The 288,358-nt window shown below is 36.5% G+C and overlaps 1 pseudogene; it reads left to right on the top strand.

The window, feature by feature from the left end:
- Positions 1–53,503: 53,503 nt before the first annotated feature.
- On the top strand, positions 53,504–54,400 carry LOC122112333 (annotated as a pseudogene).
- The last annotated feature ends 233,958 nt before the right edge of the window (positions 54,401–288,358 follow it).

Genomic DNA, 288,358 nt, shown 5'->3' on the forward strand with positions numbered 1-288,358 from the left:
CATGTGATTCTTGACCTTGGCTCTGTTGATATGCTGGATTACATTTATTGACTTACGTATGTTAAACCATCCCTGTGTCTCTGGGATGAAGCCTACCTGATCATAGTGTATTATTTTTTTTATGTGTTTCTGGATTCTGTTAGCTAGAATCTTGTTAAGGATCTTTGCATCTGTGTTCATCAAGGAGATTGGCCTGTAATTCTCCTTTTTGGTTGGGTCTTTGCCTGGTTTGGGGATGAGTGTGATATTGGCTTCGTAGAATGAGTTTGGGATAGCTCCCTCCTTCTCTGTTTCTCTGAAGAGCTTGAGGAGTATGGGTATTAGTTCTTGTTTAAAGGTCTTATAGAATTCTGCTGTGAATCCATCTGGTCCTGGGCTTTTTTTTGTTGGAAGACTTTTGATAGCTTCCTGTATCTCATTATAGGATATTGGCTTATTTAATTGGTTAACTTCTTCTTTGCTCAGTTTGGGTAACTTGTATTTCTCTAAAAATGCATCCATTTCCGCCAGATTTTCTTCCTTTAGAGAGTATAGCTTTTGAAAGTAGTCTGTTAAAATTGTTTGGATATCTTGGGTACGTGTTGTGATGTTTCCCGTGGCATCCCTAATCCTATTAATATGGGTTTCCTCTCTTCTTTTTTTAATTAATCTTGCCAACAGGCCATCAATTTTGTTTATTTTTTCAAAGAACCAGCTTTTTGTTTGGTTTATTTTGGTTATGGTTTTCTGATTTTCTAATTGGTTAATCTCTGCTCTCAATTTGGTTATCTGGCTTCGTCTAGTAGCTTTAGGTCCCATTTTTTCTTGTTTTTCTAGCTGTTTTAGTTGCAACATGAGATTATTTACTTGGTCTGTCTCCATTCTCTTGATGTGGGCACTGAGGGCAATAAATTTGCCCCTCAGGACTGCTTTTGCTGTGTCCCACAAGTTTCTTTGTGAGGTGTTTTCATTTTCATTGAGTTCTAGGAAATGCTTTATTTCTTCTCTGATCTCTTCTGTTACCCAGGCCTTGTTAAGGAGTGTGCTGTTCAATTTCCATGTATTAGAGAAATTTCTGCGGTATGCTTTGTTATTGAGAGCTAGCTTGATTCCACTGTGGTCAGATAGGATACAGGGGATTATGTCGATCCCTTTGTATTTGCTTAAGTTCCTTGAATGAACTATGATATGGTCTATTTTGGAGAAAGTTCCATGAGCTGCTGAGAAGAATGTGTACTGTGTTGTTTTAGGGTGAAATACTCGGTAGATGTCAGTTAATTCCGCTTGAAGTATGGCCTCACTTAATTCGGTAGCTTCTTTGCCAATCCTCTGGTTGGTAGACCTGTCCTTTGGTGAGAGTGGCGTGTTAAAGTCTCCTAGTATTATCGTATTGGGATCTATTTTATTCTGTAAGTTTGAGAGCATTTGTATAACATATCTGGGTGCACCAATATTTGGGGCATATAAGTTGATGATGGTTATATCCTCCTCTTGGATTGTTCCCTTTATTAATATGTAGTGTCCGTCCTTGTCTTTCTGTACTGATTTTAATGAAAAGTTTATTTTGTCAGATATCAGGATAGCTACACCTGCTTTCTTATTGGGGGAATTTGATTGGTAGATCCTTTTCCACCCCTTCACTCTGAGTTTGTTTGTATGTTTGGCTGAGAGGTGGGTCTCCTGAAGGCAACAGATGAATGGGTCTTGTTTTCTGATCCAGTCCTCAGTTCGTTTTCTTTTAATTGGCGAATTCAGCCCATTTATATTAAGAGAAAGTATAGAGAGATGCATTGTTGTCCCTGCCATTCCGTTTTCCTAAGTTTTTCTTCTTTCCTTTCCTCCTGTGCTTGCTCAGTTAGACTTTGAGTAATGCCTGTTTGGGGCAGGTCCCAGTTCCTGGTTGCTTTCTTCAGGTTGTGTCCCCCCTCTTAGAATTCTTTGTAATGCTGGCTTAATGTTTATGTATTCATTTAGTTTTTCTTTGCTATTAAAAGTTTTCAGTTCTCCATCGAATGTGAATGCTAGCTTTGCCGGGTATTTCAGTCTGGGTTGGCAGTTATTGGCTCTCAGGGCTCGTATGGTGCTTTCCCAGGCTTTTCTTGCATTCATTGTTTGTGTGGAGAGATCTGCAGTGATTCTAATTTTTTTCCCGTTGTAGTATAGCTCCTTCTTCATTTTTGCTGCATGCAGGATTGTTTCCTTATTATTCAGATCCATCATTGTTACTATTATGTGCCTAGAAGTGTTTCTCCTGGGATCTTGCTTGTTGGGTGTTGGATAAGCTTTTGTGATGTAGTTAAGATGGTCGTTTTTGAGGTGGGGAAAATTTTCATTGACTATCTTGTTAAATAGGTGTTGCATTTCCTTGCTCTGGAATTCCTCACCTTCGTCCACTCCGATTATGCGAAGGTTAAATTTTTTAGCATTATCTGCTTGCTCTTGAATTTCCCTTTGGTTTAATTTGAGTGATTTTTCCATATCTGTCACTTTTTGGTCCAGTTGGTGTATTCTGTCTTCTGTATCTGACACTCTACCTTCCATTTCATTCACTCTGTTGACCGTGGCTTCTATTGTGGTTTGCATGGTGGAAATGGATCCCTTTATGGATTCAATGTTGGTTCTCAGAGTACTGATCTCACCTCTCAATGAGGTGAGATCAGTATGCATTACCTCTAATTTGGCGTTTATCTCACTTCTTACTGAGGTTTGTGCAGCTTCTATTTTTGCATCCAATTTTTGTTTGATATCCTGTATATCTTTTGATAGTTCATCCTTGTGCTCTTTCAATTTCTGATCCATTTCTCGCTTTATTTCTTGAGTCATTGCCTCCAGCAACCCTTGGATGTAGTTTTTGTCTTCCATTCCTGCTTTGCTCCCACTGGGGCTCTCCCCTGCATGGCTGCTGGCTTTTGAGGTGAGCTTGCTGTCCTGGGTAGTGGTAAACCTTGTGATTTTTCTCTGTGATTTTCGCATGGGGGTTCAGGAGACTGCTCTTCAATCTTGTTTTGGTGTGTCTGTCTTTGCTTGGTTGCTGATTCTGTATTGGTAGAGAGAGTCTGTGCCTGATCTGGATTCTGTTGGGAGCCTATTTCCAGCTGCTATTCACTTAGGATTCTCAGCTCTCTGCTGTAGCAATTCCCGCCTTTGGAAGGGTTGAGCAGCCTAGACTGCTTGTGTTTGCTCCTGCGGGTGCTCTTGGGAAGATCAGATGCTCTGGATGCACTCTTCCAAATACTGGAGTCTGCTATGGGCTCCTGATGTGTTTTTGTTTGTTTGTTTTGGGCTGGTTGTGGGCTTGAACTCTAGGTTTGGGTGCTGTCCCTCAGCTCTTCAGCTCAGGGCTGGCACCCTACCATTTGAGCCACAGCCCCACTTCTGACCCTTTTTGCTTTGTTCAGGCGCCGGTCCCCTGGCCTGGTTCCGGCCCCAGCCTGGAGCGCGCTCGTTAGGCCTGTGCTAATGTGTATACCACCTTGGTTATGCAGCCTGGAGGACACAGTTCAAATTTCTTCTACTGTTGGTAGTCTTGACCCAGGGGCACTGTTCCTGGCTTGAGCATTTAAGCTCCCTTCCAGGGGCGCTCTTGCTCTGGCCTGGCCAGCAGAGTGTGCTCCACCGGCTGGTGGAGCTCTCGAACAGTTCCCAGTTTTAGTGGGTCCTGTGGTCCAGGTGTTGGGGTAGGGAGTCTAGGTCAGGGTCTGGGGATTCCCTCCAGCTTTGGTCTCCCTTGATGGATTCCCTGTCCCCTGATGGGTACTCACCCTGTAGGTCGTCAGTTGTTGTTGCAGTCCGTCAGTTGTTGTTGCAGTCCGAGTTCAGTTGGGGTGGTTGAGGGCTGGGTTGGGCGGCCCCCCCGCCGGGTCGTTGCGATCACGATTGGGCGGGTGGTCTGCGGACAGGTCCCTTTGTGGCGCTGCTGGTGCCGGGTGGCTTTGGCGGGATGGAGCCTCTCCACTCCGGTGGAGAGTGATGGGTGGGGTGGGATCCTCCTGGAGACTCCCGGCTGGTAGGTTTCTCTGTTCCTGGCGATCCGCTGTTCTGCAATCCGGTACCTGGTGATCTGCAAGCAGCCCCCTGTGTCTCTGTGGCTCCGGCAGCCCCCGCCGGGCCGGCTGGCCGGCGGCTTGGCGCACTGCCGCGCGGCCAGTAAAGGTTGGGGGAGGGGTCTTCGCTCTTCTCTGTTCTGAAATTCTTCTTTTCCTCTCTTTCTTTTTTTTGTTATTTTCCACCTCTGGTTTTTCTCTGAGTGTTCGTCTTTTTGTTGTTATCGGTCTCTTGGGGAGATTAAAGGTTGGAACTCGAACTCTCTTTTTGTTTGGAGAGAGCTGTGGCGTTTCCCTACTGCCCCGTCGCCATCTTGGTCCCCCCTCTCTAGCTGATTTTTTTTTATATGATGCCACATTTTCCTCTGGGTTGTCCTTGGACCATGAATCTCCTACTTAAACTTCCCGTAGGAAGGATCAGGAATACACCACGATGCCAAGCTTACCAAATGAGATTAAGTCTTACATACTTTTTTTCAGGCTGCCACTAGCCACAGTCCTGTCCATCTTGACTACCCACTATTAAGTACCATGCCTAACCCTAGTATATTTTTGTGGGAGGAGGATGATTGGCTTTGAACTCAGACTTGAGTATATTAGCTTTTTTGCTCAAGTCTAGCACTCTACCACTCAGGCCACAATTCCTCTTATAGCATTTTGCTAGTTAATTGAAGATAAGAGTCTCACAGATTTTTATTCTCAAGCAGGCTTTAAAGTGTAGTCCTTAGTCTCAACTTCCTGAGTAGCTACGATTAAAGGCATAAGCCTGGCTCTTTTGTATACCTATCTTCTATCTATCTATCTATCTATCTATCTATCTATCTATCTATCTATCTATCTATCTATCTATCTATCTATCTATCTATCTTTGTGATTGTCTAAACCAGAGATGTCCAAAATATCATATTAAATGTTTAATTAAATTGTTATATATCCATATTATGAAATAATACTCAGCAGTAAAAGATAAAAAAATACTAATATCACTACAACTTGGATGGAACTCAAGGGCATTACAGTAAGAGAAAGAAAAAAAAGAAATCTTAGATGATTTGTTTTTGGGGGATTTAATTTTTTGGGTTCTAAGTATATTTTAGATATGAGGCCTTTTTCTGTTGTATGGTTAGTAAAGATCATCTCCCAATACATGGGTTTTCTATTGATCTTGCTAACTATGTCCTTTGCCATGCAGAAGCTCTGCAGTTAAACGAAATCCCATTTGTCCAACCTTTGTTTGATTTGCTGTGTTTCTGGGTCTTTATTAAGAAAATTTTGGCCTGTGCCAAGGAGCCCTACAGATTGTCTTATTCCTTCCTGTGATGTTTTCAGGGGGTCTGCTTTTACCTTGAGGTCTTTGATCCATTTGAAGTTGGTTCTGGTGCAGGGTGCTATATAAGGATCTAACTTCGGTTTTCTACAGGTGTTTATCCAATTTTGCCAGCAACAACTGAACCATTAAGTGGGCTAAAGACTTAAAGAGGAACTTCTCTGAAAAGGAAATAAGAATTGCAATAGACACATGAATAAATGCTCAACTTCTCTAGCCATAAAAGAAATGCAAATCAAAACAACATTGATATTCTATCTCACCCTAGTTAGAATGGCTATAATAAAGAAATCTAATAATAAGAGATGCTGGGCGAGATGTGGCCAAAAGGGAGCCCTACTGCATTGTTGGTGGGAGTGTAAGCTTGTTCAATCACTCTGGACAGCAGTATGGGAGTTCCTCAAAAGACGCCACATAGAGCTCTCCTATGACCCAGCAATCCCACTTCTGAGCATTTACCCCAATGATCACAAATAAAGCCATACTAGAGCTACCAGCAAAATTAGTTTATCACAGCATTATTCACCATAGCAAAGATAGGGAACCAAGCCAGATGCCCTTGTACATGAATGTATCAAGAAAATGTAATACACACACACACACACACACACACACACACACACACACACACACACACACAGGGGAATTCTATGCATCCATCAGAAAGAATGATGTTGCACTATTTGTTAGGAAATGGAAAGACTTGGGAAAAAAAAAAAAACATATTAAGTGAATAAGCCAGACTCAAAGAAATATAGGTCCCATGGTTTCCCTCACTTACAATAATTAATATGCATCTAGGATAATTTTATCAAATGAGCAGAAAAAAGTGCAAAAGCTATGTACATATGACCATATAAGATGATGTTAAGTGAAATGAACCCCAAGATATGATACAAGAGGTTTTACTTTGTTCTTGTTGTTTTTAATGTATTATGGAATTTTTTCTTTTCTATGTTTGTCCCCCTATAGTATATCCCCTGCTGTCACTGTATTTGATTTTGATACCCTGCATCTTGTATATACATTTATCTAATTTGGGGAGGGGAATAACAAAATGCTGAAACAAGGACACAGGATGGTACATTTCAACAGTAATACTCACAAGACACTATGTTGGAAATGAACTTTATAATTTCGAAGGGGGACAGGTGTTGGTTTTGGTGGTGTTGGGGAGATGTGGGGGAGGGAAAGATAGAAGAAATGTACTCATTACCTTACTCATATAACTGTACAGCATCTTCACAATAAAATAAAATAAATCTTAAAAGAAGACACACTATAAGCCAGGAGTCATTGGCCCAGGCTTGTATCTAAGCCACTCAGGAGGTGGATATCTGAGGATCACAGTTTGAAGCCAATCAGGGCAGGAAAGTCCATGAGACTCTTATCTCTAATAGTCTATCCAGAAAAAGCTGGAAGAGGCACTGTGACTGATGTGGTAGAGTGCTAGCCTTGAGCATAAAGGAGAGGAAGAGAGGAAGAAAAGACCTTATACAGTCACTATATTCAATGTATATAATGTAATAAGTTGAACTACATAAATGTGGGGATGGAAATGATTGGAAAAATGATGGAAGGGGTCATGTTGATCAGGATGCACTGCAACCACAATTTGACATTTTTTTATTATAAGTTGTTTTTATTGTGAAAATACCCTATGGAGGGATTACAATTACATGAGCAAGGTAATCAGTACATTCTTATCAAACATTGTTGCCTCCTCCTTTGTTTCTCCTTATCATCCCTCCCCACCCATCTCCCCACCCCCCCAGTTGTAAAGTTCATTTTTCGACATAACGTCTTGTATGTCTCATTGTTACAATGGGTCCACCTGAATCACTATTTAACAATTTGTTTTTTTCCTTCCCCTCCACAAATTATACCAACATTAAAAACAGTGAAAACAGGAGTTATACCATGGGGGAGGGACATACAAAGCAACAAAGAAATCATCTTATTAATCTGTTAGAAACAATAGCAAGAAAGAAAAACCACTTGTGTCCTTATCTTGGGGTTCATTTCGCCTAACAACTTATCTGATCATTTCTGCATGTCTCGTACATATACTAGTTATTGCAAATAAGGGAAACCATGGGACCTGGTTTCTTTGGCCTGGCTTACTTCACTTAATACTCTTTTTTCCAAGTCTTTCCATTTCCTAACAAATGGGGCAATGTCATTCTTTCTGATGGAGGCGTAGAATTCCATTGTGTATATACCACAATTTTCTTGATCCATTGATCTACTGAGGGGCATCTGGGTTGATTCCATATCTTGGATTGAAACTACTTTGTGTGGCTAATTTTTTTAAAAGATATGTCAGCTCCAAAGCATGTAGGAAACTGAGGGACTACACACTTTAACTTCTGTGGTATATTTCTGTGACTTCTTGTGCATCTTTCAAAATAAAATATTTAAAAATCCTATCAATTGGGCCACTCATGGCTCATGCCTATAATCCTAGCTACTCAGGATGCTGAGATCTGAGGGTAATTGTTCAAAGCCAACCTATGCAGAAAAGCCTGTAAAACCCTTACTTCCAATTAACTACCAGAAAACCCAGAAATGGTTGTGTGGTCAAGTGATAGAGTGAAAGTTTTGAGCAAAAAGCTCAGGGATAGCACCCAGGCCTTGAGTCAGGTAATGAGTACTTTCTTTTAGAACAAATAAATTCCACAAAATATTTTATTTAACACTGATTCACTCATAAACTGAAGGAAAAAATAAGGAACTATGTGTAATTATTTACTTGCTCCTAATGAGGAAATAAAAGCATGTGTAAATTGATAGTGATTTTTGCCAATTATAATGAAGCTGAATAGCATTCATTAATTAAAACCTGAATTTCCCAAAACAGAATTAAGAAAGTAGAAAAACCTCCCATGCTCCTGGATTGGAAGGACCAACATCATGAAAATAGCAATACTTCCCAAGGCTATCTACAAATTCAATGAGATACCATTCCAACCTCATTCTTCAAGGTAATAGAAGAAGCAATCCAAAAATGCATATGGAACAATAAAAGACACCGAATAGTAGATACAATTCTTAACAGAAAGAACAGTGCTGAATCAAAACAACATTGAGATACCTCCTCACCCCAGTTAGAATGGCAAAAAATCAAGAACTCTAACAACAACAGATGCTGGAGGGGATGTGGACAGAAGGGAACCTTACTTCATTGCTGGTGGGAGTGTAAACTTGTTCAACCACTTTGGAAAACAGTATGGAGGTTCCTCAAAAGACTTCACATAGAGCTCCCCTATGACCCAGCAATGCCACCTTTGGGCATTTACCCAAAAGTTTATAAACAAGACCACACTAAAGCTACCAGCACAACTATGTTTATTGCAGCATTATTTACCATAGCTAAGATATGGAACCAACCCAGATGCCCCTCAGTAGATGAATGGATCAAGAAAATGTGGTATATATACACAATGGAATTCTATGCCTCCATCAGAAAGAATGACACTACCCCATTTGTTAGAAAATGGAAAGGCTTGGAAAAAATTATATTAAGTGAAGTAAGCTAAGCCCAAAGAAACATAGGTCCCATGGTTTCCCTTATTTGCAATATCTAGTATATGTATGAGTCAAACAGAAAAGGTCAGATAATGTGATGTTAGGAAAATGAACCCTTAGATATGTATTTTAATGTTTTTTTCTTTCATGCATTTGTTTCTAACGCATTTATAAGATTATTTCCATGTTGCTTTGTATGTCCCTTCCCCACAGTATAACCCCTGCTTTCACTATATTTGATGTTGGTATAATTTGTGGAGGAGATAGGGAAAAACAAGTGGTTTAAGGATACAGGTGGACCTGTTGCAACAATGAGAAGTACAAGTTGTCATGTGGAAAACGAACTTTACAACTTTGGTGGGGGGGGAGGGGTGAGAATTCGGTGGGGGGCTGGGAGGGGGGAGGCTGGGAAGGGATGTGAAGGGTAAACAAAGGAGGAGGCTACAATGCTTGATAAGAAATGTACTCATTATCTTGCCCATATAATTGTAACCCCTCTGTACAGTATGTTCACAAAAAATTAAAAAATAAAAGAACAGTGCTGGAGGAATATCAATACCAAATTTCAAACTCTACTACAAAACCATAGTAATCAAAACAGCTTGCTACTGTCACAAGAACAGAACTCAGGACCAATGAAATAGAATTGAAAACCCAGAAATGAACCTACAGACCTATAGCCGTATAATCTTCAATAAAGGAGCTAAAAAATTAGAACCCTTCTGGTGCTGGCAAAATTGGTTAATCACTTGTAGAAAACTAAAGCTATATATCACCCTGCACCAGAATCAACTCCAAATGGATCAAAGACCTCGGAGTCAAAGCAAACACTCTGACATCATCACAGGATGGAAAAGGAGAAACCCTAGGTCTCCTTGGCACAGGCTGAAATTTTCTTAATAGAGACCCAGAAACACAACAAATCAAAGAAAGGTTGGACAACTGGGATTGCATAAAATGCAGAGCTTCTGCATAGCAAAGGACATAGCTAGCAAGATAATAGAAAGCCCATGGATTGGGAGAAGATCTTCACTAGCCATACAACAAACAAGTGTCTCATATCTAAAATATACCTGGTTAAACCATTTGTTTTTTCCCTTCTCCTCCACAAATTATACCAACATCAAATACAGTAAAAGCATGGGTTATACCGTGGGGGAGGAACATACAAAACAACATAGAAATCATCTTGTAAATATGTTAGAAGCAATTGCATGAAAGGAAAAAACAAAACAAAAAAACATTTGAATACTTATCTTGGGGTTCATTCCCCTAACATCAACTTATCTGACCATTTCTGCTTGACTCAGACACATACTAGTTATTGCAAATAAGGGAAACCATGGGACCTATGTTTCTTTGGGCCTGGCTTACTTCACTTAATATAATTTTTTCCAAGAAAAATGAACATTACAACTTTGGTGGAGGGTGGGGGGAGGGCTGGGTGGGGGGTGGGAGGAGTATGGGAAGGAATGGAAAGGGGAAACAAAGAGGAGGCAACAATGCTTGATAAGAAATGTATTGAGGGCTGGGAAGGTGGCTCAGTGGTGGAGCGCTTGCCTTGCATGCCTGAGGCCCTGGGTTCGATTTCTCAGCACCACATAAGCAAAAAGAAAAAATCCGGAAGTGGCTCTGTGGCTCAAGTGGTAGAGCGCTAGGCTTGAGCTGAAGAGCTGAGGGACAGAGCCCAGGCCCAGAGTTCAGGCCCCACGACCGGACCCCCCCCCCCCCCCCCCGCCAAAAAAAAAAGAAATGTATTGGTTATCTTGCTCATGTAATTGTAATTCCTCTGTATGGTATTCTCACAATTAAAAAAAAAAAAAACTAAAATAAAATATACCTTGAACTCAAAAAATTAAATCCCCCAACAACAAATCCTCAAAGAAACATCTGCCCAATAAACAAGTGTGCTAAAGACTTAAAGAGAAACTTCTCTGAAGAGGAAAGAAGGATGGCCAATAGACACATGAAGAAATGCTCAAACTCCCTAGCCATAAAACAAATGCAAATCAAAACAACACTGAGATACCACCTCACCCCTATTAGAATGGCTAATAACAATAGATGCTGGAGGGGATGTGGACAGAAGGGTACCTTACTGCATTGTTGGTGGGAGTGTAAAGTTGTTCAACCACTTTGGAAAGCAGTATGGAGGTTCCTCAAAAGACTCCACATAGAGCTCCCCTATGACCTGGCAATCCCACTTTTGGGCATTTACCCGAATGATCACAAACAAAACTATACTAAAGCTACCAGAACAACTATGTTTATTGCAGCATTATTTATCATAGCTAAGATATGGAATCAACCCAGATGCTCCTCAGTAGATGAATGGATCAAGAAAATGTGGATATACACAATGGAATTCTGTGCCTCCATCAGAAAGAATGGCATTGCCCCATTTGTTAGGAAATGGAAAGACTTGGAAAAAAAAATATTAAGTGAAGTAAGCCAGGCCCCAAGTAACATAGGTCCCATGGTTTTCCTTATTTGCAATAACTAGTATATGTATGAGACAAGTGGAAATATCTGATAAGATGATGTTAGGCGAAATGAACCCCAAGATAAGGACACAAGTGGTTTGTATTTCTTTGCTATTGTTTCTAACATATTCATAAGGTGATTGTTTTGTTGCTTTGTATGTCCCTCCCCATGGTATAATCCTTTGTTTTCACAGTATTTGATGTTGGTATATTTTGGGGAGGCGAAGGGTAAAATAATTGTTTAAATAGAGTTACAGATGTCCCCATTGCAATAATGACATGTACAAAATGCTATATTGAAAAATGAACTTTACAACTTTGGTGGTGGAAGGGGGGTAGGAGATGTGTGTGTGTTGAGGAGGGAGTGTAGTTGTGGAGATGGGACAGCAGGACAAGAATGGTGGGGGATAAACAAAGGAGGAGACAACAATGCTTGATAAGAAATGTACTCGTTATCTTGCCCATGTAATTGTAACTCCTCTGTAAGGTATTTTCACCATAAAAATAAATAAATAAATAAATAAAACCTGAAGATTTTGTCACTTCTTTTGCTTTCCCTTAGTGTTTCCATTCAGTACTTGCCCACAAGTTGCATATCTCATTTTCCTATAGTATCTGCTGAGACTTGATTGAGGACATATCAAATAAATGTTAATAATTCTATTTCAGCAAATTGTTTACAATCAAATGTTAATTTTATATTAACTAACTTCTCTGACTGTATATACACAAGCTACTTACTAATTACTCAGTGACTGCTGTTCTTTTAATTCTTTTATACTTAATCCATGGCAGAATAGAAGATGTAGTATTCAATCTATATAACCTTGTTCAAAGTCTGAAGTGCAATGTCACAAACAAATAATTTTGGTTTGAATCTCTGTATCTCACTAAAATTGCTTTGTCTTCCATTTTTGTTGTCATTATTATCTAAAAAGAAGCATACTTTTCTAATTTTGCCTTTGTTCTTGCTTCTGAGTAATGAAATAATCTATTCACACATCTATAACATCATCTTCTTCCCTGTTTAGTTGTGAATTCCATGTGATTTGTTGATCACAATTAGTAAGGTAGAGATGAAAAGAGGGAGGCGTGGGTGTGGGGAGGTTTAGGAGAGGCACTTCCTAGTTTGACAGTGAAAAACAATCATTTGATTATTTATTCATTTTGGAATAAAAAGTTTACAATTGTAGTTTCTACTAAATTCTAAGTTAGATTTTAAAAGTTGAGTAAATAAACATCAATTTTATTTAAAGATGAATAGCACTCATTCATTAAAATCTGAATTTACTAATTTTGAGAAAATAAAAGATTTTGATAAACATCCATTTTAATTGTTTATTCTTTTGAGGGACTCTTGTTTTGTGTGTGCGGACAAGATACAATCCATGCAAGGTAATTGTTAGGTTTTTAAAAAGAGGTAACGGAGTAAGAACAGCACCAGCACGCACGTGGTATTCAGGTAAGGGGTAGGTTTATTCAGTAGACCTGCTGGGACCAGGCAAGGTTGGCACTCCACGTGGTTTTGAAAGGCCTGGCAATGAGAGAGAGCTGGGAAAGAGAGGAAAGAGCTAGAAAAGAGCAGAGAGAGGGGTAAGAACAGTAGCACTCACGTGGTATTCAGGTATTCAGAAGACCTGCTGGGACCAGGCAAGGTTGGCACTCCACGTGGCTGGGAAAGAGAGAGGAAAGAGCTAGAGCAGAGAGAGAGCAGAGAGAGCTAGAAAAGAAGAGCAAGAGCAAGAGAGCTAGAAAACAAGAGCAAGTGAGCTAGAAGAGCAAGAGAGCGTCTGGGCCTGGGCTAGGCCTTATGTACGGTATGGGCGGGGAAAGGTGTGGCCACATCAAATTCAGATGTGACCTCAGCAGATGCAGATGTGACCTCTTCCAGGTGTCCCAGTTGCCTAGGTAACGCAGGTAATGGGTGGAGACTTTGCTGCGAGGAGGGTGGAGTCTGCTAGCCATCCAGGAGCGGACCTTACAGTAATCTAAAGTTTTTTAGTAGATGGGAAACAAAACAGTGGGTGAAGAATTTAAATTTAAATTGGGAAATGTAGAAAACAGACTTGTTATGAGCAGTAACACTACTAATTGTAGAAAAGTTTCTGTAATTATTAGAATAAATAATATAGTAGATTTAATATTCTACAATGTATACACATATCAAAAAAATCAAGTAAAAATTTTTAATGATTGTATGTCTTTAAATGACATTTTCTTGCAGATTGACAGCAGAGTTCTTTAAAATACAAAGCCATATTGGTTAGATAAGATTTAAAATGGTTTTTAATCAAGTTAGTTTATTAATTTTAAAAATTATATTTCTTGAAATGAAATAATCTTACAGTCATCGTATTTTGAATAAGTAGATATAAACAGTTTGCTTTGTATTGGGATATTAACTCTACATTTGGTATTTGAATTGAGCTAAAATGCTAGGAGTCAGGTCTTCAAGGCTCATTTGTGTAGCTCTTTTTTTTTTTTGGGTCCGGTCGTGGGGCCTGAACTCTGGGCCTGGGCACTGTCCCTCAGCTCTTCAGCTCAAGGCTAGTGCTCTACCACTTGAGCCACAGCGCTACTTCCGGCTTTTTTCTTTTTGCTTATGTGGTGCTGAGAAATCGAACCCAGGGCCTCAGGCATGCAAGGCAAGCGCTCTACCACTGAGCCACCTTCCCAGCCCCTTGTGTAGCTCTTAAAAAACTCATTCAACATTACCAACATACCTTATTCTTTTTGCCAGTGATTACAGGTCAGACTGGTCTTTTAATGTTAATTTTGTTGTCAAAGATACAGTTCTGAGATATTCCTGGTAGTAATGTGTAGTGCTTTGCTGTGTGATTTTCTTTTGATGGGGTTTTGGTGTTACTGCAACAGATTTCTTTCATCAGATCATGATAACAGTATTTGCCATGCTGTGCCTGAAAGGAATAGCACAGGTTTGAAGTACACAGGGAGAATGGGAAACTAAACACTCAGAGTTTACCAGAGAAGAAACCGACAGTGGGGAAAATAACTCAAACGCTAATCAGCAGGAAAAGAAATGAAGAGAAAAAAATGTATGTATCATCTACCAGGACCTGTGCTTTTCTTCAATGCCAGGGATGTTCATAGTACCTGTAAGTTAAGAGTCTTAGGCTAGACAGGCTCTTGCTGCTGCTTGGCCTTTGCCTTTTGGAGCAGGTATTGAGGAGATCACAAATTAGCTGCAATAATGTGGAGGAAATAATATAGTGTGAAAAGAAAAAATGGTGGTTTGATTGGATGGATGTTGAAAGGGAATTCTTGGAGACCTTTTGAAAAGTACAGTCAATCTCAGGAAATTCCAGGTTTGATATTGAAGAAATTTAATCCTGAACTGTTAGCATCAGCTTTTGCCTTTAAGAAACTGGAGGGGGGAAGAGGCCAAGACTGCTAGGGAACAGCAGAGAAACATCACAGCCTCTGACTGAAAAGAGTGCTGGGTTTCAAAGCACTTCAAAAGACCGACAACAACAAAACGGCAATTACTCAGAGAGATACAGGAAGTGGAAAAAAGAAAAAGGAAAAACTGCAGAATGACATAAAGACGTTAAGTGGGAAAACCCTTCCCCCTCCCCTTGCTGCCGCTCTGCACCCACCAGGGACCACGGAGCCACAAGTGTCCCAAGGCTCCAGGCAGACTCCCAAGAGCCAGTGCTGACCCAGAGAACACAAACAGTAAACGTGGAAAGCACAACCCCACAACCCGTAGGAAGACACACCCCTGCCCCTGTACAGTATTTTCACAATAAAGAAAAAAAAAAACAAAAGAATTGTAGGCCTAGGCCATACATCATCTCTGTTTTTTTGTTTTTTGTTTTAATTTTTTATTGTGAAAACACCGTACAGAGGGATTACAATTACATCAGCAAGGTAATGAGTACATTTCTTATCAAGCATTGTTGCCTCCTCCTTTGTTTCCCCTTCCCATCCCTTCCCATCTCCCCCTCCCATACATCATCTCTGAAAATTCCTTGAGGTTAATATTTTGAATATAGTTTATGAAACAATCATAAAATTTAAATTTGATAGCTATTTCTGCGAAACTATATAACGGAAAGTAAGATGGTTGATTAATTAATTAGTATATATCGACAACTTGGGAAAAGCAGTAAAACTTCTTCTTTCAGGCCTTTTGACTCCTACTTAATATAATATTTTCTTTCCTTTTTTAAAATTAAAATGTTATTGTAAATATGTAGTACCGAGTGATTAGTTATTTAGGTCAGGCATTGAGTAGATTTCTTTTTGAACAGTGTTACCCTTCTCTCATTTTTTTCCACTTTCCTCCCTCAAGTTGTAAAGTTCATTTCCAACATAGTGTCTAGTGAGTATCACTGTTGCATTGGTTCACCCTTTGTCCCACTGTTTCTGTGATTCCCCTTTCCCTAATCAGATAAACTTATATACAAGACAAAGGGTACAAAAAGTACAAAAATAATGACAATCGGGAATAAACCAAAGGAGAAAAAAGAAAGACAAAAGAAATAAAACAGTACAATTAAAAAATTCTTGTTTCCATTTCTTGGCATTCATTTTGATAAGCATGATTTTATATGATCATATGCACATAGCTAATGAGCCATTGTGATCCTCTCCTAAGAATATCCTCCTTTGTTCTCAGTGTGTGAATTGCTAGGTCATAGAAAAGCTCTATGTTCAGTCCTTTGAAGAACCACCATGCTGCTTTTTTGACTTACTAATTGGTGAAACAGGAGTCAGCAAGTGGTTAATTAGGAGTCAACAATTCTTAAAACCTTAAGCAGATATTTGCATTGTTGTTGTTAACCTTACAGGTCTGACTCTTCTTTTGTTATAGAAATGCTGTGAACTGTAGGACATTCAGCAGCCCACCAGCCTTGTATTCACCAGACTGAGACTTATCACCATTTCTAACCACAGGTAATCATGACAGATACATTGTTCTTATTACTTAGCCAAATGTACTTAGAGGCAAAAGTACCCCCCCCCCCATAAGAATAAGTAGCATAGACAATGAGAGCAATTGCAGTTTTCTTCTCAGTGAATGATTCTTGAACAAAAAACAACTCTAAGTCACATTCATGCTGGTATATGATTTAATCTCAAGGAAACAAATTGGAAAGTAGTTTTGAGTGAGAGAATCAGATTCAAGTTGCTATCTACAAATTTAATCATTGTAACTTCACAGAGCCTCAAAAGGACAGATTTAATTAGAAATAAAAATGGATGTCATGGAAATTAGAGAAAATGGATCTTTAACAGATTATGTGAAATAAGTTTGTGTTCTACATATAAGCACTAACACTAAAGAGATGAAAAGATGTTAAAAGTGCAGGATTCTAGTAGAAAACACTTCCAAAAATTGGACAGATCAAACTTTAAATCCATTGAAATTTTCTAATTAGATATATTTACATTTACTAAAATGTTAGTGATTTAGTTGGTTTTAATTAACATTGATATGTTAACAGATTTAAATAAATATAAATAAATATAATGTTAAAAGAAAACAAATGAGCGAGGAGATAAAAATATATTTTGAGAAGATGAGTTTCAGGAGTTTATTAACAAATCTTTCATGGATTCATAAGCTGAAGTTAATGACAAAGCAAATATGCTTTAAAACTTGTTCATCATCTGCACAAATCAATGGCTGTATAGTAAGTAGTTGCACTCCTAAAATCCAAGAGAACAAAACTTAGTGCCTCAGAGTGATAGTTTACAACTCTGTAAGGGATTAATTTCTATGCCTTTACTTAAACAAAATAAAGGATTTTTTTTTGTTTCTTTGCAAGAGGAACAATGAGAAAGATAAAACTAACCAGGTAATATATCCATAGAGCAATAAATTAACATTTGTTTTTTATGAAGTTTTGGAAATTTCTGAGCTTCCAGTTTTTTGTATGTAACAGTAGGGAGATAGTAACACAGAAAAAAATTTAGAATTTCATATACTTTTATTTTTCAAGATAAAATAATAATCTATTTTATTAGTATAGTATATATATTAATATATATCCTTTCAATTTTAAAGGTAATTGGTATCTGAAAATGAATAGGGTAGACATCGGGAAGAATAAGACACATCATGAAAGAACAGGAGACTGCTCATACTGAAAGGAAGAGAAAAGGCCCAGGGAAACCCTCAGTGTCATATTTTACAAATGATTGGCTGTCACTGGAGCTCTTGCAAGTGTTGCTGCTTGTGACTCACAGATGATACCATGCGTTCATAGTGATATTCCCATTTGGGAGATCCTGTCTTGTCACCTGCCTCAGCTACTTGATAAAATGAAGTAACAATTTATTTTGGCACAAACGATAATAGTGTGGAATCCACAATCAGGTTTTTGCTCTCTAGATTTTCATCAGTCTTATCAACATCCCAAGACAAGCCTAGCTTGAGACATAGCCTTCCTTTCATTTCTCGTTATCCTTTTCTCAAAATTACATGTTTCTAAGTGTGAACACGTCATCTATTTTTTTAAAGAACCTAGAAGCAATACAACAAAACAAGGATGGTAGTTGAGTTTGTCAGTATATTTTTCCATCTACTTCATCTAAAATTACCTGAAAAATCTGGATCCATAATATTGTAATGAAAACTTGAGGTCCAGAAGAAATTAGAAATTTTCAGTTTTACTTCAAGACTTTTATGAAAACAAATAATATTTAGTTAAATTGGAAGCAATCTTTTCATTATTAGATTATATTTTTATACAAATGATCTAGGTTTATGTTCTCATAACTGGCAATATTTTTTTTTTTTAATTTTATTTTATTTTATTTGAGAACATACTGTACAGAGGGGTTACAATTACATGGGCAGGATAATGCATACATTTCTTACCAAGCATTGCATCCTCCTCCTTTGTTTACCCTTCACCTCCCTTCCCAGCCTCCCCCCTCCCTCCCACCCAATCATACCCCCCCTCCCCCCCCCCCACCGACATTGTAAAGCTGGTTTTGACATGACATTTTGTACTTCTCATTGTTGCAACAGGTCCACCTGAATCCTTAAACGACTTGTTTGTCCCCGTCTCCTCCACATGTTATACTGACATCAAATATAGTGAAAGCAGGGGTTACACTGTGGGAGAGGGACACACAAAGCAACAAAGAAATAATCTTATAAATGCATTAGAAACACATGCATGAAAGAAACAAAAACATTAAAATACATATTTGAGGTTTTGTTTTCCTAACATCACATTATCTGACTTTTTCCGCTTGACTCATACCTATACTAGATATTGCAAATAAGGGAAACCATGGGACCTATGTTTCTTTGGGCCTGGCTTACTTCACTTAATATAATTTTTTCCAAGCCTTTCCATTTCCTAACAAATGGGGCAATGTCATTCTTTCTGATGGAGGCATAGAATTCCATTGTGTATATATACCACATCTTCTTGATCCATTCATCTACTGAGGGGCATCTGGGTTGGTTCCATGTCTTAGCTATGGTAAATAATGCTGCAATAAACATAGTTGTGCTGGTAGCTTTAGTGTGGCCTTGTTTGTGATCATTTGGGTAAATGCCCAAAAGTGGGATTGCTGGGTCGTTGGGGAGCTCTATGTGGAGTCTTTTGAGGAACCTCCATACTGCTTTCCAAAGTGGTTGAACAAGTTTACATTCCCACCAACAATGAAGTAAGGTTCCTTTCTGTCCACATCCCCTCCAGCATCTGTTGTTGTTAGAGTTCTTGATTTTTGCTGTTCTAACTGGAGTGAGGTGATATCTCAATGTTGTTTTGATTTGCATTTCTTTTATGGCTAGGGATGTTGAACATTTCTTCATGTGTCTATTGGCCATCCTTCTTTCTTCTTCAGAGAAGCTTCTCTTTAAGTCTTTCGCCCACTTACTTATTGGGCAGTTGTTTCTTTGAGGATTTGTTGTTGGGTGGTTTAATTTTTTGAGTTCCAAGTATATTTTAGATATGAGACCCTTGTCCGTTGTATGGCTAGTAAAGATCTTCTCCCAGTCCGTGGGCTTTCTATTGATCTTGCTAGCTATGTCATTTGCCCTGCAGAAGCTCTGCAACCTTATACAATCCCATTTGTCCAGCCTTTCTTTGATTTGTTGTGTTTCCGGGTCTCTATTCAGAAAATTTCGGCCTGAGCCAAGGAGACCCAGGGTTTCTCCTATTCCATCCTGTAATGTTTTCAGAGTGTCTGCTTTGAGTTCAAGGTCTTTGATCCATTTGGAGTTGATTCTGGTGCAGGGTGATATATAAGGATCTAGCTTTAGTTTTCTACATGTAGTTAACCAGTTTTGCCAGCACCATTTACTGAAGAGGCTGTCTGTCTTCCATTCTATTGTTTTAGCTCCCTTATCGGAGATTAGATGGCTATAGGTCTGTAGGTTCATTTCTGGGTTTTCAATTCTATTCCATTGGTCCTGAGGTCTGTTCTTATGCCAATACCAAGCTGTTTTGATTACTATGGCTTTATAGTAGAGTTTGAAATTTGGTATTGATATTCCTCCAGCAGTATTCTTTCCGTTGAGGAGCGTTTTTGCTATTCGGGGTCTTTTATTGTTCCATATGAATTTTTGGATTGCCTCTTCTATTTCCTTGAAGAATGAGGGTGGAATTTTGGTAGGTATTGCGTTGAATTTGTAGATAGCCTTGGGCAGTATTGCCATTTTCACGATGTTAATCTTTCCAATCCAGGAGCATGGGAGGTTTTGCCATTTTTTAAGTTCTGTGTTGATTTCCTTTTTCAAGATTTTAAAGTTTTCATCATAGAGGTCCTTCACTTCTTTAGTTAAGTTAATTCCTAGGTATTTTATTTTTTGTGAGGCTATTACAAATGGAGTTGCTTTCCTAATTTCAGCCACACTTTTCTCATTGTTGGCATACAGAAAAGCCATTGATTTTTGGGGGTTAATTTTATAACCTGCTACTTTGCCAAAGTTTTGAATCAGCTTGAGTAATTTGGGAGTGGAGTCTATGGGATTCTTTAAATACAAGATCATGTCATCTGCAAAGAGGGAGAGTTTTATTTCTTCTTTCCCTATTTGGATCCCCTTTATGTCTGCATCTTGTCTTATTGCTGTAGCTAGGCATTCTAATACTAGATTGAAGAGAAGTGGAGAGAGTGGGCATCCTTGTCTTGTTCCTGAGTTAAGAGGAAATGGCTTTAGTTTTTCACCATTGAGTATAATGCTGGCTGTAGGTTTGTCATATACAGCCTTTATTGTATTGAGGAATGTTCCATGGATTCCTAATTTTTCCAAAACCTTCATCATAAAGGGGTGTTGGATCTTGTCAAATGCTTTTTCTGCGTCTATTGAGATAACCATGTGGTTCTTATTCTTGCTCCTGTTGATGTGATGAATAATATTAATTGATTTGCGTATATTGAACCAGCTTTGCATCCCTGAAATGAATCCTGTTTGATCGTGGTGTATGATTTTTTGGATGAATTGTTGAAGTCGATTGGCCAAAATTTTGTTGAGAAGTTTCGCATCAATGTTCATCAAAGAAATGGGTCTATAGTTCTCTTTCTTTGATGAGTCCCTACCTGGTTTTGGGATGAGGGTTATGATGGCTTCATAGAATGTGTTCGGTAGTGAGCTTTCTCTTTCAATTTCATTGAAGAGTTGGAGGAGAATTGGTGTGAGCTCTGCTTTGAAGGCCTTGTAAAATTCCGCTGTAAAACCATCTGGTCCTGGACTTTTCTTAGCTGGGAGGTCTCTTATTGCTGTTTCTATTTCAATGCTTGATATGGGCCTGTTAAGATAGTTTACCTCATCTTGGTTTAGTTTTGGCATGTCAATATTTGCTAGGAAGAGGTCCATTTCTGTCAAGTTCTCAAACTTATTAGCATAAAGTTTTGAGAAGTATTCCCTTATAATGTTCTGAATCTTGCTTGTTTCCGTGGTGATGTTTCCATTCTCATCTCTGAGTTTATTAATTTGGGTGTGTTCTCTTCTTTTTCTGATAAGATTTGCTAAGGGTCTGTCAATTTTGTTAAGTTTTTCGAAGAACCAACTCTTTGTTTTGTTGATTCTTTCTATAGTTTTTTTGGATTCTAATTCATTTAATTCTGATTTAATTTTGATTATTTCTTTCCGTTTACTGGATTGGGGTTTATCTTGCTGCTGTTTTTCAAGGAGATAACTGGCAATATTTAAAGAAATTATGAAAAAAATAAATTCTGGTTATTATTTGAAAGGAAATAAAAAACAACTAAGTTCTCATTAATATGTCACACTCATCTTTATTACTTGCTTATACACATTTTAAAAAATTCTCTTTAAGTTGCAGCACAAAGGAGTTGTCACTCAACAAAGCAGCTAAAATGAGTCTTGATCAATGTTACCCCTTTCAGATCTTATTCTCTTTAATGATAGATATATACTTGGATTTTTGGAAAGCTATCTCAATGGTTTTCATTGAAGTGCTGTCACAAAATGATTTATTTGCAAAAATACAATATGCATATTTTACCACAATTTTACAGTTACACTAGGAATTATTAAGATATACTATATTTAATGCAAAGAAGAAATTCTTCAGTAAATATGTTATAATTTAATAAAATTCACTAACAGAAACTTAGGGACACATAATACATAGCAAATTTCATGCTTCTTTAATGCTTTCTTAATTATATCAGTTAAGGGGAAATGCTCAGTCGTTTCTATAGCTGTATCAGACTGGAACAGTTATCTACAGTTGTTTTATCTTTTTTTTAACTTGTCACAATTTCATTTTATTTTAAACTGTCATTGTTTCTTTCCTATTCTTTTTTTTTTAATTGTGAAAATACTGTACAGAGTAGTTACAATTACATGGGCAAGATAAGAGTACATTTCTTATCAAGAATTGTAGCCTCCTCCTTTGTTTCTCCTTCCCATCCTCCCCTTGACCCCCCCAATCCTCCCCGCCCCCCCCCCCCCACGAAAGTTGTAAATTTCGTTTTCGACATAATGACTTGTACATCTCATTGTTGCAATGGGTCCACTAGTATCCGTATTTAAGCGATTTGTTTTTCCCCTTCCCCTCCACAAATTATACTGACATCAAATACAGTGAAAGCAGGGGTTATACTGTGGGGGAGGGACATACAAAGCAACAAAGAAATAATCTTATAAATGTGTTAGAAACAATCGCATGAAAGAAAAAGAAACATTTGAATACATATCTTAGGGTTCATTTCCCTAACATCACCTTATCTGACCTTTTCTGCTTGACTCAGACATATACTAGATATTGCAAATAAGGGAAACCATGGGGCCTATGTTTCTTTGGGCCTGGCTTACTTCACTTAATATAATTTTTTCCAAGTCTTTCCATTTCCTAACAAATGGGGCAATGTCATTCTTTCTGATGGAGGCATAGAATGCCATTGTGTATATATACCACATTTTCTTGATCCATTCATTTGGGTTGGTTCCATATCTTAGCTATAGTAAATAATGCTGCAATAAACATAGTCATGCTGGTAGCGTTAGTGTGGTCTTCTTTGTAAACATTTGGATAAGTGCGCTAAAGTGAGATTGCTGGGTCATAGGGGAGCTCTATGTGAAGTTTTTGAGGAACCTCCATACTACTTTCCAAAGTGGTTGAACAAGTTTACACTCCCACCAACAATGCAGTAAGGTACCCTTCTGTCCACATCCCCTCCAGCATCTATTATTAGAGTTCTTTAATATAGCCATTCTAATAGGGGTGAGGTGGTATCTCAGTGTTGTTTTGATTTGCATTTGTTTTATGGCTAGGGAGTTTGAACATTTCTTCATGTGTCTATTGGCCATCCTTCTTTCCTCTTCAGAGAAGTTTCTCTTTAAGTCTTTAGCACAGATGTTTATTGGGCAGTTGTTTCTTTGAGGATTTGTTGTTGGGGGATTTAATTCTGAGGCTTGCAATGAAGTGACACTGCAAAACAATGGGCTCCAACCACTGCCTAGGAACTTAGGGAAGACACACTCTCCCCACAGTTGTTTTATCTTTAACAGCTGAAAAAAGTTATTCTTTTGGCAGTGTAATAAAATTCTAAAATTTACTAACACACACACACACACACACACACACACACACACACACACACACACACACACACACTATAACTGGCTTTACATGGTGTGCCTATGGGCAAATATCAAGCCATTCCCTCTTCTACTTGAACTTAGCTAATTGGTTGTTTATAATTTTATTATGAACATTAATTTGATGATGTGCAAGATGTAAGCCACTGACTTTCACTCTGTGTGAATTTTCCCATATGAACTACAAATAGGACAACAGAATGTAGATGGGTTATGTAAATTTTTATCAATATTTGAGTACAGTATGTATCTCAATGTAAAGCAAGTTGAACTGAAGTACAGAACTGAAATAGGAAGACATAGTTATAGCTCTTGTTATATTTCTTGTACTTTAATCTTGAAATTCATTGCTTAAGAAAGAAAATTTAAAAATAATTGCATTAGGAGGAATAATTGTAGGAAATAATCTCTGGGGGGTGAGGGGGTTGAGGGGTGTAGTTGAGGAGGTGGGAGGGACGTGATGGTAGGGGAAAAAAAAGGAGGAGGCAGCAATGCTGGATAAAAAATGTACTCATTATCCTGCTCATGTAACTGTAACCCCTCTGTACAGTATTTTCACAATATAAAACCTATTAAAAAAGAATTTGTATATTCAGGCACCAGGCACCAGACAGTAATGTGAAAGAAGTCCAAAGGAAGATATAGATGTGAAAAATTTATTCTGATGTATGAATAGCCTGTCTAACAGTGAGAATAAATGATGGGTTCATGCATCAAAGGCAATCATTTACGAACACACATACACAAGTAGACACATGAAGAACACAATGAATATTAGGAAGAATAGAAGTTGGGTAATGCTTCCAGAGCAAATATCTGTAATCTCACACACATGCAAGTGTACACACATCAATGTATATTCTGAGGAGGTAACATAGAGGTCAGACTCTTTCCCCTTTCATATCTCCAACAAATCAATACATATGAATATTTCAAACTTTGGGTAAAAGTGGTTCAGAAATTATACTGAATATATTTTCCTTAATAATGGAGACTTTCATTCACAGTTATAAAAAAAATTTAGACACGCCATTAACCATATATTCAGTCTTTACACTTTGAGTGCCAATATCCATGCATACAACAAAAACCTTACAAGATTTCCCCAGTAAATATTTGGAACATTAATAAAACAAGTAAGGATCTTAACCATGGGTATTGAGAAAGTAAGTTATACTTTGAAGACAAGGATAATAGATCCTACATCCCAATAGTCAAAGACTTCTGAGATGGTCTTTGTAAAGAATAACTTCTATAACTCTTCCTAGTTAGTACAAGGAAGATCTGAATCAGGGGTCAAATTTGCAGTGTCTCTGGCATCCAGCTTTGTATCAAATCAAATGGATAGCTCTTCTGGAAAATTACAAGTCCATCAGTAGTTTGCAATTTTGAGATAACAGGAAGTGTGTTAAATTAATTTCTTTTTATTATTATTTATTTATTTATTTTTATTTATTAATTATTTATTTTTTATTGTGAAAATACTGTACAGAGGGGTTACAATTACATGGGCAAGATAATGAGTACATTTCTTATCAAGCTTTGTAGCCTCCTTCTTTGTTTCTCCTTCCCATCCCTTCCCATCCTCCCCCGCCCCCCGACCCAATCCTCTCCGCCCCCCCCCCCAAATTTGTAAAGTTCATTTTCGACATAACAAATTGTACTTCTCATTGTTGCAACGGGTCCACCTGTATCCTTATTTAAACGACTTGTTTTTCCCCTTCCCCTCCACAAATTGTACTGGCATCAAATACAGTGAAAGCAGGGGTTATACTGTGGGGGAGGGACATACAAAGCAACAAAGAAATAATCTTATAAATGCGATAGAAACAATCGTATGAAAGAAAAAAAAACATTTGAATACATATCTTAGGGTTCATTTCCCTAACATCACCTTATCTGACCTTTTCTGCTTGACTCAGACTTTTTTGCAGTTAATTTTTTGTAATTCATTGTTATTATAGAGGTGATGTACAGAGGGATTGCAATTACTGTTATGAGACCATTTCCTTTTGTACAGTGTCTTCCGTTCCCTCATTCTCTCCTCGTCCCTTCCTCCCGACCCCACCCAAGACTCATAGTTCACTGTCATCATAACAAGCTCCACTGCTGCAATATTAAACTAATTTCTACAGTTACACAATACTATATGACAATTTTAATCATCTAAAACTGTCATATATTGACATATCTGCTGTGTTGTCTAAATAAACAATTGTAAGCTGAGAAAAATACAATGAAATGTGAAAGAATTCAAAACCAATTCCTTTGTTCACTAGATATCTTCATAGCAACACCTTTGTTTTTTGGGGAGGCGGGGTCTGGTCGTGGGGCCAGAACTCTGGGTCTGGGCACTGTTCCTCAGCTCTTTAGCACAAGGCTAGCGCTCTACCACTTGAGCCACAGCACCACTTCCAGCTTTTTGCAGTTAATTGGTGGTGAGTCTCCTGGACTTTTCTGCCTAGGCTGATTTGGAACCATGATTCTCAGATTTCAGGCTCCTGAGCAGCTAGAATTACAGACATGGCAAACCAGCACCCAGCCAGACCCATTTCTTCATGTCTCTGAGGACAGTCATTACTGCAATTATGATATCCAATTGAATTCTATTGCATTATCTGTGATGAGTATATTAGGATGAACCCTCTTGGTCTGCTGTTACTACAATACTACAATATTTAGTTTCTAAGAAAGATTTCTATGAACTTTGAGCCTTACTGGACAGTTACACAAACAATAAAAATTAACTGAAAAGCAAGAAAATATCACTAATTACAGTGTGGGTATAATTAGATATTTTCAAACCCATGAAGGATTTTAACAGATGTTTTTGTGAATGTAAATAATTTACATAATACAAAAAAGTTTATTATTCCAATGACTATTTATTACTAAAGTCAGCATCTGAGTTCTCTTTGGGCTATTATATACACATTACCATACATTAATTTCAACTAATTATGCTTGCACATAATAAATATATATGTTAGTATAAGACACTTTATATTAAAGCTAGGTTTTATTTGTATTTAAACCAAATTCTGAGGCTATTACCATTCTAAATGTGGCTTTAGCATTGTTTAGAGGTTTTTGGAAGACAATTACTCCAAGGAGATAACGTTAAGATCATGTCTTTGCCCCTTTTCTATCTCTAACCAAATCAATACTCATGAATATTTCAAAAATTGAGTAAAGGTGGTTCAGAAATTATACTGCATATTTTTTCTTAATTTTGGGAGAATTTTCAATTTACAGTTATTTAAAGATTTAGAAGGGCTATCAACACTGTAGAGTTTCATTCTTAATATTTTGAGCACTAACAGGAAGCACTGGAAGGAGATTTTTAATATCTTCATAATAAGAGAAAATTCTTCATTTCTCTCAAAGTCAGGGTCTAAATAATTTGAAAGAGAATCTGATGGAAAGCAACAATTAGACTGACAAAGAGCAATGAAAGTGTCAAGTTAAAGTTAAAACCTAAACCTAAAGGTTTTATCTATTGAATTTGAAGTGTGAATTTTTAAAATTTAATTAGTAACTAATATTGCATTTACAACTATTAACTGATTATTGAAAATTGGATTCTCACATTAGGAGAATTAAAATACAGCACCTTCATATAAGTGAACACTCAACATATACTTCCAGATGACGTTTATTTATTATGTATATTAACAGTATTTCTCTATGTCAGATACTAGAGATATAGTATTAAAATATTCAGATAACATATACATTCTTCATAGAAAGTCAAAGATAGTACAAAGTAATAAAATTCAAGGAGAAAAATAAAGTTCAGTAGAATACAGAGATCAAGGGTTTTCAGTTTTGCATAGTCATTGAAGAATTCCTCATTGAAGAGGTGATTTTAAAAAAAACATGCCCACAGGAGATGAGGGAATGAAAAATTAGGGTATTGGAGGGAAAGTATTCCATATTGATCTGAATTATGTGCAAAATCATAAAGCATGAATGATGAATAGGAAAGTGAAAGATGAGGTTAGAGAAATAACTTGTGTCAGACAACATTCAGGGTTATTTGGTCTTTCTAGGTCTTTAACTTTTATTCTTTATTTGATGAGAGGATAAATAGAGATGTTTTAACAAAGTAATATCAAAAATTGTCTTTCATCTTAATAGTAATGTCTGGCATGTAGCTTGAGACTTTTTTTTTAATAGCACTAACAACAGGACTTGGAAGATGACAGAAGTGTCTGCTTTAATAATCCTGTTGAGAAATGTTAAGAGTCATGGACCAGGTTGGCAGATGTAAAAAAATGGCCAGTTTATGATTATGTTTTGCAGATCAGGCTGAAGGATATATAATGGACTTAATATTGAATAAAAAGGAAGAGTTTGAGTACCTGAACAAGAAATGACTGGTACATTACCAAGTAGCACTATCTTACAACATGTTCTAACTGGTCTCACATCACAGGAGTAGCTTTGATTTTGTGTCCCACAGCAGGGAGGTTATTCTGTGGTTTGATAGGGTAGCTTGCTTTCAAGATATCAATGCTTAGATTCAACTGAAAGGCCAGGAGATTTATACGAGGATGTGAAGAATCTCCAACTCTCTCCTTCCCAACATAACTGCTCAGTGACTATAAAGCGTTAATAATTCATTTTGATTGTTTGAGGTATTTTACATTTCAAGCCTGCATATAATGTACTGATTAAATCACATTATGTGTACCTGGGTGAATGTATTATTAAACAAATTACCCCTTTCTATAACCATGAACTGTGCATCTGTAGCAAATGGCTGAACATTTTAATAAGAAGTAGTGTAATTATAGTATGGTCATTACTTTTTGCAAGCTTATTGGCTTCATTTTGATGGTGAATATCTTTCAATGAAGATCTCTATTGCAAAGGAAGGGTTTTTAAGTTCTATTCAGTACTCCTGACTCACTAAAAATTCTGTTGTAGAAAATACTGAGGAGGACCATTTTGAGAAATTATTAAACTTAAGATGGCCTAAAATATCAAGTATTCTTATTCCCTTTAGGAATCCCTCCTTTACTCTTTAACTGTCATTATGTCTGGCTGCTTGACTAAACATTCTTCCATAATTCAAGCACATATTTTATTTTAAAAGCAAAATGACATAATGTAAACCAACAGTACCAAACAAAATTCTAAATATTCCTCCATAATTCAGGCACATATTTTATTTTATAAGCAAGATACTGCCATTTAAATCAACAAGACCAAACAAATTCTTTCTTTTAAATATTAGACCAAAAGATAATGCTTTGGTAAATTAAGGAGTCACTTGGAATTTTCTGGCTCTTGTCTTTAATCTTGTACAGATCAAATGGAGAGTGCCATCTGATGTTTCAATTTATGGAAACTCCCAAGGGGCTCTTTTTAATAATTGAAAAAATAACTCTGAGCATCCAAGGCTATAATGACATCAATTGTGGGCAGATAAAAGGGGTTGAGTTATATTTCAAATGCAATGTAATAAAAAAAAAAAACCTAAGGAAATACATACCTATGCAGAATTATTTATTTGTTTTTTGTCAGTCATGGAGCCTGAACTCTGGGCCTGGACACTGTCCCTCAGATCTTCAGCTCAGGGCTAGCACCCTACCACTTGAGCCACAGCACCACTTCCGGCTTTTTCTGCTTATGTGGTGCTGAGGAATCGAACCCAGAGCCTCATGCATTCAAGGCAAGCACTCTACCACTGAGCCACCTTCCCAGCCTGCAGAATTATTTAAGGATGAGTTTTTCAGAACTGTACCCCCCAAATACACTGCTAAAGAATAATCTGTATCTGAATAAAGGAAAAATGATATATTAAAATTAAAAGAGCTGTTTGGAAGTTCTAGCAGGGAAGCGCAGCTACTGGTATACCATTGACCGAAGACGGATCCTCCTCTATCGGGGGGATGGTCGTCCTCTTCGAGCGCGCAGCTTCGGGGGAGGGATGCACATGGAGAGGTGAGGGAAGAAGAAGACACCCACCTAGCCAGCCAGATCAACGGAATCAACCCTCACAATCAATGGGGTGATAGATGTCGCAACCAGATGGTCCTCACATCAATAATCTTGTAATTCAAATACATTTATAAAAGCGAGGGTTATTGAATGCGTTTACACAACTCCTGGTCTCTAAGAGTGTGAAACAAAATTTGATACCTCAGGCAGGGAGCCAATGGATAATTCCCCAATTAAACTATCTTTTACAATCAATTCAAATGCTTCCAGATTATAACTACAGAAAATAAATAAGATTTCAAGTAGGAATGAAGATTAAAAAATACTTGTGGAGAGCATCAAAAAGAGTCTCCAAAACAGTTCCATGTATTTCAATAATGGATATTACTCATCCTAACAAGCATATCTTTTATTTCTTAGAGGGATTTGATATCTCTGTCCTGATAGTTTATTAGTAATTTTTGTTTTTTGTTTTTTAGAAAATTAGAAATCTCTGTAGCTGCACACTAATGGCTCATGCCTATAATCCTAGCTTAATCAGGAGCCTTAATCTGAGGATTCAGGTTCAAAAACAATCCAGGCAGAAAAATGTGCATCTTATCTCCAATTAAACGCCAAAAAAACAGAAATATACTTGTGGCTCAAATAGTAAAGTGTCAATCTTGAGTGAAAATTTTGAACACGCAAGCCTTGAATCAAACCTTTGATTTGGCACATACACACAAACATGTACTTAGTCAGCCCTCTGTTAGCATGTGGCAGAACTTATCCTATTTGAAAAAGGATCTTGAATTTAGATTTTGAAGAAGTAGCAGAAGAAATAAGGAAGTCAATAGCTTGTATCATAGAAATAAGATGTATACTAAATAAAAATCACACATACACACACATCATCATCACCATAATCATTGCAAAATATGTCATTGAAGTTATTTGAATATGTCACCATTTAATTTACAAGGTGTCAGAAAAAACCTGACTGCTAGGATAGGAATGAGCACCTTCTACGTTTAGATAAATGGAGCTTCGTGATATCAGGAAGGGGACAGTGCTACATATATGTAATTACATGAAGCAGTTTATTGGGTAATATTGGAAGATTAGGAAGATATGTAGTTTACTGCTGTTTGTATTTGGAACTAAATATCAAGTGGAAATCTAGTTGACAAAGGGTGACCAAACTGAATTGTTTCTTATCAATTTGAATGGTGAGAACTAATTCCCTCAAAATCCATTTATGGGTATAGCTTCACTTTGGAGTTAGCACGATTTCCTGTTGTGTGAGATTTAGAAGGTAAGTGAAAGTTAACATTGTTATGCTCTGAATGTTGTTTGAAAGAGGCAATAAGATTCAGCTGCAGTTTTCAGAGGAATCTGCTGTTCCCTCTGGGCATATCTAGCTTTCCTTTTCTAGTGCAACCCCTGGTGACAACTGACCTCAGTTCCTAAGACTGAGCCCCACAAAGTCACTATAGCTCAGGGATAGTGAAGACCAGGCATTGCAAATCCAGCTATAAACTCCAACCTCCTCTTTGCAATCATGACAACAGGTGGATGTGGAGTTTCTTCTACATTTCCTTGAACACTGTCTGTGACAAAAATAGTGAATTCTCTTATTCTTCAATTCTTGCTCTGATATTTTTATTTTTATACTTCCTTCCATATCATATTACTTTTTTTTAAGAAACGGTTAATTACTTATTTCAATTTACTTATAACAATGATGAATCCAGATTGACATATGGTAAAGCCAAGTAGATTTGAAGGCCAAAATTTGTGTGCTTAAGAAAATTCAAACAAAGAAAAGCATATTAAATTTAAGGAGATAAAACAAATTTAATCAAATAAATTTCTTAAAAGAAATCTTCAGGTAATGTCAATGAAAGTAGGCAAATAAAGCAGAAACACAAATAAAAAGTTGAACAATAACATAAGCTTGGAAAATTATTTAAATTGGGGTTTACATTTCACTCCATGTGATACAAATGTGATTCAAAATTGAAGATATTTTCTATTATACTTCACAGTATATCAACGGATAAGTTGTAAGAGCTCATTTCTGGAAAAATCTACTCCATAGCTTCTAAAACAGTGTTTAATCCTGGATAAGTAAATATTATTTCATAAAACATTCTTTTAAAAATCTTCATTAGATAGGAAACAATTGAGTTTACTATTTAGTTTTATCAGAAATATGTACAGATATATGTGTTTTCATATTTTCACATATTATCAAGGGCATTAACACATTAGGTATATTTTATTATTAATATAAGAAAATTTATTTTAGCTATGGTTTAATATCCTAATATTTATTAATTACAAGATTTCTAAACTTTTTATTCTGATATTCTGGGCTCTGGTCACAGACTCTATGTTTTGTTCAATATGGCACGGATTGACTCTTGTTGAAATAATAATAGAGGGTACAGTTTTTCCAGAATCATGAAAATGATGTTAGAATGATTATCAGGAGCTAAAAATCAGAAAGACACAACATCTTTTCAGGAGATTAGTTATATTGAGACATACAATGATGAGTGACAGCTTGTTGTAAAATAGCTAGATGAATCTTTACAACCAACTTTTTCATTAAACACAGATTTCAAAAAATATATAAAAACATTAATAGCTACTGAACCGATGTATACTTTTGTGGTCTAGTTACAGCAAATTCACAATTTGATTAGATTTGTAGTCTCAATCCAGATAACCTCTATTTCTATCTAAAGAAATAAAAAATAATATCCAAAAGTTATGGTAATTGCAATTTATTAAAAAATGCTTGCCCTTTTGCCTCTTCTACCTTGTTGAACATGACTAAATAAATCAACGTGTGGAAATTATGTGCAGCTACTTGAGTCTTTTTGCTGATAACGTATTAAAAGTTTTTTACAGCATAGGAAAGTTGCATTAATAATTAACTAATAGTTTAACAACATGAACTTCACTAGAAATATGGAAGTGAGACTGTACTGAACACTGAGTACTGAATGAGATTTTAATTGTTGCTGTTTGTTGTGAGTGGAGTATAATGTGTTTGGTAGAAATTGCACTGTCCATATTAGAGCGAAAAGCAGCTAATGGCTTTCCTGTCACTATTTATCTCAGTTCTCAGCTGTGTTTTGAATATAACCAGACATAGAAGAAGTGTTATGTTTTCCATCCCTTCCATAGATTCTTCATGTATTATCCTTAAATGACCTTTATATAGGTTCAAGGCACACAGTAGATTATTCTTGCAGCTGAATTTCTCTGAACAATACACGTGTGTGTAATATAGGTTTTAATACAGAATACAAGAATTGGCTTATAAAAGAAAATTTGCATCAAGGGATGTCTACAGAAATGTAATTTTTGTTATTAGGCTTCAAAAACTCATTTAGAAAACTGGAGCTACAAGTGGTAAAATATCTGCCTAGCATGTTCAAGTCCCTAAATTCAACAGTAACAGTCACAAAACCAAAACAAAGTAGAAAATGATGAAATAAAGAGTGAGAGAAATAGAGAAGGAAGGAATGAAGGAAGGAAGGAAGGAAGGAAGGAATGAAGGAAGGAAGGAATGAAGGAAGGAAGGAAGGAAAGAAAGAAGGAAAGAGAAAAAAAGAAGAAAGAAGGAAGGAAAGAAAGGAAGAAGGACTTTTTTCTTTATGGCATAGATCTTTGTGTGTGTGTGCATAAGTCTTAGAACTGTCCCTGAACTTGTTTTTATTTTTATTTTTATTTTTTGATTTGAGAACAGCAATCTACCACTTGAACCACAGCTCCAGTTCTGGCTGTTTGATCATTTTTGGAGACAAAGATCTCAAGGCTTTCCTGCCAGGCTGGCTTAGAACTGTGATCATCAGATCTCTGAGGCACTACTGCTGGCTTATAGCTTTTTTTTCTAACATGATTCCCATTATTTCACCATCTTACACAGGAGTGTAATACTCATATCCTGTTTTATAGCTGGATGTTAAAATAGGGAAAAATACTCACATCGATTTTTCAACAGAGATGAATTGTTCTAACCACTGTAAACAAAATTTGGTATAAATTGTACTCCTTGCCTTCAAGAGGAAGGAGGAGTGGTAAGTTACTAGAGTAGAATAACTAAAGCTTTAAAATGGAGCCACTGAATCCCCATGCAAACTTTGGAGAAGGCTTCCCAGGGTAGACAGCACATTCAGGTACAGAGATCTGGAAAAGGCAGGATAATTTTCAGGAAGAAAGTACATCATATGCAAAAGTGTGTTTAGCTCTCTTCCAGGTTCTGTCCCACTTCTTCCTTTTCTTCTCTTTCTCTCTCTCTCTCTCTCTTTTTTTTTTGCTTGTCCCAGGGCTTGAACTTAGGCCCTGGGTGCTTTCCCTGAGATTTTGCTCAAGGCTCATGCTTCACCACTTAAGCCACAGCTCCATTTCCAGTTTTTTGGAGATTGGTTAATTGGTGATTAGAAGTCTTAAGGACTTTCATATCTAAAAGCAAAGCTTCAAACCACAATTTTCAGCTCTCAGCCTCCAGGCTGAGCTGAACAGGATTAAGAGTTTGAGCCATGGCTCCCACTCCCAGTATTTTCTTTGAGTAACTGTTCTCCAATGTGATTATCTGTCTAGGTATGTCTCTGGACTGTATCCAACACATTAGGAAGGAAGTGAAAATTTTCTCTATATCTTCCACATTGTATCTGGTATTTCTCTAATTTTTGCTTTCTCTATTTGTTTATTCTCTCCCTCCCTCCCCTTCTCCTCCCCCCACCTCTCTTTTCCCTTAATACTGGGTGTTGAATTCAGGGCTTAAATTTGCTAGGCAAATGCTGAACCAGTTGAGGCACACCTTCTGTCCCTTTTTGCATAGATTACTTTAATGATAAGATTACTTTTGTGATAAGATCTTTTTGTATTCCAGGCCAGCCTGGGATACAATCCACCTATTTGTGCCTGTCTGTGTAAAGGAGACTAACAAGTATATGCAAGTGCACCACACTAGTGTGCTTCCCTGTTCCCAATGTGCCATTGTGTAGGCACATAGCTTTTACTATTAAGCTATTTCTATATTTATCCAAAGATGTGCCCTTTGCACAACTATTTAAAGATGATAAAAGTTAATAAGCAAGGGAACCAACTCTTTTTACTCTTCATGTTGTTCTTTTACATTGTTTTATAAATTTCAGTTTCAAACTTCATTATTGTAAGGTCTGCTCCTGAATGGCAAGCAGACTCCACCGAGTACCTGCATTCCCTAGGCAACTGGCAACCTGGAAGAGGTCACATCTGCATCCGCTGAGATCACCTCTGGATTCGATGTAGCCACAACTTTCCCTGCCCCTACCCTAGATATGGCCTAGCCCAGGGCCAGGCACCCTCTTTCCCAGCCACTTGGAGTGCCAACAAGGCCTGGTGCTAGCCCCAATGATGAATAAATCTACCCCTTACCTGAATACCACATGTGTGGTGTTGTTCTTACGCTGCCTCTTTAAAACCTAACAATTGTTATTTATTTCTTTTAAATTCTTATGTTTATCTAAGTTTTACTAAGAATCTAGGGTATATCTTTAGATCATTTATTTGACATATCTCTGATTTTTAATGTAGACATTCATAGCTATAAACTGATGCCTTCACTATATCCCACCTACCCTGATGAGTGGTGTTTTCATTTTCATTTTATTCTAGGAATAATTTAATTTGCTGCTGATTTCTTCAGTACTTGTCTTGTAAAAATGTAGTTGTGTGTTTGAGTGTGTGTTTTATAGACTCTTCTGTTTCTTTTTTTATTCTTTTTTTCCCCTAGTCCTAGGCCTTGAAATCTCGGCCTGGGTGCTGTCCTTAAGCTCCTTTTGCTGAAGGCTAGCACTCTACCATTTGAGCGGTAGCATCACTTCTGGCTTGTTTTTTTCTCAGCCTCCTAAGTAGCTAGGGTTACAGTCATGCCACCAGTGCCCAGCTTTATTTTACTTTAATCTGATAAAATGTGAGAAGATATATTTCTTTGTTCTTTTATTAAGACTTGCTTCCATTGGCTGCTGAAAAAATGTATTTTTTCACAGGTTTTGCATGGACTATTTTGTAGATATCAGGTGAGTTCTTTGGATATGATAAAGTTTAACCCTGAAGTTTATTGGTTGATCGTTTCTGAGGAGCTCAAGTAAGGAAATACTTTATTTAATCCCAAGCTTCATGTTTTAAAAATCACTTGATGGGAAAAGGATCTTTTCTTCTCTCATAGGACCAATCATGTTAAACAAGAAAGGGCTGTGTGGAAATGAACCTTCCTGGTAATGATTTTCAAATGACCCCTCTACTATCTCTGAGCTAAATTCAGACAGTGGCCTCCAAATCAGACATAGCAATGTAGTGAACAGAATATCCATTTTCAAACTATTCTCACTGGCCTTAAAAAATTAAATCCCCCAAAAACAAATCTTCAAAGAAACAACTGCCCAATAAATAAGTGGGCTAAAGACTTACAGAGTAACTTCTCTGAAGAGGAAAGAAGGATGGCCAATAGACACATGAAGAAATACTCAACCTCTGTAGCCATAAAAGAAATACAAATCAAAACAACATTGAGATACCACCTCACCCCAGTTAGAATGGCTAAAATCAAGAATTCTAATAACAATAGATGCTGGAGGGGATGTGGACAGAAGGGAATCTTACTGCATTGTTGGTGGGAGTGTAAACTTCAACCACTTTGGAAAGCAGTATGGAGGTTCCTCAAAAGACTCCACATAGAGCTCCCCTATGACCCAGCAATCCCACTTTTGGGCATTTACCCAAATGATCATAAACCAGACCACACTAAAGCTACCAGCATGACTATGTTTATTGCAGCATTATTTACCATAGCTAAGATATGGAACCAACCCAGATGCCCCTCAGTGGATGAATGGATCAAGAAAATGTGCTATATATACACAATGGAATTCTATGCCTCCATCAGAAAGAATGGCATTGCCCCATTTGTTAGGAAATGGAAAGACTTGGAAAAAATTATATTAAATGAAGTAAGCCAGGCCCAAAGAAACATAGGCCCTGTGGTTTCCCTTACTTGCAATAACTAGCATATGTCTGAGTCAAGAAGAAAAGGTCAGATAAGTTGATGTTAGGAGAATGAACCCCAAGATAAGTATTCAAATGTTTTTTTTTCCTATCATGCGATTGTTTCTATCATATTTATAAGATGATTTCTATGTTGCTTTTTATGTCCCTCCCCCACAGTATAACCCATGCTTTCACTGTAGTTGATGTATAATTTGTGGAGGGGAGGGGAAAAAAACAAATCGTTTAACTAGGGATACAGGTGGACCTATTGCAACAATGAGATGTACAAGTCCTTATGTTGAAAACGAACTTAACAACTTTGGTGGGGAGTGGGGGGAGGATCGGGTGGGGGGAGGGGAGGAGTATCGGAAGGGATGGGAAGGGGAAACAACGAGGAGGCAACAATGCTTGATAAGAAATGTACTCATTATCTTGCCCATGTAATTGTAACTCCTCTGTACGGTATTCTCACAATAATAAAAAAAAAATAATAATAATAAAAACTATTCTCACTGGTACTGGAAAAGATCCTGGAACACAGCTTAATGTCTCCTAGTACCTAAGAAGTGTGTGTGTGTGTGTGTGTGTGTGTGTGTGTGTGTGTGTGATTTTGGGAAGTGCCCTACCTTGGAGAGTAAATCTCCACTAAAATTCTCTGGGCTCTGAGAGTTGAGAAACCAATGAATTAGGTGATTGGTCTTAGAAGGTAGGACATATTGAGTGATCGTGCCTGTGCTGGCCACACTGTCTCTGACATAGCCCCATCCATCCTACTCCTCATCCCCATATCTACACACGCAGCAAATCTAGCAGCTCTTTCTAGAGGTAGAGTCATCATTCCTAAAACAAAGAGTCCTTTACTTCGGCACTGCCCGTATTTCCTGCCACAAAGAGCCAAGTCTGTAAATCTGCGTCCAGACAACGCCAATTCCATGCCCATACTGATCCTCTGGATGTTTACTTGGCAAGTGAGTGAAAGATAGGCCCTTGGACTTGAAGACATAAAAACACAGCAGCTTGTGTGCCTTCTAGCCACATGCTTTAACTTGTTATGGTAGTTCTCTCACAGGGTAACAGTGATGTAGGTAGGAAATGCCAGGGTTAAGGTTCACTTCTCTAGTGCTTGCTTGTGATACAGAACACAGATCTGTCTTAAACTCCACAGAATGTCGAATTCTGGGCCCGGGGTACATATCAACATCTTTCTTCTCAGAGATTCCTCTGTTTCCTGCTGGGTTGCTTAGCATTCCATAGTGGTATTTCTTTCACAAATCTGAATTCCAATGTTTCTTTTTTTCTTTTCTTTTTTTTCTTTCTTTCTTTCTTTTTGTCGGTCGTGGGGCCTGAATTCTGGGCCTGGGTCCTGCCTCTCAGCTCTTTAGCTCAAGGCTAGTGCTCTACCACTTGAGCCATAAGTGCCACTTCCGGCTTTTTCTGCTTATGGGGTGATGAGGAATCGAACCCAGGACCTCGTGCATGCAAGACAAGCACTCTACCACTGAGCCAACTCCTGCCCCTTGAATTCCAATATTTCTGATTTCACTTGGTCTCTACCTACTGTTTACTGTTTTTCTCTCATGATTTCTCTGCCTACAGGCAATTGCCTGTTGTTTTGTTACAAATTGGTGGAATATTTTGAGTGCTTCAAATATGTTATCTTTTCATGTTAATAATGATTTCAAGAAGCCCTAATGTCAGTCTTTTTCTTACATTTACCGAACAAAAAAAAAAGAGATAAGAATTTGGGTATAAGGTTGTGATGGAACATTTGCTTATCATATGCAAGGTATTAAATTACATTCTCAGTACTAGAAAAAGAGGAGGGAAGGATGGAAAGATAAAAGGAAGAGTGAAAGAGAAAGAAAGAGGAAGGGAGAAAGGGAAACAGAAGCAGGCAGGAAGGAAGTTAATCATTCAAACAATGAATGAGTGTTTGGCCCCATTTTACATTGTGCAAATATTACAGAAAAATTCAGGTACAAGTAGGATGCTGGTAGCTCATGCCTGTAATCCTAACTACTCAGGAGGCTGAGATCTGAGGATCACTTTTAAAAGCCAGCCCAGGCAGGAAAGTCCATGAGACTCTTAATTCCAGTTAACCACCAGAAAACTGGAAGTAGCACTGTGGCTCAAAGTGGTAGAGAGCTATCCTAGAGCAAAAGAGCTCAGGGACAGTCCCCAAGCCCTGAGTTCAAGCCCCATGATCAACAACAACAAAAGAATTAAGATAAATTTTTCTATAAATCTTAATTTTATACTATCTGCTCACTTACATCTTAATTTATCCCCCATTTACATCTTAATTTATATCTTATAGTTTTATGCTGATTCAAAATGAAACCAGATATAGAAAATAATATATAAATATGAGCATGGGACAAGGAAAAGGTAAGAATGATAGAGTTATCTGACAGAAAAGATACTTGAGAAATCTCTATGCAAACACAGCTAATATAATTTGTTGCATAGAAAACTGTAAGATAATTCATGTGAATGGGAAGGACGAGAAGCCATTGAAACCTTTCACCTGAGAGTAGGGACAAAGGCAGCCTGTACACCTTTCAAGTCTTGCAAATATCCCCCGAGACCCATGAACCACAGACAACTCCTAAAAGAAGTAGCCTACCAATTATGAATATAAACCTACAAATGTCCAGATCTCACTTATGGTTTTATTTTTTCTATTTTATTATTTTTTTTATCTTTGCAGACACTTTGAATGGTAATTATGGCTGCTATCCTTATAGCCAAGGCTGATGTCATTCTGCCTAATAACATTTGTGTAAATGTCTTTCCTATAGTTGGCCTCATAAAATTCTGGATGGTCTTGGCAGGCTGCTTTGAACGGGACTCAATCTCCACTGTTTTACTCTTACTTGGTTTCCCAGCTGGAGACTGTTTCATGTTGGAGAGATGATTGTAATTTTTTTAAGTTTGTAAAAGGTCTAAATAAGAACAAAGGCTTTCCCTAGATTTTAATTGCCTTGTAGCATACTTGAAATTTTATCTGGACAGAAAAATAAGTCTCTAACACCAAGTTTTGTGGTCTCAGAACATTGCTCAAGCTTGAAGTCATTAAGAAATATATTCAGCATTACCAATAAATCATTTGAAACACAGGCAACCATTATAAAATCTCTCTCCCTTCCTGATGGATAGTGATTTGGGGGATAAGTGCTTAGGAATCATTATTCTTAGAAGAAAAATAGTACTTTATTAATAAAACAAGACTCAAAGCCTTTTATTTAAAGACTTATTTACTTTTTCTGGGAATAAAAGCATTTTGTCATTTTAAAACAAGGAAATGGGGTATGTGTTAAGTGATTTATCCCAGGTCTTGCTGAAAGATTCAAGATTAGCTTCTACTTTTCCCTTCTGTTCACTTTACTTCACCCTCAGGCAGTACCCATGGCCTACATGGAAGATGGACAGGCAGATAGGTACCACATAGGATGCCAGTATCTTTCATGTTCCTTTTTTCCTGTTAAACTGACGTCTCCTGATTATTCTCTTTTTGCTCTTCAGGAAGATGGTATAACATTGAAACAAAAGCTCACAATGTTTTCTAACTCCTGACAAACACTGAGTCCTGCTGTACTAATTAAGCTCCATCAGGGCTATTTGGCCTAGTTCACAAAGGAAGCCTTGCTTAAGTGCTTTCATCTTTCTTCTTCCATCACTACTCCTTGATTCTATCTGCTTCTCCTTTCCTGGTTACTTTGCAAGATAGAACCCTTCTATGCCTATGTAGCCTTCCTTGTAGGTCCTTTGGTTCTTATCTGACTGGTAGTTTCTGAGTTGCCTTTTATCCTACCTTCTAGTATCTACATGTGCTTGAATAGTTATTCTCTCCAAATAATCTGTGTGTGTGTGAGCAATGACTTGAATTTAGGGCCTTGACTTTTTAGTTCACACCTGGAATGTTGTTCCAAATATCAATTTTGGAGAGGAAGGATCTGTAAAAAGACCTAACTTTCTGTGGGTTTGCTCAACTCTGGCCTAGCTGACTTTCATTTCAGATGCTATCAACTACTCCTGACCCAATTCTTTCTTCTTTATCACTACTCAACATCAAGAGCAGCCACAAATACAGGGAAGCTGAAGTAGGATTTGGGAAAGATGATTTACGCTTTCGGGTTGTTTAGGTACCATTGAAGAATTTGTTTCATTTTGAGCCTGAAACAAATATGTGGATCCCATGACAATTTCTAAACAAGACTATGTTATCTAAGTACTAAGTACCATTAATTGTAAAGTGAGAGCATTAAACTATGACAGGGATTGGTAGACTTTTCTTCAAAGGAATGGTTGGTAAATATTTCATCTGTCTGATAGTCTTCTTCTTACCCACATACAAGTAAAATTGTAACACAAAACATTCAGCCAAGGCAATGCACATAGCTGTATATGAAGAGTGTAAATATTCATGAGGTCATCTTCAATAACTAATTGAATAAATATATATCCATTTACTCATTCTTTTATTTATTTTGGTAGTTATGGGCTTTAAACTATATCTCACATTTTCTAAGCAAGCTTGTTACTACATGAGCAGGTTCCTGGCCTATTATAAAACCTTATTTATGTAGACCCGTTGCAACAATGAGAAGTACAAGTTGTCATGTCGAAAACGAACTTTACAACTTTGGTGGGGGGGGAGGATTCGGTGGGGGGACAGGGGGAGGCTGGGAAGGGAAGGCAAGGGGAAACAAAGGAGGAGGCTACAATGCTTGATAAGAAATGTACTCATTATCTTGCCCATGTAATTGTAACCCCTCTGTACAGTATTTTCACAATAAAAAGTAAATAAAAATAAAAAAAAAACACCTTATTTATAAATAAAGGTGGTGGGTTGGCTGGATTTGAACCACAAGAAATATTTTATTGACAATATATGGTTATAATAAGCATTCTTAATGACTCAGAGAACAAATTGGAGCTTATTTTTTTCCTTTTCTATTCCTTACATGTGTTAGTGTAAACATTCTATTTTTGCCTACCATTTCAAATAGTCTTCAGTTGATCTTACATGAATAAGATACCTTTCAATACATACTATTAAATTTTCTCTGTAAATCAAAGTTATCAAATCCTGTCAAAAATTTACAGACAACAATATAAATGATGAGGCATAAAATTGGGGACTTCCTATCTTTTTATCTTTACTCTTTTTGATGTGTTTTATAATATTTATGTAACATAACAAAAATTCCTGATGAGAAATAATTTAAAAAGTACTAATGTGGTGTAAAACTAAAGGGAAGAAAACACATGGAGCTACTGAAAATATGGTATTAGAATGATGTTTACCTAGCTAGGACAATATTTGCAAGGTGTTTCCATAATTAATTCTTGGTCAACTCAAGACCTTGTTTTGTGTTTGTATGTGTGTGTGTGTGTGTGTGTGTGTGTGTGTGTGTGTGTTTGTGTTTGTATGTATGTTTCTCAATAGAAAATACTTCTGAATTATTTTCCTATTTGTCCAAACGTTCCATATGGCATTTTGAGAAGAATAGCACTAAAATTAAGATCAGAGCCTATAAGCAAGTACTTATATTGGTTTAATTCTCATTGAAGATTCCTCCTTTAGCTAACTCCCACTGTAGAAGTTCTGTTCCAAGGATCTAGATTATTATTAATATAAGTTCTGTAAAATATTTGCAAGACTTTAAACACAATGGTGAAGAGATAAGGTCTGGGGAGAGATTGATTTCCCAAGTTCTTAAGAATTATCACATTTACTTTTCCAGAAAGAAAATCAAGCAATCTTCAGAAATGACTTAGAAATTTTCCATTTTTCTATATTACAGATATATCAAACTATTTTATAGTCTGAATAATTCTTATTGACAAATTTTTACGAATAAAATCTGTTGTCACAAAAGTAAACATATATGAGTTTTTGCTGCTGCGGTGTTTTTAGGCTAATGGATGAATTAGAGTTAAAAATATAAAAATACATGCCTACTTTAAGTATAATCAGGTTTAAGCAAAGATAACAGGATACTGGACAGTTAAATGTGCACATGATGAAGCAGAAAATATGCCCCATTTATTACACATGCATACGCTACTGCAAAGATGTCATTCACATAGACTACAAGGAACCATATCTCTGTTAGCATTAAGATGTCCATGTACTGGGACAGAGAATAAACTTGATGAGGGACAGATAGAAGTAGGATGGGAGAAATATTTTCGTGTAATAATACAAAAGATTTTCTGAGGAGTTTAGATGTAATATAGTAGAAAATGAAAAGAAGCCAGTCATACAAAAGCAGTAGCAAAAGTTTTCAGGCAGAAAATTAAATAAAAAAAAACATGGATGTAACCTTGAAAATATGGTATCTTATCTTTTAATTCACAGTCAAGATTTTCAAGAGTTTTATTAGGGCAAAGGAAAGAATTGAAGGGAAATCGATAGGTTTTGGTATGTATTTTCACAGTAAGGTTGACTACTTCATAATAAGAAACGTTGAGAAAAAAAGCATTTAGGACATTATTTGGTCAGAATAAGATAGTAGATATGAAGAGATATAGACAATATAGATATATTTTGAGAGGAATTACAATTCTTCCCTTGAAAATTGTTAAGTTGTATCTTTTTTGTTCAAAATAAGCAAAATCTAATTTAATGTTATTTCAACCAATAAATATCCATACATTTTCCATGTTATTATGCATAATAAATATTATAAAGTAACTAGTTACTGAACATCTAAAAAAGATACATTGTAGACAAGGAAGAATTAACAGATTTGATGCTTATTCTTTCAGTGTATACTTAATCAATTACACAAAACAGAATTAGGTCCTAGGAGGGCAGCCAGATTGCATATGAGCAAAACTTTGAAGGTATCTTAGAAGATTTCCTAGGATTATTGGATAATTTATGCCTGAATTGAAATCAACATTGCTTTTCAAATAGCGCTAATGCTTTTTTCCCCGTGGAATTGAGGGTGGGACCCAAGACTTTAAGCATGCACTATAACAATCAGATATATTCCCAGCTAAACACTTTACATTTTTAAAAAGTAATGAGAGAAAATATCAATGATGTAATCTTTTACATTAAAGTTGAGATGAATCGGAATCATGACTGTATATATGAGTCTAAACAACTGATTTTGGAAATATTCTCTTGCTTACTTTTGCAACTTCCTTCTGCAGAAATCATTCCACTGAATTAACTTTAATTTGGAAATTGATCATTTTCTAATCTTCATTGCCAATTTAGTACATCATTAAATATTCATTTATCAGATGATACAACAAATCATAAACCAATGTCAAATAAGTGCTTTGTGTTTGAATATTCACTAACAGATAATAGAAATAAAAATCAAATTTATCATTTATGTTTACCCTTTTGTATAATAAATGACAATCATTGTGTATTTTGACTTTATAACGGAACAATTATAAAGTTCTGGAGTAACTAGTAGATCATATTTTTCAGTTCAATTCTGAGTCTTTTCAGTTGATTTAGAGTAACTTTAACCTTAATACATTCTTTGGATTTGCTTATTTTAGGCTTTGAATCGCTTTACCTACTTATGCTTTTTTAAAAAAATATAGGATAGAAATTATATCTTAAAAGATATAAACAAGCACCTTTACAATTTCAAATTTGTTATAGAGTGTAAGCACTATTTCTTGTTAGTAAAAGTTGGTTGTATTGTAATAAGAAATAATAAAATAAATGTTTTACATCCATTTCTCCTCACACTCACTCAAAATATTAAAATATTTTAAAATCTGATGCAGTGTGGACAATGAGACATCATCACTGATGCACCATAAAGGACAAGTGATCTCACATGGCTTAATTTCATTAGAGAATGAAACCTGAGGCATTCAGTCTATTATTCAAAAGCTTCACATCCAAGACCATGAGTCAGACTTACTGTTTTTTTTCTCCAGTAGGCCTGCCTTCTCACTTCAAACTAATACCTATGAAAGTTCTCCAAAGAAAGACAGTTACAGGAAACTGAAATACTACCTGGAGTGTTGTTTAATAAGATGTAGCTCCAACATTACTTGATATAAATTAACATTTGACAACTTGACCCTATACATTTTTGAAATCCTGTATATCTGCCTTTATAATTGAATTTTATACAGAGGCATTAACAAAACTAGTGTTTTTAAAAGAAGTAAATTAAAGAATATTGCTTTCATACATTCTTATCTTTGGTTAAGAAAGGTTTCTTATTTAACAATTTCTCTAGAGTACTGCGTACCTACCTTCTGGCATGAATTCTTCCATTCATGTTTGAGATGCCTGTGCCAATCTGTCTAGTATAATCTCTCATCCACTTTAAGGCTCTCCCTTCAAAGTTCTTTAGCCAGCAATCAATCAAACAACACTTCATTCTCTGGGTCCCTGAAGAGGACGTCAGTTTGGTAGAATGAGTTCAGAGAAAGACATGGCTGCCATTCTGGCAGTGCACTTTGCTAATGAGATGCTAAAATTCTAGTGAAGATATTTCCCTTAAATAAAATGTTATTCTAGCATGCTTGTGATTTCAACATTAAATAGAGAGAGAGGAAAGTGCACTTACTTTGCAGTTTAGATGAAAATACAGAGGAAAAAATATTTACCATTCATGATCTTCCTTTTCCAATTTCTTTCTTTAATGTGACTTCTTAGACAATAAAAAATCATTACTGTAGAACATTACTTTGTAAAATATCAGATGGGAGAACCAAATGTTTTTGCTTAATGGTAGAGATATTTTGGAAAGTATATTTTAAAACATATATGATACATGTAGATATAAATATATAATTTTTAGAGAATTACTGTAACATTGACTTTGTGGAATAATTATTTATTCACCAAAAAAGAGGGATAAATAATGTAGATTTTCAAAGAAAATCCTTAGAAATTATAAAGGGAACCCTATGAAAATCTTACAAATAAAAATGTGCAAAGAATCAGCAAATGTGAATGATACATATAAGTTAATATAAACTGTTGGAGGAATCAATGAAACTACAATGGTTAGAGAGAAAATGTTATATGAGTACATTGGAATACCAAGGTTATAGAGATAGAAACATGATTATATTAGGGTACCAGGGCTGAAGGCATGGCACAAATGCTAGAGCACCTGCCTACCAAGAATACAAACCTCAGTGCTGTCAGAAAAAGATGTGTATGTGTGGGGGAGAACACCAAAGATTACTGTAAAATCTTTCCAAATTAACACCTATTTTACTTACACACACATACACATGTCCACATATTCACACACGTACACACACACACACACACACACACACACAGCACAGCACAGACCAAAATATTTTTAAAAGCATGTTCTCCAGTCTTGGGCATCTACTCAGAACATGTAGTCAGATATGGTAAAGACACGTCTATATATATGGTCATTGATTCACTATTCACAACAGTCCAATGCCCTACAATAGATATGTAGATCAACAAATGTGGTGGATATACACAATGGATTTTTACTCATCTGTTAGAAATAATTATGTCATCAAATTGGATGGATCTAGAAAAAACAGAGTGAGCTAAGCCAAGCTCAGAAAGACAAATGGGGCATGTTTTCTCTCATATGTGGAAGCTAGATCTAAAATTCAACTGGACAAGGTAATTTACAAAGGACTCTTGGCATTCATATACAAATAGTCAGACGAAAGAAGGATACTCTTAGAGGAGTAACAAAAAGGCTTAACTCTTCTGAACATTGAAACTATTATTTATCAAAAGGAATTCCAGGAAATAGAAAAATGGGTTTGCTCTTGTTCTTGTTGGTGGTGGTGTTTGTTTTTGTTTGTTATTAGGAGTGGCAAAGCAGAAACACAGAAATGGAGGGATGAAGAGTGCACAAATACAGTCATATTATTCAATATACACTATGTGGAAAAGGTAACTTGTGGGCAGGAGTGGGAGGGGGAAACTAGGAGAAATTAAAACAAGGAGTAACATTATTCAAAAAAATTGTACTCATTACCTGACTTATGAAATGGTAACCGTTCTGTAAAACACCTTAATAATAACAAGAAAACTAGAAATAATAAGTAGTATTGTTCTAAGAATAATAAAAAACAAAATGAACAAAGATAAATGGAGCAAATGGAAAACAAAAAATATAATAAAATTAATAATTATATCACAGAAAATAGATAAACTATTCTGGTTATAAGGCTAGAAATAGATCAGAGATAGATCAGATGTTATCTATGATAAAGTACAATCTATGATAAAGTACAATCAAGCCAAAATCTAAAATCATGCTCCTTTCACTTATAAAAAGGTGAAAGCAATTTTTATATAAAATGTTATTATAGACCTGTTGAAATTACCACACTAAAACTGGACAGATAAAGTAAATTCCAAAATAAAACAGCATCAAAGTTAAAATAGTTGATTACAGGGGTTATGGTACAAATAATAGAACTCTTGCCTTAGGTTCAATCTCCAGTACATATACCATAAAGAAGTTGGTAGTACAGCAGTACAAGGATTATTTCATCAAGAAACATAATTTCAATTGGAAATACACAGAGAAACAGAACATTAAAGTAGATACTCTAAAAATAATGAGTTATACTTACAGTCATAGTTATAGATTTTATGAATTCCTTACCAGCTAGAATAAAAGAAATATATGGATAAAGTAGAATTGTTAAATATACGAATAACCCTTACTCAATTTGACTTAATATACTCTTAAACACTTCCACAAATGCCAAACTCCACAATTCAAATTTCTAAGTAAACATGGAGTAGTTACCAAAGTAGAAGATCTACCTACTCATAAATCAAAGAGCAATGAAATTTTACTATGTGAAGTTATGCAATGTGTCTTCTCTGATCATACAAGATAATGCCTGAAAATGATAGGATAAACGATAGCTAGACAAAGTCATAATGTTTGGAAAATTAAACTTTAGAATTGTAAATTTCCTCTGAGTTAAAGAGTGCTTCTTGGGCTGGGAAGGTGGCTTAGTGGTAGAGTGCTTGCCTTGCAGGCATGAGGCCTTAGGTTCAATTCCTCAGCACCACATAAGCAGAAAAAGCCAGAAGTGGGGCTATGGCTCAAGTGGTAGAGGGCTAGCCTTGAGCTGAAGAGCTGAGGGACAATGCCCAGGCCCAGAGTTCAGCTCTACAACTGACCAAAAAAAATGAGAGCTTCTTGGGAGACTATAGCTTAATCTCTCCTAACTGATAATGAGAGATAAAAATATAATTTCAGTGTGCAACAAAGTTGTGTTTATATTGTAACTTATAGGAGAATATGCCTATAATTAAAATTATGATAGATTTAAAAGTTGATTATCTACACTTTTATCTTAAGATGTTAAGGAAAACAGACAATCACATGTGGAAAATGAGTAGAAGAAAGGTTGTAATAAATAAAGTTGGGGCAATCAATGTATGAGAGCACAGATAAGCTAGCTAAAATTTGGTCTTTCAAGGTTAATTGATAAATTTGTAGCAACAGCAAACTTTATTGATACCAATAATATTCACAAACGCATCATAAACTAAAAAAATTTAAAACAATATAATAAACAACTTTCTGTCAATAAAGTGTAACCAAGGCTATTGGTTCAATATCTTGCCTGGATAAAAAATTTTAAGTAGATATTAAAATATTATTTGTTAGATAAAAGAAAAAAATTAATGTGTGAAATGAGAGATAAGCCTTAGATTTTCTTTTCAAAAATTAATGTGTGAAATGAGAAATAAACCTTAGATTGAAGAAAATGAGTCATATGTTAATTGAAGTAATGGTCATCCAAAGTGAGTAATTGGTTTATTCTAATTTAGTTACAAAAAAGGAATGAGTAGTGAATTCCAGGCTGCTTCTTTTTCAAGTCTCTGAGTTTTCAGTGCCATGGCATGAATATCTCTTATTTCTGGAACATTCATATTTACTATTTCTAGAAGTGTGATGTCCCAGGGACATGAGAACCAAAAGATAAAAGAAAAATAACAAATATTAAACAAAGACTAAAGATGTTCATGCAAGAGATAGACTGAAGAATAGTTAAAACCTGAGGAGCCTTTGATATTTATTTACTCATTTATTTATCTATTTTTATTTAATTAAATTTTTACATGCTCTACTAAGCTTTCCAGGCTCTCAACATTGGTATTGACAGGGCATTTGAAGTTAGAGGAATGATTTGCTATCCTGTCAATAGACTCCTCAGCTGAATTCTTCCCCTCAAAATCACAAATTATTAAAACCTATTACTGCATAGAAAGTGTAGGATAAATGAAACAGAGAGGGAGAGGGAGTAATAGCCAGTATAGTTAGATAAAACAAGACTAAATATATTAAGACAAATGAGAAACAACTTGAAATGAGAAGACAACTTCTTTTAAGTATTTACATTCACTTTAATTAATAAATTATTGTAAAATAATTGCCCCTTAGTGTCCTATTGATAACACATTCATAAAGTTTTTGGCAAGATTAACTTCTTAAAGTACACAAGTGTGATCTCCATTCCTGGATATATACTGGAAGGGAGTAATTGTATCATGCAAAAGAGGTATCTTCATACCCACGTTTATAGCAGCATTGTTTATAATAATAAAGATACAAAATCATCTTAGGCATCCATCATGGTTAAATGGATAATCATTTAACCCAATGCCTATTTAACTTCACCTCCCACCCTCATTTCTCACAGGAGGTAATGATAGCTCCCTTATTAGTTCCAGTATTTTTATGAATCCTTAACTAGAACAACACATTCACAATTTACAGATGAGGAAATTACGGAGTACAGACAATGAGAATTGCCCAAGTCATACAGGACAAAAGTGAAGTCTTCCTTTTCAGAATAATGTGCTCAATACTCTTCCACATGGCCTTAGACATTTCTGTCAGAAAATATTATAAAATCTCTCTCTTGGATAACTATTACCACATCATAGTGATCTGAAAGTGTTTGCCTTTAGGGAGTATTAGTTTTCTGGCAACTTCCTTAAAATTAGCCAGTCAAATAAATATTAAAGACTCTTTTTATTATACTTTCACACACCATCTAGGGCAATAGTTTAATGATATGGAAAAATAGTCACAAATATCTATTAATTAGTTGTTTTACATTATTCAAAAACATACAATGAGAAAATTGACACAATTCTCATTTCTCCATGTACCATTTCCACTGAATCTAAATTTCCATTAGCTATTAAATGTACATTGATAATTTTCTCAGTTATAAAACTGTGATACTGGGATTAAAATAATTTAATACTATCTAAATATTCTATTTTTAAAACATTTACTTAATTTCACCTGTAAGTCTAAAGTGCACAAGAAATATGAGTTTATTTTATTATCATGATTTTGAAGTGCTTTAATATATATTTGGTTGGTTAATTCTTTCTTCAGAATTAAGTGTTACCAGAAAATTCATACTCTGTAAAGACAAACATTTTCAAGTCACTCTGATGTTGTAATTTTGAAATAAGAAAGATATTTTAAAGCAAGTATTCAAAAGACCCAAACATTTGCATATTCAAGGACCAGATAAAAGAAAAAATGAAATTAGAAATAGACATAACTCCTTGATCTTGTTCCTCTATCAAACATGACACATGTCTACTCTTTTTCCATATATAGAAATCCTCTCCTACATGGTGTAGGGCAGAGAGCATTCATGTAGCAAATTAACTGCTTTTCATGAATTAAGTGAGAATGATTTGGCTAAATTAAAATGAATTTCTTTAGAAGCACTTAGTAAAGTCCAGTAGCAGAGGCAATATTTGATTTGAAAGACCTACTTTTGAATTCTACCTCTTCCACTTAATAAATATGTAGCACACAGAGTTTAATTTGTTTATCTCTAAAATCAAAATCAAAATAGCAACCACTGTGAGAAATGAAGGAGTTGCATGTGCAATGAATGTATTAGCATTCTAGATGTGAATTTCATGGCAAAATTCTGAAAGCCTCTGTGATCCCTGCTACCTGTTTTCATCATTGAACCATTTCCCTCTCCTCCCTCTTCAACTTTCCTACCATGGTCACTCACTACAGCAAGCTGAGCTTCATGAAGTTCACTTGTCCATAATCACCAAGATTTGTCTCCTTTTATATGACTATGTTTAAAATGCAGACCCCCCCCAAACACTCATATGCATACATACACACACAGACACTCAATTTTATTGGTTAAACACATGTAGAAAATTAAAATTAGATCCTTATATATCACCTTGCACCAGAATCGACTAAATGGATCAAAGACCTCAATGAAAACATTACTGGAAGGAATAAGAGAAAATCTAGGGCTCCTTGGCACAGGCCAAAATTTTCTTAATAAAGACCCAGAAACACAACAAATCAAAGAAAGGTTGGACAAATGGGATTGCATGAAACTGCAGAGCTTCTACATGACAAATGACATAGCTAGCAACATCAATAGAAAGCCACTAGCCATATAACAAAGGCATCATATCTAAAATATACTCAGAACTCAATAAATTAAATCCCCCACAACAAAAGAAATAACTGCCTGAATAATAAGTGGGCTAAAGACTTAAGGAGAAACTTCTCTGAAGAGGAAATAAGAATGGCAATAATTATTCAACTGTTTCTTTTTCGTTCATGCAATTGTTTCTAACATATTTATAAGATGATTTCTATGCTGCTTTGTATGTCCCTCTCCTATGGTATAACCCCTGCTTTCACTGTATTTGATGTTGGTATAATTTGTGGAGGGGAAGGGCAAAAACAAATCGTTTAACTAGGGATACAGGTGGACCCATTGCAACAATGAGATGTACAAGTCGTTATGTTGAAAAATGAACTTTACAACTTTGAGGGGGGGGACACTGGGGTGGGGGGAGGTAGAGAGAGTATGAGAAGGGATGGGAAGGGGAAACAAAGAAGAGGCAACAATGCTTCATAAGAAATGTACTCGTTATCTTGCCCATGTAATTGTAACTCCTCTGTACAGTATTCTCACAATTAAAAAAAGAGATTACCCAACCATTTAACAATATAATTAACAAAATGAAAAAATTTTAAAGTGGGTTTACCAAGCCTTTAATCTTATGCAAAAAAATAAAAATGAAAGTTACCATGTATGTCACAGAACTTCATTGCCACTAAACTTGAAGTCAGCTTTAAAAAAAAGAATGGCAATAGACACATGAAGAAATGCTCAACCTCTCTAGCCATAAAAGAAATGCAAATCCAAACAACATTGAGATTCCACCTCACTCCAGTTAGAATGACTATAATCAAGAACTCTAATTAAACAACAGATGCTAGAAGGGATGTGGCCAAAAGAGAACCCTACTGCATTGTTGGTGATAATGTAAACTTGTTCAAACACTCTGGAAAGTAGTATGGAGGTTCCTCAAAAGACTCCACATAGAGCTCCACTATGACCCAGCAATCCATTTTTGAGCATTTACCCCAAAGATCACAAGCAAGTCCATACTAAAGCTACCAGCACAACTATGTTTATCACAGCATTATTTACCATAGCTAAGATTTAGAACCAACCTAGATGCCCCTCAGTGAATGAGTGATTTAATAAAATGTCATATACATACATACATACATACATACATACATACTATGCTTTCATCAGAAAGAATGATATTGCCTCATTTTTTAGGAAATTGAACAATTTGAAAAAAAATTAAGTGAAATAAGCCAGACCCAAAGAAATATAGGTCCCATATGTTTCCCTCATTTGCGATAATTAGTATATGTCTCAGATAATTTTATCAGATGGACAGAAAAGCTTAAATGCTATGTACATATGAGATGATGCTAAGTGAAATTAACCCCAAGATATGAACACAAGATGTCTTTCTTTGTTGTTGTTGTTTTTACTGTACTATGTGATTTTTTTTTGGTAAATCCCCTGTTGTCACTGTACTTGATTTTGGTACCCTGCATCTTATGTATGCATTTGTCTAACTTGGGGACAAGAAAGGGGATAACAAAATGCTGAAACAGGATACAGGATGACCCATTACAACCCATTGTGATACCCACAAGACAGTATATTGGAAATGAACTTTACAACTTGGTGGAGGGGGGAGGGAAGGGATAGTGGGAGAATAACAAGGGAAGAGATAACAAGAAATGTACTCAACAAGAAATGTACTCATTGCCTTACTCATGTAAGTGTAACCGTTCTGTAGAGTATCTGTATAATAAAATAAAATTTTAACATGATTAAAAGTAGAAAAAAAATTATGAGAATCTCATCCCAACCAAAAGCAGATAAGGGGTGTCAAGAGACTATAATCCTAGATGTGGTGGGAGGCAGTAACAGGAGGCTCATGGTTCCAGGCCAGCTGGGACAAAAAGCAAGATCCTATCTCAAAAATATCCAAACCAAAGTGGGGATGGAGGCATGACTCAGTGATAGAGCACCTGCCCAGCAAGCACAAAGCCTCAAGTTTAAACACCAATTCCACCACAAAAATGTTCATATTTTTGAAGATTATTCAAGTTTGTAGTTTTCTTGTAAAAAAAACCCACCTCAATTTTAGCCTGTCACTTCCTTCTCATCTTTCATATTTGAACTTGTTTCTTTTCCAGAAAATTCTTCCTAAGCATAACTTTATAATTAATTTTCTTCTGGTGTTTTGGCTACTAGAATTTATAATGTTTTCTCCAGGTGTATCAAAATTTAAGAATAACTATGAATGAAAAAGTTCACTTCTTTACTGTTTGCAGCTTATAGGATTGTAAACAGAGATCAGAGTGGGTCACTTATATTCACCAGACTGCTTATCCAACAGATATACACATACTAAAAACTGAAAGCTGTTGCTTCTCTTTTATTCTCTTTTTTCTCATTGGACAATAGTCCTAGGGACATCTCAGTGTGGATCTGGGTCCTGGTAGCTGTCTTTTGTATATGTGTGTATGTGCGTGTGTATGTGTGTGTGTTGTGTGCATATGCATCTATGTGTGCGTTTACATGTGTGTGTGTGTGCGTGCACTGCTTCTTTAAATGTCCATTGGCAAACTCTTATGGGCTTGAACCTCTGGCCCCATATCCAAATATAACTGTCCAGGAAAAAGAAGAAAAAAATGTTAAAGCATATGACTTTAACCAGTGGTTGAAGCTATTAGTTGGTATGTTTAATACAGAAACAAATACGATAGCTCTTGAAGCAGTATTTGTCAAATATGAACGAATGCTGGAAGTACTTCTGGTGAAAGATCATGAAACAAATCCAGAGGGTGTGCTTTCGCCACCTTTGAAGGCCTAGCAGATGCTAAGGATGTAGCCAGAGATGCAATGGAAAAGCCATCAAGGTACAATCAGCGTCTAAACCATTGTAGAAGCAGAGGTCCTCACAGGTGGTCCTCCTCATAAAGATCAATCCCTTCAGAACCAGCTAGCAACGGCCATAGAAAAAGAGCAAGAGATCCAGTGTCACATGAAAGAGACAGTTATGGAAGTTTATGTCAAAGGGAACCCGTGACTTTGCAAAGAGTGGTTTATATGTCCCCAAGAAATGTTTGATATTTTGCTAAACTCAGCTATCCAAGTAGAGACTACCCAGATTCTCACGACAAAAGATATGATGCATTGGTCATTCCTATTCACACAATGCTTATCCATCAAGGCTGCACTGATGGGGATGGATATAGTCGGGATCGTGACTGTTCCGATCACCCAAGTGGAGGCTTCTTACAGAGATTCATTTGAGAGTTATAATAACTCATGCCGTACTCCAGCTACATCAGAGCCCCCTGCCATGTCGTGGTGGAAGCAGTCACGATGATGACCACAGCAGTTCAAGGGACGGATGTGGAAGAAGTGGAGACAGTTACTCAAGCAGCCAAGGTGATCTCTACTCAAGGGGTCATGATCCGGCTTGGCAGACAAGAACGAGGGCTTCTCCTTCTGAGGAAAGGAGGTACCCTCCTCCCTTTGATTCCTACAGCAGTTAAGCTGAGGAACACCAAGCACTGGTGGCTGTGGAAGAAGCCAGTTTGACAGAAGGGGAGGCAGAAGCAGATCCTAGAAACAAACAAAACTTTGAACCAAAACACACATTTATAAAATGGAAACTATTCTGTCCTAATTACCCCCAAGGACTATTAAAACAAAAACCAAAAAAAGTCAGCCTTTCCTGTTAAGTTCTCCTTCATAATGTTTATGTTCTTGTGAGGAAAGAATAAGTTAAATATGCTTAATTCTGTTTGTTATTACAAATTGCATTCAATAAGCAAATGTGAATACTTGTACTACTGTTATTAATGTTTTTCTTATTTTTATTTGAAAATGCTAAAAACAGAGGGGTTACAGCTCAGGTAAAGAATATATTTCCTTATGGATAATGTTACCCCTTCCCTTGCTCTCACAGTTTTTCCCTTCCATCCTACCATCATAAAGTTCATTTGCAGCATGGTGTCCAGTGAGTACCATTGCTGCATTTGTTGTAACTTTCCAACTTAAAGTGTACATAAAGGTCATCTCCTATCTGCTTTCCCCAGTTAGGCAAGCAATTCTAAGATCTTCCACAAGCATCTACCCACCTAGATGTACATTAGTCTCCATTGAGAGAGATGAATCATTGTGCCTACACAGATAAGCAAGTTAATAGAGAGTGGTTGGGGTACATTCCTCTTAGCATTTCAGCATGTTTTCCAACTGAAATCTCTGCGTTCTCCATATGAAAAACCTGATATATCTGATATCTATGTTAGCAAAGTGCTATTCACCCATCAACCCTCAAAAAAGAAACAAACAATGGATGATTTTGGCCATTGTCTTTTTGACATTTCCTTAGGAATCTGCAAGAGCCTCCTCTTTCCCCTACCTGAATATGACCATTTAATTGTGTGTTACACAACTACTGAATACTAAATAAAAAGTTTGTCCAAAACAAATGAAAAAACATTTTCATTTGTTTTGACATGAGTCTAGAAAGGGTTACAAAGTTAATAAACAGCACTACCATGGGAAACCTGAGAGCTACTGTGCAGTCACTTTCCTGAATTCTGCACATGTAACTTTGCTCATATCTAAGATGAGCTTGCTCAGACATATACTACAGTTTCAGTGAGGATGTATTATTGCAGTAACTATGAAGGAATTTTTTAACCTTAGTTGGAATATGACTCCCTTTAAGGCTAACAAAATATACCTGTGAGCTTATGCAAAATATTCAGACAATTTCACAAATCTATTGAAGCCCATCCAGAGCTATCTAGGGTTCTAGGGACCTCAGGTTAAAAACGAGTTTTTTAAAGAACAAGCTTTTCACTAGGTTACATTTTCTCATAAAATTTTCCCAATATTTCATTCAGTTTGAATTACCCAAAGAACAAAACTGACTCCAGAGTTTTATACAAAATAGTATACTAAACAGTATAAAACTGATGTCTGGTATTCCCATTAAGAATCACCTCCTGAGGCTGTGAGTGTGGCTTAGTGGTAGAGTGCTTGCCTAGCATGTATGAAGCCCTGAATTAAATTCCTTAGTACTACATAAGCAAAACAATAATAATAAAATAAAAATTTTAATAAAATAAATTTTTAACAAAGAATCACTTCCTGAGAAGAATTCTCATGTTTTTAGTGTTTATTTGTTCTATTCAGAATCATTTTAACTGCATTTAATATCTATTATTTTCTTTTTTATGTTTTTAAATTATTTTCTCTTATAACATTATTTCCCTAAAACCTGGAGGAAATTTTCATAACATATTATCAACCATGCAGCCACTTGTCCAAATCAGCTTTATAAGCACATAATAAAATATTTTAATAATTATGATTATATACTGAAATTTTTACTTATAAAATTGTGGCCATACTTATTTTTCAGTGCATTCTATGTTTGACAAATAGTATACAATATAAACTACATATACAAAAGTTTAAGAATTGATCAAATGAGTAAGTTTAAGATAACAAATCCTATTATAAAATTACTCAGTGGAAAGCTATTGTGCCAAATCAACAAAATCTGAACCTTTGTCTTTTTTAAAAAGCCAACGGATATTAAACCAGTAAGAGAGACTTCAGTAAAACCTACAACACCTACAAAACAATGACAGTATTAGGATATCACCCCCAAAAGAATGAAATTAATAACAACAAAGTAGGTTGTTTTATAGTAACAGTGCAAATGGTCGGTAATTGACTAGAATTGCTCTTTGGAGTAGTCCATTTTATAATCAGAGCTCTTGTTCATGTGAGGCAGATATTATCAGCTTATCTTACAGATGAAATAAGTTTCGAGATGCTTATTCAAAAAAAACTTGAGTACCAATGATATTTAGACACTAGTTGGGAAAGGGAGGAAAATATTGATAAAGATGATAGTCCACTTTAGGGATGTATATTCTCATTTCCCCTTTAACATTTTCATATTATCTTAAAGCACTATATCTACTTGCCGTACAGAAGCTCAACTTAATGAACTGTATCAGTCAGCTAACTTGCTGTCTGGTCTCCAGTTGAGTTAGGGCTCTAGAAAAATGTGACAGGTAGCTGGGCACCAGTGGCTCATGCCTGTAATCCTAGCTACTCAGGAGGCTGAGATCTGAGGATCATGGTGCAAAGCCAGCCCAGGCACAAAAGTCTATAACACTCATTTCCAATAAACCACTCAGTGCTGTGGTGCTGTAGTTCAAATGGTAGAGCACTAGCCTTGAGTTGAAGAACTGAGAGACAGTGCCGAGGCCCAGAGTTCAAGCCCCATGACCGACTATGTGTGTGTGTGTGTGTGTGTGTGTGTGTGTGTGTGTGTGTGTACATATATACATATATATACATATATACACATATATGTATATACATATATACACATATATACATATAAAACAGGTGGTATGATGTACAATGCCAGTAAGTTTGGAATACTTTCTGTTCTGCTCCATCACTGTAGGGTTTTAGTTAGCAGACGCTACATTCCTCCACTCAGTATCATACTGCTGTAGCCCTTTCCTGTGGTAAAACAACAAATCCAGCAAGTGTTCCCTAAACAGTATAAGATAATAGTCAATTACAGGACATGTATATTACCTTCTATTTTACAGTAATGTGGAGGCGACTTAAAGAACAGAGGAGGCAGTGAAGAGATTATATGAGCATTCACAGACTTTGGGGTCTATCTAATTGTCCTAGAGGTTTTGTCACAGTGACCATCTACTAGAGAGAAACAATTTAAAGGATGAATTAGTTACTTAGGCTCTCAGCTTCAGTTGTTTCAGTTTATAGTTAGCTGGCTCCATTGTTCCTGGGCCATGGTGAAGGAGAGAAAGATGGAGAAAGAGAAAAGGAATACATACAAAATAGCACATCTAGATTTTATCTTGCAAAAAACAAAAATGCTTTAATAAACTGTCACAGAACCTTGGGTTTCCTTTACAATGTAATTTCCCCATATAATTCTGTGGTACACATGCAGATAAACAGTGTGGGAAGAGAAAGAAAAGTTCGTTTTCCATATTTCTTTCAGGTTTTTTTTTGTGGCATGTAACAGTGCATTCTCATAGAATGCCAACATTTCAGCTTTAGCTCTTGAAACATATTTATTTATATATATATATTTATTTATTTGTCTGTCGGTGATGGGGCTTGAATTCAAGGCTTGGGGTGCTATCCCTCAGCTCTTCAGTTAAAGGTGAGCATTCTATCGCTTGAGCCACAGTGCCACTTCCAGTTTTCTAGTGGTTCATTGGGGATAAAAGTCTCACGGAGTTTCCTGCCCGGGCTTTTGAACTGTGATCCTCAGATCTCAGGCTCCTGAATGGCTAGGATTACAGGCATGAGCCACAGGCGCCTTGGTTGAAACATCGTTATTGCACATACATTATTTTTATCTTGATTATATCATCAGAATTAGTTATCACAATTTCAGCTTTCTAAGGGTCTAGTTGACTAAGAAAGATACAATTTTGCAGAAAAGGCATAGTGCTTGATAGTTTAGGAGCCATAAGCTTACTTCACTTAATATAATTTTTTCCAATTAAGTGAAGTAAGCCAGACCAAAGAAGCATAAATCCCATGTTTTCCTTATTTGCAACAACTAGGATACATCTAGGATAATCTTACCATACAAGCAGAAAAGGCCAAAAGCTATGTACATATGAACATATAAGATGATGCTAAGCGAAATGAACCCCAAGACAGGGACATAAGAGGATTTTTCTTTGTTGACATTGTTTTTAATGTACTATGTGATTTTTTTTGTTTCTTTTGTATGTTCTTTCCCCATCAGATTATAACCCCTGTTGTCACTGTATTTAATTCTGATGCCCTGCATCTTGTTTATACATTTTTCTAATTTGGGGAGGGGAATGGAAATAACAAGATGCTGAAACAAGGATACAGGTTGACCCATTGTAACAATGAGATGTACAAGACACTATGTTGAAAACTAACTTTACAACTTGGAGGTGGGGAGGAGTTTGAAAGGTGGAAATGATAATGATGGTAGGGGGAAAATGAAGGAGGGGTAACAATGCTCAATAAGAAATGTACTCATTACCTTACTCATGTAACTGTAACCCCTCTGTACAGTATAGTTACAATAAAAAATATTTTTCAAAAGATCCATAAGCTTTGCTCTACTACTTGGACTCTGAGGCTTTACTTATCCACTGTTTATATTTTTCTACTAGATTTCATAATGCAAATAAAATGCCATTTTGATATTGACCCATTTAACAGCAGAATGCCTGAAATGTTTCTAACTTTGCCCATTTTTTCTCTTTTTAAATTACCAGAAATTAGAAGGAACTTGTTAGAATGCACTAGAAAACTCTTGGAACACAGGTGCTTAAGATTTGATCCTTGTAGTTTAGAATTTGAAGGACAATAGTAAATAACTAACTAGACTTCTTATCCAGACTTTAGTGCATTAGAAAATTTTTTAAGTGTACATGTATTGATGATTTTCACACATACTTATGTTCTTTAATCTGTGAATTTTCATTTATACTTAGCTCTCAATGGGTAGTGCCAACTAAATGGAATCAGTTATGAGTTAGGCTTTTATTCAAGTTTTGTTTGAATCCTAGACTAAACAATGTGCAAAGATATTTCACAGACAGTTGATAATTTCAGATATGCAATTACTTTGAAAATATTTAAATGCAAGATTACATAAGTAATGTGAAACTTTTGTGGGAAATATAAAAATACATCATTATCACTTGGAAGACAGAAATAAGTAAATATCATCACATTGGCATTGCAGTGGTAATATATCAGTGACAGATTTCAGTGAAAATACTATATTATCTTAGTAATCTTAGAAATTCTTTCAGTGCATTCATGTAGTGTTTTGAGAAAGACTATGTGAAAAGTCTTTTATATTATGATCAATTTCACCTTAGGAAAGCCAGTTTGTGTCATCTTTCCAATACATATCTGAATATCTATAAGCCATTTCAAATTCAATGCTTTAAGAAAAACTCATTTCTTATTCAAGTAACCCATTGATAATAACCTTTTTGGTCATTTTGGGTCAACTTTACATTTTTCTACTTTGTGATTGTGTCTGAGTCTTGACTCCTTCTAATTACCAACTCTCCTGTAAGCTTCTAGCCATCTCAACACAGTTTCATCTACTCAAATACAATTTCTGCCCATAATATATTGCCCATAATAATATTGCTCATTTTTCTTCTTTCAACTAACTGTCCTCGCACAAACTTCTGTTTGAACAATTCTTTCTTGCTTTCTTCACTGAGTCTAATAAATATGGGATCAATATTCTTTAAGATTCCATGGTAGAGATTTTGTTGAATTGATCATGAGTGAATATTCTTAATTGCACTACATTTCAAACATTCCCTTCCATTATTTTCATTTCTTAAGTTCACATCATTATTCTCTCCCACAGTCTTATATTTCTGTGGTTTTTTAGAGAATCAAAGAATCTTTACAATTATAGCATTATCCATCCAGTTTAATATTATTTTATCTAAAATATCTATGCTATAATCTCTCCTTTAGTTATATAGCCTTACTTGGAGAAAGCCATTCATCAGTCCAAATACTTCCTTATTAAAGCAGCTATTAATCACATCTTCAATTTAAATTCAGTCTTTTCTCTTGATTTTTAATGCTTATACTGGGGCTTGAACTCAGTGATTTGTGTTCCCACTTGTTTTTTCTTGCCCTCAAGACTGGTGCTCTACCACTTGTGCCACACCTTATCCAGCTGATTGCTGGTTAACTAGAGATAAGGGTCTTGTGGACTTTTCTTCCTGTTCTGCTTTCAAAACAGTACCCTCAGATTTCAGACTCCTGAATAGCTAGGGTTCCAGGCATGGCTTATCTGCATCCATTTTATATCTTGTTTGTCTCCTAAAGAACCATGTTTCAGATTGGTCCACAGAGAATCACTGTGGATCTTTTAAAAAATTTTAATAGATGGGCTTAACAAGAGGTCTTTAGGTATTGGGGTTTGGATCATGTCTTTGAAAGGTATTGTGACCTTTGTCACCCCCCTCACTTCCTAGCTATAGGCTACTTGTTTATTTTGCCACATACTTCCATCATGATGTGTCCTTAACACAGGTCCAAAAGCAATGTATGTAATTTCTCTTAGAATAGGATCTTTATAACCTGAAACAAACAAATCTTTTCTTTCTATAGAATAATAAACCAGCTAATACCATCTTTATTAATTTATAAATTATTAACTTATACATCCTTAACCTGGAAAGTTGATACTACATATAATTAACTTGTATGTGCAGTACATAGCTCTAATTGAGCAAGCTTTTTACCAACTACATCTATCTCTGTACATCTGTTTCTCTGATTGGTTTCTTAATTCAGTAGAGTGGCACCTCAATCAGTGTAGTCATATAAACTAGTAACTCGGATATCAATTCCATACTCAAATGTCTTCAAGTTCTAATAGTTCTATATGTCTGATTTCTAGTCCTGCACACAGCAACTGTGCATTAGACATAGTATTAGACTTTCCACACTCTTGAAATAATTTTCATTACAACCACATTTTTCTCATATTTTTTACCCATTATTAAATGTGAATTCCATTGTGTTATTCCTCTTTTGAATTCTCTGACAAATCCTCCTGCTGAAAGATTAATATACTTGTTTAATGCATTCTATTGTGCTCTAGCTCTCAACTCTCTTTGTACAGTCCATATGTCCCCATATTTATTCTATTCTTCAAGATATTCTTTTTTTGTGTGTCAGTCATGGGGCCTGAACTCTTTGGCTGGGTGCTGTCCCTCAGCTCTTTAGCTCAAGGCTAATGTTCTACCATTTGAGCCATAGCTCCACTTCTGGCTTTTTCTGCTTATGTGGTGCTGAGGAATCAAACCCAGTGAATGCAAGGCAAGCACTCTACCACTGAATCACCTTCCCAGCCCAAGATATTCTTAAAATTTACTCTATGTATGTATGTATGTATGTATGTATGTATGTATCTATCTATCTATCTCAGTCTTTATTTGTCATTATGTAGCTAGCATGGAATTTTGTAGAAGAAAAAGTAGATGAGTTTGTAAGATAAAAGTAGAGGTATAATGATCTCTTTTTGAAGACATAAAATATGTATTTATTTTTGTAAAACTTACTTGTTAGTAGGAGAAAGAGAGATATTGGGAAATATAGCAATATTTTTCTCTATCCTAAGTCATGGTTTCCATTTAATGGAATTAACAATTGTAAAGTAAGGCATGGGAGTTAAATTTTTAGTTATTTTTAATTAATGAAAAATTTTAGAGAACATATCTATGAATATATATATATATATTCATATACATATATTATATATAGTGTGTGTCAGTCATGCGGCCTGAACTCGGCCTGGGCACCATCCCTCAGCTCTTCAGCTCGAGGCTAGCACCCTACCACTTGAGCCACAGCACCACTTCTGGCTTTTTTCTGCTTATGTGGTGCTGAGGAATCGAACCCAGGGCTTCATGCATTCAAGGCAAGCACTCTACCACTGAGCCACTTTCCCAGACCAAGAGAACATATATTTTTATAATCTCACACACTAAAATTGTATATCAAATTAGCTAAAATGTATAATAATTTTGCTATAATATTTATGAAGAAGAAATTTATAGCAGAGTGAGTATTTGTTCTTTAATATCTGTATATACAAACTTTATTTAAGCTATCATCTACTATCATGTCCCTATTCAATAAAAACTCTCAAGCATGTGTATTTAGGTGATTTAAACTACTGTGTGTTCATTGACACATTACACATCATACTAACAGTTTCTCAGAGCTAAACGTGTAATATCTGTGCTCTAAGTACTCTGAACTTTGTGTCAGTCTGGGGAAACAGCATGGTTGACAATGAACCAGTAACTAGAATACAGCGAGATTTTTGTCATTATGCAATTAGCATGGAAGTTTATTGGAGTAAAAATAGAGGAGCTAGTAAGATAAAGATAAAATAACTGAAGTCCTGAACCTTACTTATATTAATTATAATGAATAGGAGAAACCCATAATTGGCTAATTCTTGATTGTGTATTGCACAGTGTCTTAATCTTGAAGATCATTATTTTTCTTTTTGATGTCAATCGCTGACTTCCAACTGGAAATCTCAGCTCATCCAATCTCTTTTCTGGTCCTTACTCCTGTCCCTCCACTGCATGACTTTTGATGGGGAGTACCCTAAGCCCTGCCCACTGCCAGAACACACAGATGGATGACAGCAGTGCTTTTTCCTCCCTTCTAGCCCAGCTATTATTAAAGCACATCAAGGAAGTGTGGATACAATTGGCATCCAGGCGTTAAGGAAAAAAGAAAAAAAGTACACAGATTGTGCAATGCTCAATTGAACTCATTGTACTGTCGAGAAGCTCGTTATTCCAGCTGCCCTTGAGACTGTCTGGAAAAAAATCACAACAGAGGTGGGTGAAGTACAAAGGCGGGTTAACAGCAAGCATTTCAAAAGAATGGCATAGGAAACCCAGCTTGTATATATGCTGGGCATGTGAGGATTCTTTTCCTTTCTTTTAATTATTATAAAGGGATAATAATTTTTCAGAAAACTGAAAAGAGAATGATAAACCATCACACATAGCACAACTCTTAGTAACTTATATTTTTCCTTTTAGTCACAATGTATTACACATACAATGTAATTAATGGAAACACCTTTTTCTAAATCATTTACTTGCTTCCTTTTCCTTTCCTTCTTTTTCTCATACTTATTGAAGGACTCACCCTTGCCTCATTACCTCAGGTGCATCAGGAAATGCCTGCCTCTGGGTAAAGCGTTCCATTCCAGAGACATTCCAGGCTTAACCATAGGTCCCCACCTCCTCGGGTTTTGAGAAACTGTCCTTACCTGTTTGAGATAGTATCCAGCCTGTTCTTTCTCCTTCATTTCCCTACAAATGATGCTGAAACCTGAGAGACCATAGTGCCCAGAACCAGTGGATCTCCCCTTCTGTCAAGGTCCAGTGCACCTCCTTGCCTCCTCGCCCCTCACCCTATATACTTCAGCCTCTGCCTCTCTTTCAGGGCCTCTCCATCAGGAGCACAGAGGCTGTAATGCTTACTATTTTTTGGATAAAAAACCACCAGTCATGACCTGGAGCTCCCCAGGTCTCATGGCCTTTGCTTACATAAGTGGCACATTCCTCATGGATGGCTACCAAGCATGACTTGGGATATTATTGGTTATCTGTGTAAACCCGGAGTTGGCCCACTCTCTTCCAAATGTCTTTTCCTTCTCTCTATACCCCAGACTCTTGCTTTTCTAGCAGGAGGTCCTTTGCCATTTGACCAACTGCATCCATGCACACAGCCTTCAGGACAAAGTATTTGCTCATCCTTGAAAGAGGAGTCCCAACACGGATCTGGAGACTCCAGGAATCTCCCACTTTTTTCTCAGTCTGTGGGGGCCCCAGAGACTTCAGAAGTCTCTCACATTTGACTAACTCGCAGACCTCCTTTAATTATGACCTTGGGGATGCCCTCTCCTGATTATTGAGTTTGTTCTCTGCGTTCCCTAAGCTGCAGGGATGTCCTTGGTGGTGGGACTGGTCATTTGGTAGTTCTCCCAAATTTTCCAAAATAGGTTTTCTTTCTTTCTTTCTTCCTTCCTTCTTTCCTTCCTTCCTTCCTTCCTTCCTTCCTTTCTTTCTTTTTTTGTGGCTTGCTTGCTTGATTGGTTATTTCTTTCTTTGCAGTCTGGGAGCTTGAACTCAAGGCTTGGACAAGGTCTCTGAGCTTTTTTTGCTCAAGGCTAGCACTATACCACTTGAGCCACAGTGCCACTTTCAGCTTTTCCTGTGGCACTGAAGAATCCAACCCAGAGTTTCTTGCATGCTACCAAGCAGTCTACAACTAAGCCGCCACTTTCCCATCCCCCAAAATGGGTTCTAAATTTCCAATCCTAAAGAGATGACATTGGCTTGCCTATGGGCTAATCTCAAAACTCTCAGGCTGACTGATCTGCAGCCCTAAAATTAATTTGCCTATGTACTCAGACCTGACCTCAACACAAACTGGACACACTGGTGGCTCAAGTTTGGTACACTCAATTTCAGAATTCTAACCAATGTATACAACTTCCTCCAAAAAAATAGCAAAGGGTCCAAGGTCCCCTACAACTCAGTCTTCTACCTCCACTCTAGACCCTCCCCTCTGTTCATGTGCTTTTACTTCCATCTCCCAGCCACCACCCTCTTTTAGTTCCCCAATCCCCTGAACTCCGTCCTTCTCTGCCTGCTCCTGTCTCCCTCAGTCCACCTTCACTGCTGAGTCTGCCATACCAGAGTGGCTGACAGGGTGGGGTTGGCTGTGAGCCTCCACAGCTAAAGCAACTTTGCCTTGTAAATGTAGTACATAACAAATGAATAGCCCTGCTTGAACTCCAAAAGCTAAAAGTCTTATGGACTTTTACTGCCTGGGCTGGCTTTGAACCTCAGCCCTCAGATCTCAGACTCCTGAGTAGCTAGGATTACAGGGGTGAGTCACAGGTGCCCAGCAGCTGATATTCACTTTTAAAACCTAAGTATGCCTTAAAGTTTTTGTGCATAAGTATGTATCTCTGTGTGGACATATTTAAAATAAACTCATTGTAATACATAAAGACTGTCATCATAGTGTGAAAAAAGTAGTTTTTTCTATCAAATTACAGTGCTCTTGCCATGAATATACAAATATTTGGTCTGACATTTCCTGAAATAATTTTGCTTTTTGACTTCAGTTGTGAATATCATCTGTGCTGCTTGTGACCAGCAGCCATGTAAGCAATGTTAATCCTTTGTTAAAGGAGTTAATTAACAGGTGTGTGCTACTTTTCAGGAGAAATCTTTACCAATGGAAGTAGTAAAAGTAATGAGATCCCAGTGCTCTCCACTGACCGCATAAGCCTGCTCCAGCTGTTTCTGTCAGTTTTCAGAAAAATTAAGGAATAACTCCTTTCTAAGTTTGGTAATCAATTATACTTAGAATATGAGTCTAATTCCTTGACAAAGAGGAAGGATAGTTTGGATTGTAATAAAAACCTAGCATACTGCTCTGCCTGAAAATTTTAATGTATAGTTTTATTGCTATTACTAAGGTGCTCTACATTGGGGTTATCATTTCATAAGTCAGGCAATAGGTGCAATTCTTTTAGAACAACGTCACCCCTCCCTTTGCTTGCATATCTAAGTATAGATAAGGCCTAATGTGCCAATACATGTATCTACTCCAAGTTACAGAGAGAGGTATATTTAAGAAAGTTGTAAGAAGTGGCTCTGTGGTTCAACTGGTATAGTACTTGCCTTGAGCTGAAGAGCTCATGGACAGCACCCAGGCCCAGAGTTCAAGCCCCACAATGGAAAATAAATAAATAAATAAATAAATGGAAAAGCTGCAGTTTAAGACTTTCCCAGACAAGTAGTTTAAACCCCTAGCTGAAAAATAAGTACACAACATAAAGGTCTAAGAACTCAGCTCAAATTGTAGATCACAAATCTGAGATTCAGTTACAGAGGATTTTTTTTAAAGTAATGCCAAATAACATCACAGAAGAGATATAAGAGAGGTAACTATCAACTTTGCATAAGCTAAAAATAGAAATAAACCCACTTCCCAGTTTCATTCTAACTGAAGTCTAAAATGATTACATATTTATATAAAGTAAAAAAAAGTCCTTCAGAAAACAATTTAAATTTGTAACATCTTTTTTGGAGAGAGAAAAATGAAATTGGAAAGTGATGTAATGACTGAATAAGGCAGATCCCAAGAGTGAAATTTGTTTCTTTTTGCTACCTTGGAGAGGTACATTATGCTTAAATCCCAGCAAAGTATATTGAGAGACAGGTTCGTTATGGTAAAGTGAAACCACAAGCAGAGAGATATAAATCAGAATTGTAAGTTTGAGTTGAATGATGAGAATCTTTTCTAGCAGTTAAAGGATTGGAGCTTCCTAGTAAGGGCAATGTGTGTTAGTAACCAGCATTCAGCAAAGGAGTTACAACGTAAGCTCTGCTGTTTGTAACTGGGTCAGGCACACCAATAGCCATTGGAAAAAGACTGTTTAAAGAAGTTTGACCTGCTTTCATGAGTAAGAAACAATGATAATTTAATGTAAAAATGATGCAACACAAAGAAAATAGATGTCAAGCACTCAGAACAGCATAAAGAAGATAATAAATATCACTCAGATGGAAATCAGTTTGTGTAATTGACAGAAAATTAAACATTGAAAACAATTCTTGGAAAGATACTTTTATTAAAACAGATTGTTTTCTCCTGAATATAACAATGCAAAGACCAAAATATCATGCTGAGATTAGTTCCAAATATATTATGAGTATAGATAGCATATTGTGTGTGTGCGTGTGTGTGTGTGTGTGTGTGTGTGTGTACTGGAATAATTGCTAATCCATGGTTAGGTCACAAATAAAAAGTAATTGAGATCTTCCACAACTTATGCATAAGAAACTCAAGTGCCCTCAGCTATAATTTATCAAATACAATGATATCAAGTATCTATCTCCCTCTCTTCCTCCTCCTTTCCCTCCATCTTTTCCGTCCTCCTTCCTGCTCTCCCCCCTCTCTCCTTCCCTCTCTTTCTCTCTGTCTCTCCTCTTCCTCTTCTGTTTTTTCCTGCTTCTTTTAATTCAGTACTTGAGGTTCAAACCTACACCTTGCATATCCTGGCATACAGTCTAACACAGAAATAGATATATGCTCATCATAGCAAATCTTCATTGGTGATGTTATGCCCTATAATGTAAAAGAATAAACATGAGAAATGCTTTCCTCAATCATGATATAATGGCCTTTTCAAAGTCCCCTTCTAAATATAACTCTTACATTAGTGGATGATATTTTCTACCATTTAACTGATGAATTCCAGCACCAAAGGTAAACAGAAATGATACCCTCCATGGACATTACATTAATTTTAATTTATAGCCTGTAGTCTTCCATTCATTTACTCTGAATTTTGTAAGGTCTTTTAAACATTATATTTTATAAAAGCCCTGGCCTTCTAAATGTAACAATGATATTAACAAAGGAGGAATTCGTTATAAAGAGACAAAGTGTTTCTGCTGTTGTTGCTGTGATTGCTTAGAAACTGCCTTAACTTTTATTATTTTTTTTATTATTTTTAGGTTTTTAAAAATTATAAATAAGTTTTTTTAGTTGTGAAAATACCATACAGAGAGGTTACAATTACATGAGCAATGTAATGAGTACATTTCTTATCAAGCATTGTTTTCCCTTACCATACCTGCCCTCCCATCTTCACTTACCCATACCCACCAAAGTTTAAAGTTCGTTTTCGACATAACGTCTTGTACATCTCATTGTTACAATGGGTCCACCTGTATCCCTATTTAAACAGTTTTTTTTCCCTTCCACTCCCCAAATTATACCAGCATCAAATACAGTAAAAACAGGGGTTATACCATGGGGAAAGGACATACAAAGCAACAAAGAAGTCATCTTATAAATATGTTAGAAACAATACCAAGAAAGAAAAAATTTGAGTCATTATCTTGGGGTTCTTTCCCCTAACATCAATTTATCTGATGGTTTCTGTTTGTCTCAGAGATATACTATTCATTGAAAATAAGGGAAACCATGGGACCTATGTTTCTTTGGGCCTGGCTTAGTTCACTTAATATAATTTTTTCCAAGTCTTTCCATTTTCTAACAAAGGGGGCAATGTCATTCTTTCCGATGGAGGCATAGAATTCCATGTGTATTTACCACATTTTCCTGATCAATTCTCTACTGAGGGGCACCTCGGTTGGTTCCATATCTTAGCTATGTAAATAATGCTGCAATAAACATAGTCGTGCTGGTAGCTTTAGGGTGGTCTTGTTTGGGATCATTTGGGTAAATAATAGTAGGATTGCTAGATCATAGGGGAGCTCTATGTGGAGTACTTTGAGGAACCTACATACTACTTTCTAATGTGGTTGAACAAGTTTACACTCCCACCACCAAGGCACTAAGGTTCCCTTCTGGACACATCCCCTCCAGCATCTGTTGTTATTAGAGATCTTGATTACAGCCATTCTAACTGGGTGAGGTAGCATCTCAATGTTGTTTTGATTTGCATTTCTTTTATGGCTAGGGAGGTTGAGCATTTCTTCATGTGTCTATTGGCCATCCTTTCCTGTTCAGAGAAGTTTCCCTGTAAGTCTTTAGCCCACTTATATATTGGGCAGTTGTTTCTTTAAGGATTTATTGTTGGGGGATTTAATTTTTTGAGTTCCAAGTATATTTTAGATATGAGACCCTTGTCCATTGAATGGCTAGTGAAGAAATTCTCCCAATCCCTGTGCTATCTATGGATCTTGCTAGCTATGTCCTTTGCCATGCAGAAGCTCTGCAGCTTCATGCAATACCATTTGTCCAACCTTTCTTTGATTTGTTGTGTTTCTGGGTCTCTATTAAGAAAATTTCAGACTGTGCCAAGAAGACCTAGGGTTTCTCCTAGTCCATCCTGTAATGTTTTCAGGGTATCTTCTTTGACTCTGAGGACTTTGATCCATTTGGAGTTGATATATAAAGATCTAGCTTTAGTTTTCTACAAATGACTAACCAATTTTGCCAGCACCATTTACTGAAGAGGCTGTCTTTCTTCCATTCAATTTTTTTTAGCTCCCTTATGGAAGATTAGATGGCTATAGTTCTGTGGGTTCACTTCTGGGTTCTCAATTCTATTCCATTGGACCCGACGTCTGTTCTTGTGCAGTACCAAGCTGTTATGATTAATATGGTTTTGTAGTAGAGTTTGAAATTTGGTATTGATATTCCTCCAGCAATGTTCTTTCTGTTAAGGATCGTTTTTGCTATTCTGGGTCTTTTATTGTTCAATATAAATTTTTGGATTGCCTCTTCTATTCATTGAAGAACGAGGTTGGGATATTGATAGGTATCGCATTGCATTGTAGATAGTCTTGGGAAGTATTGCCATTTTTACTATGTTGATCCTTCCAATTCATGAGTATGGGGGGTATTTCAACATTCTAAGTTCTGTTTTGTTTCCTTTTTCAGGTTTTTTAAAGTTTTCATCATAGAGTTCCATCACTTCTTTGGTTAAGTTCATTCGTAGGTATTTTATTTTTGTGGGGCTATTACGAATGGAGTTGCTTTCCTTATTTCAGCCACGCTTTTCTCATTGTTGGCATGCAGAAAAGCCATTGATTTTTGAGGGTTAAATTTATACCCTGCTACTTTGCCAAAGTTTTGAATCAGCTTGAGTAATTTGGGATACAGATCATGTCATCTGCAAAGAGGTAGAGTTTTATTTCATCTTTCCCTGTAGGGAACCCTTTTATGTTTGCATCTTGTCTTATTGCAGTAGCTAGGCATTCTGATACTAAATTGAAGAGAAGTGGAGAGAGTGAACATCCTTGTCTCTTCCTGAGTTAAGAGGGAATGGCTTTACTTTTTCCACCATTAACTATAATGCTGGCTGTAGGTTTGTCATATAGAGCCTTTATCCAGGAATCCAGGAATGTTCCCCGGATTCCTAGTTTTTCCAGAACATTCACCATAAAGTGGTGTTGGATTTTGTCAAATGTTTTTTTCTGCATCTATTGAGATAACTATGTGCTTCTTACTTTTGCTCTTGTTGATGTGATGAATTATATTAATTGATTTTCATATATTGAACCAGTTTTGCATCCCTGAAATAAATCCTGTTTGATAGTGGTATATGATTTATTGATGAAGTCATTGGTCAAAATTTTGTTGAGATGTTTTGCATCAGTATTCATTAAAGAAGTGGGTCTATAGTTCTTTCTTTGATGAGTCTCTGCCTGGTTTGGGGATGAGGGTTATGATGGCTTCATAGAATGAGTTCGGTAGTGAACTATTTCTTTCAATTTCACTGAAGAGTTGAAGGAGTTTTGATGTGAGCTCTGCTTTGAAGGCCTTGTAGAATTTTGCTCTAAAACCATCTGGTTGTGGGCTTTTCTTAGAGGGGAGGTCTCTTATTGCTGTTTCTATTTCAATGGGCCTGTTAAGTTGATTTAACTCATCTTGGTTTAGTTTGAGCATGTCAATATTTGCTAGGAAATCATTCATTTCTCCCAGGTTCTCAAATTTATTAGTATGAAAGTTTGAGAAGTATTCCCTTATGATGTTCTTAATCTTGGTTTTTTCTCTGCTAATGTTTCCATTGTCATCTCTGAGTTTGTTTATTTGGGTGTGTTCTCTTCTTTTACTGATAAGATTTCCTAAGGGTCTATCAATTTTTTTTAATGCTTTTGAACTCTTTTTTTGTTGATTCTTTGTATGGTTTTTTTTGGATTCTAACTCGTTTAATTTTGATTTAATTGTAATGATATCTTTCTGTCTACTGGATTGGGGTTTATCTGCTGCTCATTTTCAAGGAGGTTCAGACATCTCGGTAAGTTGTTGGTTTCAGATATCTCCAATTTGTTGATGTAGAAACTCAGAGCTATAAACTTGCCTCTGAGTACTGCCTTTGCTGTGTCCCAGAGGAGCTGGTAATTTTTGTGTTCATCTTTGTTGAATATCATGAACATTTGAATTTCCTTTCCAATCTCTTCTGTGACCCACTGGTGAATCAACAGTGTGTTGTTCAGCCTCCATGTGTTAAAGGACTTTCTTTGGTGGCTTTTGGTGTTGACTTCTAATTTTATTCCCTCGTGGTCTGAGAGAATGCAAGGTATAACTTCTGAATTTGGACAAGCTTGCTTTGTGACGTAAAATATGCTCTATTTTGCAAATGTTCCATGTGCTGCTTAGAAAAACATGTATTCTGATGCTGGTGGGTGAAATATTCAGTAGATATCTGTTAAATCTAGTTGATTTATGCAGTTATTTAGATCTGTGCTTTCTCTGTTGAGTTTTTGCTGAGTTGAACGATCTAGTGGGGCTAGTAGTGTGTTAAAGTCCCCAATAATTACTGTCTTTGGATCTATGTGCGATTTGAGGGAAAGTAGTGTTTCTTGGATAAATTTGGGTGCTCCATTGTTTGGTGAATAGATATTTAGAATTGTAATATCCTCCTGAAGGAGAGATCCCTTAGTATGTAGTGTAGTATGTAGTGACCTTCTTTATCTCTTCTCAATAATTTTAATTTGAAGTCTATCTTATCTGATATTAGGATTGCAACATCCACCTGTTTATGGGGGCTGTTTGCTTGGTAGATTTTTGTTTCAGCCTTTCACTTTCATAATGTCTTTTTTTTTTTTTTTAATTTGGCAAGATGTGACTCCTGAAGACAGGAGATAGAAGGATCTTCTTTTTTAATCCAACTAGACAGTCTATGTCGCTTAATTGGAGAGTTAATTCCTTTAATGTTGAGAGTTAGGTCTGAGAGGTGTTGGGAGTTGCTGTCATGTTATCTACCTTCTTTTTTTTCATTGTGAGAATATCGTACAGAGGAGTTACTATTACATGGGCAAGACAATAAGTACATTTCTTATCAAGCATTGTTGCCTCCTCGTTGTTTCCCGTCCTATCCCTTCCCATACTCCTCCCTTCCCATGACCCAACCCTCCCTCCACCCCTCACCAAAGTTGTTAAGGGGTCTGTGACAACTGGTTTCTTCCTAAGGTTCTTCGATTCTCAGTTTGGGTGCGGTTTCTTGGTCTTTATTGTGGTCTTTTTGGTTTTCTGTGTGTAGGACATCTTTAAGTATCTTTTGTAGGGCTGGTTTCGTGGAGATATATGGTTTCAGTTTTTCTTTGCTCTGGCAAGTTTTTCTTTGACTTTCATTTATGAAAGAGAGTTTAGCTGGGTACAGTATTCTTGGTTGATCTCTTTTTGTCTTTAGGGCATGGCATACATCATTCCAGGCTTTTCTTGCTTTAATTGTCTCTGCTGAGAAATCTGAGGTTATTCTAATTGGTTTCCCTTTACATGTGATTGATCTTTTCCCCTGGGCAATCTTTAAGGATTGTTTCCTTGGTCTGAATTGATCGTGTGTTGATTATAATGTGACAGTGGGATGTCCTGTTCTAGTCTGGTCTATTTGGGATTCTAAAAACTTCTTGTATCTGAATAGGCCTAGTTTTATTGCATGTTTAGGAAGTTCTCTGCTAGGATCCTGTTAAATAAATTTCCTAGACCACTAACTTCTGTCTCTAGGTGCTCCTCTACATCCATTAAATAAATCTAGGCTGTCTTCAATCCCCAAGATTCGATCTTCTGCATGGTCTAACTTATTGTCAAGACTTTCTAGTTTGTTTTTTATTTCTTTTCCTTCTAATTGGTTGGCTTTGATGACTTCAAATTCTTTGTTGTAGCTTTGTTGTAGAGCTTGTATAAACTTCTTTACTTCCTTAATTTAGTGTTCAGTGTTTATTCTCAAATCACTTAGTTGATTGGTTATATTTTCCCTGGACTCCCATTCCTTCTGTCACATTCCATTCAGCATTCCCTTTATGGTCTCCCTGAATTTGTTCAGCAGTCTGTGTATGGATTCCATAAATGCCTCTATTAATCTTTGTCTGTTCTCATCCAGCTCTCTCTATGCTTATATTACTCTTTGGTTAATTTCCTGGAGTCCATCCGTTTCCTGTGTTTCTCTTTGACTGTTCTCAGTCTGCTCACACAATTCTTATATTTCTGTTTGCCTGTTCTCAGCCTGCTCACACAATTCCTGTATTAAACTTTGAGTAGCTTCCTCATGCTCATGACATTCCTGTATTAATCTTTGGTTTGCCTCCTCTTGCTCCCTATCATTCTCACACTGAGTCCTTTGCAGGTTTTCAATTCTTTTCATTCACCATGTTTACCAATACTGTTTGTAGAGCTTTTGGGGAACTCTTCTCTGGATTATTCATTAACTGCTCTGTCACCTGATTATCATGAATGGGAGTTGAGATACCTGGACTTGCCATTTTTCTTGTGTTTCTCTGGCTTGTTTTGCCTATTTGTTATGAAAGCAACACCAGTTTTGTGCTAGAACACTATTTTAAGGCAAGCCTCGACCAGAGTCCTGTAGTTGCACAGTCAAAATAGCTGCAGATACAATCTAGTTCAGCTGATACAACCTATTTAGCATCAAACAACTATGTATTAATGGGCTAAGAACAGCAAAAAAGAACTTGGCAAATCAGAAATTATTAGGTTTAGGGATAAATGTGGGGAAAAATAGGATTAGAGAGATATGTAGAGGTAAAAGGAGAATGAATTTTTCCTAGTCCTAATCTCAGAGAGGGAAATGGATTAGACAGAATGATAAGAGAGATTTAAAAAAATGGAAAAACAAAAATTTAAATTTAAAAAGTGAAACACTTAAAAATTATGTAAGCATAAAGAAATGATATTGAGAGAAGAAAAGGATAGGATGGAAGGAGGGGAGGGATAGAAAGAAAATGAAAAAATTAAAAATAAAAATTCTTAAAATTGGTTCCTTGAAAATTATAAAGAGATAATACTGCAATTAAAGAAGTTAAGCCTAAGAGGTTGTGAATTGAGTAATAAATTTCTGGATTAAGTGTGTACACAATGGGATATAAGGTCTAATAATCCAAGATGGCTATATATCTGGGGATGAGCAGAACAGCAATTTAGTCATGCAAAAAAGAAAAATAAAAAAATGAAAAGAATAAAAAAAATTTTAAAAAGGACCAAAAGATCAAAAGAGATTTTTTTAAAAAGCACACACACATATACATCTAAAATAAAAGTTTTGAGAGAGAGAAAAAAAGATTAATAGAAAACAATTTTAAAAACAAAAAATTAAAAAAAGGTAGAAAAAAGTGTTCTTTGATTTTTTTTTTTGAGGGGGCGGGAGGTTGGGAAGATCATGTATCTCCCCTGTGTCCATACCTAGTTTCTTGGTGGAGTCTCTGGTCTACTTGTAGTGTTTGGTTTTCCTGTGGTTTCTGGTTTATTCTGGCTCTGATTTCTTCTTTGGCTTCTGAAGTCAGTTTGTTTGAGCAGAAAAATGCTCTGAGTCAAGCAGGATTTTGTGATCCTCCTCCCAGGCTAGTTCAGTGGGAGGGAGTGCTTAGAGTATCACAAAAGAGGGAGATGGCTGTTTCCTCTATTTTGGAGATGCTGTCATGATGCTAGGTTCTGGGTAGGGTTGAGGCCTTTCAACAAACTGAAGCTTTTCACTGAGGGACTATCTACTGAGACCCTCACAGAGCCCTGGAGTCATTTTGTGTTTATATTTACTGAGTTTCAATTGTTTGGCTAGGCTGCTGTAGGGAGGGGCAGCCTCTGGCTCTGTTTACCCAGTGATGAAAGCCACTCCGCCTGGGCAGGAGTTTTCTCTGCCTTGGCAGGGTGACTTTCCCCTGGGTGGAGCTGAGCCTGGCAGGTCAGGTCAGGTTCCTGTGACCTGTTAAATGACTCTTTTGTTTTCTTCCAAGGCCTGAGTTGGAGTTAGCTCCTTGTCCAGGCCTTTGTCAGTATCAAAGATAGAGATATCCTGTGGTGGGGAAGGGGTGGCCTTCCCTCCCTGAGAAGGAGTGAGGATGTCAGGGTTCTACTCACACCAGAGTCTTGATTCCTGGGTTGTCTCTGGTCTGTGATCAGCAAGATGAAGATTTCTGCTCTGCTCCTTGTCAGTTCTTTTTTTTGTCGGTTGTGGGGCTTGAACTCTGGGCTTGGGCACTATTCCTCAGCTCTTCAGCTCAAGGCGAGCACTCTACTGCTTGAGCTAATGGGCCACTTCTGGTATTCTAGTGGTTTATTGAAGATAAGAGTCTCACGGACATTCCTTCTGGGGCTGGCTTTGAACTGCGATCCTCAGATCTCAGCCTCCTGAGTAGCTAGGATTATAGGCGTGAGCCACTGGTGCCTGGCTCCTTGTCAGTTCTTGCTGGTGGTGAGTAGAATCCGCTGGCCCACCACATCTGGTGCCTTCATCCTGGACTCTCTCTGTAGATATGGCAGCTATGGCCCCCACCACTGTCAAAGCTGCCACTCTAGCCGCAGCTACTGTCAAGTGCTCAGATCTATCTCTTTGCTTGATTTTCCCATTCTGGCCAAACTCTCTATACTGTGATGTCACACTTGGTGTGATTCTCTAGCCTAGGACTGTTCACTGGAACACCAAACTGTTTTCTATGCGAGAGCTTGTTTAGCTTCCAGCTTCTCCTCTGCCATCTTCCTCGGATCCTGACTTAACTGTTAATATGGCCAAGATCCGATGATTACAGTCAGGCTTGAATTAAAGTCTCAGGATTTTAAACGCAAATAATCCTGTATATGAATAAAGAATGGAAAGAGAACTATGATTCATTGATAAATTACTTCGTTCACTTTATATCTTTATGGTGTAATTATAGTTAAAGAAGAAGTCTGGAAGGCACTCTAAAAAATGACAGTGTACTGTATTACTTACAGCTTGTCACAATTTACATGGTACATACATTTAATTATATATGCAATTAAATATATAATTATATATATAAATCTATGTACAATTAAATATATTTAGATGCATATATACATTCATTATAGACTATATATTGTATATATATGCAAATAAATCTATATTTATGTATAAATCATACATGTATGTATGTAATTTATGTCTATTTATATTTATTCTTATAAATATACAAATATGCATTCATACTCATACACATATCTGTGTGTGTATACATATATAGTATATATTTATTTATGTATGTATATATTAACTTGTAAGAATTAAATGTGAATTACTTATATTACATGTTGAATTATGAAAAACATATTTTACATATATATAATTACAATGTTTGTAATTTAAAAATGAAATCAACCATGAATTCTCCTATGGGGTGTTAAATATATATTTGTACTATTATGTATTGTTTTTTTAAAATCATTTCATTATGAAATTTTCATATTTATCTACTATACACCTGGATGGAGTTAGATGAACAATTAGAATAGTTAGATGCTGGAAAGACAATGTAGCTGCCCTTCAGGGATTAGCAAACAGGCTTCTGCAAACTAATGTTTGAATTCCTACAGCATTACTACTTTGTGAGCCAATAAATTTTACCTTATTTGGTAAAGTAATGCTTGAAACTGTAGCTAAGTCAGGAATGAGATGAGGAGACAATTGTGGAATCTTTCTGTGGTTTCTAATATTATAACAAAGGCTCTTAACAGGGAGAGGTCCATGACTTTGATAACACAGAGGGCAAGGTGAATATGTAAACCCACTGGAGTGATGGAATTACAAATCAATGAAGACTGGCAGCATTTTCCCACAGAAGCTCTAGAAGAGGCAAGGAATGCAAATCCCTTCTGGAATGAACCTCCAAGGGAGGTGGTTAGTCTGTTAGATCCCTTCATTTAGAACTTCTAAATGGTTATTTACAACTTCACCATTGTAACCAAATGATTCTTAGCTATTTTAAGCCAGTATGTTTGAAGTGGTTAGAGTAGCAAAGAAGAGTAATACATATGCATTATACATGTGTGTATACATATGCAAGCCTATATCTAAGCATTGTATTGTTTATATTTAATGCTAATATATAATTATATATAATGTGTATATACTATATATATCATATACACATTATATATAAACACATAAGCATTTAAAAATACATAATCACTATAAAATAAGTATCATGAAATGATAATTCTGGAGCTTTGTTTATGATACATTGATAGATTAATACTGTTAGAAAAAGAATGTCCTAATCATTTTATGAACAGGTAAGCTACTGTTAAAACATTTTGATGAAAATCCATGGTCTCACACTATATGTCAAGCTTAGTAACCTTACATTGACATAAAAAATGTGTAGTTTTAAGATTATTTACCCCCCACATTCTAAAAGACAAGTTTTTATTCTGGAAACTTAAAACACTTAAGAACTTACAGATCTTGAGGGAAAAGTTTTGTAAATAGAAGATTACTTTCAATTTTCTAAGTAGAAGTATTCCATTGTGTTAATGAGTTTTTCATAGGGATTTGGGATTCACAAAAACTTTCACCTAAAAAACTGGCTGCTAATTGTGACAACTATAAACTTATAAGTGACATTAATTTTTTTTAACTGAGCTTTAGATTGTTGAGAAGTCAGTAAATGTTAGACACAATACTATATTGCTAAACTTCTACTCAATTTTAATGATTATTTTCCTTCTCTCATTTTCTGTCTTCATCTCAGCTAGAAGCGTGCAGTTTTATATTTAGATAATTTTAAATATATTGTCTTCTCATTTTGCTTTCTCATACGTGATTCAATTTGGTTTTTGTTATCTTTCAATTTTGCAATTCAAATTTGACATGCAAAGAAAGACAGTTTTATGTGATTTATACATAAATTCTACATTTGTTTTTTTAGTTACCACTAGCAAGATAATATTGATGTGAATGAGTGTGGACTTCTCAGAAGATTGGGATTTCCCAATCATCCCATCAACTTGATCAAGGGGCTTTTCATGATATCATGCATAGAGTAAGCAATGTTTCTATTGCAAATATGGCCTTGATAAGACAGAGGGTGAGAGAAAAACCATGTGTCAATGTATGCACAGACCGCTTCAGAATTTTGCACCTAGAATTCAAGACATTTCCTCCCATTTAAGATAGAAGGCTCAAACTCGCATGCCCCTGCACAAGTAAGGAAGCCCAGTTATTGCAGCTCTCTTCCTCCTTTGAAGGCAAAACAACAATGATGATTTCCAGCTTTGAGAGGGATCTCAAGGGACAAAGAAAAATGAAATTGGTGCAGTCACTGTATAATCAACCTTCCAATGCACACAAGATTTATGGAATCTGGATAAATTAGATATCTTCACTAGTACCAGTTCAGTCCTATGTCAAGAAGTTGACATGTTGAATAGTGGCTAGTTTGGCCTTCTGTGTTTACCAATATATGAAGAGAATTGACATTACTAACAGCAAAAGGCGTTGAAGAATCAACATTGAACAGGTGTTCATTGGCAGTGTATTCTTTATTATCTTGTGGATAATCAATTGCCATTCAAATTTTGTCAGTCTCTGCAAACACTCAAGCCACAGGTGTTATGAATGGTCATAAAGGCAGTCGATGTCTTTTATAAATCTTCCGACATTCTTAGTTATTTTATGTTTCATGAATGGCGGAATGCCTTTTTCATCTTAGACAATTTATAGTTCCTTGGGGATTCCTAGTTCTTTTATTTGAAGCGTCTGTAAAATAGGAAATACAGTGTGTTCAGCATGATAGCTAGAATTTCTACAGCTTAATGATTAATTTGAATTATTGATATGTACATGTGATTCCTGTAAATGCTGAAGGTTTTACACCTATGTCTTGAGTAATGGATACCCATAAAAGTTAGGCATTATTTTTCATAAATGTACATTAAATTAATCATTAGTACTAAAACTGTAAACCTAACGTCATGCTTTATAAAATAGACTTCTCAGTGGAATGTTTATTACGTGTGTTATTTTCTTCCTAAATCTAAAGGTTAAAAATTACTTACTTCACTGGGCACTGGTGCCTCACAGTTGTAATCCTAGCTACTTGGGAAGCTAAGATCTGAGGATCGCGGTTCAAACCCAGCCCAGGCAGGAAAGTCCATAAGACTTTTTTTTTTTTTTTGGTACTTTTTTTATTGTAAAAATGCTTTACAGAGGAGTTACTGTTACATGAGCAAGGTAATGAATACATTTCATATTGAGCATTATTGCCTCCTCCTTTGTTTTCCCCCTACTATCCCTTCCCTCCCACCTCCACAACTACCCCAATTAACCACCAGAAAACAGGAAGTGTCCTGTGGCTCAAGTGGTAGAGCGCTAGCCTTGAGCCGAAAAGCTCAAGGACAATGCCCAGGCCCAGTGTTCAAGCCCACGACCAACAACCTGCACATTCCCTCTTATCATTTCATGGAAGTGTCCCTTCAGGTTTAACATAACTAAAGACATTTTGAAACGTAAGATCAGGGCACTTTGCAGACACAAAGTTCATTTACTCCAATTAGTGCAACTATGATATAACTTTTATTGCTGACTTATTAAAAAAGAACTGTCTTCATTTTATTGGGTTTGGAAATAGGACTTCTCAGTCTTGCTGACCACCAACATGCTCACAGTGGTGCCAGTATCGCTAATATATCATTGAAATTTATCAATAATTTATAGTTCTACTATGTGGAACAATCCTAGTGAAAAGTGGAGCTCTCAAATTATATGTTGAGAATCGTACCCCACCTTTCAGATACTGTGGAAAAGAAATTTTTAAAGGAAAACTGCGTTTTCACTAAATAGTCACAATAAATGACACATTATAAAGACAAACCTATGATTTAACAAATATTATATCTTGACCAAACAGAGCAGTGATGTGTATTCAAAGTTTCAAGACTTTCCATATGTGTTCATTGTATTGTAGACAAATATCATGTATTTGTATATATTATGGCTTATTTATTACATCTAATACCATAAAAATTTCTATACTCAATAAACCAGTATCATAGGTCTAGACTACTACTTAAATGTGTTTGTCATGAAATGTCAAACTATTTCTAAATGACTTTGAAAACTTTGATCTGCGTTTGTATGTGTTGTAAAAATCTATCTTAATGACAATTTTATGTAACTTTTGAATGTAAAATTGGGTATAACAATATGTATAGAGTATTATTTGTTTTTTTGTTAATGGACATTCCAACTGGGGTGAGGTAGAATCTCAATGTTATTTTGATTTACATTTCTTTTATGACCAGATATGCTAAACATTTCTTCATGTGTCTATTGACTATTCTTATTTCCTCTCCAGAGAAGTTTCTTTTTCATTCCTTACCCCACTTATTAATAGGGTGGTTGTTTCTTTGAGGATTTGTTATCAGGAGGGTTAGTTTTTTTAGCTGTACATATATTTTTGAAATGAGGACTTCGTTTGTTGTATAGCTAGTGGAAGTCTTCTTCCAATCTGTGGGCTTTCTGTTTATCTTGCTAGTTATTTCCTTTGCCATGCAAAAACTCTACAGTTTAATGCAATCATATTTATCCAAACTTTCTTTGATTTGTGTGTTTCTGGATCTTTATTTACAAAGTTTCAACCTGTGCCAAGGAGCCCTAGTGTATCCCCTACTGCTTGCTATAATATTTTCAGGGTATGTGCTTTTTACCTAGAAGTCTTTAATCTATTTGGAGTTGATTCTGGTGCAGTGATATATAAGAATCTAACTTCAGTTTTCTACAGGTGGATAGCCAATTCTTCCAGCACCATTTGTTGAAGAGGCTGTTTTTCTTCCATCTTGGGTTTTTGCTCCCTTGTCAAAGATTAGGTGGCTACAGGGATGAGGGACAATTTCTAGGTCTTAAATTCTGTTCCATTGGTCCTCAGGCCTGTTCATGTGCCTGTACCAAGCTGCTTTTATAACTACAGCTTTTTAATAGAGTTTGAAGTCTAGTATTGATATTATTCTAGGAATGTTTTTCCTGCTATAGGTAGTTTTTGCTATTCAGGGTCTTCTATTATTCCATATGAATTTTTGGATTGCTTCTTCTATTTCATTAAAGAATGTTTTGGGGATATTGATGGGTATTTCATTGAAACAAATAATAACATGCTGGCAGGGATGTGGCCAAAAGGGAACACTATTATACTGTTGGTGGGAATGCAAACTGGTTCAACCACTCTGGAAAGCATTGTGGAGCTGCCTATGACCTAGAAATCTCACTCCTGGACATTTATCCAAATATTACAAACAAGGCTACACTAAAGCTACCAGCACAATTATGTTTATTGCAGCATTATTTACCATTGCTAAAGTATGGAACCAACCCAGATGTCCCTCAGTGGATGAATGGATCAATAAGATGAAGTATGCATACACAATGAAATTCTATGCTTCCATCAGAAAGAATGACATTGTCCCATTTTAAGGAAATGGAAAGACTTGGAAGTGAAGTAAGTCAGACCCAAAGAAACATAGGCTCCATGGTTTCCCTCATTTGTAATAATTAGTATATGTCTAGGATAATACTAGCAGAGGATCACAATAACTCAATAGCTATGTATAAATGACCATATAAGATAATGCTAATTGAAATGAACTTCCAAGATAGGGAAACAATTTTTTTTTGTTTTGTACATGTATTGTGTGAATTTTTTTTTCATTCCCCCCCCTTTGGTTCATCTCTTGTTGGCACTGTGTCTTGTATATATATTTATCTGAATTAAGGAAAGGAAAGGAAAGGAAATAACAAAATGATGAGACAAAGGACAACAGCAACAGTGATAGACACTTTATAACTTGAGGGGAAAGGGAGTTGGTGGGAAGGAAAAGTGGGAGAAAATGAGAATTGGGCAACAATGTTCAACAAGAAATGTACTCATAATAATATATATGCACTCAAGAGTACATATATCTTATTTCATATTCATCTATGCACATGTACATCTTATAGTCAGAATAAATGAAGCAAAAGTAATTAAAAGAAGACAAAAATGAAAGATCATGAGCTGTATTATTTTACTAATATTTATCTGAATATTTTGACCTTCAATACTGTCCTGCCTAAGCATTATTGGAAATGTAAGTGCTTTGAAAAAGGCATGAATAACTAGTTTGTTTGTTTGAACTATATAAACCTTTCTATTAGCATTAGGTACTCTAGATGCCAAACTTGAGAAAAATGTTTAAAGTTTTGTGTATGTGAAAAGCATATACCTAGAAATTATTTGAGGGAAATAGGGTCTCTAAAATTTTTCAGTAAATAAAATGTGACATGATAAAACAAAGAGGGGCCTGGGAAAACACCTCAAGGAATTCTGTTTATTCTGTAGAGAATGAAATGAACCTGTGGAGAAATAACCAGTGAAGAGGAAAATGAAATTCCTCCATAATGAACGTTAAAAATCTATGGAAAAAATTGAATGTGATACTTTTTTTTAAGTTTACAATTATTAGTAATTGATAAATGATTTAGATCAAACAATAGATAATATGAATTGAGAGAACCAGATTATATATTTCAAATTTAGTTTTTCAGGACAGGATAAGATGAGAAGTGTACATGTAAAAGGAATTAATGGACATTTTTCTCTAAATGTTGCATTTCTAGTTTATTCTCATTCTATTATTTTTGTAATACATAAAATGTATTATCATGTGAAAATTGTGAGACAAATGTAGTCAAGGAAGCTACTTTTAACCAACTTTTTAGAAATGTGATAGTTATTAGAGATAGAGTTTGATTATCAGCTGCACTGAAATTTCTAAACTGCTACCCTAGAAAAGCAATTTTGAATCCCAAAAGCACTTTGTCTTAATTTATAATCCTTTTGGTACCCTCCTCATTATAAAAGAGAAATTAAATGTTCTCAAGAGAAGCAATCAGAATCTCATCTCAATTCCCCAGTCATTCATATTGATTTTGCCTCTGAGGAGAAAGTTTTCAGCATTTGAAGGTACATTTTTCCCATGTGTCTTAGGTTTTCTGGTCATTACTCATGATTCTTTCCCAGCTCACATTTAGTCCATTCAAACTGGCTTGAATCCTCTGGGACTGAGCTGGGAAGTCTGGGACTGTTTAAGGCTGTGAGCAACGATGTCCTGTGTATTTTAGGGAACTAGAAAGTGATTGGGGAAAAAAATCTTCAAATCTTCAATAACCATATTCTTCCCAATAAGATGTAATGATGAAAATACAGTAAATGTCTTATAGTAATTCACCAAAGCAAGCTCAGGGATAGAATACCATCATACAAAATTTATATTGGTATGTCACTGGATATTATATTAGAAGTATATATGAATATCTGAATTAGGTTTAGAAACTGAAAATTAATGCACTACATATAATTTACTGAAGTAATTTTCTTTCTGACCAAGAACCTAGAGGATTACTTGCTTGATGAAGGTATAAGAAAGATCGATATGGACATAAACATGCTTTCTTTTCATCACTTATCTTTTCAAGGTAAAGTTATATTTATGACCAGAAACTTTTAAAACTCTAGATTTTGTAGTTAGCCTCTAAATGTTTGTATAACAATATAGAATTTGTCTACTGTTAAGTGGAAGCTAGGGCTTGACTACTGTCAAAAAGTTAAATCAATACTATTTTATGTACATAGATGGATTTGCTTTTCTAGAAAAGGTACATTATACCACACAGAAACATGGAAACACAGGTTACTTATTCAAATTATGCTTAGAAGCATATATAAAAGGATGTTCTTGCTGGAATGCAGTTATATAAATGGATCTGCATACTTTTTTAAAATTTAGCGATTTTGCTTTTTATGAAGTTGAGTCTCAATAATTTCATACTTTCTACTAGAAAATCTGGTGATTTTTGGGAAATCAAATGAACCGACTCTTTAAAAGCATTGTTAAGTTTTCCACTGTATTTTATAGTATTGTAGAATATTTCAACACAATCTATGATCGACTGAAAAATAGATAGGATTCATATATTGAGAAATTGGGACAGAATATAATATTGTAGAAGAAACAATATGTTTTAGATATGAGAAGATAATTCTATTTCAAGAATTATACTTAAAGTTTTATGACTACTGAAGTGTGGTATTGAAATTATTATGGCATAATGACCTTAATAAAATATAAGAAAAGTAACTCATCCATACATTATACATATCTAAATGAAGAATATTATTTCCTAAAGAAGAGAGAATCATTAAGTTAGTTCCATTATTTTGATCTGTGTACAGGATATTCTGTAATGCCACAGCTAGCTGGAATGAAATCTACACTACTAGTTTTTATCTAATGCATTTGTGGAATTGTATTGAAATGATCACATGATCCTTCCCTCTCTCCCTCTCTCCCTTCCTTCCTTCCTTCCTTCCTTCCTTCCTTCCTTCCTTCCTTCTTTCCTTGCCTTTTCATCCCTCATTCCATCCTTCTTTAGTTTTTTTTTTCTCATAACTGACCAGATATGTAGTTATAATTTCAATTCAGGGCACTTCCTTCTCTTCTCTCGGCAATTCACAGACTCTAGCCTAATAGCAATAACTGATACAACCCATAGTCATAATGATTGTATTTTATAGTTTTGTTTCTTACTGATATCTTTATTTCTTTATTTTATATTTAATTATTGCATTTGTTATCTTGGTTTGAAAAATTATTACAGATTGTGGGTGCTTATCAAAATGAAGGAATACACAATTTAAAGTGTGGAATTTACATTAATTTTGCAAAGTCCTGTTTGAAGATTCAGATCACTTTTCTTCCCACAGCACTTGTATCATGAATAAGCTATGCAGACAACCTCAAGATTCAGTTTTCTCACCCAATAAATACAGACAATGTTCTCTTAAGTTATGAGTTGATACTATATAGCAAATAGAGTGTTCTTTGCAAAGAACAAAGGATTTTTGCTCTATGAGGGATTGTTAATTATTGATATTATTAAGCCTTACTCTAACATTAAATAATTTATGTAATTTTGTAGATTATTTTCTGTAAAATATATTACCATTATCTAAATAGCTAGTATATTTTATTGTATATGTTAAGTAAAAACATTTTTCAGAGTATAATTTAAAATTCTTGTTATGAAGAACCTTTTATTTGAAACACCTATTGGTTTCTGAAATCTAGACTCAATTAAATCAAAAGTCATCTTTGCAAGGGAGCAGGCATTGATTAAAATAGTCATTTGAAAAACCATATGTACATTACAAAAATAAAAATGTTCTCACATATTTCATATGTAACTAACAGTTTCATTTAAAAACAGTTCATGAATGTTGGAATCTGTAAAAGTTTTTTTTTTACTTTTCTACATTTTAAAAATATTTTATTTCACCAAAGGAGGAGGCTACAATGCTTGATAAGAAATGTACTCATTATCTTGTCCATGTAATTGTAACCCCTCTGTACAGTATTTTCACAATAAAAAATAAATAAAAATTTAAAAAAGATCCTGAAAAAAATATTTTATTTCCTAACAAATGGGGCAGTGTCACTCTTTCTGATGGAGGCATAGAATTCCAGTGTGTGTGTGTGTGTGTGTGTGTGTGTGTGTGTGTGTGTGTGTGTGTGTGTCACATTTTCTTGATCCACTCATCTACTGAGGGGCATCTGGGTTGGTCCATATCTTAGCTATGATGAACAATGCTGTGATAAACATAATTGTGCTGGTAGCTTTAGTATAGCCTTGTTTGTGATCACTTGGGTAACTGCCATAAAGAGTTATTGCTGGGTCATAGGGGAGCTCAATGTGTAGTCTTTTGAGGAACCTCCATACTGACCTCCAGAGTGGTTGAACAAGTATCATATTAAGTGAAGTAACCAGTCCCAAACAAATTTAGGTCCCATGAGTTCCCTTATTTGTAATAATTAGTATACATATAGGATAATCTTATCAGATGAGCTGAAAAGCTCAAAAGCCATGTACATGTTACCATATAAGATGATGCTAAGTGAAATGAACCCCAAAATATGGACACAAGAGGTCTGTCTTTATTGTTATTATTTTAAATGTATCATGTGGTTTTAGTTGTTGTTGTTGTTGTTTCCTTTGAATGTTCTTTCCCTATAGCATATCCCCTATTGTCACTGCACTTGATTTTGGTACTCTTGTATATACATATGTCTAATCTGGGGAGGGGAAGGGGAATAACAAAACACTAAAACAAGGACACATTGCAACAATGATACCCATAGGATAGTATATTGGAAATGAACATTACAACTTCAGGTGGGGGGTATGGGGTGGTGTGGGGAGGAGTTGGGGAAGTGGGGGAAGGAAGGGACAATGGGACAAAAAGGAAGGGAAGGGGTAATAATGATTAACAAGTAATGTACTCATTGCCTTACTCAAGTAATTGTAAACCCTCTGTACAGCATCTTTATAATAAAATAAAGGAAATATTTTAATTTGGATGGGATTCATGAACATTCAGAAATTCTCAACCAAACAAAAAAGATAAAACAAAAATTAAAGGGAGGGAAGAAGGGTGGATAAAAAGAAGGAAGGGAGAGAAAAAAGGAAGGAAGGCAGGAAGGAAGGAAGAAAGGAAGGAAGGGAGGGAAGGAAGGAGGGAGGGAGAAAGGAAGGAAGGAAGGAAGGAAGGAAGGCAGGAAGGAAGGAAAGAAAGAAGGAGAAAGGAAGAAAAAAGAAGAAAGAAAAAAGAAAGAAAGAAGGAAAGGAAAGAAGGAAGGAAGGTAGGAAGGAAGGAAGGTAGAAAGGAAGGAAGGAAGAAAAAGAAAGAAAGGAAGGAAGGAAGAGGAGGGGATTGAGGGGAAGGAAGGAAGAAAAAGAAAGAAAGGAAGGAAGGAAGAGGAGGGGATTGAGGGGAAGGAAAAAAGGGAGAGCAGGGGAAGTAAAGGGACAGGAAGAGAAGGGGAGAAGAAGAAAACCTCAAGGAAACAGAAATTCTCAGGAAGGAAAAGAAAATGATAGCTTTAATATCCACTGCTCATTTAGAATGCATTATATATGACATTTCTTTATGCTTCTTTCAAGAAGCCTAATTTTCAGACATGGCAAGTTTTATTTCTTTCTCTTTTCACATATTAACACACAGGAAAATTCTATCCATCTCTCTCATTGACTCATAGATGTTTAACATATTTTAGTTGCCATACTTATTATTTACTTAGGTATTTCAAATCAAAGAAAATACTTAACGACAAAAAATGAAGTTTAGATAGTACCTATTATAATTATGTCTTGTAGAAAGATAAATTGTCACTAGAATTTGAATGAGCAGGTCATGTGGTTGATCTTGAGACAAAGTAACAAGTTGACACTTGTAATTCTCATAGTGAATGAATCACAGCTTGTTATAAACATATAAATGTGTGAAGAGCCTGTGTAAAGGGAGGCTACATTCATTTCCTAGATGGGAAAGCTACAGATATTAATTCCCCTTCCAAATTTCTATCAATACATATAAAATATAAAGAAAAGGAAATGAAATATGGGTAATTTGATATAATAGTCTGTTTTTATTTGTTTACATAGTTATATCATCTTTTGTGGTTGATCTGAAGTGCATACTGTAGTACAGAATTTATAATACAATATATTAAGCATATATTATTAAACTTTGTTAAACTTTGTTTCCCTGGGTCCAAATATGTTGTGGAGTTGCTTAGTAAATGCTGCTAAAGGATATTCAGCTCTTAATCTTTATAATGATACTTTTTTGTTATTAGTAATGAAATATTGAGCACATCTCATATATATAAAGTACTCACTTGATTAATTACTATTAATGATAGCCTAGTTTGGATTTAGCATGAGAGAGACATAGACATTAAATATGCTGTATGTTCTCCTGCTTTTCGATGATTTCTTTGTATTATTATTATTTTGCTTATCCCGAAGCTTTAACTCAGGCCTGGCCATCTTTTGCTCAAGCCTACCATTTGCCCACTTGAGTAAGAGCACAACTTCTGCCTTTTTCTGTGATTTAATTGTAGATAAGAGTCTCACAGACTTTCTTGCCCAGTGTGGCTTTGAACTGAGATCCTCATATCTCAGACTCCTGAATAGCTAGGATTACACGCTTGAGACACTGGTGCTTGGCTTTGTAGTATTACTTCTTAATGATTGGTGTGGCCTAAAAGGGACATAGAGTTATATATTCTTTTTTCTGTTTTTTTCTTTTCTTTCTTTTTTTTATTTTTGTCGGTTGTGGGGCTTGAACTCTGGGCCTGGGCACTGTCCCTCAGCTCCTCAGCTCAAGGCTAGCACTTTACCAATTGAGCTACAGTGCCACTTCTGGTTTTCTTGTGGTTTATTGAAGATAAGAGTTTCACGGACTTCCCTGCCAAGGCTGCCTTTGAACCATGACCCTCTCAGATCTCAGCCTCCTGATTAGCTAGGATTACGGGGTGAGCCACTGGTGCCCGGCTTCAAGTTATATTTTCTTATACATTAAATATGAAATCAATTAAAAATATGAGATGTTCCTGTTATGAATATAAACATAACTTCTGGTGTCAGAGATGGACTTGCCAAGGTATTGAAATTGCTAAAAGTTTATATTATAAATTAACTACTTGCTTTTTCCCTTGCTCTCTGAAAACCATATGTTCTTCTACAGATAACTGGATCTAAAATTGTTGATACAGTTGATTGTACCCCAGTATTGCTCTTACTTTTTTCCCTAGTAATAAAATACTACAGGTACATAGTTATCAAGATTCATATGCATGTAACAGGCGAGAGTTGCAATCCTAATATCAGATAAAATAGACTTCAAATTAAAATTAGTGAGAAGAGATAAAGTAGGTCGCTACATACTAATTAAGGGTCTCTCCATCAGGAGGGTATTGCAGTTCTAAATATCTGTTCGCCAAACAATGGAGCACCCAAACTTATCCAAGAAACACTACTTTCCCTCAAATCCCACATAGATCCAAAGATATTAATTGCTGGGGATTTTAACACACCACATTCCCCAATAGATAGATCAACTCAGCAAAAACTCAACAGAGAAACTTCAGATCTAAACAACTGCATAGATCAACTAGATTTAACAGACATCTACCAAATATTTCACCCAATAGCACCAGAATACACGTTTTTCTCAGCAGCAAATGGAACATTTTCCAAAATAGACCACATTTTAGGCCACAAAGCAAACTTGTCCAAATTCAGAAATATTGAAGTTATACCTTGCATTCTCTCTGACCACAAGGGAATAAAATTAAAACTTAACACCAAAAGCCACCAAAGAGAGTCTGGTAACACATGGAGGCTGAACAACACATTGTGGGATCACAAGTGGGTCATGGAAGTGATTAGAAAGGAAATTCAAATGTTCATGATATTTAACAAAAATGAGCACACAAATTACCAGCTCCTCTGGGACACAGCAAAGGCAGTACTCAGAGGCAACTTTATAGTTCTGAGTTCCTATATCAACAAATTGGAGAGATCTGAAACCAAACATTTAATGAGACACCTGAGCCTCCTTGAAAAAGAGCAGCAAGATAAACCCCAATCCAGTAGATGGAAAGAAATAATTAAAATTAAATCAGAATTAAATGAATTAGAATCCAAAAAACCATTGAATCAACAAAACGAAGAGTTGGTTCGTCGAAAAAAATTAACAAAATTGACAGATCCTTAGCAAATCTTATCAGAAAAAGAAGAGAACACACCCAAATAAATAAACTCAGGGCTGGGAAGGTGGCTCAGTGGTAGAGCATTGTCTAGCATGCATGAGGCCCTGAGTTTGATTCCTCAGCACCACATAAGCAGAAAAAGCCGAAGTGGCGTGGTGGCTGAAGTGGTACAGTGCTCACCTTGAGCTGAAGAGCTGAGGGACAGGGCCCAGGCTCAGAGTTCAGGCCCCACGACCAGCCCCCCTCCCCCCCCAAAAAAACAAATAAATAAACTCAGAGATGAGAATGGAAACATCACCACAGAAACAGCCAAGATTCATAAGATTATAAGAGAATACTTCTCAAATCTTTATGCTAATAAGTTTGAGAACTTGGCAGAAATGGACATTTTCCTAGCAAATATCGACATGCTGAAACTAAACCAAGATGAATTAAGCCATCTTAACAGAACCATATCAAGCATTGAAATAGAAACAGCAATAAGAGATCTCCCATCTAAGAAAAGTCCAGGACCAGATGGTTTTACAGCAGAATTCTACAAGTTTTTCAAAGCAGAGCTCACCCCAATACTCTTCAATGAAATTGAAAGAGAAAGTTCACTACCTAACTCATTCTATGAAGCCATCATAACCCTCATCCCAAAACCAGGCAGGGACTCATCAAAGAAAGAGAACTATAGATCCATTTCTTTGATTAACATTGATGCAAAACTTCTGAACAAAATTTTGGCCAATTGACTTCAAAAATTCATCCAAAAAATTATATACCACTATCAAACAGGACTCATTTCAGGGATGCAAAACTGGTTCAATATATGCAAATCAATTAACATAATTCATCACATCAACAGGAGCAAGAATAAGAACCACATGGTTATCTCAATAGATGCAGAAAAAGCATTCGACAAGATCCAACACCCCTTTGTGATGAAGGATCTGGAAAAATTAGGAATCCAGGGAACACTCCTCAATACAATAAAGACTGTATATGATAAACCTACAGCCAGCATTATACTTAATAGTGAAAAACTAATGCCATTTCCTCTTAACTCAGGAACGAGACAAGGATGTCCAATCTCTCCATTTCTCTTCAATCTAGTATTAGAATGCCTAGCTACAGCAATAAGACAAGATGCAAACATAAAGGGGATCCAAATAAGGAAAGAAGTAAAACTCTCCCTCTTTGCAGATGACATGATCTTGTATTTAAAGAATAACACAGACTCCACTCCCAAATTACTCAAGCTGATTCAAAACTGTGGCAAAGTAGCAGGGTATATAATTAACCCTCAAAAATCAATGACTATTCTGTATGCCAACAATGAGAAAAGCATGGCTGAAATCAGGAAAGCATTTGTAATAACCCCACAAAAATAAAATACCTAGGAATGAACTTAACCAAAGAAGTGAAGGACCTCTATGATGAAAACTTTAGGAGGAGTTCCGGGAAGATGGCGGAGGAGAAGCTGGAATCTGAACAAGCTCTTGCATAGAAAACAGTTTCAGAGTTCCAGTGAACAGTCCCAAGCCAGAGAATCACACCAAGTGTGCCATCACAGGACAGAGAGTTAGCCAAGAGAGGGGAAGCCAAGCAGACACATCTGAGCGTCTGCCAGCAGCTGCTGCTGCGGCGGCAGGGTCGCAGCGGCGACCGCAGCCGCGGCCATACCTGAGCGCTCACACAGAGAGTCCGGGATGAAGGAGCCAGACGCAGCGGGCGAGAGGATTCTACTCAACACCAGCAAGAACCGACAAGGAGCGGACAACTTCATTCTGCACTTTGCAGACCAGAGACGATCCAGGATCCAAGACTCGGCGTGAGTAGCCCCACTTCCTCACTCCTTCCCAGGGAGCAGAGGAGGGAAGGCCACCCCTCCCTCCCCCCCCAGCACCGGTGATCTCCATCTTGGATACCGACAAAGCTCGGAGGAGCGGCTAGCTCCAGCTCAGGCCTTGGAATAAAACAAGTCATTTAGCAGGTCACAAGAACTTAACGGCGAAGTGACCTCACAGACTCAGTTCCATCCAGGGAAAAGTCACCTATTTCCTGCACTGTGATTAGGACATAGTTAACTCTCCCTGTGCCTCCCCACACCAATCTATTCCTATTTTTTACCCACATCTCTCCCTAACCCTAATAATTTCTGGTTTTCCAAATTCTTCTCTGCGGTTCAAAGTCCTTTAACATATAGTTGTTTGATGTCGAATAGATGTATCTGTTGAACTAGATTGTATCTGTAGACTATTGACTGTACAAATGCAAACTTTGGTTGATGGTTGCCTTAAGATAGTGTTCTAGCACAAAACTGGTGCTATCTTCATCTCAAATGGGCAGAGTAAGCCGGAAAAACACAAGAAAAATGGCAAATTCGGGTATCTCAATTCCCAATCTTGATAATCAGGGGTTAGAACAGATAATGAATAATCCAGAGGAGAGTTCCCAAATAGCTCTACAAACACTGCTGGCAAACATGATAAATGAAAAGTTTGACAATGTACAAAGGACTCTGTATGAGCGTGACAGGGAGAGAGAGGAGGCATCCCAGAAGTTTATACAGGAATATCATAAGCGTGAGGAAGCTACTCAAAAACTGATACAGGATTTGCGTGAACAACTTGAGAATACTCAAAGAGAAAGGGAGGAATGGCGTGAGCAGGCTGAGAACACTCAAAGAGATCTGCAGGAATCCCACGAACGGGAGGAAGCTAATCAAAGAGTAATACAGGAATTGAGAGACCAGGTAGAGAACACACAAAGATCACTAAAGGCATTCATGGAAGCCATTAACAAAGAGCTGAAGGAAGTCAGGGAGACCACAAAGGGAATGCTGAATGGAACCCAACAGAAGGAATGGGAGCCCAAAGAAACCATAACCAATCAACTAAGTGATTTGAGGACAAACACTGAACACCAAATTAAGGAAGTAAAGAAATTCATACCAGACCTAAAACAGAGCTTCAACAAAGAACTTGAAGCCATCAAAGCTGACCAACTAGAAGGAAAAGAGATAAAAAACAAAGTAGAGAGTCTTGACAGCAGGTTAGACCATGCAGAAGATCGAATCTCAGGGATTGAAGACAGCCTAGATATTATAGAGAAAGAACATACAACCATCCAAGACAAGTGCAAGAAATATGATAGATCTATCCAACACCTGGAAGACACCATCAGAAGGCCTAATCTAAGGATAATGGGTGTAGAGGAGCACCTAGAAACAGAAGTTAATGGTCTAGGAAATTTGTTTAACAGGATCCTAGCAGAGAACTTCCCAAACATGCAAAATGATAGGCCTGTCCAGATACAAGAAGCCTTTAGAACCCCAAATAGACCAGACCAGAATAGGACATCCCACCGCCACATTATAATCCACACAGGATCAACTCAGAACAAGGAAAAGATCCTTAAAGCTGTCAGAGAGAAAAGGGTAATCTCTTATAAAGGGAAACCAATTAGAATCACCTCAGATTTCTCAGCAGAGACAATCAAAGCAAGAAGAGCCTGGAACGATGTATGCCATGCCCTAAAAACAAACAACTATCAACCAAGAATACTGTACCCAGCTAAACTCTCCTTCATAATCGAAGGCCAAATAAAAACCTTCCATAGCAAAGAAAAATTGAAACAATACATCTCCAAAAAACCAGCCCTACAAAAGATTCTTTAAGATGTCCTACACATAGAAAACCAACAAGACCGTAATAAAGGCGAAGAAACTGCACCCAAACTGAGAATCCAAGAACCATAGGAAGAACCCAGTTTTCGCAGCCCCCAAGAAGGTAGATAACATGGTAGGAACTCCCAAATACCTCTCAGTCCTATCTCTTAATGTTAACGGACTGAACTCTCCAATTAAGCGACATAGACTGTCTAGTTGGATTAAAAAACAAGACGCTTCTATCTGCTGCCTGCAGGAGTCAAATCTTGCCCGTAAAAACAAACACATTTTCAATGTTAAAGGCTGGAACAAAATCTACCAAGCAAACGGACCACATAAACAGGCGGGAGTTGCAATCCTAATATCAGATAAAATAGACTTCAAATTAAAATTCGTGGAAAGAGATAAAGAAGGTCACTACATACTAATTAAAGGATCTCTCCTTCAGGAGCATATTACAATTCTAAATATCTATTCACCAAACAATGGAGCACCCAAATTTATCAAAGAAACACTACTTTCCCTCAAATCCCATATAGATCCAAAGACATTAATTGTTGGGGATTTTAACACACCACTCTCCCCACTAGATAGATCAACTCGGCAAAAACTCAACAGAGAAACCACAGATCTAAACAGCTGCATAGATCAACTAGACTTAACAGACATTTACCGAACATTTCACCCAGCAGCATCAGAATACACGTTTTTCTCAGCAGCACATGGAACGTTTTCTAAAATAGACCACATTTTAGGCCACAAAGCAAACTTGTCTAAATTCAGAAACATTGAAGTTATACCTTGCATTCTCTCTGACCACAAGGGAATAAAATTAGAACTCAACACCAAAAGCCACCAAAGAAAGTCCGTTATCACATGGAGGCTGAACAACACACTGCTGAATCATGAGTGGGTCATGGAAGAGATTAGAAAGGAAATTCAAATGTTCATGCTATTCAACAAAAATGAACACACAAAATACCAGCTCCTCTGGGACACAGCAGTACTCAGAGGCAAGTTTATAGCTCTGAGCTCCTACATCAACAAATTGGAGAGATCTGAAACTAGCAATTTAATGACGCATCTAAACCTCCTTGAAAAAGAGCAGCAAGATAAACCCCAATCCAGTAGACGGAAAGAAATAATCAAAATTAAATCAGAATTAAATGAATTAGAATCCAAAAAATCTATAGAAAGAATCAACAAAACAAAGAGTTGGTTCTTCGAAAAACTTAACAAAACTGACAGACCCTTAGCAAATCTTATCAGAAAAAGAAGAGAGCACACCCAAATTAATAAACTCAGAGATGAGAATGGAAACATCACCACGGAAACAACCAAGATTCAGAACATTATAAGGGAATACTTCTCAAAACTGTATGCTAATAAGTTTGAGAACTTGACAGAAATGGACCTCTTCCTAGCAAATATTGACATGCCAAAACTAAACCAAGATGAGTTAAACTATCTTAACAGGCCCATATCAAGCATTGAAATAGAAACAGCAATAAGAGACCTCCCAGCTAAGAAAAGTCCAGGACCAGATGGTTTTACAGCAGAATTTTACAAGGCCTTCAAAGCAGAGCTCACACCAATTCTCCTCCAACTCTTCAATGAAATTGAAAGAGAAAGCTCACTACCGAACACATTCTATGAAGCCATCATAACCCTCATCCCAAAACCAGGCAGGGACTCATCAAAGAAAGAGAACTATAGACCCATTTCTTTGATGAACATTGATGCAAAACTTCTCAACAAAATTTTGGCCAACCGACTTCAACAATTCATCCAAAAAATCATACACCACGATCAAACAGGATTCATTTCAGGGATGCAAAGCTGGTTCAATATACGCAAATCAATTAATATTATTCATCACATCAACAGGAGCAAGAATAAGAACCACATGGTTATCTCAATAGACGCAGAAAAAGCATTTGAGAAGATCCAACACCCTTTCCTGATGAAGGTTTTGGAAAAATTAGGAATCCCTGGAACATTCCACAATACAATAAAGGCTGTATATGACAAACCTACAGCCAGCATTATACTCAATGGTGAAAAACTAAAGCCATTTCCTCTTAACTCAGGAACAAGACAAGGATGCCCACTCTCTCCACTTCTCTTCAATCTAGTATTAGAATGCCTAGCTACAGCAATAAGACAAGATGCAGACATAAAGGGGATCCAAATAGGGAAAGAAGAAATAAAACTCTCCGTCTTTGCAGATGACATGATCTTGTATTTAAAGAATCCCATAGACTCCACTCCCAAATTACTCAAGCTGATTCAAAACTTTGGCAAAGTAGCAGGTTATAAAATTAACCCCCCAAAATCCATGGCTTTTCTGTATGCCAACAATGAGAAAAGTGTGGCTGAAATTAGGAAAGCAACTCCATTTGTAATAGCCCCACAAAAAATGAAATACCTAGGAATTAACTTAACTAAAGAAGTGAAGGACCTCTGTGATGAAAACTTTAAAATCTTGAAAAAGGAAATCAACACAGAACTTAAAAAATGGCAAAGCCTCCCATCCTCCTGGATTGGAAAGATTAACATTGTGAAAATGGCCATACTTCCCAAGGCTATCTACAAATTCAACGCAATACCTATCAAAATTCCACCCTCATTCTTCAAGGAAATAGAAGAGGCAATCCAAAAATTCATATGGAACAATAAAAGACCCCGAATAGCAAAAACGCTCCTCAACGGAAAGAACACTGCTGGAGGAATATCAGTACCAAATTTCAAACTCTACTATAAAGCCATAGTAATCAAAACAGCTTGGTATTGGCATAAGAACAGACCTCAGGACCAATGGAATAGAATTGAAAACCCAGAAATGAACCTACAGACCTATAGCCATCTAATCTTCGATAAGGGAGCTAAAACAATAGAATGGAAGACAGACAGCCTCTTCAGTAAATGGTGCTGGCAAAACTGGTTAACTACATGTAGAAAACTAAAGCTAGATCCTTATATATCACCCTGCACCAGAATCAACTCCAAATGGATCAAAGATCTTGAACTCAAAGCAGACACTCTGAAAACATTACAGGATGGAATAGGAGAAACCCTGGGTCTCCTCGGCTCAGGCCGAAATTTTCTGAATAGAGACCCGGAAACACAACAAATCAAAGAAAGGTTGGACAAATGGGATTGTATAAGGTTGCAGAGCTTCTGCAGGGCAAATGACATAGCTAGCAAGATCAATAGAAAGCCCACGGATTGGAAGAAGATCTTTACTAGCCATACAACGGACAAGGGTCTCATATCTAAAATATACTTGGAACTCAAAAAATTAAACCACCCAACAACAAATCCTCAAAGAAACAACTGCCCAATAAGTAAGTGGGCGAAAGACCTAAAGAGAAGCTTCTCTGAAGAAGAAAGAAGGATGGCCAATAGACACATGAAGAAATGTTCAACATCCCTAGCCATAAAAGAAATGCAAATCAAAACAACATTGAGATATCACCTCACTCCAGTTAGAACAGCAAAAATCAAGAACTCTAACAACAACAGATGCTGGAGGGGATGTGGACAGAAAGGAACCTCACTTCATTGTTGGTGGGAATGTAAACTTGTTCAACCACTTTGGAAAGCAGTATGGAGGTTCCTCAAAAGACTCCATATAGAGCTCCCCAATGACCCAGCAATCCCACTTTTGGGCATTTACCCAAATGACCACAAACAAGGCCACACTAAAGCTACCAGCACAACTATGTTTATTGCAGCATTATTTACCATAGCTAAGATATGGAACCAACCCAGATGCCCCTCAGTAGATGAATGGATCAAGAAGATGTGGTATATATACACAATGGAATTCTATGCCTCCATCAGAAAGAATGACATTTCCCCATTTGTTAGGAAATGGAAAGGCTTGGAAAAAATTATATTAAGTGAAGTAAGCCAGGCCCAAAGAAACATAGGTCCCATGGTTTCCCTTATTTGCAATATCTAGTATAGGTATGAGTCAAGTGGAAAAAGTCAGAGAATGTGATGTTAGGAAAACAAACCCTCAAGTATGTATTTTAATGTTTTTGTTTCTTTCATGCATGTGTTTCTAACGGAATTATAATATTATTTCTTTGTTGCTTTGTATGTCCCTCCCCCACAGTGTAACCCCCGCTTTCACTATATTTGATGTCAGTATAACATGTGGAGGAGACGGGGACAAACAAGTCGTTTAAGGATTCAGGTGGACCTGTTGCAACAATGAGAAGTACAAAATGTCATGTCAAAACCAGCTTTACAATGTCGGTGGGGGGGGGGGGGGAGGGGGAAGGCTGGGAAGGGAGGTGAAGGGTAAACAAAGGAGGAGGCTGCAATGCTTGGTAAGAAATGTATGCATTTTCCTGCCCATGTAATTGTAACCCCTCTGTACAGTATGTTCTCAATTAAAATAAAATAAAATTAAAAAAAAAAAAACTTTAAAAACCTGAAAAAGGAAATCAAAACAGAACTTAGAAAGTGGCAAAAACTCCCATGGTCCTGGATTGGAAGATCAACATCTTGAAAATGGCAATACTTCCCAAGGCTATCTACAAATTCAAAAAAATGTGATACCTATCAGTATTCCAACCTCATTCTTCAAGCAAATAGAAGAAGCAATCCAAAAATTCATATGGAATAATAAAAGACCCTGAATAGCAAAAACAATCCTCAACAGAAAGAACAGTACTGGAGGAATATCAATATCAAATTTCAAACTCTACTACAAAGCCATAGTAATTAAAACAGCTTGGTACTGGCACAAGAACAGACCTCAGCACCAATGGAATAGAATTGAAAACTCAGAAATGAACACACAGACCTAAGGAGCTAAAAATATAGAATGGAAGAAAGACAGCCTCTTCAGTAAATGGCAGAATTGGTTAACTACTTGGAGAAAACGAAAGCTAGATCCTTATATATCACCCTGCAACAGAATCAGCTCCAAATGGATCAAAGTCCTCAGACTCAAAGTAGACACTCTGAAATCATTACAGGATGGATTAGGAGAAACCCTAGGTCTCCTTGGAATGGGCCCAGATTTTCTTAATAGAGACCCAGAAACACAACAAACCAAAGAAATGTTGGACAAATGAAATTGCAGAGCTTCTGGATGGCAAAGGACATAGCTAGCAAAATCAGTTGAAAGCCCATGGAATGGGAGAAGATCTTCACTAGCCATACAACACACAAGGGTCTCATATCTAAAATATACCTGGAACTCAAAAAATTAAATCCCCCAAAAACAAACCTTCAAAGAAACAACTGCCCAATAAATAAGTGGGCTAAAGACTTAAAGAGAAACTTCTCTGACGAGGAAAGAAGGATGGCCAATAGACACATGAAGAAATGCTCAACCTCCCTAGCCATAAAAGAAATGCATATCAAAACAATATGGAGATACCACCTCATCCCAATTAGAATGGCTATATTCAAGAACTCTAATAACAACAGATGCTGGAGGCGATGTGGACAGAAGGGAACCCTACTGCATTGTTGGTGGGAGTGTAAACTTGTTCAACTACTTTGGAAAGTAGTATGGAGTTTTGTCAAAAGACTCCACATAGAGCTCTCCTAGGACCCAACAATCCTACTTTTGGGCATTTACCCAAATGTTCACAAACAAGATCACACAATAGCTACCAGTACGACTATGTTTATTGCAGCATTATTTACCATAGCCAAGATATGGAACCAACCCAAATGCCCCTCAGTAGATGAATGGATCAAGAAAATGTGGTATATATACACAATGGAATTCTATGCCTCCATCAGGAAGAATGGCATTGCCCCATTTGTTGGAAATGGAAAGGCTTGGAAAAAATTACATTAAGTGAAGTAAGCCAGGCCCAAAGAAACGTAGGTCCCATGGTTTCCCTTATTTGCAATAACTAGTATATGTCTGAGTCAAGCAGCAAAGGTCAGATAAGTTTGTTAGGGAAATGAACCCTAAGATATGTATTCAAATGTTTTTTTTCGTTCATGTGATTGTTTCTAACACATTTATAAGATTATTTCTTTGTTGCTTTGTATGTCCCTCCCCCACGGTATAACCCCTGCTTTCACTGTATTTGATGTCGGTATAATTTGTGGAGGGTAAGACAAAAAACAAATTGTTTAAATAGGGACACAAGTGCACTCATTGAAACAATGTATAAGACATTATGTCGAAAAGGAAAAGGAACTTTACAACTTTGGTGGGGGGGAGGGAGGTTGGAGATTTGTTGGGGAGAGGGGGGGGGGGGGGGGGGGAGATGGGATGGAACAAAGGAGGAGGCAACAATGCTTGATAAGAAATGTACTCATTATCTTGCCCATATATTTGTAAGCCCTCTGTACAGTATTTTCACAATAAAAATGAATCATATGCATGTATATATGTGTATACATACATGCATGTATGTGTATACATACATACATGCATATGTGGATATATATTTGTATAATAGTCCACAGTTTCTTTTCTAACTAACATCTTCAGGTAACAATATACACACTAATGACACATTAGTAAACATAGAAGCGTTCTGTAACATATGTAAGAAGTTCCATTACTATTTCTCCTTTCAACTCTTCTCCATACTATCTGTAGAATTCATACACTATATTATTAACACAACTCTCAATTTCTTTGATTGATGTGTATATTCAAAACCTGTGTCCTGAGAAACACTTTTCAAGATCAAGACCACAAGTGGGTAGTGCTGCAAGGTTTTTATACAATAACCACACTGTTCTAACTTTTCTGAATAAGATAAATGAATAAAATACCTTTAAGTCACTGTTATTTTATTAACAATGGCATGTAGAGCAGAGCATAATCTGACATGGATGATGAAGAAATAAACATATACAAAGAGCTAATTGGTATAATTACCATTAAAATTTGACATTGGTGTCAAAGATAAATGACAAATGAAAGTATGGGAAAGCATTTAATTTAATATAGAGTGTAAATCAAAGTATGCTTAGTGTAGAGGAAAAAAAGGAGAGAAGAATATATCATTACATTTAGAAGTATAAATATTTGACAGCCACTCATGCTCTTACTGCTATTGCTGTCGTCGAAGCCGTTTAAAGAAGATATGTCATGGGCAGACACAGTGACTCATACTTGTAATTTCAGCTACTCAGGACGTAGGGATTGGAAAATCCATCTTTCAAGTACAGCCCAGAGAAATGTATCAGGGAATCCCATCAAAACCTACAGCCAGGTGTAGTGATTTACAACTATAAATATTAGCTTTGTGAGACGGATCACAGAGTGAGGACATTCAAAGTCCCAAAGAAAAAAATGGCTGAGCAAGCTGAGCCCTACTCTGGCCTTTCACAAGGGGCTGAATTACTCTCAGTGGTATTCTATATACAAGCCTACTAATACATGTAGTTTTGGGACCACCTTAAAACTGATATTACCTGTGGGGAACACAGGCAGCAAAGATAGCCCTGAGAGGAAGTTGAGTGGGCAGAGCCGGATTTGTTTAGGTTCAATGCATAAACAACTCATGGAAGCTTAGGTGCATGATAAGGTATGGCCTTTATGGTGATTGGTTCCATTTCCTCCCCTCCCACACAGTCTTTTGCTTTAAAAAGGGCATGCTCCATGTTAATAAACGAGTTCTTGCTTGACTCCCGGCTGCGTCTGATTGTCTCCGGTGCTAAGGGAGGCTGGGGAATGAGTTAGCAGCCTTGGACCCTGTCTGTTGAAAGACGGACGAAGACCAGACAATTACCAATTGAGCCCAAGCATTCCCAGTTAGGTTTCTTCTTACTGCAGTTGTTCAACCTGTGCCTGCTTGGTACAGAAAATTCCCAACAGGTGACTACTTTTCACCAAATCTCTCCAGTGTTCTTAGAGTATAAAAGTCAACTCAATTCCACTTACTATAGTGGATGGGGCTGTGCAAAGGACTGTGAATGATTCTGTGTGCACTGGCCACATGGTACTATTTCCTTATACTCCTATTCCAGGTCATTCTTATGGCCACTCACTTCTATGACCTCAGTCTATTTTCCATTATTCAATTTTGCATAATAGATTCCTTGATGTTTTTACATTTAGCTTCCTTCTGCAGCATGACTCACACCTCAGATCCAAGTATATTTGTGTCCCTCAACCTGTGTTAAACTCTCAGTTTCCTGGACCCACACTGATTCCTAGGGTGATTACTCACTTAGTCAATGGAGACAAGGAAGCCTTAGGGCTTTGGAGATATAGGAGTGTAGATCCTTCTGTTGTCCTCAGTTGAAAGGTTTGACTGTTAAAACTTCTAATATGATTCTTGTCCACAGCACAAGAGACTATGCTAGACATTAGAGGACTCATTTTCTAGTGCCTGCTTGCTAGCAGATGCAGAGCTCCCATTTTATAATTAATTAATTAAGCAATTAAGTAATTAATTTAGGGCCAGTCCTGGGGCTTGGACTCAGAGCCTGAGTACTATGTATTGCTGAAGGAGCCACACCTCTACTTTGGCTTTATTGGTAGTTAATTGGAGAAAAGAATCTCGTATGTTTGCCTGCTTGAATTACCTTTAAACCATGATTCTTAGAGCTCAGCTTCAGAGTAGCTTTATTTTTAGAGTGGCAGCTTATTTACACATATAGTTCTAAGGTTTTTGTTTTCTCCTTTGCTTATAGCAGCATGGGAGAAAATCTGTCCATAATTTCATTTATCATTGTATATAAGAGCTGGTTATTTCATAAATCAAAACCTTGATATTTCTGGTTTTTACCAGTTCTCTCACTATATTTCACTATATTCTGTTTGTTCATTTCTTCCTTTGTCTTTCCACATCACTATCTCTCCATTCAGTCAAGGAGGATGCTTCAGACTCAGGAAAGCAGGTAATTTTCTGATCTACCACCTTCCTCAGAATTCCATATGGATTCAGTTGTGGATGCTAAAACAAGTTTCATTCTGTTCTTAATATCCACAATTGTTTTATTTAGGTACATATATTTTCACTAACCTACTGATAATTATTGTATTTTCAGAAAATATATTGTAAGTTTTCATATGAATACAGACAAAACAGGTATATGTATGTAAAAATGGACATATTTAAATGATCAGGTAGCAAGAAGTCCACTTTTAGGACTAGTGAGTTAGATTTTTAAACAAAGTGGTCTTCCAGCAGTTACCAGATATTGGTCTTTAACGTGAATGCCAGAACAAAGCTTTCTGGTTTTAAAGCTTCTACTTCCAGCATACTCACAACTGAGCAACATTCTCCTATTAAAGAAATATCAGTCAATATTTGCATTTCAAGTTTAAAAGGCACACACTGAAATAAAGCATTCTCATGGACAAATTCATGTAATTAATTTGTCACTAATGTGAATAAATCCCATTTTATAAGCATAAATAGAAATATGACACAGAATAAATTCAAGTCCCTCTCTACTTATGCAGTATATTAACACTAAGGGTTTTATATATAGGAGTAAAGTGGACAGGAAATGATAAACGTCAGTATTAATAGTTATAGTAGACCTCAATTAGATCTCTGGATAATATTACACATTCTGAGATTACTTGCAGAATATTTCATTAAAAAATAATGCTAGGTGTTTTATATAGATGTAGAATAAGCAATATTTTTCTTTTTGTTAGCAAATCTGGTTTATTTCATTAAATTCAGCTCCTATGCACAAAATAATTTTATAAAAAAATCATTCACAGGGGCTGGGGGTTTAGCCCAGCGGAAGGGCGCCCGCCTGGCGAGCTCAAGGCCCTGGGTTCAGTTCTCAGCCCTGGAAAAAAATCATTCAAAAGGCTCTCAAGAAAGCCTAATCCGTAGTGTCTTTTGATAAACAATCATAGTTTATAGCAATTCTTATGGTTGAGAATTTACATGTCTATTTTTCATAAACTTCTGCTTTCTACTGTTTTAGGCTCAACTCTTCTGTCATTTCAGATAATAGAACACATCTTTGTTCTGGGAACTACATAGATACCTTTGATATTCTACAGAAAATTCTTAATAAGTTCCCATAGTTCTTCATATGAATATTCCATATTTTTATTTCTTAGGATCTGCAGGGCAAAAGCAGCCAATGTTTCTTGGCAAGTGCCACTCAAGAGTAGAATTTGCAAGTTCAGCAACACCTATGGTCTTTGTCCTGTATGGCTTTTATACATAGTTCTCATTGTCATAGTTTGATTTTATTTTCAAGGCAACCAATTTTATCTTCCTGAGGATAATGATTACTGAATTTGAGAGAATCACATTTGGTGCCTCTTCTTCTGCCAGCTTCCATATCCATGTTTAAAGAGTAATGCTTTTGGCTCAATGCAATGTGTGAAAGAATTAACACATGTTTAGAAATGACATTAGTCAATGGCAAAATGTTACAGAAAGACATTTCTTTAAGGTTGCACAAACACTTTTCATAAGACTATCCTCTCTTCATATCCTCTTTTCTGCATTGCATATAAGACAGTACTGTTCTCACATATTACCAGATAACTATTTTTAGTATGATTTTTAACACCTGTGAGTCTTTCAAACTTTACCTTTGCAAAGTTCATCTTTATCATTATTCATACTTTTTCACAAACCAAAAATATCCCACCATATGTAGAAGAGTTGATTCATTAACATTTGACAAATGGGTATTTAGCAGGATAATAAACTATGTTGAGAAAGCATATAGCCCCTCCCTAGTTCATTTTTCTTTTTACATGGCTCTGTGCTGCTAAACATAATTTCTCTACGTAGTTACTAGACTTTGCCTTTTCATTTTCATTTTTGAGTTTGATCACTGAGTTTTAATGTAAATGGAAACTGTCCATCCTCTTTACCACCCACCCTTCAGCATTTGGTACTCTGAGTCATTTCTGAATAAAAGCTTCCACCACAGCTATGCTGCCCCTGGTCAGCCTACAATCTTAATCAGGCTTGATCCTGCCAGTTACGTATCCCATCCAATAATCTTCTTAAATTTGTTTTCCCTATATATGACATGTATAAGCTCAAAGTGACAGAAACAAGCCACAGGGCCAATTTAAAGGGATTACTACATATTTTTCTTTCTTTCTTTCTTCTTCTTCTTCTTCTTCTTCTTCTTCTTCTTCTTCTTCTTCTTCTTCTTCTTCTTCTTCTTCTTCTTCTTCTTCTTCTTCCTCTTCTTCTTCCTCCTCCTCCTCCTCCTCCTCCTCCTCCTCCTCCTCCTCCTCCTCCTCCTCCTCCTCCTCCTCCTCCTCCTCCTCCTCCTCCTCCTCCTCCTCCTCCTCCTCCTCCTCCTCCTCTTCCTCCTCCTCCTCCTCCTCCTCCTCCTCCTCCTCCTCCTCCTCCTCCTCCTCCTCCTCCTCCGATTGGTCGTGGGGCATGAACTCTGGCCTTGGGCACTGTCCCTGCGGTCTTCAGCTCAAGGCAAGTGCTCTACCACTTGAGCCACAACACCACTTCCAGTTTTCTAGTGGTTTATTGGAGATAAGAGTCTCACGGACTTTCCTGCCCAGGTTGGCTTTGAACCGTGATCCTCAAATCTCGCCTGAATAGCTAGGTTTACAGGCGTGAGCCACCAGCGCCCAGCTTTACTTATTTTTCAAATGCACATATTGTAACAGTTTTGATTTTCCTGCTACTCACTTTTCATTCACTCAATGACCTTCACTGTCCTTTTTTCATATACATATAGGTATACATATATGTACATATATACAAATCAATTCATAATATGCCAAAGTATTTACATACTACCTTATATTATTGCCTTTGTACATATATAGAGATTTGTATATATATGCATATAGAGATTTGTATATATATACATATATATATGAACAATTCTATGTACAAATTGTAGAAAAAAGTTACATAGTAATAAAGCTACTACTATCTTTATAATACCCTTATGGAAACAACTTCACTACTTGACCTTCAGGTTCCCAATGTCATAACATAACTCTAATTTGCTTTTACTGTTTAGCTTTGACTTTATTACTGTATATTTAATGTTTTATATCCCTACAGAGACAATGGTAATGGATGTATTTTTATAAACCTAAAAATTAAATGAATAAATTATACATGAGTGTGTCATTTTCTGTACATGTGTCCAGAAACTGAGGAAATAATTGTGTTTTCAAAACCAGAGTATAAATAAATAAGCATTCTAAAATCTGAGTGCAGAATACCAGTATGCAAACTACCTCCTTTCTTTTATTTCACATCTAAAAAATGTCACATTTCATGTCCAAAGAAGACAAGAATGTTCCATAAAAGCAGAAATAAAAATGGCCAGTGATTCCATTACTCAGTCTTCTTATCGTTACTTTTGGGAAAGGGAATTTTGGTAAATTTTCTTTGGTGGTTGTAACATGGATAAATGAAGTAGGAAGCTGAATTACAATGTTCAGTACTCAACATGCAGAAGAGTGAGGGTTAAAGGTGAAAGATTATATGATCTGAAGAGAAACCAGAGTATATTGGGCTCAGCAAAGGAATCACTTCTGGGAGGTCATTGAGAAAAGAGAACAGCGTCCCTTTGACGACGACGGAGAGGAAGTTGTCACCTTTGCGCTGGGTGAGATGTTGCCTATTCTTGTGGCTGCAGGTGGAGACAACAAGCTGACTTTTTCACAATGAGCAGGAAGATTTTATGACTTGGACCTATAGTGGCTTTCCATTCTGTGCAAACTCCTCTGCCATGTCTCCACCATGGATGTCCCTTGTGCAGTATGGCAGTGTGTTAAGAAAACTCTCTGCTAGAATACAAGCACATGTACACCTTACTAACATCAGGTTTTACTATATGGGCAAAGATTGTCATGAGATAAGGTAAAACATAAATGTCTCCTCATAAGAGTGACAGCAATCTTGGGAAAGAGCCAAGAAGGCCATGAGTTCTCATTATCACCTGGCAGTAGCCATGGGTCACTTCTAGACTCTATAAAATATGCATTATTTTGACTGGACACTTTTTGATGTCAACAAAAGTGAAACCCATAATTTTTATATCATTCATCTTTACTTCGTATTGTTTAACTGGAGTTATCTGTGTATAGGTGACTTACAGCTTTTTGTGGTGTTGCTGAACTGGAAAATGATAAAGATTTTATAGTATAGCTCTTAATCATGAAGTTAAGAGCACATAAATTATTTAAAATATTTCCTTGTCTTCATTATTTTACATACTCTTGAGACTTCAGAAAGAAAATAACATTCCCTAAGGTTTTTTGGTGCATCTATCTTATAAATTATTCTTTTTTATCAAAATCTAGTGCAAGTTATCTTTTTTTGAGTCACAGAGACAAAGATTTCATATCATGGAATTTTGACTCTTGACAGCTCAATGAGAGTGAGCAAAAGGAGGAGGAAAGGAAATAACTGTGAGGGAGAGGTGCAGGAGAGGAATTCTATGTCAGTCCAAGAAAGCAAGCAAAACAGGAGCAGCTGTACAAATGGTACTTGCTCTTTTCCAGAGAATGGGGTGCAGGGCTGAATGACAATCCCTAATTAAAATGGTGGCTGATTATCATGCAAGCAATGGCACAATGTGTCTAAGACCTGGGGTAGAAGATGAATTGCTTCTGTGTAGAAAATTCTAATTTAGAAATATGCAGTTTTAGATGAACATCTGTGATATGTTGTTTTTTTCCTTTTCATAATTCTTTTTTTTTTAATTTAATTTAATTTTATTTTATTTGAGAACATACTGTACAGAGGGGTTACAATTACATGGGCAGGGTAATGCATACATTTCTTACCAAGCATTGCAGCCTCCTCCTTTGTTTACCCTTCACCTCCCTTCCCAGCCTCCCCCCTCCCCCCCACCCAATCATACCCCCCCCCACCGACATTGTAAAGCTGGTTTTGACATGACATTTTGTACTTCTCATTGTTGCAACAGGTCCACCTGAATCCTTAAACGACTTGTTTGTCCCCATCTCCTCCACATGTTATACTGACATCAAATATAGTGAAAGCGGGGGGTTACACTGTAGGGGAGGGACACACAAAGCAACAAAGAAATAATCTTATAAATGGGTTAGAAACACATGCATGAAAGAAACAAAAACATTAAAATACATATTTGAGGGTTTGTTTTCCTAACATCACATTATCTGACTTTTTCTGCTTGACTCATACCTATACTAGATATTGCAAATAAGGGAAACCATGGGACCTATGTTTCTTTGGGCCTGGCTTACTTCACTTAATATAATTTTTTCCAAGCCTTTCCATTTCCTAACAAATGGGGAAATGTCATTCTTTCTGATGGAGGCATAGAATTCCATTGTGTATATATACCACATCTTCTTGATCCATTCATCTACTGAGGGGCATCTGGGTTGGTTCCATATCTTAGCTATGGTAAATAATGCTGCAATAAACATAGTTGTGCTGGTAGCTTTAGTGTGGCCTTGTTTGTGATCATTTGGGTAAATGCCCAAAAGTGGGATTGCTGGGTTGTGATATGTTTTTGATAGAATCTATTTAATTAAATCTTTCTTAATTTTGCGGCTGGAATGTTCATGTTGTGTTTTATCCATGTGTCAGTTGTTATATTTCTGTAAGCAAGAATAAACAGGTTTTATGCAAAGTTTAGTCCATACAATTTAGCATTTTCAGATCTGTCAGATATTTACATTATGATTTTAAACTCATATTTTACCATACACTACGTTGGAGCATTGGTTTCCAAAGCTACCTGATCTTTTTTCTTTAACTGCAGTTCTAGCAAAACTAGTTCATACTTGTTCAGGGTATACATACAATATTGTTTTTTTGCGGGGGGCAGTGCCATTTTTGGTGGTTGAAGTCTAGGCCTGGGCCCTGATCCTAAACTCTTGTGCTCAAGGCTCACTTGAATACATGTACTAACTTGAATATATCTCAAATTCCAGCATTTTTGCTGGTAATTGGAGAAAAGAATCTCATGGATTTTTGTGCCCAGGCTGGATTTGGGCATTCAGAACATCTAGGATTATAGAAAGGAGATATTTGCACCTAGCTAGACATATATTTCTATCTTCAGAAATCTCACTGCTTATTACGGTTTATTTTTTTTTTTGAGAACTCTAAAACTTTAGTCAATGTTTTGTTCACTTTAGTGAATGTATTTGAGTTATGAGAAGCATTTTGAAATCATTGATATACAGAAGATAACTACCTTTCTGATTCCATAGTTGTTTATTGTTCAGAAGAATATGTATGGTTATGTTAATGAATGACAATGCAGGCATGGAAACCCAATAAGATAAACAATAACAATGAATAAAAAAGCAAGTACTAGTATATATGCAATGTTAAATTGTTTCATATATTGTGCAATATGCCACATAAATATTACATAAAAATAACACATGCATTTTGTGTGTGTGTGTGTGTGTGTGTGTGGTTTTTTGGTGTGTGTTTTTTTCTGATAAGATTTGCTAAGGGTCTGTCAATTTTGTTAATGTTTCTGAAGAACCAGCTCTTTGTTTTTTTGTTTTTGTTTTTGTTTTTTAATTGTGAAAATACAGTACAGAGGTTTTACAATTACATGGGCAAGGTAATAAGTACATTTCTTATCAAGCATTGTTGCCTCCTCCTTTGTTTTCCCTTCCCATCCCTTCCCATCTCTCCCAGCCCCCTCCCCAGGCCAAAGTTGTAAAGTTCGTTTTTCTTGGAAAAAATTATATTAAGCGAAGTAAGCCAGGCCCAAAGAAACATAGGTCCCATGGTTTCCCTTATTTGCAATAACTAGTATATGTCTAGGACAAGCAGAAACAGTCAGATAAGTTGATGTTAGGTGAAATGAACCCCAACTCCTTGTTTTGTTGACTCTTTCTATGGTGTTTTTGGACTCTTATTCATTTAGTTCTTATTTAATTTTAATTATTTGTTTCCATCTACTGGATTGGGGTTTAGCTTGTCGCTCTTTTTGAAGGAGCTTTAAGTGCCTCATTAAATTGCTGGTTTCATATCTCTCCAATTTGTTAATATAGGAACTCCGAGCTATAAACTTGTCTCTGAGAACTGCCTTTGCTGTGTCCTAGAGGAGCTGTTGATTTGTGTGTTCATTTTTGTTAAATATCATGAACATTTGAATTTCCTTTCTAATCTCTTCTATGATCAACTGGTGGTTCAACAGTGTGTTGTTCAGCCTCCATGTGTTACAGGATTTCCTTTGGTGGCTTTTGGTTTTGAATTGTAATTTTATTTCCTTGTGGTCTGTGAGAATTCAGGGCATAATTTCAATGTTTTTGAATTTGGACAGATTTGCTTTGTGGCCTAGAATGTGGTCTATTTTGGAGAATGTTCTATGTGCTGCTGAGAAGGTGTAGTCTGATGCTTCTGGGTTAAATATTCGGTAAATGTCTGTTAAGTCTAGTTGATCTATGCAGCTATGAAGATCCGAGGTTTCTCTGTTGAGTTTTTGCTGGGTTGGTCTATCCAGCAGGGATAGATGTGTGTTAAAGTCCCCAATAACTATTGTTTTTGGATTTATGTGCAATTTGAGGGAAAGTAGTGTTTCTTGGATACATTTGGGTGCTCTGTTATTGGTGAGTACATATTTAGAAAGTAATATCCTACTGAAGGGAGATCCCTTAATTAGTATGTAATGACCTTCTTTATCTCTTCTCAATTATTTTAATTTGAAGTCTGTTTTATCTGATATTAGGATTGCAACTCCTGTCTGTTTACGGGGGCTTTGTTTCGTAAATTTTATTCCAGCCTTTCAGTTTCAGAATATGTTTATTTTTGTGGGCAAGATGTGACTCTCGAAGGCAGCAGATAGAAGGATCTTGCTTTTTGATCCAACTGGATCAAAAATTAACTGTCGCTTAAGTGGAGAGTTAAGTCCATTAATATTGAGAGTTAGATCTGAGAGGTATTTGTCTGTCCCTACCTTTTTATCCATTTTTTGGCAGGGAGGGGGGAGCTGTGCCTTGGCTGTTCTTGTGATTATATAGTTCTCTGTGGACCGCTTCATTGCATATATACTGTTTTGTTGGTTTTCTTTTTTCTTATTCTTTTCTTTCTTTCTTTTTTTTTTTTTTGGTCTGTTGTGTGGCTTGAACTCTGGGCCTGGGCGCTGTCCCTGAGCTCTTCAGCTCAAGGCTAGTGCTCTACCACTTGAGCCACAGCGCCACTTCCAGCTTTTTTTTTTTCTGTTCTTGTTGGTTTTCTATATGTAGAATGTCTTTGAGGATTTTTTTGAAGAGCTGGTTTGGTAGCGATATATTGTTTCAGATTTTCCTTGCTGTGGAAACTTTTTATTTGTCCTGCTATGAATGAGAGTAGCTGGGTAGATTATTCTTAGTTGGTAGCTTTTGACTTTAGGGCATGGCATACCTCTTTCCAGACCATCTTTGCTTTTATGGTGTCTCCTGAGAAGTCTGAGGTAATTCTGATTGGGTTACCTTTTATGTGATTGTTTTCTTTTCCCTGGCAGCTTTAAGAATTCTTTCCTTAGTGGCTATTGACCCAGTACAGATTATAATGTGACAGTAGGATGGCCTGTTCTGGTCTGGTCTACTTGGGGTTCTAAAAGCTTTATGTATATGGATGAGCCTGTCCTTTTGTATATTTGGGAAGTTCTCTGCTAGTAATCTGCCCTCTTGTATACCTATTATTCTCAAATTAGGCTTTCTGAATGTGTGCTGTATTTCCTGCAATAATCTGTAATGTTCTTAGTTTTGTTATGAATATCTGTGTGTTCTTTTTCTATGGAGTCTAAACTGTCTTCTGCCTCTGATATTCTTTCTTCAGCCTCCTCCATTCTACTTTCAAGGTTTTATACTTTGCTGTTTATCTCCTTTCCTTCTTGCTAGTCTTTCTTAATGGTGGCCAGCTCTTTATTAAGATTATCTTTTAAGACTTGAATAAGTTGCCTTACCTCCTGGAGTTGGATTTCAGTCTTCTCTTTCCACTCCTTTATCTGGGTTTCTATCTTTTCATTAGCTTCTTTCTCCCTCTGCTGGAGTTCCTTTATCCTATTAGTTCTGGAGGCCCTGAAGTCATCTATTAGTTTCTGGTTGGCCTCATCACATTCTCTTATAACCCTATACAGAGTGTCCACTTTTTCATTCAGCAGATTTACCAGCCATGCTTTTAAACTATCTTGAGCATTATCCTCTAGGTCATTCTGGGACTGCTCTGTAGCTTGTTTATGTGGAGATGGTGTTGGGGTTAGCTGATTGGCCATGTTTCTTGTATTTCCACAATTAGTTCTACCCATTTGGAGACATGCACCACACCAGTATGACTATGACAGTCTTTTAGGACCAGAGCCAACCCGGTGTTGTGAAGATATATAGATCTTAAGTGTTTAAGAGTTCTGGGTAGATCTTTCCCTATTTAGCTCTTTTTCTTTGCTTAGAGAGGGATGTTGTGGCTCTGGGGTGGAGATTACATATAGTTGTAACTTTTGAGATAATCTGTGTTTGGTTGATAAGTAGTCTGCCCCTTAGAGTTAACAAGATGGGTCCCTTGTACTCCAAACAGTCAAATAGAACCAATGATTGTAATGGCAGGATTGCTGAATTCACTTCTTCCCCATAGCCTCCCTGGGTGGGGGGGAGGGGAGGGTTGGAGTGGGGGCCATTTGCTGACTTGGAGGTCTTCACCAGATTCTGTCCTAACTTTTCCATGAGTCTGGTGTTGAGCTCTTTCTTCACTTTCTGAGTGCTCCTCTGCTTGAAATCTGCAGAAAGTCCCTGCATTGTGCACAGAGCCGCTTGGTGCAGCTGCTCCACAGGGGTTCCATTCACTGTTTCACTTTTTGCTTGCCTTATTTGCCTGCTAGGATAGTCCTCTTGTAGTAGGAAAAGTCTTTAGATCTTTACAATTTGATTGGAGTGGATCTCTTGAGGTAGAGTGTGGCTTTGTCCCTAAATCTTCTTTTGGTCAGAGATATGTAGTGGGACTACCTGTGAGAACACTGCCATCTTCCTCAAACTGGTCTATCTGGCACCTGAACCCTCAGGGTGCCTTTGGGCTGCTGCTTATGGTGCAGAGCCCTACATTGGGCAGTAAGACCAGGGCCGTTAGTGCTAGAGGGACCACCTGCAGAAGCCACTTCTCCTTCTGCTTCTTCAGAGCCTGTCAGCCCTGCTGGCCCTGCAACCTTGCTCCAAGCCCTGTTTTCTCAGTTTCTGAGTCAAGATATGTGGAATTGTTCATCTTCCACTGGTTCTGCAAGATCTAAAAAGAAATTTCTTGACAGAATCCCTTGAGCTCCCAACAAATCTGTTCTAAGAGCATTAAAAAGTAAACATCAAAGAAGAAATATCTAATTAATAAATGGACAAAAGAATTGAGAAGACAATTTCAAAAAAAAAACTGGAATTAGTCTGGATGTAGATGGCTCTCATCTGTAATCCTAGCTACTCAGAGGGTCATATCTGAAGATTATGGTCCAAAGCTAGCCTGGGTAGGAGAGTCTAAAAGACTCCTTAATTAACCAACAAAAAAAGATCAAAGGTGGAGATGTGGCTCAAGTGGTGGAGTGGTTGCTATGATCAGAAAAGCTCAGGGACAAGAATCAGGTTCTGAATTCAAGGTCCAAAACCAGCACAGCCACAGACACACACAGACACACAGACACACAGACACACACACACACACACACACACACACACACACACACACACAGAATGATACTGTAAGGAAATAGGAAGACTTGGAAAAAATTATATTAAGTGAAAAAAAGCCAGATGCAAGGAAACACACCTTTCATGACTACCCTCATTTGTTATGACTTGAAAGTGCTCATAAATCTATACGTAAACACACTGGCTGGTAAAAGACAAAAAACTATTCTTGAACTTGACAAATTGTACAGGACTCTAAACATTCACAGTGAGACCATGCAGGGAGCCGGGACAAACGCCATTACAAGATGGCGCCCACTTCCTTTCAGCTTAGAGGTAAACGACTCCATATTAGGCAAGTGCTTGGCGGGGCTGCGGGTCCCTAGCTTTGCGCATGCGCCATCATTGTAAATCCTGAGCCAATCCCGTGGCACCTGGTGACGGTAGAAGGCGGACAGCCAATCCTGAAGCGACCCGTGTTCCAAACCCTATATAAGCGGCTGCATTTCCTTGCTCGCTCTCTTGCGCTCAAGCTCTCCCTTCAACTAAAAGGCTCTCCAATAAAGTGTGATCTGAGAAGACTCCTGGTGTGGTGGTCGTTCTTCCTCGCTGGCCGAGAAGGCGTTCGCCGCAAGTGGTGCCGAAACCCGGGACCTGCGCAAGAGGTCGAACAGGAGCCAGAACTCAACACACGGAGAGGAGACGTTGGTAAGTATCCCTAGGTATGTTGTTTTCTACTATGGACTATTGGTTGTTTGCATTGCTGCTTCCTTTGTGGTTTGTCTTTCTGGTGGTTCTCTGTGACTGTCTGCGTTGTGGGGATGACCACAAAGAGGGGGTCTCAAGGAGACCCCTGTACCCTTTTTTGAAGGAATTTTCAAACTGGTTCTCAGCCCTACATGTGGAAGGGCAGGACCAAGAATGCAGTGATCCTGTGAGTGACTCAGGGGAAGAAATGTTAGAGGAGGAAGGAGAGCAGCTCGATCCAGCTGATAATAAAGACTTAGAAGAGGCTGCGGCTGAGTATGAGGCAGACAGATATGGGGGGCAGCGTCCCCAAACGATAAGAGTACCGCAGCAGCCAGAAAGGAGGAAAGGACCTGGCCCTCACCCGTCGGCCCCTCCCCCGCCGTACCCGCCGGCGGGGCGGAGTCACTTTATAAAAGGGAGCACCTGGTCGCGGCTGGCGGCCGCCTTTCCAGTTTTTGAAAATCCAATTACTAATGAAAGAAATTTTGAGCCGGTTTCCTACTCCCAGCTTAAGGATTTAGTTGAGGCAGTCCGGACTTATGGAGTGACGGCTAATTATACCATAGCCTTACTCCGAAGGCTGACTGTTAATGCCATGACGCCTACAGACTGGTTCGAGGTGGCCCACACCTGCCTTAACCACGGGCAATTTCTTAATTTTCGATCTATTGTTCACGATAAGGCTCAAGCTCAATATAGACAAAACGTCCATGATGGGCATCCTGATTGGATGTAGACATGCTTCTTGGGCAGGGACCCTTTGCCGTGGATCAACTAGGGTACCCCTTTGAAGTGTACCAGCAAGTGAATACCCTTTTTTACAAATCCTGGCGAGCTCTTCCAAACAAGGGGGAGGCGGCGGGCAATTTAACAAAAATCACTCAGGCCCCTAATGAACCATTTTCCGACTTTGTTGCTCGCATGCTGGAGACAGCTGAGCGGGTGTTAGGAAATTTGGAGACAGCCATGCCATTTGTGCAACAAATCATTTTTGAACAAAGTACTCAGGAATGTCAGAGGGCAATCACCCCAGTTAGAACTCAAAGCCTGGAAGCGTGGGTAAAAGCTTGTAGAGAGGTGGGTGGCCCCCTGACCAATGCAGGGCTGGCGGCTGCTGTTTTGTCGGCTGCCAGGGCCGCAAAAGATAATAAGGGAAAAGGATGTTTTCGGTGTGGTCAGTTGGGACATTTTAAACGGCAGTGCCCACAAAATGGTGCTCCTACACAAAACACGCCCAGGCCGCTAAGGACTCCGGGGGTGTGTCCTCGTTGTAAAAAGGGGAAGCATTGGGCCAACGAATGCAGGTCAGTTAGGGATATTGATGGACATCTCCTCCCCCAAATTGGTTCAAACACTCATTCGGAACCAGAGCCAAAAAACGGGAAAAGGGGCCCTTGTCCCCAGGGCCCAAAAATTTATGGGGCATTTCAGAGTCCAGTTCCCGAACAACCCCCACAACAACCCTCCAACCAAAGAGAGCAACCTCAGGCTCCGCAGGGTTGGACCTCTGTGCCACCTCCGGACTGGTATTAACCCAACAGATGGGAGTTCAGATTGTGGAGACGGACATGACAGGGCCCCTGGATAAGGACACTGTAGGAATAGTTCTAGGACGCTCCTCCTCTACTATGAGGGGGCTAATAATTTACCCAGGGGTAATTGACCCAGACTATACGGGAACCATTAAGGTCCTCTGTCATGTCCCCCGCGGGGTAGTGTCTATTTCCCCCGGAGACAGAATTGCACAACTTCTGGTTTTGCCTTCCTTGCACGGCAACTTCCCTGCTAAGGAGATAAAGAGAGGTGATGGAGGGTTAGGCTCCACTGGAGTCGACCTTACATGTCTGTCCTTAGCTTTGGACCAAAGGCCCATGTTAACTCTTCAAGTGGAAGGAAAAAGATTTGAGGGACTGGTGGATACAGGGGCAGATAGAAGCATCATCCGAAGAGGGGAGTGGCCAAAGCGATGGCCAACTCAAAAATCCTCCCAAACCTTGCAAGGGCTGGGCTATGCTGAGGCCCCACAGTTAAGTGCTAAAGAATTGACTTGGAAAACGGACGAAGGCCAGGTTGGGAGGATGCAACCCTTTGTGGTTGATGTCCCCGTTAACCTTTGGGGAAGAGATGTACAGCAACAGCTAAAGTTAACTTTGACTAATGATTATTCAGAGGCCAGTCAGAACATGATGAAACAACAAGGATTTGTTCCAGCCTTGGGACTTGGACGATGTCTCCAAGGATGCAAGGAGCCAATAGAGCCACTTCCTAAGCAGGATAAAAAGGGTTTGGGTTTTTCTTAGGGGCCCCTGAAAACAAAGCTTCCACTAAAGGTGCGGTGCCCATACCTTGGTTATCCCAAAAAGCAGTGTGGGTTCCTCAGTGGCCCCTCTCTCAAGAAAAGTTGGAAGCAGCACAAACCCTTGTTCAGGAACAGCTACAGTTGGGGCATGTTGAGCCTTCCGTGTCATCCTGGAACACCCCAATTTTTGTAATAAAAAAGGCCTCTGGAAAATGGAGACTGCTACATGACCTTCGAGCAGTAAATGCTCAGATGCAGATCATGGGACCGGTGCAAAGGGGGCTCCCCCTGCTTTCGGCATTACCTAAAGAATGGCCTATTTTAGCCTTAGATATTAAGGATTGTTTTTTCTCCATACCGCTCCATAAAAAGGACAGGGAGCGCTTTGCTTTTACTTTACCTTCAGTTAATCATGAAACTCCGGATGCTCGCTACCAGTGGAAGGTTCTCCCTCAGGGGATGGCTAATAGCCCAACAATTTGTCAATTGTTTGTAGGAGCTGTGTTGGCCCCTGTTAGAAAAAACTTCCCAAAGGTACAGATTATCCATTATATGGATGATATCTTGTTGGCTGCTCCTTCAAAAGAGACTCTTCATAAAGTATTTGGGCAGATAACAAAGACCTTAGCTGAAAAGGGATTGATAATTGCCCCTGGAAAGGTTCAACAGACTAGTGTTGTTCAATTTCTGGGAACCATTGTTTCTCCCAATGAGATTAAGCCGCAAAAGCTCTTTATTCGAACTGATCACCTTAAAACACTTAATGATTTTCAGCAATTGGCAGGAGACATTAATTGGATAAGGGGATTTCTTAATCTCCCTCGGTCAGAGTTGTTACCTTTGTTTGCCATTTTGGAGGGTGACCCTGAAGTCACCTCCTCTAGGTCACTGACACCTTTAGCACTAAATTCCCTACAAAAGGTTGAGGCAGCTTTGTCTAGGGCTCAACTTTCACGGGTTGATTTAAAATTACCTATCGATTTATGTATATTAAAAACGAAAAATTATCCCACGGGGGTTCTTTGGCAAAATGGCCCCTTGTGGTGGCTTCATGGCAACTCGGTGGGAACAAAGACAGTCCAATATTTTCCTGAATTAGTGGCTAAACAAACACTTTTGGGCATAAAGTATTGTTTGATGCACTTTGCAAAGATCCCAGATAAATTAATCATTCCATATACCCGTGAGCAAGTTGAGATTTTGGCCGCTACAGTGGATAGGTGGGCGATTCTTGTTTGCTCATTCCCCAATATTATTGATAATCATTATCCTAAACATCCTTTGCTTGCCATAGTTAAAAAAGATTTAATATATTTTCCTGTTGTTACTTTAAAAAAACCCTTGGCTGATGCTTTAACCATTTTTACGGATGGATCAAAATCTGGACAAGGTGCCTTCCTTGTTCAAGGACGCCGACAGCCGGTGGTCTTTAATTTTCGGCCAAACGTCCCACAGGCTGTTGAATGTTTAATTGTGCTTAAAGTTTTTAAAAGATTTGATCAACCTATTAATTTATTTTCTGATTCACTATATGTAGTAAATGCTGTTGCTTCCCTTGAAGTTGCTGCTTCAATTAAACAGGCTAGTACAATTTCTAATGTTTTGCTACAGATTCAATCCCTTATTTTAGACAGAAAACACCCTTTTTATATTGGACATATTCGTGCTCACTCTATGTTGCCGGGCCCAATGGCAAAGTGTAATGACTTAGTGGATCAAGCAACTCGGGCTGTGGCTCTGGTCGCTGCTGATCCTGTAAAATTGACAGAGGATTTTCATAGGTTGTATCATGTGCCTGCAAATACCCTTAGAAAAAGATATAATTTGCCCAGACATGTAGCTAGGAAAATTGTTAAAGCCTGTAAATCTTGTGTTACCTTTCTTCATCCTCCCCATGTGGGGGTAAACCCCAGGGGGTTGAGACCTAACGCCTTATGGCAAATGGATGTTACTCATTTGACAAAATTTGGTAAGTTAAAATATTTGCATGTGTCTGTGGACACCTTTTCTGGTGTCATTCATGCCACACCTTTGGCAGGAGAAAAGGTGTCTCACGTTAAAATACACTGCTTGGAAGCTTGGGCAGCTTGGGGAAAGCCCCTTAGACTTAAGACAGATAATGGCCCTGCTTATACTTCCCAGGGTTTTCGTGCCTTTTGTGCACAACTGCAAGTTGCCCACACTACCGGGTTGCCTTATAATCCTCAAGGACAAGGTATAGTGGAAAGAGCCAATAGAAGCATAAAAGAAATGCTTCAAAAACAAAAAGGGGGAATTGCTGAGTCAGCGTCCCCCAGGGAAAGACTTTCCCTTGCGCTCTTTACCCTCAATTTTTTAATTTTAAATGATAAAGACCAGTCTGCAGCAGACCGGCATGTGACAAGAGACTCTACAGACAATAAAGACATGGTTATGTGGAAGGATGTCATTGATAACAAATGGTATGGACCGGATCCGGCTATTACGAGATCCAGGGGAGCTGTTTGTGTTTTTCCACAGGATCAAGAAACACCACATTGGGTCCCAACTCGGCTAACAAGATTGGTCAAGGAAACTCAGGACGAAAAACAGGATGATCAAGAAGGCGTTGAGCGTGATAATATTATTGATGGTCAAGACCTATCACAGTCAAGGAGAGCTACGATGGGGGATCCTATCGGTGTTCCTGAGGCCGATGCCAGTTAGGCATGATGCCCGCCTTTTTGCGGATTGCCATTGTGACTGTCAATTCCACGCAAATGGATCCCGGATTTGTGGAGGGGCTCCAGTCCTGGATTTCCTCCACTGTTTCCTGGTTCAAGGAATGGGTGGGGGTGGGGTTTATTTTTAGCTTGCTGCTTGGGCGGATGCGTGGTCTGCCTATGGTTGGTCTGTCGCCTTCGAGCCCAAACCAGTAGGGACAAAGTTGTTATTTCGCAAGCACTAGCCGCTTTGGAGAGTGGATCCTCACCCCAAATTTGGCTGTCGGCCCTGAGAGGTCATTAAGCCTTATCATTTCGCATAGCCCTAGCACCCCGAGGGATCTGGGGATCCCATTGCACCGGGACGGGTATGTGACTGATAACTTGGAACAGGGTGCAAGGCAAGTGCACTGCACTTGAGAAGAATTTTCCTCTCAAGAAGAGCACGTTGGGCTGCAAGTGGGTTGATGCCCAAGGTCCCACCTCTACAAAAAAGGCATCGGACGGGCCTGGTCGTCACTGGGGAAGGCGCCCCCCAGGCGAAGGCCAGTGCAAGGTCCTATTTTTGAGGCAGAGGCCCGACCTCTACTCTTACCTGTTACCAAAACAAAAAGGGGGAACTGCAGGGAGCCGGGACAAACGCAATTACAAGATGGCGCCCACTTCCTTTCAGCTTAGAGGTAAACGACTCCATATTAGGCAAGTGCTTGGCGGGGCTGCGGGTCCCTAGCTTTGCGCATGCACCATCATTGTAAATCCTGAGCCAATCCCGTGGCACCTGGTGACGGTAGAAGGCGGACAGCCAATCCTGAAGCGACCCGTGTTCCAAACCCTATATAAGCGGCTGCATTTCCTTGCTCGCTCTCTTGCGCTCAAGCTCTCCCTTCAACTAAAAGGCTCTCCAATAAAGTGTGATCTGAGAAGACTCCTGGTGTGGTGGTCGTTCTTCCTCGCTGGCTGAGAAGGCGTTCGCCGCAAGACCACAGGAGGATATTCTTGGGAGCAAATTATAAATGTTCAAGAGCTATATGATCATATATAATGGTATTTATTTCAATGAACTCCAAGAAATGGAAGCAAGAGGTTTTATGTTTCTTTTTTCCTTTATTGCTGTTATTTTCTTTACTGCTTGTCTTGTAGGTAAGTTTACCTGTTTGGGGGAGGGTAAGGAAGAATCACAGAAAAGGTAAGAGAAAGGGTGAAAAAGTGCAGCATAGACACTCACTAGACACTATGTGGAAAATGAACTGTACAAATTGTGGAGGAGAGGGGTTGGGAGGAAAAATCTGCAATAAAGTGAGGGAAAGGGTGACATTGTTCAAAATGAAATGTACTCATTACCTTATTTCTGTAACTGTAACTCCTTCTACATCACCTTTATGATAACAATGAAAAATAAATTTAAAAAAGAAATATAATTGGCAATTGGCCTATAAACATGAAGAAATGTTCAACATCTTTACCTATAAAATAAATATGATTTTTCCTTTTACATTACCTAGTATAAAAATCAGGTTTGTCAGAAAGACAGCATCAGAAACATAGTGTCTCCTGGCAGATAGAGTGACAAGCCAAGTTGGAATCTAAAACTAATGGTTTAGAAAATACCAATAGAACACATGTAGAAAACTGAAGTTAGATCTTTATTCATCACCCTACACCAGAATCAACTCCAAATGGATCAAATACCTCAAGTTAAGAGCACATACAATGAAAATGTTACAAGAAAGGATAGGGGATACACTAAGGCTCCTTGGCACAGGTTGTAACTTCTTCCATAAAGATCCAGAAACACAACAAATCAAAGAAAGGCTAGATGAATGGGATTGCATTAAACTGCAGAGTTTCTGCAGGGCACAGGACATAGCTAGCACAATAAATAGAAAGCCTATGGAAGACCTTGGAAGAAGACCTTCACTAGCCATACAACAGACAAAGGACTCATAAAAAAATATATCTAGAGCTCAAAAACTTAAACCCCCCAATAACAAATCTTCAAAGAAACCATCACACAATTCAAAAGAGACTTCTCTGGAGAGGAAATAAGAATAACAAACAGACACATGAAGAAATTCTCATTATCTCTGGCCACAAAAGAAATGCAAATTAAAATTACATTGAGATTCCACCTCACCCCAGTTAGAATGGCCATAATCAAGAAAATAAATAACAACAGGTGCTGGTGGAGATGTAGTTAAAAGAGAATGCTGCTGCAGAAAGAATGACATCACTCCATTTATAAGGGAATGGAAAGACTTAGAAAAATACATAGTAAGTGAAGTAAACCAGACCCAAGGAACATAGGCCCCATGGTTTCCCTCACTTGTAATAATTAATATATGTCTAGGATAGTCATAACAGAGGATCACAATAACTCAATAACTATATACATATGACTATATAAGATGATGCTAATTGAAATGAACTCCAAGATTTGGAAATGAGTTTGTTTTCTTTTTTTAAATGTACTTTGTGAAGTTATTTCTTCTTTCTTTTTTTTCCTTTGGTTTATCCCCTGTTGTTACTTTTTTTTTTTGTTTATCTAATTTGAGGAAGGGAAGGGGAATTACAAAATGCTGAGAGAAAGGAACCAATGAAACAGCAGTACTCACAAGACACTATGCTGGAACTTTAGAACTTGGGGTTGAGGGCAGTCAGGGTGGAGGGAAAATGGAAGAAAATTAAGTAGCATTATTAATAATAAAACTTGTTAATTTACTTATGTAACTGTAACACTTCTGTACATCATCTTTACAATAAAATAACATATTGTTCAACCACTTTGGAAAGCAGTATGGAGGTTCCTCAAAAGACTTCACATAGAGCTCCCCTATGACCCAGCAATCCCACTTTTGGGCATTTACCCAAATGTTTACAAACAAGACCACACTAAAGCTACCAGCACAACTATGTTTATTGCAGCATTATTTACCATAGCCAAGATATGGAACCAACCCAGATGCCCCTCAGTAGATGAATGGATCAAGAAAATGTGGTATATATACACAATAGAATTCTATGCCTCCATCAGAAAGAATGACATTGCCCCATTTGTTAGGAAATGGAAAGACTTGGAAAAAATTATATTAAGTGAAGTAAGCCAGGCCCAAAGAAACATAGGTCCCATGGTTTCCCTTATTTGCAATATCTAGTATATGTATGCGTCAAGCGGAAAAGGTCAGATAATGTGATGTTAGGAAAATGAACCCTTAGATATGTATTTAAATGTTTTTTTCTTGCATGCATTTGTTTCTAATGCATTTATAAGATTATTTCTTTGTTGCTCTGTATGTCCCTCCCCCACAGTATAACTCCTGCTTTCACTATATTTGATGTCGGTATAATTTGTGGAGGAGAAGGGGAAAAACAAGTCGTTTAAGGATACAGGTGGACCCGTTGCAAAAATGAGAAGTACAAGTTGTCATGTCGAAAATTAACTTTACAATTTTGGGGGGGGGGGGGGGAGTTGGGACGGGGGGAGGGTGGGAAGGGATGTGAAGGGTAAACAAAGGAGGAGGCTGCAATGCTTGATAAGAAATGTACTCATTATCTTGCCCATGTAATTGTAACCCCTCTGTACAATACATTCACAATAAAAAAAATTAAAATAAAAAAGAATTTAAAACCAGAAAAAAACAAAACAATAAAATAACATTAAATTTAAGCTCAGAGAAATAGCATAATTTTGCAAATTTATAAAGCTATTATGGTGGAATATTTAATTCAGATTCAGATCACATTGCTTTCTAAGTAACACATAAAACAATAGAATATAATTTTGATATATTTATTTACTGCTGTCTATTCTTGATCAATATAGAACCTATTGCTTGGATCCTCAATGGGAAAGGAACTATTTTCTTTATTGTTATTATTTATTTAAAATGCATTATTATTTTTCTTTCCTTATATGCATGTGTAAACATATATACACATATATTTGTTTATATGTATGTATATGTGTATATATGTATATATTTGTATGTATGTATATGTGTATATATATATACACATATACATATCTGTACACACATGCTCACATAAACATATGTATGGATATTGCATAATAAAACACACTAAATACTGTTGGAAAAGGAGAGAAGAAAGGATGGAAACAATAGAAATATGATAGAGAAAATGAACTCTTAAATTGTATATGCTAGTATTACAATCAAATCTCCTTATTATAAATATAATTTAATACAAAACTAAAAAAAATGATTGACCTATTCCTCAAGGACTTATTGCAACATATAAAAGAAAAAATCATTTAGAAGAGAAAACACACATAAACACACATATTCATAATCATGGATTTGGTCAGTTTTACATTGGCACAACTTAAAATGTACAAGCTGCAAAGGGAAAACAACTAAAGCTAAAGTTTGATAAAATTGAAAAGTTCCATGCTCCAAGGAATACCATAAAGAAAGTAAAAACTCATAGAATGAAATAAAACAATAGTGAATCATATATATGATAATGTGTTTGTAATTAGAATATACAAAGAACCCCTGACAATGCATTAATAAGAATACAAGACAACTAAAAATGATCTGAAAAGCTAGATATTCAATGAAGATCTATAAAGGTGAATAAGCACATAAAAATCATTAGTCATTCATAAAATGGAATTTAAAACTTCAATGAAATCCACCTTCCCACACATACAGATGAATATAGTCTAGCATTATCTCAAAAAATACTGGTGAGAATATGTAGAATCTGAAATGGAAATGTAAAATAGCTACAGACAGTCACAATTCCTGAAATTGCTAAGGTTCAACAGAGAGGGATTATTTGATGAATTTATTGTACTCATTAAATAGCCAGGTTTCATAAAAATGTATGTCCACATAAAAATCCATTGCACAAAAATTAAGTAGCATTATTAATAACAAAATGGTAGAAATAATCCGAATTTCCACCAACAGATGAAAGGATAAAAAACTGACACATCCCCTGGGCATCAATGGCTCATACCAGTGAATTGCTCAAGAAGCTGAGATTTTTTTGGGGGGGGTGGGGGGCCCGGTCGTGGGGCCTGAACTCTGGGCCTGGGCACTGTCCCTCAGCTCTTCAGCTCAAGGCTAGCGCTCTACCACTTGAGCCACAGCACCACTTCCAGCTTTTTTCTTTTTGCTTATGTGGTGCTGAGGAATCGAACCCAGGGCTTCAGGCATGCAAGGCAAGTGCTCTACCACTGAGCCAACTTCCCAGCCCAAGAAGCTGAGATCTTAATGTTGCACTTCAAAGCTATGCCAGGCTGACAAATTCATGAGAATATTATCTCCAATTAGTCAGCCAAAAGCCAGAAGTGTGTGACTCAGTGGTAATACATCAATTATGAGCAAAATGCCAAAAAGAACAAGATTCTGTTAGTTCAAACCCCCTTAGTGGAGACACATTCACAAAAGTAAAACTATGAGTAGTATTCAACCATAAGTAGGAATTAAATATTTCTGGGTCACAGGGAAACTGCATGTTTAGTCTTTTGAAGAGCCTCCATATTGCTTTCCAGGATGGTTGAACAAGTTATATTCCCACCAACAGTGTAGTAGTGTTACCTTTTGGGTATGTGTTGCCAGCATCTGTTGTTCTTGGTTTTTTTTGATAATGACCATTCTAAATGAGGTGAGGAGAAATTTGAATGTTGTTTAGATTTGCATTTATTTTATAGAGATATTGAACATTTCTTCATAAGTCTATTGGCTGTACTTCTTCTGAAAATCTTTTTGAGTCTTTAGCCCACTTATTAATTTGGTCCTTTCTCTTTGAGGGTTTATTTTTGAGAGTGTTAATGTTTTGAACTCTAGGTATATTTTAGATCTGAGATCCAATTTTTGTAATGTGTCCTGGGCACTGTCCCTGAGCTTCTATGCTCAAGGCTAGTATTCTACCACTTGAGTCCTACCTCCACTTGCAATTTTTTTTACTGGTTACTTGGAGATAAGAGTCCCATGGGCCTTCCTGTCATTGCATGGCTTCAAATCGTGACATTCATATCTCAGCCTTCTTCTGAGTAGTTAGGTTGCAGACTTGAGCCACTGGCACGCGATTCAAAGTCAGTGTTTTAAATTCTTTATTGATATGGCAAATATTTTTGTGTAATTTCACCAAGCAATTCTCTGTTCAGTGAACTATGTAAATTCACATTGCACTTGGAATTCAGTGAAGAAACTCTAATCCACAGACCCATAACTCTCTTAGACAAAACTTGGAGACTAGACAAGATTCATAAGCTAACTGGTATAGATAGGTAAATTATGAGAGATTCAGTTATTAGAACTTAAGAAAATAGAAAGAATGGCAGATAAAAAATAGTCTTTGCAATTAGTCAATGGCTAATGTCTGTAACCCCAGCTACCTTGGTGGTCGAGATTAGTGTGTTCACAGTTTGAAACCATCTAGGACCAAACAAAAGAACCCTTCAAAAAATACCTGAGGCATAAAAGGGTGGGAGGAATAACTCATCTGTTTATCAAGTGTAAGGCACTAAGTTCAAACACTAGTACTGCCTAAATGAAAATAATAAGTAATTATAAGAAAAAAATGAAACACATGTATTTCCCTTTTTTAAATAATTATAACTTTTTTCAATTCAATATGACAGATTATGAATACAATGCCTCTTGCTTAATGTCACCCCTATTATTATATTTTGAATACTACAAAATAGTACATTTTCTTTTTTTCTCATGTGGTTTTGTTGGGAACTAAATAGTGTTTAATTATTAAACCACAAAGAACAAAACATGAAATTACAGTAAAGACAAAGAATAGAAGAGAATGTTACAGAAATTTAAAATAAAACACACAAATAAGAAATAGAATTTAATATCAATAGAGTATGTTAATTTTACTCAATTTTTATTCACACCAGATGAAATTTCAATATTCAAGCCAGATTTCAAATAATCGAAAATAGAAATAGTGTATCACATTGAAATAATGGTAAAGACAATAGTGGTCAGTAGGAAAATGATGTCATATATCTAGGAGAAGAAAAACATTAGTGAAACTTCAAAAAGACTGAAGCCAGATTATGAAAGGCATCAAATTGTGTTTATTAGTTCACTGACAGAGTTAGGGTATATTGCTATACTTAGACATATAATTTTATGAATATAATTTACCAGCACTAAAACAGAATGGATTTTTACTTTCTCTTAACAGTTTTGTTATAAATATTTAATGAAATGAAAAGTAAAGCACTTAGTGTATTCTTAGAACTCAATAAGTAATAGATGCATATGTAGGAGGTCTTTTTAAAATACATAAGATAAATAATTCTTTGCTCTGGGTCATAAACATGTGAAAATGTTATCTCTAAGGATATGGAGAATGTGTATTCAGCACATACACCATATCTTTAAGTTAAATATCTTTAAAATAATAATTAAAAGCAACATCCTATGGAGAAATGATATACACAAAAATCTTGTTAGACTGAAAGAAATTTTAGAGCAAGTATTACTTATAGGCATTGATTGTGGTGAGATAATTTTCCAGCAATACTTCCATAAATAGGAAATAATGAACTATAAACTCAGTAAAGGCTCACATGGGAGAGAGATAATGACAATAGAATTATTAAGCCTTTTTTGCAGTAGATGATACTAAAGCATTCAAGTGGCAAGAGATGAAGTTAATTTTCTATTTTATGCATATTTATTGAGAACCTACTCTGTGATAATCCTTTGGCAGTTGATAACAATACAGGAAGAATGATGTCATCAATCTTGCATCAACTTCATTTAATTTTTTGATAAAGTATTCAGATTTTGTGTTTGCTAAAATACAATGGTCGGAACCATATGAGTCCTCATGAATAGTTTTGTAAACTACCAAGTTTTACTAAGTTGATTTTCCTGAACTAAGAAATATATTGTATTTCCTTCTTTTCTCCCCCCTCATTTATTCCTTTCCCTTTCTTTCCTCCTTTTTTCCTTCCTACCTTCCTTCCTTCCTACCTCCCTTCCTCTCTTCTCTTCCCTTCTCTTCTCTCTCTTCTCTTCCCTTCCCTTCCCTTCCCTTCCCTTCCCTTCCCTTCCCTTCCCTTCCCTTCCCTTCCCTTCTCTTCTCTTCTCTTCTCTTCTCTTCTCTTCTCTTCTCTTCCCTTCCCTTCCCTTCCCTTCCCTTCCCTTCCCTTCCCTTCCCTTCTCTTCTCTTTTCTTCTTTTTATATTTGTTGGCACTGTGATTTGAACCTATTGAGTTGTGCTAGCTAGCTAGGTGTTCTCTCTATGTCTAAAGCTCACATGTCAACATTTCCTGAATTCTGCTCAGAATATCAATCTAATTGTATCAGTAGTATTACTCTTCATCTTCCTTCTCTTTCTCTCAATCATATCCTTAACCCTCCAAAGAATGAACCTTACAACTTGGGGGTAGGCAAGTCAGGAGGGAGGAAAAGCTGGAAATATCAATGGGAGTAACACTATTCAAAAAGAAATGTACTCATTACCTTACTTAAATATAACCCCCTGTAAAACACCTTTACAATAAAGTAAAATTAAAAATAAAGTAAAAATAATTTCATAGCTATCAATACATTCTCTCTGTATATCTTTCTCCCAGAAACGAAATTCCAAGAGAAACCAATCAGAAATGTAGATTATACTTCTGCCATAGATAAAACTCCCATAGACTGCAGTTTTGAATCAGAACTTGTCCAAATATTAAAAACAATCCAGTATTTTGGAGTAAATAAAAATGTCAATGACCATGAGGAAAAAGAATGACAGCTAAGTAAAATCCTTCAGTGATCATCTCTAGTCTGGGTATGATTCCTCCACAGTTATGCATTCTAGAGTCAGGCAGAGACCTGTAGTGATTGATTACAGTATTTTCCTGTGGATAAAGCATCTTAGCTAATAGCACTTCCATGGAGAACCCTGTGTAGGTTGTTTTTTGGTTTCCAGTCCCTTAGTGCTACAGGTAGGACTTAAAATTTCCTGCAAAGGTCCTTATGGCAAAGTCTCAGTCACTGGCATAGCACTAATGGGTGGTGGTGGAAACTTTAAGAGATACTTCCAAATGAGAGGTCTTCTAACTATAGGAGGCCTTCCCTGGAGGGGATTGTGGGGCCCTGCTATGTTTTCCTCTCTTCCAACTCTTAGCCCTGAGGTGAATGTTCCTCTTCTATTGCCATAAATACTTGCCATTATGTTCTACATTGCTATATAGAACAAAGGAACAAGGCCAATTAGGCATCAACCAAATCATCCAAAAGTGTAAAATAAAGCTTTTCTTTTCTTTTTTTCTATTATTTTTAAATAGTAGTACAGAAGATATGAGTGCACTGCATCTTGAACAGTTTCACCCTTTCTATCATTCTTCCCCATCTTTTCCAGACTCACCCATCTCAAGTTAACTAGTTCATTATTCATATTTGTACATTGAATATTCTGACTGTATTTGCCCACCGTTCCTCTCTCCATTCATCTTTTCTTACACTCGTTGACCTTTAATCACCAAAGAAGCAAATATAATGTCTTTTTCTTCTTCTTCTTCTTCTTCTTCTTCTTCTTCTTCTTCTTCTTCTTCTTCTTCTTCTTCTTCTTCTTCTTCTTCTTCTTCTTCTTCTTCTTCTTCTTTCTCCTCCTCCTCCTCCTCCTCCTCCTCCTCCTCCTCCTCCTCCTCCTCCTCCTCCTCCTCCTCCTCCTCCTCGTCTTCCTCCTCCTGCTCCTCCTCCTCCTCCTCCTCCTCCTTCTCCTCCTTCTCTTCCTTTTCCTCTTCATTTTCTTTTTTTCTTCTACTTTTGGTAATTTAATTTACCACAGATATTTATTAACTAGAGTAGTGGAAGTTGACTAACACATTTTGTGACATATTATACACTATTTGTAGATTTGGTACCAAAATGCACTTGAATCATCCTCTAATACAATAAGCAATAACAAAATACAACACCAGCCTCATGGAAAACCAAGACTTACAGCATGATCTTGTGCTGAAATGGTATAAATGATGAATCGCCAAGGGGAAATAAATGATATTCTTGGAATATTTGGAAAGACAGGCACAGATAAACCATGATTATGATTACTGAACACATACTTTTATTAAGACAATTATTTTGTTGAAAAAATGCTGTACAGAGGCATTACAGTTACACAAGTGAGTACATTTCTTGTTGAGCATTGTTACCCTCTCCTTTGTTTTTCTCCTACTATCCCTACACTTCCCCATCACCCCCACTCCTTATACGGTTATATGCACATAGCTTTTGAGCTTTTCTGCTCACCTGATAAGATTATCCTAGATTTATGCTAGTTATTGATACCATGGGACCTATATATCTTTCAATCTGGCTTACCTCATTTAATGTGATTTTTTTCCAAGGAACAAATACGTTTGTATTGGTGGCTAGATAATATTATATACTCAGTATCAAGAACTTTTAGGAAATCATGACCTCATTAAAATATGGTGTAAACACGAATGCTCAAATATCAGTCACTGTAAATGAATATTGTAATGATGAATTCAAAACAGCTATTTTCAGAAAACAAATTAAACATCAAGAAAAACACACAAATTACTTAATAGTAAGTACAAATTTTAAGAAAGACAGAAGTCATTTTAAAAAGTAATTACTTCCCAAGGCTATCTACAAATTCAATGGGATACCTATCAATATTCCAACCTCATTCTTCAAGGAAATAGAAGAGGCAAGCCAAAAATTCATATGGAACAATGAAAGACTCTGAATAGCAAAAATGATCCTTAACAGAAAGAACCGTACTGGAGGAATATAAATACCAAATTTCAAACTCTACTACAAAGCCATAGTAATCAATACAGCTTCGCACCGGCACAAGAACAGACCTCAGGGACAATGGAATAGAATTGAAAACCCAGAAATGAACCTACAGAACTATAGCCATAGAATCTTTGATAAGGGAGCTAAAAAAATAGAATGGAAGAAAGACAGCCTCTTCAGTAAATGGTGCTGGCAAAATTGGTCAACTACTTGTAGAAAACTAAAGCTAGATCCTTATATATCACTCTGCACCAGAATCAACTCCAAATGGGTCAAAGCAGACGCTCTGAAAACATTACAGGATGGAATAGGAGAAACCCTAGGTCTCCTTGGCACAGGCCGAAATTTTCTTAATAGAGACCCAGAAACACAACAAATCAAAGAAAGGTTGTACAAATGGGATTGCATAAAATTGCAGAGCTTCTGCATGGCAAAGGATATAGCTATCAAGATCAATAGAAAGCCCACAGATTGGGAGAAGATTTTCACTAGCCATAAAATGGACAAGGGTCTCATCTAAAATATACCTGGAACTCAAAAAATTAAATTCCCCAACAACAAATCTTCAAAGAAACTGCCCATGGGCTAAAGCCTTAAAGAGAAACTTCTCTGAAAAGGAAATAAGAATGGCCAATAGACACATGAAGAAATGCTCAATCTCTCTAGCCATAAAAGAAATGTGAATCAAAATAACATTGAGCTACCACCTCACCCCAGTTAGAATGGCTATAATCAAGAACTCTAATAACAACAGATGCTGGAGGGGATGTGGATAGAAGGGAACCTTAATACATTGTTGGTGGGAGTGTAAACTTGTTCAACCATTCTGGAAAGTAGTATGGAGGTTCCTCAAAAGACTCCACATAGAGCTCCCCTATGACCCAACAATCCCACTTTTGATCACAAACAAGACCACCCTAAAGCTACCAGCACAACTATGTTTATTGCAGCCTTATTTACCATAGCTAAGATATGGAACCAACCCAGACGCACCTCAGTAGATGCATGGATCAAGAAAATGTAGTGTATATATTCAATGGAATTCTATGTCTCCAACAGAAAGAATGACACTGCCTCATTTGTTGGGAAATGGAAAGACTTGGAAAAAATTATATTAAGTGAAGCAAGCCAGGCCCAAAGAAACATAGGTCCCATGGTTTCCCTTATTTGCAATAACCAGTGTATGTCTGAGTCAAGCAGAAAAGGTCAGATAAATTGATGTTAGGGAAATGAACCCCAAGATAAGTATTCAAATGTTTGTTTTTCTTCCATGCAATTTTTCTAACATATTAATAAGATGATTTCTTTGTTGCTTTTTATGTCCCTCCTCCACAGTATAACCCCTGCTTTCACTGTATTTGATGTTGGTATAATTTGTGGAGGGGAAGGGAAAAAAACAAATCATTTAAACAGGGATATAGGTAGACCCATTGCAACAATGAGATATGCAAGTCGTTATGTTGAAAAATGAACTTTACAACTTTGGTTTGGAGGGAGGATCGGGTGGGAAGGTGGGGAGGTCATGGGAAGGGATGGGAAGGGGAAACAAAGGAGGAGGCAACAATACTTGATTAGAAATGTACTCATTATCTTGCCCATGTAATTGTAACCCCTCTGTATGGTATTTTCACAATAAAAAAAAGAAAGAAAAATTTCAAAAATGTCAATACCTATCCTACAAAATAAAGTGGAAAATGTTGAAAGGGGTGACAATGATCAAGAAGCACTGTATTCATAAACTGCCTTTTGAACGCTAACTCCTTTGTACAACTACTTAAAGATAATAAAAACACTCAAAAACATACACCTCATGAAGTTGAAAAAATAATTCGAAATTAATAGCCAAGTAGTTTAAATAGGAATTAGAATTAGTGACCCAAATACAAAGATATTTGCAGAAGAGCAATAATAAACAAGAGGATGAGCCTGGTGTATTAGTACATGTAATCCCAGCTACTTCGAAGAGTGGGATAGATGGATTGCAGTTCATGACCAGCTCACTTAAAATTAGGAAGACATTATACCCAAAGCAAGCTAAAAATCCTGTTTCTTGTATCTGATAGACACAAGACCCTGGGTTCAACCTCAAGTATTGCAACAAGGGAGGAGGAGGTGAAGAAATCCTACAGAAATTTTGAAATACTTTCAATAAAGTAAATATTTGGAGTTGGGCGCAGGTGGCTCACACCTGCAATTCTAGCTACTCAGGAGGCGAGATCTGAGGATCGCTGTTCAAAGTCAGCCCAAGCAGAAAAGTCTGTAAAATGCTTATTTCCAATAAACCACCAGAAAACTGGAAGTGGCACTGTTGCTCAAATGGTAGAGCACTAGCCTTGAGCTGAAGAGCTGAAGGACAGCATTCAGTCCCAGAGTTCAAGCCCCATGACTGACAAAAAGAAAGAAAGAAAGAAAATATTTGGGTTTTACAGGGGATTCCATAGGAATTGAAAATACTAAAAGGGAAGAATACTTGCAAAAAAAACCCAACAAAATAAAACTAAAACTAAAACAAGACCACAATAGAAAGCTTCCTAGAGAACACTGCAAATACTTACATATATTAAAAATAATCACTACTCAGATTTCACTCAACTACGGCTTCCTAAAGGCATAAAATAATAAAGTTCTTCTAAGAGAAAAGAAGATCCTTAAGGGTGAAAAAGGAAGAAAACAGGCTGGTTCCGGGAAGATGGCGGAGGAGAAGCTGGAATCTGAACAAGCTCTTGCATAGAAAACAGTTTCAGAGTTCCAGTGAACAGTCCCAAGCCAGAGAATCACACCAAGTGTGCCATCACAGGACAGAGAGTTAGTCAAGAGAGGGGAAGCCAACAGACACATCTAAGCGCCTGCCAGCAGCTGCTGCTGCAGCGGCAGGGTCGCAGCGGCGACCGCAGCCGCGGCCATACCTGAGCGCTCACACAGAGAGTCCGGGACGAAGGAGCCAGACGCAGCGGGCGAGAGGATTCTACTCAACACCAGCAAGAACCGACAAGGAGCGGACAATTTCATCCTGCACTTTGCAGACCAGAGACGACCCAGGATCCAAGACTCGGCGTGAGTAGAAGCCCCACTTCCTCACTCCTTCCCAGGGAGCAGAGGAGGGAAGGCCACCCTCCCCCCCCCAGCACCTGTGATCTCCATCTTGGATACCGACAAAGCTCGGAGGAGCGGCTAGCTCCAGCTCAGGCCTTGGAATAAAACGAGTCATTTAGCAGGTCACAAGAACTTAACGGCGAAGTGACCTCACAGACTCAGTTCCATCCAGGGAAAAGTCACCCAGCTCAGGCGCCAGCCATTGGAGTGGCTCTCCTCACCGGGTAACCAGAGCCAGAGGCTGCCCCTCCCTCTAGCAGCCACCACAATCAATTGAAAAACAGAAACCCTGAGAATGGCTCCAGGCTGGGTGCTGTGAGTTTTTTTCACAAAATAGCCCCAAGGAAAAGCTACTGTTTGTTGAAAGGCCTCAACTCTACCAGAACCTAGCCTCATCACTGCATCCCCCTCTTTTGTGATTCTCAAAGCAGATCACCCTCCCAGTAAACTAACCTGGGAGGGGGATCTCAAAATCATGGGTAAAGCAGAGTATTTTTCTGCCTGTTCCAACAAACTGACTTAAGAAACCAATCAAGCCACAGGACCTCAAGCTGACCAGAGACTCCAACCAGACTCTGGTTACAGACAAAAGGGAGATACAGGACTCTTCCCACCCCTCCCCCCCCCCCAAAAAAAAAAACAAAGAACTTTTTTTTTTTCTTCTTCTTCTTTTCTTTTTTTCTTTTTTTTTGTTTTGTTTTTTTTCGTTTTTTGTTACCTTATATATATAAAAAAATTTTTTTTTGCTTTTCTAAAACTTTTATTAATCTTTAATTATTGCCTCTTCTGAAAAAATAATTGTTTTCCATTAACTTTTTTTTTCTTTTCTCCTCTTATAATTTTTATTTTAAAAATACGTGAATGTGTGTTTTCCTTTCTTTTCTTGTCTTCTTTCTCTTTTTCTTTCATTCTTAATTATCTTTTTGTTTTTTGTCTAGCTCTACTGAACTTCTGATCTTTTCTTCTCACCTTCCTATCCTTTCCATCTTTTCCTCTTTGTTCTTCTTTATGTGACTTAACTCTTCTCCTGCACATCCTCAGATAAACCCGTAGTTAACCAGTAGACCCTACCCCCCATTGTGTACACACTAAATCCACAAACTTATTACTCAATTCAAAACCTCTGAGACTTAAATTCATTAATAGCAGTACTACCTCTTTATACTTATATAATATTTTAAGCATTTTTTTAAAGTTTTTCACATCTCCTCTATGTCCCTCCCTTTCTCTCAACATATTCATATTCCTCTATAAATAGATGGTCTTTTAATCTCTAAAATAACATTAATTTTTACGTTTCTATTTTTTTTTCTGGTCTCTTTTCATTCCCCTTTCCATTTCTTCTTTTTGCTCTCTCTCTACTTGCATCCTACCGAACCTATTTCCTGCATTGTGATTAGGACATAGTTAACTCTCCCTGTGCCTCCCCACACCACTCTATTCCTATTTTTTACCCACATCTCTCCCTAACCCTAATAATTTCTGGTTTTCCAAATTCTTCTCTGTGGTTCGAAGCCTTTTAACATATAGTTGTTTAATGTCGAATAGATGTATCTGTTGAACTAGATTGTATCTGTAGACTATTGACTGTACAAATGCAAACTTTGGTTGATGGTTGCCTTAAGATAGTGTTCTAGCACAAAACTGGTGTTATATTCATCTCAAATGGGCAGAGTAAGCCGGAAAAACACAAGAAAAATGGCAAATTCGGGTATCTCAATTCCCAATCTTGATAATCAGGGGTTAGAACAGATAATGAATAATCCAGAGGAGAGTTCCCAAACAGCTCTACAAACACTGCTGGCAAACATGATAAATGAAAAGTTTGACAATGTACAAAGGACTCTGTATGAGCGTGACAGGGAGAGAGAGGAGGCATCCCAGAAGTTTATACAGGAATATCATAAGCGTGAAGAAGCTACTCAAAAACTGATACAGGATTTGCGTGAACAACTTGAGAATACTCAAAGAGAAAGGGAGGAATGGCATGAGCAGCCTGAGAACACTCAAAGAGATCTGCAGGAATCCCATGAACGGGAGGAAGCTAATCAAAGAGTAATACAGGAATTGAGAGACCAGGTAGAGAACACACAAAGATCACTAAAGGCATTCATGGAATCCATTAACAAAGAGCTGAAGGAAGTCAGGGAGACCACAAAGGGAATGCTGAATGGAACCCAACAGAAGGAATGGGAGCCCAAAGAAACCATAACCAATCAACTAAGTGATTTGAGGACAAACACTGAACACCAAATTAAGGAAGTAAAGAAATTCATACAAGACCTAAAACAGAGCTTCAACAAAGAACTTGAAGCCATCAAAGCTGACCTATTAGAAGGAAAAGAGATAAAAAACAAAGTAGAGAGTCTTGACAGCAGGTTAGACCATGCAGAAGATCGAATCTCAGGGATTGAAGACAGCCTAGATATTATAGAGAAAGAACATACAACCATCCAAGACAAGTCCAAGAAATATGATAGATCTATCCAACACCTGGAAGACACCATCAGAAGGCCTAATCTAAGGATAATGGGAGTAGAGGAGCACCTAGAAACAGAAGTTAATGGTCTAAGAAATTTGTTTAACAGTATCCTAGCAGAGAACTTCCCAAACATGCAAAAAGATAGGCCTGTCCAGATACAAGAAGCCTTTAGAACCCCAAATAGACCAGACCAGAATAGGACATCCCACCGCCACATTATAATCCACACAGGATCAACTCAGAACAAGGAAAAGATCCTTAAAGCTGTCAGAGAGAAAAGGGTAATCACTTATAAAGGGAAACCAATTAGAATCACCTCAGATTTCTCAGCAGAGACAATCAAAGCAAGAAGAGCCTGGAATGATGTATGCCATGCCCTAAAAACAAACAACTATCAACCAAGAATACTGTACCCAGCTAAACTCTCCTTCATAACTGAAGGCCAAATAAAAACCTTCCATACCAAAGAAAAATTGAAACAATACATCTCACCAAACCAACCCTACAAAAGATTCTTAAAGATGTCCTACACATAGAAAACCAACAAGACCGCAATAAAGGCAAAGAAACTGCACCCAAACTGAGAATCCAAGAACCATAGGAAGAACCCAGTTTTCGCAGCCCCCAAGAAGGTAGATAACATGGCAGGAACTCCCAAATACCTCTCAGTCCTATCTCTTAATGTTAACGGAGTGAACTCTCCAATTAAGCGACATAGACTGTCTAGTTGGATTAAAAAAAAAGACCCTTCTATCTGCTGCCTGCAGGAGTCACATCTTGCCCGTAAAAACAAACACATTTTCAATGTTAAAGGCTGGAACAAAATCTACCAAGCAAACGGACCGCATAAACAGGCGGGAGTTGCAATCCTAACATCAGATAAAATAGACTTCAAATTAAAATTCGTGAAAAGAGATAAAGAAGGTCACTACATACTAATTAAAGGATCTCTCCTTCAGGAGGATATTACAATTCTAAATATCTATTCACCAAACAATGGAGCACCCAAATTTATCAAAGAAACACTACTTTCCCTCAAATCCCATATAGATCCAAAGGCATTAATTGTTGGGGATTTTAACACACCACTCTCCCCACTAGATAGATCAACTCGGCAAAAACTCAACAGAGAAACCACAGATCTAAACAGCTGCATAGAGCAACTAGACTTAACAGACATTTACCGAACATTTCACCCAGCAGCATCAGAATACACGTTTTTCTCAGCAGCACATGGAACGTTTTCTAAAATAGACCACATTTTAGGCCACAAAGCAAACTTGTCTAAATTCAGAAACATTGAAGTTATACCTTGCATTCTCTCTGACCACAAGGGAATAAAATTAGAACTTAACACCAAAAGCCACCAAAGAAAGTCCGGTATCACATGGAGGCTGAACAACACACTGCTGAATCATGAGTGGGTCATGGAAGAGATTTGAAAGGAAATTCAAATGTTCATGCTATTCAACAAAAATGAACACACAAAATACCAGCTCCTCTGGGACACAGCAAAGGCAGTACTCAGAGGCAAGTTTATAGCTCTGAGCTCCTACATCAACAAATTGGAGAGATCTGAAACTAGCAATTTAATGACGCATCTAAACCTCCTTGAAAAAGAGCAGCAAGATAAACCCCAATCCAGTAGACGGAAAGAAATAATCAAAATTAAATCAGAATTAAATGAATTAGAATTCAAAAAAACTATAGAAAGAATCAACAAAACAAAGAGTTGGTTCTTCAAAAAACTTAACAAAATTGACAGACCCTTAGCAAATCTTATCAGAAAAAGAAGAGAACACACCCAAATTAATAAACTCAGAGATGAGAATGGAAACATCACCACGGAAACAACCAAGATTCAGAACATTATAAGGGAATACTTCTCAAAACTGTATGCTAATAAGTTTGAGAACTTGACAGAAATGGACCTCTTCCTAGCAAATATTCACATGCCAAAACTAAACCAAGATGAGTTAAACTATCTTAACAGGCCCATATCAAGCATTGAAATAGAAACAGCAATAAGAGACCTCCCAGCTAAGAAAAGTCCAGGACCAGATGGTTTTACAGCGGAATTTTACAAGGCCTTCAAAGCAGAGCTCACACCAATTCTCCTCCAACTCTTCAATGAAATTGAAAGAGAAAGCTCACTACCGAACACATTCTATGAAGCCATCATAACCCTCATCCCAAAACCAGGCAGGGACTCATCAAAGAAAGGAACTATAGACCCATTTCTTTGATGAACATTGATGCAAAACTTCTCAACAAAATTTTGGCCAACCGACTTCAACAATTCATCCAAAAAATCATACACCACGATCAAACAGGATTCATTTCAGGGATGCAAAGCTGGTTCAATATACGCAAATCAATTAATATTATTCATCACATCAACAGGAGCAAGAATAAGAACCACATGGTTATCTCAATAGACGCAGAAAAAGCATTCGACAAGATCCAACACCCCTTCCTGATGAAGGTTTTGGAAAAATTAGGAATCCATGGAACATTCCTCAATACAATAAAGACTGTATATGACAAACCTACAGCCAGCATTATACTCAATGGTGAAAAACGAAAGCCATTTCCTCTTATCTCAGTAACAAGACAAGGATGCCCACTCTCTCCACTTCTCTTCAATCTAGTGTTAGAATGCCTAGCTACAGCAATAAGACAAGATGCAGACATAAAGGGGATCCAAATTGGGAAAGAAGAAATAAAACTCTCCCTCTTTGCACATGACATGATCTTGTATTTAAAGAATCCCATAGACTCCACTCCCAAATTACTCAAGCTGATTCAAAATTTTGGCAAAGTAGCAGGTTATAAAATTAACCCCCAAAAATCCATGGCTTTTCTGTATGCCAACAATGAGAAAAGTGTGGCTGAAATTAGGAAAGAAACTCCATTTGTAATAGCCCCACAAAAAATAAAATACCTAGGAATTAACTTAACTAAAGAAGTGAAGGACCTCTATGATGAAAACTTTAAAATCTTGAAAAAGGAAATCAACACAGAACTAAAAAAATTGCAAAACCTTCCATGCTCCTGGATTGGAAAGATTAACATTGTGAAAATGGCAATATTTCCCAAGGCTATCTACAAATTCAATGCAATACCTATCAAAATTCCACCCTCATTCTTCAAGGAAATAGAAGAGGCAATCCAAAAATTCATATGGAACAATAAAAGACCCCGAATAGCAAAAACGCTCCTCAACGGAAAGAACACTGCTGGAGGAATATCAGTACCAAATTTCAAACTCTACTATAAAGCCATAGTAATCAAAACAGCTTGCTATTGGCATAAGAACAGACCTCAGGACCAATGGAATACAATTGAAAATCCAGAAATGAACCTACAGACCTATAGCCATCTAATCTTCGATAAGGGAGCTAAAACAATAGAATGGAAGACAGACAGCCTCTTCAGTAAATGGTGCTGGCAAAACTGGTTAACTACATGTAGAAAACTAAAGCTAGATCCTTATATATCACCCTGCACCAGAATCAACTCCAAATGGATCAAAGACCTTGAACTCAAAGCAGACACTCTGAAAACATTACAGGATGGAATAGGAGAAACCCTGGGTCTCCTCGGCTCAGGCCGAAATTTTCTGAATAGAGACCCGGAAACACAACAAATCAAAGAAAGGTTGGACAAATGGGATTGTATAAGGTTGCAGAGCTTCTGCAGGGCAAATGACATAGCTAGCAAGATCAATAGAAAGCCCACGGATTGGGAGAAGATCTTTACTAGCCATACAACGGACAAGGGTCTCATATCTAAAATATACTTGGAACTCAAAAAATTAAACCACCCAACAACAAATCCTCAAAGAAACAACTGCCCAATAAGTAAGTGGGCGAAAGACTTAAAGAGAAGCTTCTCTGAAGAAGAAAGAAGGATGGCCAATAGACACATGAAGAAATGTTCAACATCCCTAGCCATAAAAGAAATGCAAATCAAAACAACATTGAGATATCACCTCACTCCAGTTAGAACAGCAAAAATCAAGAACTCTAACAACAACAGATGCTGGAGGGGATGTGGACAGAAAGGAACCTTACTTCATTGTAGGTGGGAATGTAAACTTGTTCAACCACTTTGGAAAGCAGTATGGAGGTTCCTCAAAAGACTCCACATAGAGCTCCCCAATGACCCAGCAATCCCACTTTTGGGCATTTACCCAAATGATCACAAACAAGGCCACACTAAAGCTACCAGCACAACTATGTTTATTGCAGCATTATTTACCATAGCTAAGATATGGAACCAACCCAGATGCCCCTCAGTAGATGAATGGATCAAGAAGATGTGGTATATATACACAATGGAATTCTATGCCTCCATCAGAAAGAATGACATTGCCCCATTTGTTAGGAAATGGAAAGGCTTGGAAAAAATTATATTAAGTGAAGTAAGCCAGGCCCAAAGAAACATAGGTCCCATGGTTTCCCTTATTTGCAATATCTAGTATAGGTATGAGTCAAGCGGAAAAAGTCAGAGAATGTGATGTTAGGAAAACGAACCCTCAAATATGTATTTTAATGTTTTTGTTTCTTTCATGCATGTGTTTCTAACGCATTTATAATATTATTTCTTTGTTGCTTTGTATGTCCCTCCCCCACAGTGTAACCCCCGCTTTCACTATATTTGATGTCAGTATAACATGTGGAGGAGACGGGGACAAACAAGTCGTTTAAGGATTCAGGTGGACCTGTTGCAACAATGAGAAGTACAAAATGTCATGTCAAAACCAGCTTTACAATGTCGGTGGGGGGGAGGGGGGGTATGATTGGGTGGGGAGGAGGGGGGAGGCTGGGAAGGGAGGTGAAGGGTAAACAAAGGAGGAGGCTGCAATGCTTGGTAAGAAATGTATGCATTTTTCTGCCCATGTAATTGTAACCCCTCTGTACAGTATGTTCTCAAATAAAATTAAAAAAAAAAAAAAAAAGAAAGAAAACAGATATAGTCATCCAGATATTTTCACAGCAGACTTCTCAATAGAACATTTTCATGGGAGAGAATAGCATGAGATTTTCAGAGCTTAAAATTAAAAACAAGAGTGCAGGAAGATGGTGGAGGACAAGCTGGGGGGCTTAACAATCTCTTGCATAGAAACCAGTTTTAGTAGTCCAGTGGAAAATCTAATGAAAGAGAGTCACACCAAATTTGTGGTCATAGTACAGTGTTTGACCATAGAGGAAAAAATCAAGTAGCTTAGTTAAGGACACCGATTTGAGCACTTCTGGTTTGTGGCAGTGGCAGTGGTGGCCACTTGCCACTATATCAACCGAGAGAGCCCAGGACAAAGGTTCCAGAGGTTGTGCATGAGCGAATTCTACTCACCACCAACAAAAACTGACAAGGAGCCAGACCATGGATATGGATGGCCCGGAAACCAAAGGAACGTTGTGAGCATGCCCAAGACATCCTCACTCCTCATCGTGCAGCAATGGAAGGTAGCTCCTTCCCCACCATCAGAGAAGAGCTTCATCTTTAATACTGACACAGTCCCTCCTAATTCAGGCCTTGGAAGAGGACAATAGGATCCATTCAACAGGTCAAAGGGATCTGACCTGCATCAGGGTTCAGCTCCACCCCTGAGGAAATTTGCCCTTCTCAAGCAGAGGTAGCTCTGCGTGGGTGGAGCAGACTCTCCTTAGTGGGTAAACAGACCCAGAGACTACCCTACCCAGCTGCAGCACCTCCAGACCTAGAGCAATTAAAAACTTGTTACACAGAAATCCTGAGATTGGCTCCTTACTGGGCTGATTGAGTCTCTCTGGAGCTAGCCCAGATTGCTGACAGGCCACAGCTCTATCTACAACCTAGCACCCCTCACAGCAACTCCAAGCTATAGGAAACAGCCACCTCGCTCTTTTGTAATAGTCAAAGTAGATCACCCTCCCACTGAACCAGCCTGGGAAGAGGGACATAAACTCCTAGATAACTCAGAGCTTCCTTCAGCCTACTCAAACAAACTGACTGAAGAATAAAAGAGATTAGAAAGGAAATTCAAATGTTCATGGTCTTTAACAAAATTGAATACACAAATCAACAGCTCCTTTGGGACACAGCAAAGGCGGTACTTAGAGGCAAATTTATAGCTCTAATTCCTACATTAACAAATTGGAGAGACCCGAAACCAACAATTTAATATGACATCTAAAGCTCCTTCAAAAAGAGCAACAAGCTTAACCCCAATCCAGTAAATGGAAAGAAATGATTAAGATTAAATTAGAATTGAATGAATAAGAGTCCAAAAACACCATAGAAAGAATCCACAAAACAAAGAGTTGGTTCGTTGGAAACATTAACAACCGTGACAGGCCCTTAGCAAACCTTATCAGAAAAAAAAGAGAACACACCAATATAAACAAACTCGGAAATGAGAATAATAACATCATTCTCATAGAAACAACCAAGATTCAGAACATTTCTCATAGAAACAACCAAGATTCAGAACATTTATGCTAATAACCTTGAGAATCTGGAAGAAATAGATGAATTTTTATCAAATATTGAATTGCCCAAACTAAACCAAGATGAGTTAAATCAATTTAACAGACCCATATCAAGCATTGAAATAGAAACAGCAATAAGAGACCTCCCACCCAAGAAAAGCCCAGGACTAGATGGATTTACAGCAGAATTTTACAAGGCCTTCAAAGCAGAACTCACACCAATACTCCTCCAACTCTTCAATGAAGTTGAAAGTGAAAGTTCGTTAACAAACTCTTTCTATAAAACCATCATAACCTTCATCTCAAAACCAGACAGAGATTCATTAAAAAAAGAGAGCTACAGACCCATTTCTTTGATGAACATCGACATAAAACTTCTCAACAAAATCTTTTTTTTTTAATTTTATTTTATTTTATTTGTGAACATACTGTACAGAGGGGTTACAATTACATGGGCAGGATAATGCGTACATTTCTTACCAAGCATTGCAGCCTCCTCCTTTGTTTACCCTTCACATCCCTTCCCAGCCTCCCCCCTCCCCCCCCCATCCCAATCCTTCTCCTACCCCCTTCCCCCCCCCCCGCCCCCACACCGACGTTATAAAGCTCGTTTTGGATATGACAACTTGTACTTCTCATTGTTGCAACAGGTCCACCTGTATCCTGAAACAACTGGTTTTTCCCCATCTCCTCCACAAGTTATACTGACATCAAATATAGTGAAAGCAGGAGTTATACTGTGGAGGAGGGACATACAAAGCAACAAAGAGATAATATTATAAATGCGTTAGAAACACATGCATGAAAAAAAACATTAAAATACATATCTAAGGGTTCATTTTCCTGACATCACATTATCTGACCTTTTCCACTTGACTCATACATATACTAGATATTGCAAATAAGGGAAACCATGGGACCTACGTTTCTTTGGGCCTGGCTTACTTCACTTAATATAATTTTTTCCAAGCCTTTCCATTTCCTAACAAATGGGGCAATGCCATTCTTTCTGATGGAGGCATAGAATTCCATTGTGTATATATACCACATCTTCTTGATCCATTCATCTACTGAGGGGCATCTGGGTTGGTTCCATATCTTAGCTATGGTAAATAATGCTGCAATAAACATAGTTGTGCTGGTAGCTTTAGTGTGGTCTTGTTTGTAAACATTTGGGTAAATGCCCAAAAGTGGGATTGCTGGGTCATAGGGGAGCTCTATGTGAAGTCTTTTGAGGAACCTCCATACTGCTTTCCAAAGTGGTTGAACAAGTTTACATTCCCACCAACAATGAAGTAAGGTTCCTTTCTGTCCACATCCCCTCCAGCATCTGTTGTTATTATAGTTCTTGATTTTTGCCATTCTAACTGGAGTGAGGTGATATCTCAATGTTGTTTTGATTTGCATTTCTTTTATGGCTATGGATGTTGAACATTTCTTCATGTGTCTATTGGCCATCCTTCTTTCTTCTTCAGAGAAGTTTCTCTTTAAGTCTTTCACCCACTTATTTATTGGGCAGTTGTTTCTTTGAGGATTTGTTGTTGGGGGGTTTAATTTTATGAGTTCCAAGTATATTTTAGATATGAGACCCTTGTCCGTTGTATGGCTAGTAAAAATCTTCTCCCAATCCGTGGGCTTTCTGTTGATCTTGCTAGCTATGTCATTTGCCCTGCAGAAGCTCTGCAACTTTATGCAATCCCATTTGTCCAACCTTTCTTTGATTTGTTGTGTTTCCGGGACTCTATTCAAAAAATTTCGGCCTGAGCCAAGGAGACCTAGGGTTTCTCCTATTCCATCCTGTAATGTTTTCAGAGTGTCTGCTTTGACTTCAAGGTCTTTGATCCATTTGGAGTTGATGCTGGTGCAGGGTGATATATAAGGATCTAGCTTTAGTTTTCAACCTGTAGTTAACCAGTTTTGCCAGCACCATTTACTGAAGAGGCTGTCTTTCTTCCATTCTATTGTTTTATCTCCCTTATCGAAGATTAGATGGCTATAGGTCTGTAGGTTCATTTCTGGATTTTCAATTCTATTCCATTGGTCCTGAGGTCTGTTCTTATGCCAATACTAAGCTGTTTTGATTACTATGGCTTTATAGTAGAGTTTGAAATTTGGTATTGATATTCCTCCAGCAGTGTTCTTTCCGTTGAGGAGCGTTTTTGCTATTCGGGGTCTTTTATTGTTCCATATGAATTTTTGGATTGCCTCTTCTATTTCCTTGAAGAATGAGGTTGGAATTTTGATAGGTATTGCGTTGAATTTGTAGATAGCCTTGGGAAGTATTGCCATTTTCACGATGTTAATCTTTCCAATCCAGGAGCATGGGAGGCTTTGCCATTTTTTTAGTTCTGTGTTGATTTCCTTTTTCAAGATTTTAAAGTTTTCATCATAGAGGTCCTTCACTTCTTTAGTTAAGTTAATTCCTAGGTATTTTATTTTTTGTGGGGCTATTACAAATGGAGTTTCTTTCCTAATTTCAGCCACACTTTTCTCATTGTTGGCATACAGAAAAGCCATGGATTTTTGAGGGTTAATTTTATAACCTGCTACTTTGCCAAAGTTTTGAATCAGCTTGAGTAATTTGGGAGTGGAGTCTATGGGATTCTTTAAATACAAGATCATGTCATGTGCAAAGAGGGAGAGTTTTATTTCTTCTTTCCCTATTTGGATCCCCTTTATGTCTGCATCTTGTCTTATTGCTGTAGCTAGGCATTCTAATACTAGATTGAAGAGAAGTGGAGAGAGTGGGCATCCTTGTCTTGTTCCTGAGTTAAGAGGAAATGGTTTTAGTTTTTCACCATTGAGTATAATGCTGGCTGTAGGTTTGTCATATACAGCCTTTATTGTATTGAGGAATGTTCCATGGATTCCTAATTTGTCAAAACCTTCATCATGAAGGGGTTTCTCAACAAAATCTTGACCAATCGACTTCTACAACTCATCAAAAAAATCATACACCATGATCAAACAGGAATCATTTCAGGTATGCAAAGCTGGTTCAATACATGAATTAATATAATTCATCACCTCAATAAGAGCACGGGTAAGAACCACATGATTACATCAATAGATGCAGACAAAGCATTTGACAAGATCCAAAACCCCTTTATGATGAAAGCTTTGGAAAAACTAAGAATCCATGGTTCCTCAATATTATAAAGGGTGTGTATGACTAACCTACAACCAGCATTATACTTAATGGTGAAAAGCTAAAGCCGTTTCCTCTAAATGAAGGAATGAGACAAAAATGTCCACTCTTTCTACTTCTCTTCAATTTAGTAGTAGAATGCTTAGCAAGAGAAATAAGACAAAAGCAAACATAAAGGAGATCCATACAGGGAAAGATGAAGGAAAACTCTCCCTCTTTGCAGATGACATGATCTTGTATTAAAAGCACCCCATTGACTCCACTCCCAAGTTACTCTAGCTGATCTGAAACTTTGGCAAAGTAGCAGGATACAAAATTAATGCTCAAAAATCAATGGCTTCAGTTCTACCAACCAGAGGATTTCCAAAGAAGCCACCAAGTTAAGTGAAGCCATATTTCAATAGGAACTAATTGACATCTACCCAATTTTTCACCCTAAAACGACACAGTAGCTCATGGAACTTTCTCCAAAATAGACCATACCATAGTTCATACAAGGAATTTAAGCAAATACAATGATATTGACCTAATCCCCTTTATCCTATCTGACCACAGTGGGAATCAAGATAGTTCTCAATACCAAACCATAGTGTAGAAATTACTCAAATGCCTGGACACTGAGCAGCACACTTCTGAGCAATACCTGGGTAACAGAAGAAATTACAGACGAAATTGAAAAGTTTCTACAATTCAATGAAAATAAATATACAACACAAAGAAACCTCTGGGACACAGCAAAAGCAGTCCTGAGGGGCAAATTTATCATTGCCAGTGCATACGTCAAGAAATAGGGACAGACCAAGTGAATAATCTCAGGTTGCAATTAAAATTTACTATATGAAGTAAGATAACCAAATTAAGAGCTGAAATCAATGAGATAGAGACTAAGAAAACTATAAAAAATTAATAAAACAAAATCTGTCTTTTTGAAAAAATTAATAAAATTGATGGACCTTTGACAAGATTAACTAAAAAGAGAAGAGAAGAAACCCAAATTAATAAAATCAGGGATGCGATGGGAAAAATTACAACAAATACCCAAGATATCCAAACAGTTACAAAGAACTATTTCCAGAAATAATACTCACTAATGAAAGAAAACCTAGCGGAAATAGATGAATTTTTAAAGAAACACTTGTTGCCCATACTGACCCAAGAAGAAATAAATCAATTAAATAAGCCAATATCTCACAATGAGATAGAAGAAACACTCAGAAGTCTTCCAACAAAGAAAAAGCCCAGGACCAGATGGATTCACTAAGGAATTCTATAAGACCTTTAAAGAGGAGCTAATACCCATACGCCTCAGACTGACTCTTTTGAGAAATAGAAACAGAGGCAGCTATCCCAAATTCATTCTATGTTGGCAATATCATATTCATCCCCAAACCAGGCAAAGACCCAACCAAAAAAAATAGTACTACAGACCAATCTCTTTGATGAACACAGACGCAAAGATCCTTAACAAGATTCTAGCCAACAGAATCCAGAAACATATATATGTATATACCTCATACATTACGATCAGGTAGGCTTCATCCCAGAGATGCAAGGATGGTTTAGCATGTGTAAATCAATAAATGTAATCCATCACATCAACAGATCCAAGGTCAAGAACCACATGATTATCTCCATTGATGCAGAAAAAGCTTTTGATAAGATACAACATTCATTCATGTTAAACGTTCTGGAGAAAATAGGCATAGAAGGAACATTTCTTGAAACAATAAAAGCCATATATGACAGACCAATAGCCAATATTATACATCATGGGAAAACACAAATGCCCCTAAGTAGATGAATGGATCAAGAAAATATGATGTGTGTGTGTGTGTGTGTGTGTGTGTGTGTGTGTGTGTGTGTAGATAGATAGATAGATATGATGGAATTCTATGCCTCCATCAGAAAGAATGATGCCACCCCATTTGTTATGTAATGGAAAGACTTGGAAAAAATATGTTAAGTGAAGTAAGCCAGACCAAAAACACATAGGTCCCATGGTTTCCCTTATTTGCAATAACTAGTAAATGCTAGGACAAGCAGAAGAGGTTAAAAGCTATGTACTTAATGAACATGTAACCTCATGCTAAGTGAAATGGACCCCGAGATAGGGACAACAGAGATTTCATATTTCTTGATATTCTTTTTAATGTATTTATAATGTACTATGTGATTTATTTTTGTTTCTTTGTATGTTTTTCCCCCATGGTACAACCCTGTTGTCAATGTATTTGATTCCAGTGCCCTGCATCTTATATATACATTTTTTTCTAATTTTGGAGGGGAAGGGAAATAACAAAATGCTGAAATAAGGAGGGCCACTCATTTTAACAATGAGATGTATAAGACATTGTTGAGAATTTTGCAACTTTGATGTGGGGAGGGTGGTGTTGGGGAGGTGGGAAGGAAAAGGATGTTGGGGAAAAACATAGGAGGGGGTAAAAATGGACTCATTACCTTGCTCATGTAACTGTAACTCCTTTGTACTGTATCTTTCCAATAAAAAATATATATAATTAAAAGAAAAGAAAAATTTTGTCAACTGAGGACATTGTATCTAGCAAAGCTATTATTTAAAAATGAGAAATTAACGATGTTGTAGACATTCTCTGACTCACAGAGCTGAGAAAATATATCTCCACTAATATATTCAACATGAAATATTAAAAGACTTCATATGGAAACAAGAGATGTTTATGGGGAAAATATCAAAAGGTATAAAAGACTCTGGCTGAAGTTATGAAATAAAGGAAAACAGAAAACCCTTTAGAACAGTGATGGCTAGGATTTTTACACAACAATCAGATGAATAGGATTACATCAAACTAGAAAGTTTCTGCTGAGCAAAGTTAGCCAGATCTCAGAGGAAAGAGACAATCTACAGAACTAGAGAAAATGTCTATACATGTGATCTATACATCTAGCAAGCAGTTGAAAACTACAACACACAGAGAATCCAAAAAAAACTCAGTGACAAGAATGTAATTAGTATAACTGGAAGTAGGCAGGAAGTCTTAATAAAGTCTAATAAATGACATACCTTCTTGTTACTCTAGTTGGCCTGTAAGTGCTGGTATTGATGCTGTCCATACATTGAGATATTTTAGTGAAGTAAATTTATTATTCCATTACTTTCATAGGCAAAAAACTTGTAATCTCTTATTGAGGCATTTATATTTTGTTAGAAGGAACTTCTCACGAAACCCATTGACTCTTCATTGGACAGAATCAACAGAAAATTTTACTCATAAAACACTAAAAATCTCAATCAAAATCATTGTGTCACTATCACCATTGATCTAAACTGTCCTGTTCCATACCCAATCCTATCAGTGTTTCACATTTAAATACCCTTTCACCAAGCTTCAAGTTTTCAATAAACTCAAATTTCTTCTTCATCATCTGAGGTATTAGCAAAGCCTTGTTGCAGTAGTATTCTCTTAAGTAAGAAATAAATCAAGCTCTGTGTGGTCAGCATGAACCCTGATGAAATATTTAACTGTGCCTACTGGCACTATATTCAGATAGTATATTTTAGAGAGATTAGCTAGCCCTTGCTGAATTTTTCTTTTGCCATGGTCAATAATTGCCAAAAAGAACTAAATCATTTTTATAACAAAGCTACAATGTTCTAGAATTTAGTATCCTATTTCAAAGTTCATACTCTTATTCATTTTGTGTTTTCTTGTATGGCTGGTACTCTGCCACCTTATATCATGCTTCCAGCCATGCACTGAAGATAGATTCTCACTGACTTTTCTTTCTCGTCTTGCTTCAAATTGGAATCCTTTATGTCTCAACACTCTGAGTACCTCAGACTGCAGGAGTTAACCATCGGTACTCAAATGCTTTAATACAGCCTCCTCATACCACAGGTTCCAAAGTTGTACCACTTATATAGTAACTATTATATCATTTATTTTTGTTATTATTTCTTTTCATAGTTCTCAGTATGATAAACTTCTTTATTTTGCTGAAGGCATAGTTGTGTGCTATTTTATATGTGTGTTCATTTCACCTACGTGATGTCTTCTAAGTGCTGGGTAGCTGGGGTATGTATACAATGTTTAAACCACTTAAAAAAGTCCAAGGCACCTTTTGACTTACAGAATCAAGACTATAATTTATACTTTATGTCTTTGCATGTTGTACATATTTTAGAACTAATAAGCAAAATAAGTAAATGTATTAAAAGTTCTGTGAATGTCAAAATATATGCTGAACATGGGTCAGGTATATTTTTTCTTTTTGTACTAGTCCATATTTCACAGGCTTCTTACTTCAGGAAGTTCCAGGCTATTTCCTTTTTACATCTTTGGCCTGAGAGTTTTCTCAGAAGCTGGTGAGACATAAGAATTTCTTACATTCATAAATAACCCACAACCAATGACTGAAAGCAGTTAGTGTTTATGTACTCCAAGTCTGGCACTTTTTGTGCTAAAATTCTAAGGAGGGATTTTATATACTGATTTTCTAATGAAGCCTTTGAAATATAACCTCCAGTCACACAGTGCATTTTACATGTGACTTTATATTGTGGCATGTATTGGCTTTCCCTTCCCACAATCATCCCACAATCACCCGTTTATCTCCTACAACCAAGGATGACACTTAAGCTTGTTTTCTAATGTCAACATTTGCTTCTGGGATATTCAGTCTAAAATTCTTGATCCTAATATGTATTGACTCAAATTTAGAAAGACCGCAGGTACTACTGGCTGTGTTAGCACCTAAAAATATATATTTGGTCCACTCTAACATGGAAAATGATTCCTAAGTTTTGAAAAAGCCCCTCACTTGATTTTCCAGATTTCTTCTTTCAGAAATAGTGTTCTCTTTCATTTTTAAAAACTGTGAAATATTTATATTTTTATCTGTGATTTACAATTCATCTTGGACATCTGTTCTAAGACTTCCAACATTTTTCCAAGGAAAGAAACAACCCATAGCTTCTTCCTTCTTTAAGTATTTCTGATACCATACCAATTTCAAAGAGTTTTTGTAACAGCTTCTGAGTCTTTTTTGATCATTGGCATAGTTAATGGTAATAGTTAATACTCCCACACAATTTTAAACCTGTACCCATTTTGGACTTCTCTATTTAAACGTTGTCATGAATGATCAATTTTAATGCTTATTTGTTGAGTCACAGCTTTAAATGGTGCAGTTCTATGTGCATTTTACAACAAACAAAATACTTAATTGTGATTCCTGTTGCACTAAAGCACAGCCCATTATCGTAATAAAGCAGTGATTTTTATCTATGTATTAAATTAGATAGTGAATCATCTGCTTGTATCTCTTCTTATCCAAAATATGTTCTACACACAGATATTTAAAATTGTATATAGTTTAAGTTTATGGCATTGATGATAAATTAAAATGGATCTACCTTTCAGTAAACATAATTAAATAACTAAAATGCAGGGTTTGAAACATATTTAATAATACAAATTGCCAAAGAGTTAGAAATTTGATTTGAATTCTTTCAGATAACTAGCTTCTTAAAATTGACCTGTCTTTAAAATTTTTTTTGTGCTGTTCCTAGGGCTTGAACTCAGAGCCTAGTGCTGTCCCTGAGCTTTATTTCACTCAAAGCTATCAGTTTACCACTTGAACTACACCTCTACTTCTACTTTTTTGGTGGTTAATTGGAAATAAGAATCTCAGGGACTTTTTTGTATTTGAACTGTGATAATCATACCTCAGTTTCTGAGTAGCTATAATTACAGACATGAGTCCCCAGTGCTTGGCAAAAAGTACATAATTCTCAGATAATGATAGAGATTAGCTTTTAAAATATTATGTTGCCATTAAAAGAATAGGGTTTAATTTTTATTGGAGTATGAGTACTAAGGTGAATAAACCTAGTTGACTACACTGGAATCCTGTGATCTTGAAGTGGACAAGGAATGACAAGTAAGTAAACTTCAAAGAACCAAAAATATGATGCTGGGGGTGTGAAACACAGCCCTCAACATTTTCAACACTTCTCTCACCCCAGAGCAAGGGTCTATAGAGCACCTTTTTTAATGTGAGGTTTACCATGTCTGTTTTAAGCATTGAAAGAAGGATGCCGTAGGATTTCCAAGTTAGAAGATATACTGCAGTTTCTACTTGGTTCTCTCAGAAACTCTCCATCCAACAAAAAGCCAAAGAATATGGATATTCCAGTTTTCCAGAAACTTTAAGCAACGGACACGTGTGTAGAGAAGTTTGCAGATAATTCTACTTCCTCTATCATCAAGTGGCCTTCACCAAAAGAATAACCCCAACTCCAGGTACAATATCATAATCTTCAGCTCTTACTTTCTGAGTAGCTAGGAAACAGGCATAAGATACCAGCCCAATGCAATTCTTTAACTAAATTTTTTGATTCACACAATCTGAAGTTTTATTTTTTTCAAAAAGATGTTTGTAACTGACATCCATGTTTTTTTTCTCATAAGTAATTTGCTAAATGAAAAGTAAATCAATAAAATTTCAACTTTATTAGCTGTTTGCAATGTGTTATTTTATAGACTAACAACTAAATAAATAACATAAATTTATAAACTTCTCTGACTTTGATTCTAGAATTACAATGAGTGAATCCTATCAGTGGAGAGTTAAGAAAAATAATTATTTTTTAAATATAAATTTTAAATTATCTATAAATAGTAGTATAAAGTGTTAGTTCATGAGTACAATAAATCTTGATTTATATGACCCCTTCTACATTCTTTTCCACTATTCTCACTTATGAGATATTAATATATTTGTCCATTTTTCCTATCTCCATTTGTCTGCCCTTGTTCTCATTGATCTCCCCTTCCTAACAACACATTTTGTTAAGCTCTAAGTTAGTTATTGAAAAGAGTTGTATCATTGCAGACCTCCCCTGCATATGCCATACTGTTGCCATATGTTTGTGTGTTGAATCTTTGATGTAAGGCAGCAGAACTCATGCTCACTTTCATTCCAATTCTGGAAAATAGAGGTTTTGTCTAGTATGCAAGCAAACTTCTCAAGCATAAAATTTCACTCATACTTTTCATTTAATTTGGATGATTTTGTGCAATGTTAGGAAAAACGTTGCATCTAACGTTGTACATTTAGTACAATGGAGACAGTGTCAGACAAAAATATAGGTTTACAGATATTCAATATTGAAGGAAGATGCTAATATTGTTTATTCATTTGCTTTTATATTTGGCTGTAAATCTTACATAAGGAAAATCTTTCTATTGACTTAGCATAAATAGATATATTGTACCAATGATACAGAATTATGTTTGAATAATTATTCAAACTTTCTATGTAAACTCAAATTTGGTTCTATCTGCATACATTAACAATACAATTACCAGTTCATTGTGTGTCATACTCTTCTATCTTGTAAAAAAATTTTAAAAGCAGCTTTTGACAATAGAACCTAAAAGAAGAGAAATAAAATGTGGAATAACTAAGGACTTCTTCTTGCAAATAACTTTTTGATGGAGATACAAATATTATAGTTGTTGAAAGCTAGCTTTCCCATACAGTAATACAACTCAAGACTAATGAAAAATTTACAAATTCCTAAAATTTAGTTAGATTTGACTACTGAACAGTTTGGTTATTTTTATTCAGTGAATGATTAATCACATTGATAGTTATAGACTCCCTAAACAGAATGATTCTTTAAACTTAGCCCTAAATCTGAAAATCATGTCAACAAGATGTGCCTTTCTAAGAAATGCCTCTTGTGGCACATAGATGTGTTTCTGGAAGACATGGGAATATTTCTCAAATATGAAGAAGCCAAACAGAGCAAAACAGCAGTCAGGTTCTTTGATTTTCATTGGGAACAGATATTAGTTCCACTTACTGTACACCTTTTCTAAGCACGATTCTGATTGACTTTCACACTAAGTCATTTGCAGCCTACTGGAATGTTTTCTTTCCCAGCTAGCTTTCTCACACTAGGAAGACACCAAGTTTACTACAAAGTCAAATCTAATTATAGTTTATTTGAATTTGTTCCTTGTTATCTCCATTGCTGAAAATCCATTCCTCTCTGTATTTTCTTTTTGAAGTAGAAGTCATCTGTGGTAACATATGGAAGAACTAGCTCCTCTGAAAAAGATCAAGAATTGCTCATAGACCAAGAAGATTGTCAAACATACAGATTTTTATAAGGGAAGTTTGCTACTTGAAATTTTTCATATAAATTCAGCAATCATGCCAAGAAAACATAAGTGAAATGCACAAGTAACTTCAACAAGCAAGCGTTTTGGTAACCATTTAAACTGGCATTCTTAGAGCACACATACAAATATATTTGCATTGTTTTCTATTAAATAAAGTTTTTTCATGTTATAATGTTATAAAAGATATCCTAGCTAAATGATTCAATTAGTTATAATTTATATTAATTGTAACTAATATATAAGTTTGTTTACATTATTCCTGTGAGTTTTTTAAATCAAAAAATATTTCTTATCTGTGTTATTTGTTATTGTTTCATCTTTTTATTGTGATTTCTCAGAAGAGAGAATTTCTTCCAAAAACATTAATGAAGGGTTACTACCTTCTTTAATATCTCTGCTAATACAATATGTTAGAGCCAAAGTATGTTCTTCATTGTCCCATTTTAAATGTGCTCCTTTCTACTGTGAGTTTCAGTTCAGTTTTATGTATGTGTTGGAACCACTGGCTTTCTCATTCTATCATGTTCTCAGCAAGAGTCACCTGGTCTCTCCCTGGTCATTTCTCACAAGAATTATACAGATCACAGCATTTTTACTGAGATTTCTGCAAAATCAAAAGGTAGCCCACATATGCTCGCTTTATGGTCATTTTTTCATTTCTTTTAGAATCCTAGTTAACCTAGAACTAAATAAGGAAAAGCTATATCCAGTCATGTTTCTCATAAAAATTTCAATATTGAATTAACAGGTGCAAATGCTATGTATTTTCCCTGTCTATAATTTTGTGAGATGGACAAGTGGATACTGCATACTCTAGTCAAGGATCATGCTGCTATGTTTTAGAAGCATTTCTTTGGTAGAACAACTTTACTTCTCCTATCACCTCTTAGCTCCATATATAGACAAATTAGAAAATTTGTTTATGGGATCTCTGTTTTTGCTCTTTTGATCAAGAAGGCCCTTGGCATTTATGCTCATATTCCAAGTAATTCCCAGATAGAGTTGTAAAACTTATTTCCTTGAATAATTGGAGATTTCATTTATTGAAAGATGTGGGTGACATTTACTAATCATATTTACAATTAGTATAACATAGCAATGAGTGTGAAAAAGTGCGAGAATAAAGGACCAAGTGTGATGGCTCATAGCAGTAATCCCATCTACTTTGGAAGTAGAGAAAAGATGATTTCAGTTCAAGACCAGCCCAGGACTGAGCATTAGTGAGATCCTATCTCAAAGAATAAGCTGGAAAGCCAGGTGCCGGTGGCTCACACCTGTAGTCCTAGCTACTCAGGAGGTTGAAATCTGATGATCGTGGTTCAAAGCCAGCCCGGGCAGGAAAGTCTGTAAGACTCTTATCTCCAATAAACCACTAGAAAACGGGAAGTGGTGCTGTGGCTCAAGTGGTAGAGCTCTCACATTGAGCTGAAGAGCACAGGGACAGTGCCCAAGCTCAAAGTTCAAGCCCCACAACCAACCAAAAAAAAAGAATAAGCTGGAACTTGGTGGTTCTCATCTCTAACTCTATTTACATGGAAGGTAAGAGGATCACAACCCTAGGCTGACCCTAGGTTAAAAAAAAAACCAACAGGAAAAACCGTGATATATTATCTGAAAGACAAAGAAAAAGGGATGTGTCATTGTTCAAATGGTAGAGTGGTTATCTAATAAGCACACACCTCTAAGTTCAAACCTCATTACCAGTAAATTTAAAAAAATGAGAAGGTAAAGAGAAAATTAGCAATATCTACTTCCTATATTTAATATCTCCAAGAATTGTCACCTATTCACCCAAAAATTTATAAATTTTACCAAGCAGACAAAGTCTATAAGAACAGTGATATATATTATTAATAGGGATATATTAATAATAATGATATTAAAATTACTTAATAAGTTTTTTCTATAGGTTTGTATTCTGATAATCAGGTGCTGCACATACTATTTTCGGAAATCTCAAAATAACTCATGATAGAAGATACATTCTAATCAGTTAAGAGATGAAATAATTAGCAATAAATTTCCCATAGCTATCAGCCTGGTGCAAGATTATGCTTTTAATTCATAACTCTCTCTATATACGTCTTATGAATTTTTACCATTGTGCCTTTTTATAACTATTAGAAAAGAGACACCTTCCTAGAACTCTAAGTCTTCATTACTACATTTTTACTCCTTTATGCCACCCATTAGCCAGGAGTCAGTGTATGATTAAGTATTTCCAAAAGATGTCTGCTGTATGATTCTGGGGAAAACATTTTTACTGGTGAGCCTGAGAACTTTTTGATATTTTCCCTAAACCTAGCATTCACATCCCAAAGTCTTATTGATACAAGTATCCATGTTCATTATTTAGAATTTGCACTTCAGGTAATCTGATACTTACTAAAATATTCAATAACTCCAAAAATGTTGTAGACTAACTTTAGAGGAATAATGACAATACAATTAAGAGGCCTTTAATATTGAGAAAGCATAAAAGCAATTTTATTTTTGGAGTTACACATGGTTGAACTGCACTCATATTTGGCTATTTTTTTTTACATCTATAAAGTTATCTACTTATTCTTTTACACAAAATATATAATAAAAGGAGACACCTAGTCATGAATATGCATTTATCTATTATTTATTGTAACCTGATATACATTGATTATCTGGGGAATTTAGTATAGAATGAATATAAAATTCTAACTCATCTTGTAGTTCATCTCCTGTATTTGGATTAGAGGAGATAAAAAATAAAATAAGTATGAACTTTTGCAATATATTAAATAATATAAAAATACTGTAAACTAGAGAGGAGGAAATGGAGTAGAATTTTCCAGACAGGAGAAAGTTAAAATTTATATTATAGAGATACAGGAAATCATCATGTGAAATATTTTATGCTTTGGTTTTAGTTTTTGTTTATTTTTTGCAATTCTACCTATCAAAAGCAGATAGATGAAAATCTAGATGAAAATCTTACCACTGAACCATAGACTTGCTGTAAATACTACAGTTAAAACAGGAGAATTATACCTCAATAAATAAGCAGAAGGGAATCAGACACTTCAGAAGCAAATCCCATTCTTAGGTACAGCCCTCCTCCCGAGGTCACTTTTTGCTGGAGATGCCCGGAGCTTCATATACACTAGGCAACTGTACTAAACACATTCTAATCTGACATTAAAAATTGTCACTTTTGGGGCTGGGAAGTTGGCTCAGTGGTAGAGTGCTTGCTTTGCATGCATGAGGCCCTGGGTTCCATTCCTCAGCACCACATAAACTAAAAAGAATCCAGAAGTGGTTCTGTGGCTCAAGTGGTAGAATGCTAGCCTTGAGCTGAAGAGCTTTGGGACAGTAGTCAGGCCCAGATTTTACCTCCCACAATCGACAAAAACAGTCACTTTTGATGAAGATGCATCATACACATTAACTGACATGTTGAACTGAAACCACTATACAATTACTTGAAGGTAATTATAAAAGAGAATAAGAAGGGAAGAAAAAAAGTCACTTCCTTGCCTTTAGAGAAACTTCTTAAGTAATGAAGTGAATAAAATCAATGCACTTCAGTGTGAAAAAGATGTTTAAATAAAGAGGGATATACTTACTTGACACAGGAAACACAAGTATAAATGTTCTGAATTAAATGCATATCTGGCTCTCAGATGGTAGAGCAAAATTAAGTCACAGTTATATGACATAAAAATGAAATAAAACAAGTGACAAATGAATATTGTGTAACACCTTTGGGCTTTGTAACTTTTTTATTGTTAAGGTGATGTACAGAGGGGTTACAGTTATGTAAGGAAGGTAATAATTATATTTCTTGTTGAACTTGTTACCCCTTCCTTTATTTTTCTCCTACTTTCTCTCCCCACCTAATTCTCCCTCCAAGTGGTACAAATTAATTCCCACATATTGTCTTGTGAATATCACTGTTGCATTGGCTCCCCACTTGTCCTTTGTCTCATCATTCTGTTGTTCCCCTTCCTTTCCTTAATTCAGATAAATGTATATACAATACCAGCGTACCAAAATCAAATACAGTGACAACAGGGGTATCCCATAAGAGGAAACAACATACAAAAGAAACAAGAAATACCATAGTACATCAAAAACAAACAATATCAAGGAAAAACTTTGTGTGTCCATGTCTTCGAGTTCATTAAATTTAGAGGATTTGAACAGAAAAGGAATATCAACTAAATTAATGACTCACTCCTTTAATCCTAGTTATTCAGGAGGCTAAGATATGAGGATCACAGTTCAAAGCCAGCCTGGGCAGGAAAGTCTATGAGACTCTTACCTTCAATTAACCACCAGAAAACCAGAAGTGGAGCAGTGGTTCAGTGGTAGAGCACTCACGTTGAGCTGAAGAGCTCAGGGACAGTGCCCAGGCCCATAGCTCAAACCCCATGACTGAAAAAATAACATAAAATAAATAAATAAAAACTGTCAGTGGTTTGTATTATGTGTGTTAGCACACCAGCTGGAGAATGGTTGTGAAGAAGTTCCTACAATGGTCTCAAAAGCAGATGGCATCTTGTGAGACCAGGAGGATAGCAATTGGAAAAATTAAAAATGGTCAAATTTAAAATATATGTAACATGTTATCTTATCAGATTATATTAGATGGAAATTAATCAGTGATTTTCAAAATCCAAGGATTATAAATTCAAAAATCTGTGGGAAATCAGTAGGAATAATTAGACTTTTTATGGCTTCATGGTAGCCCTAGAAATAATCAGCTTTCCAGTAGCCATTAAAACCATCAAAACAGCAGCCATAAAAGGAAATAATATATTTGGAGCTCCTCAAGCAGTCTCATCTCCAATGATTTTACTACTTAACCTGTCAGAAACTTCCCAAAAGAAGTGTCAATTACAGAGCATGATATTATTTTTACCTTATTTATTCAGTGGGAAAATCTCTACTCCATAGAATGTTAAAATTATATTATGAATATATTCTTAATAACATAAAATAGATATAGAAATCAATGAAGTAAAGAATTTTGAGATAGTCACACATTAAATAAAAATCTTCTACATAATTGACTAAAACTATTTGAAAGAGAACTTACAAATTCTTTGAGATGAATGAAAATTGTCACATAGTGGGCCAAAATTTATAAATGCCCAAAAAGCAGAAAAATTGTATCATTAGAGTGAAATTGATAGCTATGAATACCTATTAGAAATCTAAATAAATATTTTTAACTTCCCAATTAAAACATGAGAAAGTCGTAAGCTAACCCAAAGAAAATAAAAGGAAATATAAAGTGAAAATATTAAAATTAGCGAGAAGACTAGAGATAAGTTAGTAAAACAAAAAGTAGCTCAACTGGAAAGATCAAGCACAAAAGATTCAAATTAATCAGATATAAAAGAAATCACACAGATATGTTAAGATAAATTAATAGCAATATTTTGTAAATATTTTCAAAACAAGTCTATGAAGTAAATATGCTTCTAATGTTAAATACAGATGTGTCATAAAGAGAGAAAAGATATTATTTCTTATTAGTATGAATACAGAAATCCTTAATAAAATGCTAACAAGGCCATAAAAAGGACTATAAGGTTTGTACATGTAGCAATTGTATTTGATAAGGATGGCTGCATTAACAGGAAAAAGTAGTTATTGCAATTCATACTATTAGTAGGATCAGAGAAAAGAAGCATGAGATCATATAAATAAAAATAAAATCTTAGCAGGGTGCTAGTGGCTTTTGCCTATAATCCTGGCTACTCAAGCAGCTGAGATCTGAGTCTCTTGAAGCCAGGCCAGGCAGGAAAGTCCATGAGATTCTTACCACCAAAAGCTAGGAAGTGGAGCAGTAATTAAAGTGGTAGAGTGCTATCCTTAAGCAAAAAGCTCTGAAGAGCCCTGAGGTCAAGCCCTAGAACTGGCAACACTGGATCTAGTCATGCGCTTGAAGATTATTTGTTTTTGATGGACAGAAAATTTATCCCTATCCCTAGGAATGTACAATGTAAGAATTTTCCTATTTAAGATCACCTATAACACCAGCTCAGCCTAGCCTCAATAGTTCAGCTAAAAGGATATAAAGAAACAGAAAGAAACAGAATGTAACTTGGTATTTTTTGCATACCTTCATTTTTTTTGTCGGTGGTGGGGCTTGAACTCTGGGCTTGGGCGCTGTCCCTGTGCTCTTCAGCTCAAGGTGAGCACTCTACCACTTGAGCTACAGCATCACTTCAGGTTTTCTAGTGGTTTATTGGAGATAAGAGTCTCACGGACTTTCCTGCCTGGGCTGGCTTTGAATCGTGATCCTCAGATCTTAGCCTTCTGAGTAGCTAGGATTACAGGCTTGAGCCACCGGCACCTGGCTTACCTTCACTATTTTAAAGGCAATTATTGATTGGTGGAACAATTTTCCTGAATAAACCGTATTTTTCTTTTAGTGAGAAATAATGGAAATGGAAGAAACCTAGTAGTATAATGGGCTTGCATTTTTGCAGAGTAATTGGAAATTTTGAGACTCTTCATTTTTTTAGAGGTGATGATATCTGTAAAGCCCTGTAATTTTATTGTCCCTATGCTAACATAAGTGTCTTTTTTATTCAATTAGCGTGTTCTATAGACTAAAACACATATGCAAGCAGTTACAAATGGATTAACTGAAGTATAATAGACTCTATGGACAGGTCAAATAGTAAAATTCTTGAGAAAATAAGGCAAAGCCCCCAAAAAATAAGTACCAGGAAATGAGTACTAGTGAGAGGTAGAATGGAGCCAAGCAAAGAAGAGTAGATAAATAAAGGGTTTGGTTTGGGGGAGAAAATGCAGTCAAGAATTCACTGTATATACCACAAAATTAAGAAAAATAAGGGAAAGGGTAGGTTGAAAGGGAGGAGTGAAAATTTTGAAGAGGGTGACATGGATCAAGATATATTATGTATATAAACTGCCTTGTTAAATTGCAAAAATAATTCAGCATATACCCTACAAAATTAAGGAAAAGGAACATGTGGCTTGGGAGGGTGAGTAAGAATGCTAAAAGTGTTGACATTAATCAAGACACACTGTATTCATAAACTACTTTGTTAATGACAATTCCTTTGTACAATTACTACTGGAACATGCATACACTTGACCCTTAGGAACCCTCTGGTTAGAGGCATGCAGTTGCAAATATGCATAAAACATTTCTCCTTCCAAATTTAACTACTAGCATCCTGCTGTTTGACTAAAAGCCTTACCAAAACATAGTCAATAAAATGTATTTTAAATATTATACATATATACAAACTATGTGAGATATGAGAGTGTTTTTACCCTGATACCCAATTTAATGGGTGAACAACTCCTCCCTTGAAGAAAATGCCGCTCATTGCTGTTGTAACAGGAGGAAGCCATGAAACTATTATAGTAGCACAGTATGCAATAGAACTAATTTACTGCAGTTATAATTTATTTTATTTATTTATTTATTTATTTTTTGATCCTGTCATGGGGCCTGAGCTCTGGGCCTGGACCCTGTCCCTCAGCTCTCCAGCTCAAGGCTAGTGCTCGACCACTTGAGCCACAGCGCCACTTCCGGCTTTTTTCTTTTTGCTCATGTGGTGCTGAGGAATCGAACCCAGGGCTTCAGACATGCAAGGCAAGCGCTCTACCACTGAGCCACCTTCCCAACCCCATGCACTTATAATTTAATACTGCATCTTCACATTTATTTGTATGTCCCTTATCCATGAATGGTGATTATAGCATTATAAATAGATTTATATTTATTTTAAGACAATAGATGATAAAATCAGCCCTTGCATTCATAAGATACCTGACAGTTTAGATATTTTTGATATATCTATTAGAATTTGCCCAATTTTCCAAATGTTTTTAAATTTCCAAAATAGAAAAATGAAAAAAACCAAAGAGAAAAACAAAGCAAAGCAAAGAAGAGGAGTAAGGAAGAAGAAAAGTTTCTTAATACCATATTTCTGAGTTGTAACAGTTTCCTCAGTTGCCTCAGTTGTCCTGTTGCATTTTCCCCTAAATGACTTTGTTCTCTTAATCTTAAGAGAAGTGTCCGAAGGAATATCTGCTGTATTTGCTGTAAGCTGACTACCTCATTTTTCCTGCTTCAAGCCTTCAAATGTCATTTTTCATTAGTTTAGCTGAATCAGTATAAAGCTCTGATTTACCAAAGGTACTCTTGCATTGCATACCTACACTAGTTCACAAACTGCACCAAAGTACTTGCTACATATAGGAGGTAGAGTTAGCCTAGGTCCTATTTAATTAAGTTATATAAATGCCATTCACAGCCCAATAGACGTTAAAATGAGGTTACAAGTATTCACCAGAGATCCACTGAACAACAAGTTCCCAAAAAAGGAGACAGGAAATTTGAACTTTTAACAGTATCTCCACCCTTTCAGGAAAGTTTGAAAACAGAAAGATATTTACTTAATAGCAATTCACAAGCTCATGATAAGCATTGAATTCCTTGGTTTTGAATCTATGTTGTTATTTTGAAATTTAGTGAATGTGTTGAAAGCAATAGGGGAAATATTCAAACCAGTTCAGAAAACATCTTCCTCCTCTTCATTGCCCACCTTCTGGCATGGTTTATATAGCCACTTTCCTATAGACTTTAGTTTTTATTTACTCACAACAGGCTCAAGCTTTCAACTTTGCTTTTATGACCTACACATCTCCTTCTGGATATCAGGTCTAGTCTATACCACCAACTTTTCATAATGCCTAACAAGTGACTCAAGATAGGTAAAAACCTGGGACAAATAAGTTTATTCCTTTACATGAAATACCAAAGTTGTGAGCCTTTACCTTTTTCCCTTCAGATATTTAAGAGGACATGCTGATATATACCAGATGAAAAACATTTAAAGTTCTTCCTTTTAATCTTAGGCTCTGAGAACGAGCTTCAAATTCCAATACCAGTTTATGTTGGCCTCATAAATGCCAGAATATTTCTTAGAGATACAATCATCCTGTCACTGAAGGTCTGTATATAATTCTGTGGATGAGTCTTAAAAAGATATTCATCTGAATGTGTGTAAAATTCCCTTTTTAGGAATTCCTTTCTATTCAAGGACAGGGCTCCATTTTGCAAGCATTCGATTTTCCCTTTCCAATGATACATTTGAAACAAGTGAAAAATCTCATTAAACTTGGTAGAACCTAGGATCTATGTCTGTACATACAACCAAGCATTAAGGAATTGTATTATGTTGTTTGTTAAAGCAGAACAAAAGCACCACATCACTTAATCTGTTTGAGCATTGCTATCATTCAGAATGGGCCAGTTAGGTTATTGCATTTGACTTCTACATAGCAGGATTTATTTGTCTTGCATATGATGGATGAACATTTGCTGGCAATTTCTGCTTTTAGAAATAATCAGGAACCCGCACTGGATATGAAAAATTCTACTAGCACAAGACACATTGCTTTTGCTCACATTTCATTGGCCAAAGCACACCCTATAGGCACAGTTGACTAAAGGAGAATGAAGGTAAATTCTCTATGTGCTCAAAGATAATAGGCAAGCCGGGCGCTGGTGGCTCACACTTGTAATCCTAGCTACTCAGGAGGCTGAGATCTGAGGATGCGGTTCAAAGCCAGTCCGAACAGGAAAGTCTGTGAGACTCTTATCTCCAATAAACCACTAGAATACCGGAAGTGGCGCTGTGACACAAGCAGTACAGTGCTCGCCTTGAGCTGAAGAGCGCAGGGACAGTGCCCAGGCCCAAACTTCAAGCCCCACGACCGACAAAAAATAAAATAAAATAAAATAAAAAATAAAAGGTAATAGGCAGAGACTGTGGAATAACACATATGACTAATGTAGGACAAATAACTGGGAGAAAGGCATCACATAATTACAGGATGTGACCAATACTGAGGGCAAATAACTGGGAGAAAGGCATCACATAATTACAGGATGCGACCACTACTGAGACTTGCTTAATGATACAGCTTAGAGAAATGTTGACACATCCAGAAAAGCACATGTAACCAAGTTATCTGAGAAAGAAGACAGAGAGAGCTACAAAGCCAATAGATTAAGTGTGGCAGGAACAGATGAACAGAACAAATGGCACTTGTCATAATGTGTTAATTTTCTACCATTGTTACAACACATTACCACAATGAAGGGTTTAAAAACACATATCTGTTAATGTAGCTTCAGAAAACAGAAAATGGAAATATGCTCTAGAGTAAATTCAAGATGATGATAGAGCTGTCTTCCTTCCAGATTCCAGGGAAAAAAAGAAAAAAAAACATGTCTTACATGTAGCTTTCAGAGGCTGTACATATTTCTCAGCTCATTGATTCCAGGTTTATGATCAGTAGTATGAACTATTCATATAATTGTATGTAATTTTGACCTACTTCTTGCAGCAAGGATTAAACACAGGACTTCTCACTTGCTAGGCAAGTTCTTAACACTTATGCCACATTCCAAGTCTTTTTGTTTGTTAGTTTTTCAAATAGGCTCTCACAAAATCTTTGCCTAGCCTGGTCTCAAAGCTTGATCTTCCTATTCAGCCACCTGTGTAGTTGGGGACACAATATGTATCTCTTCATGCCTATCTGATTTCTCTAGACAGAGTCTTTCTGAATTCCCAGGTAGGTCTCAAACTGTGATCCTCCTATGGCTAACTGAGAAGTAGCGGGATTATAGGTGTGGGCAGAGATCCCTGAAAAGGTGTCCTTTTAAGTTTGTTCCTTGATACCATTACATTTTTCCCATCAGCACAATCTAAAATAATCTGCCAACTCAAAATTTTAAAAATGTTTGTAAGTTTTTTGCTTGTAATGATTGTAATTTATGATTGTAATTGACAATTAGTGGGCATGAGTGAGAGGTATTCTTTGCTGCAATATTAGGAATCAACACAATCTAAGTAATGTTGATTGCTACATGATTTCAAACAAATATGACCAAAATGCTTTTCAGAAACACAGGAGTTGAAACAAAATGCTAGTTAGAACACACTTATTTTTGTGCGTAGAAACTTTCTCACATTGAAGCTTAGATGGTGAATGTAAAGGCTTTTATGCTCAAAGTAGACTTACTTGGTCAGTGTCACAAAACAGCTTTAAATACACACTTCCCTCTCTCTGCCCTCTGCTCTGCATGCTTAATTCCCAGCTTGAAGCAGGAAAAAGCTGAATTTCTGGAAGTTAATTGATTCCTAGAATCCTCTGTTGACTATATGCTTGGTGCTATTCCCACTATGATGTTAAGAATGATATATGCACTGTTGGGAAGAAGAGTTGAGACATTGCAGAGAACTGGTGAAATTCAGCTGGATACAAGTTATCCTGTGGGTACACATTTCACTTCTTTATTCTCCCCACAATCTGTTAAAGTAGTTAATCAGAACCACAGTAAATTTCAGTCTCAACTGTGCCTTTTAGTATGGAAGTCATATACCTTTAAGGTGAAGATGAATAAATGTATAAGGACTATAGGACACATCAATGGATAAGTATTTTCTCTTCTATCATTTCCATGTAGGAATGTACATGATATATATCTATATAGATATATGACCAAATTTGAGGCAGTTGCAAATGGAAATGAATCTCACAAAGTGGGTGTACTTTTTCCCCTTTTGGTATACATATAACTGAAAATGATTCTATGCTACGACATTGAGATTAAGAACTAGAGAAAGTAAATTAGATTATGTATTCTGACTGCCTTTGCACATTTCAGAAGTGATGGATAAAGGACAAACATTTTACTTTCTCTTATGCTTTAAATTGAAGATATTTTTTAAATCCAGAAATGGGGAAAGGATTGGCACAACTTATTGGTAATACATGACAGCCAAGTTATTTCTCTTTCTAGTCCAATTCTCAGACTCTGCTCAGAACTTGGAAAAAATTAGAGATACTCTAATAGGTTTACTGACCTCTTGTGTGGGTAAAGCTAGTGAGAGCCTCAGTCCTTCCTTTCCCAGTACTGTCCTTCATATGATTCATCTGAGTGGTAATCAGGATACTTGGTCCAAGTGATTTTTATGAATGATCCAAGGAGAAGGAAAAAATCACCCATTTAAAGGGAAAATGATTATTCTCAAAAGGAAATTCAATATTCATTTATATATATTCTACAGTTGAATAATGTATCGACTTGACATTTATATAAGACATCTATGCTGTGTTAATATCTTTCCTTGGGAAAATATTTATAAAGTGCAAAGATATCTTCTCTCTATTGTAGTTAAAGAAATGCTAGGAATCACAGGAGGCAATTTATTGTATTTATTGTTGCATTATACATGGTGAATAAAATCGTCAACCCCAGTTTTCTATCTCAACACTCTCTAGTACAACATTCATTTCATTTAGTTGAGAAAGTGGTTTTCCCATTGTTCTGCATTATTATACCCCAAAGATTTCCTTGTGTTAAGTGGTTTCTTCTCTGGTTTGAACAACATACTTAAAGTCCTTTTGAAAGAAAATACATCTCTTTTCTGGTTTCATCTCTTGGTAGACAGTAGTCAAAGTTATTTATTTCCTTCTTCTATTCATACAAAACATATCCTATTATCTTCTTCTTCCACAGTGGGAATATACTTGATTTATCTTTTCCTTTTGGCATAAAACAGGTAGGCTTCAAAGCAAATATGCTATTCTGGAAAACACTTCACTGAAGAATTACTTTTGTTAATTCTGTTCTAAAACTCTCCCCCTTGAAGACTGGATGGACTGTTGACCAGTTCAAGCAATTATATAAAATGGTTACCATGGTGTCCAAGAGTGTAATAAAAAAGAATCAGCAGGTTGTATTGGAGATCAGTAAATCAGATCAGAAAGAAAATAACCTTTCCTTTATTATGGTTGGTCATGTGGCTTGAACTCTGGGCTTGGGCACTGTCCCTATGCTCTTCAGCCCAAGGCAAGCACTCTATCGCTTGAGCCACAGTGCCACTTCCAGTTTTCTAGTGGTTTATTGGAGGTAAGAGACTCACAGACTTTCCTGCCCAGGCTGGCTTTGAACCACATCCTCAGATCTCAGCCTCCTGAGTAGCTAGGATTACAGGTGTGAGCCACGGGCACCCGGCTGAAAATAAACTTTCTTTTCTTTTTTTTTTGGTCGGTCAGTGGGGCTTGAACTCTGGGCCTGGGCGCTGTCCCTCAGCTCTTCAAGCTCAAGGCCAGCGCTCTACCACTTGAGCTACAGCGCCACTTCCGGTTTTCTGATGGTTTATTGGAGATAGGAGTCTCATGGTCTCTCTTGCCCGGGCTGGCTTTGAACCGTGATCCTCAGATCTCAGCCTCTTGAGTAGCTAGGATTACAGGCGTGAGCCACCAGTGCCCAGCAAACTTTCTTTTCTGTAAGGCTCAGCCATTTCAGTTTGGACTTTGATGAAAACTTCCATATCATTCTAAAAGATTTATCAGTTGTCAAGCATGGAAGAATGTACATAGCCTTCTCTTCTGAAACCTCATACAGATTCATGTATGTGAGAAGCGGGTAAGAGCTGATGGAGGGTAAAGAATATTGGAATATTGGAAACTCATTGAAAGAATATTGGAATATTAGAACCGCACTGAAAAGTTCTTTAATAATTGAGAGGTAGCAGGGAAAGAGAGATGAATAGAGGAAGATTAATCTGATTAAATTATAATATATAGGGCTGGGAAGGTGGCTCAGTGGTAGAGCGCTTGCCTTGCATGCCTGAGGCCCTGGGTTCAATTCCTCAGCACCACATAAGAAAAAAGAAAAAAGCTGGAAGTGGTGCTGTGGCTCAAGTGGTAGAGCACTAGCCTTGAGCTGAAGAGCTGAGGGAAAGCGCCCAAGCCCAGAGTTCAGGCCCCATGACGGGACCCCCCCAAAAAATAATAATAAAATAAAAAATAAAAAAATAAGTTATAATATATACATATTTTAAGCAACAATGTGAAGCTCTTTACATGCTTAAAATAAATGCAAAGGACAGGTAAGTATGAAAGGTTTTGTTGAGGAGAGGGTACTATTGGGAACGGGAAGTGTAAATAAGGGCAAATGAAGTCAAAATACTTTATATACATATATGAAAATAAAGCAATGAGACTATCCAAATAGGCTTAAGGAAAAGGAATAAAGAGTGTGGCAGAGGGGATGAATTTTATTGGGAGATATTGTGCATATTTATGGAAACACTTGAATAAAAACTGTTGTACAACCAATATCTTGAAAGAATGAAAATGTTGTAATTTATTATGCCTACTTCTTTGGTTTCAATAAAATTATAAAACTTAGATGGTAAACTTTTTTTTTCTTCTCAAAACTAGTGTAGTTTGTCTCAACTGGTTATCCCATTTGCTTAGAGCTGATAAGTCAGAGGTTATGAGCTGAAAACTCATGTGACACATTTGAGTTTCCTGCATCTAGATTTGCAAACACAATATAAAGATGTACTTTTGGGCAACCGAATAATTCACTTTCTTGAGGAAAAGTTAGCAATTTTCTATATGAAAGAAGTTATGGAACATAAGTCTTGAAATTTTCCATGTATAAATTATTTCACTCTTCCTGTTAATCGACATATAGTTCATCATTCTTAATTTTTGTAACTATGAATTGGAAGTCATCTCAAAAGATGGTTTCATTCAGTATCTTGTCTGCCAACAGGTGAATATGAATTCCATCCATTATTTAGCTCACTTTCATTTTAGAGACAGAGAAGATGAAATAGATGTTTTCTCAGAGATACTGTTTATTACATTGAAGAATGTAAGCCCACACTTTTGTCTTTCCAAAAAATTAAGCAATCTTAGTAATTTTAAGTATTTCAACTATTTAGAGCTTAGAACATATTATTCATTTTTTCTTTTTACAGTGCCCTTTATATGTATAAAGTAGTTTTTGAAAATCTTATTTTTTCTTATTCTTTATAATATTAATTTTTAAAAAGTATCTTTCATTTTATAAAGACATTCTGTTTATATTTGCTACTTTTTAGAAAACATGCTATAGACATCACATTTTTCTCCATTTATTTGGAAAATAAATACAGAAATATGAAACAAATTCTGAAGATACTTGCCTTATTGTATTTGCTGTTTGGATGGCTGAAATAACCTGCTTGAAATAATTATTCTCTAGGGTATCTATCATTTTGCATGTTTCTTTGAAGACTAACAATAATGTTCTTAGCAACCTGAGAATTTCATAATGGAACTGAATGATTTTATAATGCAAATGCTACTTAATTTCTGCCTAGATCTTTACAATAAAAATTATCCTCACTTCTTATATAATGGGAATCATTTGCCAAAGTTAAGTCATTCAAGGTGGAGGTACATACTCCTTTCAGACCTGAAAGAGCATGTAGCATAGCTGTCCTCCATTTATAAGTTACCACAAATAAACAACAATTTATACATTTATAAATTGAGTCTTCAGTGAACACCACTTACAGGATAACCAACACAAAGTAAAACATGTTCATATAGAGATGGCAAAATTTGTAATCTTCAACTTTACAGCATAAACCATGAGAAATCTGGGTAGACTTAAAACATTTGAAAGACATGTTTAAAATTGAATAACAAAAAAGAAAGTCCATTTAAAGGCAAGAAAGTAAAATAAAAATTTATTGAAAGTGAGACTAACAATGATCATATTGTTGTAGATTAAAAAGTGCAAGCAGAACAATACCTTCTTCACTGGTTTCAATCTGTCTCCCCAAATGTGTGTATGGGAAGTGAATCTCCAATGCAACAAGGCTGAGTGAAGGTGAGGGGGTAATGAGAAGTATTTGGATCACAAGGTTTCACCCTCAGGAATGAGTCAATGAAAGGCTTCAGTCTAAGAGTTGGATGCTGTCTCTCACGTTGATCTTCTCCCCTTCTACCTTCATCCATAGGACTAAAAGAAGGCTCTCATTAGATGCTAGGATGACATTTGGGCTTTCCACCCTCCAAAAACAATACATTCCTGTTCTTTAAAAAGTCACTTTGTGTGTTTTATCTGGTTTTATGAATATAACTAGGTGAATACAGCATTAGAAAATGAACAGTTCATGGGAAAATTGAAAAATGTTTTAAAATAATGGAGTCCTTTCAGCCAACTGGAAAGTTTTGTGCACCTTATTTTATATAAAATTTGCTCTAGATAAAGAACCATATGTAAGTACTGATCTCTTGTTAATGTGCTCCATATTGAAGTATTTGGGGAAAGATAAGATATATTGGTATTTATAAATTGCTTTGATGTGCATTCTCGAAGAAGATGGATTAATAAATGGTGGAAAGATAATGATAAGGAAAGTATGTAGTTGGCAAGGTAATTATTAAAATCTGGAATGTGATACTGTAGGTAGGTGTACATTACAAAACTTGTTCCATGTTTCTTCATTTGAAATTTTAACATATATTGTAACACATCAAACATCTGAATAATATGTAAGAATAAAATAAACTCTACATTGAATTTTTATTCTCTAAGGGAGGGAAACACTTAAGATTTATTTTCCAACAGCATCAGTGGTAGGAACCCCAGGGACCTTCCTCTTGTCACATACTGATTTTCACATGCACAGCTCAGCAGCGCATAAGAACAGTGACTTCCCACTTCACAATGAAGGGTCAAAAATGAACCCTAGTTCTGCAAATACAATTCCAGAAGGAATGGCATGACTATGCAGAATCAATCTTTTTGGTTCCTAAAGTCAACTGGAACATGGAAAAGACAAAATTTGGGGCATAATCTCTGCCCTCGTTCCAATGAGGGGTTTTGATAGATACAGTGGAGGATTACCCTCAGGGGCTATGTCCTTCGTCCTTACAAAACCACTAACCCAGCCTCCCATCCATCGTCCAATATTATCCCATGTATAAAGTGGTAAAAATGAAGCAGTCAAAAATACTATGAAGATCCAGCTGCTCTTACCACTACATCAAATCTTAGGTTTCCAGACAAGTTCTGGGCATATAAATAAGATAGATAAGGCATATAAATAAGATAGATAAAGTGAAGCTTTTACACCCAGGACTTGGCCTAGTCTCAACTTTCAGATCTTATTGGTCAGGCTTTCCTGCTTATAAGAGTTTATTAATCCAAACAGCTATGACAGTCTCACAGCTGGTGTACCTATATTTACATTTAATTTTTTTTTTTTTTTTTACTATTTCTACCTAAGAGTTTAGGTAGACTTACATGCATGCATATATTACATATATATGTATATGTGCATACATGTATGTATATATATATACATGCATCTATCTATCTATCTATCTATCTATATATATATATATATATATACATACCTGTGTTAATTTAATATATTTTTCTGTTGGACATGGGGGCCTGAATTCTGGGCCTGAGTGCTGTCCCTCAGCTCTTCAGCTCAAGGTTAGTGCCCTACCACTTGAGCCACAGCGCTACTTCCAGCTTTTTCTGTTTATGTGGCACTGAGAAATCGAACCCAGAGCCTCATGCATGCAAGGAAAGCACTCTACTACTGAGCCACCTTCCCAGCCCCAATTTTTAAATTTTACTGTAGGCAATAAAAACAAAAATATAAATCATAGGAGTTGTAAAGTGAATTACCAATGAGCAGTAATTTCTCATCCTCTGATTGACACCTAGCTCAGGCTTCACTACAAGTTGTGAAATATACTCACATACTTTCTTTTTAGTGATACTGTACAGTTTACTTTTCTACCTTGCTTTCTCAGAAACATGTTTTCCTTAGCATCATGGGTATTTATTTTATGTTTATTATTCTCTTTACAAACTAAAATTTAAGAAGTATTGCAGTTTTATACCTATATTTCTTCAAACATTTAATATCCAATGATTAGGATATTAATCAAATATATATATTCACATCTCACTAAATTGTGAGATGTGAATATATATAATATATATTATATATATAATATATATGTGAATATATATAATATAGATAATATATTTGATGCCATCTCACTCTCTCTATTACATTATTATTATGAAGTACTTCAATCACATTCACCCTATCACCTTCTCTTTTTGCCTTCCTTTCCTTGTTGGCACCTTCCCAAACAAAGCCTATTTTAGATTCATGCTTGTTTTGTTGTGCTAGTACCATGGCTTGAACTCAGGGCTTCATACTCCATCTCACTTTATTTGCTTGACTAATGCTCTACCATTTGAGCTGTACTTGTTGGTTAATTGAAGGTGATATCTCTTGGACTTTTGCTGCCTGGGCTGGTTTTGAACCTCTACCCTCTAATCTAATTTCAGCTTCACAAGAAGTTGTAATTATAGTCCTTGGCCACAGCTCCTGACTCTCATGACTTTTTTTTTCTTTTCAATTTGGATTCTATTTATGAGAGAAAACAACTGTTCTCTGGAAATTGGTTTATTTTAAGATCTTCACCTCTATCCACTTTCTTGCAAATGAAGTTTTATTCTTTTTAATGGCTGAATAATACTATACACTGTATCTGCCAAATTTTCTTCACCAATTTTCTTTTGATACACATTGACACTGATTCCATAGTTAGGCAATTATTAATGTTACACCAAACAAAGGTGTATAGGTATCTCTATTGTATACTACTTACATTTTAAGAAATATGTCAAAGAGAGGAATAGTGGAATTTGTACCTCAATACTGATTTTCTTAGTAGATACAGAATTTACAGTCTCACCAACAATATATGAAGCTTTCATTTCCTTTGCATCCTTAATAGCATTTGCTGCTTTGGTTCTTATTGGTGGTGGTTGTTGTTTCCTTAATAACTGATATTTTGAATGCATAAAAAGAAATCTATGTTATTTTGATTTGCATTTACCTCATGGCTAAGGATGCTGGACATTTCTTCATAAACTTCTTAGTCATTTGCTACTGTATTCAATTCATTTGCTCATTTATTAATTTTTAGATCTTTATATAGTTTAGGTATTAATAATTGTCTTACAAATAACATAGATGTTTTTCCCATTTGTAGATTGTCTTTTCATTCTGATGATTGTTCCTTTTGATATAAAGATGCTTTTCAATTTGAGGCAGTCCCTTTGGTCATTTATTTCTTATTTACTAAGCAGTTGCAATCCTGTTCCTTTAAGTAAAAAAAGTAACTTAATAGGACTCATTAAAGTGTGTGTTCATAGTAATGATTTGGAGAGGAAGATTCTGAATTATTTCTTGAATTATTAAGAGAAGATTAAAATACATACTTTTTTGCTATCACCATTTGATTAGAATAAGTAATACATTTTTAAACCTTCTTTCCTGGCCAATTAACAGGGTACTTTTTTCAAACACCTGTTCAAACATTCTCTTCTGTGAAGATTTCCATGACTATTTTTCCTAAATAGTAAGTAGAGTTAATTGCTTCTTTTCTCTGATCTTCTATCTAGGCATACCTAGAATCTGCTTCTTATTCATAAGAGATTTTACTAGAACTCATCTGTAATCTTTATTTTGTTTATTCACTTGTCACTTTGTGGTTAGGTCTGTGCTTTCTCTTGTAGCACTAGTAACTTCTTTTTAAAATTTGACATAATATTTGTTTAGTTTTTTTTGGGGGGGCAGGGGTCCGGTCATGGGGCCTGATCTCTGGGCCTGGGCACTGCCCCTCAGCTCTTCGTCTCAAGGCTAGCACTCTACCACTTGAACCACAGCACCACTGCTGGCTTTTTTCTTTTTTTTTATGTGGTGCTGAGGAATTGAACCCAGGGCCTCATGCATGCAAGGCAAGTGCTCTACCACTGAGCCACCTTCCCAGCCCCTTTGTTTAGTTTTTATTGAATTTGTATTCTTTTATTTCTTTGACTATTTGCTATGTGTTTTATTATTTTTAATAATCATAATAAATTATAATGCTGGAACACTATGATACTTTTACATGCATATTAATTTTACCTTCCTATATAAATAATATATAAATGTATTTAAAGTTAATATACACATAGGAATATATATTTTTATTTTTGATATGGTTTTATTTGTTTATTAATAAGTCAGTGAGTACATTTCCTTTTGAATAGTATCACCCCTACTCTTGCTCTCCCAGTGTTTTCCTCAAATTCCCACCCACAAGTTGCATATTTCATTTTCAACATAGTGTCTAGAGAGGACCACTGTGGCATTTCTTCACCCTTCATCCCACTCTTTCTGTGCCCACACATTTTATCCTCCCAAAGACAGTTAAATTAACACAGAATACAAAAGATAAAATAAAGATACAGAAAACAAAAACAGCAACAAGGGAAAAAAACAAAACCTATACGTAAAAAAAAATGTTAAAAATCAGGATAATTGGCTTTTTTTTAAACTTCAAGGCCAAAGGTGAAACGCATTATTTTTAATTGTGAAAATACCCTACAGAGGGGTTACAATTACATGGGCAAGGTAATGAGTACATTTCTTATCAAGCATTGTTACCTCCTCCTTTGTTTCCCCTTCCCATTCCTTCCCATTCCCCCTCCCCCCCCCCCCCACGCCAAAGTTGTAAAGTTTGTTTTTTGACATAACAACTTGTACATCTCATTGTTACAAGGGGTCTCCTCAACAAATTATACCATCTTCAAATACAATGAAAGCAGGGGTTACACCGTGGGGGAGGGACATAAAAAGCAACAAAGAAATCATCTTATAAATATGTTAGAAACAATCACAAGAAAGAAAAAAAAATATTTGAATCCTTATCTTTGGGTTAATTTCACCTAACATCAACTTATCTGAACTTTTCTGCTTGTCTCAGACATATACTATTTATTGCAAATAAGGGAAACCATGGGACCTATGTTTCTTTGGGCCTGGCTTACTTCACTTAATATAATTTTTTCCAAGTCTTTCCATTTCCTAACAAATGGGGCAATGTCATTCTTTCTGATGGAGGCATAGAATTTCATTGTGTTCTTATTTTTGTTGTTGTCGGTTGTGGGGTTTGAACTCAGGGCCTGGCACTGTCTCTGAGCCTCTTTATTCTCAAGGTTAGTATTCTACCACATGATCCACAGGGCCACTCCTGGTTTCTCAGTGGTTCATTGGAGATAAGTGTCTCAAGAACATTTTTTGCTGGGGATGAATTTGAACCATGAGCCTCAGATCTCAGGCTCCTGAAGCTAGGCATCATACAAGCATACAGCATCATCATCATCATACATCATACAGGCATCATACACTGTTATGCAGCAGATAATTGGCATTTCTGTATCCTTCAATATTTGCCACTCATTTTGTCTTTTATTTGTTGTAAAGGTGATGTAACCGTATAGGGTTTACAGTTACGTATGTAAGGTAATGAATACATTGCTGCTTTTTTTTTTTTTTTTTTTGGTCGGTTGTGGGGCCTTAACTCTGGGCCTGGGCACTGTCCCTCAGCTCTTTAGCTCAAGGATAGCGTTCTACCACTTGAGCCACAGCATCATATCCGGCTTTTTTTTTCTGCTTATGTGGTGCTGAGGAATAGAACCTAGGTCCTCATGCATGCAAAACAAGCACTCTACCACTAAACCACCTTCCTAAGCCCCATACATTGCTTTTGAACAGTGGTGCCCCTACCATCATTTTCTCTGGCTTTCCCTCCCCCTCAACTATCCTCTCCTCAAGTTGTAAAGTTATTTCCAAAATAGTTCTAGTCAGTATTGCTGTGACATTGGCTTACACTTTGTCCCACCATTTCTATGATTCCCTTACAAGTCCCCAAATCAGATAAACTTATATATAGGATAAAGGGTACAGAAATAAAAACAATGACTAGACTGAATAAACTGGGGTGGAGGCGGGGAAATGAAAGAAAAAGAAATAACTGCAAATGACACACTAAAACAAAAAAAAAAAAAAAAGCACCTCGCTTTCATATCATGGAGTGCATGTCGATGAGCATGATCTTCTTCTAAGAAGAACCTAGAAATAATCTAGTTACTACAAATGAGGGAAACCATGGAACTTGCATTTCTTTGAGACTGGCTTCACTTAATACGATTTTTTTTCAGGTCGTTCCATTTCCTTACGAATGGGCAATGCCATTCTTTGTGATGAAAGCATAGAATTCCATTGTATATATCTACCACATTTTCTTGATCCACATCTTCTGAGGGGCATTTGGGTTGATTCCATATCTGAGCTATGTTAATTAATGCTGCAATGATCATGGTTTTGCTGGTAGCTTTAGTGTGGCTTTGTTTGTGTTCATTTTGGTTAATGCCCAGGAGTGGGATAACTGGGTCATAGGGAAGCTCTTATGTTTAGTCTTTTGAGGAACCTCTATATTGCTTTCCAGAGTGTTTGTACCAGTTTACATTCCCACCAACAGTTTAGTATCATTCCCTTTTGGCCACATCCCTGCCAGCATCTGTTGTTATTTGTTTTCTTGATAAAGGCCATTCTAACTGGTGTGGGGTAAAATCTCAATATAGTGTTGATTTGAATTTCTTTTATTGCCAGAGATGTTGAACATTTCTTCATATGTCTATTGGCCATTCTTATTTCTTCTTCAGATAAATCTCTCTTTTAACATTTAGCCCACTTATTAATAGAGTTGTTGTTTCTGTATGGATTTGCTTTTGTGGAGTTTAATTTTTTGACCTCTAAATATATTTTAGATGAGACCCTTGTCTGTTGTATAGCTACATCTTTTCTCAGGCTCTGGGCTTTCTACTTATCTTCCATGAAATGTCCTTTGCCATGAAGAAGCTCTGCAGTTTAATGCAATCCCAGGTATCCCGGCTTTCTTTGATTTATTGTGGTTCTGCATCTTTACTTAAGAGGTTTTGACCTGTGTTAAAGAGCCGTAGTGTTTCCCTATCCCTTCCTATTATATTTTCATCTTATCTGATCTTACATGGAGGTCTTTGACCCATTTGGAATTGATTCTGGTTCAGGGTGCTATATAAGGATCTAATTTGAATTTTAACATGTATGTAGCCAATTCTGCTAGCACCATTTGTTGAAGGGGCTGATTTTTTCCATATAGTCATTTTTTATCAAAGATTAGGTGCCCATAGGACTGTGTGATCTTTTTGGGACTTCAATTCTATTCAATTGATCATCAGACCTGTTCATGTGCCAGTACATATATATATATATATATATATATATATATATATATATATATATATATGCAGAGAGAGAGAGAGAAAGAGAGAGAGAGATAGCTATAGATAGATATAGCTATAGATATAGATAGATAGAGATAGAGATATATACCATTATTGTAAAGCATGGTTAAGTTACTATTTTATTGACTACCAGATTTTTTTTTACTATCTAAATATATGCTTTTGTTGGTATTTATATTTCAATATTACTTCAATTCTCTGAATTTTACAAATGAAAATTATTACATATTAAAAATAAATATAGTATGTTTGTAAGTTAGCCTGTCAGTTTTCTTTCTACTGATTATAAATAGCATAGTCCTCATAAAGTTGTTCCTAGGTCATATGATGATCTTATTAAACAAATCAGTTCATCAAACCTAGTATAAACTCTTGGAATAAAAATTTTCAGAAAAAGATCCACAATATCTATAAGTCTAAGAATAAACACAGTAGTAAACTTAGGTTAGGGACCTGTCTAGCAGTTATACATTACCCAAGATAATTCTCTTTGGTCTGCACTGATATTAATATCCATTTCCTTATAATAGAAATAATTTCTTCCTCATTGGTGCCAGTACTAATTCCTCAGTATCTTTCTCTGTAATGTTTTCTCTTCCACATTTCATTTGCAGCTTTATTAAATATCTTCTTTTGTTTCTTGGTATGTTAGTTTGAGGTAAGAACATTTTCTACTTTTCCTGTGTAAGAATCTAGAAAAATAGACATAGCTCAAATGGTAGAGCACCAGTGAAAAAGTCAAGTAAGAGCATGTAACCTTAATTAGTTGAAGACCCAGTACTGGCTAATACACATATACACATATGTATTTGTCTGCTTGCCCTTTGCTTTTGAAAAAGGAAGAATCTATGTCCATCTACGTTAAATATTTGTGTGTTACTATAAATGTGCAGGAAGTTCTTTGGAAAGTGAAAGAAAGATTTGAACAATGGAAACACGTATGTACAATGAAGATAAACACAAATTTGACAATATTTTATATGGATTATTTCATGTGTATATGCTTTGGGTAAATATAAACTGAGAACTAGAAAAATTTGTATTTGGAAATGCTAGGGTTTAACTCATAATTATTTTTGTGTGTGGGGGAGGGTCTGGTCGTGGGGCCTGAACTCTGGGCCTGGGCACTGTCCCTCAGCTCTTCGGCTCAAGGCTAGTGCTCTACCACTTGAGCCACAGTGCCACTTCCGGCCTTTTTCTTTTTGCTTATGTGGTGCTGAGGAATCGAACCCAGGGCCTCAGGCATGCAAGGCAAGCGTTCTACCACTGAGCCACCTTCCCATTCCTAACTCATAATCTTATACTGCTCTAGATTTGAGCCACTCCACCACCCCTAAAATATATTTTGAGCAAAATGTTTGATAAATAATATAAATTACTTAATACTTCATGAATTATGTAAACATGTATCTCATTATGCCTGTTCATATCTCTGTGCATGAACCAAATATCCAGGCTTTTGCTAAATATGTCATTTCAATAATGTTTATCATTTGATATGAAATATGAAATATTTGATATGAAATATGAAAAACAATGCATTAGAGTTTTTATATCAATGTCAGAACATAATTTCAACGTAAAGCATAAAACAAATTTTATCTAGTAAATCATTTAGTTTTAATTATTTTTTCAATATTTTTACACAAGATTATTTTGCCCGTATTTACATTATTGCACAGAGTGCCACCATTATGGACACATCAAGCTTAACTAAGGCCAATTGTTCTGAGAATTTGACATCAAGCAGATAGCAATTGTACAATGATAGTTTCCATATTGAGGACCAAAGGGAAAGACTCTCTTGACTTTGTTTAGATAGAGAACAATATTGTAAGCATAATTTATTGTTGTGTCAAAAATATAGTGTGCACTCAATAAACACTCATTGAGTTAAATTGGAATCATTTTCTTACAAGGTTAGGGGATTGGTAGAAAAATCAGTCAGACTACCTGTCCAAGCAGGCTGTTAACTAAATTTTATAGCTTGCTATTAACTCAGGACTCATTATTTCACACATGGAACATAAAGCTATCTTCCTAAATTTTCTTCTCCTTTACTTTTGCCCAGTACTTTCAACATTAATCTTACATTAATGTGATATTGTTGTAAGATAAGAGAAGGGAATATTCAGCTAAGTATCTGGGATAATTTCTTTGAGATACTGACATAACTTTCCTAAATTTGACATGATTAATTTGGGAAAGAGGATTTTTGGCAGACAGAAAAGCTGTGACATATGGAAGTAGCTGAGAAAGGGTTACGCATGTTCAGATTATCTATGTATCTATCTCTCTATCTATCTATCTATCTACATATATGATTAATGTTGATATAAGACAGCATATAATTTGAATTCTAACACATGTCCAGGACCATGTAATGATTACCACAATTGTGAAACATGTAAACTATTTTAATGACTCCATGAAATTTTTCTTTTGTGCCTTGTAAAAATATGCTCTTTTCCCCAAACATCAGATGATGTATAATTTTACCATTACTACATGTCTTTGCTTATTAACCTTAACAATATTAATATTTGGGCTGAATATACTTAGTGGTCATGGTAAAAACTATTGCTCTGTAAGATATTGTATTTCTAACACCACTGTTGCCTATATCCATTAGTTATTGGCATTAATCTTCCTGGCCCCTCTCAATCATGAAAACCTGAAATGTCGTAGACATTTCCAAGCGGTGTCCTGTAAGGAGAACCATTACTGAACCATTACTGAGTAGTTTTTCATGGTCTAGCATTTCATGAAGTTGGAATGTTAGAAAACATTCTCTGTTCTATTTTTCACACAATATAACAGTCTTGGGATTAATCCAGGTTATTATATATGTACTGACCATTTGCTTATTTCTTTGTTAAGTGAGACTTCAGAATTGATGTCTCAATTTAAGCATTTTGTGTGTTTCCTTAAGTCTTTAAAACAATGAAATTTACCTTATATTAATAGTTTTATTTCCTTAGTCTTTTCTAATTATGTTTGTGTTAGTCTACATAGTTAAAATTCTCTTGTATTATTGATTTTTATTAGATATTATTAATGTATATTGTCAAGTCAGCTATTGTCTTTTTTTAAAGATTTGTAGAGATTTTCAGCAGGTAATCAAATTACTTGTGGGTTAGCTTGATCTTTTATGTCTTCTTTATTTTTTCTGTTAGGTTGAAATTATTTTTTTGTGTGCATATGCCAGTATTGGGATTTTAATTTAAGACATAGGCATTATCCTTTACCTTTTAGCTTAAGGCTGGTAATTACCACTTGAGTCACAGCTCCATTTTAATCTATTTAGTGAATAATTTGAGATAAGTGCCATATTTCCAGTACCATACTTCCATAACCATTGGAATCATTGGTATTAAATCTATTGGTAATAAAATCGAAGGAGTTGGAAATATATATATTAAAGTGAAGTAAAGCAGACTCAGAGAAACAAAGGTTGTATAGCTTCTCTCATTAGTTGTAGATAAAATGATCCTATAAGTAAATACTCTGAGTGGTATGCAAGCAGTTCCAAATTAATAACTGAATTATAATGGACTCTATGAAGAGCTCAAACACAAATCATGATGCATCATATTGATAAATTTCTTTGTTTTGACAGCTCCTTTGTATACCTACTTAAAGATCATCATCATAATAATAATAATAGCAATAATAAAATGTAAACAGTTTCACACATTTACCTACTGGACTGGATTTGAACCACAATCCTCAGATCTCTGTATCCTGAGTAGTTATGATTATAGGTGTAAATCACTAGCACTGATGACATTAAATTGTTTGCAAATTCAAAAAGTACCATTTTTACTTTGAAGATATATTGATGTGTATATTAGATATGACTAAAATATAATTGTTACCTTTCAGTTTCCAATGAAAAACTTTTCAAATACTCCCATGCCATGAAGTGCAACTTCATTAGCATTAACTGCAAAGTCCTCTGTAAACAGTCTTCTGTATTCCTCTACCGCTCTTTTTCAGCTAGTACCTATCTCCTGTAATACTCCTTGAACCTTGCTCTACTTTGACATTTGGATGATATGCTTTATATATTTATTTATTTACTTTAAATTTTATTATAAAGGCAATATACAGAGTGGTCACAGTTACATAATGTCAGGTAATGAGTACATTTCTTTTCGAATATTGTCACCCCATCTGCCATTCTTTCCAAGTTTTTCCCCTCCTAACTTCCCTTTCCCAAAGTTGTATAGTTCATTTCCAGCATAGTGCCTGGTAGGTTTTACTGCTGAATTGATTCACCCTTTGTTCCATGGTTTCTGTGCTTCCCTTTCCCCACCCCAAATTATATAAACTTATATACAAGGCAAGGGATACAGAAATCATAAACAGTGACAGAAAGGAATAAACCAAAGAAAAAGGAAAGAAGACAAGGAAAAGAAAGAAAAATAAAAGAACTGAAAATAGTAAAATAAAAAACCTCTTGCTTCCATTTCTTGGAGTTAGTTTCTGTAAGAATCATTTTACATGATTCTTACCATCCTCTCCTAATGATTTTCTCCTTTGTTGGTGGGGATGTGGCCCAAATGTAATGCTATTACACTGTTGGTGTGAATGTAAATTTGTTCAACCACCCTGGAACACAGAATGTAGGGTCCTCAAAAAACTAATCATACGCAGGGGGTGCCAGTGGCTCACACCTGTAATTTTAAGCTACTCAAGAGGCTGAGATCTGAGGATTATGGCTCAAAGACAGCCCGGGCAGGAAAGTCTATGAGATTCTCATCTCCAATAAACCATCAAAAAACAGAAGTGGTGCTGTGGTTCAAATGGTAGAGTGCTAGCCTTGAGCTGAAGAGCTGAAGGATAGCACTCAGGCTTAGAGTTCAAAACCCACGACTGACAGAAAAGAAAAGACTAAACATAGGACTTTCCTTTGACCCCCAAGCCCACCCCAAGGCATCTATGCAATTGATCACAAACCAGGCTTCACCAGAATGCCCATGTTCATTGAAGCATTGTTTACCATAACCAAGATATGGAGTCAACCTAGATGACCTCAATGGACAAATGGATCAAGAAAATGTGGTATATATATACAATGGAATTTTATGCTTCTATCAGAAAGAATGGCATTGCCTCATTTATAAGGAAATGGAAAGAGTTGGAAAAAGTGTTAAGCAAAGTAAGCCAGAACTATTTATAATAATTACAATGTGCCTATAATTCTACAAGTAAATCCAATGGATAGTAAAAGAGAAATAATTACAACTGGACTCGATTAAGTAACCAACAGTCATGTTTTTCTTATAGGCATCTATGTTCCATAGCTTTTTTTTCTCTGTTGCTCAATTGGAAACATGACTCTGTATATATCCTTGCAAGCTAATTTGTGCATACATATTCATACATACTTGATCTTAGTGAATCTATGTCTCCCTCAATCCCCCATGCAATCCAATAGACAAGAAAATTGGAACTCTTGAGGTTAAAGTAATTTGCATAGCTCTGGCTCTCCTAACTAAAGTATGACTGAATTAGGACTCCAATTTCAATTCTCTGAAAAAATTTAACTTCATTTTCCACTATATGAAATGGTCTATCCCCTTATTCCCTATTATAAATGAAAAGAAATCTTTTCTAAGCATACAATTCTGCCAAATAAATTTATCAGACTGGGTAATTGAAAAATTGGTAGTCAGAAATTCTAAAAAAGCTGAAAAACTGAACTTCAGTTTTCTACATGTTCTTAAGCATCAATTGTTTCATATCACCCTTATTCATAAGAGCCAATTGAGTTAGTATATCATTTGCAATGCTAATTTTAACTTTTTGAAAATCTGATAGCTTTAGATTGTAAAATAGGTCAAAAGTTACAAAAAATCCATACTGTGAGCTAATAATCTAATAGCAAAGGCCCTACTTAAACAAAGATGTTGCATTTACCATTTTTCAAAGGGTACAACGCTTCTGTTTTCATATCATTTTCAACAGATAAAACAAAATCTATGTAGATAATTCTAACAGACCCACAGCATTTTAATTTTGTGTTATTTTGTGAGCCAAAAATAATGCTTTACAAGTGAAAGGGAGCTATATTTTCAAAATAATTTCAGGTGTATCATCTTATTTCATTTCCTTGACTAGCTCTGTGTTATCGTCACTGACCACTTTATAAACATGCTGAAAAAATTCACAAGGCTTGCAGATCACTCAGCACTACTTTATCCTTAAAGTCCCCAAGTTTTTCCAATTTTAATTTTTGACTTGTTAGACAGAAAATGCATCTCCAGTTATCAATACTCTGACAAACATATCATTTGAGATTTTTTTCTAGTAGAGAAGAGATAATAGCTATTTACCACACCATAATACCAGATTTTTTTATTTTCAGATAGCTCTCAGGAAAATATCTATAAACAAAATTTATTCACTTCAATATTAGAAAAATAGAGTAAAATTTTAATTGTCTCAACTAAACTGACTCATTTATTATTTTTTGGTGATAAGGAATTGCCTGTTTAATCTTTCTCTTTAGAGACTTCAGACATTGTAAGGATTTCCTTTATGCTGACTAAATGAAAATATTATGTATGACCTTACTCTGTAATAGTTTTCCATATTAATTTATTTTTATTTAAACTTGGTTGCTTTATTTTGTATTTTTTAAGTTCACAAAAAGCTTTACAATATCTGTTTTCCCTGTTGATCATCAAGGCTTTATGGTAAGACAATAAAAGTTTTGTCACATCAGTTGGGCATTACTCAAAAACAACAATCTATAAATAAGAACAAAATACACTTTAGCAAAATACACTGTAGAACACATCTGAATATATCTATCCTAAAATTAGACTTTAAAAGGCATCAAAAAGCAAAAAACAAATAAGCTGTTTAACACTGACAAGCTTATCAGAACGCTGCCACTGTACAGGTTATCTGACTCCCTAAAGGGATATGGACACTATTAGGGGCATCAGTACCCACACAAATGACACAGTGTCCTCTGTGTATATAAACTATACATAGAAAAATAAAATTTTAAAATTTGTTTCTAGAGCTAGAGGTAGGGTTCAGGAGGTACAATGCCAGCTAGGAGCAGGCAAGCTAAACAAGTACTGAGAGCATTGAATTCAGTCCCCAGTGTCAGATGGCAAATTGTGTTCTTAAAGTCACACATTGTTAAAGGAGATTCAGAGACTTTTCTTCCTCAGCATTCCTGCAAGAAGAACAGGTAAAACCCTTACAAACAATTTCACACCTTGAATGGGACAATAATATAAAATGATACAATGAGAATGAAAAACAGAAAAAGTTAAAAAAATCAGTTTACTCCCATCACAAAGGACTAGAAGGTCAGAATAATGAGTAGTTCCTCAAGGAAAAATCCAGATTATCTAGTGATACAAACTAAGACACTCAAGTCATTCAATAAGAGTGGGAGAAAGCTTGGGAAGAGGTGGCACTGTTCCAAAAGAAATGTACTCATTACCTGACTTGCTTAACTACCTGTATCCCCTCTATACATCACCTTTACTGTAACAGTAAAAAAAAAAAAAAAGTTAATGAATAAATACCAAAAAAATGACACTTGAAAGGTTTAAGGAGGGAGCTCATGGGAAGAGATTAGATGGATTAAAAAAAAGAGAGAATGTAGCCATTATATTCAATGCCTACTCTCTCTCTCTGCTCTTTTCTAGCTTTCTCAGCTCTTTCCTCCTCTTCTCTTTCCCAGCTCTCTTCTCTTTCCTAGCTCTCTCTTTCCCACCTTTCTCTCTCTCTGCTCTTTTCTAGCTCCTTCTCAGCTCTTTCCTTCTCTCTCTTTCCCACTCTCTTCTCTTTCCTAGCTTGCTCTTTCCCACCTCTTTCCTAGATGTTCTCTTTTCTAGTGGTTTTCTCTCTCTTTCCCAGCTCTCTCTCTTTCCCAGCACTTGCTCTTTCCCAGATCTCCCAGCTCTCTTTCCCAGGCCTTTCCCCACCGCGTGGAGGACGAAGATGGCCTGGTGCCAGCCAGAACGATGATTAAACCTACTCCTTACCTGGAAAAAAAAATTTAATGCCTATTGTCTGAATTTAAGAAAATCGAGGAAGAGGCTACATTGGGAGGAATGGGAGAGGTTGATGAAAGAGGTGACATCAATCAAGATGTATTGTATTCATAAACTGATTTGTTGAATGGTAACATCTTTGTACAACTACTTAAAGATAAAAAAAAAAGACCATGTGGCATTATGTGCTTCAAAGCCATTGTTTCAAGTAAAAAAAATGACCTAAAAATGACTGAAAAAGAATGAGGGATGTGGCACAGAGCACAAGAAAAAGCAGATGTAATTCACTGAATCTGCAGGCAGGCAAGAACAGAATTGTTACAAGTGTAACATTAGGAAAAAAATTATAAAAATATCTGACAGAACTAATTCAAAGAAAAATAGTTTGATTCACTTGTCCTCAGGGAATTGACACTAGGGAAAGGAATATGAAGTGAGCTAGATTAGATAGCATCTTCTGAAGATACTCTTGTGATTTTGAACTACCTGATCATGTGATCAGTGACTTCTTTAAAATCTCAGATTTTTACCCAGTAAAATTTAGGACAGGAGCTAGACTAGAGTGTGGATGTCTTTCAACAGCTCCAATTTTCTAGGAAACATTGAAAAGAACATGTCTAAGTTGTGACTGACCATCAAACTTTGACTTGTCTACCAAAAGGTACTGCCCAGAGGGAAATTACTGATTGTCCAGATCTTTTAAAGTATCTTTTAAGATATCTTTCACTATGAATCAACAAGACAACTAAACACTGGTAATTTCTAATTGAAAACAACTCTACAAAGTCCAATATGATATATTTGTTGAAGTCTTTGTACAGAACTAGTTGATAAAACTAATAAATAATCACAGTAAAATGCAAAAGAAATTCTTTTCCAAAGACTAATAGATCACTACTATAGGTTCCCTTTAAAAGTACACATATATAATTAATTACTGTCTTTCTTCTATCCAATGTTTTTGGCTCCCATTTCAAATATTAGGTGGCCATAAGTCTACAAGTTCATTTCTGGGTCTTCAGTTCTATTCCATTGGTCCTATGCCAGTTCTTATGGCAGTACTAAGCTATTTTTATTATTATGGCTTTGTAATAGAGTTTGAAGTTTGGTATTGATATTCCTGCATTGTTCATCCTGCTAAAGATTGTTTTGACTATTCAGGGTCATTTATTGTTCCATATGAATTTTTACATTTTTTTTATTGTGAAAATACCATACAGAGGGGTTACAATTACATGGGCAAGATAGTGAGTACATTTCTTATCAAGCATTGTTGCCTTCTCCTTTGTTTCCCCATACAATCCCTTCCCCTCTCCACCCACCCACCCTCAGACCCCCCACCTCCACCATCCCCACCACCCCCACCCCCCAACCAGCCAAAGTTGTAAAGTTCGTTTTTCGACATAACGTCTTATACAACTCATTGTTGTAATGGGTCCACGTGTAACCCTATTTAAAGAGTTTGTTTTTCCCTTCCCCTCCACAAATTATATCAGCATCAAATACAGTGAAACCAGGGCTTATACCCTGGGGGAGGAACATAGAAAGCAACAAACAAATCATCTTATAAATATGTTGGAAACAATCAAATGACAGAAAAAACAAAAAACAAAAATAACATTTGAATCCTTACCTTGGGGTTCATTTCGCCTAACATCAACTTGTCTGACAGTTTCTGTTTGTCTCAGACATATACTAGTTATTGCAAATAAGGGAAACCTTGGGACTCATATTACTTTGGGCCTGGCTTATTTGACTTAATATAATTTTTTCCAAGTCTTTTCATTTCCTAACAAATGGGGCAATGTCATTCTTTCTGATAGAGGCATAGAATTCCATTATGTATATATACCACATTTTCTTGATCCATTCATCTACTGAGGGGCATCTGGGTTGGTTCCATATCTTGGCTACGGTAAATAATGCTGCAATAAACATAGTTGTGCTGGTAGCTGTAGAATAGTCTTGTTTGTGATCATTGGGGTAAATGCCCAAAAGAGGGATTGCTGGGTCATTGAGGCACTCTATGTGGAATCTTTTGAGGAACCTCCATACTACTTTCCAAAGTGGTTGAACAAGTTTACACTCCCACCAACAATGCAGTAGGATTCCCTTCTGTCCACATTCCCTCCAGCATCTGTTGTTATTTGAGTTCTTAATTATAGCCATTCTAACTGAGGTGAGGTGATATCTCAATGTTGTTTTGGTTTGCATTTCTTTTATGGCTAGAGAGATTGAGCATTTCTTCATGTGTCTACTGGCCATCCTTCTTTCCTCTTCAGAGAAGTTTCTCTTTAAGTTTTTAGCCCACTTATTTATTGGGCAGTTGTTTCTTTGAGGATTTGTTTTTGGGGGATTTAATTTTTTGAGTTCCAAGTATATTTTAGATATGAGACCCTTATCCATTGTATGGCTAGTGAAGATCTTCTCCCAATCCTTGGCTTTTTATTGATCTTGTTAGCTATGTCCTTTGCCATGCAGAAGCTCTGCAATTTCATGCAATACCATTTGTCCAACCGTTTTTTGATTTGTTGTGTTTCTGGGTCTCTATTAAGAAAATTTTGGCCTGTGCCAAGGAGACCTAGGGTTTCTCCTATTCCTTCCTGTAATGTTTTCAGAGTGTCTGCTTTGACTCTGAGGTCTTTGATCCATTTGGAGTTGATTCTGTTGCAGGGTGAGATATAAAGATCTAGCTTTACTTTTCTACAAGTGATTAACCAATTTTTCAAGTACTATTTACTGAACATACTGTCTTTCTTCCATATGAATTTTTGGATTGCTTTTTCTATTTCATAAATGAAAGAAGTTGAGATATTTGTGGGTATCACATTGAATTTGTATATAGCCTTTGGCAATATTGCCATTTTCATGATGTTAATCCTCCCAGTTTAGGAACATGGAAGATTTTTCCACTTTCTGATATCTGCTGTAATTTCCTTTTTCAATTTTTTTCTTTCCATATATATTTTCATTGTAAAAATGCTGTACAGAGGGGTTACAGTTACATGAGTAGAGTGAAGAGTACATTTTCTATCGAACATTGTTACCTCCTCCTTTGTTTTTCCCCTAACAATTCTTCCCTTCCCACCTTCCCAACTCCAAACCACGTTGAAATTGTAAAGTTCATTTTCAACATAGTGTCTTGTACTTCTCATTGTTGGTTCAACCTGTATCCTTAATTAAACATTTTGTTATATCCCTTCCCCTCCCCAAATTATAAAAATGTACAAACAAGATGCAGGACACTGGAATAAAATATTGTGAAAACAGAGGTTATAACATGGGGGAAGAAACAATACTGCGTTATAGGTATGTAAAAAACAATAGGAAGAAAGAAAAAAAACCACACTTGTGTCCTTATCTTCGGGTTCATTTCACTTAACATCATCTCATATGGTCATATGTACGTAGTTTTTGACCTTTTATGCTTGTCCAAGACATGTACTAGTTATTGCAAATAAGGGAAACCACGGGATCTATGTTTCTTTGGACCTGGATTACTTCACTTAATATATTTTTTCTAAGTCTTTCCATTTCTTAACAAATGGGGCAATGTCATTCTTTCTGATGGAGGCATAGAATTCCATTGTATGTATATATACCACATTTTCTTAATCTATTCATCTACTGAGTTGCATCTCAGTTGGTTCCATCTCTTAGCTATGGTGAATAATGCTGTGATAAACATAGTTGTGCTGGTAGCTTTAGTATAGCCTTGCTTGTGATCATTGGGGTAAATGCCCAAAAGAGGGACCCTCCAGCATCTGTTGTTATTAGAGTTCTTGATTAAAGCCATTTTAACTGATGTAAGGTGAAATTTCAATGTTGTTTTGATTTGCATTTTTTTTATGGCTAGAGAACTTGAGCATTTCTTCATGTGTCTATTGATCATTCTTATTTTCTCTTCAGCGAATTTTCTCTTCAAGTCTATAGGCCAATTATTTATTGGGCAGTTGTTTCTTTGAGGATTGGTTGTTGGTGGATCTAATTTTTTGAGTTCCAAGTATGTTTTACATATGAGACCCTTATCCATTGTATGGCTAGTGAAGATCTTCTCCCAATCTGTTGGTTTTCTATTGATCTTGCTAGCTATGTTCTTTGTCATGTAGAAGCTCTGCAGTTTCATGCAATCCCATTTGTCCAACCTTTCCTTTTGGATAAAAGTATTATTTTCATTGACATTTTTGTAATCACGAGACCTCTCATTATCTAATTAGAATTTATACACCCATCTGATAGTCTCAAAGTCACTTGAAGAATCAAATAAACAAACTAGAAATTCCATCACCTAGAGACTGGCTAAGGACAAAGGGGAGACACAAGAACAGCCCCCACCCCACCCCCTATTTTTTTTTCGAAGAACTTTTTGTACCTTTTTTTAAAACTGTTGTCTATTTTTCTTATCTTTTTTTTTTTTGTTTTTTGTTTTTGTTTTTGTTGTGTCTTTTTTAATATTCTCTTTATACTCTTTTCCCTTTTGGTCTTTTTAAGTGTTCCCTTTTTTTGGATTATTTAATTGCTGTTCTGTTTAGCCCTAGATATACACCTGTCTTCGACTATTAGGCCTTATCCTTCATTATATACATACTTAATTCAGATATTGATTACTCAATTAACAAACTCTCAGTCTTAAGTCCATTCATTGTAAAATTATTTCTTTATACGTATATAATTTTAAGTGTTTCATTTTAAATTTTTTTATTTTTATCTTTCCCTTTTCTTTATCTCTCTTCTCCTTTCCCTCTATCCCTGCCATTTCTCTGAATAGCTCTCTCACTTTGCCTTCTATTTTCCACCAATCTAATTTTCTCCTCACAATGCTCCCTCAACCTATTAATTTCTGGTTTTCTGACCCTTTACTTGATTTTTCTTAGTCTATTGATCCCTAGCTGTTTGTTGTTGAACTAGATTGTATCTGTTGAACTGGATTGTATCTGTACCCATTGTGAGTGGATCAAACAATCTGTGCAACTACAGGGCTCTGGTTGATGCTTGTCTTAAAATAGTGCTCTAGCTCAGAATTGGTTTGGCTATCATACCCAAATGGGCAGAACAAGCAGAAACACAAGAAAAATGGCAAGTCCAGGTATTTCAACTCCCACTTATGACAATCAGGCAACAGAGTAATCAATGAATACCCAGAGGAGAGTTCCCAAAATGCTCTACAATTTACTTTTCTGCGGGTCTCATGGAATTTCCTGCCTGGGCTGGCTTTGAACTATCATCCTCAGATCTCAGCCTCCTGAGTAGCTAGAATTACAGGCATGAGCCACCAGTGCCCAGCTTTATATCACATTTTCTTGACTCATTCATCTACTGAGGGACATCTGGTTTGGTTCCTATCTTAGCTATGGTGAATAATGCTTTGCTAAACATAGTTGTGCTGGTAGCTTTAGTATGGCCTTGTTTGTGAGTGTAAACTTGTTTAACCACTCTGGAAAGCAGTATTGAGGTCCCTCAAAGACTACACATAAAATTCCCTTACGACCCAGCAATCCCACTTACAAGCATTTACCCCAATGATCACAAACAAATAGATGATGTTCTTTTTGTTGTTGTTGTTGTTGGTCTTAAGGCTTGAACTCTGGGCCTGGACTCTGTCCCTGAGCTCTTCAGCTGAAGGCAAGTGGTCTACCACTTGAGCCACAATGCCACTTTTGGTTTTCTGATGGTTAATTGGAGTTAAGAGTCTCATAGACTTTGCTTCTAGGGCTGGCTTGGAATCATGATCCTCGGATCTCAGCCTCCTGAGTAGCTAGGATTACAAGTGTGAGTCACTGGCACCCAGCAGGTTTATGACATTTTTAATAGGGGATCTCAATAACCCACTGCTTAATGCATAAGACTATATATAATAAAGCATATCAACATGAACTCCAAGAAATTCTTATTAGGCCCCACATGTAGTTTCTTCTTTTTTTTAATTTCTCTTAGTTTTCTGTACCTCGTTCTTGTACATAAGATCATTCAATATGTGGAAGGGAAAGGGAATCAGAACCAGCAGGACAAAGGATGAACCAAAGCAACATTGATACTTACTTGACTTTATGTTGGATATGAACATTACAACTCAGTACGGAGCGAATTAGGGAGGGGTAAGTGGGAGATAATGAAAGAAGGGGGAACAATGATTAAAACCAAGTATTCTCTTTACCTTACTTATGTAGCTTCCCCCCTCATTACCTTTCCAATAAAAGTAGCAGCCATGAACAGACACCATGATCATCATCATGGCATAAGAAAATAGCATGGGGTGGAATATGCACTGATACTGTCAATGGATTTTTGTAAGTTAAATATAATGAATTAAATAAATTATTGACAAGAATTAACTAATTGCCCTTCACATGCATATAATATACTTTAGGGCTTAAACTTCTCTATTGTTTTCTTTACATATTCGCCTCTTCCTCATTCATTTTTGCTGTTAGATATAAGCTAAAAAAGAATGAATTCAATTGGATTTCCTTGTAGTCTTATAAGTGAGAGAAGCTTAAAACAAACCCAAGTGTTTATTTTTCTCCATTGTCTCACTTGTATAAGCTTTTATAGAAATCTTTTATATAAATGTCCCACTTCATGAATATGATCTAGCTAACAGGAAGCCTACAAAGACATATTGATCTAAAACTACTGCCTTAATCAGTGGATTGGAAAGACAGAATAAGAGTAAAACTTTTAAGTTACCTTTGTTGTGTAGATAGTTTTGCTTCACTGAGTTTTTCTGAAACAGTAACAACAAAAATCCATAAGATCCCTAGATTGTTCCTTTGGTTGGGTTTTGGCAACTTGTTAGTAAATCATATTTTTAAATCCACAGATCAGAAAGAAAAGTACTTAGGAAATTCAACCAATGTGGAAATGTTTATACAAAGTCAATCTGTGTTGCAAAGACAAGCTCCCACAGTGCCAAAAGCAGCCGACTGTACTCATTACAGAACAGAGAAGCTTCACTCCATAATCACATAGGTACTGTACAAAATTCCCCTATACTACTAGTTTATGAAACAAATTTCAGCTTTTGCCCACATACATAAAAAATTTTAAGTACAGTTATCATGAAAATTTACAAAATAAATATACCAAATAGATGACATCAAATGCATAGTAGTGAAAAAAGCACCAAGTCGGGTGGAGGAGAAGATGGAGGCTAAACAAGCTCTCCCATAGAAAGCAGTTTTAGTGTTTCAGTGAACAGTCCCAAGCCAGAGAATCACACCAAGTGTGCCATCGCAGTGCAGAGAGTTAGGACAGAGAGGGAAAATCCAGGCAAGGAGACAGATCTGAGCACTTGCCAGCAGCTGCTGCTGCGGCGGCAGTGGTGGTGGCAGCGGCCGTAGCCACCATACCTGCATCACAGAGAGTCCAGGATGAAGGAGCCAGATGAGGTGGGTGAGCGGATTCTACTCAACACCAGCAAGAACCGACAAGGAGCAGACATCTTCATCCTGCAGTTCGCAGACCAGAGAAGACCCAGGGACCAAGACTCAACGTGAGTAGAAGCCAGATGTCCTCACTCCTTCTTAGGGATCAGAGGAGGGAAGGCCACCCCCCCCCACCACTACCAGAGAGCTCTATCTTTTTTTTTTTTATTTTATTTTTATTTTTTATTTTTTTTAATTTAATTTTATTTTATTTGAGAACATACTGTACAGAGGGGTTACAATTACATGGGCAGGATAATGCATACATTTCTTACCAAGCATTGCAGCCTCCTCCTTTGTTTACCCTTCACCTCCCTTCCCAGCCTCCCCCCTCCCTCCCACCCAATCATACCCCCCCTCCCCCCCCACCGACATTGTAAAGCTGGTTTTGACATGACTTTTTGTACTTCTCATTGTTGCAACAGGTCCACCTGAATCCTTAAACGACTTGTTTGTCCCCATCTCCTCCACATGTTATACTGACATCAAATATAGTGAAAGCGGGGGTTACACTGTGGGGGAGGGACATACAAAGCAACAAAGAAATAATATTATAAATGCGTTAGAAACACATGCATGAAAGAAACAAAAACATTAAAATACATATTTGAGGTTTCGTTTTCCTAACATCACATTATCTGACTTTTTCCGCTTGACTCATACCTATATTAGATATTGCAAATAAGGGAAACCATGGGACCTATGTTTCTTTGGGCCTGGCTTGCTTCACTTAATATAATTTTTTCCAAGCCTTTCCATTTCCTAACAAATGGGGAAATGTCATTCTTTCTGATGGAGGCATAGAATTCCATTGTGTATATATACCACATCTTCTTGATCCATTCATCTACTGAGGGGCATCTGGGTTGGTTCCATGTCTTAGCTATGGTAAATAATGCTGCAATAAACATAGTTGTGCTGGTAGCTTTAGTGTGGCCTTGTTTGTGATCATTTGGGTAAATGCCCAAAAGTGGGATTGCTGGGTCATTGGGGAGCTCTATGTGGAGTCTTTTGAGGAACCTCCATACTGCTTTCCAAAGTGGTTGAACAAGTTTACATTCCCACCAACAATGAAGTAAGGTTCCTTTCTGTCCACATCCCCTCCAGCATCTGTTGTTGTTAGAGTTCTTGATTTTTGCTGTTCTAACTGGAGTGAGGTGATATCTCAATGTTGTTTTGATTTGCATTTCTTTTATGGCTAGGGATGTTGAACATTTCATGTGTCTATTGGCCATCCTTCTTTCTTCTTCAGAGAAGCTTCTCTTTAAGTCTTTCGCCCACTTACTTATTGGGCAGTTGTTTCTTTGAGGATTTGTTGTTGGGTGGTTTAATTTTTTGAGTTCCAAGTATATTTTAGATATAAGACCCTTGTCCGTTGTATGGCTAGTAAAGATCTTCTCCCAGTCCGTGGGCTTTCTATTGATCTTGCTAGCTATGTCATTTGCCCTGCAGAAGCTCTGCAACCTTATACAATCCCATTTGTCCAGCCTTTCTTTGATTTGTTGTGTTTCCGGGTCTCTATTCAGAAAATTTCGGCCTGAGCCAAGGAGACCCAGGGTTTCAGAGAGCTCTATCTTTGAAGGCCTGGCTGAGCTTCTAGCTCCAGCTCAGGCCTTGGAAGAAAACTAGAGTCATTTAACAGTTCACAAGAACCTAACTAGACTCACCTCCACCCAGGGAAAAGTCACCCAGCTTGGGCAGCCAGCCCCAGGAGTGGCTCTCTTCACTGGATAAACAGAGCCAGAGGCTGCTCCTCCCTTTAGCAGCCTTGACAATCAATTGAAATTCAGCAAACAGAAACCCTGAGAATGGCTCCAGGCTGGGCTCTGTGAGTCTCTCACAATCAAGCCCCCAGGGAAAAGCTAATGTTTGCTGAAAGGCCTCAACTCTACTCAGAACCTAGCCTCATCACAGTATCTCCAAAATTGAGGAAACAGCCATCTCCCTCTTTTGTGGTACTCAAAGCAGATCTCCCTCCCATTGAACTAGCCTGGGAGGAGGATCACAAAATCCTGGGTAAAGCAGAGCATTTTTCTGCCAGCTCAAACAAACTGACTTAAGAAACCAACAAAGCCACAAGAAAATCAAACACCACAAGCAGAACAGAGACTCCAAAAAGAGGTTGGTTACTCACACAAGGGAGATACAGGATCTTCCCACCCCTCCCCCCCAAAAAAAATCAAAGAATTTTTTTTCTTTGTTTTCTTTTTCTTTTTTTTGTTTGTACTTTTTATAAAAAAAAATTTCTAAAACTTTTTTTAATTTTTAATTTTTACCTTTAAAAATTTGTTTTCTAGTAATTTTTTTCTTTGTCTTATAATTTTTATTACAGGAGTATATGTGGGTGTGGGTTTTTCTTTCTTTTTTAATTTTTTTAAAATTTAAAAAAATAATTTTTAGCTATGTTGAACATCTGATCTTTTTTTGTTCTTTCTTTCTCATTATTTTCACTTTTTGTTCTCTTTCGTTCTTCTTTGTGTGACTTAATTGCTGTTCTGCACATCCTCAGATATACCCGTAATCGATTATTAGACCTTATCCCCCATTGTGTACACACTTAATCCAGAAATTTATTACTCAATTCAAAACCTCTTAGATCTAAATTCCTTAATAGCAGTACTATGTCTTTATACTTATATAATATTTTAAGCATTTTCCTTTTTAGTTTTCCACATCTCCTTTATATCCCTCCCCTTTACTCATTATATCCACGTTCTTCTCTGAATATTTCACTTTCATTTCTGCATAATTTTTAAGCATTGCACTTTCTAATCTTTAATTTTTGCTTTTCTATTTTTCCTTGTCTCTTTTTTCTCTTCCTCTTCTTCCTTTTTTCTCTCTTTCTACTTTCATCCGATCCAACCTATTTCCCACTTTGAGATTAGGGCTTAGTTAACTCTCCCTGAGCCTTCCCACCTCTCTCTATTCCTATTTTTACCCACATCTCTCCCTAAACCTAATAATTTCTGTTTTGCCAAATTCTTCTTTGCGGTTCATAGCCCATTAATATATAGTTGTTTGATGTTGAATAGATGTATCTGTTGAACTAGATTGTTTCTGCAGACTTATGACTGTGTAACTACAGACTTTGGTTGATGCTTGCCTTAAGATAGTGTTCTAGGACAAAATTTTCATCACAAATGGGCAGAATAAGCCGGACAAACTCAAGAAAAATAGCAAATCCGGTTATCTCAACTCCCACTCATGATAATCAGGGGACAGAACAGATAATGAATAATCCAGAGGAGAGTTCTCAAATAACTCTACAAATACTGATGGCAACCATGGTAAATGAAAAGTTTGAAAACATACAAAGGACTCTGTATTAGCATGATAGGAAGACAGAGGAAGCAAACCAAAGGTCAATACAGGAAAATATTGAAAACATAAAAAGGACTCTATATGAGCATGATAGGGAGAGAGAGGAGACAAACCAAAGGTTAATACAGGAATATCATGAGCGTGACAAATCTACTCAAAAACTGATACAGGAATTGCATAAGCAGCTTGAGAACACTCAAAGAGAAAGGCAGGAATGGTGTGAGCAGGCTGAGAACACTCAAAGAGAACTACAGGAATGGCGTGAACACAAGGAAACTAAGCGAAGAGTAATACAGGAATTGAGAGAACAGGATGAGAACACACAAAGATCACTAAAGGCATTCATGGAATCCAATAACAAAGAGCTTAAGGAAGTCAGGAAGACCACAAAGGGAATGCTGAATGGAACCCAACAGAAGGAATGAGAGTCCAAGGAAGCCATAACCAATCAGCTAAGTGATTTGAGAATAAACACTGAACACCAAATTAAGGAAGTAAAGAAGTCCATACAAGATCTAAAACAAAGCTTCAACAAAGAATTTAAAGCCATAAAAGCTGACCAATTAGAAAGAAAAGAAATAAAAATACAAAGTAGAAACTTTTGACAGCAGGTTAGATCATGCAGAAGATCGAATCTCAGGGATTGAAGACTGCCTAGATATTATAGAGAAAGAACATACAACCATCCAAGACAAGTCCAAGAAATATGATAGGTGTATTCAAAACTTGCAAGACAAAATCAGTGGCCGAATAGGAGGATAATGGGTTTAGAGGAGCACCTAAAAACAGAAATTAATGGTCTAGGAAATTTGTTTAACAGGATCCTAACAGAGAACTTCCCAAACATGCAAAAAGACAGGCTTATTCAGATACATGAAGCTTTTAGAACTCCGAATAGACCAGAACAGAATAAGGACATCCCACCATCACATTATAATCCACACAGGATCAATTCAGATCAAGGAAAAGATCCTTAAAGCTGTCAAGGAGAAAAGATTAATCACCTATAAAGGGAAACCAATTAGAATCACCTCAGATTTCTCAGCAGAGACAATTAAAGCAAGAAGAGCCTGGAATGATGTATGCCGTGCCCTAAAGACAAACAACTATCAATCAAGAATACTGTACCCAGCTAAACTCTCCTTCATAACTAAAGGCCAAATAAAAACCTTCCATAGCAAAGAAAAATTGAAACAATATATCTCCACCAAACCATCCCTACAAAAGATTCTTAAAGATGTCCTACATATAGAAAACCAACAAGACCACAATAAAGGCCAAGAAACCTCACCCAAACTGAGAATCCAAGAACCATAGGAAGAACCCAGTAGGTGTAGCCCCCTCGAAGGTGGATTAAATGGCAAGAACTCCCAAATATCTTTCAGTCATTTCTCTCAACATTAACGGACTAAACTCTCCAATTAAGCAACATAGACTGTCAAATTAGATTAAAAAGCAAGGTACTTCTATCTGCTGCCTTCAGAAGTCACATCTTGCCCATAAAAACAAACACATTTTGAATGTGAAAGGCTGGAATAAAATCTACCAAGCAACCACTACCCATAAATAGGTGAGAGTTGCAATCCTAATGTCAGATAAAATAGACTTCAAATTAAAATTTGTGAGAAGAGATAAAGAAGGTCACTACCTACTAATTAAGGGCTCTCCTTCAGGAGGATACTACAATTCTAAATATCTATTCACCAAGCAACGGACTACCCAAATTTATCCAAGAAACACTACTTTCCCACAAATCCCACATAGATCCAAAGACATTAATTGTTGGGGATTTTAAAACACAACTTTCCCCACTAGATAGATCAACTCAGCAAAAACTCAACAGAAAACCACAGGTCTAACAACTGCATAGACCAACTACATTTAACAGACATCTACCGAATATTTCACCCAGCAGCATCAGAATACACATTTTTCTCAGCAGCACATGGAACGCTTTCCAAAATAGACCACATTTTAGGCCACAAAGCAAACTTGTCCAAATTCAGAAACATTGAAATTATACCTTGCATTCTCTCTGACCACAAGGGAATAAAATTAGAACTCAACACCAAAAGCCACAAAAGAAGTCTGGTAAAACATAGAGGCCAAACAACATACTGTTGAATCATGAGTGTGTCATGGAAGGGATTAGAAAGAAATTCAAATATTCATGCTATTCAACAAAAATGAGCACACAAATTACCAGCTCCTCTGAGACACAGCAAAGAAAATACTCAGGGGCAAGTTTATAGCTCTGATTTCCTATATCAACAAATTGGAGGGATCTGAAACCAACAATTTAATGAGACATCTTTACCTCCTTGACAAAGAGCAGCAAGATAAACCCCAACCCAGTAGATGGAAAGAAATAATTAAAATTAAATCAGAATTAAATGAATTAGAATCCAAAAAACTATAGTTCTTTGAAAAAATTTACAAAATTGACAGACCCTTAGCAATCTTATCAGAAAAAGAAGAGAACACAGACAAATATATAAACTCAGAGATGAGAATGGAAACATCACCACAGAAACAACCAAGATTCAGAACATTATAAGGGAATACTTCTCAAAACTTTATGCTAATAATTTTGAGAACTTCCTAGCCAATATTGACATGCCAAAACTAAACCAAGATGAGTTAAACTATCTTAACAGGTCCATATCAAGCATTGAAATAGAAATAGCAATGAGAGAACTCCCATCTAAGAAAAATCCAGGACCAGATGGTGTTACAGCAGAATTCTACAAATCCTTAAATGCAGAGTTCACACTAATACTCCTCCAACTCTTCAATGAAATTGAAAGAGAAAGTTCACTACCGAACACATTCTACGAAGCCATCATAACCCTCATCCCAAAACCAGGCAGGGACTCATCAAAGAAAGAGAACTATAGACCCATTTATTTGATGAACATTGATGCAAAACTTCTCAACAAAATTTTGGTCAATCGACTTTAACAATCCATCCAAAAAATCATACACCACTATGAAACAGAATTCATTTCAGGGATGCAAAGCTGGTTCAATATACGCACATCAATTATTATAATTCATCACATCAACAGGAGCAAGGATAAGAACCACATGGTTATCTCAATAGATGCAGAAAAAGCATTTGACAAGATCCAACACCCCTGAATGATGAAGGTCTTGGAAAAATTCGGAATCCATGGAACATTCCTCAATACAATAAAGGCTGTATATGACAAACCTACAGCCAACATTATACTTAATGGTGAAAAACTAAAGCCAGTTCCTCTTAACTCAGGAACAACACAAGGATGTCGACTCTCTCGTCTTCTCTTCAATCTAGTATTAGAATGCCTAGCTACAGCAATAAGACAAGATGCAAACATAAAGGGGATCCAAATAGGGAAAGAGGAAGTAAAACTCTCCCTCTTTGCTGATGACATGATCTTGTATTTAAAGAATCCCATAGACTCCACTCCCAAATTACTCAAGCAGATTCAAAACATTGGCCAAGTAGCGGGGTATAAAATTAACCCTCAAAAATCAATGGCTTTTCTGTATGCCAACAATGAGAAAAGTGGGGGTGAAATTTGGTAAGCAATACCTAAATAAAATAAAATACCTAGGAATTAACTAAAGAAGTGAAGGACCTCTATGATGGAAACTTTAAAAACCTGAAAAAGGAAATCAAAACAGAACTTAGAAAGTGGCAAAAACTCTGATGCTCCTAGATTGGAAATATCAACATTGTGAAAATGGCAATACTTCTCAATGCTATCTACAAATTTAATGCGATACCCATCAAAATTCCAACCTCATTCTTCAAGGAAATAGAAGAGGAAATCCAAAAATTCATATGGAACAATAAAAGACCCTGAATAGCAAAAAGGATCCTCAACAGATAGAATAGTGCTGGAGGAATATCAATACCAAATTTCAAACTCTACTATAAAGCCATATTAATCCAAACAGCTTAACACTGGCACAAGAACAGAGCTCAGGACCAAGGGAATAGAATTGAAAACCCAGAAATGAACCTACAGACCTATAGCCATCTAATCTTCGATAAGGGAGCTAAAAAAATAGAATGGAAGAAAGACAGCCTCTTCAGTAAATGGTGCTGGCAAAATTGGTTAACTACTTGTAGAAAGCTAAAGCTAGATCCTTATATATCACCCTGCACCGGAATCAATTCCAAATGTATCAAAGACCACGGAGTCAAAGCAGAGACTCTGAAAACATTACAGGATGGAATAGGAGAAACCTTAGGTCTCCTTGGCACAGGCCGAAATTTTCTTAATAGAGACCCAGAAACACAACAAATCAAAAAAAGGTTGTACAAATGGGATTGCATGAAGTTGCAGAGCTTCTGCATGGCAAAGGACATAGGTAGCAAGATCAATAGAAAGCCCACCGATTGGGAGAAGATCTACACTAGTCATACAATGGATAAGGGTTTCATATCTAAAATATACTTGGAACTCAAAAAATTAAATTCCCCAACAACAAATCCTCAAAGAAACAACTGCCCAACAAATAAGTGGGCTAAAAACTTAAAGAGAAACTTCTCTGAAGAGGAAAGAAGGATGGCTAATAGACACATGAAGAAATGCTCAAACTCCCTAGCCATAAAACAAATGCAAATCAAAACAACACTGAGATACCACCTCACCCCAGTTAGAATGGCTAGAATCAAGAACTCTAATAACAACAGATGCTGGAGGGGATGTGGACAGAAGGGAACCTTACTGCATTGTTGGTGGGAGTGTAAAGTTGTTCAACCACTTTCAAAAGTAGTATGGAGGTTCCTCAAAAGACTCCACATAGAGCTCCCCTATGACCCAGCAATCCCACTTTTGGGCATTTACCCAAATATTCACAAACAAGAACACACTAAAGCTACCAGCACAACTATGTTTATTGCAGCACTATTTACTATAGCTAAGATATGAGACCAACCCAGATGCCTCTCAGTAGATGAATGGATCAAGAAAATGTGGTATATATACACAATGGAATTCTATGCCTCCATCAGAAAGAATGGCATTGCCCCATTTGTTAGGAAATGGAAAGACTTGGAAAAAATTATATTAAGTGAAGTAAGCCAGGCCCAAAGAAACATAGGTCCCATGGTTTCCCTCATTTGCAATATTTAGTATATGTCCGAGTCAAGCAGAAAAGCTCAGATATGTGATGTTAGGAAAATGAACCCTAAGATATGTACTCAAATGTTTTTTTTCTTTCTTGTTATTGTTTCTAACACATTTATAAGATTATTTCTTTGTTGCTTTGTATGTCCCTCCCCCACCGTATAACCCCTGCTTTCACTGTATTTGATGTAGGTATAATTTGTGCAGGAGAAGGCGAAAAACAAATTGTTTAAATAGTGATACAGGTGGACCCATTGCAACAATGAGATGTACAAGTTGTCATGTCAAAAACGAACTTTACAACTTTAGTGCGGGGAGGGGGGGGAAGGACTGGGCGGGGGAGCTGGGAGAATTGTGAGGGGGGCGGAGGGAGGGTGGCAAGGGATGGGAAGGGTAAACAAAGGAGGAGGGTACAATGCTTGATAGGAAATGTACTCATTATCTTGCCCATTTAATTGCAACCCCTGTGTACAGTATTTTCACAATACAAAAACAAAACAAACAAAAAGCACCAAGTCTAGCTTATGGGAATCAGGTTATTAATAAATATTTAGGAGAATAATTAGAATAACTGTTTATATCTGAGACAATGCTGAAATAAAAAAACATACTAGTTGAAATTTTAAAAATATATAGTAGTACATAGTTTAAATATTTCTGTGAAGTGCTATATCACAGCAATGGCAGATTTTATGCCAATTAAATAAGCAAACTGAATTATTAATGATTGTATTAGTATAATGCATAATAGTTTATACCAAAATAATCTAACTTTTGTAGTTAGAGATTTGTTAATTATAAAGTTGTTATAGAATTTCAACTTAAAATACCATTTAAGTTATTAAGTAAGGGCTCTAACTTTTAATATTAGCTACTCAGGTGTTTAAGATATGAGGATCCAGGTTCAAAGCCATATGGGGCAGAAATGCCAGTAAGGGTAGTAGTTTTAATTAATCTCCAATTAAGCCAAAAGTAGATCTGTATTTCAAGTGGCAGAATACTAGCCTTGAGCACAAAATATCAGAGATAGCACCTGGGTCTTGAGTTCAAGTCCTGGGACCAGCACAAAATACAAATAAACAAAACATATGATTTAAATATACATCAAAGTTGGGAAAGTTTACAAAAGAATTACATCATTGCCAGGCACCAGTGGCTCATATTTGTAACCTTAGCAACTCAGGAGTGTGAGATCTGAACATACTTGTTCAAAAGCCAGCCTGAACCTGAAAGTCCATTAGACTCTCATCTCCAATTAACCACCAAAAATCCATAAGTGGAGGTGTGGCTCAAGTGGTAAAGCATTATTCCTGAATGAAATAGTAAGGGAGAGCTCCCAGTCCCTGAGGAGTTAAAGCCCGGTACACACACGTACACACAAACATACACACACACATACACACACACACACACACACACACACACACACACACACAGACACAGAATAGTAAATTAAAGAAAAACAACATAATGGTTACTACATCGGAAACAACTAAGAACGCTGGAACAAGTTGGAAGCTTCTAATTTTCAGTTTTCAATATTATTTGAATTAATGGTAACTTGGGGGTGTTATTAAAATGGTCTTTTTTTTTTTTTTTTTTTTTTTACCAGTCCTGTGGCTTGAACTCAGTGTCTGAGTGTGCTTAAGCCTAGCTCTCTACTGCTTGAGTGACAGCACCAGTTCTGTTTTTTGTTTTGTTTTTTTTTTTCTGAATAATTTATTGGAGGGAAGAGTCTCACAGATTTCTTTCCCTGGCTGGCTTCAAACTGCAATCCTCAGATTTCAGCTAGGATTAAAGGCATGAGCCACTAGTACCTGGCTCACATTTTTTTGTTTTGTTTTTTAGTTTGAATTTCTTACAAGTCTGCCAATTACCATGAAATTGTTGATTTTAATTATGCTTCTGTTGTTTCTTGAGACTTGTTTCTTGTGACCTCCTACTCACTGTGAATCTGTCTGACACTTGGTTTTCTCCATATCAAGATTGGTTGCACCTATTTTGTAGATAGCTATTAAGAACCATTCAGAATCAAGTACTCCTCCAAAGCCTTGCAAACCTTGAAGAATTTCTTTGAACCAAGGTGGCAATACACACACACACACACAGATATGCATATATGTATATATGTGTGTATGCATAAATATACAATGCATATATGTGAACACACATATATACATGTATGCATACACATATATGTATATATGTTACCCAGATGTTTGAACAAAATGATGACTGTCTGATAGTGATGTGGCTAGGGTAGTTTTGTCCTCATTTGTATCCTCTACTTTATACTGTTAGAAGTTGATGTCTTTAGTTTCTATTGCTTTTGTAACAAATGTGTGTTGCAAATAAAAACAACTCATTTTTTATTGTCCCCAACATTTTTTTTTTGGTCCATTGTGGGGCCTGTACCCTTGGCCTGGCTGCTGTCCCTCAGCTCAAGGCTAGAGCTCTAACACTTGAGCCACAGAGCCACCTTCCAATTTTTTCTGCTTATGTGGTGTGAGGAATCAAACCCAGGGCCTCATGCATGCAAGGCAAGCGTTCTACCACTGAGCCACCTTACCAGCCCCACAACAAATTTTATTACTCTAAAATCGGTATATTGGAAAGATTGATTCTTCCTGGAGTTTCTGAAGGAAAATTTCTTGAGTAAGGAGAGATTTGAGGAGGGATAAGAAATTACTAGCTTAGACTTAATGCAGACATTTTCATTACAATGTCCTATTTTCCGTAGTTTTAAATTGTTAATTTATTTTAAATAATGTTTAACTACTGTTTATTTGCTGATGTACAAATTAATACAGTTGACAAGATTAAATTACTAAGCTTTGAGTAATCATACTCAAAATTTGAGTGCTCCTTTATAATATGTTCTATTTCACAGTAAATGAACTTTAAGCTGCATTTGGGTAACTCCATTTCAAACTTCTTACAAAAATTCAGAAAGAGATAAACAAAAAATATTGTTTAAACATTTATGAATATTGTTTAGAGTTCAGTAGGTAGTTGATAACTCCTATAAATGCATCAATTCCATTTTCCAGGTATGGATATTTCTTTTAATACTTAGAACTTCAGAAAATGGAATTATAAATGGCTATCAAACAATAACTGTAATATGTTTCTCTATTTATATCACTCTATATCACTGTCAAGTAGATATCACTGTCAAATAGATCAAATGAATGCTAGGTAAAAATATCTTTCATATCAGTGTACATATTTAGTCACATATGAGAAAGGAAAATATGAAATATTAAAAAGTAGCTACTATTTTATTTGAGATAAAAAGGAGGCCTACTGGAAGAGGTGACTGTTAAGACTTGAAATAAATTGAAAGAACAAATTTGAGGCTCAACGACAACAATTAGATTTGCAAAAGGTTTCAGAAGAATCCTTACTATTGTAAATTGCCTAGATATTATTATAAAGAACTGGATATTCCTCAATGTTTTGTAAATAACTACATGACTATTTGCTCTTTCAATTTTAGTTTAAAATTTGTTGTATTTGTCTTGACAGTTTAGGAAATTAAAACTTTGTTAAAGTATCAAAGATAATATAGCGATATTGTACATAGTGTTATAATTTAATTGTGAACACGGAGCTCCCTTATGTCCCAGCAATCCCACTTTTGGGCATTTACCCAAATGATCACAAACAAGATCATACCAAAGCTACCAGCAGAACCATGTTTATTACAGCATTATTCACTGTAGCTAAGATATGGAACCAACACTTGAATTCTATGCCTCCATCAAAAAAAATGACATTGTCTCATTTGTTAGGAAATGGAAAGACCTCAAAAAAATGATATTAAGTGAAGTAAGCTAGGCCCAAAGAAACATGGGTCCCATGGTTTCCCTTGTTTTCAATGACTAGTACATGTCTACGACAAGCAGAGAAGGTCAAAGGCTATGTACATATGAACATATGAGATGATGTTACCCGAAATATACCTCAAGACAGGGACACAAGAGATGTTTTACTTTCTTGCTATTGTTTTTAATGTACTTATAAGGCACCATGTGATTCTTTTGTTCCTTTTGTAATTTTCCCCCCACAGTATAACCCCTGTTTTCACTGTATTTGGTTCTGGTGTTCTACATCTTTTTTTTTTTTCGGCGGGAGGGGGCGGGAGGTCATGGGGCCTGAACTCTGGGCCTGGGCCCTGTCCCTGAGCTCTTCAGCTCAAGGCTAGAGCTCTACCACTTGAACCACAGCGCCACTTCCGGCTTTTTTCTTTTTGCTTATGTGGTGCTGAGGAATCAAACCTCATGCATGCAAGGCAAGCGCTCTATCACTGAGCCACCTTCCCAGTCCCATCTACATCTTGTATATACAATTTTGTAATTAGGGAAGGGAAAGAGGTATAGTGGAATGCTTAAGTGGGGATGCACCCATTGTGAGGATGAGATATACAGGACACTATGTTGAAAACAAACTTTACAATGTCAGAGGGTGGGGAGGAGTTGGGGAGGTGAATGTGATGGTAGGGGAAAATCAAAGTAGGAGGTAACAATGCTGGATAGGAAATGTACTCATTACCCTACTCGTGTAACTGTAACCCTTCTGTCTCTTTGTCTATGTCTCTGTCTGTCTGTCTGTCTCTATCTCTCTCTGTCTCTGTCTCTCTCTCTCTCTCCTGTCATTTCCTAGTCTCAGGTATCCCTTCCTAGTCTCAGGTATCCCTCTGTGCTCTCCCAAGTTGTAGAAAGCAGCAATACTGGAAGTAGTTTAAGTTGTAATAATAAATTTGTGTTATCAAAGCAGATTAAAATAACTGAATATTTTGAACATAGGCTGAGGCTATTTATTAGACAATCCTGAAAAGTGAAAATGTTCCTATTTTGAACATATTGTGACTGGAATTTTTGTTTTTGTTTTGTTTTTTTGTTGGTTACGGGCTTGAATTCAGAGCCTGGGAGCTGTCCCTGAGCTTTTCTGTTCAAGGCTAGTGTTCTACCAATTTGAGGCACAGTGTGACTTCTGGTTTTCTAGGGTTAATTGAAGACAAGAATCTCACAGAATGTCCTTGAACTGTGATCCTCAGATCTCAGTCTCCTGAGTAGCCAGGATTACAGGTGTGAGCCACCAGTATCAGGTTAAACAACCTATTTTCATTCATTTCCTTAATTAGAATATTTACAGAGAAGCTGCTGATACTCAGAGAAATGATGTAGGCTAATACTATTACTATAACCTTATTTTTGCTTTAGGATTTCCTAATTGCTTTTCCCTTCATGTGAAATGTGTTTTCCCAGTTTGGTTTGTTACTGGGTTACCTCTTGTAATTCATATCTTCCTTTCAGGTCAACATCTTGTCTCTTTTATCCCTCACAATTATGAATTATTGTTTAATATTAATCCATAAAATATCATTTTTTAGTTTGTGTCATTTATATTCCATTAGATAAAATGATTAGATTAATTTAGAGCTTCATCAACAAAATATGAGGCCTCATTTCCTACCACATTTTACCAACCTTTTTATTGTTTTCTTGATTTTAGAAATTATTTTCATATTGCTTTCTGGCTGGGGTGAGATAGAGTCTCAGTGTGGTTAGGTTTTCATTTCCCTGGTGGCAAAATATTGAACATTTTTCATGTATGTATTGGCTATTTAGTTCTGATTTTGAAACTTATCAGTTCAGTTCACTGGCCCATTTACTGATCAGATTATTGTACTATTTGTGACTTTTTTAAAGTCATTTTATATTTAGGATATTAATTTCCTGACAAGTGAACAACTGAGAAAAATTTTCTTAAAGACTACGTCATCAGTCTGATAATTTTTTTTTCTCTGTACAGAAACTTTGATGCAAAACCACTTGTAATTTTTTGTTACTGACAAGTGAACAACTGAGAAAAATTTTCTTATAGACTACGTCATCAGTCTGATAATTTTTTCTTCTCTGTACAGAAACTTTGATGCAAAACCACTTGTAATTTCTTGTTACTGGTTGTAATTTCTGAGTTACTAATGTTTGGTTAAGAAAACTGATTTTTTTTAATTGTGAAAATACTGTACAGAGTGGTTACAATGACATGAGCAAGGTAATGAGTACATTTCTTATCAAGCATTGTTGCCTCCTCCTTTGTTTCCCCTTGCCATCCCTTCCTATCTCCCAGCCCTCTTCTGTGCCCCCTCCCCCACGCCAAAGTTGTAAAGTTCGTTTTTTGACATAACGTCTTGTACATCTCATTGTTGCAATGGGTCCACCTGTATCCCTATTTAAGCAATTTGTTTTTTTCCCTTCCCCTCCACAAATTATACCAACATCAACTACAGTGAAAACAGGAGTTATACTGTGGGGGAGGGACATACAAAGGAACAAAGAAATATCTTATAAATATATTAGAAACAATAGCAAGAAAGAAAAAAAACACATTTGAGTCCTTATCTTGGGGTTCATTTTGCCTAACATCAACTTATCTGACCATTTTTGCTTGTCTCAGACATATACTAGTTATTGCAAATAAGGGAAATCATGGGACCTATATTTTTGTGCCACCCCTCAGTAGATGAATGGATCAAGAAAATGTGGTATATATACACAATAGAATTCTATGCCTCCATCAGAAAGAATAACATTGCCCCATTTGTTAGGAAATGGAAAGACTTGGAAGAGAAAACTGATTTCTATGTCTATGTTTTGAAGTTTTACCACTAAATTTACCTTTAGGACACTTAGTGTTTTAGATCTTACATTTAACCTATTTAAGTTACATTTTTACTGGAGGAGAGGTAGGGATCAAGTTTCAGCCTTTTACTTTTGTGGATATTGAGATTATGTAAGCATTAAAGATATTGTCTTTTCTCTAATGTATATTTTGGGGACTTTTATTGAAAACTAGGTGCTATTGTTTATTTTGGTGTAATGTATTCTAACTTATTTTCTATTATTTATTGGGTGGTAATGTTTTCTATAGATTTATTTTATAATTTTATAATTGTTTGTGTATCTCATAATTTGTAGTTGATGACTATAATACTTACAGTATTGCTCTTTGCTTTCTCTCCTGGAGGATTTTGTGCTTGCATAAAGATATAAGAATGGGTTGCTTCTCTGTTTTGTTTCATTTTTGTTTTGCTTTTCTTTTCTATTTCTGTGAAGTTATGTTGGAATTTGGATGGGGATTATATCCAATCTGTTGATGGCTTTTGTGCTTATTACTTTTTACCTGGTAGTGATCCATAAACAATTGGCTTTTTAATATTTTATAATTTTATAATGTTTATAATCATCACTATAGAGCTATTTCATACTTTTTGTTAGATTTATTCCTACCTGTTTTTGAGGCTACTGAAAAGAATATTTTCCAGTCTTCATCAATTTTTTGTTGGTTTATAAATAGCTATATATTTTTATGTGTAAAATTTATATTCTACAACTTCATTGAATATGATTACAATATCTAAGAATTATTACTTGTCATCTGTAGTCTTTTGGGTACACAGTTGAATCATATGGAAATTTGACTTCTTCCTTTTCCATTTATTTCCCTATAGTGAGTGCTAATAGATAGATTAGAAAGCCTTTCTCATTCCTAATTTTAGAAGTGTTTTCAGATTTTCTATGTTCAGAATAAGATAAAGATATGTTGATAATTTACAGTGTTTATTATGTTGAGAAATGAACCTTCTATTCCAGTTATTTCAGTGTTTGTATCATGAAGGAATGTTAAATTTTTGAAGGACTTTTATGTACCTATTGCGATCATTATTTTCCACATACAATTCTGTTTATATAGTCTAGTATATTTATATATCTGTGTAAGTTAAATATATTTGGAGTCACTGGAATGAATCTAAATTACAGCTGGTTATGAATCTTTTAATATGTTGTTGAATTGTCTACAAGTATTTTGTTGAGAAATTTTGGGAAGGGGAAACAAAAGAGGAGACAACAATGCTTGATAAGGAATGTACTCATAATCTTGCCCATGTAATTGTAACCTCTCTGTACGGTATTTTCACAATAAAAAAAAAAAAAAGAAACAATCACCCCACTAAAAATTGGGCTAAAGATGTTAAGAGAGAACCTCTCTAAAAAGGAAATCTGAATGTCCAAGAGACAAGTGAAGAATTTCTCACCATGTCTAGCTATAAAAGAAATGTAAATCAAAACAACATTGAGATTCCACCTTATACCAGTTTGAATGTCCATAATCGAGAAATCTAACAACAGATGCTGATGGGATGCAACTAAAGAGGAATGTTAGTACATTATTGGTGGGAATGTAAACTTGTTCAAACACTCTGGAAAGCAGTGTGGAGGGTCCCCAAAATACTACACATAGAGCTCCCTTATGACCCAGCAATCCCACTTCTGGGAATCTACTCAAATGTCCAGCAAAGTCACACTTCAACACACCAGTATGATGATGATCATTGCAGCATTATTTACCATAGCCAAGGAATGGAACCAACCCAGATGTCACTCAGTAGATGAATGGATCAAGGAAATGTGGTATATATACAATGGAATTCTATGCTTCCATCAGAAAGAATAACATTGGCCCATTCATATGGAAATGGAAAGACTTGGAAAAAATTATATTAAGTGAAGTAAGCCAGAACCCTCCCACCCATCCAAAAAAGCAGGTTGCAATATTTTCTTCATTTGTAAGAACTAGAAGATATAGAAAATACTCTTAATGGGGTATCTCAAGAACCCAAATGCTTAGTGCGAAGAATACATATATACTGAAGCATATTATTATGAACTCCAACTCATGGAAAAAAGAGGCTCTCATTAGACCTGGTATGTCATTCATTCTTTTTTTCTCTATTTTTTCTTCATTTCTATTAGCTTTTTGTACCTCGTGTTTTGCATAATAGACATGCAATATGTGGAAGGGAAAGGGAATCACTGAAACAGCAGAACAATTGATTAACCACAGCAACATTGATACTCACATTACATTATGTGGGATATGAACATTACAACTTGGGGCAGGAGGGGGTGATTGAGAAGGGTTATTGGGAGATAAAAAGGGGTGGAGTAATGTTCTAGGACTCTAACAGTTCTAGGACTCTAAGACACTGTGAAAGTTTTGCCTCTTCAAAATTGGTTAACTATTGTAGAAAACTAAAGCTAGATACTTATATATCATCCTGCACCAGAATCAACTCCAAATGGATCAAAGACCTCGAAGTCAAAGCAGACACTCTGAAAACATTACAGGATGGAATAGGAGAAACCCTAGGTCTCCTTGGCTCAGGCTGAAATTTTCTGAATAGAGACCTGGAAACACAACAAATCAAAGAAAGGTTGTACAAATGGGATTGCATGAAGTTGCAGAGCTTCTGCATGGCAAAGGACATAGGTAGCAAGATCAATAGAAAGCCCACGGATTGGGAGAAGATCTTCACTAGCCATACCACGGACAAGGGTCTCATATCTAAAATATACCTGGAACTCAAAAAATTAAATCACCCAACCACAAATCCTCAAAGAAACAACTGCCCAATAAATAAGTGGGCTAAAGACTTGAAGAGAAACTTCTCTGAAGAAGAAAGAAGGATGGCCAATAGACACATGAAGAAATGCTCAACCTCCCTAGCCATAAAAGAAATGCAAATCAAAACATTGAGATACCACCTCACTCCAGTTAGAATGGCTATAATCAAGAACTCTAACAACAACAGATGCTGGAGGGGATGTGGACAGAAAGGAACCTTACTTCATTGTTGGTGGGACTGTAAACTTGTTCAACCACTTTGGAAAGCAGTATGGAGGTTCCTGTAAAGACTTCACATAGAGCTCCCCTATGACCCAGCAATCCCACTTTTGGGCATTTACCCAAAGGTTTACAAACAAGACAACACTAACGCTACCAGCACAACTATGTTTATTGCAGCATTATTTACCATAGCTAAGATATGGAACCAACCCAGATGCCCCTCAGTAGATGAATGGATCAAGACAATGTGGTATATATACACAATGGAATTCTATGGCTCCATCAGAAAGAATGACACTGCCCCATTTGTTAGGAAATGGAAAAACTTGGAAAAAATTATATTAAGTGAAGTAAGCCAGGCCCAAAGAAACATAGGTCGCATGGTTTCCTTTATTTGCAATATCTAGTATATGTATGAGTCAAGCGGAAAAGGTCAGATAATGTGATGTTAGGAAAATGAACCCTTAGATACGTATTTAAAGGTTTTTTTTTTCTTTCATGCATTTGTTTCAAACGCATTTAAAAGATTATCTCTTTGTTGCTTTGTATGTCCCTCCCCCACAATATAACCCCTGCTTTCACTATATTTGATGTCAGTATAACTTGTGGAGGAGATGGGGAAAAACAAGTCGTTTAAGGATACAGGTGGACCTGTTGCAACAATGAGAAGTACAAGGTCATGTCGAAAACGAGCTTTACAACGTTGGTGCGGGGGGGGGGGGGGGAGGAGGGGGGGCAAGGGGGGGAGGGGGGATTGAGTGGTGTGGGGGTAGGGGAGAGGTAGTGAAGGGATGTGAAGGGTAAACAAAGGAGGAGGCTGCAATGCTTGATAAGAAATATACGCATCATCCTGCCCATGTAATTGTAACCCCTCTGTACAGTATGTTCACAAAAAAAATTTAAATTAAATTAAAAAAAAAGAAAGTTTTGCCTCTTGTTCTCATAGAGTGTATATGTTGGCAGAAAGCATGAATGTGAAAATAAACATTGGGAAAGATAATATTTATTTAAATAAATTTTTGATTAGTGTAAATTTGTTTTATAAAAGGAGTAAAATAGTACATAGTATAATAACTAAATCAAAGTGAGGCTGATGAAACAGAACTGGCAGGTCTAAATTTTGAGTTATCATAGATGTTTTAACTGGGGCCTGAAGGACATCTATGTATTTATACAAGAGGAAAATTCATTACAGGCAAGAGGAGGAACATCTGAGAAATGGAAGTGGTTTTAGAGATGTCAACAACTTCATAAAAAATGGAAATTCAGTGTGAGATTAGGGAGGTGATATTGAGCAACGAGAAAGAACATTACAATTCTCAATTGCAGGACATCTTTAACTGCAGTGAGTGTGTATGCTCTGAACATCCTTCCAGGACAATATCACAAGTGTCATTTTCTCTCACTGAGAAGTCCCGTAGAACACCCTGAAGACTTATATGGGTTTGAATTCCATCCTAATCAGTAGGATCTACTTTGCACCCATTAGGAGCCTACATGTGCTTTTTGTGGGAGAGGTGTAATTGATGGATATGAATGTAAAGACAACAGAGATGGAAGGAAAGATACAGCACAGCATCAAGATTCACGTACAAGGTGAACGATATACTGTCAACTTACAACAGTAGAGGTCATAGTCATAATCTATTTTGTATAAAATTTAAATTTAGCTTGAGTAAGTAGGAAAACATAGGATACATTACCAAAAGTTTTCAAGCCTTCAAATCATGTATCTTGTCAATGAGTACATTGTCAATCATTGTTACCCCTTCCCTTCCTTGGTGTTGTCCCACTATCCCTTCCCTTCCCCCACTTCACATACTCCTCCCCTCAATCTCATCCCCCCCATGGAAGTTGTAAAGTTCATTTCCAATATACTGTCCTGTGGGTATTCTTGTTGCAATGGGTCATCCTGTGTCCTTGTTTCATAGTTTGATTATTTCCCTTCCCCTCCCGTGATTAGACATACATCATGCTTTTTTGGTTCCAGTTATTTAATATAAAAGTTTTCTTCAACTTCTGGGTATGTTGAATAATACTCAGGAAGGTAAATGTTACAGTTTTCAGTCTATAAAATCCTTTTGTAGACACCATTTATCTTGTTTTAGATCTGTTTCCCTCCAGATGAATTGCCAAAAAAGACAACTTTTTGCTATGATATTTATCAATATTTGGTGCTCATTAGAGGACATGTCAAGCTGTCAAATATTTCACTGATCATTTACTCTTCTCTTGAATTGACATTTCTTTTATTCTTTTAATTTTTGCTGTAAAGGTGATGTACAGAGGGGTTACAGTTATATAAAGCATGTAATGAGTACATTTCTATTTTGCCCTCTGTCATCTCTTCTCTTGTCTTTTTTATCCTGGTTCTTCCCTCCTGACTGTTCCTCTCCAACAAATTATACAGTTAATTTCAATATAATGTCCAGTAAGTGTCACTGCTGAATTTGTGTGATGTGGGACACTTTATTATATTTAGCACCAGCTGATGTCTCAGAGATTTAAAAAATTGCATTAACCCAATTCACTTAATCTCCTTTGTTCTCTTGATTTTTTTATTTGTGAAAATAACATACACAGGGGTTAAAATTAACATGGGCAAGGTAATGAGTACATTTCTTATCTAGAATTCTTGCCTCCTCCTTTGTTTCCCCTTCCCATCTCTTCAATCTCCCCCTCCCCTCAACACTCTCTCCCCCCCCCACCTCCCACCCCCAGCCTGGCATAAGTTGTAAAGTTTGTTTTCGGACATAACATATTGTATATCTCATTGCTGCAATGAGTCCACCTGTATCCCTATTTAAATAATTTGTATTTTTTCCCTTTCCCTCCACAAATTATACCAACATCAAACACCAGAAAAAACAGGGGTTATACCATAGAGGAGAGACATACAAAGCAATAAAGAAATCATCTTATAAATATGTTACAAACAATAGCAAGAAAGAAAAATCATTTGAATCCTTATCTTGGGGTTATTTCGCCTAACATCAACTTATCTGACTATTTCTGCTTGTCTCAGGCATATGCTAGTTATTGCAAATAAGGGAAACCATGGGATCTATGTTTCTTTGGGCCTGGCTTACTTCACTTAATACAATTTTTTCCAAGTCTTTCCATTTCCTAACAGATAGGACAATGTCATTCTTTTTGATGGAGGCATAGAATTCCATTGTGTATATATACCACATTTTCTTGATCCATTCATCTACTGAGGGGAATCTAGGTTGTTTCCATATCTTAGCTATGGTGAATAATGCTGTGATAAACATAGTTGTGCTGGTAGCTTTAGTATAGTCTTGTTTGTGATCATTGGGGTAAATGTCCAAAAGAGAGATTGCTGGGTCATAGGGGAGCTCTATATGGAATGTTTTGGGGAACCTCCATACTATTTTCCAAAGTAGTTGAACAAGTTTACACTCCCACCAACAATGCAGTTAGGTTTCTTTCTGTCCACAACCCCTCCAGCATCTGTTGTTCTTGATTCTAGCCATTCTACGTGGGGTGAGGTGGTATCTCAATGTTGTTTTGATTTGCATTTCTTTTATGGCTAGGGAGGTGGAACACTTCCTTATGTGTCTATTGGCCATCCTTCTTTCCTCTTCAGAGAAGTTTCTCTTTATGACTTTAGCCCACTTTACTTATTTATTGGGCAGTTGTTCCTTTGAGGATTTGTTGTTGGGGATTTAATTTTTTTTTTTTTTGATCGGTCATGAGGCTTGAACACTGGGACTGGGCACTGTCCCTCAGCTCTTCAGCTCAAGGCAAGCGCTCTACCACTTGAGCCACAGGGCCACTTTCTGGTGGTTTATTGGAGATAGGAGTCTCACGGTCTTTCCTGCCCCGGCTGGCTTTGTACTGTGATGCTCAGATCTCAGCCACCGGAGTAGCTAGGATTACAGGTGTGAGCCACCAACACATAACAGATTTAATTTTTTGAGTTTCAGGTATGTTTTAGATATGAGACCCTTGCCCATTGTATGGCTAGTGAAGATCTTCTCCCAATCTGTGGCTTTGTATTGATCTTGTTAGCTATGTCCTTTGCCATGCAGAAGCTCTGAAATTTCATGCAATCCCATTTGTCCAACCTCTCTTTGATTTGTTGTATTTCTGGGTCTCTTTTAAGAAAATTTTGGCCTGTGCCAAGGAGACCTAGGGTTTCTCCTATTCTGTCCTGTAATGTTTTCAGAGTGTCTGCTTTGACTCCAAGGTCTTTGAGCCATTTGGAGTTGATTCTGGTACAGGGTGATATATAAGGATCTTGCTTTAGTTTTCTGCAGGTAAATAATCAGTTTTGCCAGCACCATTTACTGAAGAGGCTGTCTTTCTTCCATTCTATTTCTTTAGCTCCCTTATCAAAGATTAGATGGCTATATGTCTGTATGTTCATTTCTGGGTTTTCAATCCTATTCCATTGGTCCTGAGGTCTGTTCTTGTGCTAGTACCAAGCTGTTTATATTACTATGGCTTTGTAATAGAGTTTGAAATTTGGTATTGATATTCCTCCAGGACTGTTATTTCTGTTAAGGATCGTTTTTGCTATTCATTGTCTTTGATTGTTCCATATGAATTTTTGGATTGCCTCTTCTATTTCCTTGAAGAATGAGGTTGGAATATTCATAGGTATGACATTGAATTTGTAGATAGCCTTGGAAGAATTGCCATTTTCACGATGTTGGTCCTTACAATCCAGGAGCATGGGAGGTTTTGCCACTTTCTAAGTTCTGTTTTGATTTCCTTTTTCAGGCTTTTGAAGTTTTCATCATAGAGTTCCTTCATTTCGTTGGTTAAGTTCTTTCCTACGTATCTTATTTTTGTGGGCTATAACAAATGGAGTTGCTTTCCTGATTTCAGCCACGCTTTTCTCATTGTTGGCATACAGAAAAGCCATTGATTTTTGAGGGTTAATTTTATACCCTGCTACTTTGCCAAAGTTTTGAATCAGTTTGAGTAATTTGGGAGTGGAGTCCTTGGGATTCTTTAAATACAAAATCATGTCATCTGCAAAGAGGGAGAGTTTTACTTCATCTTTCCCTATTTGGATCCCTTTTATGTTTGCATCTTGTCTTATTGCTGTAGCTTGGCATTCTAATACTAGATTGAAGAGAAGACGAGAGAGTCGACATCCTTGTCTCATTCCTGAGTTAATAGGAAATGGCTTTAGTTTTTCATCATTAAGTATAATGCTGCCTGTAGGTTTGTCATATACAGCCTTTATTGTATTGAGGAATGTTCCCTTGATTCCAAATTTTTCCAAAACCTTCATCATAAAAGGATGTTGGATCTTGTCAAATGCTTTTTCTGAATCTATTGAGATAACCATGTGGTTCTTTTTTTTTTTTTTTTTTTTTTATTTTATTTGAAAACATACTGTACAGAGGGGTTACAATCACATGGGCAGGAAAATGCATACATTTCTTACCAAGCATTGCAGCCTCCTCCTTTGTTTACCCTTCACCTCCCTTCCCAGCCTCCCCCCTGCCCCCCACCCAATCATACCCCCCCTCCCTCCCCCCCACCGACATTGTAAAGCTGGTTTTGACATGACATTTTGTACTTCTCATTGTTGCAACAGGTCCACCTGAATCCTTAAACGACTTGTTTGTCCCCGTCTCCTCCACATGTTATACTGACGTCAAATATAGTGAAAGCGGGGGTTACACTGTGGGGGAGGGACATACAAAGCAACAAAGAAATAATATTATAAATGCGTTAGAAACACATGCATGAATGAAACAAAAACATTAAAATACATATTTGAGGGTTCGTTTTCCTAACATCACATTCTCTGAATTTTTCCGCTTGACTCATACCTATACAAGATATTGCAAATAAGGGAAACCATGGGACCTATGTTTCTTTGGGCCTGGCTTACTTCACTTAATATAATTTTTTCCAAGCCTTTCCATTTCCTAACAAATGGGGCAATGTCATTCTTTCTGATGGAGGCATAGAATTCCATTGTGTATATATACCACATCTTCTTGATCCATTCATCTACTGAGGGGCATCTGGGTTGGTTCCATATCTTAGCTATGGTAAATAATGCTGCAATAAACATAGTTGTGCTGGTAGCTTTAGTGTGGCCTTGTTTGTGGTCATTTGGGTAAATGCCCAAAAGTGGGATTGCTGGGTCATTGGGGAGCTCTATATGGAGTCTTTTGAGGAACCTCCATACTGCTTTCCAAAGTGGTTGAACAAGTTTACATTCCCACCAACAATGAAGTAAGGTTCCTTTCTGTCCACATCCCCTCCAGCATCTGTTGTTGTTAGAGTTCTTGATTTTTGCTGTTCTAACTGGAGTGAGGTGATATCTCAATGTTGTTTTGATTTGCATTTCTTTTATGGCTAGGGATGTTGAACATTTCTTTATGTGTCTATTGGCCATCCTTCTTTCTTCTTCAGAGAAGCTTCTCTTTAGGTCTTTCGCCCACTTACTTATTGGGCAGTTGTTTCTTTGAGGATTTGTTGTTGGGTGGTTTAATTTTTTGAGTTCCAAGTATATTTTAGATATGAGACCCTTGTCCGTTGTATGGCTAGTAAAGATCTTCTCCCAATCCGTGGGCTTTCTATTGATCTTGCTAGCTATGTCATTTGCCCTGCAGAAGCTCTGTAACCTTATACAATCCCATTTGTCCAACGTTTCTTTGATTTGTTGTGTTTCCGGGTCTCTATTCAGAAAATTTCGAGGAGACCCAGGGTTTCTCCTATTCCATCCTGTAATGTTTTCAGAGTGTCTGCTTTGAGTTCAAGGTCTTTGATCCATTTGGAGTTGATTCTGGTGCAGGGTGATATATAAGGATCTAGCTTTAGTTTTCTACATGTAGTTAACCAGTTTTGCCAGCACCATTTACTGAAGAGGCTGTCTGTCTTCCATTCTATTGTTTTAGCTTCCTTATCGAAGATTAGATGGCTATAGGTCTGTAGGTTCATTTCTGTGTTTTCAATTCTATTCCATTGGTCCTGAGGTCTGTTCTTATGCCAATACCAAGCTGTTTTGATTACTATGGCTTTATAGTAGAGTTTGAAAGTTGGTATTGATATTCCTCCAGCAGTGTTCTTTCCGTTGAGGAGCGTTTTTGCTATTCGGGGTCTGTTATTGTTCCATATGAATTTTTGGATTGCCTCTTCTATTTCCTTGAAGAATGAGGGTGGAATTTTGATAGGTATTGCGTTGAATTTGTAGATAGCCTTGGGAAGTATTGCCATTTTCACAATGTTAATCTTTCCAATCCAGGAGCATGGGAGGTTTTGCCATTTTTTAAGTTCTGTGTTGATTTCCTTTTTCAAGATTTTAAAGTTTTCATCATAGAGGTCCTTCACTTCTTTAGTTAATTCCTAGGTATTTTATTTTTTCTGGGGCTATTACAAATGGAGTTTCTTTCCTAATTTCAGCCACACTTTTCTCATTGTTGGCATACAGAAAAGCCATGGATTTTTGGGGGTTAATTTTATAACCTGCTACTTTGCCAAAGTTTTGAATCAGCTTAAGTAATTTGGGAGTGGAGTCTATGGGATTCTTTAAATACAAGATCATGTCATCTGCAAAGAGGGAGAGTTTTATTTCTTCTTTCCCTATTTGGATCCCCTTTATGTCTGCATCTTGTCTTATTGCTGTAGCTAGGCATTCTAACACTAGATTGAAGAGAAGTGGAGAGAGTGGGCATCCTTGTCTTGTTCCTGAGTTAAGAGGAAATGGCTTTAGTTTTTCACCATTGAGTATAATGCTGGCTGTAGGTTTGTCATATACAGCCTTTATTGTACTGAGGAATGTTCCATGGATTCCTAATTTTTCCAAAACCTTCATCATAAAGGGGTGTTGGATCTTGTCGAATGCTTTTTCTGCGTCTATTGAGATAACCATGTGGTTCTTATTCTTGCTCCTGTTGATGTGATGAATAATATTAATTGATTTGCGTATATTGAACCAGCTTTGCATCCCTGAAATGAATCCTGTTTGATGGTGGTGTATGATTTTTTGGATGAATTGTTGAAGTCGATTGGCCAAAATTTTGTTGAGAAGTTTTGCATCAATGTTCATCAAAGAAATGGGTCTATAGTTCTCTTTCTTTGATGAGTCCCTGCCTGGTTTTGGGATGAGGGTTATGATGGCTTCATAGAATGTGTTCGGTAGTGAGCTTTCTCTTTCAATTTCATTGAAGAGTTGGAGGAGAATTGGTGTGAGCTCTGCTTTGAAGGTCTTGTAAAATTCTGCTGTAAAACCATCTGGTCCTGGACTTTTCTTAGCTGGGAGGTCTCTTATTGCTGTTTCTATTTCAATGCTTGATATGGGCCTGTTAAGATAGTTTAACTCATCTTGGTTTAGTTTTGGCATGTGAATATTTGCTAGGACGAGGTCCATTTCTGTCAAGTTCTCAAACTTATTAGCATACAGTTTTGAGAAGTATTCCCTTATAATGTTCTGAATCTTGGTTGTTTCCGTGGTGATGTTTCCATTCTCATCTCTGAGTTTATTAATTTGGGTGTGTTCTCTTCTTTTTCTGATAAGATTTGCTAAGGGTCTGTCAATTTTGTTAAGTTTTTCGAAGAACCAACTCTTTGTTTTGTTGATTCTTTCTATAGTTTTTTTGGATTCTAATTCATTTAATTCTGATTTAATTTTGATTATTTCTTTCCGTCTACTGGATTGGGGTTTATCTTGCTGCTCTTTTTCAAGGAGGTTTAGATGCGTCATTAAATTGCTAGTTTCAGATCTCTCCAATTTGTTGATGTAGGAGCTCAGAGCTATAAACTTGCCTCTGAGTACTGCCTTTGCTGTGTCCCAGAGGAGCTGGTAATTTGTGTGTTCATTTTTGTTGAATAGCATGAACATTTGAATTTCCTTTCTAATCTCTTCCATGACCCACTCATGATTCAGCAGTGTGTTGTTCAGCCTCCATGTGATACCGGACTTTCTTTGGTGGCTTTTGGTGTTGAGTTCTAATTTTATTCCCTTGTGGTCAGAGAGAATGCAAGGTATAACTTCAATGTTTCTGAATTTAGACAAGTTTGCTTTGTGGCCTAAAATGTGGTCTATTTTAGAAAATGTTCCATGTGCTGCTGAGAAAAACATGTATTCTGATGCTGCTGGGTGAAATGTTCGGTAAATGTCTGTTAAGTCTAGTTGATCTATGCAGCTGTTTAGATCTGTGGTTTCTCTGTTGAGTTTTTGCCGAGTTGTCTATCTAGTGGGGAGAGTGGTGTGTTAAAATCCCCAAATATTAATGTCTTTGGATCTATATGGGATTTGAGGGAAAGTAGTGTTTCTTTGATAAATTTGGGTGCTCCATTGTTTGGTGAATAGATATTTAGAATTGTAATATCCTCCTAAAGGAGAGATCCTTTAATTAGTATGTAGTGACCTTCTTTATCTCTTTTCACGAATTTTAATTTGAAGTCTATTTTATCTGATATTAGGATTGCAACTCCCGCCTGTTTATGCGGTCCGTTTGCTTGGTAGATTTTGTTCCAGCCTTTAACATTGAAAATGTGTTTGTTTTTACAGGCAAGATGTGACTCCTGCAGGCAGCAGATAGAAGGGTCTTGTTTTTTAATCCAACTAGACAGTCTATGTCGCTTAATTGGAGAGTTCAGTCCGTTAACATTAAGAGATAGGACTGAGAGGTATTTGGGAGTTCCTGCCATGTTATCTACCTTTTTGGGGGCTGCGAAAACTGGGTTCTTCCTATGGTTCTTGGATTCTCAGTTTGGGTGCAGTTTCTTGGCCTTTATTGCGGTCTTGTTGGTTTTCTATGTGTAGGACATCTTTAAGAATCTTTTGTAGGGCTAGTTTGGTCGAGATGTATTGTTTCAATTTTTCTTTGCTATGGAAGGTTTTTATTTGGTCTTCGGTTATGAAGGAGAGTTTAGCTGGGTACAGTATTCTTGGTTGATAGTTGTTTGTTTTTAGGGCATGGCATACATCGTTCCAGGCTCTTCTTGCTTTGATTGTCTCTGCTGAGAAATCTGAGGTGATTCTAATTGGTTTCCCTTTATAAGTGATTACTCTTTTCTCTCTGACAGCTTTAAGGATCTTTTCCTTGTTCTGAGTTGATCCTGTGTGGATTATAATGTGGCGGTGGGATGTCCTATTCTGGTCTGGTCTATTTGGGGTTCTAAAGGCTTCTTGTATATGGACAGGCCTATCTTTTTGCATGTTTGGGGAGTTCTCTGCTAGGATCCTGTTAAACAAATTTCCTAGACCATTAACTTCTGTTTGTAGGTGCTCCTCTACACCCATTATCCTTAGATTAGGCCTTCTGATGGTGTCTTCCAGGTGTTGGATAGATCTATCATATTTCTTGGACTTGTCTTGGATGGTTGTATGTTCTTTCTCTATAATATCTAGGCTGTCTTCAATCCCTGAGATTCGATCTTCTGCATGGTCTAACCTGCTGTCAAGACTCTCTACTTTGTTTTTTATCTCTTTTCCTTCTAGTTGGTCAGCTTTGATGGCTTCAAGTTCTTTGTTGAAGCTCTGTTTTAGGTCTTGTATGAATTTCTTTACTTCCTTAATTTGGTGTTCAGTGTTTGTCCTCAAATCACTTAGTTGATTGGTTATGGTTTCTTTGGGCTCCCATTCCTTCTGTTGGGTTCCATTCAGCATTCCCTTTGTGGTCTCCCTGACTTCCTTCAGCTCTTTGTTAATGGATTCCATGAATGCCTTTAGTGATCTTTGTGTGTTCTCTACCTGGTTTCTCAATTCCTGTATTACTCTTTGATTAGCTTCCTCCCGTTCGTGGGATTCCTGCAGATCTCTTTGAGTGTTCTCAGCCTGCTCACGCCATTCCTCCCTTTCTCTTTGAGTATTCTCAAGTTGTTCACGCAAATCCTGTATCAGTTTTTGAGTAGCTTCCTCACGCTTATGATATTCCTGTATAAACTTCTGGGATGCCTCCTCTCTCTCCCTGTCACGGTCATACAGAGTCCTTTGTACATTGTCAAACTTTTCATTTATCATGTTTGCCAGCAGTGTTTGTAGAGCTGTTTGGGAACTCTCCTCTGGATTATTCATTATCTGTTCTAACCCCTGATTATCAAGATTGGGAATTGAGATACCCGAATTTGCCATTTTTCTTGTGTTTTTCCGGCTTATCTGCCCATTTGAGATGAAGATAGCACCAGTTTTGTGCTAGAACACTATCTTAAGGCAACCATCAACCAAAGTTTGCATTTGTACAGTCAATTGTCTACAGATACAATCTAGTTCAACAGATACATCTATTCGACATCAAACAACTATATGTTAAAGGACTTTGAACCGCAGAGAAGAATTTGGAAAACCAGAAATTATTAGGGTTAGGGAGAGATGTGGGTAAAAAATAGGAATAGATTGGTGTGGGGAGGCACAGGGAGAGTTAACTATGTCCTAATCACAGTGCAGGAAATAGGTTGGGTAGGATGCAAGTAGAGAGAGAGAGAGAAAGAAGAAAGGGAAAGGGGAATGAAAAGAGACCAGAAAAAAAAATAGAAACGTAAAAATTAATGTTATTTTAGAGATTAAAAGACCATGACCATCTATTTATAGAGGAATATGAATATGTTGAGAGAAAGGGAGGGACATAGAAGAGATATGGAAAACTTTAAAAAAATGCTTAAAATATTATATAGGTATAGAGAGGTGGTACTGCTATTAATGAATTTAAGTCTCAGAGGTTTTGAATTGAGAAATAAGTTTGTGGGTTAAGTGTGTACACAATGGGGGGTAGGGTCTACTGGTTAACTATGGGTTTATCTGAGGATGTGCAGGACAAGAGTTAAGTCACATAAAGAAGAACAAAGAGGAAAAGATGGAAAGGATAGGAAAGTGAGAAGAAAAGATCAGAAGTTCAGTAGAGCTAGACAAAAAACAAAAAGATAATTAAGAATGAAAGAAAAAGAGAAAGAAGACAAGAAAAGAAAGGAAAACACACATTCACGTATTCCTAAAATAAAAATTATAAGAGGAGAAAAGAAAAAAAAAAAGTTAATGGAAAACAATTATTTTTTCAGAAGAGGCAAAAATTAAAGATTAATAAAAGTTTTAGAAAAGCAAAAAAAATTTTTTTATATATATAAGGTAACAAAAAACGAAGAAAACAAAACAAAACAAAAAAAAAAGTAAAAAAGAAAAGAAGAAGAAGAAGAAAAAAAAAAAAAAGGTCTTTGATTTTTTTTTTTTTATGGGGGGGTGGGGTGGGAAGAGTCCTGTATCTCCCTTTTGTCTGTAACCAGAGTGTGGTTGGAGTCTCTGGTCAGCTTGAGGTCCTGTGGCTTGATTGGTTTCTTAAGTCAGTTTGTTGGAACAGGCAGAAAAATGCTCTGCTTTACCCAAGATTTTGAGATTCCCCCTCCCAGGTTAGTTTACTGGGAGGGTGATCTGCTTTGAGAATCACAAAAGAGGGGGATGCAGTGATGAGGCTAGGTTCTGGGTAGAGTTGAGGCCTTTCAACAAACAGTAGCTTTTCCCTGGGGCTATTTTGTGAAAAAAACTCACAGCACCCAGCCTGGAGCCATTCTCAGGGTTTCTGTTTTTCAATTGATTGTGGTGGCTGCTAGAGGGAGGGGCAGCCTCTGGCTCTGGTTACCCGGTGAGGAAAGCCACTCCAATGGCTGGCGCCTGAGCTGGGTGACTTTTCCCTGGATGAAACTGAGTCTGTGAGGTCACTTCGCCGTTAAGTTCTTGTGACCTGCTAAATGACTTGTTTTATTCCAAGGCCTGAGCTGGAGCTAGCCGCAAGATGGAGATCACCGGTGCTGGGGGGGGAGGGAGGGGTGGCCTTCCCTCCTCTGCTCCCTGGGAAGGAGTGAGGAAGTGGGGCTACTCACGCCGAGTCTTGGATCCTGGATCGTCTCTGGTCTGCAAAGTGCAGAATGAAGTTGTCCGCTCCTTGTCGGTTCTTGCTGGTGTTGAGTAGAATCCTCTCGCCCGCTGCGTCTGGCTCCTTCATCCCGGACTCTCTGTGTGAGCGCTCAGGTATGGCCGCGGCTGCGGTCGCCGCTGCAACCCTGCCGCCGCAGCAGCAGCTGCTGGCAGACGCTCAGATGTGTCTGCTTGGCTTCCTCTCTCTTGGCTAACTCTCTGTCCTGTGATGGCACACTTGGTGTGATTCTCTGGCTTGGGACTGTTCACTGGAACTCTGAAACTGTTTTCTATGCAAGAGCTTGTTCAGATTCCAGCTTCTCCTCCGCCATCTTCCCGGAACCTCAACCATGTGGTTCTTACCCTTCTCTCGTTGATGTGATGAATTATATTAATTGATTTGTGTGTATTGAACCAGCTTTGCATCCCTGAAATGAATCCTGTTTAATCGTGGTGTATGATTTTTTTGGATGAATTATTGAAATCAGTTGGCCAAAATTTTGTTGAGAAGTTTTGCATCAATGTTCATCAAAGAAATGGGTCTATAGTTCTCTTTCTTTGATGAGTCCCTGCCTGGTTTTGGGATGAGGGTTATGATGGCTTCATAGAATTAGTTCTGTTTTGAACTGTCTCTTTCAATTTCATTGAAGAGATTGAGGAGTATTGGTGTGAACTCTGCTTTGAAGGCCTTGTAGAATTCCGATGTGAAACCATCTGGTCTTGGATTTTTCTTAGATGGGAGGTCTCTTATTGTGGGTCCTATTTCAATGTTTGATATGGGCCTGTTAAGATGGTTTAACTCATCTTGGTTTCGTTTCAGCATGTCAATATTTGCTAGTAAAAGGTCCATTTCTGCCAAGTTCTCAAATTTATTAGCATAAAGTTTTGAGAAGTATTCCCTTATAATGTTCTGAATCTTGGTTGTTTCTGTGGTGATGCTTCCATTCTCATCTCTGAGTTTATTTATTTGGGTGTGTTCTCTTCTTTTTCTGATAAGATTTGCTAAGGGATTCTCAATTTTGTTCATTTTTTCAAAGAACCAACTCTTTGTTTTCTTGATTTTTTCTATTTTTTTTATTCTAATTCATTTAATTCTGATTTAATTTTAATTATTTCTTTCCATCTACTGGATTGGGGTTTATCTTGCTGCTCTTTTTCAAGGAGGTTCAGATGTCTCATTAAATTGTTGATTTCAGATCTCTCCAATATGTTGATGTAGGAGCTCAGAGCTATAAACTTGCCTCTGAGTACTGCCTTTGCTGTGTCCCAGAGGAGCTGGTAATTTGTGTGTTCATTTTTGTTGAATATCATGAACATTTGAATTTCCTTTCTAATCTCTTCCATTACCCACTTGTGATTAACCAGTGTGTTGTTCAGCCTCCATGTTTTAACAGGGCTTTCTTTGGTGGCTTTTGGTGTTGAGTTCTAATTTTATTCCCTTGCTGTCTGAGACAACGCAAGGTATAACTTCAATGTTTCTGAATTTGGACAAGTTTGCTTTGTGGCCTAAAATGTGGTCTATTTTGGAAAATGTTCCATTTGCTTCTGAGGAAAACGTGTATTCTGATGCTGCTGGGTGAAATATTCGGTAGATACCTGTTAAATCTAGTTGATCTATGCAATTGTTTAGATCTGTGCTTTCTCTGTTGAGTTTTTGCTCAGTTGATCTTTCTAGTGGGGATAGTGGTGTTTTAAAGTCTCCAACAATTAATGTCTTTGGGTCTTGTGAGATTTGAGGGAAAGTAGTGTTTCTTGGATAAATTTGGGTGTTCCATTGTTTAGCGAATAGATATTTAGAACTGTAATACCCTCCTGAAGGAGAGATCCCTTAATTAGTATGTAGCGAGCTTCTTTATCCCTTCTCACTAATTTTAATTTGAAGTCTACTTTATCTGACATTAGGATTGCAACTCTCACCTATTTATGGGTACTGTTTGCTTGGTCGATTTTATTCCAGCCTTTCACATTCAAAATGTGTTTGTTTTTATGGGCAAGGTGTGACTACTGAAGTCAGATGGAAGGATCTTGCTTTTTAATACAACTAGACAGTCTATGTCGCTTAATTGGAGAGTTAAGTCCATTAATGTTGAGAGATAGGACTGAGAGGTGTTGGAAGTTCTTGCAATTTTTTCCACCTTCTTGGGAGCTGCAGCAACTGGGTTCTTCCTATGGTTCTTGGATTCTCAGTTTGGGTGCGGTTTCTTGGCTTTATTGTGGTCTTGTTGGTTTTTGTGTGTAGGAAATCTTTAAAAATCTTTTATAGGGCTGGTTTGTCGGATATATTGTTTCAATTTTTCTTTGTTATGGAAGGTTTTTATTTGACCTTTGGCTATGAAGGTGTGTTTAGCTGGGTACAGTATTCTGGGTTGATAGTTGTTTGTCTTTAGGGCACAGCATACATCATTCCAGGCTCTTCTTGCTTTGATTGTCTCTGCTGAGAAATCTGAGGTGATTCTAATTGGTTTCCTTTTATAGGTGATTGAGCTTTTCTCCTTGACTGCTTTAAGGATCTTTTCCTTGGTCTGAATTGATCCTGTGTGGATTATAATGTGACGGTGGGATGTCCTGTTCTGGTCTGGTCTATTGGAGTTCTAAAAGCTTCTTGTATCTGAATAGGCCTATCTTTTTGCATGTTTGGGAAGTTCTCTGCTAGGATCCTGTTAAACAAATTTCCTAGACCATTAACTTATGTCTCTAGGTGCTCTTCTACACCCATTATCCTCATATTAGGCCTTCTGATGGTATCCTCCAAATGTTGAATAGATCTACCATATTTCTCGCATTTGTCTTGGATAGTTGAATATTCTTTCTCTGTGGGGCTTGAACTCTGGGCTTGGGCGCTATCCCTCAGCTCTTCAGCTCAAAGTGAGTGCTTTACCACTTGATCCACAGCACCACTTCCAGTTTTATATTGGTTTATTGGAGTAAGAGTCTCATGAACTTTTGTGTCCGGGCTGGCTTTGGACTGCGATCCTCAGATCTCTGCCTCCTGAGTAGCTAGGATTGCAGGCATGAGCCACCAGCGCCCAGCTTTAGTGATTTTTTTAAAAATAGGCAACAGACACTTTTAACTGGATGGTCCATAGCCTTGGTGGCAAATGTAGATTTGCCATTTGTCTCTTGTGACCAGTGATAGTATTCTTCATCATGATAGGAGAAATGAATATATCATGATGTATTAAAATGTCCAAATTCTGAAAGTCTTTTCTTATCCTATATCTATCTATCTATCTATCTACAGTTAAAAGAGTGTAGTAGAATAGAACAAATGGTCAGAACAACTTATAACTCTTCAAGCTTATGAGAATCTTACTGACACATTAAAACTAATAAAAATTTATAAAACACAATATCTGCTAAAGGATATATATATATATATATATATATATATATATGGTGAATTCTCTGTCATTGATGATTTTATATATTATATATATGAAATTTGGACTGTGTTTATAGGCGTTAAATTAAAAAAGAAGATAATTGTTATACATGATTGAGAAGGGCAACATAAAACATAATGATATTGTCATCTTGGCTTTAAACAGACATAAAATTAGTTCTAATTATTTAAATTCATCTACCAAAAGGTAATTTCTGGTAAATGTTACTGAGTTTATGATCATAGAGCCTTTTGGTTCATTTCCCTACCCAACATTTAAAATAAATTAATCCATAGACCACACATTGAAAACAGATATTGCAGAAAATGTCAAATAATATTTTAAGACCATTCATAAAATATTATAAGGCTAGTTATTTAAGACCATTTTCTCTGACTCTAAGAATCTAAACTAATCAATGAGAGCCAGTTAAGCAAGCAACATTCCAGTTTGATAAATGGAAATTTCTTTCATAGAGGAGCTCACTTGATATATGATTTAAAAGCACTCAGAATTTATTGAATTAAATACAAGAGGACATATAAAGTGCATACTACTATATATGATTATGAAATAATAATAACTTATAAATATCTGGATATCTTCAGATTGGCTAGATTCTGAATATAATGAACTCATTAGAAACAGAAGATACAAAATAAACAGAACTGCTAAAGCTTTTTTTTTTAAGTTTGTGGTTTCAAAAGACTGGCACATAAGAAAAACAGTGGATATTTTCTAACACTACAACAGAAACAATAGATTCCCTTTAAAAGGTGAATATATTTTTTTTCTGAGGTCAATTATATTTGAAAAGAGATACTTTAAGAATTCAGCTGTTTATAATAATAATCAATGTGGGGCTCACTCATACCTCAGGGCTCATGAATTGCTTATCTGCAGCTTTAATGATATATTTTTTTCCTTGTTTGATTTTGGTACCAGTCCTGGAGCTTGACACCAGGACCTAGGCCCTATCTTTGAGTTTTTTTGCTATCGGGAGGTATTCTGAAAGTTAAGCTCCATTTCTGACTTCTTTTGGTGGTTAATTGGAGGTAAGTGTCTCATGGACTTTCCTTACCAGGGCTAGATCTCATATATCAGCTAGGATTGTAGTTATGAGCCACTGTTGAATAGATTGACCAAATAATTTTACTTTAGAAGAAACTATGTTCCTTTTTATCTCTGCTCCATTCTCTTGGAACAATTCTTTGATCATGACCCCAGAATGGAAATAGAACTTGGAGGTAGAAAGGAAGAGAAGAAGCCAATGGAAAATAAGAATTCTAAGTATCTTTATACCAAATTCTGGAGTACTCAACTTCATTAAAGAAACCCATAGGCTACACCCCACCCCAGGTTACTTGAGCTGACCTAAGCTTTGGTGAAGAAACAGGATACAAAATTAGTCCACAAAAATTAGTAGCTTTTCTCTATGCCAACAATGAGAAGAGTGAGGCTGAGATCAGAAAAGCAACTCCATTTGTAGTAGCCTGAAAAAAAAATACCCAGTAATTAACTGGACCAAAGAGGTGAAAGACCTCTATGATGAAAACTTAAAAAACCTGAAAAAGGAAATTAAAGCAGATGTAAGGAAATGGAAAATTTCCCCATGTTCTTGGGTTGGGAGGATTAACATTGAGAAAATGGCAACACTGCTAAAAGCTATGTACAAATTCAATGCAATTCCTATCATAATTCCAAGAACATTCTTCAATGATATAGAAGAAGGAAACCAAAAATTCATATAATATGATAAAAGACCATGAAGAGCAAAAACAATTCTTAGCAAGAAGAACAGTGCTGGAGGAATATCAAAACCAGATTTCAAGCTCTATTGCAAAGCTGTAGTTATGGAAAAAGCTTGGTACTAGCAAATGCACAAGCCTGAGGAACAAAGGAATAGAATTGAAGACCAGAAATGAGCCCACAGACCTACAGCCACCTATTCTTTATAAGAGACCCAAAAACACAGAATGGAAGAATGACAGCCTCTTCAACAAATGGTTCTGGCAGAATTGGCTATACACATATAGAAAACTGAAGTTAGACCCTTATACACCACCCTGCACAAGAATCGATTCCAAATAGATCAAAGACATCAATGTCAGACCAGATACCCTGAAAATATTACAGGAGAAATACAAGGGCTCCTTGGCACAGGAAGAAACTTCCTACATAAAAATACAGAAACAATAAATCAAGGAAAGCCTGGATAACTATGATTGCACTAAACAGCAGAGTTTCTGCAAGGCAAATGTCATAGCAAGCAGGATATAGAAAGCCCAGAGATTGGGAGAAGATCTTTTCTAGCTATATATCAGACAATGGTCTTATATCTCAAATATACTTAGAGATAAAAAAATTAAGCCACACAAAAACAAATACAGAAAGAACAACAACCCTATTAATAAGTAGGCTAAATGTTTAAAAAGAGACTTCTCTGAAGAAGAAATAAGAATGGCCAATAGACATATGCAGAAATGTTCCACATCTCTGGCCATAAAAGAAATGCTAATCAAAGCAACATTGAAATTCCACCTCACTCCAGTTAGAATGGCCATTATCGAGAAAACAAATAATAATAGATATAACAGATGCTGGTGGGATGTGGCCAAAATGGAATGCTACTACAATGTTGGTGGGAATGTACATTTATCCAACCACATTGAAAAGCAATATGGAAGTTCCTCAAAAGACTAAACATAGGACTCCCCTGTGATCCAGCAATCCCACTTCTGGGCATTTACCCAAATAACCACAAACAAGGCCACATTAAAGGTACCAGCACAACCATGTTCATTGAAGCATTATTCAGCATACCTAAGATATGGAATCAACCCAGATGTCCCTCAGTACATGAATGTGGTATACATACACAATGGAATTCTATCCTTCCATCATAAAGAATGACATCATCCCATTTATAAGGACAAAGACAGACTTGGGAAAAAATCATATTAAGTAAGCCAGACTCAAAGAACATAGGCTCCATGTTTTCCATCATTTGTAATGATCAGAATATTCTTAGCAGAGGATCACAACAGTTCAATACCTATGTGCATATACTTATATAAAATGATGACTACCAAAATGAACTCCAAGAAAAGGAAATAAGAAGTTATTTTAGTGTAGCATGTTCAGTTATTTCTTTTTCATTCTTTCTTTTCTCCTTTGGTTTATTCTCTGCTGACACTGTTTTTGATTTCTGTATCTTTTGTCTTGTATATAAGTTTATCTGATTTGGGGGAACAAAAGGGAACTCACAGAAACTGGGATAAATGGTGAACAAATGCAATAGTGATAATCACTAGACACTATGTTGGAAATGAACTTTAGAACTTGGGGAGTTGGGAAAGTGGGATCAAATGAAGGAGGGTGTAACACTGTTCAAAAAGACATGATCTCATTAGCTTACTTACATAATTGTAATCCCTCAGTACATCACCTGTACAATACATTTTTTAAAGTATCTTATGGGTTTAATGTCAAACATTTGGATGCATTTTATTTTATTTTACTGATACATTTATTATTTGTTTTATCCATCAGAGTATGGACAAAATATCTAATGGAATTTCTAATAAAATATTAAGAACAGAATTTGTGCCAGGCACTGGTGGCTCACACATTTACTTCTACCTACTCAGGAAGATAGTTTGAAGCAAGCTAGAGCTGAAAGATTTTCAAAGTTCCATTTGAAAAGTAATCAGCAAAACATCTGCAAGTATGGGTGGCTTGACTTCTTCCCTCTTTATTTGGATCCCTTGTATATTTCCCCTTGATTTATTTCTCTGTCTAGGAATTCCAATACTATATTGGATAGGAGTAAAGACTACAGACATTTTTGTTTTGTTCCTGATTTTAAAGGAAATAGTTTGTTTTTCACCACTTATGACATTGGCTGCAGGTATGCCATATATAGCTTTTATAATGTTATATGTTCTATTTCTAGTTTCCACAGAGCTTTTATCTTAAATGTATGCTGGATTTTTGTTAAAGTTTTTTCTTCATCTATTCTGATGACAAGTGATTCTTGTTATTTATTCTGCGATGGACAGAGTATGATGTTATGTGTGATGTTAAGTGAAGTAAGTCAGGCTTAGAAAGATAAAGGATGCCTATTTTCTCTCATACATTAAAATTAGGCCTAACATATTATTATTGAGACATTTATAGGGCCATATGGATATATGCACAGTCAAATTGGTTGAAGTTTTGTATAAGAAAGGATATATATGAAGATGTAGGATGTATATGAAAGGTGTAGTCCTCTGAACAACTGACAGTTTAGTCAAATGAATACAAACCCCAATGTTTTTTCTAAGGAGGGGTAGATTAAGAGAGGGAGAAAGATTAATAGAAAGACGAATGGTGGGCTAGTATAATCATAATACCTATGTACATAAATGAAAATGAAGGAAGGTAATATGAGGGGCATGGGTAGGACTGGAACAGATAGGGGAGGCAAATGGAAAGACTGGCACTGATCAAGATGTGTTGTTTCATAAATCAACATGTTGAAACTTCTTTGTACAACTTTTTAAAATAATAAAATAAATTATGAGACAAGGAAAACAAAAAAAATCCAGAAGAAGTCAGCTACAAGTGTGGTTAAGATGGTAGAAAAGAGTCATTTCTTCAACATAATGTGTACTGAGAATCATTGCTGAATTAATTCACCCTGTTCAAAAAGAAATGTACTCCATACCTGACTTATGTAACTGTAACGCCTCTGTACATCATTTTACAATACATTTTTTAAAAGATGATAGAACATTGACTGTTAGTAATAACCCCAAGAGCTCAAGATGCCCTGAGTTCAAAGCCTGTTTTATTTTTTTTGTTTTGTTTTTGTTTTCCTTGTTCTTAATGGACCTCTTGCCTTATTCTCAGTCTTAGGGGAAAAGAACATTTCAGCATGGATTGTGGTGATTGCAGCTGATATTTTTCATAGATGCCATCTAGAAGATTAAGAAAGTCCTATGCTCTGTTTGCTGAAAAAATTTAATCAGGAATGGGTTTTTTAATTGTTTTTACAAATATTAAGAGGATCATTCTCTTTAAGATGCAATAACTATTTAATTTTTAAATTTTGAATTAACTCTACATGACAGCCATAAACTCCTGTGTATTTTCCCATTCTTTAAGGTAAAGTTCTTTCATGCCTATATACATTATAAAGAAAAGACAACTATTCTAACATTATTTTCAAAATTAAAAGACAATGCGCTTGCTCAATTATGTACCACTTTCGATACTTCTCATTGTCATATTAAAAGATTTATTCTACTGATAAGTGGACTCAGGAATTCATCTGTTTCACTTTCACTCTCACTGGATATATACTGGACGTATTCGCATAATTTAAAATCCCTATTTAAAATCTTATTCCTCAATCACTCTAACAATGGCCTTCCAATGTCTTCTGGAACTGTTTTGTTGAGGTAAGCATTTGTTCAGAGCTTGTTCCCCATGAGAAATGTATCAGAATTCTGTGGCTTCTTTCAGTATTTTCTCCTTAAATATGATCAGTCACAATATTATTTGCACCAACTTCTGGGTTAAATTTATCTTTACCTGAAATCTTGTAATGGGTGACTGATTTTGGAGTCAGCTTGAAAGAGCAAGTTCACACACACAACCTGGTAATATCCTTTTCATTTTTTCCTTGCAAGATCCTCCCCTCTTATTTTATTAACATAGTTTTGCCTCCATTTTTTGTCAGTGAATTTTATTCTCCCCAGAGTACCACCTGCTCTCAGAGTACAACGCATAGAAACTACCTGGGCATTAATGCCTCACTCAACTACTCAGGAGGTTGAGATCTGAGACTTGAAGTGCAAAGACAGCACAGGCAGAAAGTCCCTGAGGCACTTATCTCCAATTATCCAGCAAAAAAATAGATGTGGAATTATGACTGAAGTGGTAGAGCTCCAGTCTTGAGCTAAAAAGCCAACTGAGAACATGAGGTCTTAAGAGGTTAAACTTCAGTACCTGTACACATACATGCACCCAAACACAAACTTTCTTAAAGGAAGGTTTAAGAACTGGAATCTCATCCTACCTTTTCTCTTTTCCTCAGTGTGAACTCCTGAGTATATCTGAACTGCTGGGTCTTCTGCTTCCATCTATTGCCATTTGTGGTTAAGTCATTTTTCCCCTATTGCCTCTCAGATATTGGATTTGTGGTCCAGTAAAGGAACAGTTGAGATCATGCTGCAATACTGAAAAAGGACCCAAATCTTGGGGTTTTTTCATAAGCAATTAAAGCATCAAAATCAGAAATAAAATTCAAAGTAACTGTAGCTCATTTTCTACTACTTCTGGGCTTACTGATCTGGAAATACAACCAATTTCATACTCAATATAAAAGCAATGATAATATGAAGAATCTACCTAGTGATTTCCTCAGAGATTTCACTTTTCATAAAGGTAGTTTGGAGACTAGAGGATAGTCACCATTTTATTTTAAGGGAAGATTTTCTTCATCTTTCTTTCTAAATTTCCTAGGACTTACTATTTAGAAAGAAAACTGATACCAAAATAAAGGAATGATTCGGCTATCATAATATTACAATTACAAAAATGTTGGCAGTACATTAATATCCAAGTAGTTCAAATCATTTCAAGTGTCTACTGAGTCTTTAACCAGTATCTGTATATAAAAATACAAAAGAAATTAACTTAATTCCCTGATAGATTTTTTATTTTGGTGGATAAAGAGTGATAGAAACATGCAAGGATGTTTTTATTAGCTAAATAAATGTCACTAGAATGTAAACACATATATTATAGGCACAAATACAACTTATTCTGGAGAGATTCACAGGTCAAGGTCATGTATGTAATACTCAGGCAGATATTGATCTAGGGCCTAAAATCATGTGATGTTATTTAGAAAGTTTTCCCTCTCATGCTTTAACAAGACCATTGCTCAGCAATTACAGGCAGTACTTTTGTAAACTATAGTAAAATTATATCTTTCGTTCTGAAAGTATTATTGCCCCTTCTTTTATTTTGTTTCCCCAAGGTGCTTATCATTTTCTAACAACTATATGCTTTCTATATATCATAGCTTTACCTCAAATAAAAGTTATGTTGCATTGGCTCCGCTATCTGGGGGTTAAAGCAATATCTGGAGCAGAACCTGTACTCAAGACATATTTGCTCAATGTATGCATTGAGCATATATATATACATATATTATAATATATTTTAAATATATGTTCAAATTTTATGATGCTTAAAGTATTTCTATCTAGAAATTGGAGTTCTATAGAAATTTTTCTTCTTAAAACATTATATTCAAAAATATATAAATATATATGTATATATGTATATTTATTTGTTGCAATTAATATTTGGTTATGAGATATTAAGCCTAATAGCATGTTCATATAGTCTTTATTCACCTGAGAAAATCACCAACCAAAAACAATGTCTTGGAAAAAAAAACTACATTTCCCTGAATTATATTTTTATTTACCACTTATGCATTGGGTTATATTTCTTAAGTAATACCTTCCTTGTAAAATTGTTTAAAACATTAACTAAATCAGTACAGTGACAATTGCCAGTCACATTGTTTTTTGCAGCATTGACAAAACATAAATACAGAAAGATACATGATTTGATCTACCTGATAATGTTAAGATGGTTATCATAAAGAATGTAAAAAATTAATTCTGTCACTGAAGCTAAAGGATAAACATGTGATGCATTTGTGTAAGTTATCCATGCCAGAGACAGTCATTTACTAAGGAATGTTTTGTAATTTAAAGAACATTACAACATCTTTCAAATATAAAGCAAAAATGATACAAAAATAGTCAAAAATGAAGCTGAACAGGAAGCAAGGGTTTATTATAGAGCATATGTCTTTAAATGCAAATGAGTTTTGATTTTTTTCCAGAGATATGGAACACTTTTATAGCAGAATATATAATCTGTTTTAAATGTAAATGCTCATTATATATCAGAGTGGGACATTTTCATGCTTATCTAGGAAATTCAGAAGGGATTAAAAGGGCAAGAAATAGGTAGAGAGAGAGATCTAATTAAGAATGAAAATTAAGAAGTATGTGATGATGTTAATAATTCGATGAATTTTAAGCCATAATTGCATGGTTTGTGTTTGGCTCATTGCTTACAGAAATAAGAGTGCAATGAATGCATTTAAGAAGTAGGTAACATGTACACCAAAATTCTAGTTAAGAGACAAACATAATCCAGATGTTTACCTGTTGCTGTCATTCATGAAAGCTTAACACAGTGTCTAATATCACCGTTGAACTGGTTCATTGTTTGTCCCACAGTTTCTGTGATTCACTTTCCCTTCCCCAAATCAGATAAACTTATTTACAAGACAATGAAATAAAAAACAGTGACAACAGGGAATAAACCAAAGGAGAAGAAAAAAATGAAAAAGAAATGCAAACAGTACACTAAAAATAGCCCCACTTGTTTCCATATCTTGGAGTTAATTTCAATAAGCTTCATTTTATATGGTCATGTGCAAATAGGTATTGAACTGCTGTGATCCTCTGCTAAGAATATCTTAGATATATTCTGGTTATTACAAAAGTGGGAAACTATGAAGCTTATGTTTCTTTGAGTCTGGCTTACTTCACTTAATATGATTTTCTCCAAGTCTTTCCATTTCCTTAAAAATGGAGAGATGTCATTCTTTCTGATGGTAGCACAGAAGTCGATTGTGTATATACACCAAATTTTCTTGATCCATTTATGTACTGAGGAGCATCTGGGTTGATTCCATATCTTAGCTATTACCATAGCTAATGCTGCAATGAACATGGTTGTGATGATACCTTTAATGTGGCCTTTTTGTGGTCATTTGGTCATTTGAGTAAATGCCCAGGAATGGGATTGCTGGGCCACAGGGGAGCACTATGAGGAACTTCCATACTGCTTTTCAGTATGGTTGAACAAATGTACATTCCCACCAACAATGGGAATGGTCACATCCCCCCAGCATCTATTGTATATATTATTTGTTCTCTTGAAAATGGCCATTCTAACTGGGATGAGGTGGCATTTCTTTTATGGCCAGAGATGTGGAACATTTTCTGCATATGTCTATTGGCCATTCTTATTTCTTCCTCGGAGAAGTCTCTTTTTAAACATTTAGCCTATTCATTAATAGGGTTGTTTCTTTCTGTATTTGTTTTTGTGTAGCTTAATTTTTTTTATCTCTAAGTATATTTGAGATACAAGACCATTGTCTGATGTATAGCTAGAAAAGATCTTCTCCCAATCTTTGGGCTTTCCATATATCAGACTAGCTATGTCATTTGCCATGCAGAAACTCTGTAGTTTAATGCAATCCCATTTATCTAGCCTTTTTTTTGATTTGTTGTGTTTCTGGATCCTTATGTAGGAAGTTTCTACCTGTGCCAAGCAGCCCTACTGTTTCCCTATCCCTTCCTTTTTAGGGTACCTGATTTATATTGAGGTCTTTGATCCAGTTGGATAGTCTTAAGTATAATAACAGCAAATCATCTAAAAAAATACAAACCAAGTAAGCTTTCTTTTCAATTTAGATTTCTAAACATTCAGATTTCTAAAGTTTAGATTACCTTACTTTCTAACTTTCTGACAAATATTGCACAAATAGCCAACAATTGAAATTTAATTCAACATTAGCCCTCATAAAATTCAGTTAATACTTCAATATGATCATGCCATATGCATCCTAAAATATACACATTTATGCATTCATTTTATGTATGGAGAGGATGTGATAGAAATTACTGAATGTGCTTATTTTTCTCTTCCTGGTATTACAAATTACCATGAAATCTTTACTTGTAAAATACTACCAGTTCATTCCACAGGTGTGTATCAGAAATCCAATATTGGTCTTGTTAAGCTATTTAAGGTAACAGTGTACCAGTGATCCTATCTGGAATATCCTTAGGAGGATCTATTTCCAACTCCTTTGAAACAGTTGGAGGCTGCCACTATTCCCTGTGTCGTGGCTCTTGTTTATCTTCAAATCTGACAACATCACACCTTCTGTTCTTTTATACTCACATCTCTCATCAGCTCCAAATAAGAAAGGGTCTTGTAAGGAACGTACAAGACCTGATGATACCTATTCCCATAAATGATTTCCTCCATCTCAATCCTCAAATGTAATCAAATATGTAAAATCCCCATTTCTATGTTTACAAACTCAGAAAATAATGTTTGAACTTCTCTAGTGAAAAGGTCCTTTTACTTTCTACCACTGTCCATCTTATTTATCCTCATTGTGTTTTAGGTGAGTCCAATAATTTGTCATTTCTTTCCTCATCTTGGGTCTTAAACACATTTTGTTTTAATCATCTGTTCATAGCCAGCTTGATAAATCAGCATTTGTTGACTACTATGCATTGCCTTTAATATACAGCAACTGGAATGCATTTCCTCCAGAAAAACACAATGTGAGGGCTTTATTAAGGTTATCAATCTGGTTAAAGTTAATCTTGTCCCTTCATGATTTTGCACAGCAGTTGTTGGGAATATATCAGGATATTGAGGTGCCACATAGGAATAGGGACACCAATTTGAAAATAACCTAGCAATTTTTTTTTAATGCAAAACGATGATGTACTTTACTGACAGAAAGTGACTGGAAAGCAGGCATACTTAGTGAGCAGTCCACCCAGGTTTTATCTCTAGCACATTGCCCTTCATTCTGATTGGTCAGAACTTAGGTTCCCAATCTTGTGCAACTTGCTAGTTAGAAATTCCAAAAACAAAGGAGGAGTCAACAATGCTCAATAGAAAATGTACTCATTACCTTGTTCATGTAACTCTAACCCCTCTGTACAGCTTTTTTATTTGGGGGGGGGGGTCCGGTCGTGGGGCCTGAACTCTGGGCCTGGGCGCTGTCCCTCAGCTCTTCAGCTCAAGGCTAGCGCTCTACCACTTGAGCCACAGAGCCACTTCCGGCTTTTTTCTTTTTGCTTATGTGGTGCTGAGAATCAAACCCAGGGCCTCAGGCATGTAAGGCAAGCTCTCTACCACTTAGCCACCTTCCCAGACCTCTGTACAGCATTTTTACAATAAAAACATACAAAAAATTATCTAAGGAACCAATAAAAACCAGAACATCTGGCCAAGATTTCTCACAAAAAGAATTCTTAATCAGCTAGCATTCTTCAATTTGAGCTATATCTCGAGTCCTTAAAGAAAGAATTCTTATAATAGGATATGACTTAAGTACATAGCTTTTTGTCATAGAGTAGCTACCCTTAAAATAGCAGAGCTTATGTGAAGGAACCACTTTGACAGAAAAGTTTACCATGAGTTACAAAGTAATTTTACTTCTAATCCATATATATTCCTTGACCGATGCATCTATGAATTTTTAATATAAAATTAGCTATGTTTGCCCATTTGAGTTACTTGGTTTACAAGTGACTACACAAGGGATGACAGTTGACCTGAGCATCTGTCAGTTAACACATATATATGACATACATTGTATATAGGGTAAGTATAAATCTGCAGGGAAGCTTGAAGTTTTTGGCATTAATGTTTATAATGAGACACAGAAAAAAAAAACCTAAAATTATTTAAATGCTAAAGTAGCACAGAATTTGTTCCAAAGGAATGGTATGAACAAAAATCGAAGGAACTTTGATTGCCTGGATTTGTAACATCTGTGGTTCATTTTAAAAACATAGACCTTACTCAACTGGACTAGAAAAATGACAATGTTCTATTTAATTCAGAACAGCTGTCTATCTATATTTAAGTGACATGTAATGGTGTTCTGTACACACTTACGAAGCTGAATTAATGCTTGTAAGAGTTATAATCATTTTCACAAGAATACAGTAATAGAGAAATGTGAAGAGATGCAGGGAGAAGGAGACAGAAAGATTAAGGGGAAAGCATAAGGAACAGTTTGGCTAGGCTTTCACACGAAGTGGAAGGTCCTTTGGTAGTTCATTGTGGTAACAACTGTATTACTACACTAGTGTTTAGAAATTTCAGAATAACAATCATAAATTCCTCTCTCTGAAACTAGAAAAAACACTCTGGATTTGACTCCAGACATGTAGCTGCATAATACATTTTTAAAGATAAATTTGTACTATTATTAAATTAATATAAAATAAAATGAAATAATATAACAAATAAAATAAAAATTTTATCTCAGTATTTCTAAATTAACAAGAATTATATTTCTAAATTAACTAGAGTTATCGATAGTATTGAAACATAAGATATAATATTTCTTCTTGGTAGAATAGCTTCAAGCATTTTTTTCATTTTCTAAAATTATATTTGTCATGATCACTAGTTTATGCAAATCTTTAAAACTTTTAGTTTTAAAATATAAGTCTAACCTCAGGTATTCAGTGTCAAAAATCTGACACTTATTTTAGGATTTACCATTTGTGGCTTCATGACCTACATGGTTTCCATAAAGATGCAGAAGGGTGTGGGTGGCACTGCTGATCTTTGTGGCATACAAACTCAATTCAAAGTAGACCTTTGTTGCTTACTAGCTTCTTTCACATCACTCTGTTCATCTATTAGTCTCTTTACTATAGAATTAAATACATGAATGTGTATCTTATAACAGTAGCTATAAATAAAAAGGTGTTAAAGCATTATTACTTTCACTCAAACTGTCCCCGCTATGCCTTGATTTGTTTCATATTAATTGTAATAAACCTATATTGAAAATATGTGTTAGAAATAAGTGTAGGATGCACAATAATGCACATGATATGGAATAATGTATTTTTATATATTGTATGATGCTCATAATGATTACATCATTGCATTTAAAATGAAATTGTTAGCCTGGTGCTGATGTCTCATATCTGTAATCCTAGCTTCTCAGGTAACTGAGATCTGAGGATCACAGCTTGAAGCTAGCCTGGCTAAGAAAGTTTGTGAGACTCTTATCTCCAATTAATGAGCAGAAAACCAGAAGTGGAGCTGTGTCTCAAGGTGGTAGAGCATTAGCCTTTAGTTAAGAATGCTCAGAGACAGTGCCCAGGTGCTGAGGTCAAGTCGCATGACTAAAAAAAATTTTTAAAAATAAAATGAAATTGCTTTATTTTATGCCTTAAAACTCTTATGATGATTGTTTCATTGCAATTCAGTGATTTTTTTCCTCTAATAATTAGCTCCTTTTTTATTAGCTACTTTATATGTGGGCATATATACTTTTACATGTATATGCTTACACAAAATGTATACATTTGTTGTTGTTAATTTAACAATATCAGCAATACATTTGTTTTTCCCAAAGTTACTGAGGAATAATTGCTCTTCTAGAATAAATTCTATATATCCTTTGTCTATACTCCACAGGTGTCTACAACATTAGTGCTGGCAAATGTTACACTAAGGTTTACATTATTATTTTTTATTTGTTTCACTTACTGGGCATAAATGGTTTTAATAGCAATATTTACTCTACATCATAATTACATTAAGTATTCTAATTTTACCATCACTGATGATTCAAATCTGTAATCCTAGCTACTCAGGATGCAGAGGTCTAGAGATTGTGGTTTGAAACCGTTCTGGGGCAGAAAACAAAGTGTAAAAGGCAAATCACTTAATGTGTTAGTGTGGCTTAAGTGGTAAAATGCCAGCCTTGAGTGAAAAAGCCATGTAAGAATATAAAATCCTGAGGTCATGTCTCATTATGAACATACACTACAAAATATATTCTTTTAATAGTATGGCTTTTTATCTTTAAAATATATTTAAATTAATATTTTCAAAGTATATTCTAATGTTATGAAGCATTCTCAGGAAAGCTTTTTGCCTATTAAGTTCTCATATTTGTTGCTATTAAACAAGTTCCAGAAAAACTGGAACATTGGAGGAGGAATGTTTTTTAAGACTATTATATTTGTCCTAAGGCACAAGTAAACTAGCCTTAAACCACAATACTTCCACCCATGCCTCTCACATACCTTGGATTATAGGCATAAATCAGCAAGTCTAGATGCTACTTTCCACACTTTCATTCTTTCTAACTTGACCAAGTTTCTTCATAAGTCAATAAAAAAATACATTGATCTTATGGTAAAAATAAAAAAAAATGGAAGAGAAGACACCAAAATAAAAGACATTCAGAAATTGCACTGCAATTTTTTAACTGTATGAAATTAACACTACAAATACATAGCCAAATTATGAAATGATACTGTTAAATGTGTGTTGCAAATTCTTAGGATCTTCTTTGATTTGGGTGGTCCGAAGAAAGATGCCAGGCATGCTGGGAAGGAATAATTATGCTGTTGTTCCAGGGCTCTCCTTTCCGTAGACTCAGAAGCAGAAGCACACAGCATAAAAACATACTGGTCATTGGCCCCTCAGAGCATGAACTCACAGACTTTGCACAGTAGCAATAAAGTCATTCTATTTCCAGGTTCACATTCTTTCCATCAGCACAAGCATACCCTGTTACACAGTGGTAGTACCTCATTACCCTTCCATCAATGGCAGATTGTCATTATATCCAGTCCTTCAGTGACAGCTCACTCTCTGCAGCAGTTCCTAATTATACTCCTTAGAAAAAAAGTGACATCTGACCAAGAATGACCACACAAGGGCATGCACACACACACAGTCTCGAGGTCATATGGAATGTTAGTTAAGTAGAGTGACTCAAGGTCGCATTAATGTACTGAACCAGCTCAATCCTTGGGACCTTGGCCCAAAGACCTCCCACAATGTTGGTGAAAAAGCCTGACATTTATCTTTCATATTGTTACTTTGCATTTGTTTCCAATCTCAAATACAGAAAATCTAGTCAGATAGTTTCTTTTTCTATTAAAGTACTACCTAGCATCTCAAAAAATATCATTTCTCTAGAAGGATATAAAAGCAGGGTGTGCATTTTGCAAACATGTTAGTTTGGTTTTTTTCCTTTCTAAAATTGTTTGGAATTTTAATAGCTGTGGAAGTAAGTATAGCTGTAATATAACAATGTTTTTATCCCAAAAATCTTTCTAAAAATATCTGAAATCAACTATTAGCTTATCAAACTATATAGATAAATCAGGAATTGATAAGGAAGATTTTGACAAACCCCCAACTGCTCAGGTAAATCACAATATTGGAACACTTGACTCTCTAAAATATGTTAGAAAAGAAGGATCATATTCCAAAGATGAGATTGCTAATTATTTCCCTGAGGTAAGAGGAGTTTGCTTCTCACTGGGATGATAAGAAATTTCCAGCTGAGTGAAATCTAGCATAGAATGACAGATTAATATAACTAATTCTACAGGAATTTAGTAATATGACATTTCTAGAGAAACTATTTTATTAATCCTCTTTAATTGCTGTGTAACTGTATTTATTTTCTTCAAGTATTCTAAGAAAATACACCTTCTAAGGGAAGACTCCATTAGTCATGACAGGGTATGCAAGTGTTTTGAATTACAGCTCTGACTGGAAGTTACAGCTGGAGCCAATTTTGTGTGACGGTGGTTAAATCTTATTTCTTCACCTGAAGCAATATTGTTTCCATTTAGTTTTTGACAAACTACCTCTTCCAATAAATGATTTAAGGGAAGGTAGAATTATGAATTTACTAGACTATGAGATTAGCAACTGATGGAAGAAACAGATGATTTTCTATAAAGAGCAGAATGTAATACTTTTGTGTCTCAATAGATCTAACAAAAATGAGATAAATATTTGGTGCTGACTCATTGAGCTCCTTGAAAGCAAAATTTACAGTTTTAGCTGAAATGTGCCTGACTCTGTTTTAATTAGATTCAAAGAAGAAAATTAATTAATGTTGAGGCAAGAAGCATTTTACAATATTTTAAATAATAATATAAATGAGTTTGTCAATATGGATTGGAAGCAATGAGGAACAAAGAGAAGCGAAAGAAGGATGCATTTTTGCTGGCTGATCAATGGTTAGTTATATGCCAATTGCTTTATAAAATTGCAAAGCAACAGATAATCTGATCTATCTCATATTGCTTCTGAGCTTAGGGTAAACAAGCTGGGTATAATCATTCATTCTAAAAATGTTTCTATATGACTTTGAGAAAATAATTTTCACTGTGTAACTTTGACCTCTGATATGAAATATAGGAATAAAAGTTATCTAATATAGCTGCTTTGATAGTAAAATCAGTTACTCATGAGAAGTACAAAAATTATCCTATACTCACTTATAGTAAAGAACTCAAACTATGGGTTTCCTTCTTCCATTTCTTGATGATCCATAAAAAAAAAAAAGAGTCTAAAAATGTGATATATACACACAATGGAATTCTATACTTCCATCAGAAAGAATGACATTGCCTCATTTGTTAGGAAATGGAAAGACTTGGAAAAATTATATTAAGTGAAGTAAGCCAGATCCTATGAGTTCCCTTATTTGCAATAATTAGTATATATCTGGGACAAGCAGAAAAGCTCAGTGAACCCAAAGAAAAGTGAAAACAAGCAGAAAAGCGAAATGAACCCAAAGATAGGGACACAAGCGGTTTTTTCTTCCTTGCTATAGTTTCTAACATATTTATAAGGTACCATGTGATTTTTTTTTGTTGCTTGTATGTATCTCCCCCATGGCATACCCCTGTTTTCACTGTATTTGATGTTGGTATAATTTGGGGAGGGGTCCCATGATTTCCCTTATTTGCAATAATTAGTATATATCTAGGACAAGCAGAAAAGCTCAGATAAGATGATGTTAAGCGAAATGAACCCAAAGATAGGGACACAAGCGGTTTTTTCTTCCTTGCTATACTTGCTAACATATTTATAAGGTACCATGTGATTTTTTTGTTGCTTTGTATGCATCTCCCCCATGGCATACCCCTGTTTTCACTGTATTTGATGTTGTTATAATTTGGGGAGGAGAAGGGAAAAAACAAAATATTTAAATAGGGATAAAGATTGACCCATTGCAACAATGAGATGTACAAGATGCTATGTTGAAAAAAGAACTTTACAATTTAGGCAGGGGGTGGGGGGTGGGGGTGTAGTTGAGGAGATGGGAGGGCAGGATGGTAGGGGAAAAAAAAAGGAGGAGGCAAAAATGATGGATAAGAAATGTACTCATTACCTTGTTCATGTAACTATAACACCTCTGTACAGTATTTTCACAATAAAAACAATTTAATAATATGAGTCTATAGTAATTTCCTCTCTGCATGCAGAGGGTTTAGAATTTAGGGGATGAAAGTATTTGTTATTAATTGATTAAAATACTCAGTATTATATGAAATTAATATGTATAACTCTAATATTTATTAAAGAAGAAAATAAAAATTATCTTATTATTACTTTGGTACTGTTAGAATATCCCTAAAAATAATGACTGAAGAAAGTTAAATCTCATTCTCTTTTTGTTTTTTTAGTTTATATTAAAATGGAGATAAAGATAACATATGCTAAAGAAGCAGAATAATTTCCACTTTCAGCTACAGAGCTTTTATGTAGTCATCCATGTGATTAATACAAGAAAATATGCAAACTTTCAACAAATAATTTTGGATCCATAAACTAATAAGTTACTGTATAATTCCTTCACCTCTGTAGGCACTGGAAAATACAGTGGACACTGAAAACTATTAATCAACAGAAGACTGAGAACTTTAAAGGAACACATTTAAAATATATATTTGATGAGCTGAAGGTTTGGTGTAGAAGAGCAAAGAAATTCCTGAGAATATTAACCAGTCTATTACAGGGGCTCCTGTATTTTAGTGAATTTAATAGTTATATTAAGCGAAGTAAGCCAGGCCCAAAGAAACATAGGTCCCATGGTTTCCCTTATTTGCAATAACTAGAATAAGTTGAGGACAAGCAGAAAAGGTCAAAAGCTATGTACATATGACCATATAAGAAGATGTTAAGTGACATGAACCCCAAGATAGGGACACACTTATTTTTTTCTTGCTATTGTTTTTAATGTATCTAAAATGTACTATGTGATTTTTTTGTTTCTCTTGTAGGTTCTTCCCCCATGGTATAACCCATGTTTTCACTGTATTTGATTTCAGTGCCCTCATCTTGTATATACATTTTTCTAATTTGGGGAGGGGAAGGGAAATAACAAAATGCTAAAACAAGGATACAGGCTGACCTATTGTAACAATGACATGTACAAGACTCTATGTTGAAAATGAACTTTATAACTTGGGAGGAGAGGTGGAGTTGGAGAGGTGGGGAGGGAAGGGATGGTAGGGGAAAAAACAAGGAGAAGGTGACAATGCTTGATGAGACCTTAGCCATGTAACCGTAACCCCTCTGTATACTATTTTTACAATAAAAAACATAAAAAAGGAAAATCCCACTACTTCTTTATAGTAAAGAGCCAAGATCATTTCTTCCTTACTCTAGTGTGGAAAAGAAAAAAAATCCTTTCCAAAGAAAGGAGGAGGCTACAATGCTTGATAAGAAATGTACTCATTATCTTGCCCATGTAATTGTAACTCCTCTGTACAGTATTTTCACAATAAATAAAATTTAAAAAAGAAAAAAATCCTTTCCAAATATTCTTGGCTGTTCTACACATGAAATCATACTGTCCACATGAAGGCTTTAATCTTACTCTGCCAGGAGGAAGTTCATCTTTTCCAGTATGGGGGCGTGTGTGCGCACATGTGTGCGTGTGTGCGTGTGTGTGTGTGTGTGTGTGTATGTGTGTGTGTGTGTAGCATTTGTCTTGTGGCACACAAGGAAGACAAAGGGAAAGGAAAAAGATCAACCTCACTAGGGAAAGGTACAGCTCTGGAATACAGGATGACTAAAAGTCCAAGATTTAATTTTAAGATTATAGAAAACATTTCATCTACCAAATCTACCCAACACACCAGCAGGGTTCCAGTTTATCAGTGCATTACAGTTCAAACAGTCAAATGATCCTATTTGGGAGAAAACTTCTTAAGAAACACAAAGGCAAAGATTAGACTAAAAGCAAGAGCCCTAGAGGAATTTTAATGCTCTAGAAAATTGGTTACAGCAAACATTAAACACAATTCAGCTCCTAAGTAGATTAACATAAATCTTTACAATATGGCTTTTTAACCTCAGTTCTTATTTTCTATCACAGCATGTCTACTTTCAATAAAATTTACTTGCCATGCTAGATAACAAGAAAAAGAAATGTTGAGATATCAGAAGGAAATGACAGAGAAAAGAAAACAAAGTAAATATTTGAAGATACAATAGATACTTGCCAAATTAATTACATATATCATGCATAGATGTATTATCTCAAAGGATACAGACCAGAAAAAACTAAATACATATGAATATGTGCAAAGTTATAATGTATTCAATCAGAAAGAGAAATGTAGACAAAAAATCATCTAAAGAATTCAAATTGGGGTCTGGGAAGGTGGCTCAGTGGTAGAGTGCTTGCCTCACATGCATGAGGCCCTGGGTTTGATTCCTCAGCACCACATAAGCAGAAAAAAAAAAGACTAAAGTGGGGCTGTGGCTCAAGTGGTGTAGTGCTAGCCTTGAGCTGAAGAGCTGAGGGACAGTGCCCAAGTCCAGAGTTCAGGCCCCATGACTAGACCCCCCCACCTAAAAAAAAAGAATTCAAATTGGGGTTTGTGTGCCTTTACCTCTTAGCCTGTATACAGGCATGGAGGAGAATCATATAGCTCCTTTCAAAATCATGAAAGCAAAATGGGAAATGTACAATATTTGGACCAGAGGTGGAGAATACTATGAAGGTATACTGGCTGAAACTTTCTTTATGGAGAAGAAAGAACTTTTCAATTAAATAAAAATGGAAAGAATTCACTGACACTCTAGGCCTGTGAAAGTGCAAAGGAAATGAATATGGGTTAGATATGTGGATCTAAACAATAAGAAAAATAAAGCAAGAAAAGTTATTATACTAGAAATACACACAGAGAAAAATATTCTTCTTATTCTTAATTAACCTAAACTATGACAATCTTTTTAAGTCATAATAATGAGCTCTTGAGTTGTTATAGCAGACATACACATGAATGACCAAAGGAATACAATATTTGAGGAAAGAATTGAGAATACTCTCATTTAAGGAACCTGCATCACACTGAAACAACATGATAATAGTTAAAAGAAAACTTAGAGTAAATAAAACTAACATTGTAACCTCTTAGCATCTAGAAATATTTGAGATATCAGCATAATTGAATTACTATAAATACTTTAAGTGAGGTAAACCAAGCTCAGAGAGACAAAGGGCACATGTTGTCTCTCATACCTTGAAGTTAGAGCTACAATACACCGGGAAATCATAACATATACAGGTCTCTAATCATTCACACACATTGAGTCAAAGGGAGAATTGTTTTAGGGGAAGAACCTAAAGGCACAATGCCTTTGTGCCTCTAAAAATCATAATAATGTTCATCAAAATTAATTCCAGAAAATGAAAACAAGGTTTTTGTTTTGTTTCATTTTCTGATGGTGTTGCTTGTTTGAGGGTCTGTGTTTTGTTATTTCTTGGTTTTATTTTTGGCTTGTTTCTTCATGTACCCATCTTTTTGGGAAGAAGGAGGGCACAAAAGTGGAGGGACAAAGTGTAAACAAATGTAGCACTAGTACTCGTACTCAGTAGACACTGTGTTGAAAGTGAACTATACAATTTGTGGGTACAGATCAGAGGAGAAAACTAGGAGAGAGCAAAGGAAGGGGTGACGTTGCCCCAAAAGAAATCAACTGGTTTTCTGACTTATGAAATGGTAACCCTTCTGAACACAAATGCAATAATAACAATACAAATTTTAAGTCAGAAATTAAAAAAAGAATAACTCTATTTAAAATGTCTAAACATAGGACTAGGAAGGTGGGTCAGTGGTAGAGAGCTTTCCTTGCATGCCTGAGGTCCTGGGTTTGATTCCTCAGCACCACATAAGCAAAAAGAAAAAAGCTGGAAGTGGCGCTGTGGCTCAAGTGGTAGAGCACTAGCCTTGAGCTGAAGAGCTGAGGGACAGCACCCAGGCCTAGAGTTCGGCCCCACAACCGGACCCCCCCCCAAAAAAAATTCTCTAAAATGTCTAAACATGGGGAAAGCAGACTGGTAATGTGCAGAAAATATTGAAAAACAATATAAAACATTTCTGGTTTGATGGCTAATTCAACAATGTGAATAATAAATATCAATCTTGAACTTCTAAATGCACCAGACATGAAACAAATAATTTGAGCAGACAAAAATAAAACTAAATAAAAATAAAACTAAATACATGTTGCTGTATATAGCAACATATATTAACTAGAAAGTTCACATGGATTAAGCACAAATAAAGGATAAGCTTTTCTTCCACTAATGAAAAGAGGTATGAAGTAGCTATAATAATTTCAAAGTACATCTCAGAACAAAGAATATTTCATGGACAAAAGAGAGGTAAAGAGATCAAATGCACAGATAAAAGGATCCTTTACCCAAGAAGATATAATGATTTTAAGTGTGTATTTGTCCAACAGAGTGCATAACTAAAAGCAAAGACAGATGAATAAACTACTAGAGAGAGAGACTACAAAAACTATCCTTTAATAACTGGCAGTACAAGCAAGTAGTTAAGGATATAGTTAACTTGAATAGCAGGATCAAATATTATAACCAATAAAGTATGCACCTCCAATAACAACAGGTTCATATTTTCACAAGATCTCATAAAAATCACACTCATAAACTATAACTTTTCCATGCAAAATAACAAATTAAAATACAAATATCACATAAAGCATATTATCCTGGCTTTAACAATACACCCACAACAGAAAGCTGAGAATTTTAAGTAGTCAGGAATTAAATAGATTTCTTCATCCTACTGGTCAGTGTAGAAATTGATACATAATTTGTCAAGTTAATGAAGGAGAATAATGTCACAAATAACCAAAGTTAAAATAAAAAGAAAGAGTCATTGAAGAACCATCTGCTTCCTGGCCAAAAGTCTCTACAGAGTGTTTGGGCACAAGCCATGGGCTTGATCCCCAGCAAGCATGGCAGGGGGAGCAGCTTTCCACTGCAAACTCCAAAGGCCGCCTGCAACCAAGACTTAATCTACTTTAATAGCTTTCCTCTTAGGTATAAATGTTTCATAGCCCAGTCCAGATACTACACTTGGAAACACCTTGTAGAAGGCAGAGCCTGCAGACATCTTCTCAACTGTGACCCAGGGTTGAGTACTTGTCCACACCTAAACTTTTCCACTTACCACTCTCTATAATACTACCTAAAAACTGCACAGGTGATTTTTTTAAGTTCTATTAAGCATTGAGATAATTCTCTTATCTATTCTAATTCATTAGTTCTTCACCCAGAGCATTACAAACCAAAAATAAAAGGAAAGCCGGGCGCTGGTGGCTCACGCCTGTAATCCTAGCTATTCAGGAGGCTGAGATCTGAGGATCGCGGTTCAAAGCCAGCCGGGGCAGGAAAGTCCGTGAGACTCTTATCTCCAATAAACCACTAGAAAACCGGAAGTGGAGCTGTGGCTCAAGCGGTAGAGCGCTCGCCTTGAGCTGAAGTGCGCAGGGACAGCGTCCAAGCCCAGAGTTCAAGCCCCACGACCGACCAAAAAAATAAAATAAAATAAAATAAAAATAAAAAATAAAAGAGAAAGACACCAGACACTTTCAGGTTTACCTTCTTTTTAAAAATTAATTCTTTTATTGTAAAGATGCTGTACAGAGTGGTTACAGTTACATGAGTATATGTTTTTTTTGAGCATTTTTACGCTCTCCTTTGTTGTTCTCCTATTATCCTTTCCTTACCCCACCTCCCCCCCCACAAAGTTGTAAAATCATTGTTGCAATGGGTCATCCTCTGTCCTTGTTTCAGCATTTAGTTATATATATATATATATATATATATATATATATATATATATATATATATACATTTGTATATAAATGTATATACAAAGATTTAGTATACCAAATCAAGTACTGTGACAACAGGGTATATACCATAGGGGAAAGAACATAAAAAGGAAACAAAAAAAATCACATAGTACGATAAAAACATCAACAACAAAGAATAGAGCTCGTTTATTGCCTAGCAATCCCACTTCTGGGAATTTACCCAAATGATCACAGAACAAGGCCATACTAAAGCTACCAGCACAACTATGTTTATCGCAACATTATTCACCTAAGCTAAGATATGAAACCAACCCCAATGCCCCACAGTAGATGAATGAATCAAGAAAATGTGGCATATATAACATTACACACACACACACACACAAAATGCAATTCTATGCTTCCGTCAGAAAGAATGACACCATACCATTTGTTAGGAAATGCAATGATCTGGAAAAAATCATATTAAGTGAAGTAAGCCATACCCAAAAAATATAGGTCCATGGTTTCCCTTATTTGCAATAATTAGTATATGTCTAGGATAATTTTATCAGATGAGCAGAAAAACCCCAAAGCTATGTACAGGTTTGTCTTCTTAATTATACCATTTTAGGAAGTCCTTAGAAACTGAACTTTGTTTTGGCTGGTGTCAAAACCAAGTACTCTGTCTTGAGTAGCTCAGTGATTTTTTTTTACTTCAGAATAGTTCCCTAGAGTCATATGTAGTAAAACCATGAACTTTAAAGTTAAAAGTAGTTTTAACAAAAGAGGGAAAAAATCTGTAAGAAAAAGAAATAAACATCACGAATTTAATCAAAATACACTGTATGCACAATGAAAGTACCTTGATAGCACATTGTAATATGTGATAATAAAACTTAATATATTATAATTAAAACATATAATGGTATCTGACCAAAAGAATAAACAAAATTATGTCTTTATTATCATTTTAAAAAATTTAACATTATTTTATTGTAAAGGAAATGTAGAGATGGATTACAGTACATAAGATAATGAGTACATTTCCTGTTTAACAGTGTTACCCCCAACTCATTTTCTCCCACATTCCCTCCTCCCTGACTTTCCTCTTGCCCGATTAGTAAAGTTCATTTACAACATACTATTTTGTGAGTATTACTGTCACATTGGTTCATCCTTTCTCCTTTGTCTCATCATTTTATGAGTCTCCTTCCTTTCCTCACACAAGGTACCAAAACAATATTTTAAAAAACAACAGTAACAATAGGGGTTAAACCAAAGAGAAAACAGCAAAAGAAATTTAGATTAGCATCATTTTATATGATCATATGCACACACCTATTGGACTACTGGGATCCTCTGCTAGGACAATCTTAGACATATACTAATTGTTATAAATGAGGGAAACCATGCAGCTCATGTTTCTTTGGGTCTGATTTACTTTACTTAATATGATTTTTCCAAGTCTTTCCATTTCCTTATAAATGGGGTCATGACATTCTTTTTTATGGAAGTATAGAATTCCATTGCATATATATATATATATATTCATATATATATATATATATATATGAATATATATATATATATATATCACATTTTCTTGATCCATTCATCTACTGAGGGGCATCTGGGTTGATTCTGTATTTTAGCAATGGTAAATAATGTTGCAATGAACATAGTTGTGCTGGTATCTTTAGTGTGGCCTTATTTGTGATCATTTGGGTAAATGTCCATGTGTGTAATTGCTACATCAGTTCAATATTTAGTCTTTTGAGGAACCTCCATACTGCTTTCCAAAGTTCTTGCAGCTGTTTACATTCCCACTGACAATGTAATAGTGTTCCCTGTTGGCCACTTACCAGCAGCAGCAACAATTATTTGTTTACTTCATAAAGGCCATTCTAACCGAGTGAGTTGGAATATCAATGTTTTTGATTTGAATTTCTTTTATGGCCAGAGATGTTTCCCTTTTCTTCGTGTGTCTATTGGCTATTCTTATTTTCTCTCCAGAGAAATCTCTTTTTAATTCTTTAGCCCACTTATTAATGGAGTGGTTGTTTCTCTGAGGATTTGTTATTATGGGTGGGTGGGTTAATTTTTAGAGACCTAGGTATATTTTAGATATGCTGCCCTTGTCTGTTGTATAGTTAGTGAAGGTCTTCTTCCAATCTGTGTGATTTTATTTATCTTGCTAGCTATGTCCTTTGTCATGCAGAAGTTCTGCAGTTCAATGCAATCTCATTTGTCCGAACTTTCTTTGATTGTTTTTGCCTTTCTGGATCTTTATTTAGGAAGTTTCAAACTATGCCAGGGATCCCTAGTGTGTCCCTATCCCTTCCAGTAATATTTTCAGTATCTGGTCTTACATTTAGCAGTTTGATCATTTGAATTTGATTCTGGTACAGGGTGAAACATAGGATCTAATTTCAGTTTTCTACACATGTATAACCAATTCTGCCTGTACCATTAGATAAAATTATTTATTTTTTGGGGGGAGGGGTCCGGTCATGGGGCCTGAACTCTGGGCCTGGGCACTGTCCCTCAGCTCTTCAGCTCAAGGCTAGCACTCTACCATTTGAGACGCAGCGCCACTTCTGGCTTTTTTTTCTGCTTATGTCGTGTTGAGGAATTGAACCCAGGGCCTCATGCATACAAGGCAAGTGCTCTACCACTGAGCCACCTTTCCAGCCTTAGACAAGGCTATTTCTAACTCAATAAAAGAATAGATGCATAATTCTATAACTTGCAATTTGATTAATGATATGGTCCAATTTATACAATGGCAAAAATCTATCAAATTTCACAGAAGGAGAACAAGGCATATTGAGAACACCTAAATTTATTTAGAATATTGAGTAATTAACAATATTCAATGAAATCATTAACTTCAGATACCTTCTTTGGTGAACTATATTGAATGTTTAAGTATGCTATGCTATCAATTTTTAATCTTTTTGAAGAAATATTGGGATAAAAAAACACTTCCTACCATGCTTTAGGGTCAACGTTAATCTAATTTCTCTGATTGATAAAGACAATAATAAAGAAAGACAATTTTCTCTTATGAACAGAAACCTAAGAATATTCTTCAAAATGCTATTAAATATTATTCAATAATGCTAGTTTAATAGAAATATTCAAAATGAATTTTCTCAGCATTCTTCATGACAAGTTCTACCAATTGGATAACTAAGAGAGAAACATCAGATGAGTTATAATTCAGTGACATTGTACTAAATTTCAGGAAATAATGAGTACTTACCAAAACGGACAGCTTCCAATATCAAAGCAAATCTACATAACTAACCAATGCAAGGGAAACCTAAAAGTTTACAGCTTCTTATTACTTAATTTGTTAAGTTCTAAACTTTCCTTTCTCCAATATTTTATTGGTCAAGCCAGTAACTGATGCCAGTTAAGATTGAAAGGGGGAAAATAGAACTTTTACTTTGTTAAATATGTGTTCAGGAAATTGAAAAGACAGTAACGTCTTTTAGGAAAAGTTTTCCAAATTACAGAACTATCAACTGAATGATACAGATGTATGTAGATTACAATGCAGTGAGTTCTCACAACCAGCAGTAAAAGAACAAATGCAACCTAGAAAACAGCTGACTTATAAGCCAAAATAGACAAATAATTGGAAATTATGTGAATAAAAAGATGATCAATATTACTATGTAAATGAAAGTGCAAATTGGAAACATGATGATAAATCACTATAGAATGGGATATCATACAAGAATGGGTAAATTCAGAAGTGAGACATGTTGATAGATTGGAAGGACGAGCTGGAAATGTAATATGTTGATGGAAGGAAAGTAAAATTATAAAGTTCTTATATGAAGTATTTCAACAGTTTCCTTAAAACTATTTATGCAACTATGGCATGACACTTCAGTGGACTGTGTTCTTAGGTATCGATTTCAGAGAGATAAAACTTTAGATTTGTGCACAAAAATTAATTATAGCAACTTTATTTTCAATGATATAAAAAATCTAACCAATCTAAGCATTCTACAGAATGAATGGTTGAATAAATTGTTGTTCCTCTGTACCATGGAATACTACTCAGTAAAACAAAAATGAGGAACAAGCACTATCAATGTCTATAACAATTTGGATAAAATTTTACAGAATTGTACTATGCATAGAGACAGAATGTTGAAACAAGGATACAGGTTGACCCATTGTAACTATGAGATGTACAAGACACTGTGTTGAAAGCGCACTTTATCAATTAGAAATGGAATTTAAGACTTTTTAAATATGCCAGGAAGTACAAAATTCTACTCTAAGAGGAGGAAGATAAGAAGACATCGGAGGTGGAAATGTAATATAGTTCTAAGCACATTGCATACACATGTAACAAGGTCATGGTAAACATTGTTTTATACAGCAAAAAATCTATTAAGTATTCATCATTTTCTTTGGACAGATCCTTATTTAAATATGTTTAACTCAAGCTTTTTTTCTTTCATAGGGTAATTATTATGGAAAATATAATTTAAATTATGCATAATTGTAAAGAGAAAAAAGTTTTCTTGTGTTGGTTTATTCAGCATATGTTTAAAAATCACTATTCTACTTCAAAAAGAAAAAAGAAAACGAACTTTGCAACTTGGAGGGGAGAAAGGGGTGTTGGGGAAATGGGGAGAGAAAGGGTAGTAAGAGAAAAACAAAGGTGGATGTAACAATGTTCGATAGGAAATGTACTCATTACCTTACTCATGTAACTGTAACCCCTCTGTACACTATTTTTACAATAAAAAAATAAGAAGAAAACCAATTCAACAATTGTATATGTAGGATTTGAATTATGTGTGTATGTATGTTTATGTGTATGGGTTTATGCAGCATGATTCTGAAATAAAAATTATCCTGTCATAGTTTTGCAGGAAATTATCATGGGAAAGCAAGAGTGGAAACAGGGGACCAAGTGGAAACAGTGGAAACATTTCATTTCTTAGAACAACATATGACTTCATGTGACTCTACAGTTACTTCAGGCTAAAACTTTTAAGCAGAGAGAGAGACAGACAGACAGACAGACAGAAACAGAAACAGAAACAGAAACAGAAACAGAGAGAGGGGAAGATAGACAGAAAGAGAGAATGCAAGTAACTAAAGTTTAAAAATATTTTACAAAGGCATAAAATAGACAAATACAAGAAATATTGAAGATACCAGGAAATATAGTCAGTCCAAAATAAAAGGCAGGGCTGGGAATGTAGCTAGTTGTAAAATGCTTGCCTAGCATGCATGAAGCCCTGGGTTCTGTTCCTCAGTACCACATACACAGAAATAGCCAGAAATGGTGTTGTGGCTCAAGTAGTAGAGTGCTAGCCTTGAGAAAAAGAATCTCAGAGACATTGCCCATGCTCTAAGGTCAAGCCCCAGGACTGGCAAAAAAAAATCCATAAAATGAAGAGGCTAATTGAGAACCAAATATTTACATTTAAAGCTGTTTTTCATATGATGTGAAAACAAATAAATAGTTGTATTTGGAGACAAAATCTACATGTAAAACACATTTTGGATGTTAACTTTTGTTAAAACAATATCCATTGTCTACGATATAAAAACCACATGTAAAAATAATTTTAAAAAAACAAAGAAATGCTTGAGAATATCTAAGAATAATGTAGGAGTAACTGAATCAATAAGAAAAATGCATGGTAATGTGTAAGGTATTATTGTGATTAGAAGTGGTGAGTTATTTCTTTCAGAAGAAAAACTGTACCAATGTTTCAAAGTATATTAATATCCTCGGTCCCTAAATGATTGTATTTTGTGGAATCTAAAAGTAAACACCCCAGATAATTTTAAAACTTCAATATGCATAAAAATGATTTGCAAGAAGTAATCAAATATGTGAGCAGGTCAAATGAGGTATAAAATACTGGTTATGTGGTTATGCAGGAGACAAAGGGCATACCATGAGTGCAGAATGAAAGCGAGAAAGTGAAGAATGAATGAAAATTGTTGCAGCAGGTCAAAACATACAAAATGTTTCAGGCAGATGAAGGTCCAGAGGTCACACCGAAGAAGCTGGCAGTATAAAAATTATAAGAATAAGTTATCGACCAATGAAATAGATGTAGCTGAATTATTTAATTCATTGCTTTCTTGTCTCAATTTTCACACACAGAAAAACAAGGTACAAATGCTAGAAACTGGCCATAATTTCCCTTGGGAAAGAAAAGAAATATTACAGGAAATTTTGATCATGCCACAGCAGATAATCAAAAATAATGGCTAAACTGCACACACAAGAAAAAGAAAACAAAATGAATTAATCCTCAGTAGTCAATAGCCAGTCATACTTAGTTGTTTTCTAATAGACAAATACTGTTTTTAACTGTTTCTTTTTTATTTGTTTTATCAAAAAATGAAATCATATAAAATCAACAAGAGAAATGAAGCATAAGTTTCTTCTGAACTGTGATTTTTTTTCTAAAAGCTAATAATAAATAGTGAATTATACAAATCCAGCAAAACAAGTAAGAAAAGAGTAATTGTGAAGCCATAAGTGCAAAGCCCAGTACTGCCAGAATAAATTAACAAGTTGTGAAAAGTAACAAGGTAAGTTCAGATTTTAAAAAATAGCATAAAGTATAAATAATAGAAAATTTGAAAACATTGGTTTACAATAGTGAATCAATACTCAGTGATGCTTATTTGAGTTTTTATTGCTGTGTAAAATGTAACACTGATCATGAATGGATTCAAGCAAAAATTTCTTTCTTTCTTTATTCATTCATTCATTCATTCATTCATTTATTCATTTATTTATTTATTTTGTCGTGGGATTTGAACTCTGGGCCTGGGTGCTGTCCCTACACTCTTCAACTCAAGGCAAGCACTCTACCTCTTCAGTCACAGCACCACTTCTGGTTTTCTAGTGGTTTAATGGAGAGCAGAGTCTCACAGACTTTTCTGCCCAGGCTGGCTTTGAACTGTGATCCTCAGATCTCAGCCTCCTAAGTAGCTAGGATTACAGGAGTGAGCCACTGGTGCCCGGCTCAACCAAAAATTTATTTTATTTCTTCTTTCTGTGGGCTGAATGGACTCAGAGGTCCAGTTCGCTCTACCATCTGACAGAAGTTTGATGTTAATTGTGTTGCAGTCTGTAAAGATTAGATTCAGCTATAAAATCAACATTGTTTACTTCCATGTCTGCTGTTTCATGAGGGTTACTGACTTTTAGGATTAGCTGGGCCTTACAAGTGGAGCAAATGCATATATATACATACATACATATATATATATATGTACACATACACACATATACACACACACATATATACAACTATATATACACTTGTACAAAAACATATGAATAGAACGCATTTTGATCAATGTCACCCCTTTCATCATTCTTCCCATCCCTCACAATACTACCCCTTCCCTCAGTTTTCTTAATTTTGTAGAATATGCATTGAGTTTTATGTCTGAAGTTTTAATGCTTCTTACAGTTCTGCTCTGTCGCGACCGCCTCGACCCGCAAGGATGACGCGACAACAGGTTCTTCTTTCAGGCGGTTTATTCAGGACCTTTTTACAACATCTTCTCTCCTGCTTCTTCTGCCCACTTCTTCCCGCTTCTTTTTCCCTCCGCCCCCGCGCTCCGGTTATAAGCCTCCTGGATGGCCAATCCCGAAGCGCCACATGGCATATACCGATAGGGCTGCAAACACGGAAGCAAACTAGGAGCCAAGTCATAGCCACGTAAGGAGTTGTTTATTACAGAGAGCACTCGTCACCGGGAAGACGGAAGGCGGGAGCCAGCGCCATCTTTGCTCGCAGCCGTGCCATGCGGCCGCGCCATTTTTGCGGCCGCGCCTTACAGCTGCGCTGTCTTTGGTCGTGGCTCCTGCAGCTCTCCACACTGATCCTTTAGTCCTATGTCATCTCTCGCACTGCACTCTATTCATCAATGTTGTTAAGTGAGTTCAGTTTCAAAAAGAGAAGAAATAAATAACACTAAGAGAAAAGATTCAAAGACTTTAATTTTTTCTGCATGGTTAGAAATTTATTTCCAATATTTCATGCAAAATGGAGTCTTCCTCTTAAGGTTTTTTAAAATTTTGATTTCATGCCAGGGGTCAGTGGCTTTAGTCCTTAATCCCACCTATTCAGAAGACTGAGAGCTGAAGATCATGTTTCACAGCCAGTGTGGGCAGGAACATTCATGAGAATATTATTTCCAATTAATAAGCAAAAAGGCAGAAGTGAAGTTGTGCCATCCTTCAAAGAGAAAGCTAAGGCACATTATGCAAGCTGAGTTTGAGCCCTATACCAGAATACACATTTTTTTAAATCTCATTATAGCTTCAGGCTCAAACTCAAAGTCCTAATTTTGTCATTTAAATCATGTCCAGATATGGATGATAAATAATACTGAACTTCTATGTAGTCCTCAAGCACATTTTATTATTACTCTGAAAAGCTTTGCTCTAGAAAACCAGTTTCTATCCTTTAAATACCTACATGCCAGAGTAAAACAAAGGAAGAATAACCACAATAAACATGTCATTCCCAAACGGGGATTTAAAACAATCTTATGTGGAATGTCATTGGAATTTTGATTTATATTAAATTGAGGCTGTAAATTACTTCAGTAATATGTCATTTTAATCAATATAATTTTGACCATCCATTAATATGGAAGGATTTTCATCTTCTATTCTCTTCAGTTTCTTCTGTGTTTTATGGTTTTCATTTAGAGGTTTTTCTCTACCTTATTTAGATTCATAGAAATACAAAGGATACAGAATAGCCAAATCAAATCTAAGCAAACAGCACTGCTGGAGGTATCACATGACCTGATTTCAAATCAACTACAGAACCAAATCAACTACAGAACAACTATAGCTAACTGATTCTTTCAAAGCAGCTCAAACGCACGTTGAAGACTCATCAATGATGTTAGAAAAACTGGATAGTCATATGTAAAAGATTGAAACTAGATTTTATTTCAACAAAATTAATTTACTGGGATCACTTACCTTAACATATGACCTGAAACTGTAGGGAAAATCTATAAGATTTAAAAATAGGAAATAACTTATATAAAAAATGAATAAGTTGGATTACTTAAAAACACAAACTATCACAAACAAGATCATACCAAAGCTACCAGCACAACCATGTTTATTGCAGCGTTATTCACCATAGCAAAGATATTGAACCAAACCAGATTCCTCTCAGTATATGAATGGATCAAGAAAATGTGGTATATATACATACAATGGAATTCTATGCCTCCATCAGAAAGAATGACATTGCCCCATTTGTTAGGAAATGAAAAGATTTGGAAAAAATTATATTAAGTGAAGTAAGCCAGGTCCAAAGACATATAGGTCCCATGGTTTCCCTTATTTGCAATAGCTAGTACATGTCTAAGGCAAGCAGAAAAGGTCAAAACCTATGTACATATGACCATATGAGATGATGTTAAGTGAAATGAACCCCAAGACAGGGACACAAGTAGTTTTCTCTTTCTTGTTATTATTTTTAATGTATGTATAATGCACAATGTGATTCTTTTGTTTCTTTTATATATTCGTCTCCCATGGTATAACTCCTGTTTTCACTGTATTTGATTCCGGTGTCTTGCATCTTGTATATACATTTTTGTAATTTGGGGAGGGGAAGGGATATAACAAAATGCTCAAATAAGGATACAGGTTGACCCATTGTAACAATAAGATGTACTAGACACTATGTTGAAAATGAACTTTAGAATTTTGGGGAGTGGGGAGGAGTTGGGGAGGTGGGGAGGGAAAGGATGGTAAGGAAAAAACAAAGGAGGAGTTAACAATGCTCGTTAGGAAATATACTCATTACCCTACTCATGTAACTGTAACCTCACTGCAGAGTATTTTTACAATAAAAAATAAATATAAAAAACCAAAACAAACAAATGTTTTTTAAAGCTCTTCACAGCGAAGACAAATTATTAGAGAATGAGAGGCCTACAAAATGGAAAGATTCTTATCTAGTCATTCATTTGACAGAGGACTAATATTCATAATTTACAAAGACCTCCAAAAACTTAACACTGAAAGACTACACTGTGCCAGTCAACAAATAAGCAAGTGAATTGAGAAGACAATTCCAATAAGAAGGACATATAACTATTAAATACATAGAAAAATACTGAAAAAAATCATTAGCCATAAAGGCCACATAACTTTATTTTTTATATGTTAATGCCACAAAACTTTAGTCAGGATGACAAAGAAAATTCTTGTGAGGATGGAAGGAGCTAAGAACATGTATTCACTGTTAGCAGGAATGTAAATTAGTATAACCACTGTGAAATAAATATGGAGAATCCTGAAGAAGCTAAATAGAACTACTATGTGATCTTGTTTCATTAATTCTAGGTGCATACTTAAAAGCATTAAATCAGCAAACAAAATAATTGTTTATTGTGACATTGTTCACAATAACCAGATAAAGGAGTAGTCTAGTGCCTACCAAAGAAGAAATTTATAAGGAAAATGTGGTATAGGCAAAAAAATGGAGTATTATACAGTTACAAAAATCAATGTGTCAATTGCCTGGAAATTAATGCAACCGAATATCACCAACATAAGTCAAGTAGTCAGAAAGAAAAACAAACTTTTTTTTCCCCTGGTTTGAGGTTTGAACTCAGGGGCTGAGTACACTCTCTGAGCCTTTTTGCTTAAAATTAGTACTCTACCACTTGAGCCACAGCTCCTCTTCTGGCTTTTCTTTCTTTATTTATGGTGATTAGTTGGAGATAAAACTTTCACAGATCAGTCTATTTCTGCCTGGCTGGCTTCCAACCATGATCCTCAGATCTCAGTCTGCTGAGTAGCAAGAATTATAGGTGTGAGTTACTGCCACCTGGTTAGAAAAGTTATATTTTTATTCTTTCATCTGAAAGCTCTAGATTTTTTTTTAATCATAAAAATAGAAGAGGAATTATTTTGGAAAAGGAGACCAGAAGTTATAAGAGGATCGTAACTGTGAACAATGTCTAAATAATCATTATGATATTAATTATTTTGTACAATTAATATATGATGATAAAAGAAATAGGGAACATAAAGTAAATGCCATGCTCTAGCTAGTATTTCTCATTTTGTGATCTGGGATTATTTCTCACATGGTTGTTAGTTGTACACTCTATTTTAATTATTTATATATGTTTTTACCTCTTAAGTCTTAAGTTTACATGTATAATTAAAATTAATAGCCCTTTTAAGACTTGTCTAATCATGTGGAGTGCCTAGAAAGTGTAGGCACTAGGAAGATAAGATTGAGGTTTCACATGGTATAGGATAACAATTTATATGTGGTTTTGCTTATACGGTTGTAAGGGCAATACTTACATTATTATGTGGTTATCAAAAGGCTCACTGAAACAAGAGGTTTAGTAAGAAATGCTGCTAAAGAATATAGTCTATTAAGAATTATAGATACCAGGTAGCTGTGCCTAATGTACCAAACATGAAGTATTCTATGATCTCCAATAATACAGCTACACTTCATTTTGTGTGGTGTGTGTATTTGTTTTTACTTAAATTTACTTAAGTTGGGCACAATGTCCAGTGCTATAATGCAATTTGAGATACTGAAAGGTTTAGTTAGGAGGATTATAATTTTGAAATCTAATCCTGGAAACACAGAAAGAATAAATCTCCAAAACATAGTAAAATTGTCTAAAGGTATTTATTACAGTAAAATTTAACTGGAAATCTGATATCTCTTCCAGTTCTTGTCATATTTGTTGAATATAAGAGTAGCAGCACTTAGTATGCAAAATACATGATAACCAAGAATTTAAGATATTGAGGAACTTTCTAAAAAGCAAAAATATTTTTAAACACTTCTATATTCTTTGCTACTCCAATGATTACTCTACAAATATTGGAAACAAGCTGAGTGCTGGTGGCTCACACTTGTAATCCTAGCTACTCAAGAGGTTGAGATCTGAGGATTGCAGTTCATAGCCAGCCCAGGAAAAGATGTCCCTAATTTACCACCAGAAGACCAGAAAAACAGAAGTGATGCTGTGGCTCAAGTTGTAGAGTGCTAGCCTTGAGTTGAAGAGCTCAGGGACAGCTTCCAAGACCTATGACTAAAAAATAATAATTGAAAACAAATAATTAGTTAATATTTTGTCTATATTTTATACACAATCAAGTAAACCAACAATAGAAGGAAAAAAAGCACTAAGTAATAATTTTAAAATGAAGACATTTATAAAAGTTAAGCAGAGCACAATACACTTTTTAAAAAAAGACATGGAAAAAACTCAAATTAGACTATATTTTGGCAATAGCCAAATCTTAAAACTCTCAGTAGAACCAAATTAAAAAAAATGTATGTGATTACTCTCAATAACAGGAATATATATATATACATATATATATACTTAATTTTATTTATTTATTTTTTGTCGGGCCTGGGTGCTGTCCCTCAGCTCTTCAGCTCAAGGTGAGTGCTCTACTGCTTGAGCCACAGTGCCACTCCCAGTTTTCTAGTGGTTTATTGGAGATAAGAGTCTCACAGACTTTCCTGCCTGGGCTGGCTTTGAACCGCGATCCTCAGATCTCAGCCTCCTGAGTAGCTGGGATTACCGGTGAGATCCACTGGCCCCCATATATTTTTTAAATCTTCAGATATTAAAAAACATAACTACACAACAAATGACACATAGCTAAAGAAGACTACAAACTAGAAAATATTTTAATTACATGAAAATGAAAGCAGAATGCAATTTGTGGGAGTAAAAAAAAGTGATTAGGGTAAAATATACAACACAATAGGTTTGTATTGGGAAAGATCCTCTCAAGTGAATTACCTAAACTTTAAATATAAGAACCAAGAGAAAAAGAAACAAATTTAATTTCAAAGCAAGCAGAAAGGGAAAAACAATAAACAGCAGAAATTAATGACGTTAGACTGAAAAATAATAAAGAAAATTATGGAAAAAATCAAAACTTTTTAAAGAGTTCAGGAAATGTCTCTTTTTCTCTATCTTTTTCTCCCTGTCTCATTCAGCCAGTTTGACTAGATGTGTCAGAGATAGAGACACACATAGAGAAATACCAGAGAAATGATATCAACAGCACTACATTAAAATATAATATGTAAATATTGTGAATAGTTTTATTTTTACAAATTTAGCAATTGGAATGAAACAGTTCAAAATGGAAACGGAGTCACCATGATATTTACAAGCTGGATAGTCACACATCTGTTTAATCAAGTAATTAAAATCTTAATTAAAGCTGTCAAATAAGAAAAAGTCCAAATGTATTTCTCCTGCCAAATTTTACCAAACATATAAGTATAAAATAATTTAACTATCTCAAATTTTCCAGGAAATAAAGTGGGAAATTATTTTATGAACCAATTCTTATTTGGCTACTAAAGATATTAGAAGATAATTATAGCATAAGAAAATAAGAATGAGAGACAATTATAATTTACCTGCATGGTCACAACATTTATAATAGCTTTCCAGAAATAATCCAATAATCTATTAAAAGAATTATAGCACATTAACTTAATAGGACTAGCTATGTTAGGAAGTCAAGGTTGAATAAACTTGAAAATCAAGTAATTAAGTTCCCCAAATTAACAGACTAAAGTGAATGAAACTGAGTATCTGAATATACAAATAAAAATATTTTGAAAATTCATAATCCATTCAAGATTTAAAAACAAATATCTCACATGGCATGTCCTCTTCCATTTTGGCTTGATAACCTCCATTTTAAGTCTTCAACCCATTCCCCGAAGACCTGGCCCAGATTATTATTCCCCCTAGACGTATCTCTAGCCTCTAACTGCATCAGTGGAATACTGGGCGCCCAGGCCTAACTGCAATGGCTGACTTGCTTTGGCCACAAGCTATCTTTGGTATTCAGCTGCAATTGTAGAATACTCCCCACCTGCAGGCCAATGGTCCTACAGGACACTTCTCTACACACGGACAGGCTACTGCACTCTCTACCTGACAGGGGCAGCCTGTCAGCTTGTTGATACTAAACTTTGTTGTAGATGACTTGCTGTGTGCCTGTTTTTCTGAGCTGGTGATTTCATTGGTGCCTTGACTTAGATCTAGGTTACCCCAGTGGTCCTTGTTTTTCTCCTCTGAGGAATTCTAGCTGCCCCAGGGACCTTGTGCCAGTCTCAGGCCCACCCAAAGGACCACCAAGGTGACTTACACCTGATTAAGTGCTATTCTATATCCACCAGTGACCAATCTGCTCTTCTTCCCAGGTGAGTGACCATTCAGTGTGAGGGTTCAGATTTCATTTTCTTTGTGCTAGGTTCACTCTTTGATGGTGGGAAAAGCTCAGTGCTGAGTTCCAAGCCCTTCCTCAGAGTGGTAGGCCACTGGCCATTTGGTATAGGCCAGGAATCCAACAGTGAATGGTGACGGCCCCTCTTCTTAAGGGCCCAGCAATTGTGGGTGGTAACTGCTCTTGCTGCCTGATCCCTCTCTTAGTTGACCAGATACCTTCTGGAGACAACTGTGGAATCTCTAGCATCAACTCTGTGCACTCACCATGGGAGGGGTCCAGTTCCCAATTCATTAGGATGGGTAATCAAATTTGGCTCCAATATTCTCTGGATATAATTTCTACAAGTGCTTGAGCAAATGGAAGGAAACAATATATCTACAGGTTCTTCCTCTCCCACTCTCTCTCTGCCTCTCTGCCTATGCCCTGAGAAATTGAAAAACAGAGTTGTGGGGACCACCCTCCCCAATTAGGTTCCTTCTCTAGGCTTGTTTTCCTGGCTTAAACTCTCTTAGCTAAAACTGTCAGTCTCTTTCTCCTTTTTCCAAGCCTTTTCCCAAACTCTCCATGCCTTTCTGCCGTGCCTGTGTGGCTGACACAGGGTGGGGTAGGTGCAAGCCTCCAAAGGTAAAGAAACTTTGTTGGTCTTGTAAATATAATCACTGAAACAAACTAACACCCCTGTTTAAACTCCATCAATGACAGTGGTTGGCTGGCAAACACATTGGGGTCAGCCTCTCCCTTTTACTTCTCTCTCCTTTTCCCACTCAATAAATCCAATAATATGAGCAGTTAGACAGATAGCATATCTAAAATAAACCAGTCCTTTTTCTTTCCTGAGTCTACTCACTCCTGAATCTGGATTCTTAATTCCTTCATTAAAACTAACTCCTCTAGGAGGCTGCTATTGGCCCCCTGAAGAAACTCTTTCCTCCATGAATTTTCTACAGTCCTTGGAGATGGACATTCACCTACAAAGAGACAAAGGCCACATGGTGGGTTTTAACATGACCCCCATTCTTCCACCAAGCTTAGTCCATCTTCACTCCTCTAGGTGTTCAAAGGTCCATTCATATGTCTCATTACCAAATTTGTTTTAAAGGTTTTTCTTGTATTTTGTTTGGTATTCCCTATTTTCTTAGCAATGAGCACATGGTTTTATTTTGCAATGAGAAAATACGTATTTTGCCACCAGAATTCCAGAACATTTATGGCCAATTTTAATTTAAAAAGAAAAAAAGTCTAGGCATGCGTTAAAACTTTTATACACAACTGTGTATGTGTGTGTCCGAACATGTTCAAAGCAATCTCATTGTAATACATAAAAACTGGAAGTTGTGATGTGAGCCTAAAATCTAACAAATTGCTCTGCCCCTGCAGCCTGACTGTGGGTGGAGCCACAGTTAATTTCCTTGAGGGAATTCTGAGGTAATCTGGCTCCACAGCCCTAAAGAACAAGGGGAAGGCAATTTTAAACTCACACTGCAAAGAAGCTCATCAGATTTGGATGCAAACAAATGTTTCTAAGAGTTATGATATTATATTAAAAATGAACCTGTTATTTGAGTTCAGAAGTACTGTTAACAGTTAATCCAAAGCACATTTTTTTATGTATGTCTTTCTTTTTTTTTTTTTTTTTATTGTGAACATACTGTCCAGAGGGGTTACAATTACATGGGCAAGATAATGAGTACATTTCTTATCAAGCATTGCAGCCTCCTCCTTTGTTTACCCTTTTCATCCCTTCCCAACCACCTCCCCCCACCCCCTCACCCAATCCTCCCTCCCCCACCAAAGTTGTAAAGTTCATTTTCCACATGACAACTTGTACTTCTCATTGTTGTAATGGGTCCACCTGTATCCTTAAACGACTTGTTTTTCCCCTTCTCCTCCACAAATTACACCGACATCAAATAAAGTGAAAGCAGGGGTTATACTCTGGGGGAGGGACATACAAAGCAACAAAGAAATAATCTTATAAATGTGTTAGAAACAAATGCATGAAAGAAAAAAATCACATTTAAATACATATCTAAGGGTTCATTTTCCTAACATCACATTATCTGACCATTTCTGCTTGACTCATGCATATACTAGATATTGCAAATAAGGGAAACCATGGGACCTATGTTTCTTTGGGCTTGGCTTATTCCACTTAATATAATTTTTTTCAAGCCTTTCTATTTCCTAACAAATGGGGCAATGTCATTCTTTCTGATGGAGGCATAGAATTCCATTGTGTATATATGCCACATTTTCTTGATCCATTCATCTATTGAGGGGCATCTGGATTGGTCCCATATCTTAGCTATGGTCAATAATGCTGCAATAAACATAGTTGTGCTAGTAGCTTTAGTGTGGTCTTGTTTGTAAACACTTGGGTAAATGCCCAAAAGTGGGATTGCTGGGTCATAGGGGAGCTCTATGTGAAGTCTTTTCAGGAACCTCCATACTGCTTTCCAAAGTGGTTGAACAAGTTTACACTCGCACCAACAATGAAGTAATGTTCCCTTCTGTCCACCCCTCCAGCATCTGTTGTTATTAGAGTTTTTGATTTTTGCCATTCTAACTGGGGTGAGGTGGTATCACAATGTTGTTTTGATTTGCATTTCTTTTATGGCTAGCGAGGTTGAGCATTTCTTCATGTGTCTATTGGCTATCCTTCTTTTTTCTTCAGAGAAGTTTCTCTTCAAGTCTTTCACCCACTTATTTATTGGGCAGTTGTTTCTTTGAGGATTTGTTGTTGGGTGGTTTAATTTTATGAGTTCCAAGTATATTTTAGATATGAGAACCTTGTCCGTTGTATGGCTAGTGAAGATCTTCTCCCAATCTGTGGGCTTTCTATTGATCTTGCTCGCTATGTCCTTTGCCATGCAGAAGCTTTGCAACTTCATGCAATCCCATTTGTCCAACCTTTCTTTCTTTGATTTCAAAGCACAGTTTTTTAAAAAGTGCAAAAAATTGTAAAGAAAGCCTTGAGAAAAAAAATTGAGAAAACAAAAAAATGGCTTCCTCTGGAGAAGAAAGGATTTGGAAAGTAACAATTGTCTTCAATGTTTCCTCCAGAAGAAAAAACAATAAAATTAACACTAACAACAGAACATTTGAGTAACAGATAACATGAGTATATCTTGAGTTTTATAAGATAGAGCTTATAAAATAATAAACATTAGTGCTATTGATATGTTAAGTTGGCTGTGATTTAAATAAGGTCAAGATTAATACACTGATGTAAAATCAGCATGTGTTTCTTTATGTCCACCTATAAAATTAATTGTTTGTACACTATTAAGTTTGTAAAGTTTTTTATATGTGTTTTTCAAGTATGTAAGCCACCTTAGTTACAGAGCTGACAATGGTTAATTTCAATCTTCAGTGATAGCTTAAAGTTCTGTATTCAGTTAAGTGGTTTTAAAAGTTTCATCATGTCCACTGAGTTTTGTCATGGCAGATTTTACCCTCTGCAGTCTATAGCCAGATCCACAGAAAAATAACTGACAACTATTTCAGTCAACTCTTAACAAGTTACAGATAAGCTTTGCCTATTATTTCTATTGGTCTCCTTGTTGCTTTAATTGGAAATAAAAAGTTTTTTGTATATATTTTTATTGTAAAAATACTTTACATAGGGGTTTCAATTACATAAATAAGGTAATGAGTACATTTTCCATAGAGCATTGTTACCTCTTCCTTTGTTTAGGTAGGGGATGGCAGATAAAAAAGTTTTTTGTGGCAAAGACTCATTTGCTCTGAGGATTGCAATTCAAAGTCAGCCCAGGCAGAAAAATCCTTCTGAGACTCTTATTTCCAAAAATAGTCTTAAAAAGCCAAAAGTGGCATTATGGCTCAGAGTTGTAGAATGCTAGCCTTGAGCAAAAGAGCTCAAGGGCAGCATCCAGTCAAATGAGCAAAAATGTCAATGGGGACAAGCCATCCTAGCAATGAGCAAACCTCCAGGACAAACCCAGTTCTGGCAATGAGGGACAATGGAGAGGAGTAAGAGGAGATGGTGTCACATCCTAAAGGGAGCCACTTTGCACTCACCTTTTTTTGGAAAGTAGTGTTGCTACTATTTTAACATGACTGGCAGAGAAGAACTCTGAAAAGCTGGTCACAAGTTTAAGGCCCAATGGGGACTCTCAGGTTTTTATAGTCCCTTCTGGGGACCAATTACCACCTGGCTTATGCCTTTTCCTAGCCTGGTAGAAGCCTATGTTTTAAAAATCTTTTCTTAATTGTGCTTTGCCTCTTCAGATACTTACAAAGTATTCCGACAGAATGATGAGGACCTTTACCAACCAGATTATCAACGAAATGTTTCTTGTATGGTATCTGGTCAAATAATGAATTAGAGATGCTAGTTGACTACTTCACCCTTTTCAGAAGGAAGTAGTTTTAGAAGAAATGAACACCTTTCATGGTCCTGGTCCTGTACCCATACCTATTAAATAACAAAATGGGCACTGTTAGCACATCCTCCTCCATTTTGACTTGACAGCCTCCATTTTAGGTTGTCAGACATTTCCCTGAAATCAGGAAGCTAGACCAGGTCTGGCTACAAGTGTTAGCCTTCACCTTATTCCCCAAACTACATGTATCTCTTTCCTCCAGCTACATCAGCAGAATGCTGTCAGCCCAGTCCTGACTGCAACTGCTAACCCACCCTGGCCACATGTTATCTTCTGTCCTAATGCAAGGCAGAATACTCCCCAACACTGGTCCTATAAGACACTTCCCTACACTCAGACAAGCTGCTGCACCTACCCAACAGCAGCCTTGTCAGCTTGCTGATTTTAAACTTTGTTGTATGTAACTTGTTGTCTGTGTGTTTTTCTGTGCTGGTGCTTTTTACACACAATAAAAGAAAAATTCTTAACATTGATAAAGAGCATTTTTACACACGCACATCCACACAAATAATAACCTTGTAGCTAATGGTTTAGAACTCCAGTATCTGGTTCCTCCTGTGATTAGCATAAGGGAAAGACTGTCCACTACAGTAGCTGCTATTATGTTTCATACACAATGTTATATATGATATTAAATCTAGAAAAAAGGGCATACATCTGAATGTGAAAAGCATTGATTTTATCTATGGGCCAATAAAATTATCAAAGTTTTGCTTTAATCTGTTGCAGAGTATGAGGTCAATATATGCAAAGCAAAAATATTTCTACATAGGAGTGAAAATTTTGAAATAATTTTAGCACAACATTGAACATAGCACTAAACCTATGAAATACTTGTAAGCTCACAAAAGTATGCTTATAAGCTGCAATAATTTCATATTGTTGAAGATTAAGAAGGGGTATACAAATTTAGATTCTAATTATTAGCTGTAAATTATTGGCATAATAATAAACCATCATTCCAACAGTTTTTTTAATGGACAAGTTGATTTTTTAGTTTTATTTCTTGCAAAAAGATCTAATAGCAGTTGAGAACAGAACACAAACATTCAGGAAGCTGCCTAAGAATCTAGTGGTGATAAAGAATGTAAGCCTGTCTTGTGGGCAAGTCTTTGTCATTGTAAAGTCATTTACATATTTTCTTGATAAATGAGTCTAGAATACTGTTTACATTAGTTACTACTGTAAAGATTTATTTCATTGTTAAATAGTGAATGTTGGTTTTTATAATGTGGTTACATACATTTTAATATGAATTCCAGGAAGACCTGATGCATAAATTGAGAAAAAATTCCTAAATCATTATCTTTAAGAAATTGTACAAAATAATTACTAGTCATCAAATCTGTTGATGTACAAGTATCCTTATAGATGTTACCCCTTTTATCATACTTTCCCATCCCTCCCAACTCTACCCTATCCTCAACTCTGTAATTTTGTAGAATATTAATTGTATTTTATGATCCTATTCTCCTTCCTTTCTTCACAAATGAACAAAATATGATAAATGTTAGAATGAGTTCTAAATGTTATATTATTATTTAATTTGACAATAGAATTGTTTCACTGTTGACATGGTAATGCTATGTGTAGAATATTTAGCAGTATAAAATAAAAATCTTAAACATTTAAAATCAGAAATCTTATCTTTATTGTTACTTTAAAACAGCAGTTGTCACTTTTACATAATCCTCCAATTTAAGATTTCGGTTTGTTTGTTTGTTTATATGTGGACTTAACTTTTACAGTCCAGGTTAAAAGGTGGTCACCTAGATCTGTACTTAAAAACGTTTTATTTGTCATCTTTAAAGATAGACCTGGAAAGAAAGTGACTTTAGATAATGCATTGGCTATGAAAAAATTTTCATATATTAAGCACAATCAACAGATTTCCTCCATCTCAAGAGAAAAAAATCATACTTGCAATAAAAGAAAAAATGTAACATTTTCCCAAGAAGAGTAATTATATAATTGCACAGGAAGAGGGCCACTGAGTTTGGAGACCATGATTAAAAGCTTTGTGGTGCTTGGGTGGAATCCAGCCCAGCAGCTTAGCAGCTCTACATCTTAGACAATTTGTGCCTGATTATTAGTCATAGCAAGCCAGGTATACTTGCACACATCAAAATTTGACAGTTTTTCTATAATTTTATACAAAGTATGAATGTAGCCTTTTTCAACCAGGTTAATTTTTAATAGTATTCATCAAGTCCCCTAGCAATAAACGAAGGATACATTTACATGGTTTTCTCTCCTTAAAAATGCAGCACTACAATACCTTAGAATACCTAAGTTCACACATGTACTCATATTGCCTTATATCTTTTATGTATGGATGATTACATTAAATTGTCTTTATATTAGAGGATATTTTTAAGGTAGAATGAATGATTCTAGAATACAACAATTCTACCATTCTAGAGCTTGCATATTTTTATGGTAAAGAATATATCCGTATGGTATGAACAGGAAAAGATATACCATTAAATTCTACATTAAAATTAGTCTGCTCACTCCCAACAGATGGCCACTCTCACTTGGCCCAGATTAGTTCACTCTAACTCAACCAAGTCTTCAGCAGGGGCTGGAAAGGCTAGATTTGGTAAGCTAGACTGGCATGTGCCGCCGGGCTCTCAGGCCATTCACATTGCTGGACTGCTCCCATTGCCTGGCTGTGGGCTGCTCCCACTGCCAGACTGCTCCCACTGCTCAGTTTGCCAGGATGTTCTCGGTCCTGCTGCATTGTCCATGGATCGACTGGTGGTGCCATATCATAGTGGCTCACTGTTGACCTCTGTCTCTTTCTGTGCTGTTCAGGTCCATTGCTGTGGGACTTATCTTTGTCAGAGTGAACAGTCTACTGGAGGGTCCTAAAGTCCAAGACAGCCACCTGGAACACTCCTGGGACATTCAGACATGGGATGATGGGATGGGGGAGGGCTTTTTGCAATATTCCATCTTGAGTGTACAAGTTATGAGCTTTTTTTCAGTTCCCATGACTCTCTGCTTGTTCACATATTTGTTGTCGACCTCTTACGGAGAAACGTGTTTAACTAGAGAGAGCGGGAGTGATTCCCTATTGTTTGGCAGCCATCGTGCTTGCTCTGAAACTCAAAGGCCAAGCTCAGGCCACTGCCAAGCTCAGGCCACGGCCCAGATGGTCACTGAATTCAAATGCCTATATCATAATGAAAGACTACAAGACTCATGAGCAATCAAGACAACAAACCAAAAGCCAACAACAATCCAGGGAAAGACTTCAGTGAGAATGAGAAGAGATGGAAGACAAAAGAAGAAAATGATGGGAGAATTCACCAATAAAACAAAAGGGGAGATGCAAAAACAATTTCAAGAGCACAAAAAATAAATGATAAAAATGAAAAAGAAAATCCAGGACTTCCAGAAAGATACACAGAGAAGAACCATAAAAGGTTCAATTTCCACAATGTAAACCACAGTGGAATCCATAGGTAACTGGATAAGTGAAATGGAAAATAGAAGTACAAAAGTCATGGATAAAACAGAGGAGCCAGAAAAAAAAAGTCAAAAGTATTGAAAAAATACACAGAACCTACCAAAGAGAAGTCCAGGAATTGGCAAACTCAACTAATAAATCAAAGCAATGCATAACTGGAATACATGAGGGGGGGGAAATTTAATAGAAAAGGCATAAAAAACCTATTTAGCAAAATAATAGCTGAGAACTTCCCCACTCTTTGAGAGAAAAATGTCACCTGCTTAACAGAAGCATATAGAACCTCCAGTAGATTGTATCCAAGAGGAAACACTTTTTGACACATTGTAGGGAAAACATTAGACTTTAATAGTATGGAACAATATTAAATGCTGCAAAATCAAAGAAGGAGCAATATTATAATGAAAGAAAATTAGAATCACTTTAGAACTCTTGGCACAAACTCTCAATGCAAGGACAGTCTGGAATGATATAATCCAAGCCCTGATGATGAGCAACTGCCAACCTAAACTGATCTATCCAGCAATGCTATCATTTACCTTAGATAATGAAACTAAAACCTTCCATGACATATAAAAAATGAAAGGAATGTATGATCACTAAGCCAGTATTACAAAAAATACTAAAGGGTGTTGCTGTTTCCACAACGGGATCTGGGAACACAATGTCTGGTATAGGCAGGAAGGGACTACACCATGCAGTATAGACAAAGTTTATTGAAAGATCACATGCTTATATATAGCACACAAGCAGGAGAAGTAAATCTTCAGTTGGGGGCAGAGAGTTAATCTTAAACAGTTTATGGGAGCACAAACAATTAGAGTTTGACTTTAAATCAGTAAGCAGGAAAAGCTAATCCTTGTCAACAAATGTGGAGTAGTTCCAGTAATCAAGGTTGTAAAAGTAGATAATGCACAGGTGAGTACACAAAGGGGGGTCTTGAGCCATTGTTCTATGAAGTAAACTAGGAGAAGGACTAATGACACTTCCTGCAAACCATCACCTAAGTCTGGCACTGGGCACAGGACCGTTGCCTTGCATGGAGGAAGGGGCATCCCTTTTTGTCCCCCAGAGGTATGAATGCCAGAATGCACTCTCATGGCACACAGAAGCTCAGATGGGATTACACAGGTTGATGCCTCTGACAAAGGGAAGACTACAATCTCCTTTTTTTTTTTTCTTCTGTCGTCATGGGGCTTGAACTCAGGTCTGGGCACTGTCACTCAGCTCTTCAGCTCAAGGCAAGATGCTCTACCACTTGAGCCACAGTGCCACTTCCAATTTTCTGGTAGTTTTTTTTTTTTCATTGGAGATAAGAGTCTCATGGACGTTCCTGCCCAGGCTGGCTTTGAACCACGATCCTTAGATCTCAGCCTTCTGCGTAGCTAGGATTACTGGTGTGAGCCACTGGTGCCCGGCTACTGATAGTATTTTATTTAGTGAGATAATCCAAGCTCAGAAAGGCAAATATCAAATGAGTTTGTGCATATGACAAGCCTAGAATAACACAAAATTTTACAGCATAACATCACTGGAAAAGGTTTGATTGAAGGGGAACTAGTGAGTACAGGGAGGGATGTTGAAGGTGACAGGAGCTATATCTTATAAAGTATGTTATATGTATTATGAAAATAGCACAATGAAGCTTTTCAAAACAAAATTATTATTTAAAAAAGAGTGATTTAATACATTTTGGTCAGGGAATGTTTGACCGCAGTACTTCGAATGGATGGCATAAGTATTACAATTTTACAATTATGCTAATAAAAATAACTAAACAATGCTGCATTTTAAAGTGACTTTGGGCAGAAAAAACATAGAATATATCAGGTAGAAAAGTGGATCCTGAAAATTTCTTAAACTAACTCAGAGATCTCCTTTTTTAATTTTTGTCCCACTTACCATAATGTTCTTGCTTTGCAGTTTTAAGATTAAAAATAAAGCATCAATTAATTAAAATGGAAAAATAAAAATGCATAAAATAATTTATATCTGTAAAAACATATCTCCCATCCATCCCTTTAAGAAGAAAGTATTCTGATGAAATGAGGTATTACTAGACAAAAGATGAAGCAAACTTCAATTATAAACTCAGAAAATCTGTTCAGGTACATGTACAAATACAAAAAGTGCTGGATATAAAGGTGAATTCACTGTAAGGGTTACCTGGAAGATAGCCATGCTTTGATTTCCATTAAAGATTGATAAGATCAAGGACCCTCTGTTCAGGCAAATAATTACACCCTTGCCTGGGTGATGTTCTGAATTAATTATGTGCATTCATTGCACAGGAGCAGTCCTTCTGTGTTCCCTGGGGCCTCCTTTCAAGTAGCAATTACAAAGATTAAAGATGGAATGAATGAACTCTCAGATTTTGAAAATATATTTAGTGAGTAATATTATTCACCATTTCAAATAATTCTGAACACTCATGATGCAAGAACCTAATGAAGCTAATCTATTTCTTTGTATAAAACTTATTCTTTACAATGTGGTTTTCCATAGGATGATTTTACTTTTGCATTGAGTGATAAAACTTATACACATGCTAGAATGATAAAGATTGCTAACAAATGTAGCCTGATTTTCATGTGTGTATTTTTAAAAGGGGCTTATTTGTGTGCTGGCTATGTGTTTAAAGGGCAGAAGGAATAGAATCTTTACCTCTCCTTTATTTTTGCCAGGAAAGCAAAACAATTGTAGGTCTAATATCTACACCTTCCTGGTCCTGTGTTTCAGGCTCCAGAAAAAGATGTTTATTTTTTTCATTTAATTCTTAATAATTCTATTTCTTATCCATTTCACAGCCACAAGACTGATCCAAATGGAAAAGATCTTCATTAAATAAGAAGCACATTTAACTTCCCCACTGCCTTTCAGCAAGTATCTGACAGAAATTTCCCGATGAAAAATGAACTCTCAATTTCAAAAGTTCTCCAGCAATTTAAAAAAGACTTAAAAAACTTAAGCAGTATTCCAGGATGAACTATCTTCTAAGTATTTAACAACCAATATGTTTAAGGTCTAAATCGGAAATTGTCATTCACAAACAATTTAGAATATCCTGTATTTTGTTTCTATCAACTGTGATATAGGTGAGGAATTTCCACATTATCTACTCCTCATTTTACCTGCTATTCTCAAAGACTTAAATTCTGAGGTACCCTCAGGGATATCAATAATTTATATGAACTACTTGCATTTAAAATAGTCTAAATCATGCCACTTATTTCAATAGAAGGAACAAGTCTGGCACAGGATGAAATCAAGTACCATGTACTGTACATCTCTCTATTCTCTTTCAATCAAAATATTCTCCAGCTTTCCTTTCTCTTCTATAACCAAAGTATTATTAAAATAATTTCATTTTAGGATAGGTTTAGATTTGTATATTACAATGATAAGTTACAATGATAAGACTTCTCATACATCCTTAACTCAATTTGCAAATTAAATTAATATAATTGTATTTGTCACAACTAGTGAATAAATATCCTGTAATGCCACATTTTACTCATAGTTGGTAAGTTTTGGTTTAATGTCCTTTGTTAATTCTAGAGAATTTTTATTGACACCTAGGAGAGAGAGACAGAGACAGAGACAGATGACAGACAGAGACACAGACACAGAGACACAGACAAAGACACAGACAGACACAGAATAGAAAATAAACAAGATTTATGAGAATGCTACCAGCATGATATTGTATGTTTTATTGCTGTTGTATGGCTGTTTGTTCTTGTGTTTTACTGCCTGTACAGGGGGCTTAAACTTAAGGTTGTGTGCTCTAACTTGGTATTTAGTTTATAACTGATACTCTACCACATGAGTCATGCCTTTCTTTCTGTCTTTTTGCAGATTAATTTGTGATGGGAATCTCTTGGTTTTGTTTGCTCAACTAGCTCCAAACTATGATTCTCAGTTCTCAGCTTCCTGAGAAATTATGAGTATAGGTATGAACCAGTAGCACCTGATTCAACAAAGCATGTTCATAGTCAACATTTCTTTTTTGAAAAAGAGTAACTCCAGAGAGTCTGGAGGAAGATGGTGGAGGAAAAGCTGGAGGCTAAACACGCTCTTGCATAGAAAACAGTTTTAGTGTTCCAGTGAACAGTTCTAGGCTAGACATTCACATCAAGTGTGCCATCACAGTACAGAGAGTTTGGCCAGAGAGGGAAAATCCAGGCAGCTTTGTCAAGGAGCTAGATCTGAGCATTTGCCAGTAGCAGTGGCTGCAGTGGCTGTGGCGGCTACAGCTATGCTTGTGGCTGCCATACCAACAGAGAAAGTCTTGGACAAAGGCACCAGACAAGGCATCCAAGAAGATTCTACTCACTACCAGCAAGAACTGACAAGGTGCAGAAATCTTCATCCTGCTGATTGCAGAACAGGGACGACCCAGGAACCAAGAGTCTAGCCTGAGTAGAACCCTGACATACTCACTCCTCACAGAAGAGCTGGGGTGGGAAGGCAGCTCATCCCCCACCACCAGAGAAAACTTCCATCTTTGATACTGGCAAAGGGCAGGCCGAGCAGCTAGCTCCAACCCAGGCCATGGAAGGAAACAATTGGAGCCATTAGCAGGTCACAAGGAAACAAAGAGGAGTCAAAAATGCTTGATAAGAAATGTACTTGTTATCTTGCCCATGTAATTGTAACTCCTCTGCACGGTATTTTCACAATTAAAAAAAATAAAAATTTTAAAAAAAAGAACCTGACCTGACCTGCCAGGCTCAGCTCCACCCAGGGGAAAGTCGCTCCACCCAGGGGAAATTCACTGCTCCCAGGCAGATATAGCTCCACCCCTAGAGGAGTGACTTTCATCGCTGGGTAAACAGAACTAGAGGCTGTCCCTCCCTTTAGCAGCCTAGACAAACAATTGAAACTCAGTAAATAAAATCCCTGAGAATGGCTCCAAGCTGGGCTCTGTGAGTGTCTCAGGAGCTAGCCTCTCTGGGAAAAGCTACTGCTTGCTGAAAGGCCTCAACTCTACCCAGAACCTAGCCTCATCATAGCATCACCAAACTAGAAGAAAAGGGCCATCTCCCTCGTTAGTGATACTCAAAGCGGATCTCCCTCCCACTGAACTAGACTGGATGGAGGATCACAAAGTCCTGGGTACAGCACAGCTGTCTGCCTGCTCAAACTAACCAACTTAAGAAACAAATCAAGCCACAGGAAAAACAAACACAAGCAGACCAGACACTCTACCAAGAGACTGGTTATGGACACAGGAGATACAAGATCTTCCTCCCCCCCCCCCCCCCCAAAAAAAAAAATAAAATCAAAGAATGTTTTTTTTTTCTTATTTTTATTATTATTTGTGTTTTCTATTTTTTGTTTTTTTCTTTCATAATTTTTATGTTAGGAGTGTGTGTGTGTGTGTTTGTGCGTGCGTGTGTGTGTGTATGTGTGTGTGTGTGTGTGTGTGTGCTTTTTTTGTTGTTGTTTGTAAATCTCATTTGACATTGCGGTTATTTTTTTTTCTTTTCCTTTTCCTTTTCTTTTTTTTCCCTTTTCTCTATCTTTCTTTTTTACATGACTTAATTTCTGTTCTGTTCATCCCCAGATGTATACACTTCTTTGATTAGATCTTATCCCTCTTTGTGTACATACTTAATCCAGAAATTTATGACTCAATTCACAACCTCTTAGGCTTAAGCTTTTTTTTTTTTTAAAAAAAATTTTATTTTATTTTATTTGAGAACATACTGTACAGAGGGGTTACAGTTACATGGTCAGGATAATGCATACATTTCTTACCAAGCATTGCAGCCTCCTCCTTTGTTTACCCTTCACCTCCCTTCCCAGCCTCCCCCCTCCCCCCCACCCAATCATACCCCCCTCCACCCCCTCCGACATTGTAAAGCTGGTTTTGACATGACATTTTGTACTTCTCATTGTTGCAACAGGTCCACCTGAATCCTTAAACGACTTGTTCGTCCCCATCTCCTCCACATGTTATACTGACATCAAATATAGTGAAAGCAGGGGTTACACTGTGGGGGAGAACATACAAAGCAACCAAGAAATAATCTTATAAATGCGTTAGAAACACATGCATGAAAGAAACAAAAGCATTAAAATACATATTTGAGGGTTCGTTTTCCTAACATCAACTTCTCTGACTTTTTCCGCTTGACTCATACCTATACTAGATATTGCAAATAAGGGAAACCATGGGACCTATGTTTCTTTGGGCCTGGCTTACTTCACTTAATATAATTTTTTCCAAGCCTTTCCATTTCCTAACAAATGGGGCAATGTCATTCTTTCTGATGGAGGCATAGAATTCCATTGTGTATATATACCACATTTTCTTGATCCATTCATCTACTGAGGGGCATCTGGGTTGGTTCCATATCTTAGCTATGGTAAATAATGCTGCAATAAACATAGTTTTGCTGGTAGCTTTAGTGTGGTCTTTTTTGTAAACATTAGGGTAAATGCCCAAAAGCGGGATTGCTGGGTCATAGGGGAGCTCTATGTGAAGTCTTTTGAGGAACCTCCATACTGCTTTCCAAAGTGGTTGAACAAGTTTACATTCCCACCAACAATGAAGTAAGGTTCCTTTCTGTCCACATCACCTCCAGCATCTGTTGTTGTTAGAGTTCTTGATTTTTGCTGTTCTAACTGGAGTGAGGTGATATCTCAATGTTGTTTTGATTTGCATTTCTTTTATGGCTAGGGATGTTGAACATTTCTTCATGTGTCTATTGGCCATCCTTCTTTCTTCTTCAGAGAAGCTTCTCTTTAAGTCTTTCGCCCACTTACTTATTGGGCAGTTGTTTCTTTGAGGATTTGTTGTTGGGTGGTTTAATTTTTTGAGTTCCAAGTATATTTTAGATATGAGACCCTTGTCCGTTGTATGGCTAGTAAAGATCTTCTCCCAGTCCGTGGGCTTTCTATTGATCTTGCTAGCTATGTCATTTGCCCTGCAGAAGCTCTGCAACCTTATGCAATCCCATTTGTCCAACCTTTCTTTGATTTGTTGTGTTTCCGGGTCTCTATTCAGAAAATTTCGGCCTGAGCCAAGGAGACCCAGGGTTTCTCCTATTCCATCCTGTAATGTTTTCAGAGTGTCTGCTTTGAGTTCAAGGTCTTTGATCCATTTGGAGTTGATTCTGGTGCAGGGTGATATATAAGGATCTAGCTTTAGTTTTCAACATGTAGTTAACCAGTTTTGCCAGCACCATTTACTGAAGAGGCTGTCTGTCTTCCATTCTATTGTTTTAGCTCCCTTATCGAAGATTAGATGGCTATAGGTCTGTAGGTTCATTTCTGGGTTTTCAATTCTATTCCATTGGTCCTGAGGTCTGTTCTTATGCCAATACCAAGCTGTTTTGATTACTATGGCTTTATAGTAGAGTTTGAAATTTGGCATTGATATTCCTCCAGCAGTGTTCTTTCCGTTGAGGAGCGTTTTTGCTATTCGGGGTCTTTTATTGTTCCATATGAATTTTTGGATTGCCTCTTCTATTTCCTTGAAGAATGATGGTGGATTTTTGATAGGTATTGCGTTGAATTTGTAGATAGCCTTGGGAAGTATTGCCATTTTCACGATGTTAATCTTTCCAATCCAGGAGCATGGGAGGTTTGGCCATTTTTTAAGTTCTGTGTTGATTTCCTTTTTCAAGATTTTAAAGTTTTCATCATAGAGGTCCTTCACTTCTTTAGTTAAGTTAATTCTTAGGTATTTTATTTTTTGTGGGGCTATTACAAATGGAGTTGCTTTCCTAATTTCAGCCACACTTTTCTCATTGTTGGCATACAGAAAAGCCATTGATTTTTGGGGGTTAATTTTATAACCTGCTACTTTGCGAAAGTTTTGAATCAGCTTGAGTAATTTGGGAGTGGAGTCTATGGGATTCTTTAAATACAAGATCATGTCATTTGCAAAGAGGGAGAGTTTTTTCTTCTTTCCCTATTTGGATCCCCTTTATGTCTGCATCTTGTCTTATTGCTGTAGCTAGGCATTCTAATACTAGATTGAAGAGAAGTGGAGAGAGTGGGCATCCTTGTCTTGTTCCTGAGTTAAGAGGAAATGGCTTTAGTTTTTCACCATTGAGTATAATGCTGGCTGTAGGTTTGTCATATACAGCCTTTATTGTATTGAGGAATGTTCCATGGATTCCTAATTTTTCCAAAACCTTCATCAGGAAGGGGTGTTGGATCTTGTCGAATGCTTTTTCTGCGTCTATTGAGATAACCATGTGGTTCTTATTCTTGCTCCTGTTGATGTGATGAATAATATTAATTGATTTGCGTATATTGAACCAGCTTTGCATCCCTGAAATGAATCCTGTTTGATCGTGGTGTATGATTTTTTGGATGAATTGTTGAAGTCGGTTGGCCAAAATTTTGTTGAGAAGTTTTGCATCAATGTTCATCAAAGAAATGGGTCTATAGTTCTCTTTCTTTGATGAGTCCCTGCCTGGTTTTGGGATGAGGGTTATGATGGCTTCATAGAATGTGTTCGGTAGTGAGCTTTCTCTTTCAATTTCATTGAAGAGTTGGAGGAGATTTGGTGTGAGCTCTGCTTTGAAGGTCTTGTAAAATTCCGCTGTAAAACCATCTGGTCCTGGACTTTTCTTAGCTGGGAGGTCTCTTATTGCTGTTTCTATTTCAATGCTTGATATGGGCCTGTTAAGATAGTTTAACTCATCTTGGTTTAGTTTTGGCATGTCAATATTTGCTAGGAAGAGGTCCATTTCTGTCAAGTTCTCAAAGTCATTAGCATAAAGTTTTGAGAAGTATTCCCTTATAATGTTCTGAATCTTGGTTGTTTCCGTGGTGATGTTTCCATTCTCATCTCTGAGTTTATTAATTTGGGTGTGTTCTCTTCTTTTTCTGATAAGATTTGCTAAGGGTCTGTCAATTTTGTTAAGTTTTTCGAAGAACCAACTCTTTGTTTTGTTGATTCTTTCTATAGTTTTTTGGATTCTAATTCATTTAATTCTGATTTAATTTTAATTATTTCTTTCCATCTACTGGATTGGGGTTTATCTTGCTGCTCTTTTTCAAGGAGGTTTAGATGTGTCATTAAATTGTTGGTTTCAGATCTCTCCAATTTGTTGATTTAGGAGCTCAGAGCTATAAACTTGCCTCTGAGTACTGCCTTTGCTGTGTCCCAGAGGAGCTGGTATTTTGTGTGTTCATTTTTGTTGAATAGCATGAACATTTGAATTTCCATTCTAATCTCTTCCATGACCCACTCATGATTCACCAGTGTGTTGTTCAGCCTTCATGTGATACCGGACTTTCTTTGGTGGCTTTTGGTGTTGAGTTCTAATTTTATTCCCTAGTGGTCTGAGAGAATGCATGGTATAACTACATTATTTCTGAATTTGGACAAGTTTGCTTTGTGGCCTAAAATGTGGTCTATTTTAGAAAATGTTCAATGTGCTGCTGAGAAAAACGTGTATTCTGATGCTTCTGGGTGAAATGTTCGGTAGATGTCTGTTAAGTCGAGTTGATCTATGCAGCTGTTTAGATCTGCGGTTTCTCTGTTGAGTTTTTGCTGAGTTGATCTATCTAGTGGGGAGAGTGGTGTGTTAAAATCCCCAACAATTAATGTCTTTGGATCTATATGGGATTTGAGGGAAAGTAGTGTTTCTTTGATAAATTTGGGTGCTCCATTGTTTGGTGAATAGATATTTAGATTTGTAATATCCTCCTAAAGGAGAGATCCTTTAATTAGTATGTAGTGACCTTCTTAATCTCTTTTCACGAATTTTAATTTGAAGTCTATTTTATCTGATGTTAGGATTGCAACTCCCGCCTGTTTATCCGGTCCGTTTGCTTGGTAGATTTTGTTCCAGCCTTTAACATTGAAAATGTGTTTGTTTTTACGGGCAAGATGTGACTCCTGCAGGCAGCAGATAGAAGGGTCTTGTTTTTTAATCCAACTAGACAGTCTATGTCGCTTAATTGGAGAGTTCAGTCCGTTAACATTAAGAGATAGGACTGAGAGGTATTTGGGAGTTCCTGCCATGTTATCTACCTTCTTGGGGGCTGGGAAAACTGGGTTCTTCCTATGGTTCTTGGATTCTCAGTTTGGGTGCAGTTTCTTGGCCTTTATTGCAGTCTTGTTGGTTTTCTATGTGTAGGACATCTTTAAGAATCTTTTGTAGGGCTGGTTTGGTCGAGATGTATTGTTTCAATTTTTCTTTGCTATGGAAGGTTTTTATTTGGCCTTCAGTTATGAAGGAGAGTTTAGCTGGGTACAGTATTCTTGGTTGATAGTTGTTTGTGTTTAGGGCATGGCATACATCATTCCAGGCTCTTCTTGCTTTGATTGTCTCTGCTGAGAAATCTGAGGTGATTCTAATTTTTTTCCCTTTATAAGTGATTACCCTTTTCTCTCTGACAGCTTTAAGGATCTTTTCCTTGTTCTGAGTTGATCCTGTGTGGATTATAATGTGGCGGTGGGATGTCCTATTCTGGTCTGGTCTATTTGGGGTTCTAAAGGCTTCTTGTATCTGGACAGGCCTATCTTTTTGCATGTTTGGGAAGTTCTCTGCTAGGATCCTGTTAAACAAATTTCCTAGACCATTAACTTCTGTTTGTAGGTGCTCCTCTACACCCATTATCCTTAGATTAGGCCTTCTGATGGTGTCTTCCAGGTGTTGGATAGATCTATCATATTTCTTGGACTTGTCTTGGATGGTTGTATGTTCTTTCTCTATAATATCTAGGCTGTCTTCAATCCCTGAGATTCGATCTTCTGCATGGTCTAACCTGCTGTCAAGACTCTCTACTTTGTTTTTTATCTCTTTTCCTTCTAATAGGTCAGCTTTGATGGCTTCAAGTTCTTTGTTGAAGCTCTGTTTTAGGTCTTGTATGAATTTCTTTACTTCCTTAATTTGGTGTTCAGTGTTTGTCCTCAAATCACTTAGTTGATTGGTTATGGTTTCTTTGGGCTCCCATTCCTTCTGTTGGGTTCCATTCAGCATTCCCTTTGTGGTCTCCCTGACTTCCTTCAGCTCTTTGTTAATGGATTCCATGAATGCCTTTAGTGATCTTTGTGTGTTCTCTACCTGGTCTCTCAATTCCTGTATTACTCTTTGATTAGCTTCCTCCCGTTCGTGGGATTCCTGCAGATCTCTTTGAGTGTTCTCAGCCTGCTCACGCCATTCCTCCCTTTCTCTTTGAGTATTCTCAAGTTGTTCACGCAAATCCTGTATCAGTTTTTGAGTAGCTTCCTCACGCTTATGATATTCCTGTATAAACTTCTGGGATGCCTCCTCTCTCTCCCTGTCACGCTCATACAGAGTCCTTTGTACATTGTCAAACTTTTCATTTATCATGCTTGCCAGCAGTGTTTGTAGAGCTGTTTGGGAACTCTCCTCTGGATTATTCATTATCTGTTCTAACCTCTGATTATCAAGATTGGGAATTGAGATACCCGAATTTGCCATTTTTCTTGTGTTTTTCCGGCTTACTCTGCCCATTTGAGATGAAGATAGCACCAGTTTTGTGCTAGAACACTATCTTAAGGCAACCATCAACCAAAGTTTGCATTTGTACAGTCAATAGTCTACAGATACAATCTAGTTCAACAGATACATCTATTCGACATCAAACAAGTATATGTTAAAAGGCTTCGAACCGCAGAGAAGAATTTGGAAAATCAGAAATTATTAGGGTTAGGGAGAGATGTGGGTAAAAAATAGGAATAGATTGGTGTGGGGAGGCACAGGGAGAGTTAACTATGTCCTAATCACAATGCAGGAAATAGGTTGGGTAGGATGCAAGTAGAGAGAGAGGGAAAAAGAAGAAAGGGAAAGGGGAATGAAAAGAGACCAGAAAAAAAATAGAAACGTAAAAATTAATGTTATTTTAGAGATTAAAAGACCATCTATTTATAGAGGAATATGAATATGTTGAGAGAAAGGGAGGGACATAGAGGAGATGTGAAAAACTTTAAAAAAATGCTTAAAATATTATATAAGTATAAAGAGGTAGTACTGCTATTAATGAATTTAAGTCTCAGAGGTTTTGAATTGAGAAATAAGTTTGTGGATTTAGTGCATACACAATGGGGGGTAGGGTCTACTGGTTAACTACGGGTTTATCTGAGGATGTGCAGGACAAGAGTTAAGTCACATAAAGAAGAACAAAGAGGAAAAGATGGAAAGGATAGGAAGGTGAGAAGAAAAGATGAGAAGTTCAGTAGAGCTAGACAAAAAACAAAAAGATAATTCAGAATGAAAGAAAAAGAGAAAGAAGACAAGAAAAAAAAGGAAAACACACATTCACGTATTTTTAAAATAAAAATTATAAGAGGAGAAAAGAAAAAAAAGTTAATGGAAAACAATTATTTTTTCAGAAGAGGCAAAAATTAAAGATTAATAAAAGTTTTAGAAAAGCAAAAAAAAATTTTTATATATAAGGTAACAAAAAACGAAAAAAAACAAAACAAAAAAAAAGAAAAAAAGAAAAGAAGAAGAAGAAAAATAAAAGTTCTTTGTTTTTTTTTGGGGGGGGGAGGGGTGGGAAGAGTCCTGTATCTCTCTTTTGTCTGTAACCAGAGTCTGGTTGGAATCTCTGGTCAGCTTGAGGTCCTGTGGCTTGATTGGTTTCTTAAGTCAGTTTGTTGGAACAGGCAGAAAAATGCTCTGCTTTACCCAAGATTTTGAGATCCCCCTCCCAGGTTAATTTACTGGGAGGGTGATCTGCTTTGAGAATCACAAAAGAGGGGGATGCAGTGATGAGGCTAGGTTCTGGTAGAGTTGAGGCCTTTCAACAAACAGTAGCTTTTCCCTGGGGCTATTTTGTGAAAAAAACTCACAGCACCCAGCCTGGAGCCATTCTCAGGGTTTCTGTTTTTCAATTGATTGTGGTGGCTGCTAGAGGGAGGGGCAGCCTCTGGCTCTGGTTACCCGGTGAGGAGAGCCACTCCAATGGCTGGCGCCTGAGCTGGGTGACTTTTCCCTGGATGGAACTGAGTCTGTGAGGTCACTTCGCCGTTAAGTTCTTGTGACCTGCTAAATGACTCGTTTTATTCCAAGGCCTGAGCTGGAGCTAGCCGCTCCTCCGAGCTTTGTCGGTATCCAAGATGGAGATCACCGGTGCTGGGGCGGGGAGGGGTGCCCTTCCCTTCTCTGCTCCCTGGGAAGGAGTGAGGAAGTGGGGCTTCTACTCACGCCGAGTCTTGGATCCTGGGTCGTCTCTGGTCTGCAAAGTGCAGGATGAAATTGTCCGCTCCTTGTCGGTTCTTGCTGGTGTTGAGTAGAATCCTCTCGCCCGCTGCGTCTGGCTCCTTCGTCCCGGACTGTGTGTCAGGTATGCCCCCGGGGCGGTGGTCGCCGCTGTGACCCTGCCGCCGCAGCAGCAGCTGCTGGCAGGCGCTCAGATGTGTCTGCTTGGCTTCCCCTCTCTTGACTAACTCTCTGTCCTGTGATGGCACACTTGGTGTGATTCTCTGGCTTGGGACTGTTCACTGGAACTCTGAAACTGTTTTCTATGCAAGAGCTTGTTCAGATTCCAGCTTCTCCTCCGCCATCTTCCCGGAACCGCCAGGCTTAAGCTTTTTAATAGTAGTATTATTGCTTTATTCCTATATAAATTTCAAGTATTCCAAATTTAAGAATTTTTATTTTATTTATTTATTTTGGTCGATTGTGGGGCTTGAACTGTGGGCTTGGGTGCTGGCCCTCAGCTCTTCAGCTCAAGGCAAGCACTCTACTGCTTGAGCCACAGCACCACTTCTGTTTTTCTGGTGGGTTATTGGAGAAAATAGTCTCATGGACTTTCCTGCCCAGGCTGGCTTTGAATCACAATCCTCAGATCTCAGCCTCCTGAGTAGCTTGGATTACAGGCGTGAGCCACCCGTGCCCGACTAGAATTTTTATTTTTTACTTTTTTTTTAATTGTGAAAATACCATATGGAGGGTTTACAATTATATGGGCACTATTTTTTATTTTTTAATTTTTCCTTTTTATCTTTCCTCTGCTCTCATCCTATCCTTTTCTTCTCTCAATATCATTTGTTTAAACTTAAATTTTTAATTGTTTCATTTTTTAAATTTAAATTTTTTTCCAATTTTTCATGTTTTTTTTTTTTTTAATCTCCTATCTTTCTGTCCTATCCATATTCCTCTATGAGATTAAGATTTGGATAATTCCTTCTCCTTTTACCTCTCCACATCCTTCTAATCCTACGTTTCCCCACAATTCTCCCTAAACCTAGTAATTTCTGGTTTTCTGAATCCCTTTTGGATGTTCTTAGCCCATTAATCCATAGTCATTTGATGTTGAATAGATTGTATCTGTTGAACTAGATTGTATCTACAGCCATTTTGACTGTGCAACTACAGAACTCTGGTTGATTCTTGCCTTAATATAGTGTTCTAGCACTGTCACTTTCATACCAAATGGGCCGAACAAGCCAGAGAAACACAAGAAAAATGACAAGTCCAGGTATCTCAGCTCCCACTCAGGTTAATCAGGTGACAGAACAGTTAATGAATAATCCAGAAGACAGTTCCCAAAAAGCTCTACAAACACTACTGGTAATCATGGTGAATGAAAAGATTGAAAACCTGCAAAGGACTCAGTGTGAACATGACAGGGAGCTAGACAAGGCAAGCACAAGATTAAAACAGGAATATCACCAGCATGTTGAGGCTAACCAAAAGTAACTACAAGGATCTCGTGAGTCTGAGGAAGCTACTCAAAGATTAATATAGGAATTGCATGAGCAGGCTGAGAACAGTCAAAGAGAAAGACAGGAATTGCGTGAGCAAGCTGAGAACAGTCAAAGAGAAATATAGGAATTGTGTGAGCATGAGGAAGCTAATCAAAGAGTAATAAAGGAATTGCATGAGTGGGATGAGAATAGATAAAGATCAATAGAGGCATTCAGTGAATACATAAACAGACAGCTGAAGGAATTCAGGGTGACCACAAAGGGAATGTTGAATGGAGCCCATCAAAAGGAAAGGGAGTCCAAGGAAACCATAACTAATCAATAAGTGATTTGAGATTAAACACTGAACACCAAATTAAGGAAGTAAAGTTCATATAAGATCTAAAACAAAACTTCAACAAAGAATTTGAAGCCATCAAAGCTGACCAACTAGAAGGAAAGGAAATAAAAAACAAAGTAGAAAGTCATGGCAGTCGGTTAGACCAGGCAGAAGACCTAATCTCTGAGATTGAAGACAGTCTAGATATTATAGAGAAAGAACATACAACTATCCAAGACAAATCCAAGAAATATGATAGATCTATTCAACATTGGAAGACATCATCAGAAGTTCTAGTCTGACGATAATGGGTACAGGAGCACCTAGAGACAGAAGTTAACGGTCTAGGAAATTTATTTAACAAGATCCTAGCAGAGAACTTCCCAAACATGCAAAAAGATAGGCCTATTCAGATATAAGAAGCATTTAGAACCTGAAATAGACCAGACCAGAACAGGACATCCCACCATTACAGGAGTAATAATAATAATAATAATAAAATCCGCACAGGAGCAATTCAGACCAAGGAAAAGATCCTTAAAACTCCCTTGTAGAAAAGATCAATCCCTTATGTAGTGAAACCAATTAGAATCACCTCAGGTTCCTCAGCAGACAGAATTAAAGCAAGAAGAGCCTGAAATGATGTATGTCACTCCCTAAAGACAAACATCTCTCAACCAAGAATATTGTACCCAGCTAAACTCTCCTTCATAACCGAAGGTTAAAGAAAAACATTCCATAGCAAAGAAAAACTAAAACAATATATCTCCAAAAAACCACCTCTACAATACTTAAAGATGTCCTACACATAGAAAACCAACAAGAGCACAATAGGGGCCAGGAAACTACACCCAAACTGAGAATCCAAGAACCATGGGAAGAACCCAGCTGTGGCAGCCTCCAAAATGGTGGATAACATGGCAAGAACTATACAAAACTCCTCTCAGTCCTAACTCTCAACATTAATGGACTAAACTGGTCAATTAAGCAACATAGACTGACTAGTTGGATTAAAAAGCCAGAAACGGACAGGTAAGTTGATATTAGGTGAAATGAACCCCAAGATATGGACTCAAATGGTTTTTCTTTCTTGCTATTGTTTCTAACATGTTTATAAGATATTTCTTTGTTGCTTTGTATGTCCCTCCCCGACGGTATAACCTCTGTTTTCACTGTATTTGATACTGGTATAATTTATGGAGGGGAAGGGAAAAAACGAATTGTTGAAATAGGGATACAGATGGACTCATTACAACAAAGAGATGTACAAGACATTATGTTGAAAAACGAACTTTACAACTTTGGTGCAGGGGGTGGGAGGTTTGGGGGGTTGGGGCGGTTTTGGGGTGAAGGGGGGAATGAGAATGGATGGTAAGGGGAAACAAAGGAAGAGGAAACAATGCTTGATAAGAAATGTACTCATTATCTTGCCAATGTAATTGTTACCCCTCTGTACGGTATTTTCACAATTAAAAAAAAAAAGCAAGACCTTCTATCTGCTTCCTTCAAGAGTCACACCTTGCCCATAAAAATAAATATATTCTGAAAGTGAAAGGCTGGAATAAAATATACCAAGCAAACAACCGTCATAAACAAGAGGGAGTTGAAATCCTAATATCAGATAAAATAGATTTCAAATTAAAATTAGTGAGAAGAGATAAAGAAGGTCGCTACATACTAATTAAGGGATCTCTCATTCAGAAAGATATCACAATTCTAAATATCTAGTCACCAAACAACAGAGCACCCAATTCATCCAAGAAACACTACTTCCCCTCAAATATCACATAAATCCAAAGACATTAATTGTTGGGGACTTTAACACACCACCATCCCCACTAGCTAGATCAACTTGGCATAAACTCAACAGAGAAACCGCAGATCTAAACAACTGCATAGATCAACTAGATTTAACAGACATCTACCAAATATTTCACCCAGCAGCATCAAAATACACATTTTTCTCAGCAACACTTGGAACATTTTCCAAAATAAACCACATTTTAGGTCAAAAAGCAAAACTTGCCCAAATTCAGAAACATTGAAGTTAGACTACAAGGGAATAAAATTAGAACTCAACACCAAAAGCTACCAAAGAAAGCACTGTAACACATGGATACTGAGCAACACACTGTTAAATCACCAGTGGGTCATGGAAGAGATTAGTAAGGAAATTCAAATGTTCATGATATTCAACAAAAATGAATACACAAAATACCAGCGCCTCTGGGACACAGCAAAGGCAGTACTCAGAGGCAAGTTTATAGCTCTGAGTTCCTACATCAACAAATTGGAGAGATCTGAAGCCAACAGTTTAATGATATATCTGAACCTCTTTGAAAAGGAACAGCAAGCTAAACACCAATCCAGTAGACGGAAAGAAATTATTTATGTGGATGCTTAGGTGCTTGTTTCTGTTTATATTCTCTATTTTTCTTTATTACCATTATTTAATTTTAATATGTACTTTGTGTATTAATCTATTTTAAATGATGGTTACACTTACCAAACCATTTTAGTTTCGAATGGTATTTTTATTCATTTTTAAATTGCTCGCCTATAGAGTCTGGGTCCTTATAGTCGATATTAAGTTGACTCTAGTGAGCTGGTGGCATTACAACTCAAAAATGAATATAATAAAGAACAAAAATAATAGGTGATG

Source organism: Dipodomys spectabilis, unplaced genomic scaffold, assembly GCF_019054845.1.
Source record: "Dipodomys spectabilis isolate Male_0828 unplaced genomic scaffold, ASM1905484v1 ptg000094l, whole genome shotgun sequence".
Taxonomy (NCBI): Eukaryota; Metazoa; Chordata; class Mammalia; order Rodentia; family Heteromyidae; genus Dipodomys; species Dipodomys spectabilis.